We start from the raw sequence: 288,358 nt of genomic DNA on the forward strand, positions 1-288,358 counted from the left end.
AATACTCAACCTTCATTCAAAATTATTTAATTCCTATATTTTATTGTGTTATTTATTTAAGGAATTTTATTCAATTATGAAAAATATCATTTAAAAGTTATCCAACCAGGGTATAGATATAATATTTAATGGTAGTCTGTTTGCCAAGCTCATATGAAGTGCCAGCTTCAATCTTCAATACTACTCCTGGTTAGAAAGCACAACCTGAGTTATTTGGTAACATTTTACCATGGCACACTTACTGATGTCGTTGTTTCTCTATCCATATTTCCTTAACTCTATGGCATTCCACAACACAGCTGTAAGTCATAACCACCTGTGTCATCAAGATGTGACAACTGAATGACCTTGAAAAATAAAGTCCTTGTGCTGATTGTAATATCCCAAAGATTAAATAGAGTTGTGAAAAAATTTACAAACCCTCCTGATCATTTCTATCTACCTTAGTAGATTTTTTTTTACATTTTTAAGATTTTTTTTTATTTCTCTTTTTATTTTCTCTTTTCATTTTCATGTGTGTATCTGTATATATGGTATGCATGTGTGCTTATATATTTTTTCATGTGAGTGGGAACATGTACATGCCAAGGTCCATGTTTGATATCTGGAATCATCCTTGACTCTTCCAACTGAGGGAGTGAGGTAAAGCCTCTCACAAGTCCAGAGCTTGCAGACATCAATACATCTTCCTTGCCACTTAGCTCTGCTCCTTCTGGCTGCAATCACTTAATGAGTAAACTGCCTTCTCAGTTCTAATTATATGGGGGTTCTTATGAGGGAACAGCAACATTGTACTCTGGAGAAGAGCCCTGGTTTTGTTTAAAACCTGGAAGCACTGATATTTTGCTGTGACAAAATGGTCCCATGTGTCTTGTTCTATCCTCATCACATCTAGTAAACGGGAACCAGCATCCCAGAGACAAAGGGCTTTGAGACAGCCTCAAAGAGTCCCAGTAAAACCTGTGTGGTTCAAACTTGCTTGAAAAACGAACCTGTATAGCTTTATATGTCAGGTACAATAGCAGCTAGGGAAAAACACTGAAGTGTAGAAAGCATGAAAGAAGCATGACTGCCAGCTTGTGCAGGCACCTTGAAAGAAAGGGCATTTCTGTCTCAGTCTATGATTAAAAGGTTAAGAAAATTTTTGTGGATGGAGATATAGCCCTGGATATAAAATATAGGTGTTGATAGTTACCTTTCTTTGAGAATCTGTTTTAGACATTTGATAGAAGGAAGATACTATATTTCATTCTGAGTTGAATTTTTGAATAAAAGATCATATTTCTTACTTAGTTTGGTGAGCAACATTTGTGTCCAATACACAGGGAAAATGATCCCTGTATGAAGTTATTCTAATATGTTAAATACTCACAAGCAAGTCTGTTTCTATTAAATGATAAGGAAAATTAAACAATAATCTAAGGATAAAATAAAATATTTTATTAATGCTGGATATAATATAGAAATAAAAAGAAAAGTAAGAAAAACTACAAACAACAGCTTCAGTGTCCAAATTGAAAACGAGATGAAAAAAGCAGGAGTTGCAATATATACTTGGGGTCATAGAGAATACTGTCCTATATGCAACTCTTGGATTGGATTAGCTTAGATTCATACAGGATTCAGTATTGAGTAACATAAGTGCAATATAGAGACAGCTTGACAAACACAAGTAAGTTACTGACATCACCCTGATTTTAATTACTTCAGTGATTTTTTTAGTGGTATTTATGTAGCTTCTGCTATATTAGTTACTTTTGAAATCTTGTCTTTTCAATTCATGATCAATACAATAGAATAGGATCATATTTTTATTACCTTTTACCTCACCATAAATCACTTTTAATTAATGTCATTAAAGACAATTAGATCATAGAAAACAAAATGATATACCCAGTTTTCCCCATCATGTAATACTCTAAGAAAATATGATTTGTGCCAACACAATGAATGTGTGTGTGTGTGTGTGTGTGTGTGTGTGCGTGATGTGTGTGCATATGTGTGTGTGTGGCAACTAACACTCCTTGATGTAAAACCTTTTTACATGTGAACGTTTTTTACATGAAAAAAATATGTGTTTATGTCATTTATTACAGTGGTGATCCCTGGCTAATGTAAGCCTCTAGCTACACTGTGGGATTTATTTTTGTAGAAGGAAATGTCTTTCTCTGTGATACTGAATGGAAAGTTGGCATCCATCTTCTAAACAGGCTTTATCCCCACTTCAATGGCAAGTTTCTGAAACTGCTGATGACTAGAAGTGATTCTTTTCAACTCCCTAAATAAAGACATCAATCTATCAGGAAAAAAAAATGGTACATAAGCTAGAAGGGGCAGCTGTCTTGAAGAGCAAGTGGGTGGGGTGGGAGAGCACTTCCCAAATGGTTTAAAAGCTGCTAAATGTTATTATTGAGCACGTGTCAATGTGATGTGCTCTTACAATTTAAATGCTGCTTCAAGCAAAAAGATTTTTAATTTTTCTCCACTTTTAAAAGTATGCTATATTAACCTAAGTATATAAATTCTTCTGTGCAAAAGAGTCTTACTCTACCATCAAAGGTAATTAAAGTAGGAAAGAAAACTTCAAAGCCAAAATGAGAGCTGAATCTTAAAATGATCAGCTCAACTGAGGATGAAAGAAGCAGCATTACTCATAGTGTCTAAGAGAAACATAAATGAATAGCAAAGATGTGCAGTCTCTGCCTGACACCCCACCCAGCACAGTGACCTCCTCTTTCACTTATGCTTTAGGTGACACTGAATATATTACATTAGAATACACATTACAATGTGCTAAGTTAATCAAAATCAAATATATATAATTCATAATTTATTCTTTATATAATTTATATTTTCATTTGTAGGCTCACTGCCATCCAAAGCAACTTTCTGAAGAAGTTTGCTGAGTCTGTTTCTCCTCAAAAGGTTGAAAAACTATAACGTGATGGCTCTAGGAAAATCTCATTTCTGTCTGCAAGGAAGTCTGTGTACTTCTTTAATAACACAATCATGCTGTATTGAAAAACAATCGGGATTTATTATTTAGAGTTTTGTTCTTTCTGTTGCTTTCATGTGAAATTTCGTTCCTCTCAGTTGGATTTCTTGAACAGATTCCCAGTGCATTCTGTTGGTGGTGTATGGTCATTCTGACATTATTTCTCATATTGCCCCCAGAAATTTATACATACATCTACAGAGATTTCCATGTGACACTGATGAAACCATATTGTTTGAAATTATAGGTCCTCTTGAGGGTCCCTCCCAACACCACATAGTTAATTTGATTGTCGTACATATTCTACAAATAGTGATGTTCTTTGGTTGGATATTTTACTTTATGAAGCACTTGTAATGCATTTGTTTCTGTGACTCATATTAATAAAATCCTTGAGTCCTATTTTGACATTTTAGAATCATTGTATTTTTCTCCAGTAGCATGTTTTTTTCATGGGTTTTGGTCAAGATAGCCCAAGGTAGCATTAATTTCCATGATATTACAGTTATATGCCATCAATTCTAATTTACTTTGGGTGTTCTGTTTTCAAGAGCATCTTCTTCCTTTTCGACTTCAAATTATCTACTGTATTTTAAAGGTTTGCATTTTTGTCATAACCCTCCTGCCAGGTCTTGCTGTTTATGGCCTTTTTTTCCCATGCATGGTCCTTGTTTGGAGTATCAGTCTCAGAAAAGACCCCTGGGCCCAGATTTTTTGGTTCTGTTGTTCTTGTGGAGCTCCTGTCCCCTCCAGGTCTTTCTATCCCTCCCTTCTTTCATAAAATTCCCTGCACTCTGCCCGAAGTTTGGCTATGAGTCTCAGCATATGCTTTGATACCCTGTTGGGTAGAATCTTTCAGAGGCCCTCTGTGATAGACTACTGTTCTGTTCCCTGTTTTCTCTCTTTTCCAATGTTCATCCTCTTTGCCTTTGTGAATGAAGATTGAGCATCTTACCCAGGGTCCTCCCTCTTGCTTAGCTTCTTTAGGTGTACAGATTTTAGTATGATTATCCTATATTAATATGTCTAATATCCACTTATAAGTGAGCATATACTATGTGTGTCTATCTGATTCTGGGATACCTTACTCAGCATGAACTTTTCTAGATCCCAGCAAAGTTTTAACAATGATCTTTGAGTCTGTTTTGGCTGGAGGCACTCACCATTCTGCAGCAATCTTTGCTATAGATTAATATCAGTATTCAGAATGGACTTTCTTATTTCTGTTTGTTTCCCCTGTGGAAAACAGTATTTGTTTTTATCCTGAAATGTCCCCAATGTTTATCCAGATTTGGAATGAGTGGAACAAAGTAAGTCAGAGAAAAGTAGGTTTCTGATCTTTTGGTTTGCGTTATAGTATTATGTACATCTGCTTCTCAGTGTACATATGCTTATGTACCATGTGTTGCATGCAGACATGCACTCATAAAATATGTATGGCGAGGATGTAGAATGAAAGATATAGATTTATATCTGCACCCATTACCTTGGGTAGTAATTTTCAGAAGCCTTGTTTTTCCTTACACAATATCACTAGACTCCTTGACATCTCCTGTTAATTTTATAAGAAGTCTAACAGTTTAGAGATTGTCTTCACACCAGAGTTGACTGAAGAATTTAGACATTTAAGAAACTACTCTGTAAGTAAAGTATTTATATTCTGAAGTCCTCAGATCAAATTATTCATTCAAATTCTTATATCTCTAGGTCACTCTGAAACACTTAAGCTATTCCTCCACTGTCATTGGAACACCAGCTCCTAAATATGACATGACAACCTTAGGCTTGTTCCCCAACTATATCTTAAGTCAGTAGATAGTATAAACTAATCTACATTCATACTAATCTACGTTTTGTCACATGGCTTGTTACCTCTCCTCAGTACTGTTTCTTCCTTCCCGTCTGTCTGGTAGTTCTCCCACACCTGATTCTTTTTTTTTTTTTTCAATCTTTTTCTTTTTCTTTTTTTTTATTACTTTATTTTTTTTATCAGTTACATTTTATTAACTCTGTATCCCAGCCGTGTCCCGATCCCTCATTCCCTCCCAGTCCCTCCCTCCCTCCCTCGTCTCCACCATGCCCCTTTCCAAGTCCACTCTTGGGGGGACGTCCTCCCCATTCATCTGATCCTGTTTTATCAGGTATCTTCAGGACTGGCTGCAAAGCCCTCCTCTGTGGCCTAACAGGACTGCTCCTCCCTTCAGGGGTGGGGAGACCAAAGAGCCAGTCATTGAGTTCCTGTTAGAAATAGTCCTTGTTCTCCTCACTTTGGGAAACCAATTGGTTACTGAGCTACCACAGGCTACATCTGAGTGGAGGTTAGGACAAATATCCAGTATATACAAAGAACTAAAGAAGCTGAAAAGCAGCAATCCAAGTAATCCAATTAAAAAATGGGGAACAGAGCTAAACAGAGAATTCTCGACAGAGGAATATCAAATGGCAGAAAAACACTTAAAGAAATGCTCGTCCTCATTAGCCATCAGGGAAATGCAAATCAAAACGACCCTGAGATATCACCTTACACCCGTCAGAATGGCCAAGATGAAAAACTCAAGCGATAACACATGCTGGAGAGGTTGTGGAGAAAAGGGAACCCTCCTCCACTGCTGGTGGGAATGTAAACTGGTACAACCACTCTGGAAAGCTATCTGGCGCTTTCTAAGACAAATAGGAATAGTGTTTCCTCCAGACCCAGCTATACCACTGCTAGGTATATACCCAAAGTTTGTTCAAGTACACAAAAAGGACACTTGCTCAACCTGATTCTTTCATAAGTCCTTATCTCTGCCCAAAAGTTACTCCTGTCTCTGCTGCCTTTGCTATAGACCTTTCAACTCTTTATTAAACCAATCAGAAGTCGTTAGAGGGAGTATTTACAAAATCTAATGCATAACAATGACCTGTTATCAGATCTCTGTTTATACGGAAATCAGCATTTGGGCATACAAAGGCAACCTTTACACCGTTTACAAAAAGTCACCCCAACATGAAACTATGAGAAATGTGAGGGAAATACATGGTCTCCAATGGTAGTCTTTCAGTGAAAACCTTAAAAGTTACTACATTTTAAAGAATAAGGTGAATTTCTTGTCCCAAACTCTAGTACTTTAAACTGGGGTTATTTTTCTCTTAGTTTTCCTTTTTGTGCACTCCCCCATTATAATTTATAGTTGTACATTTAACAAAATTCCTTCCTGTTGAAGAAGCTGGATAAACGTCGCATCAAAGAACATGGATGCTACCTATATTCATCAAGTCAGCTCTTGGTCAGCATAACCAGAATTCTGTGGACTGAGAAGAATTTGCTACTAAAATGGAGCTTTACATTGGAGAAAAAGAAACTATACTTAAATACTTTAGGATAACTCTTTAATATCTAAAGTATCTAGAAAAGTAATTTCTATTCTTTTCTGTTCCTAAATGTCACCTACATAGTCTATTGTTTGCTAAATATAAGCATTAATGACCCTTACATCTTTTACTATCTAAACAACATACTCATTGAGAATATAGTTTTTAAAATTTTTCTATGATAATCAATAACTAACCAATAATTTACTCTAATTTTTATGATTTGAAACTGAAAAATGAAACAGTTTTCCTTATTTTTGAACTTATATCCACATTTCCTGGCATTCAACTTCTTCATGTTCCACGTGGGTAAATGCATTGTTTATAATCAGTAAATATTTAAGGTTAAAGGAAATCAGAGAAGAACCAAGCACAATGTAAGAAAGAAATTTACAAAAGTCCAGACTTTGAATAAGAAACTAAAAATAACTTCTACCCATGTAGTCTTCAAAGTTCAAGATGGAAATATGACAGTGTTGAAGCACAGTAGTGAACACTGTAAAAGAAATGATTTTAAGGGACATTTCCAAATGTTTAAAAATGTGAAGTACTTTTGTGATGAGAAACATATTAAAATAATAAAGAATGAGCAATATATAATGAAAAGAGGAAGAGGAATAAAATAGAAATATTTACTGCTCAGTGTAATAAATTAGACTGTTAGTAAAATAATACAATTGGCTTAGACATCTTACCCTGGGTCCTCTTTCTCTTTAGGTGTATAGATTTCAGTATGTTTATCCTATCTTATAGGTCTATATAAGTGAGTATATACTGTGTGTCTTTCTGCTTTTGGAATACCTCACTCAGGATGATTGTTTCTAGGTCCCACCATTTACCTGCAAATTTCATGATTTCCTTATTTTTAATTGCTGAGTAGTATTCCATTGTGTAAAAGTACCATAATTTCTGTATCCATTCCAAAACTGAGGGACATCTGGGTTGTTTCCAGGTTCTGGTTATTAAGAATAAAGCTGCTACAAACATGGTTGAGCAAATGTCCTTGTTGTGTACTTGAGCATCTTTTGGATATATGCCTAGGAGTGGTATAGCTGGTAAGATGATCAGTCCTCACTTAGAAAGACAAATGGGATGTACATTGGATGTAGGAACAAACAAGTAACAGGACAAGAGCCTACCACAGAGGGTCTCTGAAAGACTGTACCTAGCAGTGTTTCAAAACAGATATTAAGACTCATAACCAAACCTTTGGCAGAGTGCAGGGAATCATAAAAAAAGGGGAGGGAGAATTAATATGACCTGGAGAGGACAGGAGCTCCACAAGGACCAAATATATCTGGGCACAGGGGTCTTCTACGAGACTGTTTCTCCAAACAAGGACCATGTATGGATATAACCTAAAACCTCTGCTCAGATGTAGCCCATGGTAGCTCAGTATCCAAGTGCTTACCCTAATAAGAGGAACAGGGACTGTTTCTGACATGAACTCAATGGAGGGCTCTTTGACCTTCCTCCACCCCAAGGGAGGAGCAGCCCTGCTCAGCCACAGAGGAGGATTTTGCAGCCAGTCCTGAAGATACTTGATAAACCAGAATCAGATGAAAGGGGAGGAGTTTCTCCCCTATCAGTGGACTTGGAAAGGGGCAAGGAAGAGATGAGGAAGAGAGGGTGGGTTTGGGAGGGAAAGAGGGAGCAGGAGACAGCAGGGATACAAATTTAACCAAAAGAAACTAATATTAAAAAAATTAAAAAATTGGAAAAATACAATTGGTTTAGACAGCTAATACAGTAGCACATTTTGCCTGTTTTTAAAGACAATTGTTAGGTTAATATCACAATGAATATTACTCCTTTATAAACATAGCTTTCTGTTAAATATTTAAGCGGTAATTTTGAACATGAATATTGCAAATTTGAACACGACTGTTACAGAGCCATTTCTTCTTGCCTTTGTCTTGTCAATCATCAAATTGAATGGAGTATTCAATTACATTATTTTAATTTGCACTGCCATTAAAATAGTTTTACATGTATACATGTAATTCCTCTATCAGGACCATGCATGAACTGAACGTAGGCCAACTACAAAGATGTAGCAGAGAGACAGCTTAGATTTCATGTGGGTCCTCTGGGAAGGGAAGTGGAGACTGCATCACTTGCCAGAATTTTGATCACTTTCCCCTGGTGGGACTGCCCTACTAGGACACAGGGGAAGAGCAAGTGCTCAGTCCTGAGGCAACTTGATAAGCTGGGGTGGGTGGGAAAGGGTCGCCCTTTTCTGAGGAATATGCAAGGGAAGAGGGAGAAGGGAAGGATAGTAAGACTGAGGGGGCGGGGAGGAATGGGGCTACAACCAGGATGTAAATGAATAAAAAGTAAATCAAGATTCTTAATAAATAAATAAAAAGTATGTATGAAAGTGTTTTGCCTGTATGTTAGTATATGCATTATGTATGCGTTGGTGTCTATAAAGGTGAGAAAGAACATTAGACCCCCTGCAACTACAGTTAGAGATAATCATGAGTTGCATATGGTTGCAGGAAAACAAATCTGGCACCTCTTGTAATGTAGTCTGTGCTGGTAACTGTTGAGTCATATTTGAAGCCTCAACTTTCACATTTTAAAACAAAATCTGAGTTTCCTATGATTGTATATTGTTGTCATTTACAACTTTGTGTAATTATTTTGTTAAATCAGCTTTTATAGTTTTATTAGCAAATGATATGGTTTCATTTGGATACTATTCTATTCATATGGCAATGCTTCACTGAAATACATTTCATAGAAATAGATATCAGTGATCATTTTACCCATATGTATCTCATACCTATATCAAGTACTGCTCTCCTGAGTCCATATATTGCACAAATGTATAAAGTACCAGTTGTAATAACTGTATATGTCTTATAGTAACTGTACCACTCACACTTACACCCTGATCCGTTCAATTTATCACATCTTATTCCATCATATTCTCTCTTATACTGCCATGTCCTTTTGTATTATTAGATTTATTTTCAACATGTTTTTAATGTCTCATTGAGTGATTATATTGGATTTCACTCATAGTTTGTTGTGTTCTTATACTTTATTAATTTTTTTATTTGCAAGCAAGTGTCATATGCTTGGAACAGTATAAAATAATTTCTAAATAAAATTTATTTTTTACTATATTTTAAATACATATATTGTCTTATTGGTGTTCACACAATCTAATGCTTATATATTTGAAATTATTTTTATTTTTCTTTCTTATCCTCTATTTATCTTACCTTTCTTGGTATTAGTTAAATATAGAGTATCTAACCTTGCTTGTTGTATTTTAGGCTGCTACTGAAACTTCCTTCTGTTTTATAACTTAATTTTATTTTATATTTTCATTTAATATCTTACTTCTTTGCATTGCACAATGCAAAAGAATTTGCATTTGCTTGATATTGTATTTGCTATGAACTAATAGTGTGTTTGACTCTAATGGACAAGCTTATATTAAAGTAAAATCTATTCATACTTATTAGCATCTTAATATATTTATAATTAAATTTGTTACATAGATTTGAATATGAAACTTGCTTTTATTGATGTTTTAATTTTTGTACTTTAAAGTCCTTTTCCTACATTTATGTGGACTGAATGCAGCTTTTAATTTTTGCCCCCTCATTATTTGAACTTCATTATTTTTTGAACATTTTTGCAGCTAATTTTATTAAAATAAAGCATAACATTTTACTATACTTGCTAGATATATGCGTATATCTAAGCTACTGTTAGTATGAACAATAAAACTGTAAAGTACTTAAGAGTTTTTACTAAAGCAAATTGACCATTTTCCATCATATGACTTTTTTTACACTCACAGTGAATGAAATAACAGGTTCTTCATTTGTTGGTTTTAGCTAACAAGCCCTTATCTTATTTTGTTTTGATGTCCATTGATGCTTGAAAGAAAATTGACTTTATCTTTTTTTCTTTTCTTTTCTTTTCTTTTCTTTTATTAATTACACTTTATTCATTTTGTATCCCCCATAAGCCCCTCCCTCCTCCCCTCCCAATCCCACCCTCCCTCCCCTTTCTGCATGCATGCCACTCCCCAAGTCCACTGATAGGGGAGGTTCTCCTCTCCTTTCTGATCTTAGTCTATCAGTTCACATAAAAAGTGGCTGCATTGTCCTCTACTGTGGACTTTATTAACACTTCTTCCTCTTCATTTAGGTTGAACCACTTCAATTATATTCTTTATATAATATCACAATAAAATTAAGAGCATCCATGATCTGGATTGATAGAGTTTGAAATTAAAAAATAGGGGGTGCTCCAAAGGAAGAGGCTGTGCTGCTCCCTTGGCCTCTCCTTCTTGCTGTTTCTGCTTTTTGAAGAGAAGAATTTGAAAATACCCTGAAATGAAGATTAGACTTCCACCAAGCAACCTAATGACCTAACTAGCAAGAAGTAGCCAGAGACATATGCTGCCCTCTTCCACTCTAACCTTCTTACTTTCTTTCCTAGTGTTGGGGGTCAGAAGAGATTAGTGTGGATAAATGTTCAAATGGAGGTAGAAGTCCAATAAAATAGATAAAATACAAAAAAAAAAATGGGAATGACAAGTATTCTGCAAGAATATTTATGTGAATGGAAAACAAGATCATTCCAAGGTGAAACAACACGATCTTCTCATAGGTGAATAGAACTGTTTTCTAAATATTAAAGTCAGGCTCTAGGAGCTTCAGGAGGTGTGTCAGGAATTAAATACAATCTCCCTTGTATAATTTGCTTTATAGACTTACCTCACTATGTTTGGACTCGGGCTACCATCAATTTGGACTTCACCCATTGCTCAGAACTAACTAACTTACTTTCACTGTTTTATGTCAAATTTAAATACATACATTTATTCCTATTTAAAACTGCTCATTTTGAAAAATCTTGCTCAGATCTTTTGTGCCCTTGATATTCATAACCATAACAATGTTATATAGTAAATATATAACAGAAACAAATATTTATAGAGATTTTATTATGAGGAAATGATGTTTAAGGAGACAAAATGTTAAACCTGATGAAACCACGTAAAATGTGATACACTGTTAGTACACATAAAATTTTCACAAATCAACTAGATGTGAAATTTAGGAAAGAAAAAAGTCAAGCTTAAACCACAGGTCCTCAATGATGTCTTTTCCAGAACATTTTCCTCCCAGGTTTGAATATATATACCCAAATCTGTCATTCACTGAGTTTCATTAAATTCTTACTGTAAATGTACATCACATGCAATTGTATAGTAAAATATAGAGAGACCACACCAGGCACTGGCAACATACATCTCGTGAGTCCTACTGATTCTTCTGTAGTTTTAAATTGTTTGTGAGTTCACATGTGTGAATTTACTTCTCATCTTGTATCTTTCAAAGATTGGTTACCATGGTTTAGCGAACTGGTATAGTATTTAAGAGCACTTGCTGCCCCCCCCCCAAAAAAAAGAGCCAGGTTTGGTGCTAAACCCTGACATAATGGCTCACAACCATCTATAACTGAAATTCCAACAGATCTAACACCATCTTATGGCTTCTGCAGGCATCAGGCACATAGGTGATGCATATAAATACATTACAAAATCAAAACTAAAAATAGATGACTTAAAGTATAATATTTACCATGTTTATGTCATCTTTACCTCTTCACACAAATTATTAGAATCTGAGAATACAGTTTTCTATATTTCTTTTTTGTTCCTCTTTTAGTAATTGGAAGTTCATTCAAACACATTACTTCCAAAAAGACGATGCACTTAATAAGTGATATTGATTTGATAGTGGAGTGATAAACTCTTTTCATGTGTCTATGAATTTAAGAAAGTGAAGAGAGAAATTCAAGTTAACTTCAAATCACTCACTAGTCAGCAGCTACAACTGCACATTAAAAGCCATCTGTAAATTTTAATGTTGACATGCTATTCTGGAAGTCAGAGATCTATATTCCACAGTCATGAGCTGGCTTCAGGCAACTTTGGACTTACATATTTTTGATGATAATTTGGACTGACCAATGCAGGCCTCATCTGATTTATTCCAGAGCATACTTTGATATTACACAAACGAGAAGGAAAACCCCGGTGGTCATTTGCACTTAAGGTTCTGTTAGGAATATGGCAGGTGATTTAGAAACAGGGGGAGGAATACACCAAAATGGAAAATTTCCTCACAGCTGTTTCCTGATGAGTTGCATAGCTGCTCACACAACACCCTTAGCTTGTATCACCAAATTGCCAATCACACAAGAAACTATGCTCACTGAAGATTATGCCCCAATTTACACTATTATTTTCCATCACAAATACTACAGAGAATACTATGTTGCTACAATAAAGGTTTTTTTTTAATTAAATTTTTATTTTTTATATTAATTACAGTTTACTTACTTTTTATCACAGTTGTAGCTCCCTTCCTCATTCCCTCTCAATTCCACCCTACCTCTCTCATCTCCTTCCTGCCCATCTCTATGTCCACTGAAAAAAGAGGTCCTCCTCCCCTTCCATATGACCCTAGCTTATCAGGTTTCATCATTACTGTTTGCATTATCTTCCTCTGTGGCCTAGCAAGGCTGCGGGGGTTGAGGCCAAAGAGCCAGCCACTGAATTCATGTCAGAGACCAGTCCCAGTTTCCCTTTCTAGGGAAACCACTTGGTTACTGAGCTACAATAAAGGATTTTTAAAACTAAATTTCAAATTCAACATTGAATATTTGCAGTCTTTTTTATGAACTACACAAAATTCAAAAGGAATATGTAGTGACAATTAATAACGATTTAGGGAAATTATTTTAAACAATATTTGTGACTATAAAATAAATACATTAACTGTAAACTTTGAGGATTTACCAACCTATAGTTTTAATATATTGTTTTTCTGAATATAAATTTATCATAATACCTTACTTATTCTGTTAAATGTAAAAATGAAAGACAGAAAAGATTTTCAGAATTTTGAATATGTACTGTAACTAGTAGACATTGTATGTAGACACAAGACAATATAAAATTACATACTAGATAGACGTATCATACATATATATTTCTAGCAATTTCATTTATAGAGATTTTTCATATTTTATTTATATATAGTAGAATTAATATCACCTAAATTTGGATGTGAACATATCCTAACAAAAAAAAATGGTCCGAAACCTGGAAAAAATTTAAATCTTACACAAAACCTCTTTAGACTAAACTTAGCAAAGCCATAATAAAAAAAGAGATCAATTATAGATATGTTCAATTTTAATAATGTCTTTTAAATTAGATTAGGAGGTATGTAATTCTTTGAAAATATAAAAAAAGTTATTCTGACAAAATCAGAACAAATACAAGTAGAATATAAGTACAAATTCCATTTGAATATATTTTGCTACTCTGTTTAGAAAAGTACAATTTTTTCTTTTTTATTATTTTTTAAATATTTATTCACTGTGTTATCCCAGTAGTAGCCCTTTCTGTCATCTCCTCACAGTCCTAACCTCTTTCTCCACTATGTGCAACCCCAGTCCACTGCTAGGAGAAGTCCTCCTCCTCTGCTGTCTGACTCCAGCCTATCAGGGCTCATCAGGACTCTGTGGATCCTCTTCCTCTGTGGGCTGGCTAGGTTGCCCCAAAATGGAGAAGTGATCAACGAGTAGGCAACTGAGTTCATGTCAGAGACTGTCTTTTCTCCCCTTACTAGAGAACTCATATGGAGACTGAGCTGTCTATGTCAATGAAAACCACCTACTCAGGGATAAAAAAGACAAAAAGTAGTCAAGGTAAAGGGTCTACTTTTTTGAGAAAGTAAGAATGAGCAAAATCAAATTCAGTCATTTAAATCAAATAAATAATCTTCTATGAATGTATACTATGAAGTTTTTTGCTTATAAAATGCAGATATACATAAATATTAATAACAAATAAAATTATATTAATTGCATAGAATAACAATACAAAATCAAATACAAAGAAAATGTATTATAAAGGTTTAAAAATGAATGTGAGAGAGGCTGCTGAAATAGCTTAGGAAGTACTGTGCATGAAAGCATAAAGATTTGAGTTTGATCCCTAGTACACATGGGCAAAAGCCATAATGGCTGTGCTTACATGTAATTGTTCAGTAAGGACAGAGACACAAGGATTCTTGGGGTCTTTTAGTCACATGACATAGCATCATGTTTGAAATACAGTTCCCAGCTAAACTCTGTCAATCAACATCAACAACAACCACCAAACCAAAAACTAAAACAACTGGACAGCCAGTAAAAGGCTTTTGAAGAAAAACATAGAGGCTCTTTCAAGTAAGCAGGCACAGACCCACACACACACACACACACACACACACACACACACACACTGAATATTGTGGTAAGCTTTATGATATTTTAAAAATTACAAGAAAAGCACTGACATGAAGTTTTAAAATCTCAGGAAAATTACTTGAAAATAAACTTAATAAATGATAAATATTAATAATTATTTTATAATATCATAATAATATATAAATTAATGAATAAAGTGAACAATTTAAAAAAAATCATATGGAGTCAATAATGGCTAAAGTAAAATTGTTACTGCCAGTAATCAAAGATACAAAAACTAAAATTCTACATATTATGATAAACATACTGATTTACCAATAATCTCACTGACAAAGCATTCTGTCTGTTAACAAGTTATTTGATAACATATATTATTATTAATTTTATAAAATGGTATACCAAAACATTTTTACATTTTAATTCACTGATTAATATTCCACTGTATGAAATTTATTCCAAAGACGCTGTGTAAACTTATGAATCATTCTAGCGCAACCTTTTTAATTGATGTGCAAGAAATGGAGAGATGCTCATGTTCTCAATGAGTGAAAATGACTCAGAACCATATGTAGGCAGCTTATGCTTTATGATTGCTGTAAATTAATGGAGATCTACTAAGATTAAAATCCTGTAGTCAAATCACAAAACAGTGATAAAATTGTTGATATAATTTTAAAAATATGTGTCACATTTATGTCAAATTGTGGTCTAAGATATCTGTAATCTTGTTCTCTACAGACTGAAGCCTGAGGAGCTTAATTTGCAGCCAATTTGGTAGAAACATAATTTCAAAGTCATCCTTGATTGCACAGTGTGCTCCAAGTCCTCCTTTCATAAAAAAGTGAGATGCTATTTAGGAAAGGTAAAATATTAAAACCCATGACACATTTTAAGGCTTATTTACATCTTCCAAAATAGATTGAATTTACTATGGTGGAAATACATTTATAATCTAAGTTATATAATAAATATAATAAATTTACAATCTAAACATTTTATTGTAACCATATTCTAACAAAATCAAAGTAGGGATGAAAATTCTAAAAAAACATAGAAATATGAAATGTCTCAATAAAGTGGCTATATTTCCTACTTGAATGATTTTGCTATCATTTGCAAACACACAGCCTACTAAAATTTTAGCAGAAAGGTGTTATTATGTCTAATATACAAGGCTTTGTGATATAGATTCTTTATATAACAATGTAAATGTCAAATTTTTTTTTGATAATTCATTTGAAAACTTTTTATTTAAAAAGAAATTATTGGAGCTAGGGAGATGCCTCAGCAACTGCCATTTAACCTTGCAGACATGATCTCAAATATGTAGAACCCATTTTTTTTTTTTTTCAGTGCAGTTTATTCAGGAACCTTGAACAATCTTCTGACCCTGGGGAAAGCCAGCCCACAGCTTAAATAGCCTCTGGGTAGCCAACCCAGGCGTGCCACGTGGGCAATGCAGATAGGTCCACATACATGGAAGCAAGCCAGATCCTCAGCCTTAGCCAAATGTGGAATTATTCGTGACATAGAGCACTCACCATCGGGAAGGTGGAAGGCGGAAACCAGCTCCATCTTTAAGGCATAGCATTTAAATTGAGTAAAAAAATGTAAGATAAAAAGAATGTAGCAAAATAAGTCATTTTATCTTCAAAAATTATACAGGAGCAGTTTCTAAACACATACTTAAATATAAAATAATCCAAAGAAAAGAAAACAAAAAAACAGTATCCGTTATGTTTCAAAATGAACTTCTGCAGACTGCAGTTCTAGGCATTAAAGCCTGAAAAAGGAGGGACATTCTTCTTATAATGAATGTGAAGTAATATTTCAAGGGAAAACTATTTTTAATTGAGAGTTACTATTCATAGAAACTAATTATAAGAAAGGATTTTGCTAATTTTAAAGGTGTCTCACCAAGGTAAAAAATTAACAGTGAATCACATTTCCATCAGCTGATCACTGGGAACACTTAAAGGTACTCTTCATACTCAGAAGTAGGGGTCAGACACAATCACGTATCTTTTCCATGACTATTCAGCATGTGTTTTTATTATCTAGATTTGTTAAAATATACATTTCAACTGTTTAAGTTTCAGAAAACATTTTTTTAGGCAATTCATAATTCTGTGTAATGGTAACACTTTATTCTAAGTGATTAACTCACAGATGGACCAGAGTTAATGGATGGTGTTGATATAGTCATAGGTCAAACAATACAAACTATTTGATCCATGAAAATACATTTATTTGCATTAAATGTGCTCTGTTCAAATATTTCATCAATAGAAAATGCAGCTAGTATATACACATCCTCTTCCAGTGAAAATTCAACCTGCTTTTTTGCACTACCCACATCAGGTTTCCTACAGTCATTTGACATTATGTACTGGTAACATGAACTGTAGGTTAGAAGACATTGACAGTTACACTATTTAAAATAATTTGTTTTGCTTATGAATTCAGAAAATTACATATTTATGTTACTTTTATATCTTTTTCAATAAGAGTTTCTTATTTCAAAAAAGAAAATATTCAAGATAGGTAAAAGGTTTTACATTTGAAAACAGAAAATCCTAAGAATATATAATGACACTCATGTAGAATAAGCAGGATTTCTCCTTGAGTAATCAGCACAGACCAAGAAGCAACAGTGGTAGTTGCTGATAAGATTGAAATCTGGCAGTATGAAATGATTTTTTATAAATAATAAATAATTATACAATTATTTTTAAACTATGGCATATTTCTATAAGTGTATTTCCTGCATGCTTAATATTTTTAAAGAAAGGATCGTAAGTTGAAGTATCATAGCTAAAAAAACATCCTCTAATTCCATATAAGAATACTGTCAGAGTTCTCACTCTCTCTCATGTGTATGTAATTTTAAATACTTTCTAAGACAAGAAAATATTCATTAATGAGCAAGAAAAGCATTCATTATAAAATACATAATATGCAAATACATATATGCAGTGCATATTTATTTATATTTCCTCTCCTACAAGATAAAATACAGCATTACTAATTTCATTTATGAAATCTAGTGACTCTACTTGTCATAACAATATACCACAGATTTATGAACTTCATATGCAAATATTTTAATTATTTAATTTACATTTAATAGTGCTTTCCAGATCAGTTCTCAAGATAGATGGCACTTCCACTAACATCTTTGTAGCTTTTCCCAGTCCTTAAAAATCATCCTGAATTCTTAAATGCTGTTGATGAATTTATTTCCATTATACCTCCCGGGAAATATTCTCTTTGAAACAGGCAATATTTAATGAAATATATATATACATATATTTACATATTCATTAAAAAGACGAATGTGGAAAAAGTGGATAATTTATAATTACTCTGAGTAGAATTATTTTGAACATGAAAGAAACCTCCAACTGTTAACAACCCATCAAAGATCTGAGGGTTTAACAAAAGAAATCTAAATGTGGGTTATGGCCTGACATTGAGTCCTGTGGGCTGAATGCAGGGCTGTGGAATCTTACCCAGCCTTGTCAGCCAGAAGTATCCCTCAGAGAAGGTCAGAGGAATTCAAACCAAGTGTGAGCAGACAGCACAAGGAGAGAAGTGTGACTTCCATTAGAAGTCTCAATGACTGTATCAACAACAGGAAGCTTATTCTAATTATGACGAACTTTTACATGAATGAGTAGGAATGCATGGTTTTCAATATTTTTCTTCCAATGAAATCACTTTATATAAATAAAAATATATTACAAATATTCTTGGTCCTAAAATTTTTACCTACATATTTAGGACTGTCAAAACAGATTATTGTGTTCAACTCTATAATTTTAGGATTTACATTTACTTTCCCCCCTTAACAACAGTGTGAATCTTAATATAGATTGCAGTTTTTAAAACTGTGTACTCTGTGTTTTTTTTTCCCCTCTACATTCTGTTATATGTACAGCAAAAGAAATCCTTTTAGAAATCCTATTTCAATAGGCAGATAGACAATAGGTTCAAATGGTTTCCAGAACAAGCTAAATGTGTGGACTGAGCACAAGACAAGTGACTGGAAAATGTGTGCAAATGTCCTGTTTGTCTGGAACAACAACAGGTCAACACAATTCTGCAATGTTCCTGTCAGGTTTTGCTCAGTTAGATGAAGCAGGAATTATTTTCTTTGAGAGGAGGTTTTAAACAATGTGAAATAGATCTTCAGAAATTTCAGTGTACCTGTAGTTTTTTGTTTTGTTTTTTTTTAAAGTCACATATATTTTCAAACTTCTAGGACAATTAAACAAGGTCATATATGGAAACCACAGTGAAACTAGCATCCTATCAAGTCTTTTTTTATTTCTATTTGCAAGACTCAGAAACAAATTTGAGTATCTGGGTCCAGGCATATATTGACTTAAGGAAAAGGTATTTGGAAATAAATGAGCTTTAATGTGCTTTTAGTTTTTGAAATAGTGAATATTTGGTAAAGTGGTATTTGAAAATGTAAATTTTTATAGTCATTGGCTATAAATTGTCTTCAGGTCATGGGGAGTTAATATTCTTGTCAATTAGTAAGTAAAGTGTTTTGGCAAAATGTGTCCTAGCTTGTATATAATTGTGTCTAGTATATAATTGCTTTTGGTTTGTGATGCTTTGTTTTTCAGTATTGACCACAATCAAATATTGGAACCATGTGAAAACCATGATTTTTGAAATTAAGTTACAACATTTAGCTTACTGGAAATGTCATCAAGTAAATTTCAAAACCTCAAGAAGCATTTCAACATTAACTGAGTGGACTATTTGATAGCTTTGCTCTTCCAAACAAGTTATTTCAATTCTCAAACAAAAGGAGTACACTCAGAGCAAAGAACAAATTATTAATAGTGAATTTATTTTCAAAGTCTTGTTTTTAATGTCTAGCATCAGGATTTTAACTAAGGCTGTACCATAAGAAGTAAGGAAATCAGTCTTTAAAGAAATTGAAAAGGCAAATTAGACAAATATATTTAAACTGTGTATTTTATAACACTTTCAGACAACCTGTTATTTTTATATTATATTTAGGAGCTGAAATGAAGCTAAATGTTTGTTCTGATAGATAAAAAATTGAAAAGCAATTTGCTTTATAAAGAAAATTTTATAATAAACAACACTTCATATAAAAGAGACAAATGTCATAGCTGGCTTATTTTGACTCATCAAGTGCATCTTGTTCCTACCTCCAGAACATTAATGTGATGTTTTATTCATGTGTTGCAACATAAAAAAATAAAAGTTAAGAATATAGCTAAAATAAAATGAGACTTCTTCTAAATATGTATTCTTTTAACATTTTTCCATATTTCTTGATTGTTTGTTAATTATCTCTTACAAAGAAAATTTTATTAAGCTAAAGCTTACATTGTGAAAATTATTCTGCATACTTCCTACAACTATATTCTACCAGCAGTCTAAAACTGTCAAATGTTATTGGCAGCCAGTATTTTTTAGTTCAAAATAGCAGTCCATTGAGCCTTCAACCATCAGCATATTTCATTGCTATTATTATTTTCAAAATTAAAGGACTGAATTCAAATACCATGCTTTGTGACTAAACCAGTTATTGAAATAAGCATCTTTTATAATTATCTACTATGATTTATTTTATAGAGAGTATATCTATTTTGTAAAACAAATCAAAGGGCTATTTTATTAGTAATAAAACAAGTCACATTGAGGACTTGTGAGTTTTTTTCTAAGAGTAACTTTAGGGGGCACTGTGCTGCCAGAAGAGAGCAGTCTATGACCAAGCACACAGTCTTGTCCTTTTTTTCTTTCTTCCTTTCTTCCTTTCTTTCTTCCTTCCTTCTTTTCTTTCTTTCTTTCTTTCTTTCTTTCTTTCTTTCTTTCTTTCTTTCTTTCTTTCTTCCTTTTCTTTTCTTTTCTTTTCCTTTGCATTTGAATGTGCCTCAGCAGGTAGTCCAAAGAAAATAAGCCAAAGGTGTTACACAACCCTTATGTTTGTTTCGTATATTCATTAACACATTGCCTGTGGAACAAATGTTATTAAAAAGCATGTGATTCAGTAATAGAAAGCTGTACTTCATTTCTAACTAGACGGTTTAAGTGGACAGATCCAGGTTGCTCTGGAGTTAAGAAATGTACCAAACAGCAAAACTCACAGGCAAAGGGGCAAAAATGAGAACTGGGTGGTTCTGTATAGAAAATGGATTGAAATAAGAAAAGAAAATGAAAGTTGTCTGGGAGAACGAAGCAACAGGTAGTCAGACCTAAAGTTTGTGAGCAGAGAATAACTGAGCAGACATGGCATTGACAGTAGCCTAGAACCATCTCACACATACACACACCTGGAATCTCCATGGTTGCTTTCTGTTCTGTAACCGTGCTGAATCAATCACCAGTGACATCTGATTTAAATTCTTAGTCCAAACGATGTTATCTAGCAAGATCAAAGCAAAAGATCGGATGCGTAGGGGAGTACAGTCTAAACAAAGCCCTTGCCTTTTAACCTTTTAATTGCATCTTTCAAATTGCTTGATGTGAATGAATGAATTAAATTATACGTGATAGAGCTAACTGGAGGCTTTCTACAATTTATTAATTATACTTGTTATCTTAATTATATAAATGCAAATGCTAATGTACTTTATTTCATTCAAAACTATATATTTGAACAGGAACGTCTCTCTCACACACGAAGAAATTAAAGAGTTTTGAAGAAACCACAAACATCCAAATAGAGATATACAGAAAATGGTTTGATATGATAATGTGTAAATTGTTAAGAAAGAGAAGTTCTCCTTTGCTTGGCTGAAAGATATTTAGCTGATTTATTTGTAGTATAGTGAATTGACTTTTCCTGCATTTCAGTAGATAACGTCTTGGGATTTCATAACTTATTATGGTCAAACAATACAAAAAGTAACTGATAAGTGAACAGCATACAACAAACATCTTGCTATAATGTATATGACCCAATATGTCAAAAAATTAATTATTCCAGTCAGCTCATGCCTGTTACTTTGATAAGGTACAGAAAACTTTATGCAACTGTTCAATTTTACTTTACAAAATATTTAGTGCTATACTTTTTTAAAATACTGAAGCTTGAAATAGATTACTTTTTCCACTCAAATCTGCATTACTATTTTTATTGAGGAAATTATTTACTTTTTAATATTTAAGAAAATGTGAAGATTTGATATCAGTTTTTCCTTTTAATGTCAAAGACATTTAGCATTTATGAATGCTTGACTTGTATTTCTGGGTATTTCAATCATTGCAGGGCTTAATCAATAAGAAGAATATAAGAAGTATAGAGGAAAGAATATCAGATAATCCCAGATTTTATATCTTTATCAGTGTTCACTGGAAGAATTTTAAGAGATTAGTAACAGGCTAAGTGGATTTTGTACTTCCTCCTGTGAAATTTAATAATGTTCTTTAGCACAAGATTAAGACTTTGAAGTTTAACTAAATTTATAACAAAATTTCTTGAATTTCACAGGTCAGGTTCCTTGTGTACAATATGACATAAAAATGTATGGGAATTTTTCTATCTTTATTTTTAATTTTTGTAATTACTTGTTAAAAAACTTATTGTTAGGTCCACTTTATTATACTACTTTGGACTTTTTACATTCAGGGATAATTGTTAACATTTTAAAAGTAGCATCATAATTTTAATTCTTCTTTGCACTGTTGATAATATAGAAGCAACCAGGAAACTTTCTGATCATAAAGTATATATTTACTTTCCTTAGCATGAGTTTACTTTACATAATATAATTACTATGATATGTTTTTTCTGGTTTCACAACATAGATTTTAAAAATACATTTTTTCTCATGTTGTTTCAAAAATCTATAATGTTTCAAAAATCTATAATCTGTGTTGTGAAAGTAAAATTGTTAAAAAATAAACTATAAATGATTTACATCTATTTATCATCAGTATGTTTAAATTTGCTCTTTAAATAAGCCTACATAGTTTCTATCATTTTTCAAGGAATTTATTGCTTTTGTCCATAATACACTTGTTATTTGTATAGAAAGGTGTTTCCATATGCTGACTGTATATACATATGATTATACATATTAGTATATAATGCATGAAACAGTTCAGTTTGATAATTTTCATCCTCAAGGAAAGGGCTCTTCAGGATCAACATTTTATGAGGATGAGTAAAAGATATGATGTTATTTTAAGAAGTAACTGACAACACTTTTCTCATCTGTAATTATTGGCACATTCCATAAACCACACTGAACCTTGTTGCAATTCAAAAATATTTAGGTTAAATAAGAATGATAGTCTAGGAATGTTGAGAGATACATTTATATATAAAATACAGGGTTCCCTACTAAAATTATTTTCAAGTCCTTTATGAACTAAGTGTTCTCTCTCTCTCTCTCTTATGTTTTATGTTGTTAACATTACAGAAATAAAAAAAAATAATAATATTCTTCAAAGACTATCAACTTGCTTGTTCCCTGTGACTCTAATTCTTGGTCCTTAATGTTGTCATCTGAGGTCTTCATAGTCACATTGTACACTGATTCCAGCAGCAAAATATACTTGGTATTTTGCTAGGACGTTAGGACAACATTGATCTGGTTACCCATATGAAACAGTTTAGAAATTTAAATCTTGATGTCACATCATTTTCTAGACCCACCAGGAAGGAGTCAATAGCTTACAATAAAATTTAAAATCAGTTATCAAACGTTCAGGATAATTTTAAAGATCTCAGTTGACAACCTTGAATCTTTCTTCTTATATCATATGGAGTTCCTTATGTCCAGTGTCATTTTTCCAACAAAAGTCTTTTTCTTTTCTTTTTTCTTTCTTCTTTTTTTATCTTCATATCTTTTTCTCTTGTATTTATATTTTCCATCTGATGTGATAATCAACATTTTCTGTGTAAATGTCAAATATCCTAAGAAGTCATTAAATGCTTACGATGTTTAATCAAAGGAAATGACATGCTATAGCCCTTTGACTTGGAGGTACCAGAAAGCAATGTCTGTTTAACTGATGGCTTATTTAAAAGAGAGAAAGAAGTAAGCTTCTTCCAGACACATTCATATCTTGTTTGGCCACCCGTTGTGTGGACTTTGCTGAGAACTTGAGTCTTTCCAGTTCCTTAATTGAGCTATAATTCCATGGATGCTTTGCCTCATTGGAGGGAAAGCTGTGGCATTTTTATGGCTGTGTTCACCCATTGGAAAACCAGAATAAATAATAAAAAAAAATTTGAAGTTTAAATGTTGATTTATCTTGCTTTAGAATGAAAGGAAAACTAACTAATAAAAACCAAGAATGTAACCTTTAAATCCTTCATTTATCCATCATAATATATATGATGTAATCTATGAACAAATGCATACATGTTATTCTTGAAAGCTATATTTAAAAATTTTACCTCTTCTTTTCTTGATACCTGTAAGTGACTTCTACTGCTATTCCAGCTCTCACTTATAGTTATCAATTTGAAGCAATGATACAACAAACACATAACTTGTTTATAATAGCTTTACTTTGGTTCAAGAAGACACAAGTTAGAAAGTGGTTCCCTTCTGAAAGATAACTGGATTTAAGAAAGAAATTTGGAAATATTGAATCTGCTTGGAATGTTGGATGAAGCTGTAATATAAAAATTAATTACTCTTAAATAACTTAACTCTGTAACCTTATGGTATATAGTTTACATTATATTTTAAAAATACAAAAAAATGTGATGTAGCAGACTAAAATTAAAAAACAAATACCAGAAAAAAAAGTTTTTAAAAATCTGCAAAACATTTAAAACTTGTGTTAAATGGTCTTTATCTTTAACCACTAAGTATTTATTTTAAATTATGTTTTGGCAAACATCCTATGTAGAATGTTAGATATTATATATTTCAAGCTTCACTGATGATCATTTCTGTTTCAGCCAACTCTGCTTTTATAATGTGAAAGAGGACATAAGCAGTAAGAATATGAATGAACATGGCTATGTTTAGATGAAACTTTATTCATAAGAATTACTTATAAATTGTATATGACTCATCCTTAATTTGTTACTTACCCTTTCCTTTAAGTTTTTATTTTCAGGCAATAATAAACAAATTAGTTATCTAAAAACTTATATCAATACCTTTCTGGGTAATAAAACTTAAATATACAAAATACAAATTTTCACACAGAAAATCCACTTACTTTATGTTAGTTGTCTGGCTAGCCTATAATTTAATTACTTTAAAGCCTCCTGTACACTTGAACTGTGCAATCAGATTTAAGAATGCAAATAGTTAAAACATTACAATATTAACAATCATTCATTCTACATGCAGTTACATTTTATTTGGTTAAAGTAAAGTTACATTTTATTTGGTATAGGAAGTAATTGGAAGTAATTCAGTTTGGCATGGAGTTTATGTGAACTAGTATCAACCTTTGTGTAGAAAAAGAGCACAGAAATGTCTGATTTAGAGCTTTTAGTTTTTAATTTCCTAAAAAAGTTAAATATGCTGATTTTGTTCACCACTTTTCTGCTGTTTTCTTGTTCACCTGTGGATGAAATCTTCGGTTATATGCTTTACACAGTATCTTTCAAGAGTATTGCTATATTGAACAGATTCTACATTCTTTATGATCTACCATAACAAAACATACTAAAATAGGAGGGAATAATCCTTCTTTCCTTCCCCAAAGACTTGTCAAAGTCATTTTGGGCAAGGGCTGTATGCTAACATAAGCCCTACTTTGTGCTTTAATATGATTGTAATAAATGTCATTATCACATTTACTATTTTAATTTTAAAATCAAATATGGTATAATCAAAGTTATTTTCTTAATTGAATTGTTTGTCTTAAATTTTAATTTAACTCTGCAATTTTACTGATTATGTGCTTTTTATATCATTTTTCCATAAAGGGTAATGTAATTATTGATCCTGGCATTTAATGGAAATGTAAGTCATCAACTACCTATTTGGATTAGTTTTCTTTGTTTTTTCCCTTTTTTTATTTATTGTCTATAGAATGTGTACTTTAAAATGCTGCTTACCCAAATGTGTTCTGCCACCTAAACTACCGCAAATATTGAGATACAAAACCAAAAATTACAATTAAGACACAAAAACTTCCACAAATGCTAACAAACAATAGGAGTAAAAATCAAGTGCAAAAGTTGGTTAGATTGCATTAATATCTGTAAATTTCTAACATTTCAAAAGCAATTCTGGGTATTGAGAATGCCTTTGTCATTTCTGACTGGCTTGAACTCCTAAAGAGATGTGTGGTAGCACTGAAAAGCCCTTTACCACAGGGATCCCCACAATTAAGAAAAGCTGAGATTGTACAAGTTTGCTAGTTTAGAACTATTAGCTTGCCTCCTACTTAAACCCAAACAAAAGCACACTACGACTCTGGGTCAACTCAATATAGACAGGACTTGAGCTCTGGTTTGCCCCATGCAAAGAACTATAATGGAGTGGAAGCAGCCGCTACTTAATATAGGAGTTAAAATTACCCGTGACTGAAGTGGGCACATCAATCAAAAGTTTTGGCATGTAATGAGTCAGACAAACCAGAGTGGTGAGCTTGAGGGCAGGAAAAGCCTCTGTTCTGTATTCAGCAGTTCTCAAATAGCCATGACATCCCTTCGCATACACCACCGACTTCCAGCAGGTGGATTTTGAAGGCATTGTCCTCAGAACACAAAGATGGATCTACTCAGAGCATTTGAGATGGCTTCCTGTTTTGTCCTCTGAAAACTAAGGCTGCAGAAAGCTGTTCACATTCTTAGCATTTTTTTCAGTATTAGTAAAAGAGTAAATATTTAGTGCTGAAAAGAGAAAATTCAGTTAGAGATGGAATAGAAACAGTTTTTGCTGCTGATTCATAATATACATAAAATTTATGTCTCCATTTTGAAAATATCAGTATTTTACAACTAATTAATGTGAAACAGTTTAACTTCACAGTCTTACAATGTCTGATGGTTTTTATCAATTTAAATTATTGTATTAGTATTTCAAATGCCAACAAAGAGACTGTTTACATAATTCTATGTATACATGTTAATTTTGCAAAAGCATGTCTAAGAGGAATTGGAGGTTTTAGTGTTTCATTAATGCTTTTCATTTTTAATATAAAATTGAATTTTGCCTATTCACATTATATGAGCACCCAACTCTTTGATTAAAGAGAAACTAGAAGAAACTGCAAGCAGAATTTCCTTTAAAAAAATTATGAGGAAGAAATATTATTGTCAACTATCTAGTTTTTTTTTCTAATGAAAGCATGCTTGAAGCAAGCAAAGCATGATATTCACTTCAGATATCATGCTCAGTGTAAATTTTATTATATAATTATTTGTTTAAATAACCCAGTGGTGACAATAGCAAAAATATCTGAGGATCTAGTATAAGTTTTAAACTATCATAATCAAAGATAACTTTGTTGAAATAAGCACAAAGCAGCCAAATTATGAATTATTCCACCATAAAATACATGTTAAAACAATTTGGCTTTCTAAGAATAGGCTTCTGCATTCACTGATACATGAAAATGTGATTTAACACTATTTTTTCTATTTTTATTACTTATTAAAATTTATTCACTTTGTATCTTGGCTGTGTCTCCCTCCCACATCTTCTCCCAGTCCTACCCTCCCTCTCTCTTTCTCTATTCCCCTCCCCTAGTCCATTGATAGGGGATGTCCTCCTCCCTTTCTACCTGACCCTAGCCCATCAGATCTCATCAGGACTGGTTGTATTTTTTTCCTCTGTGGCCTGGTAAGGCTGCACCCTCCAGGAGGAGGTGAGCAAGAGTCAGCCATTGAGATTATGCCAGAGTCCCTGTTCCCTTACTAGGGAACCCACTTAGAGGCTGCCTATGGATTACATGTATGTAGGAGTTCTAGGTTACCACCGTGCATGGTCCTTGGTTGGAGTATCAGTCTTTGCAGGGCTCAGATTTTTTGTTCCCTGCAGGTCTTTTTTCTTTTCTTTTTTTTTTTTTAGATTTATTTATTTATTATCTTTCTGCAGGTACACCTGTACTCCAGAAAATCATTATCATGTGGTTGAGAGGAATTGAACTCAGGACCTCTGGAAGAACAGTCAGTGCTTTTAACCTCTCAGCCATCTCTCCAGTCCCCACCCCCACTGGTCTTTCTATCTCCCCATTCTTCTATAAAATTTCATGTACTCTGTCCAAAGTTTAGCTATGAGTCTCAGCATCTGCTTTGATACCCAGATGAGTAGAGTCTTTCAAAGGCCCTCTGTGGTAGGCTCTGGTCCTGTTCTCTGTTTTCTCCTGCTTCTGATGTCTATCTAGTTTGCCCTTCTTAATGAGGATTAAGCATCTTCCCTAGGGCCTTCCTACTTGTTTAGCTTCTTTAGCAGAAGAGATTTTGGTATGTTTATTCTATATTATATGTCTAATATCCACTTATAAGTGAATGTATACCAAACCTGTCTTTCTTTTTCTGGGTTACAGAAAAAATTCTTGGTTTTTAAAAGCTGAGTAGTATTCCATTGTGTAAATACGCCACAATTTCCACCTCCACTAGTTATACCTCAGTGGAGGTGTATCTCAGTGGAGATATACCTTAGTGGAGGTGTACCTAGGATGTTTACTGATTCTGGCTATTACAACTAAAGCTGCTATGACCATAGTTGAGCAAATGTCCTTGTTGAATGGTAGGGCATCTTGAGGTAGTGCTATTCCCAATTTTCAAGTGACAGCTTAATCAGTCTTTATAATTATTGTTCAGTTTCACTTCAACCCTATTTTGCTAGATCTGTTTAATTCAGAAATTTGTCAGTTAGTGGTCAGAATGTACATTCCCTACAAATGGATAATTTACATAAGAATTTTCTCGCTACCTGTGACATGGTTATCTGAATAAAAAGTGATGATCTTTGCCAGGAATATTTCCTTTCAGAGTAAGATTATTGAAAGCCAGGTGTGCCCCTACAATGTAGTAGGCAAACTGTAAATTACATCAGAAAAAAAATTGATTAAATGAAAGATAAATTTGTCTGTGAGTTCTAAACCTCACCTTCCTCTGATCCTTCCTACCAACTTAAGATTTGATTAAAAAATATTTTATCATTTGAAAAGTTCATCATTTTTCCACTCACATTGTTCCCTTTAAAACATCTTCCATATCTCTTTAACTTCTATGAAAACCATCATCTATAATATTATATTATGAATACTATATATAAATATATATGTATTTGTATAACTCACAAATACATCCTGAATCTTTATTTTTATATCCATAGATAGTATAATTTTCTCCCCTCATTGAAGTTTTTGCTGCAGCAGATGGAGACAAGCACTAAAAAAACAAAACAACAACAACAAATCTTCAACAGGGATAAAAACCCACAACTGGCCAAAATGCAGAGAACTGTGGGGTTTGCATTGACAACTTATATATATACAATACAACCTCTACAGTTAAGCCTTAAGGAACATAGTGAAAAATGAGGGATGGCTAGCTTGTAGGTATCAACATTTCTACTTGGAATCAATTCCTTCTCTATATGATATGGAACTACACCCATGAAATCTTGTCGATATGATACCTAAAGAAAATATGGCAAAAACACATTTCTTATTTTGGTCTCAGGATTTGCATACTTTCTACTAGACAATACTTTACCCATGGACTACATATCCAAAAATATTTAGACATAGTAGTCTAGCTCTTTGTGAGGTAGTAAGGAGCCTCCCTCCAGAATGCTTCAAGTTAGGGGTAGAGGGGAAGGAAGGCACCCTCCTGGGTTAACACAATGAGAGTCCTCTAACAAAAGCTGTCATAAAATGAAGAATATCTACCCTGCATCTTGATAACTGACTTCTTAGATGCACCCATGAGTTGGTTTTTGTTGCTGTTGTTTGTTTTGTTTTTGTTTCTTAATTAAACCTATGAGTTCAGTGATGGAAGATGCTAACCCAAAATTGGTTTGTTATTCTGAACTGAGCTTAAAACCTCACTTTTTGTTTAGGATGTCTTGTCATATTTAAGATGTGAGATAGGTCTATGTTTCTCTCATTGAACAATAGAATTATTTACTAATTTAATAGAGAAAAAAATAAGATGGCTGGCTTTTGTGAAACTTATAAAATATACATCTCAAAACTGTCAAATATGCCCTCCCTTCTAAGTATATAAATCATATTAATTAATAAAATCTGTATAAAACCTGATGAAGTGGGTATTAATATTTTCTCCTTTTCCAAATTGACCAAACTGAGGCATAGAGTTCTTTTGAAAATCACTATCAAATACAAGCTGGAGAAGTAAAGTTTACTCAAAATTCTCAAATTACATACATGTGTAATTATATATATATGTATGTAATTATATAATTATACATAACATAATTACATGTGTATGTAATTATATAGTATAAGTAATATTATATAATATGTAATTACATATAATATAATATGATAATATAATTGCTTATAATATAAAAATTAATTTTATAATATATATACCTATATTTATGATTTTTGAGTCAGGGTTTCTTTGTGTAGCCATGGCTGTCCTGGAACTCCCTATGTAGAGCAGGCTCACCTCAAACTCAGAGATCCACCTGCCCCTGCCTCTCCAGTGTTGCAATTCAAGATTTGTGTCACCACTGGTTAGCTGAAAATACTTTTTAAAAAATGTATCCAGCATCTTATGTTTTTTTTCTATTTATTTATTTATTATAATTTATTCAAGTTGTATCCCCACTGCAGCCCCCTCCCTCATCTCTTCCCAGTTCCACCCCCTTCTTTTTCTCCCCCCATGCCCTTTCCCTAGTCCACTAATATGGAAGGGCCTCCTCCCCTTCTCTCTGACCCTAGCTAATCAGGTCTCATCAAAGCTGGCTGCATCGTCTTCCTCTGTGGCCTGGCAAGGCTGCACCCCCCAGGGGGAGGCGATCAGAGAGCAGCCACTGCATTCATGTTTACTAAGGAACCCATCGGGAAACTACACAGTCTGTGGGCTTCCTCTGAACAGGGGTCCATTTGATGGTTGTAGTATGTGTCTCTGCAGAACAAAATGGGCCAAACTTTTTTGGATCTGTTGTTCTTGAGGAGTTCCTGTCCCCTCCAGTTCTTTCTATCTCTCTCTACTTCCATTAAATTTTCAACAATCTGCTCAAAGTTTGGTTATTTGGTTATGACTCTCAGTATCTCAGTCAATACCCTGGTGAGTAGAGTCTTTCCGAGGTCCTTTGTGGAAGGCTCTTGTCCTATTACTTGTTGTCTACTACTTCGGATGACTGTTTGACCTTTTGAATGACGATTAAGCATCTTCCCTAAGTCCACCTTGTTGTTTAGCTTCTTTAGAACTATATATTTTAGTATGTTCATTCACTATTATATGGATAATATCCACTTATAAGTGAGGATATCTTGACTTATATGTGTCTTATACCATATGTGTCTTTTTGGTTCTGGATTGCCTCACACAGCATGATCTTTTCTAGATCACACCATTTGCCTGGAAATTTCAATATTTCCTTGCTTTTAATTGCTGAGTAGTATTTCATTGTGTAAATGTACCACAATTTCTGTATCCATTCCTCCATTGAGGGAATTCTGGTTGGTTCTTTTTTTTTTTTTTTTTTCCCAGATTCTGGCTATAAAAATAAAGCTGCTATGAACATAGTTGAGCAAATGTTCTTATTGAATGGTGGGGCCTCTTTTGGTATAGCTGGGTTGAGAGACAGCACTATTCTTAATTCTCTGAGAAAGCTCAAGAATGATTTCCAAAGTGGTTGTACAATATTACATTTTCACCTGTGGAGAAGGGTTCCCCTTTCTCCACAACCTCTTCAGCATGCATCATCCCTTGAGTTTTTGATTTGAGCCATTCTAATGGGTGTGAGTTGAAATCTCAGGGTCAGTTTGATTTGCATTTCCTGATTGAATAAGGACATTGAACATGTCTTAAATGTTGCTCTGCCATTCCATATTACCCTGTTGAGAATTCTGTGTTTAACTCTGTAACCCATTTCTAATTGGATTACTTTGTTTGTTGGTGTTTAACTTCTTGATTTCTTTATATATTCTGGATATTAGCCCTCTGTCAGACATATGATTGGTCAAGATCCTTTCCCAGTCTGTAAGCTGTCCTTTTGTTCTGTTGACAGTCTTCTTTGCTTTACAGAAATTTTCAGTTTCATGAGGTACCATTTATTGATTATTGATCTTAGAGCCTGTGCTGTTGGTGTTCTGTTCAGGAACTTGGCTCCTGTTCGAATGAGGTCCAGGTCCTTCCCGACTTTTTTTCTAACAGATTCAGTTGTATCTGGTTTTATGTTGAAGTCCTTGGTCCACATGGACTTTAACTTTACACAGTGAGATAAATTTGGGTCTATTTGCATTTTTTCTTTATTAATTACACCTTATTCACTTTGTATCCCCCCTGTGGTTCCCTCCTTCCTCCTGTCACAATCCCTTCCTTCCTCCACCCTCTGCATGCATGCTCCTCTCTAAGTCCACTGACAGGGGAGGTCTTCTTTTCCTTCCTTCTGATCCTAGTCAATTAGGTCTCATTAGGAGTGGCTGCATTGTCTTCTTCTGTGACCTGGTAATGCTGCTTCCCCCTCAGGGGGAGGTAATTAAAGAGCAGGCCAATCAGTTCATGTCAGAAAGAGTTCCTCTTCTTATTACAATGGAACCCACTTGGATACTGAACTGCCTTGGGCTATATCTGTGCAGGGGTCTTAGGTTATCTCCATGCATAGTCCTTGGTTGGAATATCAGTCTCAGGAAAGACCCCTGTGCTCAGAATTTTTTATTCTGTTGTTCTCCTTGTGGAGTTCCTGTCCTCTCCAGATCTTACTGTTTCCTACTTCTTTCATAAGATTCCCTGCTCTCTGCCCAAAGGTTGCTCATAAGTCTCAGCATCTGCATTGATAGTCTGCAGGGCAGACTATCCAGCTATACCACTCCTAGGCATATATCCAAAAGATTCTCAAGTACACAATAAGGACATTTGCTCAACCATGTTTGTAGCAGCCTTATTTGTAATAGCCAAGAGCTGGAAACAGCCCAGATGCCCCTCAGTGGAGGAATGGATGCACAAATTGTGATATATCTACACAATGGAATATTACTCAGCAATAAAAAATAAGGAAATCATGAAATTTTCAGGTAAATGGTAGTATCTGGAAAAGATCATCCTGAGTGAGCTATCCTAGAACCAGAAAGATGCACATGGTATATACTCACTCATATAGACATATAAAAAAGGATAAACCTACTAAAATCTGTACACCTAAAGAAACTAATCAAGAGGAAGGACTCTGGCTAAAATGCTCCATTCCTTATCCAGAAAGGCTAAGAGGCTGGACATCAGAAGATGGAGAAAAGAGGGAACAAGTCAGGAGCCTGACACAGAGGACCTCAGAAAAGCTCTGCCCTGCAGACTATTTGCATTTTCTCCATGTAGATGTCCAGTTAGACCAGCACAATTTGTTGAAGATGCCATCTATTATTCCATTGTATGGTTTTGGCTTGTTTGTCAAAAATTAAATTTCCACAGGTATGTGGGTATATTTCTGGCTCTTCTTTTCGATTCCATTGATTCACCAGTCTGTTTATTTGCCAGTACAATGCAGTTTTTTTTTTTTTTGCTTTGTTTTGTTTTTAACTTTTTTAATTTTTTATTTAACTTTTATTATTACACTTTATTCATTTTGTATCCTCCCATAAGCCCCTCTCTCCTCTCTCCCGATCCCACCCTCCCTCCCCTTTCTGCATGCATGCCCCTCCCCAAGTCCACTGATAGGGGAGGTTCTCCTCTCCTTTCTGATCCTAGTCTATCAGTTCGCATCAAAAAGTGGCTGCATTGTCCTCTTCTGTGTCCTGGTAAGGTTGCTCCCCCCTCAGGGGGAAGTGATCAAAGAGCAGGCCAATCAGATTATGTCAGAGGCAGGCCCTCTTCCCATTACGAGGTAACCTACTTGGACACTGAACTGCCATGGGCTACATCTGTGAAGGGGTTCTAGGTTATCTCCATGAATAGTCCTTGGTTGGAGTATGAGTCTCTGCGAAGTTCCCTGTGTACTGCCAAACAATGCAGTTTTTATTACTGCTGCTCTGTAGTACAGCTTGAGACCAGAGATGGAGTTACCTTTAGATGATCTGTTGTTGTACAGGATTGTTTTGGCAATCCTGGGGTTTTTGTTTTTCATATGAAATTGTGAATTGTTCTTTAAAGGTCTGTAAAAAAATGTATTGGTGTTTTGATGGGAATTGCATTGAATCTGTAGATTTCTTTTGGTATGATATCCATTTTCACTATTTTAATCCTACCAATCCATGAGCATGAGATACCTTTCCATCTTCTGATATCTTCTTTAATTTCATTCTTCAGAGACTTGATATGTATTATTAGGGAATAACAGTATTTTAATATAAGAACAGGATTGTTATGTATTTGGTTAACTCATAAATTAATAAAATTTAACATATTCATGAAGTACTGATTTTCATAAAGTGTAGGTAAGTTACAATGCTCTATTGATAATCTCCATTGTGAAAAATAACCCAATTTAACAATGGCCAGGAACTCCTAACTATAATTCTACCATGTCATACTCTAGCAGATTTGTGTTACTTTTATTATAAGATAGAAATAGATTGTGAAAATTATTATATAGTCCTTAGTCACACTTTTACTTTCCTCACTTTTTATGTACTTGGCAGGATTAAACACATAGAGAGTGGGTCTGAGTATCATGCTGTGCTCCATTATGGGGTGATAATATTAACTAGTACTCAACAAACTCCTTTAGACTAAAACTAAAACAATTAACTACATAGTCGAGCCTCAAAATATGTCTGTATAGATAGAAGTATACATGATATAAGTAGATAGATAGATAGATAGATAGACAGACAGATAGATAGATACACCATATTGTCTGTATTGAAAAAAAAAACAAAAAAAAAAAAACAAGCAAAAACCCTTACAGAGTACATGCCTTGGACCTGGAAACATGATCAAGGCTGTCAAGAAAGTAAAGAAAGAACGAACATGCATATAGAAAAGTTACCATTAGGTGAGCCATGTTTGATCTGTTTGAGCATAGCTAATACACACTCACCCAGAACTAGGTGCACTTAGTATTTAAAGCACTGAGGAGTCTTTAGCTGGTCTATGGGAAGTCTATGTAGAGGAGCAGTCTCGGGCTGTACTCATCAAAAAGGAAGAAGCTACAGTTAGTTGCTAGTCTTTTCATATACTTGTACTTGGACAAGAAAGCTTCACAATTTTCTCTAGACCTCACAGAAGAAGCTTTGTCAGTTCTTACTGCCCTCATGTCCTCAATATGGCTATGCCCATATCAATAATACACATTCACTAAGGACTTTATCTGCTTCTCAACAATAGAGTCCTTCATACTTCTGTGACAGTTAAAAATCAGAAAAGCCTATTAAAGTGGCTGAGATAGTGTGAGAGCAGGAGAATGAGGAAGTTTGCTGTGAGACCATATCTGCTAGGAATGTAAGAAGCTACACCCTCTATGATAGGATCCTGTCTTGTTCATTATTTTCACCTAAGCTCCATAAGAAGAACAACAAAACCAAAATATCTGGGTCTTGGGGTCTTTTCTGAGACTGATAGTCCAACCAAGGACCATTCCTGGAGAAAACCTAGAACCCCTGCATAGAAGCAGATGTGGCAGCTCAGCCTCCAAATGTGCTCCCTAGCAAGGGAGTGTCATTGTGGCTGTCTCTGACATGAACTCATTGGTTGGCTCTTTGATTACCCAACCCTGAGTTGGGGGAGCAGCCTAACCAAAACATAGAGGAAGACTATGAAAGACAATCCTGATGAGACTTGACTGGCTAGGGTCAGATGGAAGGGGAGGAGGTCCTCCACTATCAGTGGACTGGGGAAGGGGATGGGAGGACATGAGAGAGGAGCGGAGGGAGGGTGGGATTGGGAGGGGATGTGGGTGGGGCTAACAACCGAGATACAAAGTGAATAAATTGTAATAAATAAAAATTATACTTAAAAAATAACCTCTACCCATTAAAACTCAGCAGTATGACTGCCTAAACATGAGGTGAAGAAGGAAAACCCCAAAGAGACATGCCAAATTGGATAGGAGAAAGTCTACAAGGTAGCACCCCTACACAATGAACTACACGTAACTAAGGGATGCTGAAACCAGGAGAAATAGCCTTCCCCAGGGAAGAGTACAGAAATTATTTACACAATTACAAATGGTCAGCCCTGTAAACAAGCATTTAAGTAATATTACACAAAACAATTCATTAAAAATAAATATACACATATTTATTCAAAATAAACATGCACACACACACGTACAAACACATGTAACAGCATGTAATAAAAGAAGAGGACATGAATTTGAAGGAGGAGATCAAAGAGTACATGGAAGGTTATGGGGGTAGGAAAAGAAAGGGAGAAATATTGCAATTATACTGTAATCTCTAAAATAAAGTATTTGTAGAACAGATAGAAAAGGGCATTTACTGAGAAGAGGTCTGGTTTACTAACACTAAAATCCTACCAAAACAGGCAGTTGGCAAGACATGCTTAAAAGAGCTCAGAAAAACTGACAAGACCAGGGTAAAAGCAAAGCAAGATGAACCTGTGGAGATGTTTTTCATAAATCACCAAGATTCAAATTTATATTTTAGAATAAATGTTGGTTTAACCATCTGAAATTGTCAATCTACTAAAGTTGAGATTTATGGGAAGAAAGCAGACTAATGGAAAAGAAGGTAAATAGATAGATGATAGGTGGGTAGTAGATGGATGTATCAGCTGGGCATGGTGGTGCATGCCTTTAATTCCTGCAATCAGGGAGGCAGAGGTAGGTGTGAGTTTGAGGCCAGGCTGGTAACAAAGTGAGTCCAAGATAACCAAGGTTACACAGAGAAACCATGTCTCAAACAAAAACAAACAAACAAACAAAAAAGATGGAAAAGATGGATGTCAACACATAAACAAATATACAAATATATGGATAAAAGCCAAAAAAGAAAAAGAAAAAAAGAAAAAAAAACTCTTCAGGATTTGTTTGGTCAGGTAATATGATGACATTCATTAATGATTTGTTACATGAAGACTTTAAGATGACACAAAATATTATTTGGTATTATTACTTCGTACCAAAGAGTGTCATGTTTAAAATGAAAGTAACAAATAATACCAGCAAATGTCTCAGCAAATAAACATCTTAAGACACTATACATAAGGATATACACTAGAAGAATATATAACCAACCATTCATTAAGTATCTGGGCATTCGAGAATGTAAGGACCATAAGCTTTCTGCTCAGCACTATTTTGAGGTCGATAATCCATTATTTCTCAACTTTCTACCTTTCTTTTAAAAGTCAAGTTTAAATATATTAGGATAATACCCACACACATACATACACACACTAATAAGATTTTTCTTTTTCTTTTCTTCTTTTTAGGATTTATTTATTATTTATACAGTAATCTGCCTGCATTTGTGCCTGCAGGCCAGACGAGGGCACCAGATCTCAGATGGGTGTTAAGCAACACGTGGTAGCTGAGAGCTGAACTCAAGACCTTTGGAAGAACAGCCAGTGCCCTTAACCTCTTGAGCCATCTCTCCAACCCCCATATAAGCTTTTCTATACACTGAAACTTGGTATTTTCTTTCTGTTACTGTACATTGTAACAAAACTTTCAAAGAGAATTATCTATATTTATAATTCATTCAACATTATCTATTTCTGCATTCACCTGAAAAATTTGTGAAAGCTTCAACAAAACTTTATAAATATATATATATATATATATATATATATATATATATATATCCTGCTTAATCAAGATTCAGTTCAAAAGCCAAGACATATCAATATGATGACTATACATGCTATCCCTTTTTGTGTACTTGTTCTTCTTAGTCTCATCTCAGAGCCATGAATGATATTCTCTCAACAACTGAGGCATACTGAGAGTAAATCTAACATTTTAGAAATGCCTATGTTTAAATGATATACTTTGTTTTGTTATATATGTAACATAATTCTGTCTCTTGAAATATAATTTTAAAAATATATATGTGAACTGCTATTTGTTTTAAAAAAGACACAAATACATAAAGTACTACTTACAATTTCATAAGGAATTACATACATATTCATTTACAATTCCATGGTGAATTGAGCATTTGACTGAGAATTAAGTTGGTACTGATTACCTAGGTTTTCCTAAAACACTACAACTAAGTACAGATTACTTTGGGCTGTATTGAACCAAGTAATGTACAATATAACTAAAAAAGATATATCAATATATTTCATGAAAATATTTTAATAGGCTGTAAACTAGAAATAGTAAAATTAAATATAACTTAAGCAAATGATCACTGAGCTTTAATCTTAGCAACAGATCCACAAATAATATTGCATGCGGTGTCCAACAACTTTATTAAAATCTTACAGATGGCTACAAATTGAAAAATAGTATTAAAAGGTTGAACAAAATAAAACAAAACAAAATCAGGGAAAGAGACCTGATGTCAGCTGCAGTAATTATGAGTGCTTTGAAACCTGCTGGTGAAAGTGCTCAAATGAAGTAAATCACTGGATTACAACCCAGCATCCCCTAGGCTGTGCAGATTGAGTAGGAGGAGAAAGGAATGTGAGTAGACCGTGTGATTCTGTGATACGAAAAGAAATGAACGACCTAATGAAGTAGGCTAAGCTTCCCCTCTCCTTCACAAAGAAACATGGAATGAGACAGTTTACTTTTGCCAAGGAAATTGTCCCTTTAAGTCAGGAGAATGAATTGTCTCTTTTTAAAATGCATTTCTCCCTGCAGTAATAATCACTGTCTGTCACACTTTGATGTCATAATCATCTGCTGAAGTTCCACTGTTAAAGAGTAAATCTGCTTAACTCACAAAAAAAAAAAAAAAAAAAAAAAAAAGAAAGAAAGAAAGAAATTGTGCAGAGGCACTCCGTCCCCTCGCCTCATTGACAGCCTATTCAAATGAAAGAAGTGCAGTATTATGTCACTTTCGTACTATGGGTACCATTTCAAAAGCCCAAAGCCTATTTAAAAAAAAAAAAAATTGTATCTTAATCAGTACAAGGAGAAACAGCAACTGTTTGGCTTTAAGTGAGCACTGTGAACGTTCGCGGGCGGGAGGCATGACCGCGTGAGTAGCATGAAAGAGAAGCAGAGGACACGCGCAGCCAGTTTGCCGTTTGTGTCCAAAGATCAAAGAGCTTTAAACACTGTCTACTCACCTCTCTCAAGAAACGTTTTGCATTGTGTTCAGTCTTGGATGATATTTCAGGATTTGTCAGCTTGCTAAATGATAAAAAAGAATTTAGTTCATGTTATGAAACAAAGTGAAAAATGTTTACCAATTACTTTCTGGCCTGGACAATGTAAATTTATATTGACTTTTCAAATTGGAACATGAATGTTTTTATTATTCCTGTTCTGGGCTGACTTGAATGCAGAGCGCCTTATTCTTGGAAATGATAGAGAACACACTTCTGGTTGTAATAATCTCTGCATCACTGCAAATATTTCCATGCACTTTGTGCTGTTCTCTGCTACTCTGCACCCAAGCGCTGTGTAAAATTACAATTTTAGCGAAAATAATTATTTTCTCTATGTGGCTTATATTGTATTCTGCAAACATTTTCTGATCAAATCAGGTAATATATGAATTGTCTTACATTATCCAACAAGATGTTTTAAAATAAATAAAAATATGGCTATTAATTATATGTCAGTCTTATTTGGTCGGTCGCATCACAATAGCTTTTACACATACCCATGGAAGCCCACAGAAAGCTATATGCTTCAAGTGTACAAAATTTATGAAGCTTGCGGGGCTCGGGAAAGGGCACCTGATCTAAGTGTTCTCCTGCTCTTTTTTTACATTAATGCAGAACTCCTCTACAAAAAAAGGGTCTGTTCAAAGACTGTTTTAAGTCAACTTCCGTGATAAAAAAAATGAACAATCTAATATTCGTTTTATATTGTAGGATTTTACAAAAGCAATAAAAACATGCTGAATTGATAGCTCAATGTTTTTAATGTAAATTTTGATGCTTCATAAACTACTAAAGTTCTTCAGTATAGCCAGCTTGAGTGAATGGATTTATGTAATTTACTTACCATATTACTATATATCTTTTCATTTCTTTGTATACACAATAGGAAGATATTTTGATGTTATATTAGGAATCTTTTGTTATATTACATAAAATTGGTTACATCAATTGCCATAATGAGGGAAAAGAAGGATTGTATTTAATGCCCTATATGAAATTACTGGTTATTCATTAGCAAACTTCATGAAATATGACATTTACTAACCATCTTCTTGTTTGTCTTGAATTAAATCCTCAAGTGCATTTCAATCTACTTCTTGGTTAGCTTATGAAGTCAGTGACCCGAGAGGTTTTGCATTATAAGTCTAGGTGATAACGTCTGCAAATAATGTATAGTAAAAAAATAAAATAGAATATTTATAAAATGAGAACAAATTGCTTGCAAAAGTTAGTCAGTGACATACTATCCGCCGTTTGTGTCTCTTGAATGTTATGCCTTCATGCATTTTAAAGCTTTGCCAATAGGCAAGAACTTTATAAAGGAAGCTTTAAATCATACATTTAAAGGGACCCATATCCCATTGTAAGTCTGCCCACTCTTTCTTCACACAAAATTGAATGCTATTCATTAGCAGGAGAAAGGCTTGACACAACAGTGTGAATCACAGTTTCTTCGGGGTCTGTGCAGCTGTAGAGGGAGAGGCCCGCCACAAATCAAGAACTATAGGCATTTCTTCCTTGCTTCCAATTCCGTTAATTGGGGAAATTATACATTTTTGTGCTGTAAAGTAGTTATGCTGTGAGTAAAAGTCAAGGGTTTATACTCTGTACCAGACTCTTCACGTCTCATCCAGCCAAGTGCCATAGACGAGGACCCTGATAGGTTAGTTAAGGGGAACTTGAGAAATGAAGTCCAGTTTGAAAACCTGTATATCAATGAAGTAATTCCCTCAACGGGATTTCTGCAAACAATTTAAAGTTCAAATATTAAAAGAAAGCATCGTGTTTTAATTAGCACAGGCTTAGTATGGTAAACTCTCATGATAAGCAAGTATTCATAACTTTATAGATTGGAACATAGTAAGATATAAAAAATAATTTAGAAAATAAATTGTATGTAAAAATAAATATGTTATTATTAACTAATGATGACCCATAATATTTCAGATACAGAGAACATATAGATAGAAAAGTAGCTACTTCAAAGGCTATAACAAGCCCTTTGCTTTTGGGTATCATGACTCCTGAATTCATATGTATTTAGAAACATTTTGTATGGTGGTTTTGAAATATTGATAAGGACTATAGAGACATCAATCAAGTAAAAAAAAAATAAAAGCAAATATAATAAATAAACTTCTGTAATTATGAAGACCTAAGTTAGGGATTCTGAAAAAAGTGAGACAGAGTCAGCAAAATTTAAACTGTTGTAGAAAACCCACTGAATGAAGTTGGAAACCAGTTAAAAGTTTATTGTAGGAGATAACCTAGAGCCCCTGCACAGATGTAGCCCATGGCAGTTTAGTGTCCAAGTGGCCTCCATAGTAATGGGAACAGGGACTCTCTCTGACATGAACTGATTGGCCTGCTCTTTGATCACCTCCCCCTGAGGGGGGAGCAGCCTTACCAGGCCACAGAAGGAGACAATGCAGCCACTCCTGATGTGATCTGATAGACTAAGGTCAGAAGGAAGGAGAGGAGGATCTCCCCTATCAGTGAACTTGGGGAGGGACATGAGTGAAGAAGGGGGTGGGAGGGTGGGATTGAGAGGGGAGGAGGGAAGGGCTTATGGGGGGATACAAAGTGAATAAAGTGTAATTAATAAAAATAAAAATAAAATTAAAAAAGTTTATTGTATTTGTATTTTGGCTTAAATAGCCTAGTTTCCTATATCTAAGAGGTTTAGAAGTGGAAAAAATATATAATTTGGTAAGTGCTTGTTTCCTATCACTGTTTTCAAGGAGGAAAACACTGACTGAAACGTAGTACAAGATGTAAGGTTGTATGTAAAAGAAAAGGAGAAGAGATGGGAAATGTTCATCAGTTGAGCTGATCAGTAATGCAGATGTACTAACAGTAAAAGGTTTGCACTTTGTTCCTAATATCCCTTTTAGTGTTACCAACGGTGCTTGTTCTTGACACCAATCCTTACCTCATATTTTGCTGGTAGTGAAGCCTGCCTTCCTTTCTTATTGTACTAAATCAGTTATAGTGTACCTCAGCTGAACTGTCCCTTTCATTCGCTATATGCCTACCTGTGTTCTTTCATTTACCTTTTGTCTCTGTATAGTAAAATCCCATTCATCTTTTGAGTCCATGATTACAAAAACCTTATTTGAAAGCATCCCTTCCTGTTGCCTTCATCTATGAATTCATAGCATGTGCTACACACTTCTTCTTAAGCCCAACCTCCTTGCATATCATGTTTACTTTCCCTCATTCAACTCCTGCTCAACAGATGAGTTGATCTTGAAGACTTCAGTAGAAGAGAGTGTGTCTTGCTCATGTATGCATGTTTGACATTCATTCCAGATCTATGATAAGACCTTCAAATTATTCATTGAACTGAGTTGAAAATATGAAATAGGTTGCTCTTTTGATGATGATATTAGGGAATAGTTGACTAACTAAAGAGAACAACTTAGAACAATATTCCTTTTCATAATAAGAAATCCAGACCTAATCACAGAGTGACTCCCTATGGAACTACACCTTTTGCTTTGAGTCTGCTTTTCCCTAAGGTCATCATGAATATATCTTCAGAACCCTGTCCAAGATTGATCTTCCTAACTGGGAGGATGCCATATAATGGACTCATGTTTTCATTTTCAGTCTTGGATTCGCGTCCGTATCAACTTTGCTCTTCCACATGCCAGGACACTCTGCCTGCTTGGTGTCTCAAATGTCTTGGGACCTGCCTTAGCATACACAAAAAAAGATGTTGTTTAATCTTATAGAAAATCTCAACACCAAAAAATCCATGTGCATGTGTGATATCTCCAGTTGCTATGTTCTCTTTCTGCTTCACGATATTCAAGTATCTCTCCTCAGGTATTGAACCAAACAACAAATACCATTACTGCCTTTGTGTCCTGGCATATCTACCTTTCCCTTTATCCAGACCACCAAGTTTCATTTTTCCTTTGAAAGTTTTACTTTTTCTTTACTCTTGATTTAGTCTGAGATTCAATTCGTTATGAAGTTATATGATGGAATTACGATATCCCAACCTTAGCTGTCAAGAAATTGCTTCATTAAACTGTGTGACAACCAGAAAGCTCCTGCAGCATTCATGTTGTGAGTGAGTGTGGTTTTCCTTGCCACTAATAATCAGTATCATCTTTTTCGTCTCTGAGACATGTGCTTCATAGCTTCCATCATATTCCATATATTCTTAAGCCTGGAAAACAATCTTCACTTTATCTTTGTCCTTTTTTTTTAAAGCATGTTTTCTTTTGTTTAATTTTGTTTTTCTAGTCCCCAGGGGCAAATATTGTCTCTGGTATGGTAAATGTGAGTCATTTGGGAACTAAGTCTATAAAAACTATCGTTAAGACACAAAGTGATGGGGGCACAGAATTTATTACAGAATGCAATTGTGGGGTTGGCTGCATCTCTTTCATCCATGACCTAAATGGCAGTTGAGCAATGCCTGTGTTTAAGTGAACCATGAGCCTTAATATCCAGCACAAAGCTTCACTGTCTTCAAGTGTGCACAGGTGTTTCCATCAGCTATAAAGATGCTCTTTTTAATAACTAAGAAATGTTAATGCTAAAGTGAAGATACGAAATGCAGCTATGCCCAGCAATTACAGGAGCATCCACCTGAAGATGCAGATGTTTGCCGCCTCTGTTACCAAGCTTATATCTTTTGAGAGAAATTTAGCTTGTACTAGAGAAATGCTTTCACCTAACCATGTTTCAAATACAGCCTCTAAGTGAAGTTAGAGATCTTTGAGAAGTAAAAGCAGAAGGCTGGTGGAATAATCAATTAATAAATTAATAAAAGCACCAATTCTGCTCACTAAGAATTGACCCTAATTCCTTATAGACACACATTAGAATTGTGCTGGTTTGCTTCCTATGCTTAGTGTGGCCTTGCTTTGTCCTATCATATTTAAGTGAATCAGATACACAAGCTACAGGCCATAGTTTTCCCAATCTTAGCATTTTATCTTAGACCCCTTCTGGGTTTACACATTTCCTATCCTCAAATCTTTACACAGGGTCCAAATGGAAAAATATAATCTTCATGCATATGTACATAATTTCTTTAAAAATTAACAAATACTTGCCCATACTTTTTATTTTCATAATTTTACGTGTTAAAAACTTGAAAAGTCCTCTCCATGCATGGTTCTTGGTTAGGGTATAAGTCTCTGCAGGGCTCCCAGGGCCCAGTTATTTTATTTATTTATTTATTTATTTATTCATTTATTTATTTATTTATCTATTTATTTGTTTTTTATTTTTTTATTTTTTATTTTTTGCCTTTGTTGGTCTCCTTTTGGAGCTCCTGTCCCCTTCAGGTCTTTCCATGGAGAACACCTAAAACTCCTGCACAGATGTAGTCCCCTATAAGTGGACTAAGGGAGGGGCATAGAGAGAGAAGAAGGAGTGGGGTTGGAAGGGACAAAGGAGAGAGCCATAGCTGGGATACAAAGTGAATAAACTATAATAAATAGCAATAGTAATAAAAGAAAAAAAAACTTCAACAGTTATTTCCATGCAAATAAACAACCATAAGAAATCACAACACTTACAGGGCTGAGGGAGAGTCACCAGGACAACATGGGTACTGGGTAAGCTCCAGTCTAGCTAGTCCAGTCTATACTGTGAGGTGCTGAAAATTAGATAGGGAAATAGAAACCAAAAATTCTGCTTTGAAATTTCCCTACACAATTAGAATTTTTTTTGAAATTTATATGTGGCTTACCAAGAGTGTTTAAGCACATATTCTAATGCTCTTAATGAACAGTCTTACATAAATGCTGACAAAAACAAAAAATTAGCAAATTGAAATATTTTACCTGAAAACATTTCCTAGGTGTCTGTGATACTAATGAAGATGCCCAAAGACAAATATGTCTTGTAACAATCACTATTACATAATTATTTCATGAAGTTTGAATTAAATTCTAGAAAATGATGTCATGAAAATTTTAATTATTATCATTTGATTGCATATTTTATTTAAATTATTTAATTTAAACAATTAGATTCACTTAAAAAAAACCCTGGCAAAAAAAGCAATGATGTGTATTTAAAATACTTATAGTATAAGATATAGAGTATATATATATATATATATATATATATATATATATAGTATTGACCTAAACAAGTAGGAGTACAAATATTTGAGGAAAAAGGAAGTTATTAAAATAACTTGTCTTTTCTCAGTGTGGTAAACAACTGGACCTGCATCTGGGAAAAGTGAATCTTTCATAACATAGGTCTTAGACACACTGCAGATATTTTCATTAATAGCATTATGAAAATCTTAACAGTAATAAGAAATAGCGACATTGTAAACACATAATATTTTGTTCACATTTCTTTTAATACAATTTCTAAATGTAGATGATTTTTTACTTTAAATATATATGTGTTTTAAATTGACCTTTTTAAGGTAAGTATTATATAATAGCTGTTTCTTTTTTAAATATCAGCTGTTTCTGTTTTTACAAATTACTTGGAGCACTCAGATTTAATTTTATGTGGCAATTAAGCAAAGCTATGCCTGGGTTTTATTCTTGGTGTAATAAATGTGTAGAATTAGAAGAACTTATACTTTATACTTTACTCTTATACTTTATATAAACAATCAAATGATGATTTATACAGTTTGGAAGAAAGCATCTCTAATAACAAGGCATCAGGTAGATAGCATCCTTGTGTTTTGTATTTATCTATACTCCAGTGTGAAGATCACTGTTGCATATAAATTTCGAAAATATAGCAACAGTAAGCGAACTGCATTCTTCCTTAATGGTGTGAAGACATTTGCTTTTACATTCTACAGAATCTTCCCCATGCCTAAAAATCCATGCTTAATCAACAAAATCAAAAGAAAACAGTTACAAGAGGAAGACACTAAATACCAAACTATTATATGCAAAAGGTTTTCCCCTTTTGTTCTAAAAGTTACTTTTGCATAATAATTTCTTTCAGATACTGGAAATTGTTAAGTTAAAACAGTTCCTATTTCTTTGCAATTCCAGAAATACAGTCGGGAGAACTGTCCTTACTAGATCTCAAGATTCAGAACTTTTGACTGCTGAAGAAAGAATTCTTAGTAAAATTAAAATAAAATGTTATTCTCCAGATGTTGTCACATATCTTTAAATATAAAGAGCTCAAATATAACCTGATAGTCAGGGGTGTGAACAGAGGAAAAAGTCTTTTTGTTCTGGTCACACAGCCCCACTGATGATAGATGGACATTCTAGAGGAAGAAATATATTATTAATAAATGCATCGAAATCTGTCAAACAACCCAGAAAATTCATATAATTTCTGAGCAGAAGGTGCAAGAAAATCTTGCTCTTATCCTCAAATTTTATTTGCTGGAGTTGGGATATTACCCTGGCAAACAAACAGAAGAATTGTCACTTCCTATCTGTAGGAGCACTGTTATAAAGAACTTCCTTCAGCCTTATTTCAGTTCGTCTGACTGTTAACATGAAGCATGAATTAAGTTGGTCCCCAAAGACTTTCACTTTTCTGAATTACCTTTTTCACCTTGGATAGCCACACAAAATGAACCTTCTAAGCTTTTGAAAATGCCCTTTTCCCCCTATGCAATGATTTATCTTTCCCCTCAAAAATCCGTTTTACAAAAGGTAGTATATGATTAAAGGAAGCGGGGCAGCACAAACACTTACTGAAGACCCTGTTTATCTGGAACTCACATGACAATGTGTGTTTCTGGGGTTGGGAATGCTGCAGGTTCAAGGGACAATTCTGCCTTTCAGGCAGTTCAATTTACTTCATGCCTGAGCAATGTCATTGTAGGCAGACAAGATGAAACGCATCCTTGTGTAAAGAAACTGAAATGGAATCCTACTTGACCCAGCAGGATGGGGTATTATGTTTGACTCAGTAGTGATTCCTGGGATAATATCTAATTCCAGGAGGAAAATTTCTTGATATGGCCACCTGCTGTGAGCGGCTTTGTCCAGGGATCACAAGTTGTTCTGGGTGAGTAGGCTCAGGACATGCCTAGAAGAATGCAGCTCAGCTCCTGCTGGCATTTAGATCTCTTCATTTTCTAGATGCTTTCTATTCAACAGGAACAAGTGAATGGATCACGGGGCTGCTAGAATATGAAGCACTCCACACTTCAGCAGCAACTGAGAGTCAAGGCCCGCTTGACCTGGGGTTAGTATTTATTTAATTTTTATAGAGCCATCATTATTTCTTCACACGACTCTTTTTAATTTTTACACTCCTCAGGGCAGTCCCCTTGCTTGTCTTTCTCTGTTCAGCGTTTGTGAAGTTTTACTTTGAAAAGGCTGCACACCAATAGATTAGATAACATAGGAACACTCCATGTCTCACAAGAAAGAATCATGCAGACAGCCTTATTATTTCTATGAGAAAACAAAGATTTTTTTTTTCCCCAGCATGCAGAAGGTTATTAGGCCAGAAGCAAATAAACGGAATGTGTGATATCAAAGTTTCAAATGCAATCAAGAAAAATTGTCTAATTGATTTTGCTACAATTACAGCTTTTAGAATGCAATGCCTTAGTTGTTAGTTCTCAATTATCCTTGCCTTAGAAATTAAATATATATTTAATATATATAATAAATTGTATCAAACTTAACTTGGACACAAATATAATGCAATAATCTGTTATTCTGAAATGCTCCTCACTTCCATGATAGAGCATGTACTTTAAAACTACAGTAATTCAGAAGAAACATTTACAGATTGCATGGTAGTTATCAGCAACTGACAGCACTTTTTCTTTACCCTCCATCCCTTTCTCAAAGCAGCTGATTTGAGAAGTTTAGTCAAACTTCACCATTTCTTCTCTTGGTCATTTAAAATTGTATTTAATACATAATAGAAAACTCTCTTTCTAAATCTTGTTAGTGGAATTTAGAGCTTTGATCCTAATAATTCTTCAAATTTTCTCTCAGTACTGACTTGAACTTTGAAATTTGACTCTTTATGAAAACTGTAGATTTATTTGCTGCTTTCCTTTTTTTTTTTTACAGATAGCTATCTGAAAAAAATTAAAAAGTAATTATCTTCTCTCTCTAGTAAAGGATGCAAGATGTCGTGGCCCTGGCTCATAGGATAATGTAAACTAATACTGTAAAAACATGCTTAATAAAGTGTGTATTAATTGTGTGCGTCTGTGTTCTCAAGTACACTTACAGATGGTTAACTGCACAATAAAAATACAATGCACACACCTGATTATATCAACATTTCTATATGTAGAAATTTATATATTACTGAGATGATTATATTGTTCTGACATTTGTTTAATTGTAAATATGTTAAAATATTTTGCATTTGAAACCAGTATAAATCCAAAGACACTTCTATGTAAGATCTGTTTTATCAGGCCTTCATTAAATATTCCTGGATTTGTCACAAATGGGTCATACAAGGAGATAGTTTTATAAATGGTATCAGAAATTAGAGTTACTGCCCAGTGTCTCATCAAAACAGATGCTGAGACTCACAACCAAACACTAGGCAGAGTGTAGGGAGTCTTGTGGAAAAGTGGAAGGAAGGCTAGAAAGACCTGGAGGGGACAGGAGCTCCACAAGAAGACTAACAGAGACAAATAAACAAGGGCCAGAGGGGCTTGTGGAGACTGAATCACCAATCAAGGACCACACATAGACTGGACTTGGGCACCCTACACAAGTGTAGCCAAAAGGTTTCATGTGGGTTTTCGAGTAAAGAAAGTAGGTGCTTTCTCTGGAATGGAATCTGGTGCCTGTTCTTTGATTATTTCCTCCTGGTGGAATAATAATTCCCAGGCCACAGGGGAAGCGGATGTGCTCAGTTCTGAGGCAACTTGATCAGCTGGGTAGGGCTTTCCTGTTTCTGAGGAATAGAGGATGGGGCAGGAAGGAGTGGAGAGGGAGGAGAGGAGAAAGGGAGGAAAGGTGGAACGAGAAGGAGAGGAGGGAGGGGGCTATGATTAGAATGTAAAGGGAATAAAATTAATTAATAAAAAATTAGAGTTACTGAACTGTTTTTTACTATTTATTTTAAATTTTAAATTCTTTATTAATTACACTTTATTCACTTTGTATCCCCCCTGTGGTTCCCTTCCTCCTCCCATCCCAATTCCTCCCTTCCTCCACCCTCTGCATGCATGCTCCTCCCCAAGTCCACTGATAGGGGAGGTCTTCTTTTCCTTCCTTTTGATCCTAGTCAATTAGGTCTCATCAGGAGTGGCTGCACTGACCTTTCTTTAAACACTGCTTGAAACAAAGAAGCATATACTGCAAGCAATAAGCGACATTTAATCAAATAATAAATGAAAATAAATCAAAAAAGAATCTTCACTATACTAAGAGGCAGAGTAGCAAAGGTGTGTGTTTTGTTTTTTACTTGAAATATGTGTGCTTTTGGTATAGAGAACAGTTTTTGTGAAGCATAACATACAATTTCCATATATATTTTTTTTCTTTTCTTTTTCCCTTGACATTCCTGCAAATGATCTGATTCTAAAAGCTCTTTTGCAAGGTGGTGAAAACTAGGACAATGCAAAGATAATGAGGAAGGGCCATTAACCTGGTGACCAAGTTCGAGACATTTAATACAAGGAAGTGTGTTAATCAGGACTTCTGCACAGAGAGCAAACATGGTTCAAATAATTGGAGTCTGACTGATAACTATACAGTTTTACCTTCTGAGATAGATCAGTGCACTATGGTAGTAGAGGAAGAATAGGTATACACATTTGTATATATTTTAATATGCATGTTCATATATAAATCACACACACATACACACACACAGAGATACGGAGAGAGAGAGACAGAGAGAGATTTCCCTATCCATTTGTAAGACAAATATGTGAGAAGTTACATTCATTTGAAAACAGAACATTTAATGAGCAGGCATTCATTTCTTCATGCCATTCTCTAATGAGAAGAGGTGAAGGAATGTAGAAAACTAACTGACTTCATAATTTCGCAAATAAAATAAAAAGCTGCATGTAAAAATGAAGTTCTCAGAGTATGATTAGTATCTGCCAAAATGTAAAGTTGGGTTGAAATAACTTCCACTAGGAAAGTATCAGAAAATTTGAACATTAAAGTCAGTAATATATTTAAAATGGTTTAATAAAGTAAGAACACTTAAAGAAATACCTAATTAAGACTTTAATGAAGAACAAACCTTAAATCATTAGTATATGTGTTCCTAGGTCCATGAATTTTTTCTGGAGAAGACATGAATAAATAAATTCTCTTTCGTTGATTAAAACTCCATTGCATATATTAAACACATTTTCTTTACTTATAATCTGTTGAAAGCACAGCCTTGTACATGATCAAGCTATAGCAAATAGTGCTGAAATGTATATGATTGTACCCACAGCTCTGTTGGAAACTGACTGACTTTTCAAGGTATGCGTCGAGAGGCAGATGACTATACTGTTATATTTGTTTTAAAGTTTTTCAGGAGGCAATGAATTGATTTTATAATGTAAATTTTATAGACTAATTTACCTTCCTAATAAAAATGAGCTGGTATAACAGCACAGAATAAAACAATGAAACGAATGTTTATCCAAACCTGAGGAAAGATATTAAAGACATTATTTTTGTTCAAGAGAAAAAGAAATGTAATCTCAAAGAACCTCAGACTGCTTGGGTTCAACATACTCAAAAGGCTGCAAGACAGAGCATCTTCCCACTAGAAAGAGAAAAATGAACTATATTATTTTAAGTATACTGGATATTGATCACAACTTGTTATACCAATCTGAATGAAGGAAACAAATACCCCAAGCTTGCAAGATGAGTACTAAAGCCCTCCATCTATTTTTTCCCAATCAGTAGTAAACTGGACAAAATACAGTCATAGAATCAACAAATGATATGTTCTATTTCTCAAATAAGTTGTGAATGGGAAAGACTCAGGGGAAAGTAATCACAGCCCGCTAACTCTGATAAAGCTGGTTGGTTTATCTGGGTTGGTTCCATTCCCTAGTTATCGTATATAGGTGAATAGTGGTGCAATAAACACAGCTATGGAAATATCTCTATCAGTCACAGAGTCCGTTGAGTATAAGCTCAGAAGTGTGTAGCTGTGTCATATGATAAATCTACTTTTAATACTTTGAAAAAATCTCTGTATTGATTTTTACAAAGTTTATTAATCATTCCAGAAGTTAGTAATGGCTTCACTTTCCCCACACCCTCACCAGTGTCTGTTGTCATTTATTTTTCTTAATAGTAGGCATTCCAACTGGAATCAGATGACTCTCAAAACATCTTTAATTGAATTTTTGTTATGGTTAATGATATTGAATATACTTAAAATAGTTATTGGCCATTTCCGTTAATTTGGAAACTGTGTGTTTCCATAGTTCATTTATAAATTCATATTTTGCTGTATGAGTTTTGAATTCTTTCAGTTATGTATATATTCTCTATATCAAGCACTTGTCTAACATATGTCTGGTGAAAACCTCTTCCAATATGGAGGCTGTAGGCTTTGCTGATTATTCCCTATACTATTCAAACTTTAAATTTAATGTAATTTTATTTAATTTTTGATTTGTGGAAAGTTTTACTATGCCATTGGTATCTTGTTTCACATAGAAACTGAACTGTAAGCAAATTCCAAAATTTACCTAGTTTTGGATATTTTATTATTATACAGGGATAAATACTATAAAGACCACAAATTGGTTTAATTCTAAGCTAAATCTCTTTTATAGAAACATTTTTACTGATTATTGTGGCTTAGCTTATAAATTGTTTTTAAAATAAAAGCAATGGACATAATATGAAGGTAGAAACTATAATACATACATTATTGGTTATGTAGATAGTATTTAGATCAAGTCACCTGAGTGACAGACCCTCATACTGACAGTAAAATGTTGTTTATCAGCTGCTCATTTGCACTAGGATGAACACTCCCAGGCCTAGATCTCTGCCTATGTCATGTGTTTTCCCTTCACTTACTCAGATCAGTTTGCCTTTATCTTGTGCCTACTATACTATACTTACTTATTCTGCTTTGATCCTGAAGTTATCTAACAAGTTTTACATTAATAATAATAGTAATATTCTGGTTAGAACATGATTGGAGAAGACAATTATGGAGAGAATTGTCAGTGCATTTATGAAGACTGCAACCAAAAGACATACTTAATTTTAGGAAAATAGTAAATAGTAAGAAAGAAATGATAAGTGAAGTTGTCAAGTCAGCCAAGAGACCCAACGCTCTGATTTTATAATGCAAATTAAAAGGATAACAGTGTCCAACATAGAATTACTTCCTTTAAGTTTTTGGCCATGGAGGTCCAAAATGCACTCAAAATAACACAAGCTTTTGCCATTGTTAATCGTTCAGTATAACACAGTATTCAGGCTCATCAATGAATGCACCACAAACTTTTATTTCAGGATATAGTTATCAATCTCAAACTGAACAAGAAATGTTTACCATCTGCTACCTTGCATAGTGCAAGAAGATGTGGTTCTGGTAAAGAAAGGATATGAATTCTCTTACACAGTGATGTACTTAAGGGCTATTTCACTGAAAGGATCTCATGCTGGAACTGAAATGATGTAAAAAAGCCATTATTAGAAAAGTTATAGAAATCAGAAAAACATATTGTTCTTTTCTAAAGAAAAGTTTGTTATCAAACTTACTTTTAAATATTAATATTCACGTTCTTAGAACTGCAATGGTGAGAGAAGATTCTTTTTCCTGTGGATATTGATAAACTCATAATGGATACTTTGCATTCAGTTGTAGATGTTTCAATATACATTCTCCTCCCACTCAACACTCAAAGAACACCATAGAAGAAGTGATAGAAAGATTGTGACAACCGAGGATAGGAGGAGGCTCTATGATGCTCTTTAATATGAACTTAGTAGCCATTTCACACACTTATTCACAGCTGTGGAGGTTGGTTAGCTGTACAAGTTATTCACAATATCACCTCTGTTAGGATTCCAGCATGGATGGAGTGGCATAGGATCCTGAAACTTTACCCCTAGTCTAGAAATGATTGATAGTTGATGCCTGCTAAGAGAATAAGAATCACCTCCCTTGAGGGGTGGGGCAGTCTTACCAGGCCACAGAAGAAGACCATGCAGACAGTACTGATGAGACCTGATAGGCTAGGGTCAGATGGAAGGGGAGGAGGACCTCCACTATTACTGGACTAGGGGAGGGGCATGGGAGGAAAAGAGGGAGGGAGGGTGGAATTAGGAAGGAAAGAGGGGGCTACAGCTCAAATAAAATGTGAATAAATTGTAATAAATAAAAAAGAAAAACTTTTTGTTTGGAGATATGGACAATGGTTGGTCACCCACATGGCAGTGGATGAGATCACATCTATTCATACATGGACATCACTAGTCGGACTCAGTGAGTTATTAATTTAAAAAATAAGACATAAATTTGGAAGCAAATGTGTTGAGTTATCCAAGGGCACAGCTAGATGGAGACAGAAGGGCATAGGTACAATCAAAATACTTTGCATATGCATAGAAAAATGCATAGAAATTTTTCAAGCAATGAATAGTATTTTAATGAAAAAAGAATAAGTGTCAATCCAGTGTATTGATTTGAGAATGTAGGACCATAAAGAGGTCTTATAATAAAAATCATTCTGTTGTATGTCTGGACAACCAACAATTTCAGTACTTTTATACAAATTTCTCTGTTCTAGAATAGCCAGAGGGTCAAATGATGTTGGTGTGTTAAAGTATTATATACACTCACTGTGAACTCCACTTGATATGGGGATATCTGCCAAAAGTGATGTAGATGTAGATGATGATGAGTAGATGGACAATTTCATGGAAGACCAGATTCTATCATATTCATATACTTCTGCATCATGAATATAATAGCTTTGAATGACACCTTGAATACTTAGCACATCCCTGCTAAGTTGAATAAGGAAAGAAAATTACATATCTTGTGCACTTTATGAACTTGGATGGTGTCCAACCATCTTGATAATGGTTTGCAAAAATCATAAAAAAGTGATTAGGTAAAAAAGTATCTTTTTTTTTCCAGAATGGATGTGGCACTAAGAACTAGTATGTCATTTAACATCTTGACCAGACACAGACAAGTTTATATGACCATAGTCTCTCTGCAAACAGACACTATAAACTCCACAGTTATACACACACATACATACACACACACACACACACACACCACTTCTTTTCCTTTATGGGGTGTGTTTTTTCTGAAATCATTATTTGTCCTGGTAATGCTTCTATAGAGAATTGCTGTGGCTCAGTTAGAGAGGTTGAAGTTTCTGCTCTAGTCATTCCTTGGTCTGATATTGATCCTGTCACTGAGTGGAAAAATCCCAATAAACAGCCTCCTTTGAAACTTTCCCTAATGAGGTATACTTCTGCCTCAGTCTGTAGGTAGATGTGCTTGCACCTGATGCTCTCTGGTTCTCATATGAAAAGATCACGTTCTTTCAATTCTTCTGCAAAGATTTCTCACCAAGTGGATTCAGATACCACAAGATAGATTTCATTCGTTTACATGAAATGTTTTGGCTCTTTCCTCTGTAGTTAAGGGTACTTCTAAATAAAACAGTAGATGAAATGACGGGCATGATGCTGAGCATGAATGACAACATAATGAGCATTTCATCAATGCTCTTATCTAACCACTTACTAGTGGATGTGCTGAAAAGGGAAGCCACGGCTGCGCACTCTAAACTATTGTCTGTGATGCTTTTCTTATAATGGACCCTAGAATTTAGCAATAATGAAAGTAAAATATGGACATGGGCCACATTTTTTTAATCCTTTACTATCATTTTCATCCTTTGTTAATATTATCCTGAAAACTGGATTTCCTGCCCCCATGGTTATTTTTTAAAGGTACCTTGCCCACCTTCCTCCCCATCATTCTGCTGGTTACACTGCATTATTGCTGGTGACACTGGAGGACTTCAAAGTGGCCCTTCAAACTGTATCATTTATCAACTTTCCTTGTCCATTCAGTATCACTTTCACGTCCCACTGAGCAATTGGCAGCAGCACAGCAGGCTTAAAACAATACAGAACTGGCATATATAAGAGTATGCAGTTGGACCAGAATATGTTAGAGTCTATACAATGACAGCAGCATGGTGTATATGATGTTCCTCTGAAACTGAGAAAAACAGAAATGGAAAAATCTATTTACTACATTTAGTAATAAATCATGGGCAGTAAACATAATATATCCTGATTAGTGCTTCCACTTTCTCTACTTCTTCCAGTCCCTACTGCCTCTCCCATCCAGATCTACTCCCTTTATATCTATCTTTAAAAGAGAGAATTCTATGTAACAATAATAAAATGAAATAAAACATGATAAGATAAAACAAAAACTAACACATAGAATTTGACAAAACAAACAAACAGTAGGAAAAATGCTAAAGAGAAGACTTAAACATCAGAGACTCATTCCTTCAAACACTCAGAAATTCTATAAAAACACTAAACTGGAAACCATAATATATGAGTAGAAAAGCTGGAGCAAATTACCACCTCCAGGCCCTGTGCATGCTGCCTCAGTCTCTCTGAGTTCAAATCAGCTTTGCTCATGTTGACTTAGAAAGACTTGTTTCCTTGATGTCCCCTAACTGATATGTTTCTTATACTTTTCATCTCCTCCTCATTCTGTGAGGTTCCTGATCCCTGAGGATACTTTACACTTCATGGTGCCTGTTCTAAGGTTTCTCACTATTTGTGCAATGATTAGGTGTGGCTCTCTGTTCCCATCTGCTGCAGGAGAATATTCTCTGGTGATGGCTGAGGAAGACAATGTAGCCAGTCCTGATGAGACCTGATAAGTTAGAGTCAGATGAATGGGGAGAAGGATCTCCTCTATCAGTGTAGAGGGGAATGGGAGAAGATGAGGGAGGGAGGATGAGATTGGGAGGGAATGAAGGAAAGGACATCTAGGATACAAAGTGAATAAACTGTAATTAATATAAAAAATAAAAAAATAATTGAAAAATATTGCAGGCAGGATACTATTCTGGGTTCAAGGGTTTGTGGGTGGCTTGGTGTTTATGTTTCTCATTTGGTAGCTTGGAGAGTTCCTTCTTGTACAAAAGACTCTAGAATGTAGAAAGAAAACTATATAGCCACCAGCTTGATTTCTCCATATTCAATAACTTCTGTTTGGTATTATCTTGAACAACAGGGTCTTACTGTCAGTTTGTGGAGAGCAATCTATAGCCTCAGAAATAGCCTGGGTTTGGAAATTTCCACAGGACCCCTTTGGCCAACAACCCAATTACAGAAAAAAATTTAAAGAAGTTTTAATTTGCACTTTTGTGATGAGTGAATTCCTTAATACCTTTAAAATAAGACTTGCTAATTTGTTTGGTTTGCAGTTTTGTGTTTTTTTTTTTTTTTTTTTTTTTTTTGCGGCTGTGTGTGTGTGTGTGTGTCACATATTTAATTATTTTATTTCTCTATAATTCTAGATGTTAGCATGTTCTGTAAAATCTAGCTGGAAAAGATATTTTTGCATTTTTAAGCTACCTGTTCATTCTACACATAATTTATTTCATTAAATAGAAGTTTATAATTTTATATAATTCCGTTTGTTGAATTTTAGGGCAATTTCCTGTGCTATTGAAATTTTGTGTAAAAGGGTTTTACCTAACCCTTTATAAGCATTTTCTCTGTCCTTTCCTTTACAAATATCAGTACTTCAAGTTTCAAAATAAGGGCTTTGAGCAGCTTTAAATTGGTTTTTGTGTAGGGTGGGAAATATGGATCTAATTTCATTCTTCTGTAAGTTGATATCTATTTTTTTGCCAGAATACTTTATTAAGTAGGCTGCTTTATTTTTTATTTTTTTGTTTTTTTTTCTTTCCTCTGTTCTTGACACCTTTAAAAATATGTGTAAAGAGTTGTGCAAATTTATTTCTAGGTCCTCTATTTCATGCAATCAGAGTACATGACTACATTAATGCCAATACTATGTTGCTGTTGGTATTGAGGCTTTGTAGAAATTTTACTTTATTTGGGAATTAATTAGGTATAGGTGTAAGTTAATATGAGATCATACTAGGATAGGGTGATTGTTTGGTCAAGTATAAGTGGATTCTGTATTTTAGGAAGGGCAATGAGACAGAAAATTCAGGAGAATTTGTCAAAAATGTCAAAAATGGCAAAGTAAAATTATACATCCATGAGTTGCTGGTAGCAGCAACTCAGGGAAAGCTACCTAGTTTGTAAAGATTCACAATGGTAGCCCTAGAAAAGTACTACAAACAGCATTCTCAGAAGCCAATGTAAAAATATTTGAGAGTACTCTAAAATAGAGCTTACTAGGTAGATATATCTGAGATCAGGACAATTGAAAAGCATCACAAATGTTGGTATTTTTAAGAAACACTATTACATGCCCATAAAATCTTTAAGGAGAACCAGCCATAGTGGTATATAATAGTAATCATGGAACTGAGAAGGCTGGGACCCCAAAATTTCAAGTTTGAGGCAAATGTTGGATTTAAAGTGAATTCAGGAACATCATAATGTACTTCGAGAGGCCTAGTCCCTAAATTCAAAAATATAAATAAATAAAAGGAGAGAAAAAAATTTCTGTGAGAGTTTCCCATGGATTCTTAAAAATGGTAGAATTCCAAACATTTATTCATAATATACAAATATATATAATTTCCCAGTCTTAGAGCATAAATTTTGCAGAGATATTTTCTATTATTCAGAGTATATGTAAGTAAGCAGAGGAATGAAAACACAAAGAAAAAGATAAACACAAATCTGAGTTTAGAAACAGACTAGATACAGATCTTGAAATCCTTAATGTATTGTCAAAAGAAGGGATTGTGCATTGATAAACAAATATTGTCACATGCTTTGTAAACTTCAGTCACTATAGACTCTGCCCACTATTTTTATATAGGAATGACATATATCTAAACAAGTTAGAGCTTGAAAGACACAAAACCAGTACACATGCAATGAAGAAACTTGTCAATGGAAGAAAGCAATTAACACATACTAAGCTTACTTTACAGATCTATTGCAATATATCCTGCAGAAAGCTGATAATGTAACTTCTATTAACCCGTAAATTAATAATTACACTAATGGTGATGATAATGCAACAATTGCAACATTGCTGTGCTCTGTGTACTAAACTAAACAGTAATGGGTATTTGCCCAGTTTCATTGTGTTACTTGTATTAATATATTTTCTTTATGAAAATACTGGTGTTTAAAGGCAATAAAATACTCTAATTTTCTAATTTAGTAATATAGTCTAGGCCACCTACTGTGGTGTTATATGATTTTATTTAATTTTTAAAAGCACTGAAAAAATGAGAAGATAGGAAGTACTAAAATCAGAGGGAAAAGATATGTGATCAAATAATGTTTAAAAAATATAATTTAAAGAATTCTTAACAAAGAATAAAACCATTATGCTATAAAATTAGAATCTGTTGTAAAATGAAAGGCAAAGTCAAAACAAATAGTGAAAACTAATAATATATTCAATAAGCTGAGAGTAAAAGTATACCTTGAAATAAAAAAATAATCTATGAGACAGACAGACAGACAATGGAGATTAAATACATTGATGTGTAATTAACCAAAAAATCCTTAAAAACAAAAGCAAATAAATTGTATTAGGCTTGCATGCTTGATGATTCATTCAAAAGGTGCTCAGTTATAAATTAGTTATAAATTAGTTAACATTATTTAATTATGTATTTATGTTTTAAATTAAAATGTAGGTACAACATTCCCCTCTTTTCCTGTCTTCCCAACCCCACCCACATACCACCCCACCTTGTTCGCTCAGATTCATAGCTCTGGCTTCCTTTTCATATGTGTGTATGTGTGTATATGCATGCATGTGTGCATGAGTATATGTGTGTTGAATATATAGTTTGTGGTTTAGGGTGATTTCTAAGGAAGAAATCAATACTTTGAAACATCAGTGTAAAATATAAAATGTCTAAATATATAAAAAGAATCTGCTCATTTTTGTGTAATGTTACTTGTAAAAGCATATATTTTCACACCTGATACTTGGAATTGGACAAACAGTAAGGTGTCACTTGCCTGGGGAAAATTATTTCCTACTCCTCATAGCATTCTTTTCTTGCCTATAGTGCTTCATCTAAGGTTGATGCTTGGATTGATTTTCCACTTCAGTGCTAGGAAGCCTGATGGTGTCATTCTTTTGCAGGTATTATTTAGGCAGTTATGTTGTTGAGCTTCTCGCAAAGTACTAAAAGACATAATCCAACAGCAGAGCTCTTACTTTTCTAACTCTTATACTCTTTTTGTGCATTCTCTGAGTCTTAGGTGCAGGAGTTGTACTGCAGATATATCAGCTGTGTCCAATAACATCATGACCATATGTTTTCTGCCCATGAATCATTTATGGATTTCTGTAATGGCCTACAACTAATCCAAAGGCTGGTATCTTTGCTGAACTTTGAGAATTATATGTTTGGGCATAAAAATATATATTTAAAGTAAAATTAGGATTTATGTTCATTTAATAAAGTGGTGGTTGTGTGTTCTTTCCAGGATCCTTGACCCCACAAACAGGTTTCCAGTAATAGGAATGATTTTTTGGTTGTTATTTAGAGTGATTTAAATCCAATCAGAAAGCTGTGGTTACTCCAAGATATGAATGCCATTATTTCATTGTTAGGGCTATTGTGCCACAATCATCATTGTTATAGTTCATAAGAATAAAAGCACAAATGGAAAGGGCTATAACATAGCAACAACCTATAATATTTTTACAGTCTCTTATTGATTCTAATTATGTTTTCATGTCTTGCACCATTTTCTTCATCTGTTTGAATGTGGATTCTTGCCTTTCCATGATGTTCTCTATTTTTTGTTTGTTTGTTTGTTTGTTTCCTCTCTATATGGCACTAATTGTGCCTCTACTTGTGCCTCTATTTGTTTGGCTGTATTTGCTTGTGTTTCTTTGAGATCTTTGCTCATTTCCTCTATGTACCTCTAATAAGTGGATAAGTATAACTTTAAAAATCATTTTCCTGTGTTTCTAATGGATTAAAATATCCATTTATAGGGTTGGTGAAGATCCTTTCCCATTCTGTAGGCTGTCATTTTGTTCTGACGACGACAGTGTCTTTTGCTTTACAGAGCCTTTTTAGTTTCATGAGGTCCGATTTATTGATTGTTGATCTTAGAGCCTGTGCTGTTGCTGTTCTGTTTAAGGAAGTTGTCTCCTGTGCTTATGAGTTCTAGGCTCTTCCCCACTTTTTCTTCTAACCGATTTAGTGTGTCTGGTTTTATGTTGAGGTCTTTGAACCACATGGACTTTAGTTTTGTGCAGGGTGATAAATATGGATCTATTTTTCATTTTTCTACATGTAGACATCCAGTTAGACCAGCAACATTTGTTGAAGTTGCTGTCTTTTTTTCTATTGTATGGTTTTGGCATCTTTGTCAAAAATCAAGTATTAATAAGTGTGTGGGTTTATTTATGGGGCTTCTCTTCAGTTCGATTGATCCTCCTTTCTGTTTCTATGCCAATACCATGCAGTTCTCTAACCAAGGACCATGTATGGATATAACCTAGAACCTCTGCTTAGATACATCTGAGCTCATGGTAGCTCAGTATCCAAGTGGGTAGGTGCCCTAGTAAGGAGAACATGGACAGCTTCTGACATGAACTCAATGGCTGGTCCTTTGACCTCCTCACCCCTCCCCCCAAGGGAGGAGCAGCCTTGCTAGGCCACAGAGGAGGACTTTGCAGCCAGTCCTGAAGATACCTGATAAGCTAGGTTCAGATGGAAAGGGAGGAGGACCTCCTCTATCAGTGGACTTGGAAAGGGACAGGGAGGAAATGAGGGAAGGAGGATAGGATTTGGAGGGAATGAGGGAGTGGGCTACAGCTGGGATACAAAGTTAATAAACTGTAACTAATATTAAAAAAAATAAAAACTTAATAAAAAATTATCCATTTATTTTGGGGGTTGCTGGTGAAGCCATGATGTCTTGCTTTTTGTTGGATGTGTTCTTAAGCCAACCCATGCTTATCTGTAATCTTTGCTGTTTGTTCCAGGCACATATGTGTAAGTGCAGACATGTGCATGGCAGTGTGCTTTGAGGGAGAGAGTACTAGAGCATGTAGATGTCTGAAGGGTGGCTATTACAAGAGCAGAGCGAGAGGGGTAGTAAAAGGAGGAGTTGAAGGTGCTGGCACTATTAATGGCTGCAATGTGCATGTGTAGATACCCTGAATACCTCGGTGGCCTACAGGCCTATTGTACTGTCCTCTTGGTATTCAATCTGTCTGGGCTCCAGGAATTGTTTGCCTGGACCCACTCCATTGGGAGACCTGCAAAACATGGGCTTCAATGTTGAGAATGCTATCCCAAGGATCTCTATGTTGCCCATAGTGGGGGTGTGGGTAGAAGAGATCAGATGTCTGGTTGCTACCAGAGAGGGACCCTGAATCTGAGGCTCTGCAAGCACTCACTTAACTGATACTCCAAGGACCATTCATGAAGATAACCTAGAACCCCTGCACAGATGTAACCCATGGCAGTTCAGTGTCCAAGTGGGTTCCATAGTAATGGGAACAGGGACTGTCTCTGACATGAACTGATAGGCCTGCTCTTTGATCACACTTCCCCCTCCCCCCCAGGGAAGAGCAGCAGCCTCACCAGGCCACAGAAGTAGACAATGCAGCCACTCTTGATGAGACCCGATAGAGTAGGATCAGAAGGAAAGAAAGGAGGACCACCCCTATCAATGGACTTGGGGAGGGACATGGGTGGAGAAGGGGAAGGGAGGGTGGAATTGGTAAGGGAAGGAGATACAGAGGGTATACAAAGTGAATAAACTATAATTAATAAAAATAAAATTAAAAATAAAAAAGAATGATGAGAACTAAAAACAAACAAACACACTCATTTGCTGTCAGGCCTAATAGGAAAGCACAGGGGTTCTCTACTCTCAGATTTGGGTTTGCCAGGGCATATGAGAGTATAGGAGATCCATCAGCTCAGTGGTGTCCACTGTTTGGTTGCAGGGCAGGGATGCCTATGAAGTCTCAGTCACTGAGCAGAGAGGCTCCTGCTGGGACTAGCCACTGCCCTGCCCCTAGAGCATCTCTGGGAGGTCTTACTGTGCTGTTTCAGTCACCCAACAAGGAGGTTTGTGCTTGGAACAATCACTGCAGTCCCAGGCAAGGAGCAAGGCCAATATGTGGGGAAAGGGGAAGTGCAGGGGGTTGAATATTCTCCACTCTCAGTCCCCTGAGATGTCTACAGGTGACCTGAATCCAAACTGTCCCAGCTCACAGATTGTCTCCTCTTGCCCATCAAGCCTCAATGTGGACCTTGTGGCTTCAGCCTGCTCCTCCACTCACCTATTTTAGAATTTTGGATCCTGTGCTCCCTAGATATGGTGTGTTCTGGTCACAGCCTTCTTGGACCACCAATTATCCCATTTTTAAATATTTAGTCCATGCATTGAAATTTAGGTACTGATGAAAAAAATGTACAGTGTTTATATTAATGAAAATAAACACAATGCATTTACATAAACACAAAAATGGAAAATAGATTGCAAAAGAAACGCGGAAGTTATTTAGGAAAGAGTACGTACAAGTTTGGTAGGGGTGATAAGAACAGGTAATGATAAAGTACATTATGTTCTTATAACCCAATGTAATAAAACTCATTAGTTTTAAAAATGAACAGGCACTAATATTTTTGGAAAAAATCATTTAAGCATCTAATAATCATAGCAGATGTTTGACTGAATAAAAAATTAATTCACATTCTCATACTTGAAACCTCATTTACAGAGTTTGTTCTTTACTATTCTCCCTAAATTTATATGTGAATTAAATGCAATGTTAATAAAATTATATTGGCCAAGGCTATAAAACAAAGTTAAAATTAAAAGGAAAAGATAAAAACTAATTATACCATATGTAATGCAAGAAATAGCTGTGTTTTTAAATGTGCAAATATATCTCATGCTTTCAAGGAAAAGCTTAGGTTGTAGAAGTTGGCTAAAAACAAACAAACAAACAAAAAAGAACTTAAAAACATTTCACTAAAAGTAAGTAAAGTTATTAACTGAACAATGAATTATTAAAATCTTGGTAATTATTCATCATTATTCTTCCAGGTCTTTAAGGATTATATTAAAGTTTGGTATCTGGAGATTAATATGAGACAGATTACATCTGGAATCAATATTTTCTTCTATTGGTTCTGGCTCTCCATGTAAAAATTTAATATACAAATTAGTTTTAATGTCCTCTTCAAGTGAGATTAAGAATAATCCAGGCTATAACCTAGAACCTTTACTAGGACGAAGCTCGTGGTAGCTCAATAAACAATGAGTTTCCCATGGTAAGGGGAACAGGGACTATCTCTGACAGGAACTCAATGGCAGGCTCTTTGACTCCCCACCCCCAAGGCAGGAACAGTCCTGCTAGGCCACAGAAGAGGGCTTCACAGCCAGCCCTGAAGATACCTGCTAAAACAGGGTCAGATGAAAGGGGAGGAGGACCTCCCCATTCCATGCACTTGGAAAGGGGCAGGGAGAAGCTGAGGGAGGGAGAGTGGGATTGGGAGGGAATAAGGGAGCAGGATACAGCTGGGATAGAGAGTTAATAAAATATAACTAATAATAACAAACAATAAAATAAATAAATAAAGAATAGAATAGAATAGAATAGAATAGAATAGAATAGAATAGAATAGAATAGAATAGAATAGAATAGAATAGAATAGAATAGAATAATCCAGGCAATGTTATGGATTATGGACACCTTAACCAAAGGATTCCAACAGATGCTCTTTAAAAGAAAGCAGGCAAAGTTGTTTCTGTGGACAAAGATAGACATGTCATTGTTCTGATTCTCATTTTAAAAATCAATGAAGAAAGATTTTTAAGATTTAAGATTTTTAAGTTCCTTTCACAAGCATTTATCAAAAGAGTTAAGAATAGTGTGATTTTGTTGGTGCCTGACATTAAGAAAGACAATTCTCCACATATTGAAATAGCCATAAAATAAAGAAACTAATCAATAAGGAGGACCCTGGGTAAGATGATCAATCCTCACTCAAAAAGGCAAAAGGGATAGACATTGGAAGAGGGAGAAAACAGGAACCAGGACAGGAGCTTACCACAGAGGGCTTCTGAAAGATTCTACTCGGCAGGGTATCAAAGCAGATGCTGAGACTCATAACCCAACTTTAGGCAGAGTGCAGGGAATCTTATGAAAGAAGAGGGAGATAGAAACACCTGCAAGGGACAAGAGCTCCACAAGAACAACAGAACCAAAAAATCTGGGCACAGGGGTCTTTTCTAAGTCTCATACTCCAACCAAGGTCCATGCATGAAGATAACTTAGAACCCCTACAAAAATATAGCCCATGGCAGCTCAGTGTCCAACCGGGTTCCTCTGACTTGAACTCAGTGGCTGCCTCTTTGATCACTTCCCTCTGAAGGTGGTGGAGGCAGCCTTAACAGGCCACAGAGAAAGACAATGCAGCCAGTCCTGATGAGACTGATAGGTTAGGGTCAGATGGATGGGGAGTAGGACCTCCCTTATCAGTGGACTTGTGGAGGGGCATGAGAAGAGAAGAGGAAAGGCGGGTGGGATTGGAAGGGCACCATGGATGAGACTACAGCTGGGAAACAAAGTGAATAAATTGTAATAAATAAACAAATTAATTAAAAAAGAAAAATATCTGAATAAAAACAAAAAAAGACAAAAATTATTCAATTAAGTTTCACAGGATTAAGTGTGGCAAATAGTTTCAATAGGAGACATCATTATGAGCAGGTATCTAAAATTCATTTTACTATGATCCACTGGACCAAAGCTCCAGAAGGACAGAGTCTGACTTTTGCACTTCCATAAGTATTTTATGTACAATCTTAATAAGCAAAAATCATTTTCCATGGTGTCCAATATACATGTGAATGGTCCAAAGGACAACACTTTGAACTCAATAATATAATTTTGTATTTAAAACATAGTAACTGACAAGAATACATCTGAGTTTTAGGTTGGGAAAATAAAGCCCAGTGTTTTCCAGCTGAAAGTGAAACAAAATAAGAATGCTGAAATTGGAGATAGTAGGAATACACAGGAAAGGCTTACAGAATGAACTACTTATAACTCCTCCAGATGTGAGAAAGTGTGAGTTACTTACTGTAGATGAAAACCTGTTTTGGAATTCTATATTCTGTTTCCCTTTTATACCCAAAGATGATTTAATTACTTGTCAGTGCATATGAGAAGAATTTAATATTCAGAATAACAAAGAAACTCAAAGAATTCCATAACATCAAAAAGTAAAACTAATTCAAACACACATACGTATATAGACATCTTTCTACATGTGCATACACACATACGTGCATACTACACATTCAGTATCATTACTCATTAGAGAAAAACAGCTCAAAAACACAATGAAATTCCGTCTCACTTCACTGAGAATGATTATTATCAAGAAGAGGGTAAGAAAAATTCTCAAGTGCTAGTGAGGTTTTCAGGAGAGAAGTAGATAAACTCGGTTTTCTGCTATGGAAGACAATATCGTGCTAGAACTTAGATACAACTTACATAACATCTATCAATCTACTTAATTTCAGTGGGAGCATGAACACAACTATCTCAATTAAGCTCCCCATTCTCAGTCATTTTTAGAGTAAAAAGATAATGGGAGTGGAATCCTTCGTAATTGACATATGATATATAGCAAACCAAATTTGTCCACATGTATCTATTGACCTAAACATCAACTTTATCTTGTCTGACTTAAAGAATGTTTTATACTCCTTCAAATTGATTTTTGAATAAATTTTAAAAAATAAAAATCTATTTGAGGTACTTAACATGAATTTCCTATTTGGTGAGCTAAGCCTTTCACTATGAATGGATGTGATACCCATATTGCATGTCATTGGTGAGGTAGATGAGCATATGTGGATTTCTGTGTTCATATATGATAGAACGCATACACAGGTGCACTGCTGTATGTTCATTCTTGTGTTCTCCAAACTAGTCTTTATAATTGATAATGGACTTTAAATACATAAAATAAATAAATCAAAAATGCTTTAGAATAAACATCACTATTGCCTTTTCTTATAAAATTATGATCAGAGAAAAGATAATGTCTATTAACCAAAATATAAAAATTATGAACGTTTTATTACTAAGTACTCACAGAAATTAGTTTGTTTTGCATATGTTTAAAGGGAATTGAAAGGTAGCTGAAAAACAAAATATAAACAACATTAAATAATTGCCTCTATATCTTCTTGGATATATGAAGATTCATTTAGTCATGTTCTATAATTGGTCATAACTTTTTAAAATTCTCCCTGAATATACTATTTCCTAATGATGAGTATATTTAAAGAAATGTGGGATTAATATACTGTTTTTTTTTTCAGCTACAAATCATAGCAAACTTAGAGGATTCAATCAACATAAATTGTTCTGTAGTGTTGAATAAGAAATAAAAACTCGGTTACACTTGGCTAAAATCAGAATGTGTTCAAATGTGCATCATTTCTGGAGTCTGTAGAGGAAAGTGTGTTAGCAGGCTTTTCCAGCTTTTAGACATGCCCTTGTTTCTTGGTCCTGCCTCTGAAGTGTGCTTATATCTGCTGCTTTCATCACATTCTCTGCCTCTCAGAGAAGACTCAGTTGATTGATTGCATTGAGCCAACTTGAAAGTTCAGGATGACACTATGATTTTAAAATCCTTATCATACTCTTCAAAGCTCTACATGCTAGAAAAAGAAAATAGCCACTAATTTAGCAAGTTATGGAATAGGCACTTTTATCAGTCATTTATGACAGACCAAATTGATTTTTAGGAATATCATAACTTTATTTGACTTATTAAAACAGTTTATGAGAAGATAATTTGAAAAGGTTGTTTTTGACATGGTAGTTTTTTGTTGTTGTTGTTCAGGCTGGCCCAAAATTCACCATATAGACTTGGAGGATCTCAATTTCATGACAGTTCTCCTCAGCCTTCAAGGTGATGAAATTACAGGTTTGAAACACCATGCCAAGTATGCTATTAAATCACATATCTGATTAAAAGAAACTTTTATATCCAGAGCTTAAATCTATTTGTAAAAGGAAATATTAACATATGTGTCCCTCTTTCTACTTGATACAAAATAGGCCCTTAATTTCATGGCTTAACTCCCTGTGGCAAAACATTTCTCAGCTAAAGAAGTTAAGCAAGAAGGAGGACCCTGGGCGAGATGATCAATCCTCACTCAAAAAGACAAATAGGATGGACACTGGAAGAGGGAGAACACAGGAAACAGGACAGGAGCCTACCACAGAGGGCCTCTGAAAGACTCTACCCAGCAGGGTATCAAAGCAGATGCTGAGACTCATAGCCAAACTTTGGGCCCAGGGACAGGAGTTCCACAAGGAGAGCAAGAGAACTAAAAATTCTAGGCACAGGGTTCTTTTCTGAGACTGATACTTCAACCAAGGACCATGCGTGGAGATAACCTCGAGTCCCTGCACAGAGGTAGCCCATGGCAGTTCAGTGTCCAACTGGGATCCCTAGTAAGAGGAACAGGGTTCCCCCTGTCACCTCTCTGACATGAACTCAGTGACTGGCCCTTTGATCACCTCTTCCTGAGGAGGGAGCAGCCTTACCAGGCCACAGAGGAAGACAATGCAGCCAGTCCTGATGAGACCTGATAGGCTAAGGGCAAAGGGAAGTGGAGCAGGTCCTTCCCAATCCGTGGACCAGGGAAGGGGCATGGGAGGAGAAGAGGGATGCAGGGTGGGATTCGGAGGGGATGAGGGAGAGGGTTATAGCAGAGATACAAAGTAAATAAACTATAATTAATAAAAAAATATTTTTTAAAACTATCAAAATGACTTTGGAAAAAGATTCTTCCATACAAGGATGGAGTAAGAAGCAATTGCTACAGACTGAGAAACAGCACATTGGGAAGAGATTCATGGTTTAACTTGCCTGAGAATTATTCTGTAAGTCAGTAGGGGCTCTAACAGGGGGATGACACCTTTTCTCTTCCACAATATATGTTTTGGTCCTCTGCAACCTGAGGTTACTCAATGTATTTTATTAAATATATGTTTATTAATATAAGATTAAATTGCTTTGTCATATTTTCTTTCACATTTTTTATTTTCCTAGCTCTTAAAATTAAAATTTTATTGTCTGAAAATTCAGTTAAAATTTGTATTAACAATTTCAACATTACCTGCAAACTTTTCTTGTTATAACTCTCCCTTCCTATTGATATCTCTGTGCAGATTAAATAAGGCATGCTTTTATTCACCAACCAGTCATGAATGGAAGTTTTATATATACAGTTGCCATTTAAATTAGATTAAGTTAAAGGAGTCCTCACAGCATAGAGATACTGATGTTTATAGTGCTTAATGCTTTGTTTCTTTATTTGAATCCAATTTTACCTAGCACCATCTCAATTCAGTTCTGTCTCTCAATGACTGGTATTCTTTTCTGCTATTGGATGGAGTACATATTGTGGTTTTTGTTTTTTTGGGTTTTTTTTGTTTGTTTGTTTGTTTTGTTTTTCAGTTAAATTTAAATTTCTGCAAACATCCACAAATTTCTGGTGTTTTCATAATATTGCTGGGTATAATGTCTTGGTTGATGCCCTTTTCTTCATCATTTTCAGAATGTTAACCTGTAGCCTCTGGGCATCATCATTCTTGATAATAAATTAACTCTTATTTTATTGAAGATCCTGATCCAGAATGTGTCATTTTGTTCATGCTATTTTCTAGATTTTCTTTAACTTTGGGTCTTCTCAGATTCAATCACTGGTGGACATGTTAAGTCTTATCTGGTTGTGAGGTTTAAAATAATTCTGCATTAAATACACAACATGGACATTTGATTTGAAATAAATTGGAGAAATTCTCAATCATTAAACCAGGCAAATGTTCAGTCATGAAAATTTCCATCCTGATTTGACTTTTTATATATTTTCTCATTATTTCTATTGGAGATATATGCTTAGAGAGTATAACTACTTATCAATGTGTGCCTAGATAAATTTTAGGCTCTGTAGCAACCATTTACATTTTCAGCCTAAGCTGAGAATTTATATCAATTGTTCAAATTGGCTTTTGACCTGTACAACTTATTACTAGCTTGCTATTTCCAACAAGATTTAGATTTAGATTTAAATATCTCACTTTCTTTTTTTGCTTTTTATATTACTTACAGTTGCCTCCCTCATCTCCTCCTTTGCCCTTCTTCAAGTCCATTGATAGGGAAGATCCTATTCCCCTTCCATCTGAACTTAGCTTATCAGGTCTCCTCAGGACTGGCTGCATTGTCTTCCTCTGTGGCCTGGCAAGGCTGCTCGCCCACATGGAAAGTGGTCAAAGAGTCAGCCACTGAGATCATGTCAGAGACAGTCCCTGTTTCCCTTACTAGGGTACCCATTTGGATACTGAGCTGCCATAGGCTACATCTGAGCAGAAGTTCTAGGTTATATCCATGAATGGTCCTAGTTGGAGTATCAGTCTCAGGAAAACAAAAACAAAAACAAACAACAACAAAAAACTTGTACCCAGATATTTTGGTTCTGTTGCTGTCCTTATAGAGCACCTGTCCTCTCTAGGTTTTACTATCTCCCCCTACCTTTATAAGATTCCCTGCACTCTGCCCAAAGTTTGGTTGTGAGTCTCAGCATCTACTTTGATATACTGCTGGGTAGAGTCTTTCAGAGGTCCTCTGAGGTAGGCTCCTGTTCTATTTCCTATTTTCTCCTTCTTCTAATGTCCATCCAATTTGTCTTTCGTAGTGAGGATTGATCATCTTACCCAGGGTCCTCCCTTTTGCTTAGTTTCTTTAGCTGTATACATTTTTGTAGGTTTATCCTATTATATGTCTAGTATCCACTTATAGTTGAGGATATGAACTTGTATGTCTTTCTGCTCCAGAGATACCTCACTCAGGATGATCCTTTCTAGATCCAACCAAAAATCATGATTTCCTTGTTTTTAATTGCTGAGTAGTATTCCACTGTGTAAATGAACCACAATTTCTGTATCCATTCCTCTACTGAGAGACAACTGGATTGTTTCCAGGTTCTGGCTATTATGAATAAAGCTGCTATAAACATGGTTGTACAAATGTCCTTGTTGTGTACTTGAGCATATTTTTGATATATTCCTAGGAGTTGTATAGCTGGATCTTGAGGAAGCACTATTCCTAATTGTCTGAGAAAGCACTAGATTGATTTAAAAAGTGGTTGTACCCTGACACCCACCAGAATGGCTAAGATCAAAAACTCAAGTGATAACACATGCTGGAGAGGTTGTGGAGGAAGAGGAACCCTCCTTCATTGCTGGTGGGAATGCAAACTTGTACAACCACTTTGGAAATCAATCTGTCACTTGATTTTTTTTTTTTAATCTTAAACATTCTGATGGGTATAAGGTGAAATCTCAGGGTCAGTTTGATTTGCATCTCCCTAATGACTAAGTACTTTGAGCATTTAAGGTTTTCTCTGCCATTTTATATTCCTCTACAGAGAATTTTCTGTTTATCTCTGTACCCCATTTTTTAATTGGATTACTTGATTTGTTGCTTTTTAACTTAAGTTCTTTTCATATTCTGGATATTAGCCCTCTGTCAGGTAAAGGGTTGGTGAAGATCCTTTCCCATTCTATAGTCTGTCATTTTGTTTTGATGTCAGTGTCCTTTGCTTTACAGAAGCTTTTCAGTTTCATGAGGTCCCACTCATTGATTGTTGATATTAGAGCCTGTGCTGTTGGTGTTCTGTTTAAGGAAGTTGTCTCCTATGTCAATGAGTTCTAAGCTCTTCCCCACTTTTTCTTCTAAACAATTTAGTGTGTCTGGTTTAATGTTGAGGTATTTGATCCACTTAGACTTTAGTCTTGTATACTATCATATAATCTGCAAATAGTGATACTTTGACTTTTTAATTTCCGATTTGTATCCCCTTGATCTCCTTTAGTTTTCTTATTGCTCTAGCTAGGACTTCAAGTACTATGTTGAAGAGATATGGAGAGAGTAGGCAGCCTTGTCTTGTCCCTGATTACAGTGGAATTGACTTAAGTTTCTCTCCATTTTGTTTGACATTGGCTATAGGCTTGCTCTATATTGTGCTTACCATGTTTAGGTATGTGCCTTGTATCCCTGATCTCTCCAAGACTTTAAACATGAATGATGTTGGACTTTGTCAAATGCTTTTTTTGGGATCTAAGAAGATGATCATGTGGTTTTTCTCCTTCAGTTTGTTTATGTGGTGGATTACATTGATGGATTTCCATGTTTTGAGCCACCCCTGCATGCCTGGGATAAAATCTATTTGGTCCCGGTGGAAGATATCATTTATGTGTTCTTGGATGCAGTTTGCAAGTATTTTATTGAGTATTTTTGTGTCAATGTTCATAACAGAGATAGGTCTGAAGTTCTCTTTTTTTGGGAGGGTCTTTGTGTGGTTTAGGTATCAAGGTGACTGTAACTTCATAGAAAAAGTTTGGTAGTGTTCCTTCTGTTTCTATTTAGTGGAATAGTTTGAAGAGACTTGGAGTCAGCACTTCTTTGAAGGTCTGGTAGAATTCTGCTTTGAATACATCTGGCGCTGGGCTTTTTTTCAAAGGGAGACTTCTAATGACCACTTATACTTCCTTGGGGTATATAGGCCTATTCCATCTTTCTACCTCATCTTAATTTAATATGGTAAATGGAATCTATCAAGAACATTGTCCATTTCCTTTAGATTTTCAAATTTTGTGGCATATAGGCTTTTGTAGTATAACCTTATGATTGGATTTCCTCAGTGTCTGTAGTTATGTCCCCCCTTTCATTTCTGATTTTGTTGATTTGGACGGTGTCTCTCTGCCTTTAGTTAGTTTGGCTAAGGGTTTGTCTATCTTGTTGATTTTCTCAAAGAACCAGCTCTTGGTTTAAATAGTTTTATTTCTTTAAATAGTTTTATTTGATTCTAATTTATTGATTTCAGCCTTGAGTTTGTTTATTTCCAGCCATCTACTCCTCTTAGGTGTATCTGCTTTTTGTTTCTCCTCCCTAGTGCTTTCAGGTGAGCCATTAAGTTGCTAGTATGAAATGTTTTAAATTTCTCCTCGTAGGTGCTTAGTGCTATGAAATTTCATCTTAGCTTTCATTGTGTCCCATGAGTTTGCGTACGTTGTGCCTTCAATTGCGTTGAATCCTAGGAAGTCTTTATTTTCTTTTTTTCTTTCTTCACTGACCCAGCTGTCATTGAGTAGAGAGTTGTTCAGTTTCCATATCAATTTCTGCAAGTGTAACTTCAGCAGCTGAGATTCTTTCTTCCATCTCTTATATTCTATTGGTGATGTTTACCTTTGTGGTTCCTGATCTTTTCTCTAAATTATGTAGCTCCATGGTTTTCTCTGTTTGTTTGTTTTTTTTTGTTTGTTTGTTTGTTTGTTGTATTTTTCTTTATTGAGTCTGTTTTTATGCCTTGAACCTTTCCTTCATCTGTTTGAATGTGGATTCCTGTCTTTCTATGATGGTTTCTACTTTTCTGTTGTTTTTTGTTTTTCTCTGTATACATCACTAATTGTGCCTCTACTTGTGCCTCTATTTGTTTGGCTGTATTTGCCTGTATTTTTTTAAGAGCTTTTTTCATTTCCTCTTTATTTGCCTCCACTTGTGTAGATAGTTCTTTGAGAAATTTGTTTGTTTCCTCTTTATATGCCTCTATTTGTGTGGCTATTTCTCTGAGATATTTGTTTGTTTCTTCTTTATGTGCCTCTAATTACTGGAGAAGCATAGCTTTAAAATCATTTTCTTGTGTTTCCAATGAATTGAAATATCCATTGATTTGGGGGGTTGCTGGTGAAGCCATGATATCTTGATTTTTGTTGGGTTTGTTCTTACACTGACCTCTGGCCATCTGCTTATGTGTAACCTTCACTATTTGTTCCTGGAGTCTGTACTTCAGACTGGGTCCATCTTTCTCTGGTGTCTGAAATATTCCTCAGGAAGATGAGAGAGGTCCACTTGTTTGAGAGTGTGCGTGTTTGATCTGTACCTAAGAAAAGAAGTTCCACTGGTGCAAATGCACCATTGCTGGCAAGCAAGGGTGCTCATGTGCCTGGAAGTGTGTCTTGAAGGACAGGGTGTAGATGCTTGGAATGTAGGGTGGGGGGTGCAGGAGCAGGAGGGGGTGTAGATGCTGGAGCTGTTCGTGGGTACAATGCTCATGCACAGATTTCTTGAATACCTCAGTGGTCTACAGGCCTCTCATACTGTCCTCCTGGCATTCAGATCTGTCTGGGCTCCAGGAGTTGTTTGCCCGGACTTCACTGGTAGACCCACAGAGCAGGGGCTTCAGTGTTGAGAACACTGTCCCAAGAATCCCTATGTTGCCCATAATAGGGCTGTGGGTGGTAGGGATTCGATGTCTGGCTGCTAGTGTAGAAAGACCCTGGATCTGGGGCTCTGCATGCACTCACTTGAAGGTGCACTCACTCTCTAGCAGGACCAATCAGAAAACACAGTGGTTCCCCCTCTTCTCTACTTTCAGATTTGATCCTGCTGGGGCAAATGCAAGTTTAGGCTATCCATCAGCTCAGTGGAGTCCAGCCACTGTGGCACAACTAGTAGGCCACTGGAAAAGATGCCTTCTGGAAGGCCCTGGGAAGCTGTGGACCTGGTTGGCCCTATGGAATAGCCTGCACTGTGCTCTGTGCTAGGAGTCTAGGGCACTGCAGGCTGGACAGTGCCATCTGTGGAGGACACTGCTCTCTGGGCTGCCTCCATAGCCTCTGCCTCCCCCAAGAAAGGAGTAGGGAGGCCGATCAAGGGAAAATTCCAGGGGATTGAGTAATCTCTGTCACAGATCCCAAGCATGGGATTTTGTGCTAGGAGTGGCCAGCACTGTTCTCTGTGTTAGGAGCCGAGGGAACCTGCAAAACACCTCCACTGCCTCCACAGAGGAGGGAGTAGGAAGGATGGTCAAGGTGAAGTGTCTGGGGATTGAGTCCCCAGGAGAAGTCGGCAGAGAAGACTACCCATGACCTGAATCCAAATGGTCTAGGTTCATGGTTTGTCCCCTTACTCCCAGAAAGCCTCAGTGTCAATATTCTGGGTTCAGCAGCGCCTCCACTCCCAGTTTCGGAGTTTCAGATCCTCTGTCCCTCAAATATGGTGTGTGTTGGTCACCGCCATCTTGGATAGCCAATATCTCACTTTTGTTGTCAATTCTTCCATTATACACTATCTTAAGTAATTTTCTTTTAGAAGAAGTCTATTTAATAAGAAATTTCTATAGTATTTCATTAAAAATTAATTTCCTTCACCTCATTCCTGCCATGAAAATGAACATACTCCCAACTATTGTGAGACCACAAAGCCCACCCCCAGTAAACAGGTTTCCTCTAACAAAGCCACACCTACTCCAACAAGGCCACATCTCCTTATATTACCACTCCATATGGCCAAACATTCAAACACATGAGTTTATGGAAGCTATTCCTGTTCAAACCACCACAATGTCTTACTTTTGAAAATAATTAACACTCATATAGTAGATACAAATGAGTAGATGTCTTAATTAAGGAAATTGTTCTAAGACATTCTTCAAAATGAATTAAACAGTAAATTTAAGGCAAAGTACCAAAACATTTAGGAAAAAGTCATAGATAAGACTGAAACATAGAAAAATTGTAAAACAGAAATAGTTTAATGAGGAAATGGCCAATAAAAGAAACCCATTAAAACACAACATTAACATGTATGACCAAGAAGAAGAAATGAAGAAATGCTACCAAAGTTTTAGAGAGAGAAATCAGTGGAGACAATAAAAATTAAAAGTATAAGTTTGATTAGCATAAAGTTTGGTATATGTTTAACAGTGCAAATCTGCAAATTCAAGAAAGGGCAAAGAAGGGGAGGCCAAGATGGCGGCACTAGGATAACACTGCATCTAAGAAGCAGGACAACATTTTCCGTGCAGTGACCAAGAGACTGAACAACAGCGATCGTGTTTCCCAGGTGAGAGAAAACCCCCATGGTGTGGGAATCAGGTGGGTCCAAGCTTAGGCCACCCAGCCAGAACCCGGAAGAGATCCCGGGTCGCACAGGCACTAGGTCCCCAGACCAGAGCCACACGCCTGCATGTCCTGATCACCTTCCCAGGCTGATCGGTGGGCACAAAAACACCAGAGACAGGGAGTCCCAGTCGCAAGAAAAACCCACAGGGAAGGAAAGCAGCAGGACTTTCCACAGGTCACCCAGTCTTTCCCTGAAAAAAGTCTCGCAGACTGCTGCTACCGACTGCCATCACTGAACAGGCCTCTCGCCACCAGCACTGACTGGCTGCACCCAGCTCTCTAGCACAGACGGAGCTGGGTGCCCTAGTGCAACAGAGACAGGGAGTTCTTGTCAGGAGAGGGCCTCACAGGGAAGGAAGGAAACAGTATTGACTTGGAATACCCAGGCTTTACCTGGGGAAAGTCTCTCACAGACCGGTGGGTAGGAGCCCCATCACCTAACTGGCCCCAGGCCGGAAGCACAAAGAGTAATTGGGCACCCAGCTCCTGCAGACTAGCAGGCAGGTGCACATGCCACCAGCCCAGAGACCTGCTTTGTACCAACTATTCCTCACAGACAGAAATGTGTGCCCCAGGACACCAGAGACTTGGTGTCACTGTCTGGAGAAATCCTCACAGGGAACTAAGCAAAGGGGATGGACTTAGGCCACCCAGTAAATCCCTGGAAAAGGCCCACAGACTGGCCCAACCCAGGGACCTGATGTGCACCAGATAACCTGCTGTTACCAGGAGAGCAGTACTCACCTGCCACAGATTACTGCTTGGGTACTGGGGCACAGAGCACCAACATCAGACCTTCAAAAACCCGGGATCCCCGAGATCAACCTCGGGATACTGCTCCATGGGGCAACCACTTATCCCTAACAAAACTGACCAAACCACGGGAAACACAGGTTACAGCAGCAGATCACTAAATTCACAGCAAGAAACTGGGCAGCTGTATTCAGGACTTCTCCTGGTGAGAGGAGAGCCCTCTCAACTAATAAGGACCACAGCTACCATTCAGGTCTCTACGCCTGAGGTGAGCAGCAGCAACTCCTGAAAAACACCAGCCAGTGACTATACCCAAAAAACTGAGAAGGCTTCCTTCAGAAAAAAAAAAAAAAAAAAAAAAAAAAAAAAAAAAAAAAAAAAAAAAAAAACATCTTCCTGCCAAAGGGATTCTCTCCACCACAGGATTCCAGGAAAAACCAGAAACAACTTCAAAAACCTAAGATAACCCAATAAGTAGAGGCCAGTGTAGTAAAAGTTCAACCAACAAAAGCCAGAACAATATGGCATCTCCAGAACCCAGTTATCCAGGGACAGGTAGTCCTAGACACCACAGCATAATTGAAATGCAAGAAGAGGACCTAGCATGTATGAGCACTAAGAAGATAACAGAGGAAACAAATAAAATGTGTAAAGAAATAGAGGAAGATAAAAACAAACAGTATATGGCCATCCATAAAGAAATAGAGGAAGTTGCAGCCAAACAGTTAGTGGCCTATAGGGAGGAAATGCTTAAATCACTGAATGAAATAAAAGAAAAAGAGGATTGTTCAAACAAACAGCTGAGGAAATTGATGGAAAAACAGGAAAATACAGTCAGACAAGTGAAGGAAATAAAAAAAAATGGCTCAAGAACTGAAGATAGAATTGGAAATTTTAAAGAAAACACAAATGGAAGAAATTGTGGAAAGAAAGAACTTAGGGAAGAAAACAGGAACCACAGAGGTTAGCATAGCCAATAGACTACAGGAGATGGAAGAAAGAATCTCAGGTGTGGAAGATACAATGGAAGAAATAGATGTATCTGTCAAAGAAAATGTTAAATCTAAAAAATTCCTGACACAGACCGTCCAAGAAATCCAAGACAACATAAAAAGACAAAACCTAAGAATAATAGGTGTAAAGGAAAAAGAAGATTCCCTGCTCCAAGGACCAGAAAATATCTTCAACAAAATCATCGAAGAAAATTTCACCAACTTAAAGGACAGACCAATAAGAATTCAAGAAGCCTACAGGACACCCAATAAATTAGACCAGAAAAGAAAATCCTCCCACCACATAATAATCAAAACACTAAGTATACAGAAGTAGATACTAAAAGCTGCAAGGGAAAAAGGCCAAGTAACATATAATGGCAAACCCATTAGAATCACACCTGACTTTTCAACAGAGAATATGAAAGCCAGAAGGGCCTGGACAGATATCATGCAGACCCTAAGAGAACACAGATGTCAGCCCAGGCTACTACACCCAGCAAAACTCTCAGTCCCCATAGACGGAGAAAACAAGATATTCAATGACAAAAATAAATTTCAACAGTACCTACACACAAATCCAACATTACAGAAGACACTAGAAGGAAAAATACAACCCAAGAAAATCAGCTACTTTCAAGAAAACACAGGAAATAATTACAGTAAAATCTACAGTAAAACAAAAAGCAACCCAACACACAACCTTATGACCACAGGCAACATCAAAATCAAAGGATCTAACAGCCACTGGACATTAATCTCTCTCAACATCAATGGACTCAATTCTCCAATAAAAAGACACAGACTAACAGAATGGATGCCTAAACAAAACCTGGCAATCTGTTGCATACAAGAAACTCACCTAAGTCACAAAGATAGACATTACCTAAGGGTAAAGGGTTGGAAGACGACTTTCCAAGCAAATGGACCCAAGAAGCAAGCAGGAGTAGCCGTTCTAATAGCTGATAAAATAGACTTTCAACCAAAATTAATCAAAAGAGATGGGGAAGGACACTTCATACTCATCAAGGAAAAACTCCAACAAGAAGAAATCACAATCCTTAACATCTATGCCCCAAATACAAGGGCATCCACATTTGTAAAAGAGACATTGATAAAATTTAAACCACACATAGATCCCCACACATTAATAGTAGGAGACTTCAACACCCCACTCTCAACAAAGGACAGGTCAACAAAACAGAAATTAAACAAAGAAACAATGTCTCTAACAGAGGTCATGAATCAAGTGGATGGACCTGACAGACATTTACAGAACCTTACACCCAAACACAAAAGAATTTACCTTCTTCTCAGCACCTCATGGAACCTTCTCCAAAATAGACCACATAGTTGTTCACAAAGCAAGCCTCAACAGATACAAGAAGATTGAAATAATCCCCTGTATCCTGTCTGATCACCATGGAATAAAGCTGCACCTCAACAACAACAGAAATAGCAAAAAGCCTACACACACATGGAAACTGAACAACTTGTCACTAAATGACAGCTGGGTTAGGGAAGAAATAAAGAAAGAAATTAAAATCTTCCTAGAACTCAATGAAAATGAAGACACAACATACCCAAACTTGTGGGACACAATGAAAGCAGTGCTAAGAGGGAAGATCATAGCACTAAGTGCCTTCAAGAAAAAATTGAGACAGCTCATTCAAGCAACTTAATGGTTCACCTAAAAGCCCTAGAAAAAGAAGAAGCATATATACCAAAAAGGAGTAGACAGCTGGAAATAATCAAACTCAGGGCTGAAATCAATCAATTAGAAACAAATAAAACAATTCAAAGAATCAATGAAACCAAAAGTTGGTTCTTTGAGAAAATCAACAAGATTGACAAACCCTTAGCCAAACTAACTAAAAGGCAGAGAGACACCATCCCAATCAACAAAATTTTTTTCTTTCTTTTTTTTTTCATTTTATTATTATTATTAATTACACTTTATTCATTTTTCCCCCATAAGCCGCTCTCTCCTCCCTCCTGATCTTACCCTTCCTCCCCTTTCTGTATGCATGCTCCTCCCCAAGTCCACTGATAGAGGAGGTCCTCCTCTCCTTCCTTCTGATCTTACAAAATCAGAAATGAAAAAGGGGGACATAATTACAGACACTGAGGAAATCCAAATAATCATTAGGACTTACTTCAAAGGTCTATATGCCACAAAATATGAAAATCTAAATGAAATGGAAAATTTTCTCGATCGATTCGACTTACCAAAGCTGAATCAGGACCAGGTAAATCAATTAAATAGTCCTATATCCTCCAAGGAAATAGAAGCAGTAATTGAAAGTCTCCCATCCAAAAAAAGCCCAGGACGAGATGGCTTCAGCGCAGAATTCTACCAGACCTTCAACGAAGAGCTAACACCAATTCTCTTCAAACTATTCCACAAAATAGAAACAGAAGGAACATTACCAAATTCATTCTAAGAAGCCACAGTCACCTTGGTACCTAAACCACACAAAGACTCAACAAAGAAAGAGAATTTCAGGCCAATCTCCCTTATGAACATTGATGCAAAAATACTCAACAAAATACTTGCAAACTGAATACAAAAATACATCAAAGATATCATCCACTATGAGCAAGTAGGCTTCATCCCAGGTATGCAGGGGTGGTTCAATATACGGAAATCCATCAATGTGATCCACCATATTAACAAACTGAAAGAAAAATACCACATGATAATCTCCCTAGATGCTGAAAAAGCATTTGACAAAATCTAACATCCATTCATGTTTAAAGTATTAGAGAGATCAGGGATACAAGGCACATATCTAAACATAGTAAAGGCAATATATAGCAAGCCTATAGCCAGCATCAAACTGAGTGGAGAGAAACTTAAAGCAAACTGAAATCAGGGACAAGACAAGGCTGCCCAATCTCTCCATATCTCTTCAACATAGTTTTGAAAGTCCTGGCTAGAGCAATAAGACAGTTGAAGGAGATCAAGGGGATACAGATTGGAAAAGAAGTCAAAATATCACTATTTGCAGATGATATGATAGTATATGTGAGTGACCCAAAAACTCTACCAGGGAACTCCTACAGCTGATAAGGACCTTCAGCAATGTGTCCAGACACAAAATTAATTAAAAAAAATCAGTATCCCTCCTATATACAAAAGACCAAAGGGCTGAGAGAGAAATTAGCGAAGCAACACCCTTCACAATAGCCACAAATGACATAAAGTACTTTGGAGTAACCCTAACCAAGCAAATCAAAGACTTGTATGAAAAAAATTTCAAGTCTCTGAAGAAAGAATTAGAAGAACATATCAGAAGATGGAAAGATCTCCCATGCTCATGGCTTGGCAGGATTAGCATAGTAAAAATGGCCATCTTACCAAAAGCAATCTACAGATTCAATGCCATTCCCATCAAATTACCAACACAATTCTTTACAGACTTAGAAAGAAAAATTCTCAACTTCATATGGACTAACAAGAAACCCAGAATTGCTAACACAATCCTCTACAATAAAAGATCTTCTGGGGGTATTGCCATCCCGGATCTTAAGCTGTACTATAGAGCAACAGTTAAAAAAAAAAACAAAAAACTGCAAACTGCATGGTACTGGCATAGAAACAGAATGGTGGATTAAAGGAACCAAACAGAAGACCCAGAGATAAACTCACACACTTCTGGACACTTGATCTTTGACAAAGATGCCAAATCCATACAATGGAGAAAATACAGCATCTTCAACAAATGGTGCTGGTCCAACTGTATGTCTACATGTAGAAAAATGAAAATAGATCCATACTTATCACCCTGCACAAAACTAAAGTACAAGTGGATTAAAGACCTCAACATAAAACCAGACACATTAAATCGGTTAGAAAAAAAAAGTGGGGAATACCCTTGAACTCATTGGCACAGGAGACAACTTCCTGAACAGAACACCAACAGCACGGGTTCTCAGAGCAACAATCAATAAATGGGACCTCATGAAGCTGAAAAGCTTCTGTAAATCAAAGGATACTGTCATCAAAACAAAACGACTCCCTACAGATTGGGAAAGAATCTTCATCAATCCTCTATCTGATAAAGGACTAATATCCAGAATATATATATAGAACTAAAGAAGCTGAAAAGCAGCAAACCAAGTAATCCAATTAAAAAATGGGGAACAGAGCTAAACAGAGAATTCTCTGTAGAGGAATATCGACTGGCAGAAAAACACTTAAAGAAATGTTCAATGTCATTAGCCATTAGGGAAATGCAAATCAAAACAACCCTAAGATTTCACCTTACACCCATCAGAATGGCCAAGATGAAAAACTCAAGTGACAACACATGCTGGAGAGGTTGTGAAGAAAGGGGAACCCTCCTCCACTGCTGGTGGTAATGCAAACTTGTACAACCAATCTGAAAATCAATCTGGTGCTTTCTCAGACAACTAGCAATAGTGCTTCCTCAAGATCCAGCCATACCACTTGTAGGCATAAATCCAAAATTTGCTCAAGTACACAAAAAAGACATTTGCTCAACCATGTTTGTAGCAGCTTTATTTGTAATAGCCAGAAGCTGGAAACAGCCCAGACGCCCCTCAACTGAATAATGGATGCAGAAATTGTGGTACATCTACACAATGGAGTATTACTCAGCAATGAAAAATAAGGAAATCATGAAATTTGTAGGTAAATGTTGGGACCTAGAAAGGATCATCCTGAGTGAGCTGTCCCAGAAGCAGAAAAACACACATGGTATATACTCACTCATATAGACATAACATAGTATATACCTACTAAAAACTGTACATCTAAAGAAACTAAGCAAGAGAGAGGACCCTGACTTAAATGCTCAATTCCCACTTTGAAAGGCAAAGAGGATGGACATCAGAAGATGAAGAAAAAAGGAAACAACCTAGGAACCTGCCAGAGAGGGCTTCTGAATGCCTCTGTCCTGCAGACAATCAAAGCAGACGCTGAGACTTAAAGCCAACTGTTTGGCAGAGTGCATGGAATCTTATGTAAGAAGTGGGAAATAGTAAGATGTTGAGAAGACGAGAACCACACAAGGAGAGCAACATAACCAGAAAACTTGAACACAGGGAACTTCCCAGAGACTCATACTCCAACCAAGGACTATTCATGAACCCATGCACAGATGTAGCACATGATAGTTCAGTGTCCAAGTGGGTTACATAGTAAAAGGAAGAGGGACTGCTTGTGACCTAATTTGATTGACCTGTTCTTTGATCACCTCCCTCTGAGGGGGAAGCAGTCCTACCAGGCCACAGAAGATGACAATGCAGCCACTCCTGAAGTGATCTGATAGACTAAGATCAGAAGGAAGGAGAAGAGGATCTCCCCTATCAGTGGACTTGGGGAGCGGCATGCATGAAGAAGGGGTAGGAGGGAGGGGCTTATGGGGGAATACAAAATGAATAAAGTGTAATTAATAGTAAAAAAAATTAAAAAAAAAGAAAGGGCAAAGATAAAAATCTAGCAGAATAGGCAGATTCTTTAATGGAAGTATAACAGAATATATAAAGTACTCAAGAAATTAAACACCAACAAACCAAATAATCCAGTTATATATGGGGTACAGAGCTAAACAGAAAATTCTCAACAGAGAAATATCTAATGGCTGAGAAGCACTTAAAGAAATGTTGAACATCATCAATCATCATGGAAATTAAAATGGTTCTGAGATTCGATTTGATACCAGCCATTAATTGCTAAGATCAAATCTCTAGTGACAGCAGATTCTGATGAGGGCCAAGAGATGAGCCAAGAGAACCCTCCCCCCATTGCTGGTGGGAGAGCAAACTTTTATAAACACTGTGGAAATCAATCTGGAGCTTCCTTAGAAAATTGGGAATTGATCTACCTTAAGACATACCTACACAACTAGATGCAGAATGACTGGCATAATCAGGTCCCAGTTGGGAGAGGATGTAGGATGTGCTTAGTCCTGCTGAGACTTCTGGTGCTAGCTGTGTTGAAACCCCTTAGGGCCCTCCCCTTCTCTGAAAATAAGAGGGGGAAGTAGGGATTAGGGACATATGAGTGTGGGAATGAGAGAAGAGAAGGGAGGGGGCTGGGATTAGACTGTAAAGTGATTTTTAAATATTAAAAAAATAAAAATATAACAAAACCCTGCTGAACTTAAATAAAGGCATCCAAACACAAGATATATGTAGATTCTAAGTAGACATGGCCATATAAGAAATTCTCCATGATGCATTAGAGTCAGGGTATCAGATAAACAGAACAACAACAACAACAAAAAAGTCTTGAAAGCAGTACAAGAAGCATGTAAACTTTGTATACAAAGGCAGAAATAAAATAACTAGTCCAGAATTTCAACAAACATAAAAGCCAAAAGAACATGGGATGAATTTTTTAAGCTCTTGAAGTATATAAATAAGAAGCAAGAATTCTGTATTCATTAAAGTTATTTTCTGAAACAGATGGAAAATAAGATTATTTCAAGACCAAAGTAAATTAAGGCACTTCATGACAAGCAAATCTTAAACAGGTCCTTCATATGATTCAGAATGAATAGATTCCTTGATGAATTCTATCAAACTTTCAGGGAAGAGTTCATGCCAACCATTCTTAACATGTTTCACAAAATAGAATACAAAAGAAAGAAACACTACTATATTTATTTCATGAGAACAATATTATTCTGATATCAAATTTGGGTAAAGATACTACAACAACAAAAGAAAATTATGACCATTTTTTGATGAATATAGTTGTAAAAACTATCAGTAAAATACTACCAATCCAAGTTCAAGAAAGCATTTGGAAGATCATATATTATGATCAAGTGGGCTTTATTGGTTCAATACATGTAAACTAATAATTCATCATATAATCAAACTAAAGTACAGAAATAATATTAATATTAATTAATAGCAAAAATATAATTTCCTCTAAATTCCACAAGAATGTCTTCTCTCCCCTCTCATTTTCAACATTGTGCTCAAAATCTTAGCTATAACACTTAGATTATTCTTATACACAAAGGGGATAAAAATAGTGAATGAAGTATTCAAACTATCTCTAATTTTAGATGACATTGTGTATACATAAAAGATCCTTGAGAAATATAGGCCACACCTGCCAGGAGACCAGGTACCCATATAGACCTTCTGTGTTCTGTCTGCTACCCTAGCAGACCCAATAACTCAGATTTATCCCTAATGCTGCAATAGAACAACAGCTGCAGCCCCACTTCCTCCTCTTGATGTCTCCTGTAGTTCCCAGAGAACATCACCTCCTGACCTCACACATATCAGCACCTAGAACTATAATCACCTCAAACCCAGGTGTCTATATGTCAGCATAAAAACACCATCTGTAGAATCAAGTAATGGACTAGCCTGACTCTATTTTTAGATTTAAACATCTTATTACAAAGGCAAAGTTTTTGTTTTCTGTTAAACTTGAATATCAGCAGGTTCGACCCATCTTTTGCAATTTGTCATGTTATACATCCTATCTGACCTTCATTTTGATAATATAATGTAGCCCATGGCAGTTTAGTGTCCAAGTGGGTTACACAGTAATGGGAAGAGGGACTGCCTCTGACATAATCTGATTGCCCTGCTCTTTGATCACCTCCCCCTGATGGGGGAGCAACCTTACCAGGCCACAGATAACAATGCAGCCACTCCTGATGAGATCTGATAGACTAAGATCAGAAGGAAGGAGAGGAGGACCTCCCCTATCAGTGGACTTGGGAAGGGGCATGCGTGAAGAGGAGGGAGGGAGGGTGGGATCGGGGGGGAGGGAGGGGCTTATGGGGAAATACAAAGGGAATAAAGTGTAATTAATAAAATAAAAATTTTAAAAAAGAAAAATAATGTTCATCCAAATTATTTTAAAATATTTAACCAAATTATTTTACTATGTAAACAAATACCTCTGAAAACCCCAACACTTGAAAACCTCCTCGTCCTGAAATTGTGGGGGCTCTATAAGCCCAACTTTTCCTATATTCAAAGCTATTTTGTCAAACCCCATCTGTCAGGAAGAAAAGCATGTGTAATTTGACCACATAATTTGGGTAATGTTTTTTACTCCCTTTCAGTTGGGTTAATAACAGAACATTACACCTTCAACTATACTACCACATCAGTACAAGAAAAAGTTCCTAAAGCCCACTATATGAAGATGATAGAAGTCTTTAAAGAGATAAAATAAATTCTCTTAAAGAGAGCAAGGAGACCGTAAACAAGCACTTGGACAAAATGAATAAAATAAACAGTTGAAGGAAATGCATAAACTATCTAAACCCTGAAAAAACAAAATAGACAGAATAAAAGAAAACACACAAATAGAAAATTCTGGCAATTAAAAATTTAGAAATTTGAAGAGGAAATACATAGGCAAGCTTCATAAACAACATACAAGATATGGAAAAGAGGATCTCAGGCATTGAGGTACAGTAGGATAAAAGGATGGATCAGTTAAAGAAAACGTTAAATCTAAAACTTTCGTGATACCTCATAAAACTGAAAAGCTTCTGTAATGCAAAGGACACTGTCTTCAGAACAAAATGACTGCCTACAGATTGGGAAACGATCTTCACCAACCCTATATCTTACAGAGGGCTAATATCCAGAATGTATAAAGAACTAAAGGAGTTAAAAAGCAATAAATCAAGCAATCCTATTAAAAATGGGAGCTAAACAGAGAATTCTCTGTAGAAGAATATAGAATGGCAGAGAAACGCTTAAAGAGAAGTTCAACGTCCTTAGCCATCAAAGAGATGCAAATCAAAACTACCCTGATATTTCACCTTACACCCATCAGAATGGCTAAAATTAAAAACTCAAGTGACAACACATGCTGGAGAGGTTTGGAGAAAGGGGAACCATCCTCCTCCATTGTTGGTGGGAATGTAAACTTGTACAACCACTTTGGAAATCAATCTGGTGCTTTCTTAGATAATTAACAATAGTACTTCCTCTATATAGGCATATATCCAAAAGATGCTCAAGTATACAACAAGGACATTTGCTCAACCATGTTTGTAGCAGCTTTATTCATAAAAGCCAGAACCTGGAAACAACCCAGATGGACCCAGATGTCCATCAATGAAGGAATAGATACAGAAATTGTGATACTTTTACAGGATGGAATACTATTTTGCAATTAAAAACAAGGAAATCATGAAATTTTCAGCTAAATGGTGGGATCTAGAAAAGATCATCCTAAGTGAGGTATCTCTGGAGCAGAAAGACACATAAGGTATATACTTACTTTTATAGAGATGCATAGATTAAATGCATCTCTATAAAAATAGTAACACAATTCATTACAGACCCTAAAAGGACAATTCTCAACCACATATACAAAAACAAAAAGCCCAAGATAGATGAAACAATCCTGAATAAAAAAAAAAAAAAGAATTGTTGGAGATATCAACATCCCTGATTTCAAGTTATACTACTGAGCTATGCTTTAAAAAAAATGCACAGATTGGCATAAAAACAGACACATTGATCAACAGAATCAAATTGGAGACCCAGACATAAATCCATACATCTACTGATACCAAGTTTTTCTTAAAAAAAAAAAAAAGAAGCCATAATTATACACTGGGAAAAAAAAGACAACATGTTTATCAAATGATGCTGGTAAAACCTGTTATCTACACATAAAAGAATGCTAGTAGATTCGCTCCATCACCCTGAAATTCAAGGTTCAAGTGTATCAAAATTCAAGACCAAGTGTATCAAACACCTCAAAAATAATACCAGGTACATAGAACTTGGTAGAAAAGAAATTGAGGAAAATCCTTGAACACACTGGCACACGAGACAACTTTCTGATCACAGGGGCCCTGAGATCCGAGGTTCTGTTTCTGTCAGGAATAGCTAGAGCACCTTAGGGCAAGGCCTGTGCTCTAAGCAAGGCTCCCAGTCTCACCAAGGGAGGTGGAAGTGAGTTCTTCACAGTTACAGTTTCAGTTAGCTCTTTTAAATGAAAATGTTGATATCTGATGATACTGAAGTGTTACAGCCCATTGGCTAAGCCACTGTATTGGCATCAGGGATGAGGACAAGAGTCTATGTCTGGTTTGCTTGCAGCTGAAACACAGACCTAGAGAGATTCAGCTCCAGTGGGCAAGAAGGCAGGTCTGAGATACACAAGCTCAGTGGGCTATAAGATGGATCCAGGCCTGACTGGTGCTTCCCTGGTTACTCAGCAAACTCATGATGGTTGAGCAAGCTCTAGCCAAGTTCCAGGAGTTCATCTGTGAATTTCCAGGGAGGAGGGGAGACCCCCCTCCCCCAGCATAAATGGAGTCTCAAGTGTTCCTGGTGGAAAGGTAATGGTATCATGCAGCATGCAGCACATTGCACATTTATTTCCTATGAAATCAGGGATTTATAAACATTAGGCAGTGGGAGGGGTTTTGAGGGTGAATGTGTTTCATTCACTGGGACCAAAGGTGCTAGGAATATTTAATTTACATGTAATGGTACAGTCCCTCATTTATATGCAGCAGCAGGGTCCTAACATAAGTAGTACTTAGTTATCATGTGGGTGTGCGAAAAAAATTGTCCAGGTACAATTAAATGTCATTGGTTGAAAACCAAGACGCCAAGACATCTTATTAGCATAAAGAGTGGTTATCTCCAGGTGCTTATTGATCAGATTTCTTATCAGAAAAGGGTCAGGCCTATAATCATCTAAGAGACATGTGATGCTCCTTACAATATCTGGGTTCCCAGATCAAGCAGAGAGAGAGAGCCATGCTGAGAAAAGGGAGTCTATCATTATAGAGCAAGCTCAGAGGCTATCTAGAAACATCAGACTTCGTTTGACCTTATCTAGCAGAGCTCCATGACAACTTATACATACCAGAATATCCAAGATCAATAAAAAAAGTGACATCCTATGCATACTAGCTTTTGGAGCAAGGGGAACACTCTTCATTGCTGATGGGATTCACTATGGAAATCAATACAGCGAATAAATCAGAGAATTTGGAATCTACCTTCTTCAATATCTAGCTATACTATTCTTGGCCATATACTCAACAAATAATCCAATCAACCACATGATACTTGCTCAACAATGTTAATTGGAATGGGTGGTCATTTGGGGGAGTAGTGTTTAAACCTAGTGCAATGGAAACTTCCTAGGACCTACAAGGGTAATCATAGTGAGGGCTCTTTGCAATGGGGGGCATGGAGCCTGAACTCACTGTCTCTTGTCATCAGGCAAGACTGGGTTGCATTTGAGTTGTAGCTGAGAGATTTACATGGAGATATAAACCAGGCTGATGCCCAAAGAATGGGTTGCTCTTTACAAATGGGAGCAGGGGCCACATTGACAAAGACAATTATCCACACAGCTCAATGAATATAGAGAGATAGAGTCCGTGTCTACAAGGAAACTTCACGCCTATGTCCTAACCTCTTTGGTGAAGGAAGGTACTCTACAGGATACTTAAAAAAAAACATGGACATGAACCCATCCACAACACCTTTGTTGTTGCTATTCTGCCTGCAAATGTGCTGAGACAATGGTGGCACTGAACTGGTGGCAGTGGATAACCAATGTCTTGTTTAACTTGAGGCATATTCCACAAGAGGAAATCCATGCCCTCCTTTGCTTGGATGGCAACGCACCTGAGATTCAATAGCCCAGAGCACTAGCGTAGAAGAACCACATACAGCTGATTTTATATATATATATATATATATATATATATATATATATATATATATATAATCAATAAAATGATTCCTAGTGAAACTCATTCATAGATGAGTGCCTTGTCAGGTTGTCATCAGGATTCTTCTGGCAACAGATGGAAGTGGTGATAGAGACCTATAGCCAGACAAAATATGGAATAAGTGTAAATTGGTGTTCTCCAGCAGGTCCCTCCCCTTGGAGCTTAGGGAACCCTATGTGAGAAGAGGTGTCAGAAAGACTAAGTTAGTCAGAAAGGATGGAGGATGCCAGGAGAATATGACCCAGTGAACAAGCTAAGAGGGCTCATATGAGCTCACAGAGATTGATTGCTAGCACAGGGTGGAGGAAGGGCATGGGTGCCTGCACCAGGTCCTCTGCATATATGTTGTGGTTATTAGGTTGTTTTAGTGTTTATTTGTTTGTTGTTTTTATGGGACTCCTAAATGTGGGAGCAGATGTGTCTTTTACTCTTTGGCCAGCTCCTGACGGATTGCCTTGTCCAGATTTAGTGTGAGGGCTTTTGTCTTGTCTTATTGTATTTTGTTGTTGTTGTCATTGTGTATGTTTGTTGTCTTCTAGTAGCCTGATTTTTTCTGAGGGGAGAAGGACAGGGAGTGGACCTTGAGGTAAAGGGAAGTGAGAAAGAATAGGAAGGAGTGGAGGGAGGAAAAACTGTGGACTGTGATGGGGATGTATTGCATTAGAGAATAACCTAGTAATCAATAATTTAAAAAGTCCTTTAGAATCTACTGCAAAATTCTCATATGTAAAAGTATGGTAAAACTACAGAAGATAACACTAAAATTATAAAAAGCAGCCTTCATATATACCAACAGTGTACTCTCAGAAATAGAAACGGGGGAAATTCCCCTTTCATAATAGTTACATACATTAAATACTTAAGCGCACCTCTATCTAAGAGAAGAAAAACACCTTTACAATGAAACTTCAAGACACTGAAAGTAAAATAAGAAAAGATATTAGACAACTGAAAGAATTTCCATGCTCCAGGATTAGCAGAATTAATATAGTAGAAATGGCTATGCTACCAAAACTAACCTACAGATTTAATAAAACCCTACTAAATTTTTGACTTCATATTTCAAAGATCTAGGAAAATACAGTAAGTTGTATGGAACCATAAAAACCATGGATACCTAAAGCATTATTTTCTTTATCTATCCATCTAACAATAAAGACTTAGGTTCTCTGTAGACCTTGGATATTATGAGTAATGCTGTAATTATCACAGGAGCATAAGAATCTTTTAAAGATTATAATTTCAGTTCTTTTGGACAAATATCAAAAATTTAAGTCACTAGATCATATGGTAATTCTAATTTATTTTAATTTTGAAGGGCCATGTAAACCTTTCATAGTTGCTGTATAATTAATTATCCACAACAATAATCAAGATTTTCATTTTCTCCATTTCTTTTCAGAATTGCATCTTTTTGGAAAATAGATATTTTGAGATATATAAGGTCCTATTTCATGGTGGGTTTGATTTGTATTTTCTTGATGATTATCATTCTGGTAACTTTTAAAGACACTTGGTAGATATTTATATCTTCTCCACAGAAACATATATAGTAATTCTTTGATTAAAAAAGAAAACTTTATCATCTGAGCAGGGGTCCTCTCTATGCATGGTCTTTGGTTGGGGTATCAGTCTCTGCAGGAGCCCCAGGTCCCAGTTTGTTTCTGTTTTGTTTTGTTTTGTTTTGTTTTGTTTGTTTGTTTGTTTGTTTATGGGGTTTTTTTTGGCTCTGTTGGTCTCCTTTTGAAGCTCTTGTCCTCTCCAAGTCTTTCTATCTCCCCACTTCTTTCATAAAATTGCATGCATTCCACCCAAAGGTTGGCTGTGAGTCTCAGCCTCTGCTTCGATACCTCAATCAGTGGAGTCTTTCAGAGGCCATCAGGCTCCTGTCCTGTTCTGTCTTCTGATTCCAATCGTCTCTCGTATTTGCCCTACTGAATGAGGGTCTTCTCTAGGGTCTTCTGCTCAGATGTAACCCATAGACTCAGTCTCTAAGTGGGTGCCCTAGTAAAGAGAGCAGAGGCTGTCTCTGGCATAAACTCAGTGGCAGGCTTTTTTGTTTTGTTTTGTTTTGATTAATTTTTTATTTTTTATATTAATTACAGTGTATTCATTTTGTATTCCAGCTGTAGCCCCCTCCCTCATGCCCTCCCAATCTCACCCTACATCCCTCATCTCCTCCCAAGCCCCTCTCCAAGTCCAATGATAGGGGAGGTCCTCCTCCCTTTCCATCTGAACTTAGCTTTTCAGGTTGCATCAAAACTGGCTTCATTGTCCTCCTGTGTGTCCTGGCAAGGCTGCTCCCCTGCAGTCAAAGAGCTAGCCACTGAGTTCCTGTCAGAGATAGTCCCTATTCCCCTTGCTAGTGAACCCACTTGGAGACTGAGCTGTCATGGGCTACATCTGAGCAGGGGTTCTAGGTTATCTCCATGCATGGTCCTTATTCAGTGGCAGGCTTTTTGATCACCACCCTTACCACACCACAGAGAAAGACAATGCAGCCAGTCTTGATGAAACCTGATAGGCCAGGGTCAGATAGAAAGGGAAAAGGTCCTTCCCTATTAGTGGACTAGAAGAAGGGCATAGAAGGAGAATAGGGAGGGAGAGTGGAATTGGGAGGAGACTGGGGGGGGCAAAGCCAGGATACAAAGTGAATAAATTGTAATAAATAATGATAATTAATAAAAATTAAAAAAATAAAAAAACTTTATCAAACACTTTATTTATAAATATATTTTTATTTGTGTGTGTATCTATATGTATGCCTGAAGATGTGTGTGTGTCTGCATGTGTCTGTCTGTCTCTGTGTATGTAAGTACATATGTGAAAGTCAGAGGGCAATTAGTGAAAAAAAATTTTCCTATACATTGGACCTGAAGATTGAACTCAGGTCTTACTGCAGGGCAACCTAAGCCATCTGACCAGTCCCTTTGATTTCTTATTTTAAAGTTACTTTTTTTTTAGTCAGTGTTTTCTTTGTTGTGAAGAATTTTATTTTGACTTAGTGCATTTCTACATCTTGATTTTCATTTATATTAATTATATACATTTAGATCCTTGTCAGAGAGAAATTATTACTATTTTTTAGGAGTTCTATCAATTTTTTTATGTTTAAGCATTTTGCCTATTATTAACTGCTGTGTGTGTGTGTGTGTTGTTTAGGATAAGCACTTGATTCTTTTGCAACACAGATCTCCTGTTTCCTAGCTACAGTTTTTGAAAAACTATCATTTTCTCATTGTATATTCTTGGCACCGTCATTAATTGGTTAACTAAAATTGAGGACTTTAAATCAAATGAGCCATCAGAAAATAATGTCTTTCTCAATAGACTATTATTTTCCTGTATTTTGTCAAATTGGGTTTGTTCTTTTGTGTTTCCATGCCAATTGACCAGAAAGTAAACAACATTATTGAATGCCAAATATAAACTCTATATTTATAAAGCAATATGGATCATGGTGTCTGTATAATTTGTTTCTAAAGACAGAAATTCAAAAATCCGAATTATTTTTTCTTAAGGCAACCAAATGGTAAAATATTAAAAAATATTATCTATTCTTCCAAACAGCAAGCCTTCTAGCTTTTGGAGAGGGTTTCAGCACTGCACAAGGAGAATGCCAACTCTAAAGAGAGGATTGTTGCTTAGGTAAGGTTGCTCCTCCCTCCAAAGCAGACTGAACATTGCTTCTATAAGTGCTTTAAATTTTATGTTGCTTTCAGGCAAATATGAAATCGTGGAGCCCTTAAGAAGTTTCTGACATCTCCCTTATGGATAGTCAGCCAGTGTCACTGTCAAAGCAATTGGAAAACACACTTTATTTCCACTACTTGATTCATACCCTTCAATCAAGTCTATCCCAGGAGAACAAGGAGGGATGTTATTGTCAAGCCAAATGGTAGGCTGGAAAAAACAGTCACTTTTAACTTAGAGAGAGAGAAAAAGAAAATAATAAATCCAGATATGGATCATTTAATTCATATTTAGAATCAAACTGAGTAAATAACCCTCTACTAAATTTCCAGGTGTGAAAATTGCATGTTAGTTCTGATTATGCTATGATATAATTAGATTCCTATAGTATGCTAAAAATAACACTAATGGTTTCTAGACTTCCATTCATAATTTATATATTTGAAGATAACCACTGTCATGAAAATGTCTTAAAATGACCCTTTAATTATTTCAGTATACTAAATGTATTATGTATGCATGGAAAATCAAATTTGCTATTTAATGAATAAATTATTTTGATAGGCACATTCCTTTTATAATAATCAGTATCTAATTTTTTCATTTGTAGTATTTTGTATTTTACTCTCTATATTGTTACTTTTAGTTACTTTTACTTATTGCTACAATTAGCTACTTTTGGTTGCAGTGAAATTTTGAAAGGAAACTGAATGATTATCTGAGCCTTCCAAGTTAGTATCTGTTGCAAAACTGTTAACATTTTGAGAAAAAAATTAACAAAATCTTTTCTTTATTCTTTGAAAATATCATGTTTATACAATGTACAAATATTATTCTCTATATCATTTATCCACCACTTCTTTCTTCCAGCTGCCCTCAGTGTCAAGTACTTCTCTACCTCTACCCCCCAACTTCACATCTTCCCTTTGTTTTGTTATTAATGACAACCTAAGTCCAATTCATGCACATAGATGTGGGGTCATCAAATGGGCAATGGGCAAAATTCAAAGAGAATACTGAATGAATCTTACATAAGAGAAACCAAAACTAGCATTCCTGAACTATTCCTCCTTGTTAGTATATTTGTTCTTAAATGGAAGAACAAATGCAACACAGTAATTTATATGATTTTTATTGGTTTAATTTATAGAAAAATGGTCAGAGTAAGTACAAAATTATATTTCGAACAACTTCATATACACACAAGCACACACACACACACACACACACACACACCTGTCTGTGGCATTGCTAACCTGAACTCTGCAATTCACACATGTGTGTTCTTGAGTACAGATTCAAGAAGCATAAAAACCATTTAACTTGGAAATGTTTCCAAGAAAAAAAAATCATATTTATGACATTGAATATTCTCTTCTCCTAATGTCAACTAACTGTTTGCAAGTTACTAGACATAATAAGAGCTACCTTTAGGCAAACAAAAAGCATTTTCTTTTGTTCTGTTTTGCTAAACTTTGAATGAATTTTATTATGTTGAAATCATGAAGAAAAGGCATGCATTATATTTGGAATTGAAGTCTTCAATGGCACTGACAGGCTTACCATTTAAACTGTTTTTATGCAGAGGGACTGTTTCTAAGGTTGTGTTTCAATGTTTTGCTAATGAAGGATTGTTGCTATTCTGCTATACTTTAAAAGGGAAAATAAGTTTTAATGTAAGGATACTTTTAGTCCAAACACAAAGATATCAATAGGCAGGTGGTAATTGGGTATTCTAAATAATTTTCAATCTTTTTGAAAATTGCATATATATGTAAAATATTTAGATAATTTTATTCATCCAAGCCTTCCTCTGTACCCCAGTGCTTCTCAAATTCATGACCTCTTCTTTAATTATTAATTTTGTACACACACAAACACCAACTGAGTTCATTTAGTGTTGCTTGTTTGTACTTAGGAATGACCATTTGAGATTTGGTTCATCAGGGGGATCATCCCAGAAGAACACTGATTGACCCTTTCTCAGCAGTCATTAATTCCTGATACTTCTTTCTCTAGGATAGCACCGTGTGAAATTCTTGCACCATTCACACTGGCACCTCAACCGTTATTAACATTTTGCCATGTTGTTGAGATTCCATGGTTATATTTTTCCTGTTATGTCTGGAAGACACTACCTTGTAACAGACATCCTGGGATTCTGCATCTTCCAGTCTTTCTGCTTGAGTTTTAATTGCTGTTTTTTATGCAATCAGTGTTCTTCTCAGAGAGTCTGTTCCTGTGCTAATGAGTCCAAGCAGATTCACTACTCTCCCTTTATCACATTCAGGGTATCGGTCTTACACTGAGGTCCTTGACCCAACTGTAGTTGAAATTTGTCTATCAACTGATGGAAAGATAATAAAAATGATTTATGGTTGGAGTCAGGCCAACCAAATCTTGCTCAGAGGCTCTGATGATGGCACAAAAGTAACATTAGTTCTTTGTATTTTCCCAGAGCAGACTTCGCAAGGATTGGCCTGGGGTTAGGGACAGTACCTCAGAGAAATAAAGATTCTGATCAAAAAAACCTTGGTTTTTGTTGTATACAACAAAAGGTTTTTTTATCTAATAATAGAAATGAAAATTTCAAATAAATAGGTAGACCTGAAAACAGTCATTCTGAATGAGATAAACAAGAATCTTGAAGAGAAATAACAGGTTTTCTTTCTCTTTGTGCATGTTATCCTTGAGTTTTCAAATATATGAGTCACATTTAGGATACCCATAGAGGTCAGAAAGTGACTGTCCGTGGAAGGATTTCAAAAGAAGAGAGATAGTGCTATAAAATCAAAGGGCAATAATGGTACAGAAAAGTTTAATTGGAAGGAAGATAAGAAGCCATAGTAGATGAATGAATACACGGTGAATAACTAACACTGAAGATGTTTTAAAAGTTATATATCCCTGAAATCATGCAAACAAATAACATTATATGGACTAAACAAGTTGTACTTAGGCATAAATATATATATATATATATAAATATATAAATATATATATATGCTTGCAAATAGGAATTGATGAATAAAGGAGCCATGAATATGAAAAGAATCAAAGAAGAGTATATGGTAAGATTTGGAGGGAGGAAAGGTAAAAGAAAATGTAACTTTATATTGTAATATAAAAAAAATATTAAAAGAGAAAAACTCAAATAAAAACCTACTGCTACTAAAGTGTCATAAAATGCACACAAATAACCATTTAAACAAAGTTTTAATGGATAACCAATAATGGAGTAATAAATCCTCTATAAGAGACCATAGAATAATAATAAAAATGAAAAGAATGGGTTGCCTGTTTTTGAGTTATTGGCCAGTGAGTTCTGACAAATGACCAAACATGACAGACTCTTGCCATGCTCTTGGTTACTCTTCAGAACTTGACAGTAGGTCCTTTGCTAAAGATACCACAATGTTGATCATGAAACATGAAAAATCAAGCTAGAACTGACTTGAAACCTCATTCTTACTGGTTAGCTTTCATAATGCTGAAGGGTGCTGTGCACTCAGCCAGAGGAAAAAAAAAAAAAAAGACTCTTCAAACTTACTCAGTTGTGAATCTTGCAATGAACATCAATGAACATCCCAGGCAAGAGACTCACTCCTGCAACATAGCAGGATTATCACAAAGTACAACCAATGACTTTTTGCTTGGATACTAGGTCCAATTTACATAATGAAATTATAGCTGTTACTGTTACAGGGATAAAGAACTTGTGTTTGCTTATGACAGTTCATAATTCCTAGAAAAGAACTTACTATTGCTCCACTAAATTTACATAGTTCTAAACCAAATCCCAATAACTCATTTTTAAATTGAAAGATTAGTGCACTGATCAGCCCCTATGAGACAAGCTTCATTTTGTAGCAGATGGCAATCAAAGCACAGACCCACAGGGTTCAAAGTACAGAGAATGAGAGACCACAATGTTCAGCACCAAGAAGAACATCTATGTCACATCCCTCCTTCCAAGACCCAAAGATACTGTAAAACTGTGAGCAGAATGACTGTAAGAGCTATATTTGGTAGAGGCTCAACAGAAACAGAGGTCTCTAGACACTGTTTTTCCAGAAACAGGGAATAGCAATTGAACATATGAATTCACAATAATTGAGACAGTATGCACAACACCTGTGACAGCTTAGGCCCATCAAAGTTCTACTGTGAATAGCGTGGGATAGGCATGAGTCCCTAGCCAAGGACAAAATGACAATTGATAGATTTGGGGGAAAGAGAGTCAATTTTCTTCCAGGGTGTGGCTTCTGGTGAGTTGATCACTCTCCAGTGAAATGGCCACATCTGTGAGTATGTGGGCAGTACAAACTAAACTGTGCTTGCTTGACAATTTGTGTGTGTGTGTGTTTGTTCAAGAGGGCTTACAGCTGGCTATTTTAGGAATGGTGAAGTTGAGGAAGAAAGTGAATACAATCAAAATGCATTAAATAAAATTCTCAAAGAAATAATAAAAATTGAGGAAGAATAACAAAAACAAACAAAATGTCAAGGGCTAAATGTATCAAAGTACTGTGAACTTACTCAAATATTTAATCATTTAAGTACAATAATACCATTCCAAGTTAGTCTTAGAATTACAAATTTTCAACAATTTATTTTTATGTATTCAGACATTATTTTTGATTCTCTATAGTTAAAAAAATCAGACTTGTAAAGCCAACTGTACTTTGTTTCCTAATCAGTTTACTTGGATTCTGAAATGAAAGGTATGTGTTAGAATGCTGTCACTCTGATGAGTAGTTTAATATGCATAGTGGTTGCTTACAATGAAACTTTCACATGAATACAACATTCTGAATGTCAAGACTCTTCATCTTTTTTGGTGCCTAATGGAAATTGCTTTTTTCATATCCATGAGTCTTTTAATATAACTCTCTAGCTTTAAGATTTTAGAATCTCTGCCTTGTAGCTGGAGAGATGGCTCAGTGATTTACTGGCTGTTCTTCCAGAGGTCCTGAATTCAATTCCCAGCACTCACATGGTGGCTCACAACTATCTATAACTATAGTCCGATGTGATCTGATGCCTCTTCTGGTATGCAAAATGCCCATGAACAACAACAACAAAAATGAAAAAAATATTTTTTTTTTAAAAGAATCACTGCCTCTTTGAGAATTTACTTTTAGCCTTAAACAAAGCTGGCTTCCCATGTGCATATAGCCTGTCTTCACACTCCCTTGTCTTTTTTTAAGGCCCATGGTACAATGAGTTTGAGCTTAGGCTTCTGTGATCTGGGTAAATTCTTCTTTCCTTTATATCTGAAGTTTCACTGCATGCATTACTGATAACAGCATTACAACCTCCGATGAAGCTTGTGAGATAGTTATTTGATGTCTTGAATCATGAAAAAGAACGATTTTGATGGGAACTTCATTAAGCTTTTTCTTAAACATGCCATGTGTTTGATTACTTCTGCCACCTTCTTAATGCTACTTGTCACTGTATTTTCTTTCTCATTGAAATCAGTAGGTATCATTTAATGCAGAGTGTAGACCCATCTGTAGTGTAAATTATGCATATTTTTATTTTAGTTCAGTAGCTTTCAATTCCAAATTCTTTTCCTTAAACAGCAAAAAGTTAATTTCACATTTATGCATCTTTCCATGTGTTTTGTGCTTAGTGGAATAAGGTTTGGAAAGCCATACTCACATTTTCGCTTGTCATTTTTAATTAAAAAAAAAGTTGAATGTTTTTTTTACATTTTTCCAAAGTCTGAACTCATATCATGACCTTGTGCCAAATGTACAATTGAACTGCTTAACGTATCTGATTTTAACTTTCTTATATTCAAAAATAAAATACTACTTTAATGAATATAGGTTTTTCTTTTTCCATTTGGTTTTACTGAAATGATGTCCTTTAGGCTCATGAAATTTGCTACACCAATATCTGTGAAGTTTAGCATAGAAAAGTGTACCTTCCTTCAACCCTCTACAGAATGTGACTTCAGGATCTGTCAGCCACTCACTTGAAAGATCTGATGTTTCTGCTTAAAAATTTCCAACTGCAGTAGCTGTGAAATTCCAACCAGATGACTGTTAAAAGATTTAAAATCTCAAACTCTCCCCACTAGCAGCTCTGCAGCAAAACACCTGCTACACCCATCTCTGGTGGATACCACAGCTCTTCCCCCTTCTAACTCTCACCAACTTTTTGCTTTAACCCAATCTCTATCCAAAGCCTAAATTCCCTGAAAACCCATAGGCTACTTCTACTAGGGTTGCAGAGATGCTAAGTACAGATTTTTACCTCTGCTTCGGCTACTCTAAATCCAACCCCCAAGCATCATCCCCACTTCTGCAATGGAAATCCTGTTGCAGACTCCCACCCACCCTCTTGTTTGTTTGTTTGTTTGTTTGTTTGTTTTCAACAAAATCAGAAAGTTAAATTTTACCAATAAAGACTCAAAAGTCAGATCCTGGGTGAAAGCCTGCTAGCTCAGAGAGGCAGAAAAAGGACAAAACTGACCTTACTACTAAGTGGATGTCCCCAAAAGAAAAGAAATCCTCCTTCCCTACACACACACACACACACACACACACACACACACACACACTGTGCAGGAAAAAAGTATCATGTAATGTGCACAGAAGAATTACAGGAGTTATGGGTCACTGTTGGCATTTGCCCACATTTCTCTAACTTGGTAAAGCATTTCTCAGTTGTCTGTCATTACATTTTCTAAAGTGTCAGATACTCCTTGATACTAACTAGGAAGTTCAATAAATAATTCATGGTTTTTAAATTGTAGCCCATTCTCAGTAGTATAATGAAATCTTTAGCTTCCTTGCTCCATCCTTCTCAGATATGAATTGCCTCTTTGTGTAGTGCCCATGTTGTACATACTACCTGCTCCTTGATCATATGATAGTTGCCTGGATTACGAGATCAGCTGTTGCAGCACTGCAGTACTTGAGTTCAGGTGCCCCTTATTTTATTAGCTGGTGATCCCAACTATAAAATTGTGACCCTGTAATTACACTATGCCAACAAAATGCTCTAACGTGTTTCTGTTAAAGTAGAAGGTGGGGAGGAAAGAAGAACATCATTTGCTGAGATCATAAACATCTATGTAAAAACAAATATTCTCTCCATGTAATTGTAAAGCATGAAAAGAAATTATCACTAGCTTTGCTTTACAGCCAACTGTGGATTTACTAACACAGGGCGTGAAAAGTGTTCAGGGCACGTACTAAAGATAAACCTTCACAGGATTCGGGACTGTCTTCTAGATATCTACTGGGAGTCTTGGAATGTATGCCCCACTGTACTTTGATGAAATACCTTAAAAGGACATTGCCATCCAAACAGATCCTACTAGTCTCAATTTCTTATCTATTTCTGAAGAAAAATTTTTCTACAAATTCGTACAAAAGGGATTAATACATGAAATGATGTAAACAGATTTATATTACAAAACAAAATCTCCTTTATTATTCCTGCTTTGGTTTTGTCCCCTAGAGAAAACTATATTTGATCATTAAACTGATAAAATATTTTACATTGATCTTAAAAAATAATATTATAATAATAAAAATTATAAAAATAAAAAAAATAAAAGTAAAACTTCTCAAAACTGAATTTCCTTTCCTTCTACTTCCTGTGCATCTATCTGTCCTTCTATGTTCCTCTTAGTCTCTATGTTTTGTTTGTTTGTTTGTTTTTGTTTCTGGTTTTATTTTGTTTTTTTTTATGTTCAATCTCTGTCACTGGTTCCTTGCTCTGTCTCTTGACCTATGGTTTACTTTATTTAATTCAAACAGAAAACTCTTAGATTAAAGGTGTGTGATATAGCTGAACCACACCAAAACTGGAAACAGATTATTTTCAGTGAGAAACACAATCTTGAGGTTATCTAATATCCTGCAACAGTATCCTTATCTTCAAGGAATCCTACAGATATTACCTTTCCCTTCTTAACCTTCCCTCTCCCACTCAATGTTTTATTCAAATTCCCAATTCAATTTAGACACTCCCTTTGAATCCACAGGCCACACTGACCAGGAAAGAAAGTAGAGCAATCATGTTCCTTACTGTTTACTACATTCCTCTAAGTCAAACCCCAGATCTCATCCCCAGGTCTGTAGCAGATTTTCTCCTGTAACTTTCTTCTCTCTCTGACATTAGTCTAAGTAAGCAGATCTTGGTGGAACACTCTGCTTTCCTCTGTTTTGTGAAGTGTCAGTACCCTACCCCCCAGCCCATTCCGATTCCAACACCAAAACACATTTTTTAATGGAATTTGAAAGAGTTTTTTCAACAATATGTACATGATTCTGAAACATCTAAAGCCTACAGACGTTTTTAAAGTGATCAATCCATATTACTATATTTTAGGGTTTTTATATATTTATCTATTTATTACAATTTATTCACTTTGTATCCCCTGCTGCAGCCCCCTCCCCCGTCTTCTCCCATTCACACCTACCCTCCCTCTTCTCCTGCTATTGTCCTTTCCCTATTACCCTAATAGCAGAGGACCTCCTCCCCTTCTATCTGACCCTAGCTTATCAGGTTCATCAAGGCTTGCTGGACCCCTCAATGACCACACCAATCAAGACCACAGAAGATTTTTTTCTTTTTGGAAACACACAGCTACCACACTTTCCTAAGAACAAGAGAAGAAAGGAAAACAAAGAAACAAAATATCTACCTAATAAAGACAAGAATAGCTACCATCAATTAGAATTATAATCTTATCAATCCCAGATTCCAAGACACCAGCCAGGATAAGATATCTTTTTTAGAATCCAGAATGTTCATGATAGCAGATCCTGAAAATTGCAGCACAGCTTAAGCCCAAGAAAACAAAACTTAACACAACCTTTATGAATATTATAGAGATCTTTAAATTATAAATAAATAAGTCCTTTAAATTCCATAAAAACAAAAACAGTGAAAGGAGAGAAATGAAAGTGTTCAGTACTTGAAAGTGGACATAGAAACACTAAATGATCCCCAAACTGAAGGAAATCTGAAAAAGAAAATTTTAGGAACTCAATCAGGAACCTCAGGGGCAAGCCTCACAAAAGAAACAAAGAGATGGAAGAAAGAATCTCAAGCAATGAAGACAGTAAAATAAATGAATATCTTAGTAGAAGAAAATGTTAAATCTTAAAAAAAAAATCATGGCACAAAATATCAAGGAAATCTCAGCTACTTAAATAAATCAGACGCTGTAATAAATCAGGTGCTCTGCCAGCTTGCCCTTTGACAACTCAGGGCTAGCAGCTGATGCTACCGCCCACTGATGCCAGGTGCAACGTATTTTTCTACAGTTGCTATTAATTTGCTAGGCTACACAGGCACTTTTAAAAGGTCCATACCACCTACCACAGCCCTTTTCTCTGTCACTATCTTTGATTCAAGGTCTGTCTATCTGTCTGTCTGTCATTCTGACTCTTTCTCTCATGTCTCCACTCCATGATGGCCTTTTACTCCTGCCTCCCCCATTAAATCTCCTCCTTGAGACTAGTTGCATGGTGTGATCTCTTTGTGGCAAATCTAGTCCTGGCACAACAAGGTACTTCTGCAGCTTAACCCCAATACAAAGAATAATAGTAATAGAGGAAGGAAAAAAAACAGAGGGAAATGGAAAATATTTTCAGTAAAATCATAGAAGAAAATTTCCATAATCTACTGTAGGAGATGTCCTATCAAAGTACAGATGCAGAAAGAACACTAAATAGACTGGACTAGGAAAGAAACTCCCCTTGATAATCAAAACACTGAACATACAGAACAAAGTAAAAGTATTAAAAGCTGTAAGGAAAAAAAGATCAAATAATATATAAAGGTAGACATATCAGAATTAACACTTCCTTCTCAATTCATATTTTAAAAGCCAGAAAAGCCAGGGAAGATGTGCTACAGACTCTAAGAGCAAGTTCAACTACTATGCTCAGCAAAACTATTAATGACCATAGATGAAGAAAATAAGATATTCCATGATAAATCAAAATTTAAGCAATAAATGTCTACAAATCCAACTTCACAGAAAGTGGTAGAACATAAACTCTAATGTAAAGGGGTTATTACATCCCACAAAATACAGGAAATAAATAATCTCACAACAGCAAAGTCAAAAAAATGGGAAACACACACATACATACATATACACACACTAACACAATCAAGAACAACAGAATAACAGGAATAAACAATCATCCATAATTACTATCTCTTTATATCAATATCTCAATTACCCAATAGAAATACAGAGACTAACAGAATGGATTCTGAAACAGAATACATCCTTTTGATGCATCCAAGAAACTTATCTTAACATCAAAAATAGACATCACCTCAGTGTAAAGAGTTGGAATCAGATTTTACAAGCAAAATGACCTAAGAAGCAAGCTGACATAGCCATTATGAAAGCTAACAAAATAGAATTCAAGCCAAAATTAATCTGAAAAGATAAGTAAAGACTTTAACATACTCGACAAGGGAAAAAATACATCAATAACTCATTATTAAAATAGCTGTTATAATTTATAACAACTATGCCCAAAATATAAGGCTACCTTAGTTTGTAAAAGAAACACTACTATAGCTTAGGTACAGTGCTTCCTCAAGATCCAGCTATACTACTCCCAGGCATATATTCAAAAGATGCTCAAGTACACAACAAAGACATTTGTTCAACCATGATTGTAGCAGCTTTAATCGTTATAGCCAGAATCTGGAAACAACCCAGATGTCCCTCAAAGGAGAAATGGATACAGAAATTGGGATACTTTTACAAGATGGAATACTACTCAGCAGTTAAAAACAAGGAAATCATGAAATTTGCAGGCAAATGGTGGGACCTAGAAAAGATCATCCTGAGTGAGGTATCCCAGAAGCAGAAAGACACACAGGCTATATACTCACACATAAGTGGACATTAGACCTATAAGATAAGATAAACATACTAAAATCTGTACACCTAAAAAAGCTAATCAAGAAGGAGGACTCTGAGTAAGATGCTCAATCCTCATTCAGAAAGGCAAAGAGGATGGACATCAGAAGAGGGAGAAAACAGGGACTAGGACAGGAGCCTACCACAGAGGGCCTCTGAAAGGCTCTACCCTGCTGAGTATCAAAGCAGATGCTGAGATTCATAGCCCAACTTTGGGCAGAATTCAGGGAATCTTATGACAGAAGGGGGAGATAGAAAGACCTTGAGGAGACAGGAGCTCCACAAGGAGAGCAACAGAACCAAAAAATCTGGACACAGGGTTCTGAGACTGTTACTCCAACCAAGGACAGTTCCTGGAGATAACCTAGAACCCCTGCACAGATGTAGCCTATGGCAGCTCAGTGTCCAAGTGAGTTCCTTAGTAATGGGAACAGGGACTGTCTCTGACATAATCTGATTGGCCTGCTCTTTGAACACCTCCCCCTCAGGGTGGGGGTGTGCAGCCTTACCAGGCCACAGAGGAAGACAATGCAGCCAGTCCTGATGAGACCTGAGAGACTAGGATCAGATGGAAGGGGAGGAGGACCTCCAGTTTCAGTGGACTGGGGGAGGGGCATGAGTGGAGAAGAGAGAAGGTGAGATTGGGAGGGAATGAGGGAGGAAGCTACGGGTAGGATACAAAGGGAATAAACTGCAATTAATAAAAATAAAATGTATTAATAAAAAAAATGAGTAACTCCTTTTAAAAGATAAGGTGCATTTTATACTGTCACTTCAAGCAGGTCTCTGAGCCCACATTTGCAGAATGCTTTAGGGCTTAAAAGACCACTCCCAAAACCTACCAAACAGATCAAACAGTGAAGCAGCAGTAATGCCATATCCAAATTCAGAACCTACTCCCCCCTACCCCACAAAAAAAAAAAAAAGAAAGAAAAAGAGGAAAATGGCAAACAATACTGGGCCTTATAATAAAAAGTCAAAAGCCGAAGAAAGCATTTAGGCTCATGTGGAAGCAGAAGAGTGTGTGGACAGGTGAAATGACAGTTACATGCTCAGCATGCCAGTAGGGCTCACACATCCTTTTAAGGACATTGCTTTTGCTTCTGTTTCTAATCCTATCAATGAAAACACTCCAAAGACTACAGAAGAATAAGATTCAAGCACCTACACAATTCATTTATCATGGAAACTTCTTAGGTGTTCCTACCCAGAACTTTCACCAAGGCAGGAAGATCACTTCACATTCACTCCAAAGCAGATGTTGGTGACCATGTCTTTTCCCCATTGGCTAGTGTCTGAGCTCAGAATATTTCCCAATGGCTACTTCGTCTTGTAGTTTTTGACTTCTGTGCACCTAGGAAAATGGTTGAATAATGCTCCTGGATGGTAAACTTCCCTACTTTTCTTTTATTTCTAGCAGTAAAACTTTGGTTAACACTTAGGCAAGTCTCAACATTTTATATAAATGAGTTTACTTTCCTTAGATTTTATTCCCTACCTGAACTTCTATAAATACACTTTAAATTTCATGAGGCAAAGTGAATAATTATGAGTACAAATTCTTTCCCTACATTAAGATGAAATTGAATTTTAATAATTTATTGTTATTTTATATTTGAAATTAATTTTAATAACTATGCTATTTACAGAATGACTATATTTCATGACTATATAATATATACACATATTGTTATACATATAAATTATTTCCTAAGTGTATTCAATGGGTGTTATAATTAAAATATATTTTAAAATAATTTAAAATATTTTTAAAGTTAGTTTTACATAAAGAAAAGGTCTTTTACCACTTTAAAATATAAAGGTTAAGGGTTTCAAGGGTAAGACTCCTAAATCTCACTGAGAACAGAAATAAAATAGACATCCTGGCATTGTGGGTGGAGGCAGGAGCACTGAGGAGGGAGGTAGTGGGGCTATGAACAAAGAGAACCAGGTAGAGGAAGGGCAGAGGGAGAGAGTACTGGGGAAAACACCCAGAATGAGGGCAGGAACATCTCTGGGATGAGGTAGTACATTTGCAAAATGGAAAATCCCAGGAATCTATAAGGTTGACCCTAGCTAAGACTCCTAAGAATGAGGGATATGGAGATTGAACCAGCCATCTCCTATAACCAGGCAAGACTACCAGTGAAGGGACTAGGACACCAACCCAGCCAAAAAAAACCTTTGACCCACTATTTATTCTGCTTACAAGATGTGGAGGGGTAAAGATGGAAAAGAAAATTAGGAAATGACCAGCCAATGACTGGCTCAGCTGAGATTCATGTTATGAGAGGGAGTCTACGACTGACACATTGATGATATTCTGCTACACTTACAGACCAGAGCATAGTATAACTGTCATCAGAGAGGCTTTACTCAGAAGCTGATGCAAAGTCCCACAGCCAAACATTACATAGAGCTTAATAAACCCTCCAGAAGATGGGGAGAAAGGGTTGAAGGTGGCAGATGGGTCAAGGACATGGTAAGTAAACCTATAGATTCAACTAAACTGGGCCCATAGGGGCTCACAGAGAGTGAACCACCAAACAGACCATGTGTGGGACCAATCTAGGTCCTCTGTACTTTTCTAACAGTTGTGTGCCTTGGTCTTTATGTGGGACACCTAACAGCATGGGCAGAGGCTGTCTTTGACTGTTGCCTGCCTTTGGGACCCTTTCCACTTATTGGACTGCATTTTCTAGTCTCAACAGGAGAAGATGTACCTAGTCTTACTACAACCTCATAAGCCAAAGCTGGTTGATAGCCATGAAAGGCCTCTTTTTTTTTTTTTTTTCCTGAGGAGAAATAAAGGAGTAGAAGGCAGGGACACACACACACACATACACACACACACTATTGTGAAGAAAAGAGGTAACAGAAGGTATAGTAGGGATGTAAAGCAAATAAATTAACAACAAAAAATAACTTTCCCCAGTTACATTTCTTATTAATGAAAGTTGCAACTAAGTTGTCTTTGCCTTAGCTTTTTTTGTTTCTTTGTTTTTTGCCTTACCTTTTTATTTTAAACTTACCTTAGAGGAATGATATAGGTAAAACAAATATAGATAAACAGTAGTTTGATAATATTCTATCATCATTTGTTATAGATGGGCATAGGAAGAACTTTGCATTTGTTACCTTTAACAGCTAGCCTAAAGAGATCCTTAAATCGTTTAGGAACTTTGACTAGACCCAACATGGAATTTTTGCTTTCACCAGGAAAGAATTTAAGAACAAGTCAGTGTGAAGACACAGGTTACTAAAGATATCTTATTTTATTTTTGTTTTGTTTTATTGAACATTTTAAATATTTTTATTAATTTATTCATTTTACATCCTGATCGTAGTACCCTCCTTCATCTCCTCCCAGTCCCACCCTCCCTCTTTTTGCCTGTCCCTATTCCCTAGTCCTCAGAAAGGGGGACCCCTCCTTCCTCCCTTACCAACTGAGCCAACTATCAAGTCTCTTCAGGATTGACTGCATCCTCTTCCTCTGTGGCCTGGCAAGCCTTCCTCTTCTGGGGGAAGTGTTCTAAGAGCAGTGCAGGTAACAGAGTCTATGTCAGAGATAGCCCTTGGTCCCCTTACTAGGTGACCTACATAGAGACTGAGCAGCCTATCAGCTACATCTGAGCAGGAGCCTGGGTCCTCTCCATGCATGGTCTGTGGTTGGTGCATGGGTCTCCGCAGGCCCCTCTGTGCCCAGATTTGTTGCTCTATTGGTCTTCTTTTGGAGCTTCTGTCCTCCCTGGGTCCTTTTATCTCCTCACTCTTCTATAAGACTCCCTGTTCTCTGCCCAAAGTTTGGTTATGAGTCTTAGCATCTGCTTCAATTTCTTGATGGGTGGAGTTTTTCAGAGGACATCTATGGAAGACTCCCATCCTCTTCCCTTTATTTAACTGTTTCCACTGTCTATTCTATTTGCCCTTCTCAGTGAGAATTAAGCATCCTCTTTAGGGCCCTCTTTGTTATTTAGCTTCTTTAGGTCTGTGGATTTTAGTATGATTATCCTGTATTATAAGGCTAATATCCGCTTATAAATGAGTATATACCATGTGTGCAAACCCAGAGGTCTGGTTGGTTTCCCTAGAGAAATAGGTTGAGATTTGGTACAGCAGAGCTCTCCTGTGGAGCAATAGGACTTCTCAGGCATCCAGTGGCCCTCCTCACACTAGGGGAAGTCCCTGAGACAGCTGTTCTGCCACTGGGTTTCTTGCTCTAAAGTTAAAGAGCTGCAGCTGCCCAGACACTGTGCTCAGATACTGTAATTGCAGGGCACAACCATCTTCGAGAAGCAGCAAGCCCAGAGTTCTGGTCGGTCTCCCTGGGAAGACAGATTGAGCTTTGTAGTGGCATCTGAGGCTATTCCTATGGCTCCCTGGCATCAGGAGGTCCTAGGTTAGAGCTTTGTGCCCTGGTACCTGGAAGGTATTCATGGAAGTCTGAAACAGCATGCTGGTGGGAACCAGGGGCATTTCCCAGGCATTTTCTGGGTGTCCTGAGGTTGTACTTGTTTGTTTTTCTCACTATGGGCTCTCCTTTCACTTGGGAAACACAGGCACTGGTATTTGGGGGACACAGTTAGGTTTGTCTGTTGCTCTGCCATCACTGCTGTCTTGCTAACTAGACACAGTGTGTTATTGGCACTGCTATCTTGAATCCCACCTCAAAGATATTTTAATATAGACTTTAAGCATGAAGATTAAGAGTAATAGAGGTAGGAAAAGAAAGTCCCAAACAGCAGAGGGTGTACTGTGGTTCCAAATAGTCCCACTTTGCTCAGCTAAGAACAGTAATGTACAGGATTTTACAGAGGGTGGTTTCAGAGAGCCAACATGGAAATGTCAGCTCAGGAACACAGAAAGTTAGGATGCCTTTACAATAAAGCAAGTTGACAGCTTTGTTTGAAATTCTTAGGCAATGTCTTGGGAAAGGAATGAAGTCCCACCCACAAGGTCATATGCATCCAAGCCTTAAACTTGGCCGAGTGTTACTTTAATATAAAATGTCTATATTATTCTGTGTCGGCAGACTTTATAAAAAATATTATTTCCTTTAGAATTCTTGTTCTCTGCTTATGAGTGATTTAAAACAGATTTCACAATAAGAGATTTCTTTTCTTATATTGTCATATTTTCCATCCTTTCTCACCTGATCAAGAACTCTTAGAAAAAATATATATAATTTTGAGTCTTTTAGATCAAAGATGCTCATTGCTTTTTATCATCTGAAATCATGAATTCTTTTTTTAATGAAATTTTTATTTTTTTAATACTAGTTACAGTTTATTAACTTTGTATCCCAGCTATAGCCCTCTCACTCAGTCCTTCCCAATCCCACCCTCCCTCCCTCATCTCCTCCCTGCCTCTTTCCAAGTCTACTGGTAGGGGAGGTCCTCTCCCCTTTCATCTGACCCTTGCTTATCAGGTCTCTTCAGGACTGGCTGCAAAGTCCTCCTCTGTGGCCTAGCAAGGTTGCTCCTCCCTTGAGGAGAGGGAGAGGTCAAAGAGCCAGCCATTGAGTTCATGTCACAAATAGTCCCTGTTCCCCTTACTAGGGTACCCACTTGGATACTGAGCTACCATGGGCTACATCCAAGCAGGGTTTCTAGGTTATATCCATACATGGTCCTTGGTTGGAGATGACAGTCTCATTAAAGACCCCTGTGCACAGATATATTTGGTCCTTGTGGTGTTCCTGTACTCTCCAGGTCATACTAACTCCTTCTTCTTTCATATGATTCCCTGCACTCTGCAGAAGGTTTGGTTATGAGTCTCAGCATCTGCTTTGATACACTGCTAGGTAAAGTCTTTGAGAGGCCCTCTATGGTAGGCTCCTGTCCTGATACTTGTTTTCTCCTACTTCTCATGTCCATCCCATTTGTCTTTCTAAGTGAGGATTGATCATCTTACCCCAAGTCCTTTTTCTTGTTTATCTTCTTTAGGTGTACAGATTTTACTATCGTTATCCTATTCTGTAGGTCTAATACCCACTTATAAGTGAATGTGTACCATGTGTGTCTTTTGCTTCTGGGATACCTCACTAAGAATAATCTTTTCTAGATCCCACCATTTAGCTACAAATTTCATGATTTCCTTTTTTTTAATTACTGAGTCATATTCCATTGTGTAAAATCGCCACAATTTTCTGTATCAATTCCTCCATTAATGGACATCTGGGGAAAAAAACTTCAAGTCTCTGAAGAAAGAAATTTAAGAAGATATCAGAAGATGGAAAGATCTCCTGTGCTCATGGATCCTTAGGATTAACATAGTGAAAATGGTCATTCTGCCAAAAGCAGTCTTACAGATTCAATGCAATTCCCATTAAAATACCAACCCAATTTTTTACAGACCTTGAAAAAAAAATTCTCAACTTCATATGGAAAAACAAAAAACCCAGAATTTCCAAAATGATCCTGTACAACAACAGATCATTTTGAGCTATCTCCATCCCTGATCTCAAGCTGTACTACAGAGCAATAGTAATAAAAAACTGCATGGCATTGGCATAGAATCAGAAAGGTAGATCAATGGAACTGGATAGAAGACCCAGAAATAAACCCACACACCTATGAATACTTGATTTTTGACAAAGAAGCCAAAACCATTCAATGGAAAAAAAGACAGCATCTTCAACAAATGGTGCTGGTCTAACTGGATGTCTACATGCAGAAAAATGAAAATATATTCATGAATTCTTATATGTTAACATAATCACAACCTTAAAAGTTATTTTATTAGAGAAGGAAATCCTAGATGAGTATTCTAATAACCTCAGACAACTGATTAGAAAAGTGGAAACCAGATAGAATCAATTACTTTGTGTAAAACTGGAGGTACATAGTAACCAACCCTAGTAAATCCAACTTTTCAAACCCATGTAGACACATATTCATTGCAAAAGTACAAAGAGACAAATATGTTGTTAATAAATGTTTAGTAGAATTTGAAGTAAAAGTAAGTATAAGATATTAAAATGAAAAGAATCAGTCTGAATTACTACAACTGGAAATTTAGAATATGTTTTCAAATAATATCATTAGAGAAATAAAAAGAAAGGTCTACACATAATCAGCCTAGACAGAGCAGGATAATTTGTCTTTAACAAATGAAGACACTCTCATAAGAGCAAGCTTTGCATCAATCCTGTATCAATTTACAAATTCAACTAGATACCAATAGAATCAGAAGCATGAGAGGCTAAGCATGAAACATAAAATAAGCAAAGTTCCAGTGTCAACTATAGTCACTCTGTAGACAAGGTTGTCTGTGCTGAAGGCCAGTCTTTCTCTAGATTCACAGAATTTCACTAATTCCCTGACTTTCTTTTTCCCTGTTAGTCAACATATGTTCTGGCTAATGTGAATTTTTTTTTCATATATCATAATAAAATAGCCATGTCAGGGACTTAATTATCTATTTATATTAACCTTTGCATTAAAACAATAATACACACTCATGTCCTTCCCTAGGTTCTAGCATGGTGGAGCATCCCCATCATCAGATATTTATCTTTCTATAAGATTTCATATCTAGCCTGGGTCCACAACCACTACCTAATACCTTTGCTTCTGCCAAGGCACATCCAACATGTATCCATTCACAAGACCCTTTGCACCACTTCTGCCACAGCACATCATACTCCAACATCCCAAGTTCTCCTCCAAAGTCCAGCATAGAAATTACCCCTCTCTTTTCTTTACTCACTTTTTTTTCTGAACTTGCCAGATTTATTCTGGGTTCTTCAATTCATGCACCAACCTAGTATGGCTTCTCTTCCCTTCCCAGCAGAAGAGGTCCAGGCTTGGCCTGCTATACTCCCTACATATTCACCACATTACAGGACTCTCCCATGTCGTATCCAACCTTTTCACTCATACATATCTACTTTCATAACCCTGGCTTAGAACAAGAAACGCATTCTAGATGCCAGGTCAATTTCCTCTGTCTACCTGACATTTAACCCAAGCCATTTCGAATCTCTAGAACCAAACCAACAACCTTCTCTATTCATAACAGACTCAAAACTAACAAAGGAAGTCCACAGATCACATTGCAGTAATACTGACAATATGAAACATTAAGGTAGGATCTTCTTTCTCTCAAAAATTTACCAGTCCTGCAGAAATGCTTGCTAATAAGAATTCCTTAATAAACTCCAGAATGTAGGAACTAAAGACTAATTATAAAACTCCTCAAAAAAAATAAAGAAGTTTAAAAAGGACAAGGATACAAAGAAAGAAATAATTGAAATCAAAGTGAAAGATCTTTAGAGAAAAAAATATGCCTGAGTAATTCCCAAGCAAATTCAAACAAGGCTGATGGAAAGAAAAGACAATATAGTGTTTGATAGTAGAATTCAACAAAGATCAAAACATAGAAGAAGGCTCAAGCAAAAATGAACATAGACATGAAAACCCAAATAGCCCAACTAACAAATTTAAGACAAAGGTGGTTCTTCCTCTTCTGGAGGGTTCAGCCCATGGGTGAGGGCAGCGGGTTTAGGCAGAAGGGTGAGCAGTGTGGGGTCACCATGTAGACACCAGGAGTTGGGTGAAAGCAAACATAGGGTGAGCAGGTGCAGACTCATTCATTAAGGAAGAGACAGCAGGTTATATGACTTTGGGAGACCAATCAGGATTCTCTATATCGTCTCTGAGCCAGTGAATGGATGTTTGTCTCTGAGCAGAGTCTCCAAGGTCAGGTCATGTACTTTCTGCCCAACAATTTCTATAGCCATGTCTGAGGAAGCTGCCCCAGGCCATGAGCCCTAATGGCCCTTTGCCAGGAATGCCCATAAAAGATTTACTAGAAGAATGAATTAAGTGGAAGACGAATTATAATGACCTGAAGATAAAAAAAAGAAAGAAAGAAAAGAAAAAGGAGGACCTAGACCAAATAAACATAAAAACGAAAGGAACATTAATTTTATAAAACACAGTAGAAGAACACATTTGAAATGTGAAAAAAAAAATATTTAAAAACCTTTCAATTGCAGGCATAGATAAGATTGTAGCAGGAAATTTCCCCCAAAATAAGAAAAAAAATTCATACAAATACAAGAAGCACACAAAATAATAAACAAGACCAGAAAAGAAAATCCTCAAGATATATCATAGTTAAAACACTAAGGTTATAAAGAAAGTTTGCTAAAAGCATCAAGACAAAAAAAAAAAAAAAAAAAAGCAAGGCAAACTGATCAGAATAACAGTTGATTTCTCAATGGCAACATTGAAAGCCTGAGGCAATGCATTCTAAGTCTTAAAAGACTGTGATGGCCATCCTCAACTAATATACACAAAACTACCTGCCATAATTGAAGGAGAAAGAAATATTTTCATGAAATGAACAGGCTAAACTATTCATGCCCAACAAACTAAACCTAAGGAAAATGCAGAAAGCATTATATCATGCTGAAGAGAGAAATGAACATAGACTAGGAAAAGAAGTAGTAAGCAAAAATTATTAAAATTCAAAATGCCACTGAGAACAAAGACAATACCAAAGTAGGTGGTGACACAAGAACAACACAACAAAATACTCCAGGACTATATTCCTAATGAACATAAAAGTGAGAGATCTGATACTTTGTGAACCTATGTAAGTTTTATTCAAAATTGCATAATGAGTTAGTAGGAGGAATTGTACCCTAGTCTTCTAGGCAGTTACTACAGGTATGTGGCTTCAAAGGTAAGTTGATAGATATAATAAAGGGTGTCTGCAATATCATATAACAATATCCTCTTCCTCATAAAACCCAAGTGTAATGGTTCCTCCTAAAATCTCTTTATTTAGATTATCTCTTACTTAAAGATTAGACACTATAGAAAAATACTATACCTATGTCTAAGCCATTTGGGGATATTGGACTCCAATTAATGTACTCTGGGTCAAAATGAGAACTTTCTTTATTCACAGTTGACAGTATTTTTCTAAATTCTTAGTAACACACAATAAATTTTATTGTGTTCTATGCACATTAAGTGCCAAGATTCTATGCTAGTTAGTGGCATGAATAATTATGAATTTTGAATGAACAATTCAGAATTCAAAAGAAAAATGTTTTACTGGTTACTTCACAAAAATATTTGAGAAGATCTGATGTGTTTTAATCAGAGATTCCTTTACGTGTTTAAAAAAACAGCTAAATTTTTTTCTACAAAAATATTAGCATTATTATTTATTATGTGGCTAAAAAATTACAATTGAAATTTTTCTCTAGAATTTTATAGTAAGTCAGGACTGTGATTTGGAGTTGGGTGACTTACAGAAGAGAAATATAAAGTCAGAGTCATATATTCAGATTGTATGCGTAAGATGAGGGCTTTGCAAGTACTCTCATTTACAGGTCTTTTAACTCTCAATACATTGTGCTTCACCTTTGATGTTTCAAAGATAATAGACCTCTGAGCAGAATTTCCCTAGATAGTGTAACTCCTTCAGATAGGTAGAACAGTTAGGTGATGATGTCATAGCAAGATTTTCTTTCCTCTAGGTATTGCTCATATATAATCTTCTTGCTCTTTCTGACTCTTACAGGAAACAGTTATTTGTGTTCCTTCACACAAATAAGATCACAATATATCAATAAAAAGAGTTGTATTCTGTTTGTTTGCTTGCTTGTTTTTTCGTTTGTTTTGGTTTTTCATGAGAGGGTTTATCCATGTTATACTGGCAGTCCTTGACTTGCTTTATAGACAAGTCCTTGAACTCACAGAGATCTATCTGCCCAACTTCCTCCCAAATTCTGGGATTAAAAGTATGCATCAACTACACCTGGCTAAAAGAAGTTATATTCTTTTGCATTAAAAATATACAAGGAAAAAATCCATTTTTTTAAGTTTTTACAGAACAGATACTATATTTTCTTTTATATGCTATAACCCAGCTTTTAAAATGGTTGTTCTCGAATTATTTAAAGCACATATTCCCACAAAAACTAGTTTTGAAATAAAATATTAAGATTATGAAATGATTGATTTAGTCCATAAATATTATACATTAAAATATTCTTGTGAAACATGTTTTCATGATGTGAAACTTTGGACCAATGATGTAGATCTGATTCATAATTTGAAACACAGATTTGTATTTACAACATGAAAAGAATGTTCACTTCCAGGAAATCTAGGCAAAAAGCTAATTCCACATCTTTCTGCCTCTGAACATGCAACTGAAGAAAAATAAGGAAATCCTTAGTGTATGCCAGAGCTAGTAAATTCTTTTCAGTGGAGCAAACAATCATCTACCAATGAGGTTGTACAATATTTATTTGCTTCCTTCTTACAAGACATGTTTTGAGCTCTAATACATACACATGAGGTATTTGATTTAAAATAAATTGTACTGAGATTTTCTTTTTATTTTATTATTGTTATTTAGATTCTTGTCTGTTGTTTAATGTGAAACAAAACTGGTGTAGATTTGGATACTAGGGAGAGGAGCAGAGGATCTAAATCACCCAATCTTTCCCTAGAAAAAGTCTAGCAGTCTAGTGGGGCCGAGGCGCCAGCGCTCAGCTGTGCTCCAGTCACAGGCACAAACAGTTGAGGCACACCTGATGTCCAACTGGGTCACAGCAGCTGATCATTAAATTTACAACAAGAAACCCAGAAACAGGGCAGCTGCCCTCAGGACTTCCCTGGGTGAGAGGAGAACCCTCTCGACTAACAAAGACCACAGTTACCACTCAGGTCTATATCCCTGAGGTGAGCAACTCCTGAAAAAACACCAGCCATCCAGGGACTATACCCAAAAAGCTGAGAAGACATCCTTCAGGAAAAACCAGCTTTCTGCAAAGGGGATTCTCTCCACCACAGGATCCCCAGGAACCACCAGAAAATAACCCCAAACACCTAAGATAGCACAATGGGTAGAGACCAGCGTAAAAGCTCAAGCAACAAAAGACAGAGCAATATGGCATCTCCAGAACCCAGTTACCCAGGGACAAGTAGCCCTGGACACCCCACCATAACTGAAATCCAAGAAGATGACCTAACAAGTATGCTCATGAAGATGATAACAGAGGAAACAAATAAGATATGTAAAGACATAGAGGAAGATAAACTCAATCAGAATATTGCCATCCATAAAAAAATAGAGGAAGCTGCAGCCAAACAGTTTATGGCCTTTAGAAAGGAAATGCTTAAAACACTGAATGAAATGATAGAAACAGAGTTGAAGGAACTAAAAGAAAAACAGGAAAGTACAATCACACAGGTGAAGGAAGTAAACAAAACAACTCAAGACATGAAGATAGAATTGGAAAAATTAAAGAAAACACAAATGGAAGAAATAATGGAAAGGAAGAATCTAGGGAAGAAAAGAGGAACTACAGAGGTAAGCATAACCAACAGACTACAAGAGATGGAAGAAAGAATCTCAGGTGTAGAAGATACAATGGAAGAAATCGATGTATCTGTCAAAGAAAATGTTAAATCCGAAAAATTCCTGACACAGACCGTCCAAGAAATGCAAGACAATATGAAAAGACAAAACCTAAGAATAATAGGTATAGAGGAAAAAGAAGACTCCCTTCTCCAAGGCCCAGAAAATATTTTCAACAAAATCATTGAAGAAAATTTCCCCAAGCTAAAGGAGAGGCCAATTAGAATACATGAGGCCTACAGAACACCCAACAAATTTGACCAGAAAAGAAAATCCTCCCGGCACATAATAATCAAAACAGTAAGTATACAGAACAAAGAAAAAATACTAAAAGCTGCAAGGGAAAAAGGCCAAGTAACATATAATGGCAAACCCATTAGAATCACACCTGACTTTTCAACAGAGACTATGAAAGCCAGAAGGGCCTGGACGGATATCATGCAGACCCTAAGAGAACACAGATGTCAGCCCAGGCTACTATACCCAGCAAAACTCTCAGTCCTCATAGATGGAGAAAACAAGATATTTAATGACAAAAACAAATTTCAACAATACCTACAAACAAATCCAGCATTACAGAAGACACTGGAAGAGAAAATACAACCCAGGAAAGCTAGCTACATTCAAGAAAACACAGGAAATAAATAACCTCACTTCAGTAAAACAAAAAGCAACCAAGCACACAACCTGATGACCACAGCCAACATCAAAATCAAGAGATCTAACAGCCACTGGTCATTAATCTCTCTCAACATCAATGGACTCAACTCTCCAATAAAAAGACACAGATTAACAGAATGGATATGTAAACTAAACCCAGCAATCTGTTGCATACAAGAAACACACCTAAGACACAAAGATAGACATTACCTAAGGGTAAAGGGTTGGAAGACGACTTTCCAAGCAAACGGACCCAAGAAGCAAGCAGGAGTAGCCATTCTAATATCTGATAAAATAGACTTTCAACCAAAATTAATCAAAAGAGATGGGGAAGGACACTTCATACTCATCAAGGGAAAATTCCACCAGGAAGACATCACAATCCTAAACATCTATGCCCCAAATACAAGGGCACCCACATTTGTGAAAGAAACATTGATAAAATTTAAAGCACATATAGATTCCCACACATTAATAGTGGGAGACTTCAACACCCCACTCTCAACAAAGGACAGGTCAACCAAACAGAAATTAAACAAAGAAACAATGCCTCTGACAGAGGTCATGAATCAAATGGACCTAACAGACATTTACAGAACTTTACACCCAAACACAAAAGAATTTACCTTCTTCTCAGCACCTCATGGAACCTTCTCCAAAATAGACCACATAGTGGGTCACAAAGCAAGCCTCAACAGATACAAGAAGATTGAAATAATCCCATGTATCTTGTCTGATCACCATGGAATAAAGCTGGACCTCAACAATAACAGAAATAACAAAAAGCCTACACACACATGGAAACTGAACAACTTGTTACTAAATGACACCTGGGTCAGGGAAGAAATAAAGAAAGAAATTAAAGTCTTTCTAGAAATCAATGAAAATGAAGACACAACATACCCGAACTTGTGGGACACAATGAAAGCAGTGCTAAGAGGAAAGTTCATAGCACTAAGTGCCTTCAAGAAGAAATTCGAGACAGCTCATTCAAGCACCCTAATGGCTCACTTAAAAACCCTAGAAAAAGAAGAAGCAGACACACCAAGAAGGAGTAGACGGCTGGAAATAATCAAACTCAGGGCTGAAATCAATCAATTGGAAACAAATAAAACAATTCAAAGAATCAATAAAACCAAGAGCTGGTTCTTTGAGAAAATCAACAAGATCGACAAACCCTTAGCCAGGCTAACTAAAAGGCAGAGAGACACCACGCAAATCAACAAAATCAGAAATGAAAAGGGGGATATAACTACAGACACTGAGGAAATCCAAACAATCATTAGGACTTACTTCAAAAGTCTATGTGCCACAAAATTTGAAAATCTAAATGAAATGGACAATTTTCTTGATCGATTTGACTTACCAAAGCTGAATCAGGACCAGGTAAATCAACTAAATAGTCCTATATCCCCCAAAGAAATAGAAGCGGTCATCAAAATCTCCCATCCAAAAAAAGCCCAGGACCAGATGGCTTCAGCGCAGAATTCTACCAGAATTTCAAAGAAGAGCTAACACCAATTCTCTTCAAACTATTCCACAAAATAGAAACAGAAGGAATATTACCAAATTCATTCTATGAAGCCACAGTCACCTTGGTACCTAAACCTCACAAAGACTCAACAAAGAAAGATAATTTCAGGCCAAACTCCCTTATGAACACTGATGCAAAAATACTTAATAAAATACTTGCAAACTGAATCCAAGAACACATCAAAGATATTATCCACTATGACCAAGTAGGCTTCATCCCAGGTATGCAGGGGTGGTTCAATATACGGAAATCCATCAATGTGATCCACCATATTAACAAACTGAAAGAAAAATACCACATGATAATCTCCCTAGATGCTGAAAAAGCCTTGGACAAAATCCAACATCCATTCATGTTCAAAGTATTGGAGAGATCAGGGATACAAGGCACATACCTAAACATAGTAAAGGCGATATACAGCAAGCCTATAGCCAACATCAAACTGAACGGAGAGAAACTTAAAGCAATCCCACTGAAATCAGGGACAAGACAAGGCTGCCCACTCTCTCCATATCTCTTCAACATAGTGCTGGAAGTCCTTGCTAGAGCAATAAGACAGTTGAAGGAGATCAAGGGGATACAAATTGGAAAGGAAGAAGTCAAATTATCACTATCTGCAGATGATATGATAGTATACGTGAGTGACCCCAAAAACTCTACCAGGGAACTCCTACAGCTGATAAACACCTTCAGCAAAGTGGCCGGATACAAAATTAACTCAAAAAAATCAGTAGCCCTCCTGTATACAAAAGACAAAAGGGCTGAGAAAGAAATTAAGGAAACAACACCCTTCACAATAGCCACAAATGACATAAGGTACCTCGGAGTAACCCTAACCAAGGAAGTCAAAGACTTGTATGAAAAAAATTTCAAATCTCTGAAGAAAGAATTAGAAGAAGATATGAGAAGATGGAAAGATCTCCCATGCTCATGGCTTGGTAGGATTAACATAGTAAAAATGGCCATCTTACCAAAAGCAATCTACAGATTCAATGCAATGCCCATCAAATTACCAACACAATTCTTTACAGACCTGGAAAGAAAAATTCTCAACTTCATATGGACTAACAAGAAACCCAGAATTGCTGAAACAATCCTCTACAATAAAAGATCTTCCGGAGATATCTCCATCCCTGATCTTAAGCTGTACTATAGAGCAACAGTTTTAAAAACTGCATGGTACTGGCATAGAAACAGAATGGTGGCTCAATGGAACTGAACAGAGGACCCAGAAATAAATTCACACACTTATGGACACCTGATCTTTGACAAAGACGCCAAAACCAAACAATGGAAAAAAGATAGCATCTTCAACAAATGGTGCTGGTCTAACTGGATGTCTACATGTAGAAAAATGAAAATAGATCCATACTTGTCACCCTGCACAAAACTGAAGTCCAAGTGGATCAAAGACCTCAACATAAAACCAGACACATTAAATCGGCTTGAAAAAAAAGTGGGAAATACCCTAGAACTCATTGATACAGGAGACTACTTCCTGAACAGAACACCAACAGCACAGGCTCTAAGAGCAACAACCAATAAATGGGACCTCATGAAACTGAAAAGCTTCTGTAAAGCAAAGGACACCGTCACCAAAACAAAGCGACCACCTACAGATTGGGAAAGAATCTTCACCAACCCTTTATCTGACAGAGGACTCATATCCAGTATATATAAAGAACTAAAGAAGCTGAAAAGCAGCAAACCAAGTAATCCACTTAAAAAATGGGGAACAGAGCTAAACAGAGAATTCTCTGTAGAGGAATACTGAATGGCAGAGAAGCACTTAAAGAAATGCTCAACCTCACTAGCCATTAGGGAAATGCAAATCAAAACAACCCTGAGATTTCACCTTACACCCATGAGAATGGCCAAGATCAAAAACTCAAGTGACAACACATGCTGGAGAGGTTGTGGAGAAAGGGGTACCCTTCTCCACTGCTGGTGGGAATGTAAACTTGTACAACCACTCTGGAAATCAATCTGGCGCTTTCTCAGACAACTAGGAATAGCGCTTCCTCAAGATCCAGCCATACCACTACTGGGCATATACCCAAAAGAGGCTCAAGTACACAAAAAGGACATTTGCTCAACCATGTTTGTAGCAGCTTTATTTGTAATAGCCAGAAGCTAGAAACAACCCAGATGCCCCTCAACTGAAGAATGGATGCAGAAATTGTGGTACATCTACACAATGGAATATTACTCAGCAATGAAAAATAAGGAAATCATGAAATATGCAGGTAAATGGTGGGATCTGGAAAGGATCATCCTGAGTGAGTTGTCCCAGAAGCAAAAAGACACACATGGTATATACTCACTTATATAGACATACAACATAGGACAAACCCACTAAAACCTGTGCATCTAAAGAAACTAAGCAAGAGAGAGGACCCTAACTAAAATGTCCAATCCCCATCCGGAAAGGCAAAGAGGATGGACATCAGAAGAAGAAGAAAACAGGAAACAACCTAGGAACCTACCACAGAGAGCCTCTGAAAGCCTCTGCCCTTCAGACTATCAAAGCAGATGCTGAGCCTGATGGGCAACTGTTGGGCAGGTGAACGGAATTTTAGGTAAGAACTGGGAAATAGTAAGAGCTGGAGAGGACAGGGTCTCCATAAGGAGAGCAACAGAACCAGAAAATTTGAACACAGGGAACTTCCCAGAGACTCATACTCCAACCAAGGACTATTCATGGAGATAACCCAGAACCCCTGCACAGATGTAGCCCAGGGCAGTTCAGAGTCCAATTGGGTTACATAGTAATGTGAAGAGGGACTGCCTCTGACATAATCTGATTGGCCTGCTCTTTGATCACCTCCCTTTGGGGGGGAGCAGCCTTACCAGGCCATAGTAGAGGACAATACAGCCACTTTTGATGTGAACTGACAGACTAAGATCAGAAAGGAGAGGAGAACCTCACCTATTAGTGGACTTGGGGAGTGGCATGCAAGCAGAGGGAGGAGGGAGGGTGGGATTGGGAGGGGAGGCGGGAGGGGCTTATGGGGGGATGCAGAATGAATAAAGTGTAATTGATGAAAAATTAAAAAAAAGTTATTTAAGGGAAAAACATAATCAGAAAATATTATATGAGAATAACTTTAATATTATTAAAGAAAAAAATAGAAAAACATTTAACCTGGTGGTGTCCTAAATATATTACTTTTAACATAAAACCTGAGATGGTTTACAAAAGAGTAGCTTTATTTTTTTAATTTTATTTTTTTCACAATTTATTCATTATATATCCCGATTGAAACCCCCTTCCTCAACTCCTCCCATTCCACCCTCACTCCTTCTTACTCTCTATCCCCTTCCCCTATTTCACTGAAAGGGGTAGTTCTCATCCTTTGCCATTTGTCCATAGCTTGTCAAGTCTCATCAGGACTACCTGGATCCACTTCCTTTGTGACCTGGTAAGGCTCATCATCTAAGGCACGTGATCAAATAGCAAGCAACCAACTTCATGATAGAGGCGGCCTCTGCTCACCTCACTCAGAGATCCACATGGAGACTGAGCTGCCAATTGGCCACATCTGAGCTAGGGGTCTAGGTCCTCTCCATGTATGGTCTTTGGTTGGTGCTTCAGTCTCTGCAGGACCACCTGAGCTCAGACTTTTTAGCTTCGTTCATCTCTTGGTGGGGGTTCCATCCTCTCCATATCGTTCTGTCCCCATTCCCCTCTTCTTTCATGAGACTCCCTGTGCTCTGGCCAAAGTCTGGCTGTGAGTTTCAGCATCTGCTTCAAATATTTGTTGGGCAGAGTCTTTGAAAAAAAAAAGATAGCACATTGAACAAAAGGCGGTGGTCTAACTGGATGTCCACATGTAGAAAAATCCAAATAGATCCATATCTATCACCCTTCACAGAACTAAAGCCCAAGTGGATCAAAGATCTTACCATAAAATCAGACACACTAAATCTGTTGGAAGAAAAATTGGGGAAGAGCATTGAACTCATTAGTTCAATGAGTTGAACTAATGTTCTGTTAGTTCAACTCAATGTTCTGGGAGACAATTTCCTGAACAGAACACCAACAGTTCAGGCTCTAAGACTAATAATTAATAAATGATCTTTTCCAGATCCCACCATTTACTTGCAAATTTCATGATTTCCTTGTTTTTTATTGCTGAGTAATATTCCATTGTGTAGATATACCACAATTTGTGCATCCATTCCTCCACTGAGGGCCATCTGGGCTGTTTCCAGCTTCTGGCTATTACAAATAAAGCTGCTACAAACATAGTTGAGCAAATGTCCTTATTGTGTACTTGAGAATCTTTTGGATATATGCCTAGGAGTGGTATAGCTGGATCTTGATGAAGCACTATTCCTAGTTGTCTGAGAAAGTGCCAGATTGCTTTCCAGAGTGGTTGTACAAGTTTACATTCCCACCAGCAGTGGAGGAGGGTTCCCCTTTCTCCACAACCTCTCCAGCATGTTTTGTCTCTTGAGTTTTTTATCTTAGCCATTCTGATGGGTGTAAGGTGAAATCTTAGGGTCATTTTGATTTGCATTTCCCTTATGGCTAATGATGTTGAGCATTTCTTTAAGTGTTTCTCTGCCATTTGATATTCCTCTGCAGAGAATTCTCTGTTTAGCTCTGTACCCCATTTTTTAATTGGATTGATTTTTTTGCTGTTTAACTTCTTTAGTTCTTTATATATACTGGATATTAGCCCTCTGTCAGATATATGGTTGGTGAAGATCTTTTCCCAATCTGTAGGCTGTCATTTTGTTCTGAGGACAGTGTCCTTTGCTTTACAGAAGCTTTTCAGTTTCATGAGGTCCCATTTATTGATTGCTGCTCTTAGAGCCTGTGCTGTTGGAGTTCTGTTCAGGAAGTTGTCTCCTGTGCCAATGAGTTCAAGGGTATTCCTCACTTTTTCTTCTAAGTGGTTTAGTGTGTCTGGTTTTATATTGAGGTCTTTGATCCACTTGAAAAAAAATAATTAACAAATGGCACCTGGTGAAACTGAAAAGCTTCTGTAAAGGACACTGTCAACAGAACAAAATGATAGCCTACACACTGGGAAAAGATCTTCACTAAGCCTACATCCAATAGATGGATAATATGCAGAATATATAAAGAACTCAAGAAATTAGACACAAACAAAACAAATAATCCAATTTAAAAATGGGATAGAGAGCTAAGCAGAGAATTCTCTCTAGAGGAATATATAATGGCAGAGAAACACTTAAAGAAATGCTCAACATCCTTAGTCATCAGGGAAATGAAAATCAAGGTTAACTTTGTATTCAAAGAATAGCAATTAAAATCACAAAGTACATTACTAGAAAAAATTCCATTATTTATCTTATAAATATATATTAATGAAATCCTGGCTATATGAAATCATTCTATCAATAATTCATTCCCTAATTGGAACTCCAATAGTGCTAACGTTATGTGGTCCAGGGATAATACTTAAAACAACCAATGCTAAATCTTTCTTTTTAAATATAAAGATATTATGATAGCTATTTATTGAATACCTACCACATGACATTTACTTACAACTGAGTTAAGAACTTTAATTTCCAAAATAAACTTTATTTAATAAAGTTTTCTGTTGAAATAATAATACTGGGAAGTATCCTCAGGGTTATTACAATTATTAATATTAATAATATTAATAATCATATTAATCACTCTTGAATGATGGCTTTCACTGCCACCATTAAACATTCCCTAGAGTGAAAGTGCTATAAATTCCTTAACATTTTCTGTCTATTCAAAATAATCCCAAAGGACCAATGAACTCATGAACCAAAATTCATTTCATGTAATTTTATTATGTTTTGATTTGTAAATTGCTAGACCATTACTGTGTTTCCATAATTGAATGCAACTAATTCTTAGCTGCTGTTTTGTATCTTCATTTCATATATATATGGCATACATACTTGTTTCTGTGCATGTTTTTTCAAGTACATATGTGTGCACATGTGTGTAGATCAGAAATTTACTTGGGTGAATTCTTTGGCCACTAACCTTATTTTTGATACATGGTGTAAATGTGACCTTGACATACGGTGCTCAACTTGGTTGGTAAGAAAACCCAACATAATTGAAGAAGTAAAAAGCCCACAAACATTGTAGAAGCAGAGGATATCTGACAAAAAATGTCCTAGAAGACAGGGAACAGAGGAATCACAAAGGAGAAATTTGCCTGGGATATCTCCAAACTCAGTTGTTTGAGTTTGGCTGGATGCCCAGAGAGACTCAGGGGATTTCAGAACAGGAACCTTGAGCCCAGAGCAAGGAATGACACAGGAGCCTCAGAGACAGTGATTCACAGTAAGCCACCCCAAAAGACAATTTTTATAGATAAGCTTCTATTGGAAATGGAAAAGTCCATTTCAGTTTCCTTGAGAACAAAGATATAAGTTGAAGAGATATAAATGCTACCTGAAAAAGACATTGCAGTAGTCATTGTAATTATGACCGCCAGAGTAAAGTCCTCTCTACTGTCAATTGCAATATTTATATTTTTCCTCTCCAAAAGAGTTGAAAAAATAGCTGTACAACAAGAAAAATTAGCTATGATAATACAAAGACTTGAGAGACAAGAGACAGAGGGCCTAAAATAACATTTTAGTAACAAAATAATGAAGTATTTCAAGTGTAAACCTTCTGAAAAAAATAAAGGATTGGCTCTGATGTTAGCAGTCTCTATTAGATAATTATTGTTGCTCATAGATTAATTTTCAGAATTTGCCATACTTATTTATCAGTAAACCTATCCTTGCTGTTTCAGGTTAGAGCTTACCACTTACTGCTAATAAAACTCTACTAACCTCCTCATGTGCACACAAGTTTATATTTAATAACTCAACTATGTCAAATTGTCATGAAGTTATTTAACCTAATTTAAATAGTATATGATGCCTTTGACATGTTTCAGTTTACCTCTGATTTTTCCAGCTATTGTGGAAAACTAGTTCACATAAGGTCCATTTTAATGTGTCTTAATTGCAGTAGAGTGCATCTAAGATGATGGTGAAAACCTTTCTTTGTAGAAATTTACCTGATATTATTGCCATGCCAGCCACAAGGTGATCCACTTGCCATTTTCACTAAAGAGTGAACCAAAGTGGTCGCCATATATGTTTCCCTTCATGTCTATGTATAGTGGCTGAAGATATCTCATTTGTGTCTCCGAGATACTAACAAAAAGTCTTTGTTTTCTTAAACCAAGAAACACAAAAAGAAAAACTACATTCATATTCAGTCATTTTTCTTTGACATCATGGATTATTCCTGTTTTCCAGGTTTGTCTCTCAAATATACACATGCCACAGTTTTTGTTTTATTTTGTTTTGTTTTTGTTTTTGCTTTTTGACCATCAAAAGTACTGCTAGTTAACATCTGTGGCCCAATAAGTAGTGGAGTGATGTTGAATAATTTGAATTATATACATGACATTTTGTTTATGATGGTAGTTAATTGAAAGAGATAAGGCATTTTCTGATATAGTTCATGATATACTAGAAATTCTTCATAATGGGTTATAATAAAGAAAAGAAGAAGAAGAATATACATTTACTTCCTAGACAAGCATGTATGACATAGGAAGGGGTGTCACTTATAAAATTCTTCAAAGCCAGATATTGAAAAAAATTAATTCACCTGGAGCAGAGAGAGGAGTGAATCTGGCAACCCTGAAGCTCAAGATCTTGTTGGATCTTTTTTCTCCTCATGTGGCTCTAGAAATTATGTCTAGGATCTATGCAATATAAAATTTAGAATTGTTTGTAAGTATTCCCTATTAGATGAGAATCCACACATGAGAATAAGAATTCATGTGCAAAGCTCCAAATAAATTATGCATTCTCAGGAGTGAAGACAAGATGTATTGGGATTATGAAACCAGGGAAGAAGCCAAACTGTCAGGGATCAGTGCACACAGGAAGAACAATATTCAGACAAGCCAAAATCTGAATAAAGTTGTTTTTGAAAGATGACAGCTATCAGAAACACTTGAAAAAAAAAGAGCTTGAGTGATTTTACTTTTTTGGAGGCTAAAGATACTTGAAAGAAGCTGTCTGGCTGGCTGTAACAACAGTTTGCCTTCCAAATTTTTAAAGGGATATTCTCAATGTGTTTGAGAAAATCCAATAAAGTCCGTTTTTTCTAAATGGTGTAAAGAATCATTGATATTTATTATACTTGGATAAAAACAATTTTTATTTCTAAGTTTTCAAAAATATATCTGTTCCCAAAATAAATAGTGCAGATATCATTGTGCAAGAGTGAATGTCATTTTAATTTTATGTTTTTATTTATAATTTTATATTAATTACACTTTATTCACTTTGTATTCCCCCTGTGGTTCTCTCTCTCCTCCCCTCCCTATCCCTCCCTTTCTCCCCATTCTTCAGGCATACCACTTCTCAAGTCCACTGATAAGGAACATTATATGTGATTAATCCAATGAAAGTCAATATTGATATACTCAGTATTATAACTTCCCACCGTAGTTTGGGTTCAATAGATGATAATGGTCTAATGAGGTAAAAATCTTATTAGACATAAAACAAAGCATTTTATAAGGTAATTGCAGATTTTTATCAAAATATAATAAAACATGTTCAGCAATATAAAAAACTTAAATACCATGATCAATTTTGTTTTACTTAAAATTTATAGGTGTAATTGAATACGTTGATAAAATTAACAGAGAATACCATGTGTATAATTTTAGTGATGTGAAGGTAAAATTATGGCAAGGTCTATAAATGAAGAAATAAACTTCCTGGGAATTTTTTTATTTGTTTATTTGGTTTTTGAGATGCAGTCTAGGCTGGCCTAAAACTCATGCTCTGATTTTATCCTCCTGTTTCAACCTTCCAAGTAATGGAGTCTACATGTGTGTAGCACTGCATGATCAAGATGGAAACATATATGAGGTCTAGTCTTCAACCCAGCAAAGTTGCTCTTTGGTTCTAAAATGACAAATTTCACAAGCAAAATGTACTCCCACATCTCACTATGCTGGAAACATCATCAGGTCAAGGCCAGCTCCTCACTGAAAACTTACCAACTCTGAGCCAGTTTCAAAACCCAAATTGCTGAATTAATTATGTCTGAGACTCTCAGATGAATCTGGTATGAGTAGAGAATGAACAATTTTGCTCCATCTTATCTGTAAAACTAATATATTTCTCCTAAGATGTTGTGTTTGAAATGCATAGATGAAGTTATAAGTAGCCTGTTCCAAAACAAAAAAAAAAAAAAAAGAAAGAAAATTTTAAATTCTACCAGGTCAGCATTATTATGTTTCAAGGTCTATAAATGATAACTTTCTATTGCTCACTATAAATAATAAAAGTAAATTAGCCCATATCTTCAACATTTTCCTTGAAGTTTTTCTCATTTTACTTTGCACACTATTTAAGTAACAATTCAACTTGGATTTTTACTACGAAAATACATCTTTTTAAATTTATTATTAATTACAATTTTTTCAATTTATATCCCAACTGTAGCCCCATCCCTCATCTCCCCCTAGTTCCACCCACCCTCCCTCTTCTCCTCCCATGGCCCTTCCCCAGTCCACTGATAGGGGAGGTCTTCCCCCCTTCCCTCTGACTCTAGCCTATCAGGTCTCACCAGGATTGGCTTGCATTGTCTTCCTCTGTGACCTGGTAAGGCTTCTCCCCATCAGGGGGAGGTGATCAAAGAGCCAGCTACTGAGTTCATGTCAGAGACAGCCCCTGCTCCCCTTAATAGGAAACCCACTTGAACACTGAGCTGCCATGGGCTACATGTGTGCAGGGTTCTAGTTTATCTCCATTCATTGTCCTTCAGTTGGAATATCAGTCTCAGCAAGGAGTTGATAGAAAGACCTGTAGGTGATAGGAGCTCCATAAGGAGACCAGCAGAACCAAAAATCTGGGCCTCATAAATTTTTACAAATATTTATTTATTTTTTCATTCATTCATTTATTTATTACAATTTATTCACTTTGTATCCCTGCTGTAGCTGCCTCCATCTCTTCCCAGTCCCACCCACCCTTCCTGTTTTCCTTCTATGCTCTTTACCTAGCCCACTGATAGGGGAGGACCTCCTTCCCCTCTATCTGAGCCTGGCCTATCAAGTATCCTCAGGCTGTATCAGTTTCCTCTGTGGTCTGGCAAGGCTGCACTCATCAGGGGAGCTGATCAAAGAGCAGGCCACTGAGTTCCAAGAACATGTGTCCCCTTTCCTTTTATGTAAATGTTATTTTTAAATTTTTATTTTTATATTAATCACAAGTTATTTACTTTGTATCCCAGCTGTATCCCCCTCCCTCATTCCTTCCCAATCTCACCCTCCTTCCCTCATCTCCTCCCTGCCCTTTTCCAAGTCCACTGCTAGGGGAGGTCCTTCTTCCCTTCCATCTGACCCTAGCTTATCAGGTATCTTCAGGACTGGCTGCAATGTCCTCCGCTGTGGCCTAGCAGGGCTGTTCCTCCCTTGCGGGGGGTGGGGGGTTGGGGAGGGGTAAAGGAGCTAGTCCTTGAGTAAATGTTCATTTTATTTTCTCAGATGAGGGGACAAGATGAGAGCTATACACAGCTTTATTAATACATGTCTTGGGCTGAGCTCAGACCATTTCTAAGTATCCCTAGGGCTAGGCCTGGCAGCTTCTAACCTTCATACATATAATCTTCTGCAAGACAGGACTTTGAAGACTTCATCTTTCTACCTTCATCTGCTAACTTAGGCCTAGAAAGTTTGCAGACTCTGAGACTTACTACTGAGTAAGTTCAACCTTTTCAGTCCTTTCTTAACTCTGGCTAGCTGCTTTACCTCAGTTGTTCTTACTTAAACCTCCTCTCCAAGCTGATTGATTCAAATTGACTTCTCACTGATTTTTTTTTTTTTGTGGGGTGGGGGGCTTGGAAAAACTGCTTTTAAATTCCACAAACAAAACTTCCTGCACAGAATTCAATGGAACTACAGCAAACTCTACTGTACTGACTTCACCAACTCTGCTGCACTATCCTCCCTCTCCCTGCACTGCTCTTAGGTAGCCTCTCCCTCCTGTCTGTCATTGTGAGGGTTGTGAGGGTTGGCTGTATCCCATCTCTGACTTATCCTGTCAAATCTTTCTCTGATTCTTCACTTTGCCTGCTTCCTTCTATAAACTAATCTTACTTTCATTGGTTGGAAGTAAAGATGTGTACTAAGGGCATGTCTGTATTCCATCAGGAAGGATTAAAGGATTGTTGGGTGTCTGCATTCCACCCAGATCACACAGACCTAGAAGGTCTCTGGATGTTACCCCTTTCTACAGCAGTCATCCTGCTGGATTTAAATTCCTCTACCCTTTTGAGTTTTAACCAGAGAATGCCTTTCAAGCATTTTCTACAACCATTTAAGTATTCCCTAGGACAACATGTTGGGTTTTCCTACCTTGTTCCTCACTTAATTCTAAGTTCTCATTAAGAAAACTTTTATTTTTTGCTCCAGATTTGTTTAGGCAATCCAGAATTCTCCAAGATGTTGATGATAATTCTTCCATCTCCTGCCTTGTACCGTGTACCTGCCTTTTCAACTACATGTTGGAGCAGCGAACTACTGCTAGTGACCCAGGTGTGCTTCGGTTATATGCTGCTCTTTAAGGATAACATTCTTCCAGCTTCCACAAACCAGCCTAGCACATCACATCAGTAATGCATAAAAACACATGGTTACTGAAATAAGTTTAAAAATATTTGCATCTGACGCATTATAAAACTGAACAGGTTAATAATAAAATCTTTCAATAAACTATAGAGAAACATATGTTTTCAAGCTGATAAAAGAAAAGAGCATCTATGAACAATTCATAGATAATCTACTGAACCAGGAGTAGAAAATCTGAGGTTTTGCTATTTGTTTTCACTACTTTTGTTCAATAATAACACCTTTCAAAATATAACTATCATAAATTTAAAAGAAAGATGCAAAATTTTAGACATTATAGTTTTATGTTTACAGAAATTCAAAGAAATATGTGCATCTACACTTAGAGCTCAAAATGACTTAGTGAAGTATAGAATAAAAAAGTGGCATATAAATACAATATTCTGAAACAGAATAGTATAAAAATTATGAAAACACTATTCACAATGGTACAAAGATAAAAAAAATTAGCAATAAATTTAACAGTTTGCCAAGGCTATTGGTAAGTCCTCATAGCATCATAGTAGGCGTTGTTACTGAAGATACAATTGATATCACTGAACATGGAAACGTCATGCTGGTCCTAAGAAAAAGCTTCAGTCCTACTAACTAGCACTTATGATTTGGAAGGTAATTGTTGTTATTCTAGAAGAGAAAATTAATTATCAACAACACCTAGTTACAGAGTAGGTGTAGTGACCTACTACAGTGACTTGGCAGCAAAGTGACTGCTGCAATAGTGGGTACCAAACACCCGGAAACAGTTACCGTGTGCACATGCTACCTCGAGCAGCCATTCGAGGAGACACTTAGTCATGTCTAGATAATTGCAACTAAGCTGATAATATATTGTTGACTCAGAAGAGAAAGTGTAAAGAATGAAAAAGGAAGGATTAATTTTCCTTAATATTAATACTTTCCTTGAAATAAGCTAGTGAAAAAGCCTATAGTTATTTTTAACTGTTTAATGTATTTTATTTTTCATTATAATTTATTCACTTTTTATACCACCTGTAGCCCCCCTCCTCATTTCCTCTTGCACACTGAGCTGCCATGGGCTACATCTGAGCAGGGGTTCTAGGTTATCTCCATGAATGGTCCTTGGTTGGAGTATCAGTCTCAGAAAAGAGCCGTGGGACCAGATTTTTTGGTTCTGTTACTCTCCTTGTGGAGGTCCTGTCCCCTCCAGGTCTTTCTATCTCCCCTTTCTTTCATAAGATTCCCTTCACTCTGCCCAAAGTTTGGCTATAAGTATCAGTATCTGTTTTGATAACCTTCTGGGTAGAGTCTTTCAGAGGCCCTCTGCTGTAGGCTCCTGTCCCTGTTCCCTGTTTTCTCCCTCTTCCGATGTCTATCCTATTTGCCTTTCTGAATGAGGATTGAGCAAGAAGTGTTCTCCTTCTTGCTTAGCTTCTTTAGGTGTACAGACTTTAGTATGTTTATCCTATATTATATATATATTATATATATATAATATCCACTTATAAGTAAGTATATACCACTTGTGGCTTTCTGCTTCTGAGATACCTCACTCAGGATGATCTTTTCTAGTTACCAGGACTTGACTGCAAATTTCATGATTTCCTCCTTTTTGATTGCTGAGTAGTATTGTATTGTGTAAAAATACCACAATTTCTGTATCCACTCCTCTGTTGATGGACATCTGGGTTTATTCCAGGTTCTGGCTATTACAAATAAAGCTGCTACAAACATGGTTGAGCAAATGTCCCTTGTTGTGTCCTTGAGTATATTTTGGGTATATGTGTAGGAAAGCTATAGCTGGATCTTGAGGAAGCACTATCCCTCTTTGTCTGAGAAAGCACCAGATTGATTTCCAAAGTGGTTGTAAAGTTTATATTCCCATCTGCAATGGAGGAGGTTTCCCTTTCTCCACAACTTCTCCAGCATGTGTTGTCATTTGAATATTTTTTCACTTTTTTAAAATGTATTTATATTTTCATAAATTACAGTTTATTTGCTTTGTATCCCACTGTAGCCACCTCCCTCAACCTCTCCCAATCCCACTCTCCCTTGAGTATTGATCTTAGCCATTCTGATGGCTGTAAGGTGAAATATCAGGGTCATTTTGATTTGCATTCTCTGATGACTAAGGACGTTGAGCATTTCTTAGTGTTTCTCTGCCATTCAGTATTCCTCTATTGAGAATTCTCTGTATAGCTCTGTACCCCATTTTTTAATTGGATTACTTGGTTGTTGCTGTTTAACTTCTTGAGTTCTTTATGTATTCTGGATATCAGCCCTCTGTCAGAAATGAAGAGCAGACTATATCTCTTCATGTTTTTCAAACACTCCTTGCTCTTGGGTGACATGTTGTTATTTGTGCTCTCTAACATTAGTTGCATAGCCCATATGTTGAATCGTTGTTGGTTAAACTTAGAATCTGAGAAACCCATGGAAGTAGCATTGCTCCCTTTACAGGTGTCAGGTGCTTCGAAATGTTTTCTGTGATTTACTGAAGGCTCATATGTCTGCTGAAACTGTTTTCTCTACAGTAAGAAACTCTCATCGATTTGATGCCACACCTTAAATCATGAGTTACATTTCTTGGCACAGAAGTGTCTAATCCATGTAAAAATGAATGTGTCATTCAGTTGGTACTACAAATATTTTAATTTTATGAAATGTCTTCATAATGCCAATGGGTTGCCAAGAGGTGACAAACTGTTGCCACATATTTCAACAATCTTGACAAATGAAAAGATGTGTATGGTTTGGAAGTACTCTAGCATTACAAAAAATACCATGATGATGTTTTAGCCTTAAAGATGTATTTAAAAATACATGAACATTTAAGACACCTGCATTTTCATTCATTAACTTCCATAAAAAATCAGTAATAAAACCAATAATATGATGCAGAGTAAATAAACTCAATTTAACAACTCATTCATAAGTGAGACATCTATATGTGTTATATTCGAAAACATGTCCAGTCTTTATATTAAAAAAAATCTTATTCTTGGAATTAATCCTCACTTTTACTTTGTAACATAATTTAGATAAATATAAAATAGCAGCCAAGTACACTTATATAAATCAGACAGACCTCAAAGGTTTTCACCATATGCACTGAGAAAGAAACAGGTTTACCAATTTATTCTGGCAAAGATTTCATGCTTGAACCCTTTGAGAGGAAGCAAGAGATATTAAAGGCACAGTTTGACAAGCCACACTAATATGTGAAACATTAAATGAGACTTTTTTTCTTCTTAAGTTCATAATTTCAGTGAGTCTGCAACCTGATTAGATGGCATTAAAAATGAGCTTTTAGCTGCTAATAAGCTTCCCCTTGGTTACACAGCCTGTTGTTTTCCTGCAGCAATGAGAAGAGGGAACTGCATGAGCCACTGTTTGCAATGCATGAGTAAGATGACAAATGGGAAGAGGGCGTGGATGTTGATGAAGAATGTTTGATTAGCAATTGGCAGCATGAAAACTTCTGAATTATTTTGCAAATTTAAAGAAAGGTTACACATGCAGTTGGTGAGCAGAATTATAGACACAAAAATAGAACTATCTGAAGTAGCAGACATTTTGTTTTCCTGCATGACATTTGGGTATTTTTGCATCTCTTTATCTTTAATCAAAACTGGAGGGAGGCTCTAGATACAAAGAAAATGGAGTTTGTTTGCATGGTGCTTGAGCATCAAGCAAATGTCTCAGGCATTTGCCCAGGCCAACCCAATCTGAGATAACAGTAAGGTGACAATAAGTTCTAGAATGTAAATGATGAGTATAAAGCTTCTCCAGTCTGTGAAAACACATGCGGTCAGATATATTTTAATCCCCTGAATCCTAGCTACCCCAAGTGTTTTTTTCCTCCTGAAATATGGATAACACATAAATATGAAAATCATACTGGGATTTCTTGCAGAGAAAAGTAAAGGGTAATCAAGAATTAGCCGAAAAAATGAGGAGAGAAATGTCTCTAGAAGCAAAGACACACATGAGAGGTACTAAAGCCTTGCCCTTGTTCACTGACATCAAGGATCAAGCCTTTCTCCTTGCTCATAAAGCTGTTTCTGCTTGGAATTTCATTTTCTTGGGCTGTCACACCAAAGCACTACCTAACAAAGTAAAAAGTAGGAATTTATTTTTTACTATTTGGGAATTTGTATGTCTTAAACCAAGTCCTCAGTTGAGCTGAGCTCTTTTTAGGAAAAAATTGTTCTTTTCCTTCTCTCCAGATTCTGTGCTGGAAAAAATGCTGGAGCACTCTGGCTCACAGCAATATGACTGCACCGTGGCTTCACTTGTTTCATGGCCTCTACCCCACTCCCAGCTACCTCTGTGTGTCTACAGTTTTTGTCTTCATATGAAGCATTTAGACATTGTTTGATGTCCTTCTGTCACCATAACTTATTGTCCATTTCCAAACTGTTGTTTCCAAACAAAAGTGACATAGCTTATGCCAGAGTATAGTCTGGATGCCTCTGAACAGTCCTAGTCTTCCACTAGCTCTCTGATGCTAGCAGAGTGACCATCACAGAGGATGCCACTTTCTCTGATCTAGATACAGGGCCACATAAAGGGCCATTCTTGTTTTATAATTTTTAAAATGTAGGCTTTATAAATTCTACGCATTTCTTTAGGGCTCAGTGGTGAGCAAGGATACCATTTGTAAATTATTAATTAGCGTAAAAAGAAAGGCTTCCTATGAACCACATACATTGGGTTTCCTAGTTTGCTTTTCTGTTGATTGTGATAAAGCACCCTGACCAAATGAAATTTAAGGTATTTATTATTTTATTTGCATTTACCTTCCAGATCCAAGTTTCCACTGCAAAGTCTGAGCATGAACTCAGGTAGGAACTAAAAGAGAATGAAGTAATGTTGTTTGCCAGATCATTCATATGCTAATTATTTTAGCTGGTTTTTTTAAAAATATATATATATATACATCCCAGGACCACATCCTTAGGGACTGACTGTACCACCTACAGTAGACTTGGCCCTTCTATCAATTATCAGTCATTAAAATGCCACACAGAAATGTCCAAAGAACAATCTGATCCAGCTAATTGCTGCTTCCTCTTCTCAAATGACATTGGCTTATAATAAGTTGACAAAACTAACTGTGATACTGCACATGTTTCTATTTCAGAATTTGATGAGGTCAGAATTCTCTAAAGCATACCCTTACTCTACAATTCTGAACAGATTTTGTGTTCTGTGGGGGAAAAATTATGTCTGACAAAGAAGAGGTTGGAAATGAAATTAATTTACAGTTAACTATATTTAACCTTTTTTTGTAAAAATGACCTAATCCTGGGGAATTTTGTCATAAAAAACGTAACATATCAGCTCCATCATACAATCGTATATAAAGCTACTTCCTTATTGCTTACAGGAAATTGGAAATTCTATATAACCCTCCCATAGCTGATGACAATTTGTTTACTCAGAAACCACCAAAATGCAGTCTGAAGCAGAGCCAGAATATTTCTGCCTCTGCTTTGTTCAGGATAAAAAAGAAAGAACAAAATAATTATCAGTTGATGGCCTGAGATTTATTAGTATCTGTTAACAATCTCACAGTCATATATATACTTCCCTTCATTTGTAGAAATTATATTATTATGGGCTGAACACTATCCCCTTCAGACTCATTTACTGAAGTCCTAACCCTTAGTATTCTGGCCATGCACTGCAACTCAGTCTAGCTAGTAGCTATGGAAGAAAGGCCTGGAGGACTTGGCATAAAGGTAGCTGTAGTCCAAGGAGATGGGGTGAAAACAAAGTCCAAATACATTGATACCTTTATTCTGGAACTGCAGACTCCAAACCTGAAGGAATTGGAGCAATTTAAACTCTAAGGTTGATAAACACAAGAGTGGAGACACACACAAGATGATGACTGTAATTGGGACTGTACAATTTTTTTATGGTTCAACATTGATATAGATGTTCTCAGAAAAAAAAAACATGTTATATATTAGATGCCAGAATTTTTGAATATGGCAAGATACCCACAAACTATGAAAATTCAAGGTAGAGAAATCAGTATGATTTGCAATAAATACTTTGATGATCGAACAAAACATATGGTGCTCTTGGACTATATAACTAGACACCTTCCTATATTGCTGGGTTTTTTTTTCATCTGTGTTCACACAAATTCACAAACTAATCCTAATATAACACCATTGAAATTTTGTAGCATAGAAATAAAACTCTTCTCTGGTCTGCTTAAAAATGTGTCAAAGTTATTTAGTTAGCAAGGTAGTATTTCCTAAAATTCCAGGTTGTCCCTGAACACGTCAAGCTAACACATAATCAAATTATTTAAAAGTTCCATTGTCGTATATTAAGTAGAAAATTACTTTAAATATGTGGCTTTCTTATTAAATGAGGGTCAAGTATAGAAAATCCACATTGCTTATTCAAATGTTGTTACTTTTATTATCCTAAAAAGTCAATTAAAATGTCAGATGCCATTGGTTTAGAAAATATTTTTGATATTCTGGCAACCTCTCTTGGGCCCTTCTTGTGACTTAGCTTCTTTGGGTCTGTGACTTGTAGTATGGTTATCCTGTACTAATATATATAATGTATCTAATATCAGCACATAAAGGAGTATATACCATGTGCATCTTTCTGGGTTAACTCACTCAGGATGACCTTTTCTAATAGTATTTTGTGTATATGTACCACAATTTCTTTATTTATTCTTAAATTGAGTGACATCTAGGTTGCTTCCAGTTTCTGGTTATTATGAATAAAACTGCTATGAACATAGTTTAGCAAATGTCTTTGTTATATGGTAGAGCATATTTTGGGTATATGTCCAGGAGTGGTATAACTGGGTCTTGAAATGTAACTATTTCCAGTTTTCTGATAAAGTGTCGGATTGATTTCCAGAGAGGTTGTACAAGTTTGCACTCCCACCAACAATGGAGGAGTGTCCCTCTTTCTCCACATCCTCTCCAGCAAGTGTTGTCACTTGAATTTTTGACCTTAACCTGACTGGTGTAAGAAGGAATATTATTTTGATTTGCATTTCTCTGATGACTAAGGACATTAAGCATTTCTTTAAGTGCTTCTCAGCCATTTGATATTTTCTGTTATGAATTCTCAAGTTATCTCTGTACCCCATTTTTAATTGGGTTATTTGATTTATTGATATTTAAATTAAGGTCTTTGTATATTAATTGTCTGTCTGATGTATGGTTGGTGAAGATCTTTTCCCAATTTGTGGGCTGCTGTTTTGTTTCATTGACACTGTCCTTTGCTTTACAGAAGCTTTTCAGCTTCATGAGGCCCCATTTATTAATTGTTGATCTCAGAGCCTGAGCTGTTGGTGTTCTGTTAAGGACTTTGTCTCTAATACCAATGAGTTTCAGACTTCTCACTTTGTCTTCTCATCAGTAGAAGTGAATGAAGAGAAGGAACTGGGCAAGAGATGGAATGGGGAGGAAAACAAGGGTGGGGATCAGATGTGGGGAGAATGGGGTTGGGAAGTGAGAGCGCTAGGAAGAAGGGAAACTAAGGAAGGGCATCTCTTTGACAAGCTGGAGGCCTGCAACAGGGTAGGCTCCTAGGAGGATATGGGTGTGAATCTATCTGAGAATCCTAACATAGGATAGTGAGACATGGAGACTGAAGTGAGCCCTCCCCAGCCAGACAGGACTAGTGGAGGCAGGAGCACAACAACCCAACCAAAATCCCTTTGATCCAAAAATTACCTTGCCTACAGGAGGGCAGGTAAAAGGAGAGAACAGATATTGAATGAATGCCCAACCAATGATTGGCCTAACCTAAGACCCACTCCACAGTAGAGAATCAGCCCCTGAAACTATGAAGGATGCTCTGCTCTGCTTGCAGACAGGAACCTATCATGACTGTTTTCTGGTAGGTTCCACACAGCAGCAGATAGAGACAGATGCTGGGACTTGCAGCCAAGCATGGGGCAGAGCTCCAGGGGTCTTGAAGGAGTGTTGGAGGAAAAAAATGGAAGGACCTAGAGGGGACAGGAACCTCACAAGAAGATCAACAGTGATAACTAACCCAGACCCACAGGAGCATATAGAGACTGAGGCATCAAGAAAAGACTGATTTAAGTTTCTCTCCATTGAGTTTGATGTTGGCTATAGGCTTGCTGCCTGTTATCTTTACTATGTTTAGGTATGTGCCTTATATCTCTGATCTCTCTTCAAACATGAATGGGTGTTGGATTTTGTCAAATGCTTTTTTGACATCTAACTTGATGATCATGTGGATTTTTTCCTTCAGTTTGTTTATATGGTGGATTACATTGATGATTTTAGTATATTGATCTACCCCTGCATGACTGGGATGAAGCCTACTTGGTCATGGTGGATGATATCTTTTATGTGTTCTTGGATTCGGTTTGCAAGTATTTTATTGAGTATTTTTGCATCAATGTTCATAAGAGAGATAGGTCTGAAGTTCTCTTTTTTTGTGTGGTTTAGGTATCAAGGTGAAAAGGTGACAGTGGCTTTATAGAATGAGTTTGATAATGTTCATTCTGTTTCTATTTTGTGGAATAGTTTGAAGAGAATTGGAGTTAGCTCTTCTCTGATAGAATTCTGCCCTGAAACCATCTGGGCTTTTTTTTTGGGGAAGGGAAACTTTTGATGACTGCTTTAATTTCCTTGGGGGTATGGGACTATTCAATGTTTCTACCTGATCTTGACATAATTGTTGTAGATGGAATCTATCAAGAAAATTGTCCGTTTCATTTAGATTTTCAAATTTTGTGACGTATAGGTTGTTGTAGTATGACCTAAGGATTGTTTGGATTTCCTCATGTCAGTAGTTATGACCCCCTTTTCACTTCTGATTTTGCTGATTTGGACAGTTTCTCTCTGCCTTTTAATTTGTTTGGCTAAGGGCTTGCCTATCTTGTTGATTTTCTCAAAGAATCAGCTCTTGGGTCATTGATTCTTTGAATTGTTTTATTTTTTCTAATTTATTGATTTCTGCCCTGAGCTTGAAAATTTCCAGTCATCTACTCCTCTTGAGTGTGTCTGCTTCTTTTTTTTTTCTTTCTAGTGCTTTCAGGTGAGCTATTAAGTTGTTTATATCCAATGTTTCAAATTACTTCTTGAAGGCATTTAGTGCTATGATTTTCCACTTAGCACTCCTTTCATTGTATCCCATATGTTTGAGTATGTTGTACCTTCATTTTCTTTTTCTTTTCTTTCTTTTTTTTTTTTTTACTGGCTGAGAAAATTTTTTTTCTTTATTAATTTCACTTTATTCACTTTGTATCCCCCCTGTGGTTCTCTCCCTCCTCCTGTCCCAATACCTCCCTTCCTTCACCCTCTGCATGCATGCCCCTCCCTAAGTCCACTGATGGAGGGGACTTCTTTTCCTTCCTTCTGATCCTAGTCAATTAGGTCTCATCAGGAGTGGCTGCATTGTCTTCTTCTGTGGCCTGGTAATGCTGCTTCCCATTCAGGGGGAGGTAATTAAAGAGCAGGCCAATCAGTTCATGTCAGAGACAGTCTCTGTTCCTATTACAATGGAACCCACTTGGATACTGAACTGCCATGGACTACATCTGTGCAGGGGTCTTAGGTTATCTCCATGCACAGTCCTTGGTTGGAATATCAGTCTCAGGAAAGACCCCTGTGCTCAGATTTTTTTTGGTTCTGTTGCTCTCCTTGTGGAGTTCCTGTCCTCTCCAGATGTTACTGTTTCTCACTTCTTTCCTAAGATTCCCTGCACTCTGCTCAAAGGTTGCCCATAAGTCACAGCTTCTACATTGATAGTCTGCAGGGCAGAGCTTTTCAGAGGTCCTCTGGGTCAAGCTCCTGATTTGTTCCCTCTTTTCTCCTTCTTCTGATGTCCAGCCTCTTTGCCTTTCTGGATGGGAATTTAGCATTTTAGCAAGAGTCCACCTTCTTGATTAGTTTCTTTAGGTATACAGATTTTAGTAGGTTTATCCTATATTATATGTCTATATGAGTGAGTATATACCGTGTGCATCTTTCTGCTTCTGGGATAGCTCACTCAGGATGATATTTTCCAGATCCCACCATTTACCTGCAAATTTCATGATTTCCTTGTTTTGTTTTTTGTTTTGTTTTGTTTTTTTAATTTCTGAATAATATTCCCACAATTTGTGCATCCATTCCTCCACTGAGGGGCATCTGGGCTGTTTCCAGCTTCTGGCTATTACAAGTAAGGCTGCTATAAACATGTTTGAGCAATGTCCTTATTGTGTACTTGAGAATCTTTTGAATATATGCCTAGGAGTGGTATAGCTGGATCTTGAGGAAGCGCTATTCCTAGTTGTCTGAGAAAGCGCCAGATTGCTTTCCAGAGTGATTGTACAAGTTTACATTTCCACCAGCTGCGGAAGAATGTTCCCCTTTCTCCACAACCTCTCCAGCATGTGTTGTCTCTTGAGTTTTTGATCTTAGCCATTCTTATGGGTGTAAAGTGAAATCTCGGGGTCGTTTTGATTTGCATGCCCCTGATGGCTAATGAAGTTGAGCATTTCTTTAAGTGTTTCTCTGCCATTCAATATTCCTCTGCAGAGAATTCTCTGTTTAGCTCTGTACCGCATTTTTTAATTGGATTACTTTGTATTTCGCTGTTTAACTTCTTTAATTCTTTATATATACTGGATATTAGCATTCTGTCAGATATAGGGTTGGTGAAGATTCTTTCCCAATCTGTAGGCTGTCGTTTTGTTCTGAGGATAATGTCCTTTGCTTTACAGAAGCTTTTCAGTTTCATGAGGTCCCATTTATTGATTGTTGCTCTTAGAGCCTGTGCTGTTGGTGTTCTGTTCAGGAAGTTGTCTCCTGTTCCAATGAATTCAAGGGTACTCCCCTCTTTTTCTTCTAAGCAGCTTAGTGTGTCTGGTTTTATGTTGAGGTCTTTGATCCACTTGGACTTTAGTTTTGTGCAGGGTGATAAGTATGGATCTATTTGCATTTTTCTACATGTATACATCCAGTTAGACCAGCACCATTTGTTGAAGATGCTATCTTTTTTCCATTGAATGGATTTGGCATCTTTGTCAAAAATCAGGTGTCCATAAGTGTGTGGATTTATGTCAGGGTCTTCTATTTGATTCCATTGATACACCAGTCTGTTTCTATGCCAGTACCATGCAGTTTTTAGTATTGTTGTTCTATAGTACAGCTTGAGATCAGGGAAGGAGATGCCTCCTGAAGATCTTTTACTGTACAGAACTGTTTTAGCAATTCTGTGTTTAATTTTCAATGAATTCTAGGAAGTCTTTAATTTCTCTCTTTATTTCTTCCCTAACTCGGCTGTCATTGAGTAGTGAGTTGTTCAGTTTCCATGTATGTGCAGGATTTTTGCTTTTTCTGTTATTGTTGAGGTCCAGCTTTAAACCATTATAGTCAGATAGGATACAAGGGATTATTTCAATCTTCTTATATCTGCTGAGGCTTGCTTTGTGACCAACTATATGGTTTATTTTGGAGAAGGCTCCATGAGGTGCTAAAAAGAAGGTATACTCTTTTGATTTTGGGTGAAAAGTTCTGTAGACATCTATTAGGTCTATGTGATTTCGGGCCTCTGTAAGTGCCCTTATTTCCCTGATTTGCTTCTGAGCAGATGATCTGTCCCTTGGTGAGAGTAGAGTGTTGAATTCTCCCACTGTTAAGGTGTTGGGATCAATGTGTGATTTCAGCTTTAATAATGTGTCATTTACAAAAGTAGACACTCTTGTATTTGGGGCATTGATGTTAAAAATTGTGATGTCCTCTTGTTGGATTTTCTTTTGATGGGAAGGAAGTGCCGCTCCTCATCTTTTTTGATTAATTTTGCTTGAAAGTCTATTTTATTAGGTATTAGGATAGCTACCCCAGATTGTTTTCTGGGTCTGTTTGCTTGAACAAACATTTTTCCAGTCCTTTACTCTGAGGTAGTGTTTATCTTTGTTGCAGAGGTGTGTTTCCTGTATGCAACAGAATGTTGGATCCTGTTTCTGCAACCATTCTGTTTGTCTATGTCTTTTTATTGGAGGGTTGAGTCCATTGATGTTGATAAATAATAGTGACAAATAAGTTTTAGTTCCCTTTATAGTAGAGTTGGTGGTCTTGCTGTGATTCATTGCTTGTTTTCTTTTCATTTTTGTTCTGGAATTATATGTATCATACGTTTTCTTTGGTGTAGTTGTTTTTGATGGATTGGAGTTTTCCTTCTAGTATCTTCTGTAGGGCTGGGTTGCTGTGTAGATATTGCTTAAATTTAGTTTTGTCATGGAATATTTTGTTTTTCTCCATCTGCGATTATTGAAAGCTTTGCTGAGTATAGTAGTCTGGGTTGGCATCTGTGGTCTCTAAAAGTCTGCATGACATCTGCTCAGGTCCTTCTGGCTTTCATAGTTTCTGATGAGAAGTCTGGTGTGATTCTGATAGGTCTTCCTTCATATGTTACTTGGCCTTTTTCCCTTGTGGCCTTTAGTATTTTTTTCTTTTTTCTGTAGTTTTAGTGTTTTCACTATGATGTGATGTGAAGAGTTTCTTTTCTGGTCTAGTCTACTTGGTTTTCTGTAGGCTTCTTGAATGTTTATGGACATCTCTTTCTTTAAGTCGATTAAATTTTCTTCTATGATTTTCTTAAAAATATTTTCTGGACCTTGTAGCCTGGAATCTTCTTTTTCATCTATTCCTATTATTCTTTGATTTCCTCTTTTCGTGGAGTCCTTGATTTCTTGGATGTTTTGTATTTGGGACTTTTTTGATTTTATTTTTTTCTTTGAGAGAAGTATGAATTTCAGCAAGTGTATCTTCAGCTCCTGAGATTCCCTCTTCCATCTTTTGTATTCTATTGGTGATGCTTACCTTTGTGGTTCCTGATCTTTTCTCTAAGTTCTCCAGCTCCAGTGTTTTCTCTGTCGGTGTTTTCTTTATAGATTGTAACTCTGTTTTCATGCTTTACACCATTTTCTTTATCTGTTTGAAAGTGGATTCTTTTTTTTTTTTTATAATGGCTCCTATTTTTTTGTTTCTTTCCTCTCTATATGCCACTAATTGTTCCTCTATGTGGGCAGAAATATGTTTCTGTATTTCTTTGAGAGCTCTGTTCATTTCCTCTTTTGTTTCTCTAATAACTGCATAAGCATAACTTTGAAGTCTTTTTCTTGTATTTCAGCTGAATTAAAATATCCATTGATTTTGGGGGTTGCTGGTGGAGCCATGATGTCCTGATTTTTGTTAGGTGTGTTCTTATGCCAACCTTTGGCCATTTGCTTATCTGTAACCTTCACTCTTTGTTCCTGGAGTCTGCAGTTCAGACTGGAACCTTATTTCTCTGGTGTCAGGAGTATTCTTCAAGAAGATGAGAGAGGTCCAGTGGTTTGAGAGTGTGAGATATTACTGCAGCTGTATTTGAGGGTGGAAAAGCAGCTTGTGCAGAATCGCTATTGAGGGGGAGTAAGCATGTGTGGGGGTGGAAGTGTGTCTTGAAGGAGAGACTTCTAGAGAGTGTAGGTGCTTGGGATATGGAGGATGAGAGCAAGCACAGGAGGGGATGTGTTCACAAGCTCAGACTGCAGGAGCAAAGAGCCTGCAAAGATTTCCTGAATACACACTGGTCTACAGTCTGTGGCGTGCTCTGTGAGCTAGACTCTGAGCTCTGTGGCTGATGCTGCGGGCAGGACCTGTACACTGTTGCAGGTTCTGTGAGCCTGGCACTGTTCTTTGCTAGAAGCTGTGGGCACAGCACACTGGGTTCTGCTCTTTTTGTTGGAAAGTGCTGTGGGCTTTTTCTTCTGCCTCCGCCTCTGCCAAGGAGGGATGACGGAGGCCTCTCGGGAACATGCTGGGGTTTTTAGTGTTCTCTGTCTCACATCTCAAGTAGGGAGATTTGTGCTTGGCGCAGCCTGCCCTGTGCTCTTTGCAAGTTGTGGCATGCACTGCGGGCAGCCTTCTCTGCCTCCACTGCTGATTGCTACAGCCTCCTCTGCCTCCAGTACCTCTGTTGCTGTCTCTGCTCTTTACTGGAAAGTGCCTGGGAATTGAGTCCCCAGGAGGAGTCCATGGAGATGTCTGCGATTGACCTGTATCTTATTGGTGTCAGTTCAGCGTTTGTCCCCCTTCTCCCCAGAACCTCGGTGCTGTTGTTTTGGGTTCCACTGCATCTCCACTCACCAATTCCAAGTTTCAGCTCCTCTGCCCCCCAAATATGGTGTGCGCTGGTCGCCACCATCTGGGATCACCCTTCTGAGGAATATTTTGAAGTTAGAAATTTTCAGGACTCAACTATTAGGAAGACTTTTAAAATGGGCATTATATTTTACTCCAAAACTCCTCAGTTCCAAATATCCTGAATACCACTTTTGTCAACTTGACACAAAGCAAGATCATCTGGAAAGCAGGAATTTCAATTAAGACATTTTCTTTTTCTATCAAGTTAGCTTATAGGCAAGTCAATGGGGACATTTTCTTGATTAGTGATATATGTGGGAAGGTCTAGCTCTATGTAGAAAGTACTATCCCTGGACAGAGAGTGTTGGATAGTACAGAAAATGAGGTTGAGAAAGCCATGAGTGAAGTAAGCCAGTAAGCAACATTCCTCCATGGTCTCTGTTTTAGTCCCTGCCTTCAGTTTCCTGCCCTGAGTCACTGTCCTGACTTTCCTCAGTAATAACTTGTAACCAATAAGGTAAGAAAATATCCTTGTATATTTGATCATGGTCTTTAGCAAAGCAATAGAAAACAAGCTAGAACCAAAATTGGTACCAGAAATGGAGCATTGCTGTGACAGATTACCCATGTTATTTTGGAAAGATTGTAGAATAATTGTTGAATTCTCAGAGATTAATGAGGATTGGAACTGGGAAGATAAGAATGTGGGCAATGTAGAGAATAGAGGCCTGACTTGTGAGGTTTTTCCAGGGAGTTAGAGATTATACCAGCCACATTGTATGCTAATCTGTATTAAGAGTCTGTGGTTTGTGGTCAGCTGGAACTGAAGAATCAGCTGTGTTTGACAAAAGACCATCATCACTGAACTGTAGAACTTTGCTTTACCGGACAATTGATACTTGTTATCCTGGGCTGAGAAATCAACTGTGATTAAGAAGAGATAAGTATCATGGAGGTGATATCTTCAGGGATTTTTTTCTCAGAGTGAGCAATGCTTTGGAACAGAGGGGGCAATGGTTGCATTTCATACTGGCAGCTGAAATTATTAATGTGAAGGAGCCTGACATTGTTACTAGCTTTGATAGGATGAGAAGTTCTGGATTGAGGGGGTTCATGGAGAATAGCTAAAGCTTGTCACCATGATAAGCCAGGAAAACTATTGGTGAAGTTGTGTCCTCAGTTGCAGTGAAGAAATCAAGAAGCTAGAGATAATGGAAAAAGACTAAGTTTTGGCACCTAGCAACAGACTCAAATCCCTGAACAGAGCACAGAAGGCCATTGGTAAGGTGCAGCCTGAGAAGATCATGTTAAAGATAAAAAGATCATGAAATGACCGCCTTGGGCAACTGCGGGAGTGAAGTGTAGCCAGCCTGAACCTATAAAACAAACCACCTGTACTGTGAATGGCAGAGGGAGAGGGCAGAGCCATCCAAACCCTTTAGAGTACAAACTACTGTGAGTGAATCCCAGAAATTAGACATTCAACCTCAAGATTTTATTTCCACTGCTTGATACTGATTTTACTTTAATTGTAACTGTATCTTGATTCTTCCTCTTTTGAATAACAAAGTGTGTAACTTATTTTATTTTAAAGAGGTAAAAGTCAAGAGACTTTCAAGGAGAATTTGGGTAATATAAAAGGACTGAATGTATAAAATGTTTGAGTTTTTAAGCTATAATATGTCTAAAATATAATATATAGTGACATTAACAGGAGATATTGGATTAAACTAAAGGTTATGTTTCAATAATATATTGTGGCCAAGTTAGCAAGGAGTCAATTGTGCTGTTTTTTGTTTGTTTGTTTGTTTTGTTTTGATTTCTGTTTTGTCAACTTGATACAAACCAGGAACTTTTCACTTGAAAAAGGGAACTTCATTTGAGAAAATACCTCCATCATATTGGTTTGTAGACACATTTGTAGGACATTTTCATGACTGAATTAGGACACAACTCTCAGGGTCATTACCACTATGGACAAGTGGTCTTCGGTGGTATAAGAAAGCAGGCTTCAGCAAATCTTGAGGTACAAACCAGTAAGTGTGTTCTCTCATGCCTCTGCTTCATGTTATCCCCTCAAGTTCCTGCCTTAAATACCTGCCCCAACTTCCTTTCGTGATATACTTTGTACTCTCTGTTGAAATAAGCCTTTTCATTCCCAGGTTGCTTTTCATCATAATTTTTATCAGAGCAATAGAAATAAAACTAGAACATTAAGTTCTGTATTGCTTAATATGTACTTTCTTATTTGTGAATAAGTGTTACTTCTCAAAGTTGCCTCCTTCTACACCAGAGAAGTCTACCACATGACAAAGACTTGTCATCCAAAGTTGCTGCTAACTCCAAAATTAAAAAAAAAGAAAAAAGAAAGAAAGAAAGAAAGAAAGAAAGAAAGAAAGAAAGAAAGAAAGAAAGAAGGAGTTTTCTTACTTCAAATTTATGAGGAAAGAGCTATGTAACCCAGTGACAGTTTGGACATATAATGGATCTGTGCATGTTTCATTAACCTGCAGTCTAGAAAATAACGGCCACATGCATCATCTTCCAAACATTTCCTACTCTAAATGACTATCTTAGCAAAACTGATTGTAGTTCAAAAAAACCAAAAACCAAAAGCAAAACAAAAAAAAGAGAAAGAAAATATTTTTATGCTATAATTCTTTTTCTTTTTTTTTTTTTTTTGTTTTTTTTTTTTGTTTTTTGTTTTTTTCAATGCAGTTTATTCAGGAACTTTGAACAATCATCTGACCCTGGGGAAAGCCAGCCCACAGCTTAAATAGCCTCTGGGTAGCCAAACCCAGCGTGCCTTGTGGGCAATACAGATAGGTTCACATACATGGAAGCAAGCCAGATCCTCACTCAGCCTTAGCCAAATGTGGAGGTGTTTGTGACAGAGAGCACTCACCATCGGGAAGGTGGAAGGCAGAAACCAGCTCCATCTTTAAGGCATAGCATTCCGCAGCTCTCTACAGTTGCCCCTTTTTGTTTTAGAAGCATCAGGCAAGAGTAGAGGTCTAATCTCTGATATTAGAAATAAATTGGGACTTTGTACTGATGTTCATTTAGGTGTCATCCACCCAAAGAGCATCAGACCCGTCCAATACCTTTTGCTCAGAGGCGGGACCTGGGGCATCAACCCGCAAGCAATCAGACTTGCTCTTCCTGGGTCAAAAGTGGCTGACCCTGAGTACAGTGCTTGGCCTCGCATCCTGAGCTTAACATTTTAGCTCCCATGCTTGGGGAGACTGTCCTGCTTCAATGGCTGTAAAGGCCTGAATGGTCATGGCTGCATTACGCTATTGTGAGACTCTAATTTTGCATATATACCACAGGCAAACCAAGGAGACCAACACCAGAAGGCCTGCTAATGCTCCCATGCCCGCCCATTCCTTCAGATGATTCATGGCTGCAGCAATCCATGATGATAATCCTGTGGCTAGTCGTGCGTCCACTCTGGTAGAATTTACCGTGACAATGGCCACTCACAGCTGCTCCATCGTAGTATTGAATTCTCCAGTCCAATTACCTAAAATATAGCTAGACATTGTTTAGACAGATTTGCAGCACAGGAAAAATTCTCATGTTGTATGCTAGTGACACAAAGTCCAGCATACTTTCATTGACAGCCAAGTTGAGTGATTTGCCATAGGGTATCAATTTGCTCCTGCACGAGGTCAATCCTCTGATTGAACACCATCAAGCCTCCTTTTAGTTGAGCATTAATTCCTTTTTGTACATCTAAGGCATGAGCTACATTGGCTAAAACATTATTCAGGGTCTGAGCAGTCTGCACAGTATGACTCATGGCTAATGCCATGGTGGTAGCTCCAACAGCCGCCAATGAGATAGCAGTAACAATGGCGGCTGTAATTCCAAGATCCCTTTTCTGTCTGAAGAGAGTCATAGCGTGAGGGGCATCAATGGACACAGGCACCCAGCGAGGCATGCGAGTAACCAAGGCATACCTAAATTCACTAGCATTCCAGCATTGGCCAAAAAAGCAAGTATCATTACCACAATTACTTGGCTCTATCTGGCTAATAATGAATAAAAATGGGGGATATAAACAAACAGGTGTGGGCTTATAGGAAATATTATAAGAAGCCTTAACCCCCTCGTTGGAACATCCTGCATCAATTCTAGAACTAGCAGTGGTGGAGTCCGAGGTCTGAGTAGGTTCAGGAGACCATTGCCCCCAGGGGCGAGACATGCTACATGTAAATTGACTAACTTCATGTTTTCCTCCACTTTTCAAAGTCATTTAAGGTTCTTAAATTATTTTTTCCTTTTTTTTAAAATTTTTCATCAATTACACTTTATTCATTCTGCATCCCCCCATAAGCCTCTCCCTCCTCCCCTCCCAATCCCACCCTCCCTCCTCCCTCTGCACGCATGCCACTCCCCAAGTCCACTGATAGGGGAGGTTCTCCTTTCCTTTCTGATCTTAGTCATTCAGTTCACATCAAAAGTGGCTGCATTGTCCTCTACTATGGCCTGGTAAGGGCTGCTCCCCCTCAGGGGGAGGTGATCAAAGAGCAGGCCAATCAGATTATGTCAGAGGCAGTCCCTCTTCACATTACTATGTAACCCAATTGGACTCTGAACTGCCCTGGACTACATCTGTGCAGGGGTTCTGGGTTATCTCCATGAATAGTCCTTGGTTGGAGTATGAGTCTCTGGGAAGTTCCCTGTGCTCAAATTTTCTTGTTCTGTTGCTCTCCTTGTGGAGACCCTGTCCTCTCCAGCTCTTACTATTTCACAGTTCTTACATAAAATTCCATTCACTCTGCCCAACAGTTGCCCATCAGGCTCAGCATCTACTTTGATAGTCTGTAGGGCAGAGGCTTTCAGAGGCCCTCTGTGGTAGGTTCCTAGGTTGTTTCCTGTTTTCTTCTTCTTCTGATGTCTATCCTCTTTGCCTTTCAGGATGAGGATTGGATATTTTAGTTAGGGTCCTCTCTCTTGCTTAGTTTCTTTAGATGCACAGGTTTTAGTGGGTTTATCCTATGTTGTATGTCTATATGAGTGAGTATATACCATGTGTGTCTTTTTGCTTCTGGGACAACTCACTCAGGATGATCTTTTCCAGGTCCCACCATTTACCTGCAAATTTCATGATTTCCTTATTTTTCATTGCTGAGTAATACTCCATTGTGTAGATGTACCACAATTTCTGCATCCATTCTTCAGTTGAGGGGCATCTGGGTTGTTTCCAGATTCTGGCTGTTACAAATAAAGCTGCTACAAACATGGTTGAGCAAATGTCCTTTTTTTGTACTTGAGCCTCTTTTGGATATATGCCTAGGAGTGGTATGGCTGGATCTTGAGGAAGCGCTATTCCTAGTTGTCTGAGAAAGCACCAGATTGATTTCCAGAGTGGTTGTATCAGTTTACATTCCCACCAGCAGGGGAGAAGGGTTCCCCTTTCTCCACAACCTCTCCAGCATGTGTTGTCACTTGAGTTTTTGATCTTGGCCATTCTCATGGGTGTAAGGTGAAATCTCAGGGTTGTTTTGATTTCCATTTCCCTAATAGCTAGTGAGGTTGAGCATTTCTTTAAGTGCTTCTCTGCCATTCGGTATTCCTCTCCAGAGAATTCTCTGTTTAGCTCTTTTCCCCATTTTTTAAGTGGATTACTTGGTTTGCTGCTTTTCAGCTTCTTTAGTTCTTTATATATACTGGATATGAGTCCTCTGTCAGATAAAGGGTTGGTGGAGATTCTTTCCCAATCTGTAGGCGGTCACATTATTTTGGTGATGGTCTCCTTTGCTTTGCAGATGCTTTTCAGTTTCATGAGGTCCCATTTATTGATTGTTGCTCCTAGAGCCTGTGCTGTTGCTGTTCTGTTCAGGAAGTTTTCTCCTGTACCAATGAGTTCTAGGGTATTCCCCACTTTTTTTCTAGCCAATTTAATGTGTCAGGTTTTATGTTGCGGTCTTTGATCCACTTGGACTCCAGTTTTGTGCAGGGTGATAAGTATTTATCTATTTTCATTTTTCTGCATGTAGACATCCAGTTGTACCAGCACCATTTGTTGAAGATGCTATCTTTCTTCCATTGTATGGTTTTGGCGCCTTTGTCAAAGATCAGGTGTCCATAAGTGTGTGGGTTTATTTCTGAGTCCTCTGTTCAGTTCCATTGATCCACTATTCTGTTTCTATGCCAGTACCATGCAGTTTTTAAAACTGTTGCTCTATAGTACAACTTAAGATCAGAGATGGAGATACCTCCAGAAGATCTTTTATTGTAGAGGATTGTTTTAGCAATTCTGGGTTTCTTGTTATTCCATATGAAGTTCAGAATTTTTCTTTCCAGCTATGCTATAATTCTTAAAAGTCATCAGGATGCGAGGCTAAGCACTGCACTCAGGGTCAGCCGCTTTGGACCCAGAGAAGAGCATGTCTGGTTGCATGCAGGTTGATGCCCCAGGTCCCGCCTCTGAGAAAAAGGTATTGGATGGGTCTGATGCTCTTTGGGTGGATGACACCTAAATGAACATCGGTACAAAGTCCCAATTTATTTCTAATATCAGAGATTAGACCTCTACTCTTGCCTGATGCTTCTAAAACAAAAAGGGGGAACTGTAGAGAGCTGCGGAATGCTATGCTTTAAAGATGGAGCTGGTTCCCGCCTTCCACCTTCCTGATGGTGAGTGCTCTCTGTCACAAACAACTCCACATTTGGCTAAGGCTGAGTGAGGATCTGGCTTGCTTCCATGTATGTGGACCTATCTGCATTGCCCACGTGGCACGCCTGGGTTGGCTACCCAGAAGCTATTTAAGCTGTGGGCTGGCTTTCCCCAGGGTCCGAGGATTGTTCAAGATTCCTGAATAAACTGCATTGAAAAAAAAAAAAAAAAACAGAAGGAAAAAAATAAAAGGATTAAAAAAAAAAAGTCATCAGAAGTAAGTAAATAAACAGACTCTTTGAAGTGGACAAGAAGAATGGCCGATCCTGGAAGGAGAAAAATGTTTACTACCACAGGATAGTTTTTGTGTAGAAGACTTTACAAGTGAGAAAACTGTCCCAGAGTGTTCCCAGTCTTCCCCATTTAAAACAGCAATTTGATTGCCACCTGTTTTTTAATATTGGTATAGGAATACATTTCACTTTTCCTCTTTTTAATGGTTTTTGTTTGAATGACAGTAGACATGATGCCTGTAATTAAAACTCTCTAACTCTGGAAAAGTTAAAATACTTCGTAGTGCTCTGGATACCCTTTGGATTGAAAGACTACAGGTCTGGTCAGTGTTATAGATTACCATGCAACCTTCTTTGTGTTAAGAGACAAATGAGACACTGTGAAATTATCATCATTTGTAGTTTATGCAAGCTCAGAATTAATTATTCACTTGAGGTAGGAATGTTGTCATGTTCAAGCCACATTTGAGCCTTGATAGAAATAAATTCAAACTTAATAAGTGCCATTCAACAGTAGTGCCTGGCTCACAATGGCCAGGTCACAGAAAAAAAGTCCGGATAAGATTTATTTCTGTCAGTGAGGCTCTGGCAAAATAGGCTATTCTTTACTGAAAATACAGGATAAAATGATATTTTTCTACTTTATATTTTTATAAAGAATATTACTTCTACTTTAGGTGGAAAAGCTGTTTATTATGTTATTATTTTTCTTACTTCTGTGTTCTTTTGTTGAGAATATTTTTGTGAACATCTTTGCATGTTGGGTTGTACTGGTTCTCAGATGGAAAGTAACACAAGCAAACACCTCATTGCCTTACCACTGTGTTGGGCCCCACTGAAGCATCCAAGATTTTATTACAGCAAAGAAAAAAATCAGTAATTCCAAGAATTATATAATATCAGACATTAAGTGACAAATATTTTGAGATTCTGTATGTGCTATACAATTTTTTATATGCTGTTAAATTCCGCCAAAATAATAATAGGTGTTTGTTTTTCACAGTATCAAAATACGAGCAAGAAACATTTTTTAATAAGATGACTTTTAAACTTTAGAATAATCAAAATATAAAGAAGAGTGTCATCAGACTTGTCATTTTTCATAATGTAAATAATCTTTATTTTTCATCAAGGAAAATAAATAATATTCCTATTGGAGAACATTAAACCATTACATTAAACAATGCTTTGAATATGCATGTGTGATTTGGATATTTTACAAAGATGATAAAGTCTGGCATTTACAGAATCTTGTCAAATACTAAAAAGCTACTTTGTAGCACATCTTCCTAATAGTGTCCATTGTACACAACATGTTTATCTTCTCACATCTCAGTATTTTCAAACACAGTCTCCATTTTAAACATAAATTTCCAGAGCACATATTTATTTGTGCAGTGGACATATTGCAATACAAAATATCTGTGAGAAAAATCTATGTACTGCTTTATAATTCTTTTGTTAGAGATCACAGAGCCTGAAGAAGTCTCCTCTAGACCCTTTATTCAAAGTTTTCTCCTCAAATGAGTTACTCCTCTAACTTACTTTTCAATTTGTATTGTTGCCTGCTTTCTACTTATCTGCTTATTGGTTCTCCAAATTCTAATGGAAGAAAGAACAGGGCAAAGAGAATAAATAAGAATCTTCTAGGAGTTGTACAAGGTATACATTGTGCAATATAAACAATCAGTAACAAAGGAAATAATAATTTTAAAACCTCACTATTACTGACTTACTGGTTCAGTTGTCAACAAAGCTAAAATCTCCTGAAATGTTCAATGTATTCAAAAATGAAATGAGGACAATTTTGCTAGGAAACAAAGTGGTATTAAAAACATAAGCTTAGTGAATTTAGGTATGCCCTGGTTACTCGCATGCCTCCCTGGGTGCCTGTGCCCTTTGATGCCCCTCACGCTATGACTCTCTTCAGACAGAAAAGGGTTCTTGGAATTACAGCCGCCATTGTTACTGCCATCTCATTGGCGGCTGTTGGAGCTACCACCACGGCTCTTTGGGTGGATGACACCTAAATGAACATCAGTACAAAGTCCCAATTTATTTCTAATATCAGAGATCAGACCTCTACTCTTGCCTGATGCGTCTAAAACAAAAAGGGGTAACTGCAGAGAGCTGCAGAATGCCGCACCTTAAAGATGGAGCTGGTTTCTGCCTTCCACCTTCCCGATGGTGAGTGCTCTTTGTCACGTACAACTCCACATTTGGCTAAGGCCAAGGATCTGGCTTGCTTCCATGTATGTGGACCTATCTGTATTGCCCACATGGCACGCTGGGGTTGGCTACCCAGCGGCTATTTAAGCTGTGGGCTGGCTTTCCCCAGGGTCAGATGATTGTTCAAAGTTCCTGAATAAACTGCATTGAAAAAACAAAACAAAACAAAAAAACAAAAAACAAAAAACATAAGCTTAAAGCAATCAGAACTGATGAAAACAACTAATGAGAAAATTGATCTTTTTGCACGGTAGGAAAAGTGAAAATAATTTTTCCCATTATATAAATCAAACTTCATAACTGGATTTGACACAAACACAGGTATGGAAACATTTCATCAGACATTGGGTTGTACAGAGTAATTTAAGTTGAAAATTTACGTTCTGTTAAGAAATGAATTCATCAACCTAATAAAACTGGGAATATATTCATGGCAAAAAAGAAAAACCAAGCCAACTTCCTGGGACCAGTGTGGTCACGGTCCTTAAATAAAAATCTGCTGTAACCTCAATGCTAGAACAACAAAATTTCCTACTACAGTCTAAAGTTTATCCTTATACCAATGGATAAACATAGCTACCACCATTCATCAAAGAAATCTTTCTTTATAAAAAATGAAGACCACCACAGAAAACTACAACTACATCCAATGTGGATAATGGAAGCCCAGACCCATCAAATACATCTACATCACAGTTCCTCTGGCTCTGGCTCAGGGAATATCAGGAAAGAGGGGAAAGAAAGATTACAAGACTCAGGATAGCAGAAGGTCTGTGGTAAAACAAACTTTCCTACAAATGATTTCATAAACAAAACTGGAACAATGGCAACACTTATGAACATATTAACATGGAAAGGAAACTCTTTGAAAGGTCACACTCTTTCACAAAGACATATGGGCAACTAATGGCTGTCCAGAGAGAGGGGAGTCCCCTTGTTTTTTATAGAAAGAGTGGTCAGACCTGAGACCATTTACACACAAAAAGCCAAAACAGACTAAGTGGGTTATATTTGCCCTCAGACACTTGTGTGTATGTATATTAGCGCTCACATGCACACAAGCACACATACACACACACATACACACACACATACACACACAACACACACAGAAGAGCACATTCTTATGCATATGGAATATGTATGTGTGTAAAAAACATAAAATACAAAGAAGAAACCAGCGTCAGAGCAAAGGTGAGGCATGGAAGAAGTTAAAGGAATGAATGGAATGAGGAAATGATATAATTTTATTTTAATTAAAAATATATATTCAAAAGTCAGTAATATATTTTCTGATTTACAAATTCAAGGTAGTCTGTTGGGGAAAAATAGAAAAAGGTGTAAATCTGCATGCATTGCTCTATTTGAATTAAGTTCAACCTAGCAAAATATAAATAAAAATTAAAGTGTCATTTCTATCGTTCCAGTTCAGAAAAAAAGGTTCTGTAATTTACTAAGTTCTAGTTTATCACAATCTGTGAAGCAAGACGAGGTAGGAACTTCTTTACTATCATAAATAGAAAGCTTTTTGTGTCAGTATCTTACAGTTTTAGTTACCTTAATACGTGAATGATTCAACTCTATCCTATGAGAACATCAAGATGACTATGGTGACATTATACACTTTCTTAGACCTGGTCTGAAGAGAAAAAAAGTAAAAATATATTATTTCACCTTTTTGAGAAATATATACCATATTGCATTATTTAATTTTATTTAAACCTTGTCAATTAAAATAGTTAAAGAGTTTATTTAGAATTATGCTCCTATGAAGCAAATACTTTGAAGTTTGTCAGTAGAGGGCGCTGAAGAGGCATTAGAGGATGAAGCGGTGTCGATTTTCCTGCTTTCTTTCTTTCTTTCTTTCTTTCTTTCTTTCTTTCTTTCTTTCTTTCTCTCTCTCTCTCCTTCCTTCCTTCCTTCCTTCCTTCCTCCTTCCTTCCTTCCTTCCTTCCTTCCTTCCTTTCTTTCCTTCTTTCTTTTTCTTTCTTTCTTTCTTTTTCTTTCCTTCTTTCTTTCTTTCTTTCTTTCTTTCTTTCTTTCCTTCTTTCTTTCTTTCCTTCCTTCCTTCCTTCCTTCCTTCTTTCTTTCTTTCTTTCTTTCTTTCTTTCTTTCTTTCTTTCTTTCTTTCTTTCTTTCTTTCTTTCTTTCTTTCTTTCTTTCTTTCTTTCTTTCTCTTGTTTTTACTCCTGTCTCACAGAAAGCCAGTACTGTGTGGAGGTAAATGGGTAGGGGTAGGTGTAGGTGGGCATTTTTCCCAACTGTAAACCCAGAATACCTTTTTCCAGCATCACCTTGTAAGGGACCTTCTGTGCCAACACTGCTCTGCTCAGCCAAGAATCATGCCCACAGCCCACTCACTGCACACCAGCTCCAGCCAGTCTAGGTTGGACTTCATAGGATTTATTTCTCTGACTCTTCAGAGTGAGTCAGAAGAGCTCTGAGTTTCCAGGTGGTGGCTGTATCTTTACATATTTGTCTGGCCTCAGCTCAAAACAGGGAGAATGTTCTTTGCCTGTCCCATGACATTCTTCCCAGTTGTAGCCCCTCATTTGTCTGGAGTCATATCTTCTTCAGTAAGTTTGAAGCTTGCCTTCACAACAGAGCTCCTTTCAAAGTCAGCATTTAAGTTTCAGGATTTTCTTCACTTTATAACCGAGTATGCTAGAGCTCCTCTAACTTGAGCTACACAATTTTAATTCTTCTCGTATCCTACAGCTAATATACATCATCCATCAACAAAGTCCATTTAGAAGTCAAAGGTCAGGACTGTCACAGACCGTGCTCCCTTGGGCACCTCTTGCCCAGCCGGTGTCAAATTTCCAGATTCCCAGAAGAAAATCATTAAACATATTATTTACATAAAAATTTAGGTACATAAAACTGTTAATATCTGTGAATGATAGAAATGTTTCTAAAGTTAAAATTTCCAGATGCCAACCAAATAACAACCTTGAAAGCAAGCATTACTACAGAAAGCAACTGAAGGACGATATGCTAGCCTCCTTCTGCTTATCTTGCACATTTCAAGAATTTCCCATATTAAATTCCTTGTGTCAGAATTATCCCCTGGCTTCTATCTTTCATTTGTGCTCATACCGATATGGCTTATTATTTTTTTTGGGGGGTGTATATTAAATATTTTCAATGTAAGCTAACCTTTAATCTTCTTAGAAAAATATTTTTCAAAGTCTCCTGCATAATTTTAAATATTATCAGAACTTAGCCTCATGACACCAAATAACAATTCAACTTAGAGAATTTAGAAATAGAGATCTGGACAGCTGGTAGCTAGGTTTATGTCTAAACCCAAAAGTCATTTTAGACTAAAGCAAGTAAAAAAAGGAACAAGTGTGAAATCTGCAAAACATGTTCTTGTTTTTATGTGAAAAACTTTTCTTTGAACTATTTCGCTATATTTTGAATATTCAAATTATTTTAAAATATTCATTAAGGAAAAGGATTGGCTACTTTAAAATTCTATGAGCTTAAAAAACGAGAAATGGGAAAATGCTAAAACCGGAGAGAGAAGAAGCAAAATGTATTTCACACATGTCCTGAGAGGCAGGTGGGGGATTGAAAAGGCAATGCGATCATCAGGAAATGCATTCTGGGCGCTTTCCGGTAAGGCAAAGCCGCCACCCAGCCGGGGTAGACCCAGCTTGTTTGCTGGCCTTTGAGTTTTATTTATTTTGCGCCAGCAAATGCTAAAAAGCAAAACTGGGTTGGAAAGGCCATTTTTGTCTGTGAATTTCAAATTTCTTCAATTCTTTCAGTTCTTGGAAAGCAAAACAGAAGAATCCCTGAGTAAAGGCTTTCTGGTAAGTAGCTGTGAAAAGTTTCCATACCTTCCTAACAGGATGAAGAGGAACCAGGATAAAGCCTCTCTGGTGTTGCAGAGTAGATAAAAGGTAGACCCAATCTACCTTCGAAATTCCCCCGTGGGAGGAAGTCCCCTTTGGACTTCACTTGGCAAAGAATCAAATAATTTCAGAAAGTGAATACACTGTACCTAAAAGCAAGCCAACTAAACTATCCAGAGAAGGAATTCGCAATAGGAGAGATTGTTTTATTTGTAGCAGCAAGCCGATAGAAGCAGTTCCTGTCTCTCTCAAACATGCAAATCACTGCTGTCTTCCTAGACCCCTTTATCACATCAAAGAAAGAATATGCATTAGCGAGTGTGGTTCTTAGCTTGGGGAAGCAGATTACAGCTGAAACATGCAACAATCCAGCCTGATTTTGTTGAAATTGTTGAACGCCTGAAATATCAGAAAAGGCCTACAGACCACCAGACTTAAGAATCTGTTTTCATTATTATGTATTGCATAAACATTTTAGAGCTCATTTTAATTATTACAGTTTCTGTTTTCAGATTTATATTATGAGAGTAAAGAACACAATACGTTTGTGAGTTTTCTTGACTATTAAAACTTGATACATGAAGTCTAATGCGTGAAATATTGAACTTAGTGAGTGTCCTTATCTTAACTCACTAAATTCACGCCTTCTATGCTCTGGATTATTACCACCTTTTTAGTTTACAGCTGTAATTTAGCTATGGTTTTGAAGGGAAGGTCACCTGTGAAATTTACAGACACATTTTTTTTTTTATAGTTTGGGGATACTACACCTTCATTTTTAAGTGATTTGTGCACTCATTTTGGATTTAGTGACATTTCATTCAATGAAAACGGTTTTCAAAAACCTTTTCTACCTTGAAAGTGACCATATATACATGGCAGATTTTAGTATGTATGAAAGAGATTGCAAATAAAGTTATTTTATGTAAATATAAGTAAAACATATCTTTCTGAAGAAAAGCATTATATCTCAGAGCTTACCTTCTCTGAAATGAACTTTGTTATTTATTTAATCTTTTTATGGTATTATTTTACCTTTTCTTTCTTCTAGATTCTTAGTACTTTCTTATTTCCAATTATTCCTCAAATGAAAAGTCAAAAATTGAGAATGATGACTATCATCAATTTCAACAGCATATTCCTTCCATTCCTAAAAGCTACTATTAATTTAAAAATTATTTTCTATGCTCTTTTAATCAGTTTCACAACACTTATCACTACTATCTTATATTTCAAATGAGCATCTATATTAGCAGTCACTTTCCTTACTCTTCATATAGAAATATTTTTTGCATATGAATGCATGCCTTACTTATTATCTCTTCATATATATTAGTTTTAATGCATTTAATAGAATTTATATTTAAATATAAATTAATGTTTTAGTTCTGCTTGCTTGTTTATATATTTACAGACTTAATAAGAGGGATAGCTTTGTTCATTGAAAAATACTATATTTAGGTGAAAGACATACCTCCGGTTATTAGAATATACCACTCAGCTTATTGATTACATATCCGTTTCTGTGAGAGAGAGAGAGAGAGAGAGAGAGAGGTGAATGAGAAACCTGGAGGTTTAAGCTGCTATTATACACTCACAGACTCTTCTACTGAGTGTCTTAATTTGTATTCACTTGGTTTGTTTATTTTTTGAACTACAAACTCTTTAGTTAAAAAAAGAGTTCATCTGCGTTTTATACAGAATATAAAATACTTCAGAGGTCATGATGAAGAAACAAAATTCTAAACATAGTGAGCATATTTGTCAATTTACACAAAAGACTGTGACAATAGAAGATTCTACAGTGTTACCTTTGAAAAATATGTGTCACAGAAATCAAATTATACAAAAGATAATTATCCAAATTATCTCACTAGAGAATTACTTAAACATACTCTGGAGAAGCCACAAGGAATAGAATAAAGTTTATTTCTTGTTAACAAAGAGCATTTAATATTTAAAAGTAAAAAATGCAAGAAATAAACAATCAAGAATAATGAAATTCTGACATTGTTCTATAAATAATAAGACTAACTGTATATGACTTTTCTTCTTCTCCTTCTTCTTTTTTTTCCACTTTTGGTAATAAAATACCTTCCAAAATAACCATTGATTTTGGCTTATATATTGAGAGTAACATGACAGGAAATTGTTGTAGCAGAAGAATGAGGTGACTTGTCACATTACTTCTATAGCAAGGAGTGATAAAATCATGGTGACTGATTCCTTTTTTCCTTTTGTTCAAGTTGGATCCTCATCACAGGGATGGTGATGATGCCATTTTCAGGATGGGTTAAATGTCTCTGTCAACACCATCATAGAATCACTTGGAAGCATGTTGTTATGGTGATTCTAAATCCAATCAAGTTTTGACAATAATCACTACCACCACTCTAGGACAGTGGCTCTCAATCTGTGAGTCACAACCCCTTTAGCATTGCATATCACATTCCCTGCATATCATATATTTACATTACTATTCATAACACTAGCCAAATTGCAGTTGTGAAGTAACAACAAAATGATTTTATGGCTTGCAGTCACCACAATATTAGGAATTGTATTAAAGAGTAGAAGTATTAGGAAGGTTGAAAACTGCTGCTAGGAGATAGTAATTTGTTGAACAAAATATTTTCTCCTGTGTACAGAGAAGCACATTTGATTTTATGTAATGGCAAAACTATAACAAAAATTCTGGGTAAAGAAATGAGAAGGGCAAAGGTCCTATAGTTGGTGCAGAAAGTTTCAATCTTTGTGGAGGTGGAAGGACATAAACTATGATGGGGTTGGGATTTCAGGGTTTTTGCTCTGTACCTTGCTGCCATATTATCTTGTTGTTTTCCATGGAGAAACAGGAAATTTGGATCCATTTTGAAGGCTCACAAATGAGGATAAGAGAAATGCACAAATTAGAGGTAGAAAATCAATACTTAAAGAATTGCTTGTGAAGACTGTGGTGGGCACGTCTATAATCCTAGCACATGCGGAGGCAAGGAGGCAGAGGCAAGATGATCTCTGTGAGTTAGAGGCCAGCCTGGTCTAAAAAGCGAGTCCAGGAAAGCCAAGGCTACATAGAGAAACCCAGTCTCAAAAAAAAAAAAAAAAAAAAAAAAAAGAATTGCTTGCATTTGGGGCTAAGGAGAAAGACTGGGTGGTAAAGTTCTTGCTTTGCAAGCAAATCCATCATGTTAGATTTTCCAGAATTTACATTTTTAAAAGGCAAGCATGATCATAAAATTATAATCCTAGCCTGGGAAAAGCAGAAGCAGGTCTGTAGGCTTTAATTTTCTAAACCTACTTTATTTGGGGTTCCTTATGCTTCTACCTCCCTTCTAACACCCCAACCCTTGGTAGGAGAGAAGCTAGGTTAGTAGAAACATGGGACATCCCTACTATCTTTAGATGTAGTTCCTTGGGGTGATTCTACTCTCCATGGTCAAGATATCCAGAAGTCCAGCAAACCAGCTCTCCAGAAATCCAGCAATAGTAAAAGCAGCAACAAGGACCACCAGCAGCAGCAGCAGCAACCTCCTTTATGCAGTCTTGAAGCAAAGCATCATCATCTCCTTCTCTCTCTCTCTCTCTCTCTCTCTCTCTCTCTCTCTCTCTCTCTCTCTCATGTCTCAGAGTCTAAACCAGGATGTTTTTAGCTGACAGAAACCACACCCCCTGTAGCTGACAAGGATCATGCATCCTCACACAAAGTTGTTTTTAAGCTGTAGATTCCCACATCATACACTTGGGATTACAGAAAAAAACATACTAACATAATATAACCAAAACTTCTACTGCACAGGTCAATCCCTGGAATTCATTAGCCAATCCAATGATCCCATTTGTTGAGCTTAAGGTTAGTGAGATTTATTTTCTAAAAAGAAGGTAAATGGTACAGCATCAGAAATCCTTAGTCCCTGCATGCAAACAGCTACATTCACACAAACAAGAAAATTCACACAAAAAATATTGCACACATAGAAATACATGCAAATGGCCTGTTATTAACAAATTAATCTACATTAGCAATTCTCGTCATTTAATCATTATATTCACACACCAAGATAGATATAAATAATGTTCTTAAAACTGCTTCTAATATAACAATAAGAGAAGCATTTCTGATGATATTTGAAATATTACATAAATTTGTATGTGTGTTTGTATGTGTTATGGGTAGTTAAGTATGATTATGCCTATTAAGGCTTTATAATTTCTGGGTGTCTATTTTCACAGAGTATGGTTGAGAATTACAGGTCAGGACCTTCTGGTGATTGTACCTAATTTTGTATATTTAATTCATTGTATTTTGTGTTTAATTATTAAGTTAATATGTATTTTTTTCAACACATTTTTATTGATTCTCAGGAAATTTTTAGTCATGCACCCTATCACACTCATTTTCATTTTCCAATCTGACCCCACCCTTGTAACCTCCGACACAAAAGAAATTTTAAAATGAAAACAAAAATTAACAAAACAAACAAACACAAAAATCCATCTTGCCATCCCCTCTGTGCAATGATCTGTTCCTGTATGGATCACAGCCTTCTTTCATACCAGTCAAGGCTATCGAGTCTCAAGATCTATCTTGAACATAGCATTTGGCTCCTCAGTCTTTCCTGCCTCTCCATTACTTACTGTTCTTCGTAATGGCATTGGAACCTGCAATGTTCCACAATTTACACTTTTTTTGCAGACAGTTTTACTTGCGGTATTCAGTGCAGTATGTTGTTGGACTGGTTCAAGACCTCTAGCTTCTGCTATACCATCAGTACAGGACCCTCAGTGAGACCCTCTTGGATATCTTGCTATTGCCCAGAGACATGGAGACCTTGCAGCACTGGTTCCACAGGACCAGCTGCTTCATGGACTCCAGCATCTCATAGATGGGGTAGATGTTGGGGAGGACCAACTCAAAGCCCTGGATATGGGCCTACATAGTAGTTGAATATGTCAGCCCAGGCCCTAGGCATCAACATAGCTTCAGGCAGCAGCCTAGACCATAGACATCATCATGGGTTTCTGTAGTAATACCAGCCACAGATATGAATACAACCTCACACTGAAGCTGGACCATATACCCACTCATGGCCCTCAGCGGCTGCACAGACTTTGGGCCTCATTATTGCCTCAGGTTTCTTCCCATGCCACACACATCAATATACCCCTCCCCCTACTCCAGGTGCAAAGTCTAAGAACATCACCAAGTCATCAGTCACCAACACTGATCATGTACATCCACATGGATCCCAGGCTTCATCTTGATTTGTGGCAGAAGCATGGACCACAGACAGCAACAGGTATCTGGTGGCATCTGGGACCTTGATGGTCCTTCTAGTAGGTCCAGTCCAGGAAGTCAATCTTTCATCATTCCCAGCCTCTGTTGTTGCCAAGATCCAGGTTAATCCCAACCATGCTGCTGGTTCCAGAGGAGAGGCTACATCTGCATAATCACCTGACTGTTTCCCACTGCTGTGCCTACCCTACTGGGCAATGACAGCATGTCAACCTCAATTCTGTCTTTCACCTGTCACCACTATCACATCTCCAGTTTTGCCTTGCTTCATAGGACACAGACAGCTCAGTTTTTTCTATCCTTTCCCCTTCTTCACCACATATTTGACCATCTTAGCGGCATCCCTGGACCACCTGGCAGGAGTAGGCCTTACCTCTGTACCATTAATATGTATTTTATTATGTCCATTTCCTTAATTGTTATCCTTCATCTGTCGTGGTGCTGCTAAACTGTGGGTATGATTTTAGGCATGATCATAAGAACAAGGAGAAGCTGCTCCAATGCAGTAACTCTGGCAACAATTGATCAAATAAAAATAAACATAATTCACTAACACTGAATAATTACTGAGTACATGTCAGACACTACAAAAACCTAAATTATGATGCTTCATTTCATTTTGGGAACAAATCTATTAAGTTCATTTCATTATTTCTCATTTTTGAAAGGTATTCTCAACCTTAGAATCACTAACCAACTTTATCAGGATGAGATATGGTATGATTGAATAAGGGAAATGGTAGGTTCAAATAACCATATATTCTTAAATTTCAACTTTACAAGATATGTTTGACAAAGAAATTTTATTCATTCAAGTTATACATGATTTTTTGCTATACCTTGAAATATTACCTTATTCAAACTAATCATTATAATTTATTATCTTAGTTACCATCCCTTTTTGCTCATTTGTGATGGAACTATAAGGGCCTTCCTGCCCAGTAAATTTATAGCATAAATTTCATAATTTGAAAATAGGAATCTTACTACACATGTGGTCTCCAGAAATCAATCATCATATAATTTAAATTCTGTATTTCTGATTAAAGTCACTCCACTTTTCCATTCTCCCCATTTCGGTAATCACTCATAAGCTTACCTTAGTGGAGTAAAAATGAAGAAAGAAGGAAGGAAGGAGGGAAAAAAGGAAGGAAGGAAGGGGAAGGAAGGAAGGAAGGAAGGAAGGAAGGAAGGAAGGAAGGAAGGAAGGAAGGAAGGGGAAAGGGAGAAAGGAAGAAGGGGGAAAGGAGAGAGAAATTAAATGTTGGTTTGTAGACGTACATGTATCTATTCATAGATTAAATGTCTATTAAATTCTAAAATTCGGTGAGCGTGTTCCATCACAATTGGAAGATGAGCTCAGGGTAGACAAGCACTCATCATTGATAGAAACCATTACATTCAACCAAGTATTTTATTGCTTATTGAAGTAGATTCAGTTGATCATGTAAAACTAGAACAGCTTTAGATATTATTTTTCTACTATAAAACAATTTCTTAAAATGACAATTTCTTAAAAAATCTAGTGTATCAATATGTAAATCCAAAGAACACTCATGCTCTTCTAATCATTATTACAAGGAAGAAAAAATGTCCAGATTGTACAGTGTTGGTAAGAGGACAGCAGCTGTCAATTATAGCCTCTCCAATGAACCCGTAAGGAACCAAAACACAAGGAGAATTATCTCTTGCAAGTATTTGAGAAAAAGGTCACTGGAACACTTCCTCTTTTGTGATTTCTTAAAGGCTTATGAAATATATTTTATGATTAATCATTTAAAATTCTTATCTATGATATTGGCAGTGATACTAAAATTAATAAAACACAAATCTTGAGTTCATTTAACTTATAATTTAAAAGCTGAAACTCAGATTATAGATTCAGTGTGTTAAGTGTACAGTGGAATAGATTGGAGCATTAAAAGGAGAGGGGGTAATTTGAAACATAATTATAGCTTGCATATTCTGCCCAGTGCTAGGAAAAGATCAAACCCAGGACCTTGCACATTCTAAGCAGAGATTCAGCCACAGAAATTTTGCAGTCTCTCCAGACTGACTCTAGGAAGACTGACAAAATTAAGGAGGGGAAGAAATGTAGGGGAAGGTGGGACATTCTGGAAATGCAATTATCTTAGTAGCCTAATGAGTTACTTGAGAAGATGAATCAATTTACATTCTCCAAGGGCCTTTTAATCTTTTTTGATTTGTTGAACTTAAATTCGTTATTATGATAATTTCTTCATTTTCTGATTGAAAAATAACTGTGTCTAAGAATGAAAGCATAAAGAAATTATTTTTTTTACTAATTTTGTTTTTATATTAGGATATATTTATTTTCCAGATTTAAAAAATAACAGATCTACATTTTAGTCCTAGGTTCATAAAGACCTAGATAAATAGAATGCAGTGGTAGATTACCCTAGGAAAATCATGAAAAATTTATATGCATCTTCACAGGCTTGAATTTCTTAGGATTGGTGGGAATTTAGTTTTTAGGTGATGTGTTTTTTATTTACTTTATCCTGACATTATATAGTTTTGTGACTATTTCTACTCAAATAATCATTTCATATTCTACAAAAGAATGTGAAAAAACCTAAAAATCTTGAATTGTTATAAAAATATTTCTTTCTTGTTATGTTTGTATTACTAACTTTAGAAAGCAGGAAATATTCCGGTCCTGATACATCTGAAAAGTTGAGATAGTTGATTCCTAAAGTTCTAATTAAATCTTCCGACATTCTGTTAGAGCAACTTGCTACAAGAAAGAAGGATTAAAACAAAAGCAAATGGAAAATTAATAGTACAACAGAATCTTTTTAAATTATAAGGTAACACCACAACACCAAATTAGCTACTTGAAAATGCATAAATGTCATATGTTCTAGTGAGTGATCATTTGGCAATCACCATTGCTTAGAATTGCAATCTAGGAAATAGTAAAAGAAATATCATGTGAAAACCCTTTATAAATAGAGATGAAAATTGTATAGAAGGGATAAAAAGAACTCACAAATACCAGTAACTGTGCTGCGGATGAATCACTTTCTTTTATATTCCAGCACAAGAACCAGCCTTTATTTGGGTATTTTTGTATTAATGTTGACTCACGGTTTATAAATTTTCTTTTAACTTGACATAAATGTATGAACTACACACTAAGAAGTCAGAGTATTCTGTCTTATTCACAGGATTCTAGCTGATTTATCTATGAACACTGGCTATGCCGATCCTGATAGCATGTGCTGTAATGATCAATGTGAATGACATGTGTCTTCTGACCAACCTGATATAAAAACACTGGAAAGTGAGAGATTGCAGAAGGGAAAGTCATTTTTACTTCTATTTGGAAAAAAAAAACACACTTTACTGCCTTTGACCTTTTACTGTTCTCTTGTGGTTAGTCATCACATCATCTGATTCTATAAAAAACAATTACTCAAAAGTGGCATAAAATAAACTGAAATATCAAGGAGAGAATGGATGTGTTTAGCAATACACACTGCACACCGGAAAATGAAAGTGAAGGCTTTAATGATAATGTACCTTTTCTCTAAAGTTGTCATTATATCAAATTTTAAATAAATATTTAAGGCCATCTCATTATTCTTACCAAAGTCTGAGGTTGTATTGGAGACATTTTTCTGTTTTTTCACTCAGAACCCAATACACATATAGATTAAAATAAATGAATATGCTGTTGTACACCCATTAATTTAGTACTATGAAAATGTCGAATTCAAAAGACATGAGGAGTTCAAGGTCAATGAGCATGTCTCCTACAATTCATTTAGTGGCCTTTCAGCATAATATGTTGTTTATATATCTCCACAGAATTTTAAATATTCATTTAATATGATAACGTACCTTTTAAAGAAGTATGAAAATATATAAGTGTTATTACAGATATAATATTAACCAAGATCTTAGGCACTGTGGTCGTATGGTTCATAACTCTGTCCTCTAAAATCAATCATTATAAATAAGTTTTATCATTTAATTCCTCAAGTTATCATACTGTGTGTAACTCAGGTGTAGTGTATGACAAACCTGAAAAATAGTCCTGCACTCACTCCTTAGCACAACAAACAAATAAACAAATTCATAAATAAATATAAAATGTAACTACTTACCAAAGTTTTCCATTTACCAAGAACGGTAGAAAAGTTGAATATTTTAATTCTCCAAACCATCCATTTTGAAGTTATTATTACTTTGTAAATTTCTGTTGTGGACATTGAGAAAAAGGCTTTGAAAACTGAAACCATGGAAAACTAAATAATTAAGAATTCAATACCCTACTCCAGACGTATCATTTTTTTAATTTTTTTAAAATATTAATCACAGGTTATTTACTTTGTATCCCAGCCATAGGCCCCTCACTTGTTCCTTCCTAATCCCTCCCTTCCTCCCTCATCTCCTCCCTGTCCCTTTCCAAGTCCACTGCTAGGGGAGGTCCTCCTCCCCTTCCATCTGACCCTAGCTTATTAAGTATCTTCAGGACTGGCTGCAGTATCCTCCTCTGTGGCCTAGCAAGGCTGTTCCCCCTCAGGGGTGGGAGGAGAGGAAGTAAAGGAGACAGTCATTGAGTTTCACTTCAGAAATAGTTCTTGTTCCTCTTACTAGAGTACCCACTTGTATACTGAACTACCATGGGCTACATCTGAGCAAGAGTTCTAGATTATATCCAAATATGGTCCTTGGTTGGAGAAACAGTCTCATAGAGGACCCCTGTGCCCTGAAATATTTTGTTCTTGTGGAGCAATTGTCCTCTCCAGGTAATACTAACTCCCTTTTTTATCATATGATTCCCTGAACTCTATGGAAGTTTTGGTTATGAGCTCAGCATCTGCTTTGATAAGCTGCTAGGTAGAGTCTTTCAGAGGCCCTCTGCAGTAGGCTCTTGTCCTGTTTCTTGTTTTCTCCTACTTCCTATGTCCATCCCATTTGCCTTTCTAAGTGAGGATTGATCATCTTACCCCGGGTCCTCTTTCTTGTTTATCTTCTTTAGGTGTATGTTTCATTATGTTTATTATATCTTGTAGGTTTATGTCAGTGAGTATATAACATGTATGTCTTTCTCCTTCTGGGATACCTCACTCAGAATGATCTTTTCTAGATCGCACCATTTCCCTCTGTGGCCTCTCAACCCTGCACCCCCCTCCAGCAGGAGGTGATCAAAGAGCCAGCCACTGGCATTCATGTCAGAACAGACCATCTACCCTTACTAGGGAACCCACTTGGAAACTGAGCAGCCTATGGGCTTCCTTGGTCTAGGTACTTTCAATGCATGGTCCATAGTTCAAGTATCTGTCTCTGCAGGACGCCCTGGGCCCAGGAATTTTGGCTCTGTTGTTCTCCTTGTGGAGTTCCTGTTCCCTCCAGGTCTTTATATCTCCCTCTTCTTCCATGAAATTCCCTGCACTCTGTCCAAAGTTGGGCAATGAGTCTCAGTATCTCCTTAGATACCCTAGTGCATACAGTCTTTCAGAGGTCCTCTCATTCTTCATTTTTATGTAGCAGATTTACCTTGTGAGGTCTTTGCTCTTTGTTAAAGATTACAATCATGGTTTTTACCTGCCTTCTCACATTAGTTTATTTACCCATTAATCTCTGATTTCGGTATTTATCTCATTTCTTTGGGATTCCTTAGGCCTTCTTAATACAGAGGCACCAGTGTCAACATAAACTTTTAATCACCATTCTTTGTAGAACTATGGAGTCCAGTATATTCAGTAAGTTCTTAGGGCTGGAGGGGCATAACCCATGATCACATGATCATGCCCTCCAAATTGGAGAACTCACCATGATTGTCATCAAGATGAGCAGTCACACCCATACAAACATATATATTTTTTCTGCATACTTATGTGTTTCTTCATATACATGACTTTTGGGGGTAAAGTTTCTCATGATAGCAAATATGGGTGATATTGCTCTCAGGTCACATTACTATTTTTACAATGTTAATTTTAAATTTTTATTACAAGCACAGCAAAACTTACAAAGGTACAAAAATACTTCCAAAAGCCAACACACCTATGAATACTCGATTTTTGACAAAGAAGCTAAAACCACTCAATGGAAAAAAGACAGCATCTTCAACAAATGGTGCCGGTCAAACTGGATGTCTACATGCAGAAAAATGAAAATGGATCCATAATTATCACACTGCAAAAATCTGAAGTCCAAGTGGAACAAAGACCTCAACATAAAACCAGATACTCTAAATCTGTTAGAAGAAAAAGTGGTGAAGAGCCTAGAACTCATTGGCACAGGAGACAACTTCCTGAACAGAACACCAACAGCACAGGCTCTAAGAGCAACAATCAATAAATGGGACCTCATGAAATTGAAAAGCTTCTATAAAGCAAAGGAAAACATCATCAAAACAAAATGACTGCCTACAGACTGGGAAAGTATCTTCACCAACCGTTTATCTGACAGAGGGCTAATATCCAGTATATATAAAGAACTAAAGAAGCTGAAAAGCAACAAACCAAGTAATCCAATTAAAAAATGCGGAACAAAGCTAAACAGAGAATTCTCTGTAGAGGAATATAGAATGTCAGAGAAAGACTTAAAGAAATGCTCAACCTCGTTAGCCATTAGGGAAATGCAAATCAAAACAACCCTGAGATTTCACCTTACACGCATCAGAATGGCCAAGATCAAAAATTCAACTGGCAACACATGCTAGAGAGGTTGTGAAGAAAGGGGAACCCTCCTCCACTGCTGGTAGGAATGTAGACTGCTACAACCACTTTGGAAATCAATCTGGCACTTTCTCAGACAATTAGGAATAGTGCTTCCTCAGGACCCAGCTATACCACCCCTAGGCATATACCCAAAATTTGCTCAAGTACACAACAAGGACATTTGCTCAACCATGTTTGTAGCAGCTTTATTAGTAATAACCAGAACCTGGAAACAACCCAGATGTCCATCAATGGAAGAATGGATACAGGAATTGTGGTATTTTTACACAATGGAATACTACTCAGCAATCAAAAACGAGAAAATCATGAAATTTGCAGGCAAATGGTGCGATCTAGAAAAGATCATTCTGAGTGTGGTATCCTAGAAGGAGAAAGACATACATGGTATATACTCGCTTACTTAGACCTACAAAATATGATAAACATAATGAAATCTATACACCTAAAGAAGATAAACATGAAAGAGGACCCAGGGTAAGATGATCAATCCTCACTTAGAAAGACAAATGGGATGTGCATTGGACATATGACAAGACTCTACCTAGCAGTGTTTCAAAACAGATACTAAGACTCATAACCAAACCTTTGGCAGAGTGGAGGGAATCATATGAAAAAAGGGGAGTTAGTATGAAATGGAAAGGATAGGAGCTGCACAAGGACCAAATATATCTGGGCACAGGGTCTTTTCTGAGACTGATACTCCACCAAGGACCATGTATGGATATAACCTAGAACCTCTGCTCAGATGTAGCCCATGTTAGCTCAGTAACCAATTGTTTTCCCATAGTAAGAGGAACAAGGAATATTTCTGACAGGAAGTCAATGGCAGGCTCTTTGACCTCCCTATCCCCCACGGGAGAAGCAGTCCTGCTAGGCCACAGAGGAGGACGTTGCAGCCATTCCTGAATATACCTGACAAAACAGGGTCAGATGAAAGGGGAGGAGGTCTTCCCCAATCAGTGGACTTGGAAAGGGGCAGGGAGGAGAAGAGGGAGGGAAGGTAGGAGTGGAAGGGAATAAGGGAGTGGGATACAGCTGAGATACAGTTAATAAAATGTAACTAATAATAACAAAAATAAAATTAAATTTAAAAATGCTGTTATTATCAGTGGACTTGGAAAGGGGCACGGTGGAGATGAGGGAGGGAGGGAGGGAGGGAGGGAGGGAGGGAGGGAGGGAGGGAGGGAGGGAGGGAGGGACTGGGAGGGAATGAGGGATTGGGACATGGCTGGGATACAGAGTTAATAAAATGTAACTGATTAAATAAATAAATAAATAAATAAATAAATAAATAAATAAATGAAAATTAAAAAAAAGAAAAATTCTGGGCACAGGGGTCTTTTCTGAGAAAAAAAAATTCTTGCAAACTGATCATAGAACTACAAAACCATCAGTGGATTTATCAGATTGACTAATCTATAACCTTGTACTTTATTGGGCAATAAACCACCATCACGGCCCAAAAAAAAAAATGTTATAACAATGTTATAGCATTGTTTGTACATAAAATATACTCTCATCATAATATTTTGTACATTAACTTTAGATACACAATAAAAGTATTTATAGGCAAAGCATTGATTTGTAAATGCTTTGTACTTGCTGTACTTTAAATAATTAATTTAGAAATAAAATTATTTTTACACTATTCTTAGAAAAATAAACATTTCTTTCCTAATAATAAATTATGACCTTTCATTTTACAATTTATTCATATGTAAATACATTGCAAGTTATCTTTATTTCATATTATAATAAAGTAATTTGTGAATATTCTTTCATTATTATTAAAATAAATAATTAGTATAATAATTTTGTATAAGCAAATGAGGTAAGAGACAAAGAGAAATTAATAACTTACATGCAGAATATTTTACATTAAAAGCTTTCATTTTTCTAGAGGTATGAAACAGCAGTAAAATATATTTCTTGATTATAAAGTAATTACAATTTTCAGCACCATATAAACACTTTACTGAAAGTGTGGAAATGAGAGGGAATTGAACTGTTTATAGCATGTATCAAAAGGCAATCACAGATTCTAAATAATCAAGCAAGTAAGAAAGTTTGTGAGTAACATAATAAGTAAATGTAATTATTGAGATGATGGCATTCATGAAAATAACTGTGACAATGCATATTTTATAATAATAAAAAGTAATGCACATTTAGGGAAATGCATGTTTCACTAAAAACTGAAGAGCTCTGGAATGGGAAACAGACACCTGTACTCAGCACAGGAGCATGAGGCAGGAGAACCAGACTCAGTTGGGCTACTGTAGAAAAACAGAACTTATGCAGCTTTATACTTGGAGTCTTACTATCTAGATTTCAGATTTTTATCAACAGGTTAAGAATGAAAGTTTTTTTCTTAATTATTACTAGTGTCTTTGACTTGTCATAGAGTAGCATTTCAAACACTAGCACAATTTTAAAACACTCCTTCAACTACAGGAACACCACTACATGGATTAGCTTTATCACTAAGGAACAAACAAACAAACAAATAAACAAAAAAAGAAAGTGGACTATTGCAAATTAGAAGTCCACTGAGTTGCTTTGTACATGAACTGAAAAATATTTTCTGTGTAAAAATTACAAAAATAGGGTGGAGATGAGGGAGGAAGGGTGAGATTGGGAGGGAATGAGGGAGCGGGATACAGCTGGAAACAGAGTTAATAAAATGTAACTGATAAGAAAAAATAAAATTTAAAAAAAATTACAAAAATAAAGCACTCTCTATACTAGCAAGAAAAGTTCATTTAAATAATAACTAATTTATGCATTTGTAAAAACATTTAAAATCTAAGATTTGAAATAATTTAAAGTCTGATGGTTAATTTTACTTTAAATTTTTGTCAGTGAAATTCCTTTGAAGCTTCCTCTACTTTAAAATGACCATCTTGTGTAGAGAATGGGAGCAAAGAGAAAGAATGAAGATGACTTGTTATTTGTGATTAGTGCTTTTATAATTTTACATTTTATTAATTTTGTATCTCAATTGTATCCCACTCCCTCATTCCCTCCCAATCCCACCCTCAGTCCCTAATCTTCTCCTTATACCTTTCCAAGTCTACTGATAGGGGAGAAACTCCTCCTCTTTCATCTGACTCTAGCTTATCAGGTATCTTCAGGCCTGGCTGCAAAGTCATCCTCTGTGGCCTAGCAAGGCTGCTCCTCCCTTGGGTGAGGAGGGCGGGAGGTGAAAGAGCCAGCCAATGAGTTCATGACAGAAAAAGGTCCTGTTACCCTTGGTAGGGTACTCACTTGCATATTGAGCTACCATGGGCTACATCAGAGCAGGGGTTCTAGGTTATATCCAAACATGGTCATTGGTTGGAGATACATTCTCATAAAAGACCCCTGTGCCCAGATATATTTGGTTCTTGGGGAGCTCCTGTCCTCTCCAGGTCATACTAACTCCCACTTCTTTCATATGATTCCCTGTATTGTGCTGAGGTTTTGTTATGAATTTCAGTATCTGCTCTCTACTGATTGGTAGAGACTTTCAGAGGCCTTCTGTGGTAGGCTCCTGTCCTCTTGTTTTCTCCTACTTCCAATGTCCACCCCATTTGTCTTTCTAAATGAGGGTTGATCATATTAACCAGGGTCCTCATTCTTGTTTATCTTCTTTAGGTGTACAGATTTTAGTATGTTTATTCTATCTTATAGATCTAGTATCCAATTATAAGTGAGTATATACCGTGTGTCTTTCTCCTTCTGGTATACCTCACTCAGAATGATCTTTTCTAGATTCCACCATTTGCCTGCAAATTTCATGATTTCCTTGTTTTTAATTGCTGAGTAGTATTTCATTGTGTAAAAGTACCACAATTTCTCTATTCATTCCTCCGTTGAGGGACATCAGGGATGATTCCAGCTTCTGGCTATTACGAAAAAAAGCTGCTACAAACATGGTTGAGCAAATATCCTTGTGGTGTACTTGAGCCTCTTTTGAATATGTTTAGGAGTGATATAGCTGGGTCTTGAGGAAGCGCTATTCCTAATTGTCTGAGAAACTGCCAGATTGATTTCCAAAGTGGTTGTACCAGTTTATATTCTCCCCAGCAATTTAGGAGGGTTCTCCTTTCTCCACAACCTCTCAGCATGTGTTTTCACTTGAGTTTTTTATCTTAGCCATTCTGGTGGGTGTCAGGTGAAATCTCAAGGTCATTTTGATTTCCATGTCCCTGAAGGCTAAGGACATTGAGCATTTCTTTCTTTATTTTTTTATTTTTTTAAATTTTTATTATTAGTTAATTTTATTAACTCTGTATCCCAACTGTATCCCTCTCCCTCATTCTTTCCCAATCCCACCTTCCCTCCCTCATCTCCTCCCTGCCCCTTTCCAAGTCCACTGATTGGGGAGGACCTCCACCCCTTTCATCTACCCTGTTTTATCAGATATCTTCAAGACTGGATGCAATGTCCTCCTCTGTGGCCTAGCAGGACTGCTCCTCCCTTAGAGGGTGGGGAGGTCAAAAAGCTTGCCATTGAATTTCTGTCAGAAATAGTCCCTGTTCCACTTACTATGGGAAATCAATTGGTTACTGAGCTAACACGGGCTATATCCTAGCAGAGGTTCTAGGTTATATCAATAGATGGTCCTTGGGGGAGTATCAGTCTCAGAAAAGACCCCTGTGCCCAGATGTATTTGGTCCTTGTGGAGCTCCTATCCTTTCCACGTCATACAAACTACCCCTTCTTTCATATGATTCCCTCGACTCTGCCGAAGGTTTGGTTATGAGTCTTAGTATCTGCTTTGAAACACTGCTAGATAGAGTGTTTCAGAGGCCCTCTGCGATAGGTTCCTGTCCTGTTAGTTGTTTTCTCCTACAAATGCACATCCCATTTGTCTTTCTAAGTGAGGATTGATCATCTTACCCTGCGTCTTCTTTCTTGTTAATCTTCTTTAGGTGTATTTTTCATTATGTTTATCATATCTTGTAGGTCTATATAAGCGAGTATATACCATGTATGTCTTTCTCCTTCTGGGAAACCTCACTCAGAATGATCTTTTCTAGATCGTACCATTTGCCTGCAAATTTCATGATTTTCTCGATTTTGATTGCTGAGTAGTATTCCATTGTGTAAAAATACCACAATTTCTGTATCCATTCCTCCATTGATGGACATCTGGGTTGTTTCCAGGTTCTGGCTATTACAAATAAAGCTGCTACAAACATGGTTGAGCAAATGTCCTTGTTGTGTACTTGAGCAAATTTTGGGTGTATGCCTAGGAGTAGTATAGCTGGGTCCTGAGGAAGCACTATTCCTAAATGTCTGAGAAAGTGCAGATTGACTTCCAATGTGGTTGTACAAATTTACATTCCCACCAGCAATGTAGGAGGGTTCTCCTTTCTCCACAACCTCTCCAGCATGTGTTGTTATTTGAGTTTTTTATTTTAGCCATTTTGATGGGTGTAAGGTGAAATCTCAGGGTTGTTTTCATTTGCATTTCCCTGATGGCTAAGGAAGTTGAGCATTTCTTTAACTGTTTCTCTGCCATTCAGTATTCCTCTACAGAGAATTCTCTGTTTTGCTCTGTTCCCCACTGTTTTAATTGGATTGCATGATTTATTGCGTTTTAACTTCTTTAGTTCTTTATATATTCTGGATATCAGCATTCTGTCAGACATAGGGTTGGTGAAGATCCTTTCCCAGTCTGTAGGCTGTCGTTTTGTTCTGAAGATAGTGTCCTTTGTTTTATAGAAGGTTTTCAGTTTCATGATGTCCCATTTATTGACTGTTGAACTTAGAGCCTGTGCTGTTGGTGTTCTGTTCAGGAAGTTGTCTCCTGTGCCAATGAGTTCTAGGCTCTTCCCCACTTTTTCTTCTAATCGATTTAGTATGTCTGGTTTTATGTTGAGGTCTTTGATCCACTTGGACTTTAGTTCTGTGCAGGGTGGTAAATATGGATCCATTTTCATTTTTCTGCATTTAGACATCCAGTTGGACCAGCATCATTTGTTGAAGATGCAGTCTTTTTTTCATTCAATGATTTTTGCTTCTTTGTAAAAAATCAAGTGTCCATAAGTGTGTGGGCTTATTTCTGGTTCTTCTATTCTGTTCCATTGATATTCCTTTCTCTTTCTATACCAATACCAGGCAGTTTTTATTACTATTACTCTGTGGTACAGCTTGAGATCAGGCATGGCAATACATCCAGATGATCTGTTGTTGTACAGGATCATGTTAGAAATTCTGGGTTTTTTTTTTTTCCATATAAAGTTAAGAATTTTTTTCAATGTCTGTAAAGAATTGTGTTGGTATTTTGATTTGAATTAAATTGAACCTGTAGTTTGTTTCTTGCAGCATGACCATTTTCACTATGTTAATTGTACCAAGCCATGAGCACGGCAGATTTTTCCATCTTCTGATATCTTCTTCAATTTTTTTCTTCAAAGACTTGAAGTTTTTCTCAAAAAGGTCTTTCACTTGTTTGGGTAGAGTCACCCCAAGGTATATTATGTGATTAGAGGCTATTGTGAAGAGAGTTGTTTCCCTGATTTTTTTCCTGGGCTCTTTTGTCTTTGGTATACAGGAGGGCTTCTGATATTTTTGAGTGGATTTTGTATCCATCACTTTGCTGAAGGTGTTTATCAGCTAAAGGAGTTCTCAGATTGAATTTCTTGGGTTGGTCATGTATACTATCATATTATCTGAAAATAGTGATACTTTGATCTCTTTCCTTTCCAATTTGTATCCCCTTGATCTCCTTTAGTTATCTCCTCATTGCTCTAGGTAGGATTATCAGTACTATGTTGAAGAGATACAGAGAGAGTGGGTGGCCTTGCTTTTCCCTGATTTCAGTGGGATTGTTTTATGTTTCTCTCCATTGAGTTTGATGTTGGCTATATGCTTGCTCTATATTGAATTTACTATATTTAGGTATGGGCCTTGTTTCCCTGATCTCTCTAAGACTTTAAACATGAATGTTGTTGGATTTTGTCAAATGTTTTTTCAGCATCTAAGGAGATGATCATGTGGTTTTTCTCCTTATTTTTTTTCTATGGTGGATATGAACCACCATAGCTTTGAACCACCCTTGCATGTCTGGGATGAAGCCTACTTGGTCATGGTGAATGATATTCTTTATGTATTCTTGGATTTGTTTGTAAGTATCTTATTGAGTATTTTTGCATCAGTGTTCATAAGAGAGATAGGTCTGGAGTTCTCTTTTTTTGGGGGGGTCTTTGTGTGGTTTAGGTATCAAGATGATGTGGCTTCATAGAATGAGTTTAGTTAAGTTCCTTCTGTTTCTATTTTGTGGAATAGTCTGAAGAGAATTGGAGTTAGCATTTCTTTGAAGGTTTGGTAGAATTCTGTGCTGAATCCATCTGGCCGAGTGCTTTTTTTTGGAAGGAAGATTGATGATGACTACTTCTATTTCCTTGGGGGATATAGGACTATTCATTCTTTCTACCTGATTTTGACTTCATTTTAGTAGATGGAATCTATCAAGAAAATTCTCCATTTCATTTAGATTTTCAAATTTTGAGGCACATAGGCCACAAAATGATTGGTTGGATTTCCTCAGTGTCTGTAGTTATGTCCCCCTTTTCATTTCCGATTTTGCTGATTTGGATAGTTTCTCTCTGTCTTTTAGTTAGTTTGGCTGTTTGTCTATCTTGTTGATTTTCTCAAAGAACCAGCTCTTGGTTTTATTGATTCTTTGAATTATTTTATTTGTTTCTAATTGATTGATCTCAGCACTGAATTTGATCATTTCCAGACATCTGCTCCTCTTGGGTGTATTTGCTTCTTTTTTTTTTTTTCTAGGGCTTTCAATTGGGCCATTAAGTTGCTTGTATGAGATGTCACAAATTTCTTCTTGAAGGCACTTAATGATTTGAAATTGCCTCTGAGCACTTTTTTCATTCTGTCCCATAAATTTGGGTATGTTTTACCTTCATCTTCATTGAATTCTAGGAAGTCTTTAATTTCTTTCTTTATTTCTTCCTTAACCCAGCTGTCATTGAGTAACAAGTTGTTCAGTTTCCATGTTTGTGTAGGCTTTTAGCTATTTCCGTTGTTGTTGAGGTCCAGCTTAAGTCCATGGTGCTCAGATAAAATACAGGGGATTAATTCAGTCTTCTTGTATCTGTTGAGGCTTGCTTTGTGAGCAAGTATTTGGTCTATTTTGGAGAAGGTTCCATGAGGTGCTAAAAAGAAGGGATACTCTTTTGAGTTTGGGTGAAAAGTTATGTAGACATCTATTAGGTCCATTTGATTTAGGGCCTCTGTAAGTGGCTTTATTTCCCTATTTGGTTTCTGTCTAGATGATCTGTCCCTTGGTGAGAGTGGGGTGTTGAAGTCTCCCACTATTAAGATGTTGGGAACTATGTGTGATTTAAGCTTTAATAATGTTTCATTTAAGAATGTAGGTGCTCTTGTATTTGCGGCATAGATGTTCAGAATTGTGATGTCCTATTGGTGGATTTTGCCTTTGATGAGAGTGTCATGCCCCTCCTAATCTTTTTTGATTTATTTTTATTGAAAGTCTATTTTATTAGATATTAGGATAGCTACTAGCTTGTTTTCTGAACCCATTTGCTTGGAAAACATTTTTCCAGCCCTTTACTCTGAGGTAGTGTTTATCTTTGTTGCAGAGGTGTGTTTTTTGGATGTTGTATCCTGTTTCTGCATCAATCTGTTAGTCTGTGTATCTTTATTGGAGAGTTGAGTCTGTTGATGTTGATTGATAATTGTGACCAATGAACATTAGGTCTATTTGCTGTGGAGTTGGTGGTCTTATTGTCATTCATTGCTTATTTTCTTTTAATTTTTGGGGGGGACATTATCTGTATCTTATGTTTACTTTGGCATAGTTGATTTTGTTGGATTGGAGTTTTCCTTTTAATATCTTCTGTAGGGCTTAGTTGCTATGAAGAAATTGCTCAAATTTAGTTTTATCATGAAATATTTTGTTTTCTCTATCTATATTGATTGAAAGCTTCGCTGGGTATAGTAATCTGGGTTGGCATCTGTGGTCCCTTAAAGTCTGCATAACATCTGCCCAGGCCCTTCTGGCTTTCATAGTTTCTGATGAGAAGTCTGGTGTGATTCTGATTGGTTTACCTTTATATGTTACTTGGCCTTTTTCTCTTGCTGCTTTTAATATCTTTTCTTTGTTCTATAGAGTTAGTGTTTTGACTATGGTGTGATGTGAGGTATTTCTCTTCTGGTTTAGTCTATTTGCTGTTCTGTAGGCCTCTTGCATGTTTGTGGACATCTCTTTCTTTACGTTGGGGAAATTTTATTGTATGATTTTCTTGAAAATATTTTCTAGACCTTGGAGCCTTGAATTTTCTTTTTCATCAATTCCTATTATTCTTAGATATCGCCTTTTCATGGCATCCTTGATTTCTTTGATGTTTTGTGTTTGGGACTTTTCGATTTTACTTTTTCTTTGAGAGAAGCATCAATTTCTATGAGTGTATCTTCAGCTCCTGAGATTCTCTCTTCCATCTCTTGTATTCTATTGGTGATACTTACTTTGGTGGTTCCTAATCTTTTGTCTAGGTTCTCCAGCTCCAGGGTTTTCTCAATTTGTGTTATCTTTATTGATTCTAATTCTGTTTCCATGCCTTGCACCATTTCCTTCATCTGTGTGAATGTGGATTCCTGTCTCCCTATTTTTTTTGTTCATTTTCTCTCTATATGCCACTAATTGTATCTCTACTTGTACCTCTATTTGTTTGACTATATTTGCCTGTGTTTCTTTGAGAACTTTGTATATTTCCTCTTTCTTTGTTTTCACTTAGTGGACAATTCTTTGAAAGATTTGTTCATTTTCTCTTTAACTCTGTATTTTTATGGCTATTTCTCTGAGAGACTTGTTTGTTTCCTCCTTATGTGCCTCACATAACTGGATAAGCATAGCTTTATAGTCATTTTCCTGTGTTTCCGATGAATTGGAGTATCCGTTAATTTGGGGGGTTACTGGTGAAGCCACCATGTCTTGATATATGTTGGATGTGTTCTTTCGCTGACCCCTGGCCATTTGCTTATCTGTAATATTCACTGTTTCTTCCTGGATTCTGGAGTTCACACTGGTACCATCTTTCTCTGGTGTCTGGAGAATTCTTCAGGAAGATGAGAGAGGTCCAGTGGTTTCAGTGTGCATTGGTGTTTCAGCTGTATCTGTGGGAGGAAAGTCCGTGGGTGCAGAAGGAAAAATGAGGATGAGCATGTTCATGTGTGTGTGCATAGAAATCTTTCCCTTGAGTGACAAAGTGATTGTGGGAGGGGCTCTGCCTTGCAGGCATCTAAGGGTTTACTTGTGTATGTGCTGTAGATGTACCAGGCACTGGTGATAATCGAAGCTCAATTTCCTTATGCTACAGACTACTGCTATTCTGTTCTGTCTGAGCTCCCGGGATTATTTGCCTGAACTCTAGTTTTGGACCCTCAGACCAGGGGCTTCAATGTCTCAAGAGCCCCTCTCTTTTCCACAGTGTGTGTGGGGGTGGGAGGAGTCTGATATCTGGTTGCTAGTTTAGAAGGACCCTGGATCTGGGGCTCTGCAGGCTCTTGAGGGCTCATTCACTCTCAAGCAGGTCACATAGGCAAGGATAGGGACATTTGGGCTCTGTACTCTCTGGTTTGGACCTGCTGAGTCATACAGGAGAACTGACAGCTCCACCAGCTCAGTGGCGCTATAGCCACCACATTAGGGAGTCCAGCTGCAGAAACGGATTGGTTTGCCCATCCAGGTGCCTTCTGTAGTCCTAGAGGCCTACAACAGTGGTCAGCAGACCCGGGTGGCTCAGTGCCTGGTGTGTCTAGTTTGTTTGGTGGGACTGCTGGACTTTGGTGGCTGTATAGCCTATTATCTGGCACTGAGGGTTGGGCAGGACTTACAGTCACTGGCTGAGAGGCCCTTAGGAGTCCATATGGCTGTTGGCAGATGAGGGACCTGGGGAGGATCGTACCACAGATCTGGGCTTCAGAAGGAGAGTACAGCTGGCTGCCACCACTGAGGAGCTAGGAGCCCCACGTCTGTTGTCATAGTCCCCAGGCAATGAATTATGTGCTGAGAATCTCTGTGAGCTGGTTGTGCAGAGGAGGAGGGAGGCCTGAAAGAGCAGAGTGCAGGGGATCACGTGATCGTTTCTTTCCTTCCCCAAAGAAGTCCACAGGTGACCTGAGACTAAAGGTCTCAACTCGTGTGATGTTCCCTCTTGTTCAGAAAGCCTCACCATTGTTTTCCTGGCTTTAGTTGTCCCTCCACTCAGCAATTGCAGCGTTTCAGCTCCTCTGCCTCTCAGAAACTGTGCGTACTGGTCATAGCCTTCTTGGATCCCCTAATGAGTGTCTTTTAAATGCCTATTGAAAACCTACTATGAGTAGTCAGATTCCATGTGTAGCATGATGTTTATATCTACAAATTATCATTTTAATTACATTCAATTTTATTTTATATGCATAGTGTTTTGCCTCCATATATGTCTGTGTGAGTGTGTCAGATCTTGGAGTTACCGACAGTTATGAGCTGCTATGTGGATGGTGGGAATTGAACCCAGGTCCTCTGGAAGAGGAGCCAATTCTCCTAACTGCTGAGCCAACTCTCCAACCATACAAATTGCTATATATTTCAAAGTTGCTAAGACAGTTGTTCTTAAATGTTGTCTACATAAAATGATCAACATGGAAAGTAATAGTATTGTTAATTCATGTGTTTGAGCATGTAATGTTGTCCCATTGTACCCATAAATATATACACTTTTTGTATATCAGTCATCTCAGTAAGCCTTGCGGGACATAGCACAAAATAGAAGAATGTCACATAATTTATCTATTTATTCTTCTTCACATAGTGTACCATGAACAATGCATAGTAAATTTTTAAAACTGAGTATTATTTTTCCTTAAGATTTATTTATTATTAATACAGTATTCTGTCTGCATATTCTTTTGCAGGCCAGAAGAGGGCAACAGATCTCATTATAGAGAATTATGAGACACCACGTGGTTGCTGGAAATTGAACTCAGAACCATTTGTAGAACAACCAGTGCTCTTAACCTCTGAGCTATCTCCCAAGCCCCTAAGCTGTGTATTCTTAAGGAGAAACAGAATAAATTTAAGTAGAATTTAATCAAGCACTTTCTATGGTGACCAAGTCTATCATCAACAGGCTTGAGCCATATTGATTTGATGCACCTTGGTATGGCACAGAGGAAATAGTCTTTTAGCCCTCCAGTCTTTGGTTTAGCAATCTCTAATTCCTGTTGTGTCATGGGGAAAAGATATGGACCTAGATTTACAGTTTATGTAAATAGTAGTCTACTAATGTTTTAAAGTTTTCAAAGAAAAGAAAGACTATAAGAAACACCCAGAGGTTAAGAAAGGTGATAGTAGTTTTTTAAAAGTTGATATCCAACCAAGGACTATACATTGAGATAACTTAAAACCCCTCAACAGATGTAGCCCATGGCAACTCAGTCTCTAAGTGGGTTCCCTAATAATCAGAACAGGGATTTCCTCTGTCATGAATGCAGTGGCTGTCTCTTTGATCACCTTCCCCTGAAGTGAGGTGGGCAGCCTTACCAGGCCACAGAGGAATGCAACAAATGTGGATTTGACACAAAGTGTCAAATGACACAAAGTGAAAATACTATAATAAATAAAAAAATAAACTAATTTTTAAAAAGCTGGAAACAGAATGGATGAGAAACACTAAAGACACTAAAGAAATATTCTTACAAATTTTATGTCAATTTCTCTCTCTCTCTCTCTCTCTTTCTGTGTGTGTGTTTGTGTGTGTGTGAATGTGTACGTGTTTTATATTCTCAGTATCCTGAATATTTAATTTGTTATATAGACCTAGATCTTCATCATGAAAATTCAAGTAAATATAATGCATTAAGTCAGTTTTATGTCAAAATTATTTGGCATAATTTACCTCTGACTATAAATTTTATTCTAAGATGCACAAAGTTCTTCTTTAAGGCCCTCATGTAATTGCTTGCATGGTGAGTTGTACTTCTGGCTACACTAGACAAAGATTTAATCAGAGAAGCAGCTGGATACTGCTTTTGAGTTTTGAAATTCTTGATGATGTATATCCAAATATAACAGGACTATTGCTGGGGCTTCTGGGGTCAGCTATGCTATTACACAGTCTCTGTCTTTAGTGCATTTTCTGTCATACTAAAAGGAAGAGGGAAATTCAAATAAAATAGTATATAAATATATGAAGAATAATACAGAAAAAAATTCAGTTTCCTAGGGAAGCAAGAATGATGAGATCTCTCGTGTTAAATATTAAAAGAAAAACATTGTATGACATACCTTAAAACAGAACTTCATGAAGTAAGCAGGGTAAAACATTTAATTAGTTAGGACAAGTAATCTCCTCCTTAGACTGTAAGAGCCCCGCACAATTATTCATTCTCCAATTTCTGATTCTTTATTTGGAGTTCCTTGAAAATGGGTTGTCCACATGCACTACTGAGTGGCCCATGCGAGTGCAGAGCAGGAAGGACATGGGCTCACAAATCTACATGACAATTTAGTTCTTTCTTGGAGGAGATTCTGGCTTCCTTCACACTTCTCTGATATGTATCAGTTACAGCAGTTATCAACTCTCAGGAAAGGAAAGTATTTATCTTGGGCAAGCCTTTCTTTTTATAATTTTAATTTTCTTCTCCCACCCAGATCTACTTATTTCTGTCTCTCATTAGAAAGCAAAAGGGCTCCTGAAAGGTAATAATATAACATAACATAACATAACATAACATAACATAACATAACATAACATAACAAAACTAACACATTAGATTTGGACAAAACAACCAAAAAGAAGAAAAATGTGTCCAACAGAAGGCATAAGAATCATAGATCCACTTTTATACACACACTCAGGAATCCCATAAAACCAATAAACTGGAAGCCATAACATATAGAAGAATATGGAAGAATAATACAGAATAATAAATGATAATAAAATATAAAATATATGAAGAGGACAACCTGGTGCAGACCCGTGCAGACCATGTGCATCTTACTGCAGTCTCTGTGAATTCATATGAACTCTGATCATGTTGATTTAGAGGGTATTGTTTTTGTGGTATCCTCCATTCCCACTAGTTCTTTTCCTGTCCTCTTCAAGGTTGTTTTTTTTTTCTTTTTTCCCTGAGAACCAGGATTTGATGAAGTTATCCCATTTAAAAATGGTGTTCCAAGGTCTCTTAATCTTTGCATAATGTCTGACTGTGGGTGTCTATATTTTTTCCCATTTCCTGCAAAAAGAAACTCCTTTAATGATGGTTAAGCAAGGCATTGATCTATGGGTACAGCAGAATAAACTTAGGAGTCACTTTATCGCTAATTATTTTTTTTAGCTTAGCATTTGGTTTTTCCTTAGGGTTTTGGGATATCTACTCCCAGGGCTTGGTCACCCAAGTAGTGTCTGGGATCAGTAATGTTTCATGGGAGAGGGCCTTAAGTCAAATCAAATATTGGTGAATTATTCCCATAAGCTTTCTGCCACCATTGCTCCAACATATTTTATAGACTAAACAACATCATTGATCTAGAGTTTCTGCCTGGCTTGGTCTTCATTTCTCTTCTTGTAGAGGGCAAACATACTTACTTATACCAAAGACACTAGCATATAGGGGTGAAGGCTTTATGTATGCACCAGTTTTATTGCTCCAACTGGTATAAGTGTTGTTGTTAGCAATGGGATCCTTTTGCCTTTGTGTGGAAAGAAACCTTAGTCATGGTAACAACATGGGTTGTTTGTTTAGGGGTTCCCATGGGACTCAACCAAAAACACAATTAGATGTAATCTAATACTGATAAAAGAGATGCCCAATTGCGGCTCTATCCCCCACCCCCATTATTTGCCATTTAGATTGCCTTCATATTTGCATACATTTTAGAAAACTTCTACTGTATTAGGTTGCCATACATCTCCTCAACTGTCCCTTGGGTTTAGCTGTCATTCTCTGTATTCTTTCACTAATACCTCTCTTTTCTTCCCCTCCTCATTTGATCTTCCTGTCAAAACCTCCAAACCATCTATAACTATTCTATTTCCCTTTCCCAAGGAAATCTATCTAGCAACACTAGTCCCTTACTCTGTAACTACGGTTGGGGGACTAAGGATTGCAGCTTGGTTATCATTTACGTAATAGTTAATATCCAAATATATTGCAAGTGATTCAAATAATAACAACATGTAAGACTTCTATATTGCTTAAAGCTTTTGGCCTTTTTTCAGGGACAGTCTCTCAGCTAGATTCTAACTTAACCCAACTTGCCTGCACTGTGTCCCAAAATGTGCGTAGCTCTTGACCTTTCTGCTACTGTTCCTGTCCTTTCTGTTCATTTCATGACTCTTTTGATTCTCTCAACTTTGCTTGCTTGTCCCTGCATCCCTCTTTTCCTAAAAGTCCCACACCTATATTTCCTGCCTCAGATATTGGCCATCAGCACTTTATTATAACTAATCATCAGTCAGACAACACCCAAACATCCCTTTGGTTGTTTTTAGGCAAAGACAACTGATTAATCCTTTATGTTTGTGCTCACTTCCTCAGCACATATACTAAAATTGGAACTAAAAAGAGAAGATTAGCATGGCCCCTGTGCAGGGATGACACGCAAATTCGTGAAGCATTCCATATTTTTTTAATTTCAACCAAAATTAATCAAAAAAGATAAAGAGGGGCACTGCATTCTCATCAAAGGAAAAATTCACGATTAGGACATCACAATTCTGAACATCTATGCCCCTAATATCAGACCGCCTACATTTGTAAATGAAACATTACTGAAGCTTAAATCACCCATCAATCCCAACACTTTAAAAGTGGGAGATATCAACACTCCACTCCCACCAAGCAGCAGATCATCTAGACAGAAGCCAAATAGAGAAATAAAGACACTTAACAGAGGTCGTAAATCCAATGGACCTAATAGATGTCTACACAACTTTTTACCCAAACTCAAAAGAGTATCCCTTCTTTTTAGCACCTCATGGAACCTTCTCCAAAATAGACCAAATACTTGCTCACAAAGCAAGCCTCAACAGATACAAGAAGATTGAATTAATCCCCTGTATTTTATCTGAGCACCATGGACTTAAGCTGGACCTCAACAACAATGGAAATAGCTAAAAGCCTACACAAACATGGAAACTGAACAACTCACTACTCAGTGAAGCTGGGTTAAGGAAGAAATAAAGAAAGAAATTACAAATTCCTGAAATTCAATGAAAATGAAGGAACAACATACTTAAACTTATGGGACACAATGAAAGCAGTGCTCAGAGGAAAATTCATAACACTAAAGTGCCTTCAAGTAGAAATTTGCAACATCTCATACAAGGAATTTAATGGCCAAACTGAAAGCCCTAGGGGGAAAAAAAAGAAGCAGATACACGCAAGGGGAGTAGATGGCTGGAAATAATAAAAGTCAGGGCTGAAATCAATAAATTAGAATCAAATAAAACTATTTAAAGAATCCAAGAAACCAAGAGCTGGTTCTTTGAGAAAATCAACAAGATAGACATACCCTTAGCCAAACTAACTAAAAGGCAGAGAGAAACTATCCAAATCAGCAAAATCAGAAATGAAAAGGGGGATATAACTACAGACCCTGAGGAAATCCAAACATTCATCAGGTCGTGCTGCAAAAGCCTATATGCCACAAAATTTGAAAATCTAAATGAAATGGACAATTTTCTTGGTATATTCCATCTACCAAAATTAAGTCAAGCTCAGGTAGAAAGATCGAATAGCCCTACATCCCCCAAGGAAATACAAGCAGTCATCAACAATCTTCCTTCCAAAAAAAAGCTCTGGAACAGATGGTTTCAGCGGAGGATTCTACCAGACCTTCAAAGAAGTGCTAATTTCAATTTTCTTCAAATTATTCCACAAAATAGAAACAGAAGGAACTTTCCCAGACTACTTCTATGAAGCTACAATCACCTTAATACCTAAACCGCACAAAAACCCAACAAAAAAAAGAGAACTTCAGACCTATCTCTTATGAACATTGATGCAAAAATACTCAATAAAATCCTTGCAAACCTAATCCAAGAACATAAAAAAGATGTCATCCACCATGACCAAGTAGGCTTCATCCCAGACATGCAGGGTTGATATAATATACAGAAATCCCCTTGGTGTGACTGTAACCAAGCAAACAAAAGATCTGTTTGAAAAAATCTTCAAGTCTCTGAAGAAAGAAATTGAAGAAGGTATCAGAAGATGGAAAGATCTCCTGTGCTCATGGATCAGTAGAATTAACTTAGTGAAAATGGCCATTCTGCCAAAAGCAATCTATAGATTCAATGCAATCCCCATCAAAATACCAACTTGGATAGGGGCAGGGAGGAGATGAGGGAGGGAGGGTGGGATTGGGAGGCAAAGAGAGAGGGGGCTACAACTGGGAAACAAAGTAAATGACCTGTGATTAATATAAATAAATAAATAAATAAATAGATGTATGTATATGTATATATATATATATATATATATAGAGAGAGAGAGAGAGAGAGAGAGCAATAGTAATAAAACCACATGGTGCTGGCATTGAAACAGAATGGTGGATCAATGGAAATGAATTGAAGACCCAGAAATAAACCCACATACCTATGGACACTTGATTTTTGACAAAGAAGCCAAAACCATACAATGGAAAAAAGACAGCATCTTCAACAACAATTGGAGATGGTCTAAATGGATGTCTCCATGTAGAAAAATGCAAATAGATCCATGTTAATTATCCTGCACAAAACTAAAGTCCAAGTGGATGAAAAACCTCAACATAAAACCAGACACACTAAATGCATTAGAAGAAAAAGTGGGGAAGAGCCTAGTACTCATTGGTACAGAAGACAACTTCCTGAACAGAACACCAATAGTACAGGCTCTAAGATCAACAATTAATAAATGGGACCATATGAAACTCAAAATCTTCCGTAAAGCAAAAGACAATGTCTTCAGAACAAAACGACAGCCTACAAACTGGGAAAGGATCGTCACCAACTATATATCTGACAGAGGGCTAAAATCCAGAATATATAAAGAACTAAACAGTTAAAAAGCAACAAATCAAGTAATCCAACTAAAAAATGTAGTACAGAGTTAAACAGAGAATTCTCCCTAGAGGAATATAGAATGGTAGAGAAACACTTAAATGTTCAACGTCCTTAGTCATCAGGAAGATGCAAATCAAAACAACCCTGAGATTTTACCTGACACCTATTAGAATGGCTAAGGTCAAAAACTCAAGTGACAATACATGCTAGAGAGGATGTGGAGAAGGGGACCCCTCCTCCATTGCTGGTAGGAATGGAAACTTGTACAACCACTTTTGAAATCAATCTGGCTCTTTATCAGATAATTAGGAAAAGTGCTTCCTCATGAACTAGCTATACCACTCCAAAATATGCTCAAGTACACAACAAAGACATTTACTAAACCATGTTCATAGCAGCTTTATTCGTAATAACCAGAACCTGGAAACAACCCAGATGCCCCTCAAAGGAGGAATGGATACAGCAATTGTGGTACATTTACACAATGGGATACTACTCAGCAATTAAAAATGAGGAAATCATCAGATTTGCAGACAAATGGTGAGAACTAGAAAAGATCATCCTAAGTGAGGAATCCCAGAAAGAGAAAGACACACATTGTACATACTCACTATTCAGTGGATACTAGACATATAATATAGAATAAATCTACAAAAATCTGTACAACTCAAAGAAGGTGAGTTAGAAGGAGGGTCCTGGGTAAGGTGATTAATCCTCATTCAGCAAGGCAAATGGGAGGACACTGGAAGAAGGAGAAAACAGGAAACAGGACAGGAGCCTACCATGGAGGGCCTCTGAAAGACTCCACATAGCATTGTATCAAATCAGATACTGAGATGCATAAACAAACTTTGGGCAGAGTGCAGGAAATCTTAGGAAAGAAGACCTGGAGAGGACAGGAGCTCCACAAAGATAGCAACAATATAACTGGGCACTGAGGTCTTTTCTGAGACTGATACTCCAGTCAAGGACCATTCATGGTTATAACCTTGAACCCCTGTTCAGATGTAGCTGATGGCAGTTCAGTTTCCAATTTGGGTCCCTAATAAGAAGAATAGGGACTATCTCTGACATGAACTCAGTGGCTATCTCTTTGACTGCCTCCCCCAGATTGGGGAGCAGCCTTGCCAGTCCACAGAGGAGGACAATGCAGCCAGTTCAGATGAGACCAGATAAGCTAGGGTCAGATGGAAAGGGAGGAGGACCACCCCTATCAGTGGACTTGGAGAGGGGCTTCTGAAGAGATGAGAGAGGGAGGGGGGAGGGAGCTACATCTGGGATACAAAGCGAATAAACTGTTATTAATATAAAAATAAAATTTAAAAAACTTCTTTATGTTTTGGACAGGTGTGGAAGGACAAGTATTTACAAACAGAAACCCTGGTGATTGGCCTGCCATAGAAATGGTAATACCAAAATTCTATCAGCCTTTAGCTCTCTGCTGGTACAGTAAACAACAATTGAGAATACAGAGACACAGCTTCTCAACAATAATGAACATTGCCCCAACAAACATATAAATGGATGCATACCATATTTGTTTTTCTGTGTCTGAAATACCTCATTCAGGATGATTTTCTAATTACACCCATTTAGCTTCAAATTTCATGACTCTTTTTAACTGCTGAGTAATAGACAATTGTATAAATGTACCATATTTCCTTTATTCATTCTTTTGTTGAGGATCATCTAGGTTATTTACAATTTCTACTTATTGTGAATAAAGCAGCAATGAATATGGTTGAGCAAGTGTCTTTGTGATAGGATGAAGCCTCCTTTGCATATGTGCCAAAGAAGGGTATAGTTTGACTTTGAAATATATCAGTTCCAAATTTTCTGAGGAACCATTTATATAATAACAACTGATTTCCATAGTTACTGTACAAGTTTACACTCCCACAAGCAATGGATAACTCTTAACTTTTACTTCAAATTCTCATCAGCATGGGCTGTTACTTTTTTTATTGATCTTAGCCATTCTGATGGCTATAAGATGAAATCTCAAAGTGGTTTTGATTTGCATTTTTTTTTGATGGCTAAGGATGTTAAATATTTCTTTAAGTGCTTCTCAGCCATTTGAGCTTTCTCTTTTGAGAATTCTCTGTTCATATATGCATGTCATTTTAATGCAGTGTATTTTTGTTAACCTTTCTTGAGTTCTTTATATATTTTACATGTTAACCCTCTATCAGATGTAGAATTGCTAAAAAAAATGTTTTCCATTTTGTAGGCTGCCACTTTGTCCAACTGATTGTGTCCCTTGACATATACAAACTTTTCAATTGCATGAAGTCCAATTTTGATGGTTTTAATGAAGACTGTTCTTAAAAGGGGAGAACCCCTTTTTATTTTAGTATAATAATTGTGAGAAACATAATTAAGTATCTATTCAAAACTTTCTGAGGTTCCTTAATGCTGAATGTTTTAAATCAGGGATTTGTAATTGCTTTTTTTGTGATAATATTATACTTGCATCATTACCCTGTTTCATTTTCTTCCTCCAAATGCTCCTATATACCACTCCTGAATTTCTTTCTAATACATGACCTTTATTTTTGTTAAGTTGTTACATACATAGATGTGTATGCATATTATGTATATCTATTTTAACTATGCCTATTTTTATATATGAAAATATATGTTCATGCTCATGTAATGTGTCTTGTATGTCAGTACAGCAGTTTTAGTCAGTTGTTTGCAAACACAGGCAAAAACTATAGTATAAATACAATTGTTATTTTAGAATTTCATTAAAATTTGAGAGACAGTTCATATCAGCAAAATCTCTAATAAAGCACAAACAAGTAAAACAACCAGAAAAATTAAAAATGACATTTATAATCATCAATCTAAATCTAAAATCAGCAAAATCTAAAAGCAGGATCAAATCAAGATTTTTTTGCCTCAGTTCAATGTTTTCTCCTTTTGCTGAACATTTAGAGATAAGTCATTGCCCTTATGCTTTCTTCTTTTGTCATCTATAATTCCACAGAAACAGCAAAATTGTGCAGGCCAGGCCATACCCCAGATGAGAGTAATCACTTAGGTGGGTGATCCCATGCCTGGAGCAGAAATAATCAACTCATGAGATCCATATTGGTTCCTTAAACAATTTAGCCTTCTTTGGATCATCTTGGAGAGCCAGAACAGAGAGGATAATCAGCCAAACCACACCTTGACAAAGAACCACTTAGTTATATATACCTCTTGCCCTCTGTCATAATTCTTCCTAAAACTTTTGTCAGTACTACAGAAGGATAGATATGAATGATTATGCTCTATGGATTTTACCATGATTATTGAATTCAAGAATAGATAGCCAAGGCTAGCTTGAGGCACTTCCATAGCCCAACTTCTTGAACAAAAAATCTCCATTAATGTGGGTATGAAAATAATGAAGAAAGTAAAACTAATTGTAAAGTTTGTATGAGTGCTTGATAGGAACTTTAATAGTCACAAGATGGTCCTTACTACTGCCTCTGAGTAGTGTTGTGATCTATCTGAAAGTAGATACCCACCTTCTGTGATTACAATATTAAAAGACAGTTGCCTGAGTCCAGGCATCTCAGTAATGACCTCCATTTTGTGGATAGAGTCAAAACTGAGTTCAGAATCCCAGACCCAAGCACTAACTCCTTTCCTGCTTTTCTAAGTGTTTCATGCTTGTCTGTTAATCAGTAAAGAATGTAAAGAGCGAAGTTGCTGGTATATAAACTAAGGTCTACAAGTTGTAAATGCATTGTCTGTCATGATTTAATTGACTATGTGCAGCTGTCAACTCCTTTGTTCACTTATTGTTATAAGTTCTGGGCCAGAAATCCAGGAGGTGATGAGTCACGGATCTTGAGACCAGGTGACATAGATAAGGTCCAGTCACCACATTTACTTCATTGCTCAACATTTTGTGTAAAAATATGATTGGACAATTCTAGAGCATGCCCTGCTCCTCCTTGTATTGTGGTTTTATACTTTAAAAATTCTGTACAACTTCCCTTCCGTATCACAGTTCAGCTCCTGAGTCTGTTCTGAGGCCCTGGTCTACCAGCAGTGGACTGAGTACAATAAAATTCTGTCATCTGCTTAAATACTTACTAAGAAATAGACAACTCCTGATCTGTCCTCCCTGAGTGGTAAGTTTTGCTGTATAATTCAAATAAAGATAATTCTTTGCTGGACTCCTGTGACTGCTTGGGTTATTTTGGATTTTCAGACCCCAACACAATGTCTAAAATGTACTCTGCATATTTAAATATCTGATGCACTACCTCCATTGAATGAAAGATTTCTAAGAAAAAGCTACAGGTTTATTTGTCTCTTAACTTTTAAGCACAAGTAAAAGGAAGCTACTTCTGCCCTCTGCACCACAGACTGTTTTCCTGTTTTGTTTTGGTAAGTTTGCTGCTGTATTTCCCCCTTTTTGAGAGCTAATGGTACAGAATACAGATGAGAAGATGCTTATTTAAAGCACCTCATTTCTCCAAGCACAGAAAACACAATGTAAATTTTTATAGATGCTCCACAAATCTAACTTCAGCCTTGTGAGATTTACAGGGAGTCTTGAAGCAAACAAATCAAATCAACAAAAAACAAACCAGCAAACAAACAAAAACAGAATTCCCACTACTGGCTCCTGAAAATTGAAAAGGGGTCCAGGGTAAACAAACTAATGTAAATCAAAAGGAATTGCCAGTGGCCATAGAATTGTAGTTCCAAAGTTCATTTCTCTGGTTAACATTCCTAAGTTCATTCTTGCAGAATGACTCAATTATGCAATGACTGCCTTTTAAAGGTTTGGAAAATATATTGGGGGTAAAGCTGAACCTTACTTTGCTTTTTAGAAACATGCACATGGCTCTTTACCTCATACCCTGTAATAAAATGTGGCTTTCCATAACAGGAGGAATCTGTGACTTATTTGAAATTAAAATCACAAGGACAATTGAAAACTTTAAAAATTTACACATGAAAATTTTTAGAATCCACATCAAATATATGCATAAGTTACAGCAGTCTCACATTAGGAATGTGTATAAATTATTCTATTGCCCTAATAGGATTTATGAAAATATTTTTTTTATTTAAGATAAATTTATAATTGAAAAGCAGATGAATATTTTTCCAAATAAGTTACTATTTGCTTTGGTATTAACATTCACATTTTTAAAAAATCATGACCTTTTTACTCTTTGAAAGTTTCTTAGAGTCTGAAAGACCTGGGAAAACCACGCAGTTTTTGCAGAATTGTGTCACTGTTCTGCATGGTTCCCATGGAAGCTATGCAGTGACACTTCCTGCTCACATTCAAAGAATAGGGATTCAGAGAGCAGTGGGGGCAGCTCCATGAAAGTCCTGAGAAGACCAAAAGCAGACATGCCAGTCTCCAGTGGCTCACTGAATTTGCATTTGCAGGAGTTCCCAGTTAAACCCCACAATGGAGAGAATGTTTTTGTTCAAGCACACACATGGCTAAAAGCAAGCCCGAGCTCTCCGCCAGATCGCCGCCATCATGGACAGGAGTTGCGTGCAGCCTATCAAGCTGGCCAGGGTAACCAAAGTGCTGGACAGAACCGGTTCGCAGGGACAGTGCACGCAGGTGCATGTGGAATTTATGGATGACACCAGCCGCTCTATCATCCGAAACATCAAAGGCCCAGTTCGAGAGGGCGATGTGCTCACCCTATTGGAGTCAGAAAGAGAAGCTCGGAGGTTGCGCTGATCTTGCTGGGTCCTGGATATCCACCACTTGACTCATGGCACCTGCAACTGTTAAATAAAGCATATTGTTTTTTTGTTTTTTTTTTTAAAAAAAAAAGCAAGCCCAAAAAAACAGAAAAAATATATATACACATATATATGCATACATATATACATACATGTATATATACATGTATATATATATATATATATATATATACACATACATACATAGAAACTAACATCAAGGAATATAGTCTAGAGATTCAGAGCAAAAGGGATATAAGGATCCTAGCCACAGTTACAGGCTACTTCACAGCTGTTCCTGACGTCAGGTATAATTTTAACACTCAAATGTGGAATAATGGAAACCATGTATACCACACAATTTCAAAGAATAAAAATAAAACAATAAACTTGCTACTTATGAAACCATTCTATGGTTTTATCAGTTCTACTGTATCATATACATTAAAGCAATGAGGAACCAAAGAAACAAAAGTTAGTAAATCTCCAGTACAATTGAAGGATGACTTCACTTTGAAATGTGTCCACATATAGCCTTATAATTTTTTCAAATAGTTTTCTAATTATTTGTATTTGAGCATTGAGCTTGCAGACCTCAATTTAATGATTAATATTATCATGTTAAACTATCCCTTTGGGACAAATTATCCTTAAAAACTTCACATTGTTCCTATAGACATTTTATGGTAATTCTGATGTTCCATACCCTGTGGATACAATTGACACTCATACCTGAAAGAGAAACTAGAAAGAATGACTACAATTAACTGTTTCACAGGGGTAAGAATTCCAAGGTTAATATTTCCTAGCCAAGGTCGCATAACTTGCTTTGGCATAAAAACAATTCTTTAGATATAAAAATGTAATTAAGTAGATATAGAAATAAATTGGAGCTAAACACAAAGTAAATGAATAAATAGAATTATACTAAAAGAAGAATATCAATGTTTGTTTTTGAGGCCATATTTTGTTTTTGTTAAATATCTAAGTGTTAATGATTTTTTAAATCTATAATCTAACCAAAAAAATAAGAATTTAAAACATTTTTAAAGGCCTTATTATAGATATAATGATTTGATATTTCTGTATAATAAATTTGCATTCTAATTCCAGTAATGTGAGCTTACAATGAAACAAAGACATAAGGGTCACTAATGGAGATTCAGTGACCTTTGAAAAATTAATACAAAACACTGATAATGCATTTGATGAAAAAATCATTTGAAAACTAATATGAATATTTTTATTTATTTCAAATATGTAGTGTTTATTAGAATTTAGGCACTAACTTTGAAACATTATTACTTAAAAACTTGCAAGATATTTTAGTCATAGTTTAGCTTTTAAAGGAAGAAGTAAATTTTTTGTAGGAATAATTGGGCATAATTGTGGGAATAATTTTTAAGGAAAATGTTACTGACTAAAATTAAAATTATAAATGAAAGCTGATAGTATCTAGAGATGAATTAGCTATTTTCTTCCCCATACACAAAGTAAGATTTTTTTTTTATCTTAAATTAAATACTGAGTCATATTGAAGGCCCTTGTAGGAGTCAGGAAAAGCAGGAGTCTTTCTGTCTGGTAGATCAGCATGACCCTGTCGTGAGAGGGTAGAGATGCAAACATTTAAATATAATGATTCCCTATTAAGTTGTTCTTTTAATCTATTAAGATGATTAATAATTCTAAGTTCTAACTTTGTGCCACTATATCTAGAGGGAAAATATGCCCAAAATATTCTGAAATAATTTATTCACAAAATGTTTAAGCAAATAAGATGTCTATTTATTTACATGTCTTTATAGTCTATCACTGTGTTTAAATAATAACAGACTAATGACTTTATAAGAACTTTGTAGGTTATCAATTAAACAAAAAGCATGCTGACATAATAGGAAACATAGGTGGCCTGACACACAAATGAAAAGTAGCAAAAGAAGTTGATTCTAGCAATAAGGTTATTTGAAGAATACTAAGTCCTTCCTGGCACACAAGACAGACTCTGATGTTAAGGTATTGTTTCAAGTAGGAATAGAATCTGTGCTGAGACAGGAAGGATTTAGTATAGTCTGTTAACGCTTAAGATGTGGGTGTTACACAAGTAGTTTAAGAAGAATGAATGCATACGTAAGCAAAAGCTGTGTTAGGCCATTTTTTTTCCAGAACATCAATGATGATTTTTAAACATGTTAGGTCCCAAGAAACTTATTATGTTTGGCTGTAGGTCATCTTTGTGGACCAAAAAGCAATAATTTATCTCCAAAACATCAAGGCCTCTGATCAAACTATATCCTGAAAGGCTTACATTGGCCATTAGCTGGTACATGTAGATAAGTCTACTACAGATTTCTTGAATTCTGCTGTGAGATGCACATGTGGAAGTTGTTGAGAAACAATACAGTAGGCTTTGAAGAGAAAAATTATGGTGCTAGCAAAAATTTTTCCAAAGATATAAAGGCTGAAACAAACAAGATGGATTTTTTTTTTCAATGCAGTTTATTCAGGAACCTTGAACAATCATCTGACCCTGGGGAAAGCCAGCCCACAGCTTAAATAGCCTCTGGGTAGCCAACCTCAGCGTGCCACGTGAGCAATGCAGATAGGTCCACATACATGGAAGCAAGCCAGATCCTCAGCCTTAGCCAAATGTGGAGTTGTTTGTGACAGAGAGCACTCACCATCGGGAAGGTGGAAGGCTGAAACCAGCTTCATCTTTAAGGAGCAGCATTCCGCAGCTCTCTACAGTTCCCCTTTTTTGTTTTAGACGCATCAGGCAAGAGTAGAGGTCTGATCTCTGATATTAGAAATAAATTGGAACTTTGTACTGATGTTCATTTAGGTATCATCCACCCAAAGAGCATCAGACCCGTCCAATACCTTTTTCTCAGAGGCGGGACCTGGGGCATCAACCCGCATTCAATCAGACATGCTCTTCTCTGGGTCGAAAGCAGCTGACCCTGAGTGCAGTGCTTAGCCTCGCATCCTGAGCGTAATATTTTAGCGTTTTATGGTAGCCAACCATGCTTGGGGAGACTGTCTTGCTTCAATGGCTGTAAAGGCCTGAATGGTCATGGCTGCATTACTCTGTTGTGAGACTCCAATCTTGCATATATACCACAGGCAAACCAAGGAGACCAACACCAGAAGGCCTGCTAACGCTCCCATGCCCGCCCATTCCTTCAGATGATTCATGGCTGCAGCAATCCATGATGATAATCCTGTGGCTAGTCGTGCGTCCACTCTGGTAGAATTTACCGTGACAATGGCCACTCACAGCTGCTCCATCGTAGTATCGAATTCTCCAGTCCAATTACCTAAAATATAGCTTGACAATTGTTTAGACAGATTTGCAGCACAGGAAAAATTCTCATGTTGTATGCTAGTGATTCAAAGTCCAGCATATTTTCATTGACAGCCAAGTTGAGTGATTTGCCATAGGGTATCAATTTGCTCCTGCACGAGGTTAATCATCTGATTGAATACCATCAAGCTTCCTTTTAGTTGAGCATTAATTACTTTTTGTACAACTAAGGCATGAGATACATTGACTAAAAGACTATTCAGGGTCTGAGCAGTCTGCCCAGTATGACTCATGGCTAATGCCCCGGTGGTAGCTCCAACAGCGGCCAATGAGATGGCAGTAACAATGGTGGCTGTAATTCCAAGATCCCTTTTCTGTCTGAAGAGAGTCACAGTGTGAGGGGCATTAATGGGCACAGGCACCCAGCAAGGCATGCGAGTAACTAGGGCATACCTAAATTCACTAGCATTCCAGCATTGGGCAAAGTATCATTACCACAATTACTTGGCTCTATCTGGCTAATAAAGAATAAAAATGGAGGATATAAACAAACAGGTGTGGGTTTATAGGAAATATTATGAGAAGCCTTAACCCCCTCGTTGGAATATCCTGCATCAATTCTAGAACTAGCAGTGGTGGAGTCTGAGGTCTGAGTAGGTTCAGGAGACCATTGCCCCCAGGGGAGAGACATGCTCCATGTAAATTGATTAACTCCATGTTTTCCTCCACTTTTGAAAGTCCTTTAAGGTTCTTAAATTATTTTTTCCCTTTTTTTAAATTTTTCATCAATTACACTTTATTCATTCTGCATCCCCCCATAAGCCCCTCCCTCCTCCCCTCCCAATCCCACCCTCCCTCCTCCCTCTGCTTGCATGCCACTCCCCAAGTCCACTGATAGGGGAGGTTCTCCTCTCCTTTCTGATCTTAGTCTATCAGTTCACATCAAAAGTGGCTGCATTGTCCTCTACTATGGCCTGGTAAGGCTGCTACCCTCCAGGGGGAGGTGAACAAAGAGCAGGCCAATCAGATTATGTCAGAGGCAGTCCCTCTTCATCTTACTATGTAACCCAATTAAACTCTGAACTGCCCTGGGCTACATCTGTGCAGGGATTCTGGGTTATCTTTATGAATAGTCCTTGGTTGGAGTATGAGTCTCTGGGAAATTCCCTGTGTTCAAATTTTATTGTTCTGTTGCTCTCCTTGTGGAGACCCTGTCCACTCCAGCTCTTACTATTTCACAGTTCTTACATAAAATTCCATTCACTCTGCCCAACAGTTGCCCATCAGGCTCAGCATCTGCTTTGATAGTCTGTAGGGCAGAGGCTTTCAGAGGCCCTCTGTGGTAGGTTCCTAGGTTGTTTCCTGTTTTCTTCTTCTTCTGATGTCCATCCTCTTTGCCTTTCCGGATGGGGATTGGACATTTTAGTCAGGGTCCTCTCTCTTGCTTAGTTTCTTTAGATGCACAGGTTTTAGTGGGTTTGTCCTATGTTGTATGTCTCTATGAGTGAGTATATATCATGTGTGTCTTTTTGATTCTGGGACAACTCACTCAGAATGATCCTTTCCAGATCCCACCATTTACCTGCAAATTTCATGATTTCCTTATTTTTCATTGCTGAGTAATACTCCATTGTGTAGATGTACCACAATTTCTGCATCCATTCTTCAGTTGAGGGGCATCTGGGTTGTTTCCAGCTTCTGGCTATTACAAATAAAGCTGCTACAAACCTGGTTGAGCAAATGTCCTTTTTGTGTACTTGAGGATCTTTTGGATATATGCCCAGTAGTGGTATGGCTGGATCTTGAGAAAGCGCTATTCCTAGTTGTCTGAGAAAGCACCAAATTGATTTCCAGAGTGGTTGTACAAATTTACATTTCCACCAGCAGTGGAGAAGGGTTCCCCTTTCACAACAACCTTTCCAGCATGTGTTGTCACTTGAGTTTTTGATCTTGGCCATTCTCATGGGTGTGAGGTGAAATCTCAGGGTTGTTTTGATTTCCATTTCCCTAATAGCTAGTGAGGTTGAGCATTTCTTTAAGTGCTTCTCTGCCATTCGGTATTCCTCTACAGAGAATTCTCTGTTTAGCTCTGTTCCCCGTTTTTTAAGTGGATTACTTGGTTTGCTGCTTTTCAGCTTCTTTAGTTCTTTCTATATACTGGATATGAGTCCTCTGATAGATAAAGGGTTGGTGAAGATTCTTTCCTAATCTGTAGGTGGTCGCTTTGTTTACATGACAGTGTCCTTTGCTTTACAGAAGCTTTTCAGTTTCATGAAGTCCCATTTATTGATTGTTGCTCTTAGAGCCTGTGCTGTTGGTGTTCTGTTCAGGAAGTTTTCTCCTGTACCAATGAGTTCTAGGGTATTTCCCACATTTTTTTCGAGCGGATTTAAGGTATCTGGTTTTATGTTGAGGTCTTTGATCCACTTGGACTTCAGTTTTGTGCAGGGTGATAAGTATGGATCTATTTTCATTTTTCTACATATAGACATCCAGTTGGACCAGCACCATTGGTTGAAGATGCTATCTTTTTTCCATTGTATGGTTTTGGCGTCTTTGTCAAAGATCAGGTGTCCATAAGTGTGTGGGTTTATTTCTGGGTCCTCTGTTCGGTTCCATTGATCCACCATTCTGTTTCTATGCCAGTACCATGCAGTTTTTAAAACTGTTGCTCTATAGTACAACTTAAGATCAGGGATGGAGATACCTCCAGAAGATCTGTTATTGTAGAGGATTGTTTTAGCAATTCTGGGTTTCTTATTATTCTATATGAAGTTGAGAATTTTTCTTTCCAGGTCTGTAAAGAATTGTGTTGGTAATTTGATGGGCATTGCATTGAATCTGTAGATTGCTTTTGGTAAGATGGCCATTTTTACTATGTTAATCTTGCCAAGCCATGAGCATGGGAGATCTTTCCATCTTCTCATATCTTCTTCTAAATCTTTCTTCAGAGATTTGAAATTTTTTTCATACAAGTCTTTGACTTCCTTGGTTAGGGTTACTCCGAGGTACCTTATGTCATTTGTGGCTATTGTGAAGGGTGTTGTTTCCCTAATTTCTTTCTTAGCCCTTTTGTCTTTTGTATACAGGAGGGCTACTGATTTTTTTGAGTTAATTTTGTATCCGGCCACTTTGCTGAAGGTGTTTATCAGCTGTAGGAGTTCCCTGGTAGAGTTTTTGGGGTCACTCACATATACTATCATATCATCTGCAAATAGTGATAATTTGACTTCTTCCTTTCCAATTTGTATCCCCTTGATCTCCTTCAACTGTCTTATTGCTCTAGCAAGGACTTCCAGCACTATGTTGAAGAGATATGGAGAGAGTGGGCAGCCTTGTCTTGTCCCTGATTTCAGTGGGATTGCTTTAAGTTTCTCTCCGTTCAGTTTGATGTTGGCTATAGGCTTGCTGTATATCGCCTTTACTATGTTTAGGTATGTGCCTTGTATCCCTGATCTCTCCAATACTTTGAACATGAATGGATGTTGGATTTTGTCCAAGGCTTTTTCAGCATCTAGGGAGATTATCATGTGGTTTTTTTCTTTCAGTTTGTTAATATGGTGGATCACATTGATGGATTTCCGTATATTGAACCACCCCTGCATACCTGGGATGAAGTCTACTTGGTCATAGTGGATAATATCTTTGATGTGTTCTTGCATTCGGTTTGCAAGTATTTTATTAAGTATTTTTGCATCAGTGTTCATAAGGGAGTTTGGCCTGAAATTATCTTTCTTTGTTGAGTCTTTGTGAGGTTTAGGTACCAAGGTGACTGTGGCTTCATAGAATGAGTTTGGTAATGTTCCTTCTGTTTCTATTTTGTGGAATAGTTTGAAGAGAATTGGTGTTAGCTCTTCTTTGAAGGTCTGGTAGAATTCTGTGCTGAAGCCATCTGGTCCTGGGCTTTTTTTGGATGGGAGACTTTTGATGACTGCTTCTATTTCTTTGGGGGATATAGGACTATTTAGTTGATTTACCTGGTCCTGATTCAGCTTTGGTAAGTCAAATCGATCAAGAAAATTGTCCATTTCATTTAGATTTTCAAATTTTGTGGCATATAGACTTTTGAAGTAAGTCCTAATGATTGTTTGGATTTCCTCAGTGTCTGTAGTTATAACCCCCTTTTCATTTCTGATTTTGTTGATTTCGGTGCTGTCTCTCTGCCTTTTAGTTAGCTGGGCTAAGGGTTTGTCAATCTTGTTGATTTTCTCAAAGAACCAGCTCTTGGTTTCATTGATTCTTTGAATTGTTTTATTTGTTTCCAATTGATTGATTTCAGCCCTGAGTTTGATTATTTCCAGCCGTCTACTCCTTCTTGGTGTTTCTGCTTCTTCTTTTTCTAGGGTTTTTAAGTGAGCCATTAGGGTGCTTGAATGAGCTGTCTCGAATTTCTTCTTGAAGTCACTTAATGCTATGAACTTTCCTCTTAGCACTGCTTTCATTGTGTCCCACAAGTTTGGTTATGTTGTGTCTTCATTTTCATTGATTTCTAGAAAGACTTTAATTTCTTTATTTCTTCCCTGACCCAGCTGTCATTTAGTAACAAGTTGTTCAGTTTCCATTTGTGTGTAGGCTTTCTGTTATTTCTGTTATTGTTGAGGTCCAGCTTTATTCCATGGTGATCAGACAAGATCAAGGGATTATTTCAATCTTCTTGTATCTGTTGAGGCTTGCTTTGTGACCCACTATATGGTCTATTTTGGAGAAGGTTCCATGAGGTGCTGAGAAGAAGGTAAATTCTTTTGTGTTTGGGTGTAAAGTTCTGTAATTGTCTGTCAGGTCCATCCACTTGATTCATGACCTCTGTCAGAGACATTGTTTCTTTGTTTAATTTCTGCTTTGTTGACCTGTCCTTTGTTGAGAGTGGGGTGTTGAAGTCTCCCACTATTAATGTGTGGGGATCTATATGTGCTTTAAATTTTATCAATGTTTCTTTCACAAATGTGGGTGCCCTTGTATTTGGGGCATAGATGTTCAGGATTGTGATGTCTTCCTGGTGGAATTTTCCCTTGATGAGTATGAAGGGTCCTTCCCCATCTCTTTTGATTAATTTTGTTTGAAAGTCTATGTTATCAGATATTAGAATGGCTACTCCTGCTTGCTTCTTGGGTCCGTTTGCTTGGAAAGTCGTCTTCCAACCCTTTACCCTCAGGTAATGTCTATCTTTGTGTCTTAGGTGTATTTCTTGTATGCAACAGATTGCTGGGTTTTGTTTACGTATCCATTCTGTTAATCTGTGTCTTTTTATTGGAGAGTTGAGTCCATTGATGTTGAGAGAGATTAATGACCAGTGGCTGTTAGATCCCTTGATTTTGATGTTGGCTGTGGTCATCAGGTTGTGTGCTTGGTTGCTTTTTGTTTTACTGAAGTGAGGTTATTTATTTCCTGTGTTTTCTTGAATGTAGCTAGTTTTCCTGGGTTGTATTTTCCCTTCTAGTGTCTTCTGTAATGTTGGATTTGTTTGTAGGTATTGTTGAAATTTGTTTTTGTCATTGAATATCTTGTTTTCTCCATCTATGAGGACTGAGAGTTTTGCTGGGTATAGTAGCCTGGGCTGACATCTGTGTTCTCTTAGGGTCTGTATGATATCAGTCCAGGCCCTTCTGGCTTTCATAGTCTCTGTTGAAAAGTCAGGTGTGATTCTAATGGGTTTGCCATTATATGTTACTTGGCCTTTTTCCCTTGCAGCTTTTAGTATTTTTTCTTTGTTCTGTATACTTACTGTTTTGATTATTATGTGCCGGGAGGATTTTCTTTTCTGGTCAAATTTGTTGGGTGTTCTGTAGGCCTCTTGTATTCTAATTGGCCTCTCCTTTAGCTTGGGGAAATTTTCTTCAATGATTTTGTTGAAAATATTTTCTGGGCCTTGGAGAAGGGAATCTTCTTTTTCCTCTATACCTATTATTCTTAGGTTTTGTCTTTTCATATTGTCTTGCATTTCTTGGACGGTCTGTGTCAGGAATTTTTCAGATTTAACATTTTCTTTGACAGATACATTGATTTCTTCCATTGTATCTTCTACACCTGAGATTCTTTCTTCCATCTCTTTTAGTCTGTTGGTTATGCTTACCTCTGTAGTTCCTCTTTTCTTCCCTAGATTCTTCCTTTCCATTATTTCTTCCATTGGTGTTTTCTTTAATATTTCCAACTCTATCTTCAGGTCTTGAGTTGTTTTGTTTACTTCCTTCACCTGTCTGATTGTACTTTCCTGTTTTTCTTTTAGTTCCTTCAGCTCTGTTTCTTTTATTTCATTCAGTGCTTTAAGCATTTCCTTTCTAAAGGCCATAAACTGTTTGGCTGCAGCTTCCTCTATTTCTTTATGGATGGCAATATTCTATTTGAGTTTATCTTCCTCTATGTCTTTACGTATCTTATTTGTTCCCTCTGTTATCATCTTCATGAGCAAAGTTGTTAGGTCATCTTCTTGGATTTCAGTTATGCTGGGGTGTCCAGGGCTACTTGCCCCTGGGTAACTGGGTTCTGGAGATGCCATATTGCTCTGTCTTTTGTTGCTTGAGCTTTTACGCTGGCCTCTACCCATTGTGCTATCTTAGGTGTTTGGGGTTATTTTCTGGTGGTTCCTGGGGATCCTGTGGTGGAGAGAATCCCCTTTGCAGAAAGCTGGTTTTTCCTGAAGGATGTCTTCTCAGCTTTTTGGTTATAGTCCCTGGATGGCTGGTGTTTTTTCAGGAGTTGCTCACCTCAGGGATATAGACCTGAGTGGTAACTGTGGTCTTTGTTAGTCGAGAGGGTTCTCCTCTCACCCAGGGAAGTCCTGAGGGCAGCTGCCCTGTTTCTGGGTTTCTTGTTGTAAATTTAATGATCAGCTGCTGTGACCCAGTTGGACATCAGGCGGGCAGCATCTGTTTTTGCCTGTGTCTGGAGCACAGCTGAGTAATGGCGCCTAGGCCCCACTAGTCTGCTAGACTTTTTCTAGGGAAGGATTGGGTGATTTATGTCAGTACAGTTTCCTTCTTTCCCTGTGGATTCTCTGGAGACACGGACTCCCAGTGTCTTTTTCTTCCCTGGTGCACACTGCTCAGTGTCTGCCAGCTGGCTGGTGCGCAGAAACTGCCTGCGTCTGCCTTTGTGGCCTTTGGGAGCCTGGGTGCCTCCCTAAGCTGGGTAATTTTCCGGGAACGTTTTCAGGCTGGGGGTGTAGGCTGAGTGCTCCGGGCTGGCTCCTGGGGTGACCATGGAACCCGAGTCTTTTCCAGGGATGTCTGGGTGACAGGCCGGTCTCAGTCTTTTCCTGTACCCTGGGGTTATCTCTCGACTGAAAATTCCAGTCTCTGATAGTGTGGTGCGCAAGGTTCAGTCTGGGACCGTGACCAGAGACACTGGCTTGTGGCTCTGGGCTGGGGCTGGCGGAACCGGGATCTCTTCTATGGTTTAGCTGGGTGAGTTAAAAGCTGATTGAATCCCCCACCTTGGGGTATCCTCTCACCTGGGAAACACAATGACTGTGTTTTATGTCCGCTAGTTCTGATTAGTGCTCACTGTGCTGATCCTGCTGCTGCTGCTCAGAATGAGAGTCCTTCCGGCGCCACCATCTTGCCCCTCCCCCAAGATGGAATTTTTTAACATCTTGATATTTTAGAAAATACAGTAAAGATAACAACATTTACATGCATAGTATTTAAACTTCCTCTTCCCCACAGGGAAATACTAAGTGAAATTTTGTTCATTTGTTCGTTTTTTCCAAAAGATTTAGAATTGAATGTCCAATACCTTTTAGTCTTTTGATGACACAATAAGAAAAGTAAGAAATATTGTTCTTAATTCCTGTCCTAGGATGAAACCTATAGGCATATGATATCATTCAGTGCTCTGTTAAATCTCAGACAGGGTTAGAGATAGAATCCATGAATTACACCAGACTAATTTTTTTCCTCTTTTTAATTTTTAGATTACTTCCATTGAACTTTGTTGCAATATTTATTATAAAAATATAATGAAATTTTAAAGTCATATTTTCTAGTATAAAAGAAACATTAGTATCAGAAATACAGATTGCATGTACTTTTGATTTTAACATTTTGTAAAGGAAGCAGGAAAATAACTATTTGGAGGCAGGAGAGGGCTATATGCCTACATCATCTCTCAAAAACAAAGAATTACATAAAACAATTGTAATTATAATACTTGGATAAAAATTATAACATAAGGGAAACTGAGTCCTTTTTACAACATCAGCTTTTCCTATGCCTCCTTTTGATCCTTATACGCTACCATCATTCATCTTGCCATTTGGTCTAGGACCTTCCTAGAAGGTTCTAGAAAAGAAACCATGATAAAATATTAAAATTGAGGAAACATGCATTTTTTAGAAGAAGTTGAAAAGATTCTTGGTATGCTTCCGTTTAATTTGGTCAATGTAGCAAAACATTAGTACTTTAGTTTCCAGATTTGGAACATTTTTTTCACTTTGTACATATGCTATCATGCTCTAAAAATTCTTTTCAATGTGTCAGAAGGGAGAACTAGAAGGACAGGAAGGAGACAGGTGCTCCACAAGGAAACCAACAAAACTAAAATATCTAACCCTACAGGGTCCTGAAAAGACTGATGTATCAACCAAGGACCATGCATGGAGAGGACCTAGAACCCCTGCTCAGTTGTAGCCCATAGGAAGCTCAGAATTCCATGTGGGTTCCCAAGTAAGGGGAGCATCATGGGGTGCCTCTGCCATGAACTCAGTTGCCTACTCTTACATCACTTCCCCCTGGGGATGGAGCTTTGCCAGAACAAAGAGTAAGAGGATCGAGGCAGTACTGGTAAGACTTGATAACCTAGGAACAGATGGCAAAGAAGAAGAACTCCCCTTTTCAGTGGACTAGGGGAAAGGAATAAGGGGGAAAAGGGATAAGAGTGGGCCTGGGAGGATATGACAGAAGGGGCTACCATTGAGATATACAATGAATAAATTTTAAAAAATAAAAATAATAATTAATTAAAAACTTGTCAGCTACACATTTTAATGATATTAACCAACATTTTTTCTATATTATATTTAACCAAAGCTTTCTATGAAAATGTGGCAATTTTCACATTTTAGAGTCAGAAATACGACACATGTACCTCAGAGTACTCTGAGATGACATACATTCTTTATTCAACATTCTACAGGGTATCAACTGCCTAATTCAGTTATCTCTTAGCATTGTGGTGTTCACCAGGCTAGGGCCACTCAATTGCTGGTTCAAATGCACATATGCACACACCTACACACACACACTTGCATTTAATGTTGTCATAGACTTTCTATATAAACATGCTTTGTTAAAATATGTTTTTGTTTCTCATACTTAATTCTAATTAATTTTTTCAGCAATATTGTTTTAAAACAGATAATTATTAGTAAATAAATATATTTCATATATTGTTTGAATTCATCTATTTATGAACACATTTATCCACAATTTATAAGTTTTAAATTACTGCTTAATTTGCATGAGTGTTTTGCTTACATTCATTTCTGTGTACCCTACATCTGTCTTGGGGAACAAATGAAGGGAATGGATTCCAAGGATTAGAATTCTACAACCAGTTTTGAACCATCATTGGGAGCTAGAATCAAATCCCTGTCCTCTGAACCTTTTTTGCAGCTCATAATTACAATATTGTTTAACTGAGAATCTGAAAAACAAAATGGAGATAGAAAATTTGTTTCCAGGGAACTTAAAATTTTGACAATGGTTTTCATATAATTAAGAGCAATGCTTGATCTACAAAGACATGTTCCTGAATTGCGAAAGAGTGCACTGGTGTTTAAGAATTACAGTGATATGTATCACAGTGAATTTCAGTCACTACGGAGATGGGTTCCACACTCTACTTCTTTACCATTGACTTAGTGCCATATTTTTAAATCAAGATCTATTAAATTAATGTTACATTCACTGGTGAAATTTAAGATGCTGTTCTCTGTTATTATGACATGTGTGGTTTCAATGTGATACTTGCCCCACATGGCCATATGTCTGAATACCTGCTCCCACATTAGAGTAGCTATTTGGAGACGTTGTGGAACCTGAAGCACGTACAGCTAAGTGGGACTAGTCCTGCTGTAGCTAGATTGTTGTTGGTTCATTCCTTTCAAGTCACTGCTTCACTGCTGGTCCACGAAAATGTGAACAAACCAGGCAACAAACATCTACTATTATGCCTTCCCAACCATCAGGAACTGAAAACTCTGAGCTAAATAAGCCCTTCTTCCTGAGGCTACATCTGACCCTGTCAGGTGCTCTGTCATAATAAGGAGAGCAGTAACTAAGGCAAACAATCAGTCTTCAAATTTTCATGTAAGTTGTACTGGTGAAGGAGTTAAGTCAGCTTACTGTTTGGATTAGACCCATACAATCTGCATTTTAGATGAGATTTGTCTACATTAAGCAAAAAAAAAAATCTCCTGATGGAGAATTTTGTGTAAGTAAAACTAGTAAGAATAATACAATTGTTATTATAACAAATATTAATAATATAGTTGTTAGTGGTGTTGACCACTTTTGTCACCAAGCTAAGTTTTATCTTCTTGCTACTGGGTAAGGCAATAATTGCTACCATCCTTATTTTAGAAATAATAAAATTTTAGTTTTGATAATTTAATGAGTTTTCTCTCTTGCAAGCAGTAAAAGATATAATTGAGAGTTCATGTCTATCATTTGATGCCAAATGTTTCTTGCTCAATTCTTATGTAAGAGCATAAAACAAAGATACAAAAACAGAGAAAAGTTAGTATATACTTATTTCATTTCAATATTAAGAATGCTAGCATTAAGGAGCAGGTATATTCTTGTAAAATCTAAGGTCAATATTAAGTCATATATGACATATGTGACAGAAAGCTATAAAAAAAACAGGGATTATTCTGGGATTAGAGAAGTATGTTTTACTGATATGAATAGTGAGAAAAGAGGAAAATGAAAAAAAAAAGAAATTATCTAATAAAGACAAAGTGAAGAATCTAGGTAAAGTAAATGACAGGTTTCTGTTTCTTTCCCTTTATTTCAGGTAAAGTATAAATAAAACTAGTCTAGGTTTGCACAGAGCTAGGTGTCAGGGGATGCAGAGTGACTGCTGTCAGGCAAAATAATTCTTTCTGGGTGGTAAAGATGTCAGGTGATAATGATTGCACAATTCAGTAGGTAAACTGAAACCATGATATTGTGACCTTAAATGGGATGAATGGTGTGGTGGGCAAATTATATCTCAATAAAGCTATGAAAAGAAATGAAAAGGAAATCACTCTAAATGTTCAAATGGAATTGAAGTGAAAAATTGAATTCTATCTGCCTGATAGAGAATTTGTCTTCCCAAAAGCTGCTTAAGCTCATGACTCTGGGGAAAACATAATTAACTTTAATGGAGAAACCTTCTAGAAAATGCTACTGCAATTTCTCAAAAAGCTCTTCTGTACTTCTCTACTATCAAATGGTCTTGAAATAATTGTTGCAAAATACAAGTGTAATCGTCTTTTCTGTAATTTTCTCTTGGCATAACAGAAAATGAAAAGAAAAAGGTTCACAATGACAATTTTAGTATAATTACAGTTGACTTGTATTATGGATTTGGGTTTCTGACTGACTCTTTACTTTTAATTAATTGTTTTCAGAAATTCCCATGAATAACTTTTATATTTCCTTTCTCCATTTTATCAATACCAGGTTATTAATCTTATGTAGAAAGTAAAAGGTCTATTCCTTCCCATTATGAACCTCATGAAATAGAAAATGAAGGTATAAAATTATAAACATTAAGCAACCCAATGAATCAATGTAATGTTTGGTGCCTGGCTTTGATAAAATATAATTTCATTTCTTTCCTTACGTGTTTCTTCTGAATATTGATTTTAATACATATAGCCTTCACTAAACTTTCAAGAGTTTGTGAAGAATTAGTTGAGTAAATTGTCATTAAGGTCTGAGAAATAAAAACCCTAATATTTGTTCCTCATTTTTTAAATAGTGAACACTAGTTGCTTTTATTAGTGAATACAGACTTCAAAGGGAGAAAATTAAATTTTGATAAATATTCAAAACTTCAGTATTAATTTGTATGTCCTTGGGAAGGAAAGCAAAATAATCAGAGTGAGAAAGACAGCTTAGACTTGAAGAAAGCTCTTCTGTCCAGGATGAGCTCTGCATGCTTGGAATATACCATTCCCTCAGCCTCCATTTCCTCACATATAAAATGAGGGCAGTAGTTCTATCAGAAATTTTTATTGTAATTAGTAAACAAAATGCTACACTCTACCTATTGTGTTATCAATTAATTTCCCCTCCATAGTAAGTATAAAAACATATGTGATTTCATTAGATATTTAAATGTATCTATATATGCCTTGGGGAACATTTCCATTAATGAGCACAAACTGTTGAGAAAATTTGGAAGTAAACTTTTTCCATGGTCTGTTAGAATACAATGTTTTTCTCAGAGCATGTTTTAAATGAGTTTTAGATCAAACACACTGGGTTTAAGTAAAATAAGCTCTTACACCATCCTCCAAGTACTCCGAAGGTACTGTGATTCATTGTCGTGAATAATGGCCCTTCACCGGGGGGTTTGTTTTCTTCATCCTACCAAATCTGGTGAGGGTTCTCTAAATTCTAAGATGCAGTTTTCTGGAAGTTATTTTTGTGCTTGCTTTGTATAGACTTTAAGGAGATTGGTAGAAGTTATTGCCTCTTCCTTCAAACATGGGAAGCATTCTGCAAAGAAACCTGGACAGATGCCAGCAGCCCCTTGAAGAAAAAAGCAAGGGTCATTGTACGAAACAATCTTTGCAAGTCAAAGATGTTCTTCCAAAGTTGAGCTTCCTTCAAATTGACAGCAGAGATGCAGTTCTGGGGTTTCTGTGATAAAAAAGAAGAGCTTGTAGACAACCTCTGATTAAATCACCAAATCTATGACTAAAGTTGAATGTCAGTAAGCAACCACCTTTTGGGGCTGTTTAATATATAGCATAGTAAAAATTTCACCCATTTTTAAATAAACAAAACCCTAATTTACAAAGCAATCCATGCCTTTGGAGTTTAAAACCTGTAATGGAGATGTCTGCTTCCCTTTCTAATAAGAACCCATAAATGCTTCTAGTAAAGCCTTTGCATTTTTTTTATTGTAATTATCTACCAACAGCTATTTTTGTTAATTACTTGGATCCTTTTCCAGTGTTGTGGTCACATAGATGCCAAGTACATTCAGAGTTGTACCAAATATGGTAAAAATATAAAGGTTTCATAAGAATTGCTGTATTTGTTACTTTAGATGACAAAAAAGAAGGTGATAATTACAACTCGAATTTACAGGATTCCGTAGTGTAGTGATTATCACATTCACCTAACTTGAAACAATCACTAATAAATAAAGAGCATTTACTTAATTTATTACACTTAAAATATTGTGATCAAGTGATAGAAATAGTAATCAGGGCCTAAGTTACTATCTGTGGTGTAAATATTAGAAAAGTAACTTAGCACAAAAGAACAATAGATCACTTAGAAAAGTGAGAGCCAACTATAGTTCTCTTTTCCTACTATCACCTACAAAATATTTATTTTAAAGGATGAGCTTCAAATTTTTTAGGCTTTCCATAACTTAAACAATAGCTGGTACCTTATAATTAGCAGCACAGAATCTGAGTGCTGAGTTGTTAAAGCACACAGTCACTCCATTAGGTGCACAGCACCGTGTGCTGTGAGGCGAGAATAATTAGATACCAGATGGTGTTGCCAGCTCCAATAGCGAATGCCGATGTATTATGCATGAGGAGTGACTTTATTGTTTTTTTTTTTAATCCATTTGGTACCATTATGCTGCTCTTGGACCTCAATCCGTATCTCAAAGAAAAAAAAATCATTGGATCTGGTATTTTTTTCTGTTGTAACAATTTGTAACATGACTTTGTCCTAAGCCAATTAGTTCTCTCTGCATTCTTCATACAGGACAGACTCCTTTCTGGCTACACCATGGAAGAGCCTATTTTCATTGTCTTGCAGATCTGAGGTTACTGGGTGGAAATATATGCCTCTTCCAGCAGCATTATGTTTGAGATTAGTATCTTTAAGAATGGAATCTGATATTTCCTGATTGTGTGTCACAATCTGAGCTGAGGTCCTTTTAAAATATCATTAGTAGAGATGTGATTAATCATATTGTGAACTATGGACACTAAAAATATCCTTTATTTTCATTACAGAGGAAATGAATTTGAAAAGAGAAATAAGATAGATAGAGGGGTTGGATGGTAACTCTCATTAGTGTTATTAATTCTTCAACGGAAAGATCAACAGAGTAGTTTATTTTGATTCTTTTAAGAAAAGGACAACTATTTAAAAGTGAAGGAAGAAGCTCTGAATCCAAAGATATACCTTGAAAGTCACAGACTGCCTACAGTTGACCTGTGATATTTAATCCTTGACAGAAGGCAGTGAAAGTTCAGTAATTTTTTTTCTTAATAAATGGTAATGGGTGAGATTGTCTTAACAGTAAGATCTTATCAGTGTACACAAGCATTAAGGAGAATGAGATGCATAAGATTTATTGTATGAATTTTTCATTCATGCTGCTTGGGAACTAAACAGGTTACATTCTTGTCTTGCCTTTCTTTGTCTGCCAGGGCTTGGCAGAGGACAGAGTATAAAGAAAATCTGGCATCTATAAAAAGGACCTGAAGTTAGTTGATCTTTGCCTTCATACAGCTTAGGGAGTAGAATACTTGCAGAAGTTCATGTTCTTCATTGTAGAATAGAACACACTTGGGACTCAGTAGCAACAAAGCCAAAGTAGAGAAGTTGGAAGAATTTTTTGCAGATAACTTCTGCTGATGCACACAGTTGAGGTAGATCACTATGAAAATTAGTAACTTGCCAGGGTTTCTGGTGCCCTTTATCTGCTGTCAGCTTCTAATACATATTTACAGAATTCTAAATTCTTAGTTCTCAATATCCATGTCCCTTCTTAGTCACATTACTACATTTTAACTAGTATGGTACATTTGTTATAAGTCAGTGAATTATCATTAACAATGTATTAAATTTTCAAATCTATATTTCAGATTTCTTAATTTTCTAAGTAATTTCTAGTGTACTTGATGAGCGTTGAGAGTGGTTGGGAAAACTGCATTACATACATAGTCATGTCTCTTTAAGCTCTTCTTTAAGCAGTTTTCATACATCATTTATGTAAGATATCATTCATAGTGTTGGAAGGCAGTGGTCATATTTTCGTAAAACACTCACAACACATTATTATGATCTCATATTCAAGAAGAGGAGACATTCCTTAAAAGGGGTGAGCAAACCACTAAGAAAGAATTTTTCCCATATTGTGATTTTAAGCTGGAGGAGGTAAGTCACAGAGGGCAAGATTGGGGGTTTAAACTCAAATTTACTCTCTGCTTCATGTTTGAAGGTCAAGATGATTTTCCTCATCTCTCTGCTTCACCCACCTGCTGCTATTCCTCTCTCAGCTCTGACATAAACTCTCCCTCTGGAACCTTAAGCCAAAATAAGGCTTTTCATCTGAATATTGCTTTTAGTCATAATATTTTCATAAAACAACAAAGAATAACTAATGCCTCAGTATTACCATAATGATTATTCTCAAACAAGATATTTCTTTTTTTTTAGATTTTTTTATTAATTTTATTTGTTTATATTAATCATAGGTTATTTAATTTGTATCCCAGCCATAGCTCCCTCTCTTCTTCCCTCCAACTCCCACACTTTCTCGCTCATCTCCTCCATGCCCATTTCCAAGTCCACTGATAGAGGAGGTCCTCTTCCCCTTCCATCTGACCCTAGCTTATCAGGTATCTTCAGAACTGGCTGCATGTCCTCCTCTGTGACCTAGCAAGGCTCTTCCTCCCTCGGGGTGGAAGGGAGGGAGATAAAGGATCCAGTCATTGAGTTCATGTCAGAAATAGTTCCTGTTCCCCTTACTCAGGAAACCCACTTGGATACTTTTGAATTAACATAGTATGTTGACAATCCCGTACATGTATATGATGCAGTCTAATTTCTTCTTCCTGAAAAATCATCCATTGCTATTGTTTCATTCCTTCAACCTTACTATTAATCTTTCCTTGATTCAGGACTTTTATATTTGTATTGTATTAAAAGTATGTGTAAGGAGTATATTAGGACTGTACATTTAGTTTCGGGCTGTCAGCAGAGTGTATATATTTGATGCCAATGAGTGCTACTTCCTAAGTTCATTAGCTGCAAAAAAAATCATCAGTGATTGGTAGATAATCTGGATTCTGCCCTCCATCCAAATACTTCTTTTGGTACGCTGACATCTATGAAGAACCAATGTAGGTATCCTCACTTGCCATGAGTTCATGGTTATATTTTTTTTCCTTTTCTCATAGTCCCTTAGAATTTTATTTTATTTTTTTAATTTTTATTTTTTAACATTAATCACAGATTATTTACTTTGTATTCTAGCCATAGCCCCCTCCCTCATGCCCTCCCAAACCCACCTTTTCTCTCTCATCTCCTCCCTACCCCTTTCCAAGTCTACTGATAGGGGAGGTCCTCCTCCCCTTCCATCTGACCCGCTTATCAGGTATCTTCAGGACTGGCTGCCATGTACTCCTCTGTAGCCTAGCAAAGTTGTTCCTCCTTCAGGAGGAGGGAAGTAAAGGATCCAGTCATTTAATTCATGTCAGAAATAGTTCCTGTTCACCTTACTAGAAAAACCCACTTGGATATTGAGCTACCATGGGCTATATCCGAGCAGGGGTTGTAGGTTATATCCATACATGGTCCTTGGTAGGAGAAACAGCATCATAGAGGACCCTCATGCCCTCATATATTTTGTCCTTGTGGAGCTCCTGTCCTTTTCCCGTCATACTAACTCCCCCTTCTATCATATGATTCCCTGCACTCTACGGAAGGTTTGGTTATGAGTCTCAGCATCTGCTTTCATACTCAGCAGGGTAGAGCCTTTCAGAGGCCCTCTGTGGTAGGCTCCTGTCCTGTTCCTTGTTTTCTCATATTTCCCATGTCCATCACATTTGTCTAAGTAAGGATTGATTATCTTACCCCGAGTCCTCTTTCTTGTTTATCTTTTTTAGATGCTCATATTTTATTATATTTATCCTATCTTACAGGACTATATAAGTGAGTATATACCATGTGTGTCTTTCTGCTCCTGGGTTACCTCACTCAGAATGATTGTTTCTAGATCCCACCATTTGCCTGCAAATTCCATTATTTCCTTGTTTTTAATTGCTGAGTAATATTCCATTGTGTAAAAGTACCACAATTTCTGTATCCATTCCTCAACTGAGGGACATCTGGGTTGTTTCCAGGTTCTGGCTATTATGAATAAAGCTGCTACAAACATGGTTGACCAAATGTCCTTGTTGTGTACTTGAGCATCTTTTGGATATATCCCTAGGAGTGGTATAGTTGGATCTTGAGGAAGCACTATTTCTAATTGTCTGAGAAAGCGCCAGATTGACTTCCAAAGTGGTTGTAAAAGTTTGCATTCCCACCAACAATGGAGGAGGGTCCCCCTTACTTTACAAACTCTCAAGCATGTGTGGCCACTTGAATTTTTGATCTTAGCCATTCTGGTGGGTGTCAGGTAAAATATCAAGGCTGTTTTGATTTGCATCTCTCTAATGGCTAAGGACGCTGAAGCATTTCTTTATGTGTTTCTCTGCATTTCTGTATTCCTCTACAGAGAATTCTCTGTTTACCTCTGTACACCATTTTTTTAATCAGATTGCTTCATATGCTGCTTTTTAACTTCTTTAGCTCTTTACATATTCTGGATATCAGCCCTCTGTCAGATAGAGGGTTGGTGAAGATCTTTTTCCAGTCTGTAAGTTGTCATTTTTATCTCATGACAGTGTCTTTTGCTTTACAGAAGCTTTTCAGTTTCATGAGGTCCCATCTATCAATTCTTGATCTAAAAGCCTGTGTGCTGGTGTTCTGTTCAGGACATTATTTCCTGTGCCAATGAGTTCCACGGTCTTCCCCACTTTTTCTTCTAACTAATTTAGTGTATTTGGTTTTATGTTGAGGTCTTTGATCCACTTGGACTTTAGTTTTTTTGCAGGGTGATAAATATGGATCTATTTTCATTTTTCTGCATGTAGACATCCAGTTGGACCAGCACCATTTGCTGAAGATGCTGTCTTTTTTTCATTGAATGGAATTGGCTTCTTTGTAAAAAAAACAAGTATTCATAGGTGTTTAGGTTTATATCTGGGTCTTCTATTTGGTTCCATAGATCTACTTTTCCGCTTCTATGCCAATACCATGCTGTTTTTATGACTATTACTCTGTAGCACAGCTTGAGATCAGGGATGGAGATACCTCCAGATGATCAGTTGTTGTTCAGGATCGTTTGGAAATTCTTGGTTTTTTCTTTTTCCATATGAAGTTGAGAATTTTTCTTTCAAGGTCTGTAAAGAATTGTACTGGTATTTTCATGGGAATTGCTTTGAATCTGTAGATTGCTTTTGGCCAGATGGCCAGTTTCACTATGTTAATCTTACCAATCCATGAGCATGGGAGATCGTTCCATCTTCTGATATCTTCTTCATTTTCTTTCTTCAGAGACTTGAATTTTTTTTCAAACAGGCCTTTCACTCATTTGGTTAAAGTCACTTCAAGGTGCTTTAAGTTATTGGTGGCTATTAGAAGGGTTTTTTTTTCCCCCTGATTTCTTTCTCAGCCTTTTTTTATTGGGTATACAGGAGGGCTTCTGATTTTTTGAATTAATATTGTATCCATCAACTGTGCTGAAGGTGTCTATCAGCTGAAGGAGTTCTCTAGTTGAATTTTTGGGGGTCACACATGTATACTATCATGTCATCTGCCAATACTGAAACTTTGACCTCTTCCTTTCTAATTTGTATTCCTTCTATCTGCTTTAGTTGTCTTATTGCTCTAGTTAGCACTTCCAGTACTATGTTGAATAGATATGGAGAGAGTGAGCAGCCTTGCCTTGTTCATGATTTCAGTGGGAATGATATAAGTTTCTCTCCATTGAGTTTGATGTTGGCTATAGGCTTGCTGTATATTGCCTTTACTATGTTTAGGTATGGACCTTGTATTCCTGATCTCTCCAAGACTTTAAATATGAATGGATTTTTTTACTTTGTCAGATGCCTTTTCAGCATCTAAGGAGATGATCGGGTGGTTTTTCTCCTTCAGTTTGTTTATATGATGGATTACATTGATGGATTTTCGTATGTTGAACCACCCTTCCATGCCTGGGATGAAGCCTACTTGGTCATGGTAGATGACATCTTTTATATGTTCGTGGATTTAGTTTGCTAGTATTTTATTTATTTTTTTATAGTTAGACAATTTGTCCTCTTTTTTTTAAATTTTATTTTTTTCTTATCAGTTACATTTTATTAACTCTGTATCCCTGCCGTGTCCAGCTCCCTCATTCCCTCCTAGTCCCTCCCTACCTACCTCATCTATACTGTGCACCTTTCCAAGTCCACTGATAGGGGGGGACCTCCTCCCCATTCATCTGATCCTGTTTTATCAGGTATCTTCAGGACTGGCTACAAAGGCCTCCTCTTTGGCCTAACAGGACTGCTCCTCCCTTGGGGGGTAGGGAGGCCAAAGAGCCAGCCATTGAGTTCCTGTTAGAAATAGTCCTTGTTCCCCTCACTTTGGGATACCAATTTGTTACTGAGCTACCACAGGCTACATCTGAGCCGAGGTTCTAGGTTATATCCATACATGGTCCTTGGTTGAATGTCTGTCTCAGAAAAGACCCTGTGCCCAGATGTATTTGGTCCTTGTGGAGCTCTTATTCTTTCCCCATCATACTAACTCCCCTTCTTTCATATGATTCCCTGTACTCTGCTGAAGGTTTGGTCATGAGTCTTTGTATCTGCTTTGAAAACCCTGCTAGTTAGAGTCTTTCAGATGCGCTCAGTAGACTCCTGTCATATGTTCAATGCATATCAGATCTGTCTTTCTAAACAATGATTGATCATCTTACACCATGTCCTCTTTCTTGATTATCTTTTTTAGGTGTATAGATTTCATTATGTTTATCATATCTTATAGGTCTATATAAGTGAGTTTACTGTGAGTCTATACTGTGTTTGTCTTTCTCCTTCTGGGATATTTCACTCAGAATGATCTTTTCTAGATCCCACCATTTGCCTGCAAATTTCATGATTTCCTCTTTTTGATTGCTGAGTAGTATTCCACTGTGTAAAAATAGCACAATTTCTGTATCCATTCCTCCGTTGATGGACATCTGGGTTGTTTCCAGGTTCTGGCTATTAGAAATAAAGTTGCTATAAACATTGCTGAGCAAGTATCCCTTTTGTGTACTTGAGCGAACTTTGGGTATATACCTAGCAGTGGTATAGCTGGGTCTTGAGGAAGCATTATTCCTAATTGTCTTAGAAAGCACCAGATAGATTTCCAGAGTGGTTGTATCAGTTTACATTCCCACCAGCAGTGGAGGGGGGTTCCCCTTTCCTCCACAACCTCTCCAACATGTGTTGTCACTTGAGTTTTTCATCTTGGCAATTCTGATGGGTGTAAGGTAATATCTCAGGGTCATTTTGATTTGCATTTCCCTTATGGCTAATGAGGTTGAGCATTTCTTTAAGTCTTTCTCTGACATTTGATATTCCTCTGTCAAGAATTCTATGTTTAGCTCTGTTCCCCATTTTTTAATTGGATTACTTGGTTTACTGCTTTTCAGCTTCTTTAGTTCTTTGTATATACTGGATATTAGTCCCCTGTCAGATAAAGGGTTAGTGAAGATTCTTTCCCAATCTGTAGGCAGTCGTTTTGTTTTGATGATGGTGTCCTTTGCTTTACAGAAGCTTTTCAGTTTCATGAGGTCCCATTAATTGATTGTTGCTCTTAGAGCCTGTGCTGTTGGAGTTCTGTTCAGGAAGTTGTCTCCTGTGCCAATGAGTTCTAGGCTGTTCCCCACTCTTACTTCTAACAGATTAAGAGTATCTGGATTGATGCTGAGGTCTTTGATCCACTTGGACTTCAGTTTTATGCAGGGTGATAAATATAGATCTATTTTCATTTTTCTGCATGGGGACATCCAATTGGACCAGCATCATTTGTTAAAGATGCTGTCTTTTTTCCATTGAATGGTTTTGGCTTCTTTGTCAAAAATCGAGTATTCTTAGGTGTGTGGGTTTATTTCTGGGTCTTCTATGTGGTTCCATTGATCCTCCTTTCCATTTTCATGCCAATACCATGCAGTTTTTATTACAATTGCTCTGTACTACAACTTGAGATCGGGGATGGAGATACCTCCAGATGATCTGTTGTAAAGGATTGTTTTGGAGATTCTGTGTTTTTTGTTTCTCCATATGAAGCTGAGAATCTTTTTTTTCAAGGTCTGTAAAGAATTGAGTTGGTATTTTGATGGGAATTGCATTGAATCTGTAGATTGATTTTGGCTGAATGGCCATTTTCACAATGTTAATCCTACCAATCCATGAGCAGGGGAGATCTTTCCATCTTCTAATATCTTCTTCAATTTCTTTCTTCAGAGACTTGAAGATTTCTTAAACAGGTCTTTCACTTACTTGGTTAGTGTCACCCCAAGGTACTTTATGTTATTGGTGGCTATTGTGAAGGGTGTTGTTTCCCTAATTTCTTTCTTGGCCCTTTTGTCTTTGGTATACAGGAGGGCTTCTGATTTTTTTGAATTGATTTTGTATCCTGCCACTTTGCTGAAGGTGTTTATCAGCTAAAGGAGTTCTCAGGTTGAATTTCTTGGGTTGGTCATGTATACTATCATATTATCTGAAAATAGTGATACTTTGATCTCTTTCCTTTCCAATTTGTATCCCCTTGATCTCCTTTAGTTATCTCCTCATTGCTCTAGGTAGGATTATCAGTACTATGTTGAAGAGATACAGAGAGAGTGGGTGGCCTTGCTTTTCCTTGATTTCAGTGGGATTGTTTTATGTTTCTCTCCATTGAGTTTGATGTTGGCTATATGCTTGCTCTATATTGAATTTACTATATTTAGGTATGGGCCTTGTTTCCCTGATCTCTCTAAGACTTTAAACATGAATGTTGTTGGATTTTGTCAAATGTTTTTTCAGCATCTAAGGAGATGATCATGTGGTTTTTCTCCTTATTTTTTTTTCTATGGTGGATATGAACCACCATAGCTTTGAACCACCCTTGCATGTCTGGGATGAAGCCTACTTGGTCATGGTGAATGATATTCTTTATGTATTCTTGGATTTGTTTGTAAGTATCTTATTGAGTATTTTTGCATCAGTGTTCATAAGAGAGATAGGTCTGAAGTTCTCTTTTTTTGTTGGGTCTTTGTATGGTTTAGGTATCAGGGTGACTGTCGCTTCATAGAATGAGTTTGGTAATGTACCTTCTGTTTCTATTTTGTGGAATAGTTTGAGGAGAATTGGAGTTAGCACTTCTTTGAAGGTCTGGTAGAATTCTGCGCTGAAACCATCTGGCCCAGGGCTTTTTTTGGAGGGGAGATTGTGAATGTCTGCTTCAATCTCCTTGGGGGATATAGGGCTATTCAGTCTTTCTACCTGATCTTGACTTAATGTTGGAAGATGGAATCTATCAAGAAAATTCTCCATTTCATTTAGGTTTTCAAATTTTGTGGCATATAGCCTTTTGTAGTATGACCTAATGATTGTTTGAATTTCCTTAGTGTCTGTAGTTATGTCCCCCTTTTCATTTCTGATTTTGCTGATTTGGATAGATTCTCTCTGCTTTCTAGTTAGTTTGGCTAAGGGTTTGTCTATCTTGTTGATTTTCTCAAAGAACCAGCTTTTTGTTTCATTGATTCTTTGAATAGTTTTTTTTTGTTTGTTTGTTTGTTTCTAATTGATTGATTTCAGCCCTGGGTTTGATTATTTCCAGCTGTCTGCTCCTCTTGGGTGTATCTGCTTCTTTTTTTTCTAGGGTTTTCAGTTGGGCCATTAAGGTGTTTGAATGTGATGTTACAAATTTCTTTTTGAAGGTACTTAGTACTATAAATTTTCCTCTGAACACTGCTTTTAATGTGTCCCATAAATTTGGGTATGTTGTGCCATCATTTTCATTGAATTCTAGGAAGTCTTCAATTTCTTTCTTTATTTCTTCCTTAACCCAGCTGTCACTGAGTAACAAGTTGTTCAGTTTTCATTTTGTTATTTCTCTTGTTGTTGAGATCCAGCTTTAGTCCATGGTGGTCAGATAGAATACAAGGGATTATTTCAATCTTTTTGTATCTGTTGAGGCTTGCTTTATGACCAACTATATGGTCTATTTTGGAGAAGGTTCCATGCAGTGCTGAAAGAAGGTATACTCTTTTGAGTTTGGATGAAAAGATCTGTAGACATTTTTTAGGTCTATTTGATTTAGGGTCTCTGTAAGTGTTTTTATTTCCCTATTCGTTTTCTGTCTAGTTGATCTGTCTAGTTGGTGAGAGTGGAGTGTTGAAGTCTCCCACTATTAGGGTATTAGGATCAATGTGTGATTTAAGCTTTAATATTGTTTCCTTTACGAATGTAGGTGCTCTTGTATTTGGGGCATAGATATTCAAAATTGTGATGTCCTCTTGGTGGATTTTTCCTTTGATGAGAATATAGTGGCTCTCCTTATCTTTTTTTGATTAACTTGGGTTGAAAGTCTATTTTATTAGATATTAAGATGGCTACTCCAGCTTGTTTTCTGGAACCATTTGCTTGAAAGACATTTTTCCAGCCCTTTACTCTGAAGTAGTGTTTATCTTTGTTGCATAGGTTTGTTTCTTGGGTGCAACAGAATGATGGATCCTGTTTCTGAAACCATTCTGTTAGTCTGTGTATTTTTATTGGGGAGTTGAGTCCGTTGATGTTGATAGATACTAGTGACCAACAATTTTTACTTACTTTTAATGTGGGGTTGGTGGTGTCACTGAGTTTCATTGCTTGTATTCTTTTGGTCTTTTTGTTGTGTACTTATCTATTTCCTCTGTTTCCTTAGATGTAGTTGTTTTCTTTGGTTTGCAGTTTCCCTTCTAGTAACTTCTGTAGAGCTGGGTTACTATGTAGATATTGTTTAAATTTGGTTTTGTCTTGGAATATTTTGAATTCTCAGTCTATGTTGATTGAAAGTTTTGCTGGGTATAGTAGTCTGGGTTGGAATTTGTGGTCCCTTAAGGACTGTATGATTTCTGTCCGGGCCCTTCTGGCTTTCATAGCTTCTGTTGAGAAATCTGGTGTGATTCTGTTAGGTCTACCTTCATATGTTACTTGGCCTTTTTCCCTTGCTGCTTTTAGAATTTTTTCTTTGTTCTGTAGGTTCAGTGTTTTGACTATGATGTGATGTGAAGAATTTCTTTTCTGGTCTAGTCTACTTGGTGTTCTGTAGGCCTCTTGTATGTTTATGGCCATCTTCTTCTTTAAGTTGGGAAAGTTTTCTTCTATAATTTTCCTGAAAATATTTTCCGGACCTTTGAGCTGATGTTTTCTTTTTCTTCTACTCCTACTATTCTTGTCTTTTCATGGTGTCCTTGATTTCTTGGATGGTTTGTATTTGGAACTTTTCTGATTTTATTTTTTCTTTGAGAGACGTGTCAATTTCTGCAAGTGTATCTTCGGCTCCTGAGATTCTTTCTTCCATCTCTTGTATTCTGTTGGTGATGCTTACCTTTGTGGTTCCTGATCTTTTCTCTATGTTCTCCAGCTCCTGGTTTTTCTCTATTTGTGTTTTCTTTATTGATTCTAATTCTGTTTTTATGTCTTGCACCATTTCCTTCCTCTGTTTGAATGTGGAGTCCTGCTTTTCAATGACAGCTTCTATTTTTTTTTTGTCCGTTTCCTGTCTATATATCATTAATTGTGCCTCTACTTCTTTGGGTATAATTTCCTGTATTTCTATGAGAGCTTTGTTTGTTTCTTCTTTATTTGCCTTCGTGTGTGGACATTTCTTTGAGAGTTTTGTGCATTTCTTCTTTGTTTGCCTCAATTTTCGTGATCATTTCTCTGAGAGCTCGATTTGTTTCCTCTTGGTTTGTCTCGATTTCTTTGGCTATTTCTCTGAGGGCTTTCTTCATTTCATCTTTATGGGCCTCTAACAGCTGGAGAAACATAGTTTTGAGGTCGTTTTCTTGTATATCTAGTGAATTGAAGTGTCCATTGTTTTGTGGGGTTGCTGGTGAGGTCATTATGTCCTGATTTTTTTTGGAGTGTTCTTACGTCTGCCTCTAGCCATCTGGTTATTTATAATCCTCACTGTTCCTCGAGATTGTAGTTCGGGCTATGATCTTCTCTTTCTGTTTTCTGGACTGTTTTTTCAGGTTCACTGGTTTGTGTTTGTGCACTGTGGTTTCAGTTTTGCCTAAGTAAGGAATGTGATGCTGGCACTATTCGCATGTGCTTTTACTGGGCGCAGTGTGCATTTGCTGATTCTCTGACTATTGCAGTGGCCTGCAAGCCACTATTAAGCAGTTCTGTCTGAGATCCAGGGATTGTTTGCCTGGATTACACTGGTGGACCCGCAAGGCAGATTCTTCAATGTTGGGGTCGCTATCCCAAGAATCCCTATGATGCCCACACTAGGGGTATGGGTGGCAGGGATCCTGTCTGGTTGCTTCTGTGGAGAGGCCCTGGGTCTGGGGCAAACTCTCCCTAGAAGGCTCCCTCACTCTCTTGCATGACCAGTTGGAATGCACAGGGCTTCCCCTTGCCCTCTACTCTGATTTGCTCCTTCTGTGGGAAATACGTGGGTAGGCTAACAGTCAGCTGTGAGACACTGTGGCCGCAGGACTTGGTGTCCACCTTTCCTGTGTGCTGCCTCTCTGTCCTTTCCCTCTGCCAGGAGGGGTTATGTTGACTGGTCCCAGGGTGGCACGAGAAAGAGTTAGGTTGAGTGTTCTCAATCCCAGATCCCGGGCCCAGATCTCTCTTCCAGAAGCAGCCTGGCAGTAGAACCTATGTTTGCTGATCCTGAGAGAGTACTAGGTAGGGTTGAGTGTCCTCAGATCCAGAGCTTGGGTTTCTCTGCTAGGGGCCACTGGGTGAGCTGGAGAGACTATGCTGTGTCCTTGGCAGGCTGCCTCTCTATCCTTCCCTTTGACCTTCCCCTCTGCTAGGGCAAGCTTATGGAGGTGCTCTCATGGGAGTGCCAGAAGAGGTTGGGGCTTCTCCGTCCGATCTTGAGCCAGGGTTTCTCTGCCAGGGGTCGGGGGGGGGGGGCGAAGGTGGCGCTGGTGATAGAACTTACTGCTAGACCTTTGTTGTGCTGGACCCAGGAGAATCTCAGGACATGTAGAATGCCCACAGTCCCAGATCCCGAGCTGTAGTTTGTTTGCTAGGAGCAGTCAGCTGCACTGGAGTTCCAGCACTGTGAAGCTGCTGTGTGCCTCTTTATCCTTCTGCTCTGCCATGGCAGGGTTATGGTAGCATTTGGGGGAGTGCCCGAAAGGATTGGGTTTTCTCAGCCCCGATCTCAGGTTGGGGTACAGACAATGTGGTCTGTGGCAGATTCTGCTGGACGCCTCCTGCCTCCTCCCAAGAGGGAGTAGGGATTTTGAGCTGGGCATGCAGCCACGGTGGGAGCTCAGCTCTGATGGTGGCGGGTACCCGTGGTCAGCGAGACCTTCCAGGGAAAGACTGGGTGACCCGTGATCAGTCTCGCAACTTTCCTTCCCCGTGGGTTTTTTTTTTTTTTTGCAAGTGGGACTCCCAGTCTCTGGCACCATTGTGCCCACCAATCAGCCTCGGAAAGGCCTGCAGCACCAGCCTAGAGTTCCAAAGCCAGCGTTATGCGTGTTCTCTTCCAAGTTCTGGCTGTGTGGACCTGACTGATTCTCATGCCATGGGAGCCTCCCCTCACCTGGGAAACAGGATAGCTGTTCTTTTAGGGCCCAGAGTTCAGTCTCCTGGTCGCTGCATGGAGAGTGCTGTCCCGCTTCTCAGACACAATGTTCTCCAGGCGCCGCCATCTTGGCCCCTCCTCTCGTTTGCTAGTATTTTATTGAGTATCTTTGCAGCAATGTTCATAACAGAGATAGGTCTGAAATTCTCTTGTTTGTTGGGTCTTTGTGTGGTTTCGGTATTAAGGTCACTGTAGCTTCACAGAATTACTCTGGTAAAGTTCCCTCTGTTTCTATTTTGTGGAATTGTTTGAAGAGAATTGGAATTAGCACTTTGAAGGTCTGGTAGAATTCTGCCCTGAAACCATCTGGCCCAGGGTTTTGTTTTTTTTTTTTTTGGAATGGAGACTGTTGATGACTGCTTCTATTTCCTTGGGGCATGTAGGGCTATTCGATCTTTCTACCTGAGCTTGACTTAATTTTGGTAGATGGAATATATCAAGAAAATTGTCCATTTCATTTAGATTTTCAAATTTTGTGACATATAGGCTTTTGTAGTATGACCTGTTGAATGTTTGGATTTCCTCAGGGTCTGTAGTTTTCATTTCTGATTTTACTGATTTGGATAGTGTCTCTCTGCCTTTTAGTTAGTTTGGTTAAGGGTTTGTCTATCTTGTTGATTTTCTCAAAGAACCAGCTCTTGGTTTCATTGATTCTTTGAATAGTTTTATTTGATTCTAATTGATTGGTTTCAGCCCTGAGTTTGATTATTTCCAGCTGTCTGTTCCTTTTGGGTGTATCTGTTCTTTTTTTATAGTGCTTTCAGTTGGGCCATTAAGTTGCTTGTATGAGATATTACAAATTTCTTCTTGAAGGCACTTAGTGATTTGAATTTTCCTCTGAGCATGCTTTCATTGTGTCCCATAAATTTGGGTATATTGTATCTTCATTTTCATTGAATTCTAGGAATTCTTTAATTTTTTTCTTTATTTCTTCTTTAACCCAGCTGTCATTGAGTAGCAAGTTGTTAACTTTCCATATGTGTGTAGGCATTTTGCTATTTCTATTGTTGTTGAGGTCCAGCTTTAGTACATGGTGGTCATATAGAAGACAGGAGATTATTTCAAACTTCTTGTGTCTGTAGAGGCTTGCTTTGTGACCAACTATATGGTCTCTTTTGGAGAAGGTTCCATGAGGTGCTGAAAAGAAGGTAAACTCCTTTGAGTTTGGGTGAAAAGTTATATAAACATCTATTAGGTCCATTTGAATTAAGGCCTCTGTAAGTGCCTTTATTTTTATAAATTATAGTTTATTCACTTTGTATCCCAGCTGTGGGGCCCTGCTACTCCCCTCCTAAATGCACCCTCCCTCCCTCATCTCTTCCCGTGTCCCTCCCCAAGTCCACTGATAAGGGAAGTCTTCCTCTCTTCCATTTGACTCTAGCCCATCAGGTCTCATCAGAACTGGCTGCATTGTTTTCTTGTGTTGCCTGGGCAGGGCTGACCACTCCCCCCCACACACACACACACTTCACAGGGAGGTGATCAAAAACACAACCACTGAGTTCATGATAGAGTCAGTTCCTGTTCCCATTACGAGGGAACCCACTTGGAAACTGAGCAGCCATGGACTACATCTGTGCAGCCTTTTTAGGGGTTCTAGGTTATCTCCAAGCATGGTCCTTGGTTGTAGTATCAGTCTCAGAAAAGACCACTGTGCCCAGAACTATATAATCTGTTGCTCTCCTTGTGGAGCTCCTGTTCCCTCCATGTCTTCCTAACTCCTCCTTCTTTCATAAAATTCCCTGAACTTTCCCCAAAGCTTGGCTATGGATATCAGCATCTCCTTTGATACCTTGCTGGACAAAGTCTTTCAATGGCCCTCCTGTCCTATTGCCTATTTTCTCCCTCTTCCAATATTCATCCCCTTTGCCTTTCTGCATGAGGATTGATCATCTTAGCCAGGGTCCTCCTCCTTGCTTAGCTTCTTACAGTGTACAATTTTAGTATGTGTATTGGATATTTCATGTCTAATATCTACTTATAAATGAGTATATACCATGTGTGTCTATCTGCTGCTGGGATACCTCACTCAGGATGATCTTTTGTAGATCCCAACATTTGCTTGCAAATTTCATGATTTCCTTGTTTTTAGTTGCTGAGTAGTATTCTATTGTGTAAATGTACCACAGTTTCTGTATCCATTACTAAGTTGAGGCACATCTGGGTTGTTTCCAGAGTCTGGCTATTACAAATAAAGCTAATACCAACATGTTCAGCAAATGTCCTAGTAATATACTTCAGCATATTTTGTATATATGCTTAGGAGAGCTATTGCTGAATCTTGAGGAAGCACTATTCCTAATTGTCAGAGAAAGCGCCAGATTGATTTTGAAAGTGGTTGTACAAGTTTACATTGCCACCATCAATGCAGGAGGTTTCCCCTTTCTCCATATCCTCTCCAGCATGTGTACTCACTTGCTCACTTGAGTTTTTGATCTTAGCCAGTCTGATGGATGTAAGTTAAAATCTCAGTGTCCTTTTCATTTGCATTTCCTTGATGACTAGGGATTTGGAACATTTCTTTAAGTGTTTCTCTAGCATTTGATATTCCTATATTGAGAATAATCTGTTTAGCTCTGTACCCCATTTTTACTTGGGTTACTTGATTTTTTTGCTGTTTAAATTCTTGAGTTCTTAATATATTCTGGATTTTAGCCCTCTGTCAGACATATGGTTGCTGACGATCCTTTCCCATTATGTAGGCTGTCATTTTCTTTTTACGACAGTGTCCTTGCTTTACAGAAGCTTTTCAGTTTCATGAGGTCCCATTCATTGATTGTTGATCTTAGAGCCAATGCTGTTGGTGTTCTGTTCAGGAAGTTGTCCCTTGTGCCAATACGTTCAAGGCTCTTTGCCACTTTTTCTTCTAATGCATTTAGTGTGTCTGGTTTTATGTTGAAGTCATTGATCCACTTGGACTTCCGTTTTTGGCAGTGTGATAAATATGAATCTTTTTTTTTAATTTTTCTACATGTACACATCCAGTTAGACTAGCACCATTTGTTGAAAATGCTGTCTTTTTTCTATTGAATGGTTTTTGCTTCTTTGTCAAAAATCAAATATCCATAGATGTGTGGGTTTATTTCTGGGTTGTCTATTTGAGTCCATTGATCCATCATTCTCTTTCTATTCTAGTACCATAGAGTTTTTATTGTTATTGCTTTGTAGTACAGCTTGAGATCATGGATGGTGATATCTCCAGACGATCTGTTGTTTTTCAGGATTGTTTTTGCAATTCTGGATTTTTTGTTTGGTTTTCCATATAAAATTGAAAGTTGTTCTTTCATGATCTGTAAAGAATTGTGTTGGCATTTTGATTGGAAAATACATTGATTCTGTAGATTACTTTGGCACGATGGCTTTTTTTAATCTTAATGTTAATCTTACCAATCCATGAGCATGGGAGATCTTTCCCTCTTCTGATATCTTCTTCAATTTATTTCTTCATAGACTTGAAGTTTTTTCAAACAGGTCTTTCACTTCCTTGGTTAGAGTCACAGGAAGATACTTTATGTTATTAGTGGCTATTATGAAGGGTGTTGTTTCCCTAATTTCTCTCTGAACCCATTTGTCTTTCGTATACAGAAGGACTTCTGATTTTTTTTTTGAGTTGATTTTGTATCCAGCCACTGTGCTGAGGTTGTTTCTCAGCTGAAGAAGTTCTCTAGTTGAATTTTTTGGATCACTCATATATATTATCATATCATCTCCAAATCGTGATATTTTGACTTTCTTTCTGATTTGTATCCTCTTGATCTCCTCTCCTTGTCTATTGCTGTAGCTGGGACTTCAAGAACAATGTTGAAGAGATATGGAGAGTGTAGGCAGCCTTGCCTTTTCCCTGATTTCAGTGGAATTGATTTAAGTTTCTCTCCATTTAGTTTGATGTTGGCTATAAGCTTGCTGTATATTGTCTTTACTATGTTTATGTATGTGTCTTGTATTCCTGTTTTTTTCAAGACTTTAAAAATGAATGGGTGTTGGATTTTATCAAATGCTTTTTCTAAGGAAATAAGGAGATGATCATGTGTTTCTTTTTTTTTTTTTAGTATGGTGGATTACATTGATGAATTTCCATATGTTGAACCACCCCTGCATGCCTGGGATGAAGCCTGCTTCATTGTGGTGGATGATATCTTTTATGTTTACTTGGATTTAGTTTGCAAGTATTTTATTGAGTATTTTTGTGTCCATGTTCATAAGAGAGATAGGTCTAAAGTTCTTTTTTTGTTGTGTCTTTTGTGTGATGTGGCTTCATAGAATGAGTTTCATAATGATCCTTCTGTTTCTATTTTGTGGAATAGTTTGAAGAGAATTGGACTTAGCTCTCCTTTGAAGGTCTGGTAGAATTCTTTGTTGAAACCATCTGGCCCTGGCCTTTTTTTTGGAAGGGAGACTTTTGATGACTGCTTTATTTCCTTGTGAGAAACAGGACTATTTGGTGTATTTACCTGATCTTGATTTAATTTTGTTAAATGGAATTTATTAAGAAAATTGTATATTTCATTTATATTTTCAAATGTGGCATGTAGGCATTTATAGTAAGACCTACTGATTGTTTAGATTTCCTCATTGTCTGTCCTCATTTCCCCCTTTTCATTTCTGATTTTGTTGATTTGGGTGGTGTCTCTCTGCCTTTTAGTTAGTTTGGCTAAGGGTTTGGCTAGCTTGTTGATTTTCTCAAAGAACCAGCTCTTGTACTCATTGATAAGTTGAATTGTTTTCTTTGTTTCTAATTCATTGATTTCGGCTCAGAATTTAATTATTTCCAATTCTACCTTTCTAGAGATTGTCTGCTTCTTCTTCTTCTTCTTCTTCTTCTTCTTCTTCTTCTTCTTCTTCTTCTTCTTCTTCTTCTTCTTTTTCTTCTTCTTCTTCTTCTTCTTCTTCTTCTTCTTCTTCTTCTTCTTCTTCTTCTTCTTCTTCTTCTTCTTTTTTCTTCCCCCTAGGGCTTTTATGTATGCCATTAAATTGCTTGTGTGAGTTGACTCAAACTTCTTTCTGGAGACATTTAAAATTATGAACTTTCCTCTTAGCACTGCTTTCATTGTGTCCTACAGGTTTGGGTAAGTTGTGCCTTCATTTTCATTAAATTTTCGGAAGTCTCTAATTTCTGTTTTCATTTCTGCCCTGATCCAGCTGTCATTGAGTAGAGAGTTGTTTACTTTCCATGTTTGTGTAGGCTTTTTGTCATTTCTGTTGTTATTGAAGTCTAGTTGTAGGCTATTGTGGTCTGATAGAATACAAGGGATTATTTTGATTTCTTTGTATCTCTTGAGGCTTAGTTTGTGCCCAACTATATGGTCAGGTTTTTTTCTGAAGCTTTCATGAGGAGCTGAAAAGAAGTTATATTCTTTTGAGTTTGGGTGAAAGTTTTGTAGACATCTATTAGGTCCATTTGACATAGGACCTCTGTAAGTGTTATTAATTCCCTATTTAGCTTCTGTCTAGATGATCAGTCCCTTGATGAGACTTGACTGTTGAAGTCTCCCACTATTAAGATGTTGGGTTCGATATGTGTTTCAGTATTAATAATGTTTCATTTACAAATTCAGGTGTTCTTGTATTAGGGGCAAAGGTGTTCAGGATTGTGATGTTCTGATGATGGATTTTTCTTTTGATGAGAAAGAAATGCCCCTCCTCATCTTTTTTAATTAATTTTGGTTCAAAGTCTATTTTATTATGTATTAGTATAGCTACCCCAACTTATTTTCTGGGTCTGTTTGCTTGAAAACCCTTTTTCCATCCCTTTATTCTGAGGTAGTGTTTATCTTTGTTGCAGAGGTGTGTTTCTTGGATTCAGCCAAATGTCAGATCCTCTTAGTCTGTGTCTTTTTCTTGGAGAGTTGAATCTGTTGATGTTCATAGATAATAGTGACCAATGAATGTTAGTTCCTTTTATTGTGGAGTTGGTGGTGTTACTGTGTTTCAATACTTTTTTTCTTTTATTTATTTGTTGTGAAGTTAGCTATATCCTGTGATTTCTTGAGTGTAGTTGATCTCATTGGATTGGAGTTTTCCTTCTAGTATCTTCTGTAGGGCTGGGTTGCTTTGTAGATATTGTTTAGGTTTAGTTTTGTCATGGAATATTTTGTTTTCTCCATCTGTGTTGAATGAAAGCTTTGCTGGATATAATAGTCTTAGTCGGCATCTGTGGTCTCTTAAAGTCTGCATGACATCTGCCCAGGCCCTTCTGACTTTCATAAGTTCTGTTGAGAAGTCTGGTGTGATTCTGATAGGAATTGGCCTTTTTCCCTTGCTGTTTTAATATCTTTTTGTTTTTGTTCTGTAGATTTAGTGTTTCGACAATGTTGTGACATGAGGATTTTCTTTTTTAGTCTAATCTATTGGGTGTTCTGTGGGCCTCTTGTATGTCTATGGACATCTCTTTCTGGGAAAATTTTCTTCTGTGATTCTCTTGAAAATATTTTCTGGATCTTGGAGCCTGAAATCTTTTTTGTTTATTCCTATTTTTCTTAGATTTCAGATTTTTATGGTATCCTTGATTTTTTGGATGTTTTGTGTTTGGAAGTTTTCTGATTTTATTTTTTCTTTGAGAGAGTTATCTCTTTCTGCAATGGTATCTTCAGGGCCTTATATTCTCTCTTCCATCTCTTTGTATATTGTTGGTGATGCTTACTTTTGTGGTACCTGATCTTTTCTCTAAGTTCTTAAGCTCCAGCGTTTTCTCTGTTTGTGTTGTCTTTATTGGTTCTAATTCTGTTTTCATGTCTCCCACTATTTCCTTCATTTGTTTGAATTTGGCTTCCTGTCTTTCCATGATGGCCTCTATTTTTTGTTTGTCTTCTCTCTATATGCCCTTAATTTTGCCTTTATTTGTGCCTCTATTTTTTGGCTGTATTTGTTTGTGTTTCTTTGAGAGCTTTGTTTTTCCTCTTTATATGTCTCTTATAACTGGATAAGTATAGCTTTAAAATAATTTTCCTGTGTTTCCGATAGATTATATTATCCATTTATTTTGGGTGTTGCTAGTGAAGCAACGGTATCCTAATTTTTGTTTGATGTGTTCTTTTTCAGACCTCCAGCAATCTGCTTATCTGTAACCTTCGTTGTTTGTTCCTGGAATCTGTACTTCAGATTGGGTCTGTCTCTGGTAACTGGAGTATTCTTCAGGAAGGTGAGAAATGTTCACTGGTTTGAGAGTAGATGTTGGTGTTTCAGCTGTAGGTAAGGGAGGAAGGTCACAAGCACATATGTGTAGGCCCTAGTGTATGTGTGGCAGTGTGCATTGAGGGAGAGGGTGCTAGAGCTTATTGATGCCTATAGGGTGACACTTAAATGTGGGAGTTGTAGGGAGCTGCATATGCTGGTGCTGTTAGCAGCTGTTAGTTCTGAATACCTCAGTGGCCTACAGGCTTGTTGTACTGTCCTCCTGGCATACAGGTTTTTCTGGGCTCCAGGAATTGTTTGCCTGGATTCCACTGGGAGACCCTCATATCAGGGGCTTCAGTGTTGAGAACACTGTCTCAAGGATCTCTATGATGCCCACAGTGGGGATGTGGGTGATCAGATGTCTGGCTGCTAGCATAGAGGGACCCTGGTTCTGAGCTCTACAAGCACTCACTTAAAGGGACACTTACTTGCTGGCAGGTCTAATTGGAAATCACAGGGGATCCTCCTCTTCTCTACTCTCAGATTTTTGCCTTCATGGTCAAATGAGAGTGCAGGAGATCCCTCAGCTCAGGGGTGTCCACTCCTTGGAAGCAGGGCAGGTATGTCATGTCTCTGTAGCCTCAGTCACAGAGCATGCAGAGGATCCTGCTTGTACTAGTTGCTGCTCTGCCCCAGTGGCAGCTCAGCAAAGCCCACCTGTGCTGTTTTAGTCAATGAGCCCTGGAGGTTTCTACTTGGACTAGCACCTGCCTAGCTGCAGCCATAACCCCCCTTGAGGACTGCCTGTGCCTTTTCAATCACTGAGTATGGAGGCTTGTGATTGGGACAATCACTGCCATCTCAGCCAAACAGTCTCAGTGCTTGGGGCACAGGCCAATGCTGGCCACTTTCCGAGCATGGATACCCTTGCTTGGTGAAAGGGGATGTGCAGGGGGTTGAACATTCTCCACTTTCAGTCCCAGGAGAAGTCCATAGGTGACCTGGATCCAAACTGTCCCAGTTCATGGGTTGTCCCCTCTCACCCAGGAAACCTCAATATGGATATTCTGGCTTCAGCTGCCCCTACACTCACCAATTTCAACATTTCCGATCCTGTGCCCCTCAGATACAGTGTATGCTGATTGGCACCATCTTGGAAACCTACATAATTATCCTTTTTGAAAAACAGAAACTACCATGATTTACTGCTCTGATTTACTATGCATACATCTGGGGGAAACCATTTATTGTGTGTTTATTTTTGTACCTGTGAGCCTATATTTTGCATGCTTACATTTTTCAATAGAATTATTAAGTACCACTTAAGAAGAAGGAAATTGGCCATCAGTGAGCCATAAGCATGAACCCTCAAAAGTTGATTACAATATGATTTGAGTATTAGTACCCTAGACTACTTTTCTGAATACATATTTGATTTATCTATCATATATCACAGCACATATTTTTCTTTTGTTTGTCTCTGCTATCCTTATCATCTTACATTCTAATCTACCATTGTGCATACACACAGAGACATAGAAGGACACCTTCCAGTTGTGTTGTCTATAGTGCAGTTTAATAATGATATGAAAATTTTCTATGTTCAAAATGAGTATCATTTGTAATTTTATTATAAATTGAAATGTTAACCATTATTTTCATTAAAATTTCTATGCATTATAATGAAAAGAATGTTTTCTTGACAATTATTATTATAACCAAACTAGATTTTTATTTTAATATTATAGCAGTCTGTCAGAGATTTGAAGCCCTCTAAATATGATACTTTCTTCAATTTTGAATGTGCTTTGACCATTTATTTAAATCTTTCAAAGTTACTATCAGACCAAATACAATTGAGAGTATTATAAATATTCAAATGTTCCTTACTTTTAGAAGTAATCAATGGTGTTCAAAAATAAACTTTCTGTTTTAATATTTTATACTAGTTTATTTACTTTACATTTCAAGGATGCTCTCTTCCTCCCTTCCTCCCAGTCTCCCCCACTTCCCCTACTTTCCCCCTTCCTCTCTACCTTTACACCCAGAATAGTGGATTCTCCCTCCCCACTCCCCCTTATCAACCTTCCCCAGTACAGTAAGTCATATAAGGACTGTGCATATCTTCATCCCCTGAGGCCAGGCAAGGTATCCCTGCCAGTCCATGTTAGAAACAACCCCCCTCCCCACTCTCCAAGCACCCCATATGAAGACCAAGCCACCCATCAGCTACATGTATGCAAGGGGCTTGGGTCCAGATCATGCATGTTCCTTAGTTGATATCTCAGTTTCTGAAAGTCCCCATGTGACTGGGTTAGTTCTCTGTTATTCTTTTTTGTGAGGCTTCTGTCCCCTCCAGGTCCCTCCATCTTTCCCCCAACATTTCGCAGGACCCCTAGAGTTCTGCTCCATGATTGGCTACAAACCCAGCATCTGTCATAATATGTTGGTGGTTGGAGCCTCCCAGAGAACAGTCAAGTTAGGTTCCTGTCTGAAAACAGAGAATGAGGCAGGTGAGGAAATGGGAAGGGAAACAAGGGTATGGATCAGATGTGGGGAGAACTAGGGATGGGGTGACAGGGCTAGAAACAAGAGGGGAAACTGAGAGGGGAAATCTCTTTGTTAAACTGGAGGCCTGAGACAGGGTAGACTACTGGGAGGACATGAGTGTGACTCTAGCTGAGACTCCAGTTATGTAGACTGAAGTTACAATATCCTAGCCAGGAAAAACCAGTGGAGCCAGCAGATCATCAACCCACCTACAAAACCTGTGAACCAAAAATTACCCTGCTTATAAGAAGTATAGGGATAAGGAGGAAACAAAGATAGAGGGAAAGTCCAAACAATAGTTGCCCCAACTTGAGACCTACCCAATGTAGAGCACCAGCCCCTGATACTAATAAAAATGAACTTTCTTTATGACTGAAATACATAGTAAAATTTAAGGTCTTCTACTTCTTCTGAGACCTGTGTTACTCTAGAAAATGTTTTTATAATGCGTGTGGTGCAGTAAGCACAAAATAAAAAAAATAATCCCTGTAGTAATAGAAGGGATGCTCTTCCCATTCAGAAAACTAAACTAAATATATATGTGTTTACACACACACACACACACACACACACACACATACATACATACACACACACACACACACCAATGCAGTTGACATCTTGAAAAAAGAGCACTAAAAATACCTATATGCCACTTTTTAAAAATTGTGTTATCCCCTCAACTGGATTATGATGTGAGATGGAGGCACATGGCAACAGCATGAATGCTGATATACTAGATGCTGAAATTGCTGTACATAATCAACCACCCTCTGTATTCATAAAAAAAAAAGAATTGTATAATCTCCAACAACAACAAAAGAAGTTTAGAGACCCATCAGAAAAAAAAAACACATTATTTTATAAATTCTCAAGGATTTCATAGATAGTCTAAGAGCTGAATGGATTTCACTAAAGATAAAATATGAGATACAACAATAGATAGAGTTTCAAAGGTTAAGTATGTTTCTTTTGGTTTTCTGATTTTGAATGTTACAAACATGAATCTATTGGCACATCACTAAATCTTATTATGTTCTTTCAACCACTTGATTAAAATTAGTTTTTCTAAATTTGTGATGCTGTAAGTAGATGCAGTATTGTGCAATATGCTCCAGATTGTGAAGAGTTAACATATTTTGTCTGAACATTTCTAAGAAGAGAATATTTACTAACCTCGATTGAGCCCCATTATTCTTTAAATTCCTATGATTTAAGTTATTAAAATTTAAATGATGTGTAAATAATTGGACTGATGATCAGACAAAACCAAGGCCTGCTGAACAAACATCTATACTGAAGTACAGAAATAGAGGTGGATTAAAATAAAAAGAGCACAGAACAAATTGACAATATTCATTCTAGTCAGTTGATTTGAAAAGGATTTGATGGATAATGTATTTCAAGTCAGAATTGTAGGAGGCAATGTAAATCAGATACAAGATAGGAGTGAATGGAGTCCTGTAATGAGAACTTTCTATTGCTTAAACACACACTGTTTTAAATAGACACGTGTCTTTACAAATGTACATTGTAATATAGTGAGAGAGGACAAAATTATTTTATTTTATAATTATTTATTTCTTTTTATAGAGAATTATCCTTACTTTATCTGGACCTATTTTTAGCATATTTGCCTATTCAATAAAACAATAGAACCATTCATTCACAGTGTCATTTTTAGATAATTGCAAATCTAAGAATTGCTACTATTCTAGATAAATATAGAATACATTTATACATATACATACACACACATATGTATATGGACTCAAAGACATTAAATAAAATGAATTATTTGAAAAGTTATACTTCTGGATTTTTAAAACAATACCAATTCATTAAATTCTTCTAAAATATTAAAATTATTTACAAATTCATAATTTTATTAATAATTATTAGGAAAGAATATTGAAAAAGTTTAAAAAAGAGTTTCTACTGTTTGCATATTGTAAAAATACCCAATTTAGATGTTTTTTCCAAAATATCAGGATAAGTTCCTGATATATCACACTACAGATATATAAAATTGAGTCCTTTTTATTTAGAAAGATAAAAGAACACACTGAAAAATAAGAATTAACAAAATAGAAAAATTCCATACTTGATACCAGCTGGTCAAGTATGTCCTCCAAGCAGGACAGGTCTACTACAGTCTTGACATCAGAGCTCCTGTGTCCTCCCTCATGAAAGTCTCACTAGCCTGCAGCTCTTTAATCTCTACTGTAGAGTATGACGGCAGGGGTGGGAAGCTCATAAAGCAAGATAGGGAGTTATGGGTGCTTAACCATGCACATTAAGGATATGTTAACATAAATGGCTAAAAGTAACAGGTGGGGAGATTTTCTCATTCACATAGATCCATGCTTCTATAGGTAACAACTTACCCATACTCCTCTATAACCTCTCACCCATATTTCTCTAGAGAGCTTTGGTTCATCTTCTTATAGGGACTCTTTATCAGCATTCCTGTAGGGGTTCTCCTCTATCATACTCTTGTAATTAACCCCAGCTAAATTTCTTGGCCCACTAATCTAGATTTAAATAGAACCATTTCTTTTCTGTCACTTATACCCCATCTGGAGTGAAGAAACCTTTTTTTTTTTTTCATTATTTTTCCCAGGAAAAGTCATGAAACATAAAGAAAGTATAAATTCACATATATTTCTAACAGTGTATTCTAATGCGTTGTTGTTCTTAATTTTAGTAGGGTTGCTTTTTTCTGCACTTATATTTGTTTTGTACCCGAAGGATTTTATAAATATTACAGAGCTAGGTATTTACTATAGCCATAAAGAAATTCCTGAAAGTTTTGAAGCTTAGTGTACTAACATTATTTAAACTTTATCTGTCCATATTATATAATTCAGCTAATCTAAAGGGAGAATAGTCTTGTGAGGTATTATTATCCAGAACTTATTTGCCATATTCAGTTTACTCATACTGAACTTGGAAATAGAGAAACTACACACTCAGCAGTACCATAACCAACAGGCTGAGGTAGTGAATCTGAATAGTGAGTCTTGGAAGACTGGACTGCTGTGCTGAAATGACTTGACATATGGCTGTTTCCACATAATAATACATGCTCAGTCACACTAGTCATGTTCTATATGAGAAAAGAGAAAAGAATGTGTTCTTAATAATAGAAACTCTGGCAATTAATAGAAAATAAATCTGAAGGCTTTTTGTTTTTCAACAATTTTACTACAGAAAACCAGGCCACTTTTTCCATTTACTGAATCCTACTACAAAATGAAGCATTTCAATGCTGTGGACTGAAGTGCCCTTCCTGCAACCTCAGATTCATATATTGAAGGCCCCATGGAATAGGCTCTCTAAATGAAGCTTAATGAAGGCTCAGTAGGTGCATATGTATGAGGTTTGAATTGTAATGAGTTGGTGGTTTTAGAGCAGGAATTAGGAAGAGAAGAAGAAAAAGGAAGAGAACAGACTTCAGTTCCTTTCTCCCTCTCTACACGACTGTACCAAAGAAAAGCCATTAGAACCCAATATGACAGTACTCTCCAGGAAAGATTCCTCCTTTCATCTTGTTCTTAGACTGCCAGTCTTCAGAATTCTGACAAAATAATTTCTTTCTTAACCCATTAATTTGTGGTATTTGTGATGTTCTGTGATGATTAATAGTGATGGTCAATTTTAACGAAGTTTATGATGGTATTTCCATGAAGACCCACCATGTATATAGACAGTACCATTCTGTGGATTTGGAAGCAAGATTGAATCAAATGATCAAAGCATGCTGATCATCAGTATTCTCTCTGCTTCCTGACTGGAACAATGAGCTACTTTAAGCTCCTGCCAACTAAAGTGTACTCTTGATATGTGAACTAAAGCAAGATGTTTCTTACTTAGTTGCTTTTATCAGGTATATTGAACCACCAATGTGCAAATTAACTAATACAAAAGCAATATAGAAGTAGAGTGGGGCAGCTGCTCTGATAAACTTGACTATGTGGTTTCGTCTTCAAAGACTATTTTTTTAGGAGGTATGTGGAAGAACTTGGGACTTTGTGCTAGAAAATTCCTATAAGGCTATAAGTATAGCTTAATGAACCATCTTTTTGGAATTTAGAAAACCATTATGCTGGGAAGAACAGATTGTGGAGGCCTAGCTCACAGTTTCGGAAGGGAATAGTGAGACTATCAGAACTAGGCTAGGGACCATTCCTGATAAATTGTGGCAGAGAATCTGGTTATATTGTTACCATTTTCTGAAAGCTCATGTAAGGCTGAATTTAGAAGTAATGGACTAATGCAATGGTGGGGGAATACTTAAGACAGAATAGCATTCAGACTGTCGTAGTCACTGCTCACTATCCTCATCTAGCTGTACTAAGGAAGCAAGGAATGGAACAGAAAGATAAAACATTGCATATTCTAGATAGGTTAAAATAGGAGTGTAAAGTTATAGAAAAGGCAGAATTAGTACCCCTAAAGAGAATCCTGGTACTCTGCAAAGAGACAGTGGTAGCCTGGTCCATTTATTGAAGGAAAATTCATTTAAAAGTAGTTATCCTAAATTAAGACTTTGATTAAAGGGCTCTTTGCCTGAAAAAAAAATCAAAGGAAGTATTTTTTTTTTTTATAGGATCAGTCTCAAAGACAGTGTTCCTAGAGAACTTGGTAACATCTTGAGCTGGCTGCAGGGCTTAACAACGTTGACCAGAAAATATAAAATGATAAATCCAAGAATATACATTTTGTGAAGGCCATGAAGGTCCTAGGACATAATCATAGCCGAAAAATATTATGTCATGTGGGATTCACTGTGAGAAGGCGTAAGAACACACTGTAACACTGTGAATATAAAGCCTAAGTTGAAATAAAGATTCCATGATATGAGAGATGCCAGGACCATGGGACATCCACCTAGAAAAACTGCAAATATAGAACAGTGCTGGTGCCAGAGGGAGGCTGTGTGTACTACTGGAAATATAGGACTATGCTCTTTGGAACCCAGACATTCCATCACAATACCAGACACCTGAGCTGCAAAAAGCTGCAGGGTATGATGTTTTCCCTACTAGCTTGTAACCTTGCTGTGTTCCTATCTTCCCTTGTTATGAACACATACCTCCTTGGGAAATTGGAATATTTCCCCCATGTTGGAAATAAGTACCACAAATTTGTGTTTTACTATTGTTTGGACTGCAACTCACATTGAGGAGATTGCTTAAGAAAGTTCTGGAAATTAGCCCTCTATCAGATAGAGGGTTGGTGAAGATCCTTTCTCAGTCTGTAGGCTGTTGTTCTGTTCTGACAACAGTGTCCTTTGCTTTACAGAAGATTTTCATAAAGTCCCATTATTGATTGTTGATCTTAGAGCCTGTGTTGTTGGTGTCAAAGATCAGTGGTCTGTCTTGAAGCAACATAATGGTCCACCACTCTTGGACAGAAGAGACATTGATTTTAAAACTCTAAAATGATAGACAAATTTATTCCTTTGAACCTCTGTCATCTGATTTGCCTCCAGGGTTTGGGATGGGGAATGGTGTTCACATCCCCTTTTAGCTACTTTTATTGGGTCCTGTTCCCTACTACCTTTCTCCACCCCAATTCCTTCTAACTACTCAACACTAAGTAGGAGAGAAAGAAGGTTAGGCTTTAGGCCAATTCCTGCTGATTAAGCGCATCGAGTTCCAAATGGGATGTGTCTATCAGAATTTTAGAGTTATAACAGATTTCCCAGCAAGATCTGCTTGATGACCAAAGTCACCATGTTCCTTAAACTCCTCCTCTCATCTCATTCGGTCCACATTCTCTGTTCATGAGTAGACTATGATGTGACTGAGCAAACCAAGGAGCTATCTTATCTGTTACCCAGTCTAAATTAAAAACAAACAAACAAACAAAAAACACTCACAAAATAAACTATTCCAAATCTTATGTAAATGAAACTGAAAGAGATAGAGATTTTTCTCTTTCTTTCTTTCTTTCTTTCTTTCTTTCTTTCTTTCTTCCTTTCTTCCTTCCTTCCTTTCTTTCTTTCTCTCTCTCTCTCTCTCTCTCTCTCTCTCTCTCTCTCTCTCTCTCTCTCTTTCTTTCTTTGGAAGAAAGGGTTTATTTCAGCTCACACTTCCAGGTAAAAATCTACCACTGATGAAAGTCAGGACAGGAGCTCAAACAGGGCAGAACCTGGAGTCAGGAGCTAAAACAGAGGCCATGGAAAGGTGCTGCTTACTGGCTTACTCCACATAGCTTGCTCACCCTACTTTGTAAAAATTAATTATTTTATTTTTATTTTTATTAATTACAGTTTATTCACTTTTTATTCCCCCCTATGGCTCCCCAACTCCTCCCCCCAATTTCATTCTCCTACCCTCTTCCCCACTCATGCCTCTCCCCCAGTCGACTGATAAGGGAGGTCCCCCTCCCCTTCCCTCTATAAGTTTAACAGCAAAAAAAATCAAGTAACCCAATTTAAAAATGGGGTACAGACCTAAACAGGGAATTCTCTATAGAGGAATGTAGAATGGCAGAGAAACACTTAAAGAAATGATCAACATTCCTAGTCATCAGGGAAATTAAAATAAAAACAACCCTGAGATTTCACCTTACATCCATCAGAATGGCTAAGATCAAAAACTCAACTGACAACACATGTTGGAGAGGATGTGGAGAAAGGGGAAACCTCTTCCATTGCTGGTGGGAATGTAAACTTATAGAACCACTTTGGAAATGCATCTGGCACTTTCTCAGAAAATTAGGAATAGTGCTTCCTCAAGATTCAGCCATATCTCTCCTAGGCATATATCCAAAACATGCTCAAGTATACAAAAAAGACATTTGCTCAACCATGTTTGTAGCAGCTTTATTTGTTATAACCAGAATCTGGAAACAACCCAAATGTCCCTCACCTTAGGAAAGGATATAAAAATTGTGGTACAATTACACAATGGCATACTACTCAGCAATTAAAAACAAGAAAATCATGAAATTTAAAGGCAAATGGTGGGAACTAGAAAAGGTCATCCTGAGTGAGGTATCCCAGAAAACAGAAAGGCAAAATCGGTATATATTCATTTATAAAGGGATATTAGACATATAATATAGGATAAGCATACTAAAATCTCTACACCTAAAGAAGCTAAGCAAGGAGAAAGACCCTGGGTAGGATGATCAATCCTCATGCAGAAAGGCAAAGGGAATGGACATCAGAAGAAGAAGAAAACAGGCAGGAGCCCACCACAGAGGGCCATTCAAAGAATTTACCCAGCAAAGTATCGAAGGAGATGCTGAGACTCACAGCAAAACTTTGGGCAGAGTGCAGGGAACCTTATGAAAGAAGGGGGAGATAGGAAGACCTGGAAAGGGCAGGAGCTCCACAAGGATAGCAACAGAACAAAAAATTCTGGGCACAGAGGTCTTTTCTGAGACTGACACTCCAACCCAGGACCATGCATGGAGATAACCTAGTACACTTAGAACCCCTGTAGAGATATGCCCCATGGCTGTTCAGTCTCCAAGTAGGTTCTCTAGTAAGGGGAACAGGTATAGTCTCTGACATGAACTCAGTGGCTGGTTCTTTGATCACCTCCCCCTGATAAGGGAGGAGCCTTACCAGGCCACAGAAGAAAACAATGCAGCCAGTCCTGCTGAGACCTGAGAGGATAGGGTCAGAGCGAACGGAGGTCAGTAGACTTGGGGAGGGGCATGGGAGGAGAAGAGGAAGAAAGTGTAGGATTGGGAGGGGATAAGGGGTGGGGGCTACAATGGAGATACAAAGTGAATAAATTGTAATTCATAAAAATATAAAAAATTTTTAAAAGTGAAAAAAAGAAACTAAGTTCTTAACATTTTATTCTATTGAAGTTGGACTGAATGCATTTTGCATAACACGACAATTGTAAGCCTGCGGGGACAAAGATTGTAGTTGTGATGTTTCCTTTAGATTTTCAACTAGATGAGATTTAGAATCACACATCTATGAGAATGTTTCCAGAAAGGTTTCACCAAAATGAGAAAATCCACCTCAAATGCGGGTGGCAGCATTGCAAATGCTGATGTACTAATTGAATAAAAAGGAGAATGAAGACTGAGCAGCAGAATTTATAAATCTTTGCTTTCTGACTTGAGATATACTGTAAAAAGACCCTTAATATTCTAGCTTCTTTTCCATGATGTCCTCACCACAAAGGGCTGTAGCTCAGAACTGTGAGTCAACACCAACCCTACCACTTAAAAACAAAAACAAAAATAAACAAAACAAAAAACACAAAACAAAACAAAACAAAAAAATCCCCACAACATTTGTCACATGTTTTGTCCCGGTGATGTGAAAAGTAGCTAGCACATAACCCAAGATCAGATATTAATCCAGAGATGGTGGGGAGAATTTTCACAAAACCATTACTAGTAGAAAATAAAGTAAAAATCAAAGAAATTTATTATTGGCTTATTATTTCTAATTATTTTTCAGTAAACACTTTAATAGTTACATGTCATTATATGTACTTTATTCTCAAAATTACATAGTAGCTAAAATTTTTTTAAATAAATTTTGTTGAAATTCATATGTGAAATTTTGACAGCAGATAGTAGATTTTACATACATGACAGAAACACACTAAGATTTCCTTTGTTTATCAGCCAAAACACAGATTATTTTATCTTTTGATTGTTTTATTTAAACTTTTCATCTTTTACAAAAGAATCTACAGTAAGAACCTAATCAAATGCAATTTACTGTAGAAGATTATATCCATAAAAGAGATATGGCATATCCAAAGGAGACCCAAGGCATTAACCATGAATACACTATAACTCTTTCTGAGGAAGTTTTAGCTCTTTCTAAATACAAACCCTGACTAACTAACTTAACCCTAGAAAAGCAATTACTATAACAGCTATTAATTCACTTAGTATAGTCTTAATATTTTTATGATTTACCACAATCTGTAGAATCATTCTCACATGTGCTACGTTCAAAAATAGCTAATTAACCTTTTCCTATAAAAATTATCTGATTTGAGAAAATATCAATCTGCTCTGAAGTCTTGGTAGTAATTTTAAAAGTATAGAGGCTGTAAATATCTACTATAAAATGGTTTATGAATAGTTCATTTAAATTTTTGATTTTTTCAACTTTTAAAAAATTCAATTCAATTTTTTAAAAAATTGACTTATTTTTCAAAAACATTTTAGGCTACTTATTTTTATGTAAATGGCAAAAATTGCATAGTATTGAAGTGATTACTGATGACTTATTTCTATATGCGTAGTTCAAAACATCTCGCAGACTTCATCAGAGAAGCTTCTGTTTTTAGTATATAGCAATTAACATGAGTAGTGTCAACTCATCAACATGAAGGGAATATAAGACTTTGGAAAACTTAGGCCTAAGTAGGTCATTCATATGTAATCTGTCTTCCCAAGTCTCAGGAATCTTTATGGAAGAAGTGTCATGATGGTTATAAGAGTCAGAGATGGTTCATAGCACCAAGAAAACAGTATTTCAAGAGCTCTACAAGGAGAGCAACAGAACCAAAATATCTGGACACACGGGTCTTTTCTGAGAATGATACTCCATCCAAGAACCATTCATGATTATAACCAAGAACCCTGCTCAGATGTAGCCCATGGTAGCTCAGAACCCAAGTGGGTTTCCTAGTAAGGGGAACAGGGACTGTCTCTGACATGAACTCAGTGGCTAGCTCTTTGACCACCTCCCCTGATGGAAGAACAGTCTTGCCAGGCCACAGAAGAGGACAATACAACAAGTTCTGATGAGACCAGATAAGCTAGAAACTCCCTATCCATGGACTTGGAGAGGAACATAGGAGAAGATGAGAGAGGGAGGGTGGGATTAGGAGGGGAGGAAGGAGGGGACTATAGCTGGGCTACAAAGATAATAAACTGTAATTAATATAAAAAATTAAATTAAAAATAGAAAAAATGCAGATGAGATCTTGCACCAATTATGGCAACATATGAAGGAATTGTGCAAGCTTCACCAAGACAAAAATCTTAGCCTAGAAAAAGTTAGGTGGACATGAAATCCCACAACTAACTGAGCAGCCATTGGACTTTTATGGGAAAGGAGGTCACCACTGCAAACACCTTTTTTAAAGACTAGCTGGGCAACAAAACTCAACAGGAAACTCTTCCTCCCCCCAAAAAGGAGATAATTTCAAATTTGTGCAATGAGGCACGGTAGATTGTAGAAGGTGGTAATAAGAATATTTGGGAGAAAAAAAAAAGAATATTTGGGAGAGTGTATACATTTATAATAAAATGTGTAGAGTTTCCAAATTGTTAACTAAAATATGAAATCATATGAGTCAGATGCAATGCTAAATTTACCATGCTATATTAAAAAGTGACCTCAAAATCACACTCTCTCCATAGATGGGTCATCAGGATAATACAGACAAACATTAGAATCAATTGAAATTACACATCAAAGGGGCTAAACAGATATTAACAAAATATGACCTCCAAATACAAACACACACACACACACTCACACACACACACATTCCACTCAGCATTCAAGGAATATTTTTTACAATAAACTACATTCTGGGAAAATAAAGCAAGTCTTTTTTTTTCATTTTTTAAATAATAAACCTGGTGAATTTATTGGGCCCCTGTCACAAAACACTTTGGGAGAGAAACAGATTGAGGATCAATGGGGAATGGACAGGGGAGTTGTTTCAAATGACTTAGTGGGAAAGAGATTAAAGGGAGAGTGGAGGTTTGTATGGAAATCCCACTGTCTGGCTGGACATCCAGGCAGCTTTTAGACCACCTGCACATCTAGGTTAGGTGTGGCCTTAGATAAGTCTCTTGGGAAGCCAGCTCCAATTGTATACACACACACACACACACACACAGAGAGAGAGAGAGAGAGAGAGAGAGAGAGAGAAGAGAGAAAGAGAGAGAGGAGATGGCAGCTCAGTCTCCAAGTGGGTCCCTTATTAAGGGGAACGGGCTGTCTCTGATATGAACTCGGTGGCTGGCTCTTTGATCATTTCCCCCTGATGGGGTGGCAGCCTTACCAGGCCACAGAGGAAGACAATGCAACAAGTCCTCATGAGACCTGATAGGCTAAGGTCAGATGGAGGGGGAGGGTAACTTGGAGAGGGGCATAGGAGGAGATGAGGGAGGGAAGATAGGATTGGGAAGGGCTGAGGAAAGGGACTGCAGCTGGGATAAAAAGTGAATAAACTGTAATTTATAAAAATAAATAAATAAATTTTAAAAAATTAAATAAATAACGTAGATATACAAAGACCCAAATAAATCAGTAAGAACACAAATAAATGCATTAGTGATACAATTCACAAATAGGAAAGGGCAAGAACATACCATATTCATATCCTTAGTAAATTCATATCATTAGTAATTTTTCATTTACTAATGAAAATTATAATAATAATTTAAAAACAGAGCAGAAAAATGGAATTAGAAACAAAAAAATAGTACAAAGACTCAATGAATTTAAGAGATAGTTATGATTCTTTGATGAAGAAGATTGATAGGTCCTTTGTCCAACTAATGAAAACAAAGCAAGAGAAGACTCAAATTAAGAGACTCAGAGATAAATAAGAAAACATTTCAACAAATGCCAAAGAAATCATAATATTAAAAGAGAAAATTTTGAGATTATGTACTCCATTAAGTTGAAAAACATAAAAATATGAGTAAATTTCTATATTCAGGCAAGCTACCAAAATTAAACCAAGGACTCAAAATTATGTATAATCCCATAACAATAGATTATAATAGTTATCTATAATACTTATATATAAATATTCAGATTTACATATAATAAAATATATAAATTTATATTCATATGTATTTATATATAAATGTTATATATATATTATACATACATACATGTGCATCAACTAAAAAAAAAAGTTCAAGGGCCAATGGATTAATGGATTCACAAAATACTTCTACAAGACTTTGAAGCAACTTCTGTAGTAGATATTTTTAAAACTTAAGAAAAAATAAATAAATAAAAGGGAAATAAAAAAACAGAAGGAGCACTTCAAAAGTCCTTCCAGAAGCCAGTATCATTCTGCTATACAAACTCTACTATACGAACAAGAAAACTATGAGCCAATATTCCTAGTTATAATTATCTCAAATATTCTCAGTAAAATACTTGTAAATACAATGTAGACATATTTCAAAAAGACAATTCACCAGGACCAGGTTAGATATACTCCAAAATGCTTTTATGGTTCAAAATATATGTCATACAAATGTAATAAAATACAAAAGTGTACTGAATGAAAAAAATACTCGATCATCTCAACAGATACAGAAAATTCCTGTGATAAAATCAAACGTATTCATGATAAAAGTCTTTGAGAACATACCTCAACGTGATAAAAGCTCTATTCAATAAACCACAACCAACATCATCTCAAACATAGAAAATCTTGAAGCAATCTCAGAAAATTTAGGAATGCAAAACGGATGTTCACTGTCAACATTCCTCTTCATTATTGTGCTCCAAATTCTCACTGGAAGAGAAGAAAATGAAAGGGATATAAATGGCAAAATAACAAGCTAAATTATCCCTAGTCACAGATGACACAACACTATTAGACATCCCAGTAATTCTACCAGAAAACTTCTAGAAATAATTAAAACATTGACAATGTAGCAGGACACAGAATCAATTTGCACAAATCATACATTTTTTTATGCAACAATAAATACACAGAGAAGGAGATCATAGACACACCCCTATTCGCAGTAGCCTCAAATAAAATAAAATATATAGAAATAAAACTAACCAAAACAGTGAAGGACTTCTACAATGAAATGTTTAACCTCTGAAGAAAAGGAGAAAGACACAAGAAAATGGAAAGGGACCCCATGTTCAAGTATTGGTAAAATTAATATTGTGAAAATAGTGATTTTATGAAAAGCTATTACAGCTTTTATAAATGAAATCTCAATTAAAATATCCATGTCATTCTCCACAGAAATATGGGGGGAAAGCTATTTGAAGATTTCTATAAAACCAAAATGAGCCTGGATAGCTAAAGCAATCCTGAAGAAAAAGAAAAACTCTCGGAGGCATTAGGATCCCATATCTTAAGACATAATAATATCTTAAAAGCCGTAGTAATAAAACCAATATGGTATTGGTATCCAAACATGTAGAACAAAACTGAAAAGGCAAACTTGAGTACACATAACTTCAGCCTTTTAAAAATCTTCTCTTTTCAAGCATTTGTTAAATCTGATATTAAATATGCTAATAACATAAGCTGGAGAAAAGAAATTTTCTTCAACAAATGGAACCAGGAAAACTAGATGTCTACATGAAGAGTGAAATTATAATAATAATATCTTTCATAAAAACTAACTAAATTGAATCAAATAATTAAATGTGTGTGGTGGTTGTTGAATTGAAATGCTGCCTATAGCTCATATATTTGAGTGCTTACTCACCAAGGAGTGGACCCATTTAAAAAGAGTAGAAGGAATAGGTAGTATGGCCTGTTTGGAGTAGGTGTGGACTTGATAGAGGAAACATTTTACTGGGGTTAGGCTCTAAGATTTCAAAAGCCTGTCAATTCCAAATATATCCAACTCCTACTTCTGATTATGTATCAGTATGCAGGGCTCAAGGACTGTTGCAGTGTGTTACTCCATGTTCCCTGCTGTGAGGATAACAGCCAAAATCTCTGAAACGTTAAGCAAACTCTCAGTTAAATGCTTCCTCTTATAATAGATGCCTTGGTGATGGTGTCTCTTCATAACAGCAGAACAGTGAGTGAGCAAAACAGATATGAAACCTAAAACAATCAAACTGCTAGGAAAAAAAAGATAAGCAGTAACATACATGATACAAGTATAGGACAGGGATTAATAAGACTCTATTTTCCCAAGACTTCAGGTCAAATATTGACAGATGGAATATCATAAAACAACTTGGCAAAGAGAAATCTCACAGAATGGGAGGAAATTTTTGTCAGCTATCTATCTGACACAGGATTAATATCCAGAAAATATAAAGATGTTTAAAAAAACTAACCAATCATTAAACAAATAAACATTAAAAAAACTAACCTGGGGCCTGAATAAGTAGTTCTCAAAAGAAAAAAAAAAGTCTCAAAAATTATACAACAGACCACTAAGGGATAGTTAGAAATAATGTTTATCCAATACCAAATGGCCAGCCCTGAGAACATGCATACAAGTAACATTATACAGACTGTGAAGCTTATATTTGGAACTATGTACCTATATACATATTCATATAATTAATGAATTATACAGTTAATGAATGTATATAATTAATGAATTATACATTTTAATGAATTCTTCAATAAAAACATGAAATTAATGAAAAAGGAAGCCATGGATATGAAGCAGAGCAAGAATCATTATATAGGGTCATCTGAGAAAAGAAAGGAAATTTAGAAATGATATAATTCTTCTATAGTCCCAAAATTAAATGAAAAAAGGAAACTTGTAATCAATTAGAAAACATTAGTACTGTTGATTAGGGAACCAATCTCAGAAAATATAATATTTTTAATGTCCTATACTTTTTTTGTACTTATCCACAAAATTTGTACTTGCATTCCTTTTATGTTTAGGCTTAAATAAAATAATTTTCTATTCTTAAACATAACATGCATTGTTGTTCAGAACAATGAAAGCATTATTTAATAATGGAAATTGAATTTTTGTGTTCCAAATTTTTTCTCCTGTTTCCTAAGTGAGGTTAGTGCTGGCAGATACCTTATGTTCAGGTCGTGTACGATGAATGTTACAACCTTCATGGCAGGGAAAGAGAATTATTCGTGCTGTTCATATGAGCACCAGGCATGCATGTCCACACAGGTAACTGATACAAGCTTCAGAGAAAGTGACTGGTGCCCTTATCAGTCATCTGGGAAAGATTATCCATTTAGAATTGTCCTTTATAGTGGTACATTCTCAATATCATACAACAATATCAAATACAATATATAGATGGGGTTTTCCTCTCAGACCCAAGAACCAGGATTAATGACAACTGTGACTCAAAATATTATTTTACAAGTACACAGGCTATATAGCTAGGCTCTTCTCTGACTAGCTCATAACTTAAAATAACCCATTTTACTAATCGAGACTTTACCATGTGGCTGTTTACCATGCTCAGGTACGTGTCTGTCATATTTTGCAGACCAATCTCCCTGCCTGACTATCTCAGAATCCCTTCTGTATGGCAGATGTCCAGCCTCTTATGTACTGCCTAAGCTATGGGCCATCAGAATTATTATTTACAGATAAAGTTTCCAAACAGACACAAGATATTCTTTCACCAACAAAGGACAATAAGTGTCTTCAAAAGATTTAGGCACTCAAAGATAAAGGGATGGAAAAAATACTGATTTTCTCTTTTAAAAGTAACTCAGAAAATGGCTTTTTGTCTTGTTTTCTGGATCCCATGCTTGCTTAAGTTGCCAAAGCTTTCCTCTAAATGCAAAAATTTTCCAATTTGTGTATCATTATTGTGGTTCACACCACAGCTAAATATTATATATAGTTGAACATCAAGTCATTTTACATAGATTACATGTAATAAAATTTTTGTTAAATGAAATTTCAGTATTTTTTTTTACTTAGGTCAAAAACCATAAATAAACACATAGTAAATAAAAAAATAAATATATAGAAAATAGTTCAGCATTCCAAAGTAAAATCATATAACACATTTTTTCAAAACTTTATTTTTAAGTTGATTTGACCTTTAATATTGACAAATTTGTTTATTCAAGGCATTGTTAAAACAACTTTTCTCAAATCTACTAATCTTAAGATATCATTGTTATTAAATTTAGATTTAATTTAGATTTAATAATGTTATTAAATATCATTAAATTTAGATTTACATATATGGGCAAGAATCTTACATAGCAATGACAAAAACAATGGAAAGAACATAAAATTCTAGTTTAGTCTGGACATCACTGACATTCCATGCATGCACACAACACACAGACACATACACACACAATTATGGAAAAGGTATTTGTTCTTTTCAGTAAGCACACTTCTAGGACCAATTTCAGTGACCCCTTTTGGGACTTCATTTGTTTATCCTTCAAATTTCCTCTGCTAAATTATGCCACATACAATTTTAACTGATACTGATAAATAGATATCACTTCAGCTCTGTTCCTGTTTTGCCATTGGAGATGACACCATAGATAATGTTTTGGCTCTGTGTGTTTTTGAGAATGCACAACTTTAGTAAAGTTCAGCATATGATATTCTTACTGTATTTCTTATATTCTGTGAGCAAGATTAGAACCTCTCAGAATGGAGGAGAGGGAGAACAATTTTGGAAAACTCTATGTAGGCATAGCTCAGGTAAGAGTGACAATAATACCTTTATCCTAACATCTTCTTATTGGTGATTATCATCTTATTGTATTCAAGTTGTGAAGTATAAAATACAAATATAAGGAGACATGGTGATCATCATTTTATTACTTATTGCATTGTATTCCATTACTCTTAGTCAGAACTTTACAAATTACATTCACTTTTCAAAACAGTTCAAGTATTAGACACTAAGATAAGTGAGCAAAAGCACAGTGACATCTCTAACAAGTTCTTTTAATAGTAATTTATAGAATACACAGTCTCTGATCACAGTTTAAACTTTCGTGTGTTGATAATTCAGTCTACAAAAAATGGACACTGTGAAAACTTTTTGCTTTTATCTTCATATCCCATTATAAAATTCATGTTAATTAGAATATTAAATCATGCATTTTGAAATATTTGTTACTTAATTTACTGTGAACACTTTTTTAAAGAACTGAATTTTTCCTTCAGGACCAAATAGATTTCTAAGGAAACAGGTTTATATAAAGATTCTGTTTAGGGAGCTTTTGCTTTCCATAGTGCCTGTAAGATAAACACATCATGATTATTTAAAATCTAGAAATAAACAGTTTACTGTTTAGAGTAACTACCATTTGTAAAACAGAAAAGCATGAATAGGAATCTCATTCTTAAATGATATCTATCGCTTATAAAAAGAGACAAACTTCAGAACATTGTTTATTCCAAATATATTTTACTATAGCATTTGCAAAAACCTAGGGTCTTTGAAGATAAGACACTGAAAAGGCTGGAGTCCTTCTACATTTGAACCTGCGAACTACAGGAAACTAGTTTATGATGTAGTATCTGACCAGAGTTAATTAATTAATTTGTGATTTTATCTTCCACATACTTGTCTTAAAATACCCATTACTAATTGTTTCATGCATTTGATGTTGTAATTTAGACAAGGCTAAAGAGCTCATCTTAGCTCTGCAACCTCTGTTAAATGACATAATATAAACTGGTGCCAAATGTCAAAATCTTCTGATGGGTTAGAACTTTAAATCTAGCTAAAAACCTGGGAAGGACACCGTCAACCGGAGAGACCAACTGTTTACTTCATGGACACTTAACATGTGGTTGCCTGCCCTAACAGCAGCTACACTCTGAAAGAATGGAAATAGACGATGTTTAAGGAGTAGGCACAATGCCAATCAGTTGTGGTTTGCACCTTTAATCACAGAACTCAGGTGGCAGAGGCAGGCAGATCTCTGAGTTTGAGACCAGTCTGGTCTACAAAGCAATATTGTGAATAGTCAGGGCATCATAGAGAAACCCTGTGTCAAAAAAAAAAAGAAAGAAAGAAAAGAAAGAAAAGAAAAAGCCAGAATATAAAACTGAAACAACAAAACTAGGAACAAAAGTTGGGCATTATGACAATCAAATGTTTTCTGTCATAGAAGATGGACATATAGTCCCTAATTTATGGAATAAAGAATTTGCCTATTTGTCTGGGGATGTGACAAGTGTTTAATCTGCTCTTAGGCACTACAGTGATGTGACATTTGTCAAGCAAATATAATGTTGGAGACTTCCTCAAGTGGTAGACCGGTGGACCAAAAATGAGGAAGAACCCAAATTCTGGACAGTCACTATGAATATAGGCTTCCAGGATCATTCAGTATATTGTTGTCCATTTCTCACAGAAGAAGAATGGGCAGGAGCCTCCCTGCATCACTTTTGCAGTTGACTCCTCTTCTACCTGTGTAAACTTGAGTGAGTTACTAACCACTAGACATGTCCTAGCCTTGTATTATAGGGTCATGTGAGAACAGCTCCTATCACATAGCACGCACATCCTATAACATGTGTTCAGCAGATTTGGTAAATTGACTTCTGGCACCTCTGAGAGTTTGAACACTTTATGTAAAAAGTGGCACTTGTGGAAAAGGCAGTGTCTTGAGCAGTGGCAGCATCAGATATTTTCGAATACAAACAGAACTACTGCAGACTTGGGCCTGAGTCCAAGAGACAAGCATGCTATTATGGGTCCACAAAGACTGATGGAGAAAATCAGAAGCTAGAAGGGGACTGAGACATGATTCAGTTTGGATATCCTACTCCATGGTCCAGCCTTTTCGTAGGACACCCTTTAAATCATACTTTATCATAATTTGGTGGGGGGGAATAAGCTCCCAGAGATAAACTCAAATTTAAAACCTAAAAACTCCCAGGTCAGGTATTGTCTCTTTAAGAGAGGCTCTTAAACCCGCCCAGGAGCAAAAGACAGCCTCCTGTGGGCAGACAGGAGACTTCCATAACAAAACTGGCTGCTGCTGCAGTTTAACTGAGGGGTAAACAAGCAAGGTTCTTTTATACTGTGGCTGGCTCAACTGGCTCAGCGCCACAGCTGTGGCAGGAAAGAAAGGAGCTGGAAGCACACAAACTTCTAGACAGAGTTTGGCCTAAATTCCATCTAAAAAAAAAATGCTATGGCAGAGGGTGTTTTAATCCCTTTTGCTTCATTTTGGCTGTCATAGTCATGGATCTGGTTGCAATATGTTTAATGATGATGGCTCTTCTCCATGCCTTCTCTGAAAAAGTTCAAGGAGAAAATAGGGAAAAAAACAAGGATTGGGATACTAAGTTACAGACAAGAAAAAGAGCACTCTTCCTAATAATTAGATTAATAACAGCTAAAATTCAAAGCTCTCTGGCTGCAAGATATTTGTCAGCCCTTTCTGGTAAGGGTCCACCAATTCATTGAAACATCAACAAAAAATAGCCAACTGAGTTTTGTTACAGTGTAAATTGGCACAACTGACCCCAAACTTAAAATTTTCTTGTCTCTTTGTTTGATTTTCATTTAAAGGCTTTGAGTTACAATGATACTAATTTGAAAAAAAAATTATTTGAACAAGTAGGTGAAAACACATGCCTTTCATCCCAACACAAAGTAAAAAAGAAACTGCAGATCTCTGAGTTCTGGATCAAGCTTATTTACATAACAAAAGCCAGGATGGCAACTCCTGCTGTTTAGCCATTTACAGAGATAGTCTAAAATGCAAAATAACAAAATTTTCTTTAAGGTTACCACGTAAATTCTTTTTCTTAATAATAGATGTTATGTCCTTATTGCTCTGAAGGTTGGAGTCACATCATTTTAGGTTTATGTAAAGAGAAATAATGTCACACTGCTCTGGAAACTGCCTTATCCTTTTAAACGTGAGACATTTTCACAGGGAAAAAATGTTGGTCATGCCTGATGTAAAAAAGATACAAGAGGCTTAAAGATGGCAAAGTACATGCCAACCTAGTTTAGTCCTAAAAGCTCAAAAATTATATTCATATGTTTAAAAAACAAAACTGTCCATCCCACATCAAAAAGAGGACAAGCCAAAGAATAGCCAAAACCAATGTAAAAACCCAGGTTCAAGATGCCTAGGATATACTTAAATGCAAAGGGTAAGAGAGTTTATATGCTAATGCTAAGAGAGTTTATATAATTGCTAAAGGTAAGAGGAAGTTTAAATAAACTTTGGCTATAAACGCATAAGTGCTCATCCAGTATAAATAAGGGAAAAGCCAAAAAATAGCCACAAACAATGTAAAACCCAGGTATAAGATGCCTAGGGTATGCTTATCAATGTAAAGCCCAGGTACAAGATGCCTAGGGTATGCTTAAATGATAAAGGTAAGAGAGAGTTTATATAAAGTTTGGCTACAAAGGCATAACTGCCCATTCTATACAAACAAGGGCATATGACAAATAGTTACAACATATATAAAATTCTAGGGCTAAACCTCAAAACAGGTACAAGATACTAATGGTATGCTTATATTCTAAATTAAAAAGGAGTTTATATAAAGTTTACTTAAAACATGCGTTTTCTATTGCTCAAGGCAGCCAGCTTGTCTTTCTATTGGGAGGCTTCTACAGGGAAATAAGTAGCAACTTAGCCTAATACAACAGGCACGCAAGAACCCAAGAAGATATTTTAATCTATCCAACCTTGTTTTGATTTCAACATGATAATGATTGTATGTTCAATAAAAATGGTAACTTATATTGCTGATCCCTTTATATGTGAACAACTCTAAAACTGACTGAGACATAAAAATATGTCTCCAACCGAAACTTCAACAATACCTGGCAAATAAATCCTTGGCTATAGTATCTTCAAAATGTATTATGCTAACCTTTCAATTGATATACATTAAATTGGCTTACAGTTTAGTTTCATCCTGTACATCTCATACATTTATAATTTTAGAAATCTATAATGATTGTGAGAAATTATGTGTTTGCAGAACAAAAGAACTGGACACCAGAGATGCTAGATCAAACCTAACAGAATCATTCTTCAGCATGCTGAGATATTGACACATCTGTTCCAGCATTCTGCTTATTCCTGCCTCAACTGCTTCAATTGCTATTTCTCATCAAAGCCTGCTCACAAAAGAACTTTGAAGAGAGCTACTAATCTTAATTGGTCCAGCATTTTAGACTGTTCCAAAGAGGATTTTTATTAAGGCTAAATTTCTTAACATTCAAAGACTGGACCACAAATGTTATTGCTTACTTAATTAACCATTTTTCTCAATTTTATTTGGGCTCCCTATAAGGATTTCTACATGTCCAAAATGTCAACTAGAAGAAATCCAAGAGAATGGCGTCCAATTTTCATTAATTAGGATATGTTTTTGCTATGGCTACAAAATTTTGTTGTCATTGGTAGATGTTTATTATTAATGGTCTTATTCAAAGTGAAACAAGGAATATACAGGGATATCTTATAGGAATAGAAAAAAAATAGATTATTGAATCTACTCAACTTAGGATTTGTATTTGTTTTTTCCCAAATAAGATTAATTTTTAACTCTGGTATAGGATTTTACATATTGATGCAAAAATAAGTCTATTTTTAATACATTGGTATAAGCTTTAGTATATTGATAGAAAGTCAAGATTACTTCTAATACTTTTAAACAGCTATTAAAAGTGGGTTAAGGCATTAGGTAATGCAAGTTAATTGCTAGCTATTCAGCTCATAGTCATGTCACACACTAGTTTAATTTATCACAGAAATATATATCCTAGATTTAACAAATAGATATGATTTGGGTTTTTGATTATAATTTTATTTTTTCTTATCAGTTACATTTGATTAACTCTGTATCCCAGCTGTATCCCCACTCATTACCTCCCACTCCCATCCTCCCTCCCTTATCTCCACCCTGACCCTTTCCAAGTCCACTGATGGGGGGGACCTCCTCACCATTCATCTCATCCTGTTTCATCAGGTATCTTCAGGAATGGCTGCAAAGTCCTCCTCTGTAGCCTAACAGGACTGCTCCTCCCTTGGGGGTGGGGAGGTCAAAGAGCCAGCCATTGAGTTCCTGTTAGAAATAGTCCTTGTTCCCCTCACTATGGGAAAACATAGTGGTTAAACATATGGGAAAACAAATTGGTTACTGAGCTACCACAGGCTACATCTGAGCAGAGGTTCTAGGTTATATCCATACATGGTCCTTGGTTGAATATCAGTCTCAGAAAAGGCCCTGTGCCCAGATATATTTGGTCCTTGTGGAGCTCCTATCCTTTCCCCATCATACAAACTCCCCTTCTTTCATATGATTCCCTATACTCTGCCAAAGGTGTGGTTACAAGTCTTTGTATCTGCTTTGAAAACACTGCTAGTTAGAGTCTTTCAGATGGCTTCAGTAGACTCCTGTCATACTTTCAATGCACATCCCATCTGTCTTTCTAAATGAGGATTGACCATCTTACCCTGGGTCCTCTCTCTTGATTATCTTTTTTAGGTGTATAGATTTCATTATGTTTATCATATTTTGTAGGTCTATGTCAGTGAGTATATACCGTGTTTGTCTTTCTCCTTCTGGGATATTTCACTCAGAATGATCTTTTCTAGATACCACCATTTGCCTGCAAATTTCATGATTTCCTCCTTTTTGATTGCTGAGTAGTATTCCATTGTGTAAAAATACCACAATTTCTATATCCATTCCTTTGTTGATGGACATCTGGGTTGTTTCCAGATTCTGGCTATTACAAATAAAGCTGCTATAAACATGGTTGAGCAAGTATCCCTTTTGTGTACTTAAGCAAACTTTGGGTATATACCTAGCAGTGGTATAGCTGGGTCTTGAGGAAGCACTATTCCTAACTGTCTGAGAAAGCACCAGATAGATTTCCAAAGTGGTTGTACCAGTTTACATTCCCACCAGTAGTGGAGGCAGGTTCCCCTTTCTCCCCAACCTCTCCAGCATGTGTTGTCACTTGAGTTTTTCATCTTGGCCATTCTGATGGGTGTAAGGTGAAATCTCAGGGTCATTATGTTTTGCATCTCCCTAAAGGCTAATGAGGTTGAGCATTTCTTTAAGTGTTTCTCTGCCATTCAATATTCCTCTGTGGAGAATTCTCTGTTTAGCTCTGTTCCCCATTTTTTAATTGGATTACTTGGTTTGCTGCTTTTCAGCTAATTTAGTTCATTGTATATATTGGATATGAGTCCTCTGTCAGATAAAGGGTTAGTGGAGATTCTTTCCCAATCTGTAGGCAGTTGTTTTGTTTTGATGATGGTGTCCTTTGCTTTACAGAAGCTTTTCAGTTGCATGAGGTCCCATTTATTGATTGTTGCTCTTAGAGCCTGTGCTGTTGGTGTTCTATTCAGGAAGTTGTCTCCTGTGCCAATGAGTTGTAGGCTGTTCCCCACTTTTTCTTCTAACAGATTTAGAGTATCTGGTTTTATGTTGAGGTCTTTGATCTACTTGGACTTTAGTTTTCTGCAGGGTGATAAATATGGATCTATTTTCATTTTTCTGCATGTAGACATCCAGTTGGTCCAGCACCATTTGTTGAAGATGCTGTCTTTTTTTTCCATTGAATGGTTTTGGCTTCTTTGTCAAAAATAGAGTATTCATAGGTGTGTGGGTTTATTTCTGGTTCTTCTATGCAGTTCCATTGATCCTCCTTTCCATTTTCATGCCAATACCATGCAGTTTTTATAACTATTGCTCTGTAGTACAACTTGAGATCGGGGATGGAGATACCTCCAGATGATTTGTTGTTGTAAAGGATTGTTTTGGAGATTCTGTGTTTTTTGTTTCTCCATATGAAGTTGATAATCTTTTTTTCAAGGTCTGTAAAGAATTGAGTTGGTATTTTGATGGGAATTGCATTGAATCTGTAGATTGATTTTGGCTGGATGGCCATTTTCACAATGTTATTCCTACCAATCCATGAGCATAGGAGATCTTTCCATCTTCTAATATCTTCTTCAATTTCTTTCTTCAGAGACTTGAAGTTTTTCTTAAACAGGTTTTTCACTTGCTTGGTTAGTATCACCCCAAGGTACTTTATGTTATTAGTGGCTATTGTGAAGGGTGTTGTTTCCCTAATTTCTTTCTCGGCCCTTTTGTCTTTGGTATACAGGAGGGCTTCTGATTTTTTTGAATTGATTTTGTATCCTGCCACTTTGCTGAAGGTGTTTATCAGCTGGGGGAGTTCTCTGGTTGAATTTTTGGGGTTGCTCATATATACTATCATATCATCTGCAAATAGTGACACTTTGACCTCTTCCTTTCAGATTTGTATCCCCTTGATCTCCTTTAGTTGTCTTATTGCTCTGGCTAGGACTTCAAGTACTATGTTAAAGAGGTATGGAGAGAGTGGGCAGCCTTGTCTTGTCCCTGATTTCAGTGGGATTGATTTAAGTTTCTTTCCATTGAGTTTGATGTTGGCTATAGGCTTGCTGTATATTGCCTTTACTATCTTTAGGTATGTGTCTTGTATCCCTGATCTCTCCAAGACTTTAAACATGAATGGGTGTTGGACTTTGTCAAATGCTTTTTCAGCATCTAAGGAGATGATCATGTGGTTTTTCTCGTTCAGTTTGTTTATGTGGTGGATTACATTGATGAATTTCCGTATGTTGAACCACCCTTGCATTCCTGGGATGAAGCCTACTTGGTCATGGTGGATGATATCTTTGATATGTTCTTGGATTCGGTTTGCAAGTATTTTATTGAGTATTTTTGCATCAATGTTCATAAGAGAGATAAGTCTGAAGTTCTCTTTTTTTGTTGGGTCTTTGTGTGGTTTAGGTATCAGGGTGACTGTCGCTTCATAGAATGAGTTTGGTAATGTACCTTCTTTTTCTATTTTGTGGAATAGTTTGAGGAGAATTGGAGTTAGCACTTCTTTGAAGGTCTGGTAGAATTCTGCGCTGAAACCATCTGGCCCAGGTCTTTTTTTGGAGTGGAGATTGTGAATGTCTGCTTCAATCTCCTTGGGGGATATAGGGCTATTCAGTCTTTTTACCTGATCTTGACTTAATGTTGGAAGATGGAATCTATCAAGAGAATTGTCCATTTCATTTAGGTTTTCAAATTTTGTGGCATATAGCCTTTTGTAGTATGATCTACTGATTGTTTGAATTTCCTTAGTGTCTGTAGTTATGTCCCCCTTTTCATTTCTGATTTTGCTGATTTGGATAGATTCTCTCTGCTTTCTAGTTAGTTTGGCTAAGGGTTTGTCTATCTTGTTGATTTTCTCAAAGAACCAGCTTTTTGTTTCATTGATTCTTTGAATAGTTTTTTTTTTTTTTGTTTCTAATTGATTGATTTCAGCCCTGAGTTTGATTATTTCCAGCTGTCTGCTCCTCTTGGGTGTATCTGCTTCTTTTTTTTCTAGGGTTTTCAGTTGGGCCATTAAGGTGTTTGAATGTGATGTCACAAATTTCTTCTTGAAGGTACTTAGTGCTATAAATTTTCCTCTGAGCACTGCTTTCAATGTGTCCCATAAATTTGGGTATGTTGTGCCATCATTTTCATTGAATTCTAGGAAGTCTTCAATTTTTTTCATTATTTCTTCCTTAACCCAGCTGTCACTGAGTAACAAGTTGTTCAGTTTTCATTTTGCTTTTTCTCTTGTTGTTGAGATCCAACTTTAGTCCATGGTGGTCAGATAGAATACAAGGGATTATTTCAATCTTTTTGTATCTGTTGAGGCTTACTTTATGACCAACTATATGGTCTATTTTGGAGAAGGTTCCATGTGGTGCTGAAAAAAAGGTATACTCTTTTGAGTTTGGATGAAAAGTTCTGTAGACGTTTATTAGGTCCGTTTGATTTAGGGTCTCTGTAAGTGTTTTTATTTCCCTATTCGTTTTCTGTCTAGTTGATCTGTCTAGTTGGTGAGAGTGGAGTGTTGAAGTCTCCCACTATTAGGGTATTAGAAACAATGTATGATTTAAGCTTTAATATTGTTTCCTTTACAATTGTAGGTGCTCTTGTATTTGGGGCATAGATATTCAAAATTGTGATGTCCTCTTGGTGGATTTTTCCTTCGATGAGAATATAGTGGCCCTCCTTATCTTTTTTGATTAACTTGGGTTGAAAGTCTATTTTATTAGATATTAAGATGGCTACTCCAGCTTGTTTTCTGGAACCATTTGCTTGAAAGACATTTTTCTAGCCCTTTACTCTGAGGTAGTGTTTATCTTTGTTGCATAGATGTGTTTCTTGCTTGCAACAGAATTTTGGATCCTGTTTTCGCAACTATTTGGTTAGTCTGTGTCTTCTTATCGGGGAGTTGAGTCCGTTGATATTGATAGATACTAGTGACCAACAATTGTTACTTACTTTTAATGTGGGGTTGGTGGTGTCACTGAGTTTCATTGCTTGTATTCTTTTGGTCTTTTTGTTGTGTACTTATCTATTTCCTCTGTTTCCTTAGATGTAGTTGTTTTCTTTGGTTTGCAGTTTCCCTTCTAGTAACTTCTGTAGAGCTGGGTTACTATGTAGATATTGTTTAAATTTGGTTCTGTCTTGGAATATTTTGAATTCTCAGTCTATGTTGATTGAAAGTTTTGCTGGGTATAGTAGTCTGGGTTATAGTAGTCTGTGGTCCCTTAAAGATTGTATGATTTCTGTCCGGGCCCTTCTGGCTTTTATAGTTTCTGTTGAGAAATCTGGTGTGGTTCTGATAGGTCTACCTTCATATGTTACTTGGCCTTTTTCCCTTGCTGCTTTTAGTATTTTTTCTTTGTTCTGTAGGTACAGTGTTTTGACTATGATGTGATGTGAAGAATTTCGTTTCTGTTCTAGTCTACTTGGTGTTCTGTAGGCCTCTTGTATGTTTATGGAAATCTCTTTGTTTAAGTTGGGAAAATTTTCCTCTATAATTTTCTTGAAAATATTTCCCGGACCATTGATCCTGATGTTTTCTTTTTCTTCTACTACTATTATTCTTAGGTTTTGTCTTTTCATGGTGTCCTTGATTTCTTGGATGTTTTGTGTTTGGAACTGTTCTGATTTTGTTTTTTCTTTGAGAGACATGTCAATTTTTGCAAGTGTATCTTTGGCTCCTGAGATTCTTTCTTCCATCTCTTGTATTCTGTTCGTGATGCTTACCTTTGTAGTTCCTGATTTTTTCTCTATGTTCTCCAGCTCCAGGTTTTTCTCTATTTGTGTTTTCTTTATTGATTCTAATTCTGTTTTTATGTCTTGCACCATTTCCTTCATCTGTTTGAGTGTGGAATCCTTCTTTTAAATGACAGCTTCTATTTTTTTGTCCGTTTCCTGTCTATATATCACTAATTGTGCCTCTACTTCTTTGGGTATAATTTCCTGTATTTCTATGAGAGCTTTGTTTGTTTCTTCTTTATTTGCCTTCATTTATGTGGACATTTCTTTGAGAGCTTTGTTCATTTCTTCTTTGTTTGCCTCAATTTTTGTGGTCATTTCTCTGAGAGCTCTATATGTTTCCTCTTTGTTCGTCTTGATTTCTTTGACTATTTCTCTGAGGGATTTGTTCATTTCATCTTTGTGGGCCTCTAATAGCTGGAGAAACATAGTTTTGAGGTTATTTTCTTGCATATCTAGTGAATTGAAGTGTCCATTGTTTTGTGGGGTTGCTGGTGAGGTCATTATGTCCTGATTTTTGTTGGGTGTGTTCTTATATCTGCCTCTAGCCATCTGGGTTATTTATAACCCTCACTGTTTGTTCCTCGAGTTTGTAGTTCAGGCTATGATCTTCTCTTTCTGTTTTCTGGACTGTTTTTTCAGGAAGATGAGAGAGGTTCACTGGTTTCAGAGTATGCGTTGTGGTTTCAGTTTTGCCTAAGTAAGGAATGTGACACTGGCGCTATTCGCATGCACTTTTAGCGGGCACAGTGTGCATGCACGGATTCTCTGACTATTGCAGTGGCCTGCAAGCCACTATTATGCAGTTCTGTCTGAGATCCAGGGATTGTTTGCCTGGATTACACTGGTGGACCCGCAAGGCAGATTCTTCAATGTTGGGGTCGCTATCCCAAGAATCCCTATGATGCCCACACTAGGGGTATGGGTGGCAGGGATCCTGTCTGGTTGCTTCTGTGGAAAGGCCCTGGGTCTGGGGCAAACTCTCCCTAGAAGGCTCACTCACTCTCTTGCAGAACCATTTGGAATGCACAGGGGTTCCCCTTGTTCTCTATTCTCTGATTTGGTCCTGCTGCGGAAAAACGGACGGGTAGGCTAACAGTCAGCTGTGAGACACTGTGGCCGCAGGACTTGGTGTCCACCTTTCCTGTGTGCTGCTTCTCTGTCCTTTCCCTCTGCCAAGAGGGGTTATGTTGACTGGTCCCGGGGTAGAGGGGAAAATAGTTGAGTTGAGTGTTCTCAATCCCTGTTCCCGGGCCCAGATCTCTCTGCCAGAAGCAGCCTGGCAGTAGAACCTATGTTTGCTGATCCTGAGAGAGTAACAGGTATGGTTGAGTGTCCTCAGATCCAGAGCTTAGGTTTCTCTGCCAGGGGCCTCTGGGTGAGCTGGAGATGAGGTGCTGTGTCCTGTGACATGCTGCCTCTCTGTCCTTCCCCTCTGACCTTCCCCTCTGCTAGGTCAAGCTTATGGTGGAGCTCTCAGGGGAGTGCCAAAAGGTGTTGGGATTTCTCCGTCCCGATCCTGAGCTGGGGTTTCTCTGCCAGGGACCAGGGAGCCGCTGGTGCTAGGACTTGGTGCTAGTCCTTATTGAGCTGGACCCGGAAGAATCTCAGGATGTGTTGAATGACCACAGTCCCAGATCCCAAGCTGAAGATTGTTCACTAGGAGCAGCAGGCAACACTGGGGACCTGGCACTGTGAAACCGCAGTGCGCCTCTCTAACTCTCAGCTCCACTGCGGCGGGGTTATGGGGCATTCTGGATTTTATTGTGCTGGGCCTGGGAGAGTCTCAGGACATGTTGAATGACCACAGTCCCAGATCCCGAGCTGAAGATTGTTCACTAGGAGCAGCCAGCAGCTCTGGGGACTGGGCTCTGTGAAGCAGCTGTGTGCCTCTCTACCCATCTTCTCTGCCATGGTGGGGTTATGGCAGCATTAGGGCACTCCCCTGAGTCCCGAAAGGATTGGGTTTTCTCAGCCTTGATCTCCGGAGCTGCAGCTCTTGCAGGGGCTGGGGTACAGACACTGTGGTCTGTGGCAGATTCTGCTGGACACCTCCTGCCTCCTCCGAAGAGGGAGTAGGGTTTTGGGTTCCGGGAAGTGCCTGGGGATCACCTCTCAGGGTGTCTCCTCCTGGAGGAGTGTGCCGTGACCTGATTCTAGAAGGACTCAGATCATGGTTAGTCTCTTTCTTCTTGGAAGTCTAGATAACTCTGTTCTGGGTTGATCAGCCCCTTCACTCACCAATTTCCGCAATGTGGGTCCTCTCCCCTTCAGCTAAGCTGCACACTAGCCGCCACAATCTTGGAACTCCTAGATATGATTTTGTATACAGATCAATTGATCAATTACATAAAGATAGGTAGTCTTCACAAACTTCAGAGACCTACAGAATATGGCATTTAAAAATGTTCATGTATGGATATAACCTAGAACCTCTGCTTAGATGTAGCCCGTGGTAGCTCAGTAACCAATTAGTTTCCCATGGTAAGGGGAACAGGTACTATTTCTGACAAGAACCCAATGGCAGGCTCTTTGACCTCTGCCTCCCCCCCTAAGGGAGGAGCAGTCCTGCTAAGCCACAGAGGAGGACTTTACAGCCAGTCCTGAAGATTCCTGATAAAACAGGGTCAGATGAAAGGGGAGGAGGTCCTCTCTAATCGGTGGACTTGTAAAGGGGCAGGGAGGAGATGAGGGAGGGAGGGTGGAATTGGGAGGGAATAAGGAAGGGGGTTACAGCTGGGATACAGAGTTAACAAAATGTAACTAATAATAAAAATAAAAAAAATAGTTTAAAAATGTTTTTATTATTTTAAGGATTCCTTGACAATGAGACACATCATTTCCTGGCAGCACCCGCTTCTACCTAAAAGAATATAATGAGCATCAAAGAACCTCCATATGGAGATGGCTTCAAATGGGGCAAATGAGCCATTCGGGTAAAGAAAATACTCTTGCTTCACAACAGATAAATTGTGCCAAAAATGGGCAAACTTAAAAGCAGGACAAGTTGACTGCGGAACTCTGCCAAGACAGGGTAAGCAAGTCTTAAAATTTCCTGCCTCACATATATGTCTGTCAAATATTCTGAGCCAGAAGGCTGAAGATGATGCTCCAACATTTTAAAGAGTTATGGGTGACTGTTCAGGCAGCAAATTGTCTGTCAATTTTTATTTTTTGGAAGCTGCTAACATGCACTTCCTATTTACTCTAATAGCTAATTTTATTTCCTTCTTAAGTCTCTGATGGGGTTGAAGACCAAATAGTTATAGTGCCATAATTAAACTTGAGTTGTTTAGAAGTTAAGAAATCCTTTCATATAGATACTACCAACAGGGATAAAAGTTAATTTAGGTATAGAACTTTTAATTTGTCAAGATAGATAGAATAACTTTCTCCTAAGTTGCTGAATACACATGGACTGGACATTGTACATGTAGATTTTACCTTACAGTTTTCATAATTCCATAATTATTATTGTATTGAAAAAAGGAGCCTTTTATTGGACTTAAAGGGGGAAATGTTGGTATAATGTTCTTTTGAAATGTATGCACCTTACCCTTGTTCATTCAAATGCTGATTTCTCCCCCTCCCTCCCCTGTTTCAATCCTGACATTGCATTGTGATGCTTATTCTAAATATCACCTGGGTCAAGTTGTGTAAACTTCCAAATAAAGCAACTAGACACAATGTTGAGTGGGGAGGAGCCAGAGGACAAGAAAGAGGGGAGGAGCTAGAGGGCAGGAAATGAGTGGGAGGAGAAGGGTCAAGAGGAGAGCTAGGAGAGAGCTGGAGGAGAGATCTTGGAACTACGTGGAGTGATGGACTGGACCTAAGATATCACTGAAAGCAAGTATAATGTGGGAAATTTAAATGTTAGGAAAGTATGAGGGCTTGGCAGTTTAAGATGGAGTAGTTATTGCCCAGCATTGTGTTCTAGGTTATAATAATAAATAACCTAGTCTCTGTGTGGTGATTTGGTTATACAGCTATTTAGGATTAACAGCAAGTGTTACCAGAAGATATATCAATAGCAAACATTAAAACCACTACAACAGTACCATCTGAAAAGAAGTCACAAAATCTTAATTCAAATCATCACATAAATCACACTGGTAGTGTCTTTACTTTCCTCCAAAATATCACAAGCCAGGCTTACCATTCCATTTTTTAGCCACAACTAACAAGCAAGGTTGGTTTCCTATCACCTGCTTGACTCTGGTGCCTACTACAGGGCCACCCTGGAATACTTTGGGATACACAACTACTGGTTATGAAAATTTCACACTTGTGAATTTGGCCTGGATTCTAGTGTCACCCAACAGTAACAGGTTACATAAAGCTTGTAAGTTCTTTCAGACTTGGCCAAAAAGTTTTTAGACATGTTCAGAGCCTGCAGTCAAGGCCATCACAGTTTGGAAGTGACTGCCCTATTTTCAACAGTACTTGGATATCCATCTTTCCTACTATATCTAAGATCATCACAGAAGGGTAGATTATCAACAGGGAGAGATCTTAAACCAGACCAAGTGGGTCAAGATCATCTAATTGATAGAAAAAAAATTGTCATATTCCCAAGGATAGAAAGGTACAAGTTTAGGCCAGTAAAACAACTTCTGGAGAGTACCTGTCCATAGGGGACAGACCAGAATCACATTTATGGGGAGTGCCTGTGTGAGTCAGAAAAGTATATTAGATGATATACTCCCCTCTCAACCATAACAAATGACAAATGAGGACATAGAAAGAAAATTATGCCAGGTACTCAGAATCTAGCAGTTTAGTTTCAAAGTCCCAGTACTTAACCCTTTCTATTTCTACTGTCATTGCAGAATTGAATAGTTTCTCCTAGAACTAATGGGCTCTTCTGTTGCTTCTAGAGGATGCTCTGAAAGTATTTCCTTTTTGACAACACTTGGCAGGAATTATGAAGATCTTGGGAAAAGTGTGGTCCTGAAAGAACCTCTTAAAGTTTGCACAGCAAGAAACCAGTCCATCTAGCTTTCAACTCATGCTGGGATCTGCTCATAGCTGTGAAAACTTTCTATTTCTGTTGATTTCCACACACTCTATTTGAGATTACCCACTAAAAGCTACTTTTGAAAGTCTTACAGTTTACATTTAGCCCAGGCCCATGTAAGAAACATCAAGAGTTACTCTCTTGGGAGCCATGACTTTCGGAGACACCAATAAATAAGGATTCGGTATTGGGAAGCCTTTCCTTATGACCACATATTTGTGAGGCAAGCTAAGTCATATTAGAAAGTTTCCTTAATCTTCATTGTCTTCCACTCCAGAGCATCCTCTGAAGATTTTATAGACAAGCATATAGGTACTTGCAGCATCTTCTTTCTCATTAGCAACAATGAAAGAAGAGAGAGTCTGTTCAGGTGATTTGCTCTAACTGATTTAATACACAATGCCCTTAATGAAGTCCTACTCTTATCTTGCCAGTTTAAGATCTACCATTTACAAAAACCAATTACTGAAAAACAGAGGCAATAAATTTGAAAGAGAACAAGGAGGGGTTTATGGGAAATCTTGTAGAGAGAAAAGGGAAGGTATAAGTTGTGTCATCGTATTATAATTTACTTATATACACAAAAGAAATTCCATTTAGCCTTTCCCCCTTCAAATTCTATAAGTAAATACAATATTAATAAACAAGAGAATATAGAGTGTTCTTTTTCCTTAGACTAGGAAAGTGAAAACAAAACTAGATTTGTACATGGCAAAGTGTACAAAAAATCAAGGTAAACTACAAGAAAAGAAAGAATATTTCTTCTTAATTAGAGAAAAATAGGACCGGGGTTACTGCACAGAAAAAAGAAGTAATTAAGACTCAGTGAAATTCTCCTTTTCAGCCCCCACCTAAGAAAGGTTTGTACTTCTTTGTCTCTAATGTTACTTGCAGTAGCTTGTTTATCACCTGGCACAGGCTGCTGAAAATTCACATGAGTTTCCCATATCTGGCAGGCTTAATGCTAGCAGCATATGGCTGAGACAACATGTAAATTTCTATTAGAAACCAATAAATAAGTGCAACTACAAGAATGAGGTAATGGGTCCTCTTTAGATTCTGTATGAACTGACTGTTGCAATCCTGGAGATAAAACCTAGAATTATCAGAAAGTAATGTTCCCTATAGATCTTTTTCAGTTGTACTAAGTAGGGATATATCCTATCCTACTCTTTTTTTCCAGGTTTTGTTTATATGTACACACACACACACATGCATATACACATACACACACTATGGTGTGTATATGTATAAATGTGTGTATATGTATATATGTATGCATATGTATAGGTATATTGATAATATCAATCACATAATATATATAACACTGGTTTGAAGAAAAGTTTCACTGAGAAAAATTTGTACGCTGTAATGTTTGGTGAAATGTTCTGTAGATAACTGGGCATTTATAATATATATTTATAACAAATATTTATATTTTATTAACATTTTAATATATTATAAAATAATTATAATATATTCTTATCATATATGAAGGTATATAATATAAAATAATTTATAATGTATCTATTAGATATTTTGAGACTTCTGTATGTTCTAGATATCAATTCTTTATCAGATGTACAGCTGAATTTTCTTTTTTCATTTTGTAAGCTGCCTGTTTTCTCAAAAGATGATATCTTTTGCTGTTTTGAAGCTTTTAGGTTTAATATTTGTTTACTTATGCATTCATTATCAGCCTTAATGGCTGTATTACTTGGCTTTGGTTCAGAAAATCCTTTCTTGTGTTTATGAATTCAAGCATACTCCTTACTTCCTCAGGTTGTCTAGTCTTCTGCTGAAGTCCTTTAAATATTAGGAATTGAGTTTAGTACAGGTATAGAACATTCAATTCCATAACAGGATTAATATTAAATTTAAAATGTTGGATTGAACCCAAGATACTGATAGTGGATGATTTCTCATAAATAAAAAGGTCTTCCTGAAAAAACCTAAACAACGTCTACAGTTTAATATCACAAATCAAATAGATTTATGAGTTACCTATATGTTATTCCACACAAACATTAGAGAATACTCTTTCTACTCAATGAAACTTTCTTCAAAGTCAATATTGTATAAAACATGAAGTAAGTCTCAACAAATATAGCTCACCTGAAATATCTTAAATTCTTTCTGACTACTGTGCTGAAAATCTGAAAATCAACAGCAAAACAAACTACATAAAGTAAGCAAACTCACAAAAATTAAACATACAATACTGTATAATAATTGGGTCACAGAAGAAATTTAAAAAAATTTTCAAATGAATAAAAATGAAAACACAACACACCAGAATCAATGGGATACATTGAAGACAGTTTTAAGATACAAACTTATATCAGTAAATGCCTGTTAAAGACTAGAGAGATCTCAGATTTATACCTTAATAATAGATATGAAGTCCTTGGAAAAATAAGAGTGATAAGTACCTAAAAATAGCAGGTAGAAGGAGATAATCAAAACAAGGCTGCAATTAATAAAATAAAAAAAAATCATTTTAAAATCAATGAAATGAATAGCTATTTCTTTGAAAAGATTAACAGCATTGACAAACATTTTGACATATTCACTGTCTAGGATTTTATTGCTGTGAAGAAACACCAGGACTTTGGCAACTCTAGTAAAAGAAAACATTTAATTGGAACTGGCTTATGGTTCAGAGGTTTAGTTCATAATTGTCATGAGAGGAAGTATGGCAGCAAGGATATTGGAGAGGTCACTAGGAATTCTACATCTAGATCCTTAGGCATTAGGAAATAACTGTGACATACTTCCACCAACAAAGTCATATCTGTTTCAACAATATACCTCCTTTCCATTCTACAGGTGCCACTTTCTTCCAAACCACTACATCCCACAGACTCCCATAATCTTGTAGCCATATCATAGTATAAAACTGCATTCAGACCAACTTCAAAAGTCCTTATAGTCTAAAATCTTCTCAACCCTCTTTAAAAGTCTAAAGAGTCTTCTGAGATTCGTGCAATATCACAACTGTAATTCCTGTAAATCAAAATTAAAAAACAGATAACATAGTTCAAACAAACATACAATGGCACAGGATATAGATTGCCATCCCAAACAGGTAGAAAGGGAGCATAGTGAGGAAACACTGAACCAAAGCACTGCTGAAAGCTGGCTAAACAAACTCTAAACCATTCATCACCACATCTAATTTCAAAGGACACTTCAGATCTCCAATTCCTTTCAGCTTTGTTGACTACAACATATTCCTTTCTCTTCAGCTGTTTGTACTTCCAGTCCCTATTAACAACTCTCCATGGCAAGTATTCCACAGCTCTGTCATCTCCAACATTTGGGGGGGGGGAGGGTTCCAAGGCAATCAAGGCTTCACCTTCATATCTTCATATAATGAATTCTCTAGGCCTCCATGCAGGGATATCTCTGCCACATGTCTGACCTCAGTGGCTTTCTTTAGTTGCAGAAGAATATTCCATAACTCCTTTCTTATTTCCTTGATTCTAAATCCAGTACAACATAGATGAAGCTGGAAAGGTGACTCAGTGGTTAAGAGCATTATTTGCTTTTCCAGAGGTCCTGAGTTCAATTCCCAGCAACCACATGGTGACTGACAACCATTTATAATGTGATCTGATGCCCTCTTCTGGCGTGCATGTGTATATGCAGATAGAGCGCTCGTATACATATAAATAATAAATAACTTGCTGTTTTCAATGGGTTCTGCTTAAATTTGGTTGTCCTAGAACTCACTCTATAGACCAGGCTGTTCTTAAAATCAGAGATCAGCCTGCCTCTGCTTCTGGGGTGCTGGGATTAAAGGCATGCACCACTATATCCAGGTCTGAGCTTTTCTTTAATACATTTTCACAAGTTGGAAGCTTAGCTCACTGAGATCTGTCCCTGAGGACATCCCTCTCTTCATTCCATTTAACGTCAGTTTTTTCTTTAATCTGCCTATCTCCATAAACACAGGATTTAGCTCCATTTCATTATCATTTTTCTCCTTGAACTGTACATTTTATATTTTCCTTGATTAGCTTGCTCTTTTTCATATACATCTTCATAAAAGTAAACACATGACAGAAACAATACTGGACTGTTTTGAAATTTCCTCTGCCAAAGCAATTAATCCAAAACTTTTCAGTTTAGCTTCAGGCAGATAGTTTGGAAAAGGAAAAAGAAAAAAAAAAGAACTACCACATTCTTCACTGAATTATTATAAGAATGGTCTCTAGGTTACATGCTAACATTCTTCTCAGATGGCTCTTGATCTGGGCCCCAACAGTTCAAATCACCAACAGCACACCTGTCTTCTATGCTCCTACTAGTATGATCCATTAAGCTTGGCTTAAAGCATTTCACTTCTTTTCAAAGTCCCAACAACCACATTCCTCCAAAAAAAAAATATGGTCAAGCCTATCACAGCAATACCCCAGTTCCTGGCACTAACTTCTGTATTAGTTACAAATTTGTTACTGTGAATGGACAGCATGACCATGGCAACTAATGTGGGCTGAGCAAGGAGAAAACAATGAACATACTGAACTGGACAGGGGAAAGCTCACGATACTGAGAGTCCACACAGAGTGAGTATATCTGGAAGCAGAAGTGATTCTCCCTAGGGAAGAGCATACAAATTTGTTTGTCCAGTACCAAAAGTCACCCTTAAAAACAAATAAATAATGTTATATACAAATAACATTACATGGTTTCAACAGGTTATATTTAGAAATATATATGTATATATTAATATATTAATATATATAATAAATTATATATATATTGAACCTAGGTCCTCTGGGAAAGCATCCAATGGTATTAAACACTGAGTCATCATTTCCAGCACCTTACTTAGAATTTTTGTGCACATGGTCATTAGAGGTATTGGCGTATAAATTTTCCTTTCTGTAGGGCCTTTCAGTATTAGGATAATACGGGTTTCATAAAACAAACTTTGGAATATTACTTCATTTTCTATTTTATATTTTTCAGGAGTGTTGGTGTTATTTCTTTGTCAAAGAATTATTGAAATTCTACTGAATTTATTTTGTTCTGGTTCTTTTGTCATTGGGAGATTTTTAATTATTGTTTCTATTACACTGGTTATAGATTTATTTAAGTTATTTATTATATCTTGATTTTGCTTTGGTAGCCAACACACACACAAATACACACACAAATATACATATATATCTATATTTATATACATATATATTTATACATATACTTATATATATGTATATTTAGAGAGAGAGATATTCAACAATTTTCACGTGGCTTCTTCAGTTTGGTAGGGATATTTTTGCTGTTTATTTTTGAGATTGTATTTTAATTACAAGATTTGTCCCTTCCCTTTCTTCTCTTCAAACTCTCCATTATACTCTCCCTCATTATCCTTCAAATTCATGCCCTCCTTTTTTTTCAAATATTATCACACACACACACACACACACACACACACACACACATATACACAGATATATGTATGGAGGCAAAATATTTAAAACACAAAAATAGAAGAATATTGTATTTAAATATTTTAAAGTCTCAATAAAATACTTGTAAAGAAAATTCAAGAATGTATAAAAATAATCATCCACCAAGACCAAGTTGTTTTCATCCTAGATATTCTGGCCTTTCCCAATATATATATCAATAAATATAATAGGCCACATAAATAGTCTCAAAGACAGACAGAAATCACATGATCATTGCTTTCACTGATTGTAAAAAGACCTTTCATAAAATCCAACATACACCATGATAAAAAATCTTAGAGAATCTAGGGATACAGAGAAAACATTATGAAAAAATTAAGTTAATACACAACAAGCCCACAACCACCATCTTCATAAAGAGAGAAAACTTGAATCATTTCTGTTAAAATAAAACTATTCTCATAATTTTTGGATCAGCTCCAAATTTGAACTGTATACATATTTAACTGATAATGCTGTTTTCCACACTTAAATATATTATCTCTAACACTTTGGTCCTCATTTTGTACTTTATCACTGAGAGCTCATGGGTATTTCCATTTGGCTTTCAAATCCTCATATTAACTGTCAAATACTCTATGCACAATTATGTGAAAGAAAAAATGGTGACCAAGAATAGGATAAACCACTGCTCTAGATCGGGAAGTGATGCAATGTTTGTATTTAGTAAAAGCAAGACAGTTTGCACTTAACAGCTGACTTCCTTGACACTATGGTGATCAAACAGTGCTGGTGGTCTTTAATGACTCTGCTGTTATTGCCCTTTTCATCATTGTTCCCTGCTCTACTATGTAATTCCTTATTGTTAGGGCTATATTGTATCAGTGCTTCTATTGATACAACTTCAGCAAGTTTTAAAACCAAGTAGAAGTGAAAATTTTAATTATTTAGTTATATAAAATCAGGAATTATATTTAGTTGTTTGGATGTTTTGTTTTGTCTTGTTATCATTGCTTTATTTTGATTGATTTTGATTTGTTTGCTTCTTTTTTGCTTTTAAAAATTTTATTTATATTTTTATAAATTACAGTTTATTTACTTTGTATCCCAGCTGTAGTAGCCCCCTCCCTCATTGCATCCCCGTCTCACCCTTCCTCCCTCATCTCCTCCCAAGCTCCTCCCCAACTCCATTGATAAGGATGTCCTCCTCCCCTTCCATCTGACCCTAGCCAATCAGGTTTCATCAGGACTGGCTGCATTGTTTTCTTCTGTGACATGTTAAGGTTCTCCTTCTTCAGGGGGCAGTGATCAAAGAGCTAGCCACTGAGTTCTTGTCATAGACAGTTCCTGTTCCCTTTATTGGGGAACCCACTTGGAGACTGAGCTGTCATGGGCTACATCAGTGCAGGGGTTCTAGGGGTTCTATGTTGTCCTCATGAATGGTTCTTGGTTGGAGTATCAGTCTCAGAAAAGACCCCTGTGCCCAGAATTTTTTGATCTGTTGCTCTCCTTGTGGAGTTCCTGTCCACTCCACAACTTCCTATCTCCCCCTTTTTTTCATAAGATTCCCTGTACTGTGCCCAAAGTTTGCCTATGAGTCTCAGCATCTCCTTCGATACCTTGCTGGGTAAAATCTTCCAACAGCGGTCTGTGATGGGCTCCTATCCTGTTGCCTGCTTACTCCCACTTCTGATATCCATCCCCTTTACCTTTCTGCATGAGGATTGATCATCCTACACAGGGTCTTCCTCCTCCTGTCTTAGCTTCTTTAGGTGTACAGATTTTAGTATGCTTATCATATATTATATGTCTAATATCCATTTATAAATGAATATATACCAATTTTGCCTTTCTGTTTCTGGGATACCTCACTCAGGATGACCTTTTCTAGTTCCCACGTTTTGCCTGCAAATTTCATAATTTCCTTGTTTTTAATTTCTGAGTATTTTGCCATTGTGTAAATGTTCCACAATTTCTGTATCCATTCCTCATTTGAGGGACATCTGGTTTGTTTCCAGATTCTGGCTATAACAAATAAAGCTGCTATGAACATGGTTGAGCAAATGTCCTTGTTGAATACTTGAGCATGTTTTGTACATATACCAAGGAGAGATATAGCTGGCTCTTGAGGCAGCACTATTCCTGATTGTCTGAGAAAGTGGTTGTTGATTTCCAAAGTGGTTGTACAAGTTTACATTCCCACCAGCAATGGAGGAGGGTTCCACTTTCTCCACATCCACTCCAGCATGTGTTGTCACTTTTTTGATTGTTAGCCATTCTGATGGGTGTAAGTTGAAATCTCAGGGTTGTTTTGATTTGCATTTCCCTGATGACTAGGGATGTTGATCATTTCTTTAAGTGTTTTTCTGACATTTCTTAATTATGAAACGTGTAGTTTTCCCGAATTACATTCTCAACCATTTTGTGTTTCGTATACAGGACAGCTATTGTTTTTGTTGTTGTTGTTGTTGTTTTTTCTTTTTTTAAGTTAATTTTGTATCCAGCCACTTGACTGAAGGTGCTTTTCAGCTGAAGGGGTTCTCTGGTTGAATTTCTTGGGTCACTCATGTATACTATCATATTATCTGCAAATAGTGATACTTTGACTTCTTCCTTTCAGATTTGTATCCTGTTGATACAAATTTGTATCCTGTATCTCTTTAGTTGTTTTACTGCTCTAGCTAGGACTTCTAATACTCTCTTGAAGAGATATGGAAAGAGTGGGTAATCTTGCCTTGCTCCTGAGTTCAGTGGGATTTAAGGTTCTCCCCATTTATTTTGATATTGGCTATAGGCTTACTGTACATTGTCTTTACTATGTTTAGGTATATGCTTTGTATGCCTGATTTCTCCAAGACTTTAAACAAAAATGGGTGTTAGATTTTGTCAAATGTTTTTCAGCATCTAAGGAGATGATCATGTATTGGTTTCCTTTTTTTTTCCTTCGTTTTGTTTATATGGTGGATTTCTGTATGTGGAACCACTCCTCTGTGTCTGGGATGAAGCCTACTTGGTCATGGTGAATGATATCTTTTATGTGTTCTTGGATTCAGATTACAAGTATTTTATTGACTATCTTTGTATCTATATTCATAACAGAGATAGGTCTAAAGTTCTCTTTTTTGTTGGGTCTTTGTGTGGTGTAGGTATCAAGGTGATACGGCTGCATAGGATGAGTTTGGTAATGTTCCTTCTGTTTCTATTTTGTGGAATATTTTGAAGAAAATTGGATTTAACTCTTCTTTGAAGGTCTGGTATAATTTGGCACTGAAACCATCTGGCCCTGGGCGTTTTTAGGAAGAGAGACTTTTCATGACTGCTTCTATTTCCTTGGAGGATGTAGGGCTATTTTATCTTTTTCTCTGATCTTGATTTCATTTTGTAGATGGAATTATCAAGAAAAATTGTACATTTTATTTAGATTTTCATTTTTGTGGCATATCTGTTTTTGAAGTAAGACCTAATGATTGTTTGAATTTCCTCAGTGTTTGTCTTCATGTCCCCCTTTTCATTTCTGATTTTGCTGATTTTTAAAGTTTATCTCTGTGTTTTAGTTAGTTTGGTTAAGGGTTTGTCTATCTTGTTGGTTTTCTTAAAGAACCAGCTCATTGTCTCTTTGATTCTTTGGATTGTTTTCTTTGTTTCTAATTCATTGATTTCAGCGCTGAGTTTGATTATTTCCAATTGTCTACTTTTCTTGGGAGTGTCTGCTTCTTTTTTTCCTAGGGCTTTTAGGTGTCCCTTTAATTTGCCTGTATGATATTTCTCATACTTCTTTCTTTCTGCTATGAACTTTCCTCTTAGCACTGCTTTCATTGTGCTCCATAAGTTCCAGTAAGTTGTGTCTTCATTTTCATTCAATCTTAGGAAGTGTTTAATTTTTTTCTTCATTTCTTCCCTGACCAAGCTGTCAATGAGTTGTTTGGTTTCCATGTGTATGTAGGCTTTTTGTTATTTCTGTAGCTGTTGAGGTCTCGTTTTAGACCATGGTGGTGTGATAGGATACATAGGATTATTTCTACCTCTTTGTAGTTTTTGAGGCTTCCTTTGTGCCCGACTCAATGGTCAGTTTTTGAGAAAGTTCCATGAGGAGCTAAAAAGAAGTTATATTCTTTTGAGTTTGGGTGAAAGTTCTGTAGTTATCTATTAGGTCCATTTGATTTAGGACCTCTGTAAATGTCATTATTTCTGTATTTATCTTCTAACTAAATGATCTGCCCGTTGGTGAGAGTGGAGTGTCGGTTTTCCCACTATTAAGGTATTGTGATTGATGTGTGATTTCAGCTTTAATAATGTTTCGTTTATAAAAGCTGGTGCCCTTGTATTTGAGGCAAAGGTGTTCAGGACTGTGATGTCCTCCTGGTGGATTTTTTCTTTGATGAGAATGAAATGACCCTCCTCATCTTTTTTGATCAATTGTGGTTGAAAGTCTATTTTATTAAATATTAGAATAGCTACCCAAGATGATTTTCTGGGTCTGTTTGCTTGAAAAACATTTTTCCATCCCTTTACTTTGAGGTAGTGTTTATTTTTGTTGCAGAGGTGTGTTTCTTGGATGCAGCAGATGTTGGATCCTGTTTCTGCAACCATTGTGTTATTGTATCATTTTACTGGATACTTGAGTCTGTAGATGTTGATAGATAATAGTGACCAATGAATGTTAGTTCCTTTTATTGTGGAGTTGGTGGTGTTACTGTGTTTCAATGCTTGTTTTCTTTATATCTTGTGTTTTCTTGGGTGTAGTTGATTTCATTGGATTGGCGTTTTTTCTTCTAGTAGCTTCTGTAGGGCTGTGTTACTGTGTAGATATTGTTTAAGTTTAGTTTTGTCATAGAATATTTTGTTTTCTCCATCTATGTTGATTGAAAGCTTTGCTGGGTACAGCAGTCTGGGTTTTCATCTGTATTCTCTTAGAGTCTACATGACATCTTCCCATACTCTTCTGGCTTTCATAGTTTCTGTTGAGAAGTACTTTTATATATCTTTTTCTCTTCCTGCTTTTAATATTTTTTTTCTTTGTTCTGTAGATTTTGTGTTTTGACTATTATGTGACATGAGGAGCTTCTTTTCTGGTCTAGTCTCTTTGATGTTCTGTAGGCCTCCTATATGTTTGTGGACATCTCTTTCTTTAAGTTGGGAACATTTTATTCTATGATTCTCTTGAAAATATTTTCTAGACCTTGGAGCCTGGAATCTTCTTTTTCTTCTATTCCTATTATTCTTAGATTTCACCTTTTCATGGCATCCTTGATTTCTTAGATGTTTTATGTTTGGAAATTTTCTGATTTTATTTTTTCTTTGTGAGATGTAGCCATTTCTGCAATGGTATCTCAGTGCCTGAGAGTCTCTCTTCCATTTCTGTTTGTGATGCTCACCTTTGTGGTTCCTGATATATTCTCTAAGTTCTCCAGCTGCCAGGTTTTCTCTGTTTGTGTTTTCTTTATTGATTTGAATTTTGTTTTCATGTCTTGTACCACTTCCTTTATTTATTTGAATGTGGATTTCTGTCTTTCCAGTATGGAGTCTATTTTTTTGTTTGTTTTCTCTCTATATGCCATTAATTGTGCGTCTACATGTGCCTCTATTTGTTTGGCTATATTTGCCTGTATTTCTTTGAGATCTTTATTCATTTCCTCTATGTTCCTCTAATAAGTGGATAAGTATAGCTTTAAAATCATTTTCCTGTGTTTCTGATGGATTAAAATATCAATTTATTTTAGGGGATGCTGGTGAAGCTGTGATGTCCTGATTTTTGTTAGATGTGCTCTTACTCAGACCTCTAGCCACCTGTTTATCTTTAACCTTCACTGTTTGTTTCTGAAGTCTGTACTTAGACTGGGTCTGTCTTTGGCGACTGGAGTATTCTTCAGGAAGATGAGAGAGGACCACTGGTTTGAGAGTGGAAGTTGGGTTTTACCTGTAGCAAAGTGAAGAAGATTGCAGGCAGTTATGCTCAAGTGTGGGTGTGTGCATAGCAGTGTGCCTAGAGGGAGAGGGTGCTAGAACTTATTGATGCCTGAAGGGTGACACTTAAGGGTGGCAGTTGGGGGATTGTGGGGGGAAGTTGGTTGTGCTGGCTGTTAGCAGGCTCAATGAGCATGTAATGGTGCCCTGAATACCTCTGTAGCCTACAGGCCTGTTGTACTGCCTTCTTGGTATTCAGAACTGTCTGTGCTCCAGGAATTTGTTTGCCTGGACTCCACTGGGAGAATCGCAGAGCAGGGGCTTCAGTGTTGAGAGTGCTGGCCCAGGAATCCCTATGCTGCACAACAAAAAGCAGAGGGATCCGATAGAGAAGTGGCATTTTCATGTATTTGTTCCTTATCAACAAAATCTATAATTATTCCCATATCAAATTAAGAGACAGAATATAGCTAAGTATTGCTAAATAGTTCAATTCTCAGTTGTATTGGCTGGATATTTTGATGCCCCTGTTATGAATGAATTTTTTAAATAATTACATTTTTAATATCATGTATGTAAAACATGACTTCAGCAAATGCTTATACAATAGAAAAAAAACATTTGACAGTTTTAAAGAATTGGTTATAATTTTTCTTCTGTAACATCAATTTTAAAAATAAATAATAACCTTCCCCTTAAGGTATCTGACTATGTTTAATGTTTAGAGACAATGGCTTTGACACTCAGGTAATCCAATTATGTTTTGTCTTTTTAATCATATCAAATTAATTTTAATTATTGTTCATTTTTATTAATTACAATTTATTCACTTTGTATCCCAGCTGTAGCTCTCTCCCTCTCTCCTTCCCAGTCCCAACCTTCCTCCCTCATCTCCTCCCATGCCTCTCTCCAAGTCCACTGATAGGGGAGGTCCTCCTCCCCTTCCCTCAGACCCTGAGTAAGATGATCAATCCAAACTCAGAAAGGCAAACAGGAGGGACATCCGAAGAGGTAGAAAACAGGGAACAAGACAGGAGCCAACACAGATGAACTCTGAAAGACTCTACTCAGCAGGTTATCAAAGCAGATGCTGAGACTCATAGCCAAACATTGGGCAGAGTGCAGGGAATCTGATGAAAGAAGGGGGAGACAGAAAGACCTGGAGAGGAAAGGAGATCCACAAGGAGAGCAACAGAACTAAAACTTTCTCAGCCCAAGGATCTTTTCTGATACTGATACTCCAACCAAGTACATACATAGATACAACCTAGAACCCCTGCACAGAGGTAGCCCAATGGCAGCTACTCTAGTACTCTAGTAAGAGGAACAGGGACTGTCTCTGACATGAACTCAATGGCTGGCTCTTTGCGCATCTTCCCCTGTGGGGGGAACAGCTTTACCAGGCCTCAGAGGAAGACAATGCAGCCAGTCCTGATGAGACCTGATAGGCAAGGGTCAGATGGAAGGGGAGGAGGACCTTCCTTATGGACTTGGAGAGGGGCATGGGAGAAGATAAGGGAGGGAGGGTGAGGTTGGTAGGGAATGAAGGAGGGTGCTACAACTTGGATACAAAGTGAATAAACTCTAATTAATACAGAAAAATAAAAAGTAAAAAAAAAAAAAGAAAGAAAGGAGGAAGGGAGCTCCAGGGGGGATTCAAAGTGAAATAAATGGAACTAATAAAAATTAAACTGAAAAAAAAAAAAAAAAAAAAACAAACCAGAATTGAGCCAAGTACTCCTAAACACTGAAAACATAATGGTAAGGAAAAAAAAATATGCTTAGTTTTCTACTGAAAGTAGCTTAAATGAGTTAAAGCAAAAACATGTTTTGTTTTAGGTATTAATACACAACATAAAATAAAGAGTAAGAAAGTGTTTTAACTGAGAAGAGGGAAAAGGTGAGTTTTAAATCTGGGTGTGTTTTAAGTTTCACTCTTCAAATGACACTAAAGTAAGTAGAAAAGAAATAGAATATGATTCTATTATTAAAATTGCAAAAAGTTGACAAAAATACAGCTGAAAATGTGAGTGGATCTATGAGAGAAGCTCCTTGTTTTATGGGTTTTCTATAAATTTAGGTTATTTTTAAGAAATTATTTTAATGGGATTTTGTATTCATAATTTAAATACACTCTTTTTTATTTCAGAATCATGGTATGGAGACATAGGGCTTTTTTTTATAAAAATCTTTTAGAGAACAAATTGATACAAAATTCATCCTGTTAGCCAGGCATGGTGGTGCACACCAATAATCCCAGCACTTGGGGAGGCAGATGCAGGTGGATCTCTGTGAGTTCGAGGACAGCCTGGTTTACAAAATGAGTCTAGGACAGTCAATGCTACACAAGGAAACTCTGTTTCATGAAAACAACAACAATAAAACGAAAATATTGTGTTGCATGAATTAATGATAAAAATATAGGAAAGTTTGCTAATGATTTTATTATATGTATCATGCAGCTCATAAAGATATTGCATGAATAAATTATCCTATCACCCTTCCTTCTCTTCACTCCAGGGCTCTGACTTCAAGTTTATTATTTAATTTAGGTGGTCATAATTAGTTTGAATTGCGGCCTTGGTTATGCCTTTTACCTTCATATGTAGCAAGTGTTAAGATACTGGTGGGTATATGTACTTTCTATAATAAGCTATATGCTTTAAATAAGAATATAATGTTTCATTTTCTTTGACATTCAATTTACTTTTTTAAACATTTAACTCTTAAGAAAAGGTCACAGTGTGGCTTGTAATTATGGAGCAAAGGAAACACAATGGGTTGATGTAAGATGATAGTTATGACCTTGTCACTTTCCAACTAATTATTTACCATCAATCATGTTTCCAATTAACATTATACAGTTAATGAGCACTGTAAAGAAATATTAAGAAATGTTTCAGAGTTTCTGGATCAAATAAAATTTTATATATTTTATCAGTGACCTAGAGGAATAAATATGTGGATTGGGTAGCCTTTTAAAGCTGAAGATTATAATTCAAATTGACCTTGACAAGTTAAAAAATGTAGTCAAAAATTAATGAAAATCCTGAATTCAAGTATCACATAGTGACTACTATAAGGAAAAACATCATAAACACAAGAAAAGAAAAGATTAATTAAGTGTGACTGTGGCAGCAGAAAACATAGGGGACTGGAATTGAACATAATTCAGTTCTGTAGCATTATTTAAGCATTTGAACACATACTATGGAAATGTAGCATAAGATACCATACCATTGTGATTTAAAATATCCGAATATTTGAAACCGAATTTTTCATTCAATAGTTTAATAATAAACTGGTTGTGTTAGTTAGGTTTTCTATTGCTGGCTGGAGTGCCACGGCCAAAAGCAAGCTGGGGAAGAAAGGTTTTATCTTGTTTGTACTTTGCCATCACTATTCATTATCGAAAGAACAGGACAGGACAGGAACTCAAACAGGACAGTAACTTACAAGCAGAAGTTGGTGCAGAAGCCATGAGGGAGAGGAACTTTTAGGCGTTTTCTTCATGGGTTGCTCAGACTGCTGTATTTTATGACCCAGGACTACCTGTCCAGTGGTAGCCCAACCACCAATGAACGAGCCACTTCCACATCAATTATAAATTAAAGAAATGCCCTATATATTTGCCAGAAATGATGTTTTATTTTTAATTTTTATAATTTATTCACTTTATATTTCAATTCACTTTATATTCCTCCTCCCAGATCTCTTACAGGTCCACCCTCCCTTCTTCTTTCCCCCATCTCCCTTCCCTAGTCCAGAGAAAAGGGAAGCCCTCCTCCCCTACCATCTGACCCTAGCCTATCATGTTTCATCAGCAGCAATATCTTACGGAGGCATTTTCTCAATTTAGGTTCCATCCCACAGATGACCCTTGGTCATGTCAAGTTAACATAGAAACTGGCTGACACATCAGTTTATTAAACATTAGACAATTATAATCCAGAGAACTTTCAGAGGATAAAAAAGGAGGAAAATGAAGCAATTAAAATTGTAGAAATTTATAAAAAACAATAAAATTATTTCAATTATGTGATGGTAAATAAAATGTGTGAGGATTGATTTAATATCCACATTTATGTAAGAAGTTGAGTGGCTATGAATTATTGACCCACTAATTTAAGCTTCCATTGTACCAGTTTTCTTAGAATTCTAGCAAGAATGAAAAATTGGCAGTGGGGGAAAAGCATTGCTAAAGAAAGAATAAATCATAGCTAAGATTAGCTAGATTTATTTTTAAAATTTTCTTTTCTGAGCGTTGACATGTATACTTATATTTATGAACTTTTAGGTCAGAGCATTAACTGTCATCAACACTAGTTATTCCCTCTGAAACCTTTCCATGTGTGACTTACAGTACATGTTTTTACAGCATTGAAGCCAATATTACCAATTTTAGCAATTTTCCTGATAGTAGTTGACATGAGATATATTAAGAACCTCGGTATGTGAATGTAAAAGAAAGGTTCAAAAGATGTAAACATAAGTTTATTTTACAATCTACATTTTCCTTTTTCCTTTAGTAGTTTTCTAAATAGTATAACATAATAACTTCCATTATTTAATTATGGCTTCAAGGAAATGATTGAGTGTATGTGGAAATACAATTAATTATTCTATTCTTATGATCTAAATAACATAAAAATGTGACTTAAAATGTCCTCTAAGTGATTCTGCCAATTTATCCTTATGTTAAAATTCCTGAGCATTAAAATGATAGCTTCAGGCATTTAATGAGACAATTCATTATTTTAAGTGACCACAAGATTGTAATGTACTTGAAATGCAAATTGCTTCACTACCTATGAATTTGGCAGACATCATTCTCATTCTGTTTATATTTAATGTCTTCAGTTTCCCCCTTTGCCACAGGATTGGGATTTTGAAAGTTTTACAGTAATGAAAGGCTTTGCAAATTCAAAGTGGGAAACCTAGTATTAGAACAGCATGCTAAATCTTGACCCTGTGTTGAGACTAGAGCACCGAAGCAGGGGCCACAGGCCACAGGCCACAACATGCAGCACGGGGGATGCCCAAGAAAGATTTAAGACATCATTTATTCAGTGAAGTCTTATTCTTTTGCCCATCTTATTATTGCTGAATCCTGTAGGCTTCCACATGGGCCCAGATAGCCTGAGTTTACCAGTCCAATAGTTTATACTCTCAAAGACTTCCGAAAATGTTGAATAACACCTTGAAATTTGAGAATCTTAAGGAGGTCATATTTTTAAATTTTCTTATTAATTTTTTATGAGAACTTTGTTCATGATCAGAGTTTCTACATCACTCCTTACTAGTATCATACCCTCAAATAATTTCCATACATATATACATATACATATATATGAAAGCCACACACATATATTTGCACATACATATGTATACATGAATATAATGTATATATATTCACATAAATATATACATATAGATGCACACATGTATATACAACCCACTGAGTCCATTTAGTATTGTTCCTATGTGCATGTTTCTAGGGTTAAACAACTGAAATTGAACATACCATGAGGGAGCTCACCCCTAAATGCAACCGATTTTCCTTCTATCAACAGCTGTTGATCACTTTTCAAAATAATTTATTTAATTTTATTTAAGTGCATCGGTGTGAGGGTGTCAGATGCCCTGGAATTGGAGTTACAGATGGTTTTAAGCTGCCTTGTGCATGCAGGGAATTGAGCAGACAGTACTCTTAACCAGTGAGCCATCTCTCTAGCCCTTGTTTATCACTTTTTCATCTAGGGATGGGACCATATGGAACTTCCTGTATCTATGTTGGCATATTAGCAGGTGTTTTCATTATGTTCTTCTTCAGGCAACTATATTTTTGAAATTACAGTGGTGGCTGATTAATTTCCCTGTTACACTGATGGGGCTCTAACTAGAAAGAGACATTCTGGGTTCCTGGCTTATACAATATTTTCCTTTCATTTTATTTGTGAGATAACAATTGAATTACAATGTTTCTCCTTTTCTTTCCTCCCACCACTACCCCACCTTGCTCTTTTTCTAATTCATACCCTCTTTTATTATTATGTAATTTCCCCCTTCCCATTCCTCATTGTTTTTCCTGAGCCTTATGTGTAGGTAGGTGTTGTATTACAGATATACCAGTTCCAGTCTCTGATCTCAGAGTCACTTATTCTCTGGATTTTGATGATTTGCTGTTATGTAACAGTTTCCCAGAGGTTCAAGCTTCCTATCCTACAGGAAAGCTCTTATTACAGAAGATAAATAAACCAAAAATGTTTTCATGAAGGTTCTGAAATTCAGCAAACTCACTTGTCTCCTCCCTCCAAAAAGTAAACAATAAAGACTTCTTAGAGTCACTCTCAGGCATGCTAAACTGAAAAGACTAACACAAAACCAAATGAGTTTTTTTTTGTTTGGAGTTATTTACAGGAAAAGAAGTTACTGGAAAAAGAAGAGACGTACATAGTTGCCTAGAAGTTTAGCCCAAACTAGAAAGGACTGTTCAATCTGTTGATCTGGCTAGAGATTATGTAGTATGTTGCAGATTTTCAGCTTTTGTGAGCTCATTCATATTGGGATAGGCTTTGGTGTTCCAGATTTCATTTTGTCATTTATGATCCTTTATGTAACTTCCCACCCACAATCCTGCAAGTAACCCCATACAAATAAAACTCATTGGCTCACTTTGATGAACCAATTATCATTATCCATTATCAGCATGTTGAGAAGCATGGTGGCATGCAGGCAAGCATGGTACTAGAGAAGGAGCTGACTGTCCTACATCCGAATCTTCAGGTAACAGGAAGAAAGACTGAGCTACTAGGCTTGGCTTGAGCTTCTGTGACCTCAAAGTCCACCTCCTAATGACATTCTTCCTCCAACCAAGACACACCCACTCCAGCAAGGCCATACTTCCTAATAGTGCCACTCCTTATGAGCCTATAGGAGCCATTTTCTTTCAAACTACCATAATTCTATCCATATTTTTGTTTATTGTGGGCTTCTTATCTGCAAGGAGTAGAAGGGAGTTACAGCTGCCCAGGAAAACATCTTGTCACACAATACCTGCCACCTACCAACTGATGTTGCATTTAGTTGACTCCCAGAATTTGAAGGTAAGTCCCTATTTCTGAAGACACTGTTCTTGGATGAGTACAGCTGTAACTGACCTGGAAGCTTGGTCCCTAATGAATGTCTCTTATAGTATTTTAAGTTCTTGTACAAACTATCATGGGTTAGGAACAATCAGTAGTCCTGCACAACTGTTAACACTTGTGCACTACAGCAATGACTATCTACAGGAAAGATATCTACAATAGTTAAATGGGGCACTTTTATCTTGAGAGTAGCTGAGAGCTGTCTAACTAGACTTCTACATTTTTGAATAATTTAAAAAGTATGTGTTGTCATTTTTCTTTGACTTCTCACAGAATTCAGATGTGAATCCACTTGAACCTAGATATTTTTAAATCAGAAAGCTTTTATTATTCCTTTTTAAAAACTTTTGGCTGTTTTCTTTTCAACCCAGGGTGTCTCTGTGTAACCAGACTGTCCTGGCACTCACTCTGTAGGCTAGGCTGTTTTCAAACTTAGATATCCACCTGCTTTTGCCTTCTCATTGTTGGAGTTAAAGGTGTGCACCACCAGTTTTAGTATCTCAATCTGTGTATTTAAGGGTCAGTTTACATTGCTGATCTTATTTTTTTATTTGACCTTGTTAACTTGTATTAATTTTGAACTTCTATTTTCTTTATGTTTCATAGTTTAATGAAGTATATGACTTTTTTTAATATTCACAATATATGTAATGTAAGATGTAATATTTCTGTATTTGTCTCTGATTCTACTATTTTCATTTTTCTTTCTCTCTCTCTCTCTCTCTCTCTCTCTCTCTCTCTCTCTCTCTTTCTCGCTTGCTTGCTTGCTTTCTTCCTTGCTAGATGGATGGATGGCTTGCTTACATGCTGATTAGCTGTACCAGCTCTTAAATTTGCTGATTCTTTGTATTTTTCTTTTTAAACTCTCATATTTTTTCTTCTTACTTTGTGTTATTTGACCTCCATGAGTTCATGTTAATACAGAATCGTTTCTATTGATAATCAACCTTATCATGATATAGTTTGATGACATGCATGGAGGTATTTCACTTATCTGGTTTTTGGCATGATTTCTGCTGTGTTTCAGGGTTTAATCTACGCTAGAGAATCTTCCATGGCCTACTGAGTAGAATGCATATTCTTTTATGTTTGGGTAGAACAATCTGTTGTTATCTGTTAGATCAATTTGATGTATGCTCTCACCAATTCTGATGCTTCTGTTTTTGTCCAGATGACCTATCGTTTGGAGAAACACCTACTATGTGCTCCCTCTGCCCCACCCCCATAAGAGTACAGCCTGTGTATCAAACTAAGTAGGGCTCATGGTGCCTATCAGAGAGTGAAGGGGAAATTACAGAACCTACATGTGTCAGCAATAGGTCCTCCGAATACATGTTATCGTTGTTGGCTTGGTGTTTGGGGGAGACCCATGAAAGTGGGAGTGATTCTGTTGACTACTTTTGGGATTCTTTTCCTCCTATTTGGTTGCCTTGTCCAGCCTTGATGTGAAGTTTGTGCCTGGTCTAATCTTATTCTAGACTGCCATGATTCAACATGTTGCATTATGTTGATGTCCCTGGGAAGCCTGTTGTTGTAGTTATTGTTTTTTTTTTGTTTGTTTGTTTGTTTTTTTTTTTCTGGGTGGAGATGAGGAGGGAGTGCATCTGAGGAAAAGGGTAGGTGAGACTGGGAACAGTGGAGGGAGGGGAAACTGCAGTCAGGAAGTATTATATGAGAGAAGAATAAATAAAAATTAAAAAGAAAGAAGTCACCTTCTATCAATAAACTGAGGTTAATATATGCCTTCAAGTTTAGTAGTACACTTTTTGTGAAATTGGATGTGCCAGAACTTGGCTGATAAATATTTGAAATTTGTAATATGTAATTCTTCTTGGTTAATTGTCCCAGTAATCAAATGAACTTCTTCATCTCTTCTAGGTAATTTTAGTTTGAAGAATATTTTCTCTGATATTAGAAGTTATGTCTGCTTGTTTCCTAGTCGCATTCACTATCATTGATGGTAAATGTGTTTCTTATAAATAAAAAAATGATGGATTTTGTTTCTTAATACATTCATGTGTCTTTCATTGGGTACTTGGTGCCATTAATATGTAAAATCATTGCTGAAAGTCATATGTTTCTTGCTGTCATTATTTTCCTATTTGTTTTTAGTTCTATTTGTGTTTCAATAATTATAAGTTCATTTTTTTTGTGTAGGTTCCTGCTATGCATATCTCTTGTTCAATCAATAGTATTGCTTATAAGTATTCTTCTAAGCTGCTGGTCTACAAGACAGAAACTATATTAGGCTGTTTATATTACAGAAATATTCTTCTTCAACTATGGCTGATGGTTCTGCTGGGAAAGTCATCTGAACTGTCATCTATGCAAAACATTACTGCAGGTCCTTCTGGCTTTTAAAGTTTCCACTAAGAAATAAGTTATTTATTTTTCATATGCTTTGTCACAGTTCTACTTTACCTTGAAATTCTGATAGTCTCTATCTTTTATTTGATCTGGCAAACTTTAAGGCTTTTTTCTGAGGTTTCTAATTATGTTATTGAGTATTTAATTTTATATTGATTTAACCTTGAGTTTTCTTCAGTATTTTTTCTTCAGTATTATATTCAGTCTTTTCTGAATTTTCTTTGTCATTTCACTCAGCTGTACATTTGTTTATTTTTTAACTTGATTCAGGAGTTTATTCTTATCTTCTTTGAATTTATTGATTGTGTGTCTTTTTCAAATAACTTGAATCATTTTGTCATCCTCATGATTATTGTTGTCCTTTTAATCTATGTGTTCTGGGGATCATCTGAGTAATTTTCATTGGAGAATATTTCTACAGGATGAGTTCAAAACATAGTCTGGAAAAGAAGCTGTATGAGGAGAATTCTTAATGCTTGAGAGATTACTCTAAGAAAACAAAAAGAGTGTCTTATGACCTAAGTTTTTTTCAAAATAGGCAAAAGCAGGTGGAAATGTGTTTTTGTGTTCTTCCCAAATGTACCAGACAACAGTGAGTTTAATGCAGATATTTGTAACTGCTTACTAGTGTTATTCAATTATACCACCATGGAAAAAATGTGCTTTTGCTTTGTGAGGATTGTTGTTTTGATTTAATTCATGCGATTAACTCATGTGAGGCTTTTCAACCTCAGAATGTAATTTGTCTGAGGCTCTGAATAAAGCAGACATGAGATTTTAGTCTGAAAATTATTGGCTCTATTCTCCCAAGTTCCATTGCTCTAGAGTGGTGACAGAACTGTTGAACTTAGAGGGGCATACTGTCTTGGTCATTCATATAGTTTGTGGTTTTATGACCTGAGCATCTGAGTTTCTTTATTGGCTGAATGTTAGGTGTTACCCAGGGAGGTTGTAAGATAGGTATGAAGAGACAATAGTGCAGTCTTTCAGATAATCACTATCTAAATTGCATTGGAGAAGTGGGATTGATTCCAATACACAGGAAACCAAAAAAGTATGAAAATGAAACAGATAAATTGGGTCTGAATGAACTCTTGTGCAAAGTATACTTGCTCAGCAATGCATGAAAGTGTAAAGATGTCATAGTTGGGCTTTGGTCTTGGGTACTTCTCAGGCTAGATCAGCACCCAAGCTGTACCACTAAGGCTGGGCCTGGGGCTTAGGAATGGTGCATATAGGCAGTGGCCCAGAGATCACATAAGACTTAAGAATGTACACGGTGTATGTTCAAGCTTAAACATGGAGTTTGGAAATAGCACAAGCTAGCTGAGTACTAGAGAACTCACTAGACTTTGCAAAATTCCCTATTAGTTTTGAGGAAAGATGAGAGCAAAGAGCAGGATGAGAATGATAATAACAAATATGGTATTTTGTTGTACTTGGTTATTAATATTTACTAATCATACATCTTTTAGTAAATTTCTTGTTAATCTTAAACAGCTGTATAACCAAATCACCACACAAAGACTATGATTTATTTAGTTAACCTAGAACACAATGGTGAGCAATAGTTATTTCATCCTAAACCTCCAAGCCCTCATAGTTTCCTAACTTTTAGATTCACCCATTATAGTTGCTTTTTGTGAATTCTTAGGTCCGGTTCAATCTCCATGTTGTTCCAAGACCTCTCCTCCAGCCTCTCTCCTCTCCCTCTCCTCCTCTGCCTCCTACTCCTTCCTGTCCTCTGGCTCCTCCCCTCTCCCTCCTACTCTTTCCTCTCCATTGCTCAACATTGTGGCTGGTTATTTTATTTTGGCATGTTTACAAAAAATTGAGACAGGTGATGCTTAGATTAAGTATCACAATGCAATGTCTGAATTGAAATCAGAGAGGGGGGAGAGAAATTAGCATTTGAATGAACAAGGGTAAGGTGTATACATTCCAAAAGAACATTATACCAACATTTCCACCTTTAAGTCCAATAAAATGCTCCTTTTCTTGCAATACAATTATGAAATTATGAAAACTGTTACATGAAATCTACAGGTGCAATGTCCAGTACATATGTATTTAGCAAGTTAGGAGAAAGTATCTGATTGTCCTATCTATCTTGACAAGTTTAAAGTTCTATACCTAAATTAACTTTTATCCTTATTGGTATTACCTATATCAAAGCATTTCTTAACTTCTAAACAACTTAAGCTTAATTGTTGCACTATAACTATTTGGTCTTCAACCCCATCAGAGATTTGAGAAGAAATAAAATTAGTTATTAGAGTAAATAGGAAGTGCATGTTAGCAGCTTCCAAAAAATAAAAAAAAATTAAAAGCGACAATTTGCTGCCTGAACAGTCACCTCTATAACTTTGGAGCATCATCTTCAGCTTTCTGGCACAGAATATTTGACAGACATATATGTGAAGCAGAAACTATTTAGGACATGTTTACCCTGTCTTAGCAGAGTTTGGCAGTTGACTTGTCCTCCATTTAAGCTTGCCCATTTTTTGGCATAATTTATCTGTCCTGCAGCAAGAGATTTCCTTTACTTGAGTAGCCTTCTATATTCCTTGAACGCAATGCTATTTCTTTGATATAAAATATTAAAGGTAATTCAACAAAATTTAAATAAGTGAAAGTTTTAAGACATATATGTAAACAATGTGTGAACGCTATTTCTAGGGAATATATGAACAAATGTCTGTTTATCCCGAATAAGACACAAATTATCCCAGAATCTCCAAAACAATCCTGTACAACAACAGATCATCTGGAGGTATCTCCATCCCCGATCACAAGTTGTACTACAGAGCAATAGTAATAAAAACTGCATGGTTTTGTCATAAAAACAGAAAGGAGGATCAATGGAACCGCATAGAAGACCCAGAAATAAACCTACACACCTATGAGTACTCGATTTTTGACAAAGAAGCCAAAACCATTCAATGGAAAAAAGATAGCATCTTCAACAAATGGTGCTGGTCCAACTGGATGTCTACATGCAGAAAAATGAAAATAGATCCATATTTATCACCCTGCACAAAACTAAAGTCCAAGTGGATCAAAGGCCTCAGCATAAAACCAGATACTCTAAATCTGTTAGAAGAAAAAGTGGGGAACAGCCTAGAACTCATTGGCATAGGAGACAACTTCCTGAACAGAACACCAACAGCACAGGCTCTAAGAGCAACAATCAATAAATGGGATCTCATGAAACTGAAGAGCTTCTGTAAAGCAAAGGACAACGTCATCAAAACAAAACGACTGCCTACAGATTGGGAAAGAATCTTCACTAACCCTTTATCTGACAGAAGACTAATATCCAGTATATACAAAGAACTAAAGAAGCTGAAAAGCAGCAAACCAAGTAATCCAATTAAAAAATGGGGAACAGAGGTAGACAGAGAATTCTCGACAGAGGAATAGCGAATGGCAGAGAAACACTTAAAGAAATGCTCAACCTCATTAGCCTTTAGGGAAATGCAAAACATAACAACCCTGAGATTTCACCTTACACCCATCAGAATGGCCTAGATGAAAAACTCAAGTGACAACACATGCTGGAGAGGTTGGGGAGAAAGGG

The 288,358-nt window shown here is 36.7% G+C and overlaps 1 protein-coding gene and 1 non-coding gene across 2 annotated transcripts; both read left to right on the plus strand.

The window, feature by feature from the left end:
• Positions 1-184,078: 184,078 nt before the first annotated feature.
• Positions 184,079-184,185, plus strand: LOC132649627 (U6 spliceosomal RNA). The gene has a single exon (XR_009588111.1). It is a non-coding gene; the product is annotated as a U6 spliceosomal RNA (small nuclear RNA).
• Positions 184,186-192,102: 7,917 nt separating this feature from the next.
• Positions 192,103-192,376, plus strand: LOC110541923 (small ribosomal subunit protein eS28-like). The gene has a single exon (XM_060373314.1). It carries the CDS (start codon positions 192,111-192,113, stop codon positions 192,318-192,320), a length of 210 nt encoding a protein of 69 aa, XP_060229297.1. The 5' UTR covers positions 192,103-192,110; the 3' UTR covers positions 192,321-192,376.
• The last annotated feature ends 95,982 nt before the right edge of the window (positions 192,377-288,358 follow it).

Source organism: Meriones unguiculatus, chromosome 20 (assembly GCF_030254825.1).
Source record: "Meriones unguiculatus strain TT.TT164.6M chromosome 20, Bangor_MerUng_6.1, whole genome shotgun sequence".
NCBI classification, from domain to species: domain Eukaryota; kingdom Metazoa; phylum Chordata; class Mammalia; order Rodentia; family Muridae; genus Meriones; species Meriones unguiculatus.

What these genes read in the sequence shown, in the direction of transcription:
- LOC110541923 (XM_060373314.1), top strand. Translation starts at nt 192,111, where the DNA reads ATGGACAGGAGTTGCGTGCAGCCTATCAAGCTGGCCAGGGTAACCAAA.